The 288358-nt window shown below is 40.1% G+C and overlaps 1 protein-coding gene across 7 annotated transcripts; it reads right to left on the reverse strand.

Annotated features, from left to right (window-relative positions):
• Nucleotides 1-17648: 17648 nt before the first annotated feature.
• Nucleotides 17649-238597, reverse strand: LOC126248966 (regulator of G-protein signaling 7). Of its 7 annotated transcripts, XM_049950517.1 has the most exons (14): nt 238167-238437; nt 231153-231378; nt 201546-201702; nt 130903-130999; nt 125233-125283; nt 116924-117030; nt 116787-116838; nt 104196-104419; nt 90127-90353; nt 72155-72268; nt 66480-66605; nt 32795-32981; nt 31136-31228; nt 17649-19427 (listed from the first exon to the last, which is right to left on the reverse strand). In XM_049950517.1, the coding sequence occupies exons 3-14, from the start codon at nt 201669-201671 to the stop codon at nt 19362-19364; spliced, it is 1470 nt and encodes a 489-aa protein (XP_049806474.1). In that variant the 5' UTR covers nt 201672-201702; nt 231153-231378; nt 238167-238437; the 3' UTR covers nt 17649-19361. The 7 variants fall into 7 exon arrangements, 3 of the variants coding, with proteins under 3 accessions (XP_049806474.1, XP_049806475.1, XP_049806473.1); XM_049950518.1 differs by lacking the exons at nt 231153-231378; nt 238167-238437 and adding an exon at nt 238477-238597; XM_049950516.1 differs by lacking the exon at nt 231153-231378.
• Nucleotides 238598-288358: the final 49761 nt, after the last annotated feature.

Raw genomic sequence — 288358 nt, forward strand, 5'->3', positions numbered from 1 at the left:
GCTTCTAAGGAACTTGCTAAAGTGCAGAGATTGGCCTGCTTAGCCACAACAGGAGGAATTAGCACTACACCAACTGCTGGAATGGAAGCCATGCTGGATATGTCTCCACTTCACCTTTGGGTCAAGATGGAGTCAGCAGCTGGGGCACACAGACTAAAAACTGGGTCTCATTCGGATATCCAGAATCACACACTAATATAGTCAGTGGGGTAAATATAGGAATGGCTGGGAAAATGCCTGCCAACTATATAATAACTCCCAACTGCTTCGACAAGCCTTACAACATAATAATTGGAAGTAGGGAGCAGTGGGAAAAAAACAGTTCAACACCGTACAGGGAACATCGTTTCATTCATGGATGGGTCAAAAACAGACCAAGGCATTGGGGCAGGGGTGTACGGGGTTCAGCTAAGAATGGAGTGCATTATCTTGCTAGGAAAACTGGCCTCTGTATTCCAAGCTGAAATTACTGCAATCAGGGCATTTGTGGAGGAGAATATGCATAGGTGCTATAATGACCATAGCATCTGTTCAGACAACCAGACAGCCCTGAAATCATTGGCAGCTCCTACAACAAGATCTAAGATTGTTGCAGATTGCCACAGGGCTCTGGTGGAGCTAGGGGGGAACAATAGGTTAAACCTAGTGTGGGTCCCTGGCCACTCAGGGATCTGTGGCAGTGAACAAGCCAATAGATTGGCTAGGATGGGGGCAACAACTCCATTTATTGGACCGGAACTTGTCCTGACAATCACCAAGGCTATGATCAAATTAGAACTATGGAACTGGCTTAGGAAACAGCATGTAAGATATTGGGCCCAGGTCCATAAAGAAAAACATGGTAAGGTAATGAAGCCCACGCCATGTTTTAAAAGAAGCTCTGTAATCCTGGGATTGAACAGGAAAGAGATCAAACTCATTGTGGGGCGGCAGTTGGGAAAATATGATTGCTGTATAAAATTTCTGTATGTAGAATGTAAACCCAGTTCCCGGCCGATGCACCATATGTGGGGCGGCTGGTTGAAAATTAATTGTTTAAAATGTTCCTATTATTTAGAACGTTATTTATGCTGTCTTTTGCCATTCTCAACACTGGCTCTCTAACTACAATATTGGCAACCAGAAAGTGATTAGCAAAACGTGAAGCCTGTAATTAGAATTCCTAGTGCCCACTTCATCTGAGAATACACTTATAGTTACAGCTTATAGCTCTGAGGAATTAGGAGATTGTCCGGGATTTATAATCAAAAACGGTCTTAAAAAAAACGTTCTGTATTCTGAAAGTCACAGATGAAAACAAAAGAATCCACACCATCTAACTAACAGAGAAGTTCAGAGTCTAATGCGCCGATGCAACTATAAATGTCAAAATTAAATGTTTAAATGAATGCTCGCCATAATTTGATGATTAGTTTCATCAAACGCCACGCTAAATAATTGGTAGAATGTCTGTCCCACGGCGGCACGTGAAAATACGACACACGCAAACTGAAAATCGATAATTAAAGTCATCCCAGAATTAACACTTCACTAGAAAATGATTTCATGTTACGCGTATCTCGAGTAATTTAATACGGCATCCGAGGCTGTTTGTAGCAATGATACCGACGCGACGCGACTCCTGACACAGATGGCGTGCTATTCAGCGTCTGGAGAGAACTGGGGCCTTTCTTCCTCTCACAGCGTTCTTATATATAAAGCCGGGGTGCGGACGGCTAAGGGAATGCCTGATCAAATCGGCTCTCCCGACTAGCCGCTGGGCTAGTAATGCACCACTTTAAGTTACCTAATAAATCATAGCTTCTCTTGCTGATGGCCGATGAAGCTCTTAATTTAAATGTGCATTCAGCACGCAGGTAAGTATTGATAATAAAATTTTGACGTGGCTAAGTTAAATATTTTGGGCGAGAGAATTAATTTAATTACACTGCACGCAGTAGACGAGCTCTGAACTGGCCCTTTGGAGATACGCTATCGCTATAGTTTTATAGGTATTCAAATGAAACTTCTCACATCTTCATAGTTATAGCGGATCTCCAACCTACTTAAATATAAACATCCTAGCCTTATTTATTAGCCTACTTAATCTATCTTGCTTCCTTAAGTTTTAAGACAAAAACCAGAAAATATTGAATTTCAGCTAAAATCTTAAATTGTGAGATCCAGAAGACTGTTTCTATTAAATATTTATGAAAAAGGAATCTAAATATAAATTTTTAATTTTCTAGCTCTTTTCTGTTGCTCCAATGATTTTTACAGAAAAACGTCCAAATTTCGAAAATGGTTAAAGTTATTGAACTGATATTCAACACATATTAATTTAGTATTACTCCTGACATACTAGAAACATTTTAGGTTATTTACTTGATTTTTAAAGTATTGCGCAACATTTATGACGTCAGAGCTAGTTACAGCGGACTGGCTGGCACACAATGGAAAGACTGATGTGAATTTACTACGGCGTGAGTAGGCTGCTTCCCTACATCATGACTGGTGATGACCGGCCATGGGAATTTCAAAAAACACCTACACACAATGGGTATAACAGAAGATGACCCTCGAGAGTGAAGAAACTGCATCACACTTAATCTTCGAATGTATGGCATTGGAGAGTAAAAGATACAGAATCTTTGGTCAACTAGACCAGAAGAAATTGTGTCTAACAAAAAAAACTGGTAGAGGGGCTCCTTGCACTATTTAAGGGCACTGGTTGGTTTTACTAGACATACAGGCAGCGATACCACACAATAAACCTATTTTCAGTGTGGGCAGTGGCAGGTCAGACCTAAGCTGTTTTAGCTTCCCTGTTAAAATCTATCAATCAAGTTAGACAGAGTTTGTACTTAACAGAAATTCAAATCTACAGAGGTATTTCCTAAATGCAAAACTGAGATGGCAAACCTTCACTTGTATGACAAGAGAAAAGACACTAGTGCAGCTACTCACAGCTAAAGGTATGTATAAAATATGCATGGACGTCCATAGTTTGTTAAGAGTGTGAGTTCAGTATGTAAACGTAAGTCAGACCTTGAAAACAACTACCGTAAATTCAGTGAATATGTAAACTCTCAACATAATAATAACTGCATGTATTGAAAAGGTGTTCAGACTGTGAAACAGATAAAAAAGAACAAAAATACAATCAAAGAATATGATCAAAACTTATGTTCTCTCATCTGGTGAACACTACCACCAGACCTGTCTGGCATTGAAGATATTTGCAGTAAGACATGACGACTTCTGGCCCAGTCTTTGTTACCAGACACTTCCCTTGACCAGTTGTGAAAATAGGTAGAAGTAATGTGGAGAAAAATCATGATGACAAGATACTGAAATTGTTGGCCATGACAGTCTGTACGTACATTATAGTCTGAATTATGATTTTGAATCCATAGTCTTGAATTCTGCATGCAATACACTTTAACTGAGACAATTACACACACATCAAAGACTGATTCAATATGTCAGATGTCACTATTTTCTTGCTTCTCTTCCGAACTCCACAGCACTTCCCTTTCGCACAATATAGTGAAAAAGGAGATGATGGAAAGAATATCTCTTCTGCAGCCTCACTGTTATTACTGAAAATATTTCCATTTGTTGGAGAAAAGCACAACATAATAGCCCACAGAAGGCTAGTATCTGCAATGAGCTTCCTTTCTGTTATGAGCATTAATCTGTCAACCCAGCAAATACTCAGCTTACAGAAAAATAAGTCATTTTGTATTATAACCTCGATGGAACATTTCAGTCACATGCAGCACTGAAATTTACATTCTCTCTTACCAGAAACTAAACACATACCTCTGGTTTCTGTGGGTACTGCTCTGTTACTGTACATACATATATGTCTTGTGTCTCAAGTAACAGCTACTGTCTCTAAAAGTTCACTTCTCCCATTATGTTCCCACAGGTGTTCTTCAACAACTTATGTGGAACTGACTTCTGATAGAAAGCATATGACTTGATCACTGCCAGCTGCTAGGAAGGGTACATTATTTCAGCAGGGGTGCTCTATAACAAATTATGTGGAGCTGATCCCCTTCTAGAAAACATATGAACTGATCACAGCGAAATAATAGGAAGGAATACTTTATTTAAGCAGCAATTTATTCATGGATATGAACATTCTTGGTAGATGTAATTGTATACTGGACCAAATTTTAAACTGGATCTTTAGTATGCTGTTAAAGGTCCCTGGCACTCATCTATCACAATCTGTCTCTTTAGCTGACAATCTTTTAAAAATGTTTCTGTTACTTTAGTAGTTTTAAAAAATAGTTTTACTACCAAGACAAAAATAGACAAACTGACAGTACTTCTTTCTGTAAAATATACTTGATATAGGAACCAGCTCCAGAGATGCAAAAAATTAAGCTCAAGTCTCATGTATTCAGAATCAGATTCAGAATTTTAATGTCTCATAACGTACAAGTTAAATCATTGATTTTATGTACATGGAATACAATATTTTTTATATAATCACAATAAAATCTGAATATTATTTATTATTATTGTTCTTATCCTGCTCAGATGGTCAGATCATTAAGAATATTATTAAGTAAAAACATTTCTGCACCAGGGTACTATACAATTCTCCTTTTACTTCCTCAGTTTGGACCTATCTAAAATTTGTGTCTTTCTGTTTATTGTATACTTTCATTCCCATATATTGTGGAGTCAAAAAGATTAGGCCTGTTTGTAGGCAGCATGGAGCTTTCTTTGTTTCTCGTTTTGTAACTATGCTGCAAATTATTTGACATAAAGAGTTTAGGGTTAGTACTTGTGAAAAGAATTATTTCATACAGATACAATGAGGGAACACTTAGTGTCTTAAGATCTCTTAATAATGGCCAACAAGATTCTCTTGGCTTTGCACTGCATATGTTTCAGATAATTTTTTTCTGCAGTTAATATTTTTGTCATGTTGCTAGCATTCCCCCAGAAGACAATACCGTATCTCACTACTGACTTAAAGAAACCACGATATACTACTTTTTTTGTGTCTATACTAGTGACATTGGCTAAGATTGTCATAGCAAATGCCAGGCTGCTTACAAGGGAACCTCCCCATCGCACCCCCCTCAGATTTAGTTATAAGTTGGCACAGTGGATAGGCCTTGATAAACTGAACACAGATCAATTGAGAAAACAGGAAGAAGTTGTGTGGAACTGTGAAAAAATAAGCAAAATATACAAACTGAGTAGTCCATGGGCCACATAAGCAACATCATGGACAATGTGAATTCAGGAGCAACGTGGTCCTGTGGTAGCGTGAGCAGCTGCTAAATGAGAGGTCCTAGGTTCAAGTCTTCCCTCGAGTAAAAATTTTACTTTCTTTATTTTTGCATAGTTATTATCTGTCCATTCGTTCATTGACGTCTCTGTTCACTGTAATAAGTTTAGTGTCTGTGTTTTGCAACCGCATCGCAAAACCGTGCGATTAGTAGGCGAAAGGACGTGCCTCTCCAATGGGAACCGAAAACACTTGATCGCAAGGTCATAGGTCAACCGATTCCTCCACAGGAAAACACATCTGATATATTCTATACGATACTGGTGACGGCATGTGCGTCACATGACAGGAATATGTTGTCGATCCACCTAACTTGTACACTTGGCGAATGGGTAGAAAGTTTCTTCTACCTTGCCCGATTTAGGTTTTCTTGTGGACATGATAATCACTCCCAAAAAAGTGATGAAAACATAAGAGTTTGTCACATAAACTGAAAATAAAAAATTAAACTTTTCACTCGATGGAAGATTTGAACCAAGGACCTTTCGCTCCACAGCTGCAAACGTTACCACGAGACCATGGTGCTCCTGCGTTCTCAGTATCCTTGATGTTGCCTATCTTCCCATGAACTACTCAGTTTGTATATTTTGCTTATTTTTTCACAGTCCCACACAACTTCTTCCTGTTTTCTCAATTGATCCTGTTCAGTTTTTCAAGGCCTATCCACTGTGCCAACTTACAACTAAATCTGAGGGGGGTGCGATGGGGATGTTCCCTTGTTAGTTTATTTTTTAGATAATCTATGTGTGAGGACCATGATAGATTTCTGTCCAATTGCATTCCTACGAATTTAACATGCTCTGCTTTATTTAGCTCCTGGCTTCTGTGCATAATGTGAATATCATTTATTCAAGACTGTTTTGTCTTAAATTGCATCAGCTGTGTTTTTTAATTATTTAGCTTTAGGCCATTTCGATGGAACCAAACATCTAGGTTTTCTAGAATTTCTATTACATTTTCAGGAATTTCTTCTGTGTTTTTATTTTCTACCAGTACTGATGTGTCATCAGCAAATAAAACTGAATGATAATTTATATTTATGGGTAATTCATTTACAGAAAAAAGAATGAGGATTGGACCCAGAATTGAGCCTTGTGGTATTTCCTGTGAGATGGTTCGAGGAGTATTTCCCTTTGCTTGATGTTATGACAACTCTTTCCTTTCTTCCTGTTAGATATGACTTACACCACTAAGGCGCTACCCATAATTCCATAGTTTTTTCATTTTATATAATAGTAAGGAGTGATTCACGTAGTCGAATGCTTTGGATAAGTCACAGAAGATTCCCACAGCTTTTTATGACTTGTCCAAAGTGGAAATAACTTTAGTCACAACTTCATTGATTGCATGAATTGTTCTTTTGCCTTTCTGGAATCCAAATTGATTTTTTGAGATTACATTGTATTTGTAGCAGAAATTTTTAATTCGAATTGCAACAATCATATCAAATATCGCAGAAAACACAGGAAGAAGGGAAACTGGATGGTAATTTCCCACATCATCTTTGGAGCCTTTCTTAAATACTGGTTTGACTTCTGCATATTTTAGAAATTCTGGAAAGCACCCTTCTTCAAGTGATTGATTAATTATTTGCCTGTAAATTAATGAAAATAGCAACAACAAAAATTAAGTGTTGTCAAAAGACTGCCAAATCAAACAGCAATGAACATTGTACATTAATTTTAAGACCTTTCACTTGTCTGTTGCTTGGTTTAAGTAACATAGTTCTCTAAATGTGATGCTAATATTGATGGCAGTAAGCTCTTTGTCGTCTTCTGACCTGAAACTGCCTTGCACAGGAAGTTACAGGGGGATATGATGTTTACCAGGGAATCAAAACTACATTGTACCTTGACATTTTACATGAAAAATTTTCTCCAGAAAATTCATGTGGAATGTCAAAAAATTTTGCAAAATTAGTCTGCAAATCTGTGGGTTTGTGGTCTGCCACATACTCACTGAAGCAATAAGACCCACATTAAAACAGCAGATTAAGGAAAAGATAAAACAAATTAAAATTAAAGTTTGGCCCTTTAAAGAAAAAATTACTTAGCTTTAATATTCTTGTTCTTCTATCTTCCCAAAACTACTTCATCCTATCAGTACAAGTGTGTCATCTTTCCAGTGTCCTCTATTCCTTATGATTTTTTTTTTTGAGTTTCTGACTTTTTTCTGTTAGTTTTTTGAGCATGAACTTAAGAGAGTTGATGTTCTGTCTGTATGTCATCCATGTAGTTGCCTCTGAATCAACAGTGGCTTCCTTGACAGCCCTTAGGTTTTCTAATGATTTTGTGATGCTTTCGGTTAACACTGTCTTTATTTGATGTAAAATTGAACAATTTCAGTATTAGGACAGTTTCAAGTATTGTATGGATCATTATTTAATGATATATTATGCCGTGTACATCTTTGCTTGTATTTCTGCATGTCACTATCATAAATTACATTAGAAATAGTTTTTTGTTATTTTAGGAGCAACGATTTGTAACAACTGTTCAAAAATAATGTGCTCATAAAATAACAAAAACCTAGTTACAATTTATTTTATCATAATTATATACAGTCATTGGAGCAAAGGCATACATGGCATAATATACAATTAAAGAATCATATATAAAATATTTGAAAATAGCCAAAATTGTACAATTACACATCAAATAAAGAGAATGTCAGCTGGAGGTATCCTGAAATCATTTTAAAAAATTCATCACAGCTGCAGACCCTACTGCAATGAAGAGTATAGAATCTTTAGTGTGTTTGCTAGCCATTATATATTGGCTGTCCTCACAGGTTTACTTCCACCAGCACCTCATGTCCTACCTTCCAGATATGACAGAAGCTCTCCTGTGGAACTTGTAAGACTAGTACTCCTGGAAGAAAGGATATTGCTTAGCTAGAGCCTGGGACATGTTTCTAGAATGAAATTTTCACTTTGCAAATATCTCGAGTTTGAATATCAGTCCAGCACACAATTTTAATCTGCCAGGAAGTTTCATATCAGCACACATTCCACAGCAGAGTGAAAATTTCATTATGGAAACATCCACCAGGCTGTAGCTAAGCCATGTGTCTGCAGTACCTTTTTTCCAGGAATGCTAGTCTTGCAAATTTGCAGGAGAGCTTCTGTGAAGTTTGGAAGGTAGGAGATGAGGTACTGGTGGAAATAAAGCTGTGAGGATGGGCCGTGAGTCATGCTTGGGTAGCTCCATCAGGAGAGCACTTGCCCATAAAGGCAAAGGTCTGACGTTCAAGTCTTGGTCTGCCACACTGTTTTAATCAGCCAGGAAGTTTCAATTGGTATCATAATTGTGTTTGTTATATCTTTTAGATTTTTGTGTAATAGGAAAAAAATGTAACATGTTACTCGGGTGGTGATTAATTCAGCATTTTTATTCAGTAATATCTACCATGATGTCCCCCATCATCACCAGAAGGAAACCGCAAATGAACTAAGAGAAAAACATAAGCTGAAACAGGTATGAAATGTCCTACATATGATTAATGATGATACTAATAAATTACTAGAGTTTCAGAATAACATGGACACTTTACTGGTAAAAGATAGAAATTTTGGAAGCTGTGAACTGTAATAAGAGGTATTACACATATTGGTATATAATGAAAGTGGCATAAGTTGGGTTTTTATGGTATCAGCTGCATTTGTCCTTTGATCAGAGGGGACAGGTAGGTGATTGTGTTATGCAAAGGGGTTGGACAAAAATATGAAAACACTGCACGAAATGCATGCTTGAACATCAATGCAGATGTTAGCCAAGCCTGCAGGGTGTGCTGTTGTATTTGACCACAGATGCACTTGTGCAATGTCTTCATGTGTATGTGATCAGAACAGTGTTCTGTGTAGTTGTGAATGCATTATGTTGGAGCTAAGTGAATTTCAATGTGGGCAAATTGCTGGTGCCCATATGGTGGGTGCTTCCACAACCAAGGTAGCTGAAATGTTTGGTGTTTCAAGAAGCCTCATATCAAAGGCCTATACTGAATACAGGGCAAACAGAAACACAAAGTCACAACGTTGATGAAAGTGTGCATCAAGGGATTGTGACAGATGCTCATTCAAGAGGATGGTGACAAAAAATAAGAGGACGACAGCTGCAAGTCATTATATAACTGCATGTCACACACATGAACAATAAGAAGACGACAGCTGCAAGTCATTATATAACTGCATGTCACACACACACGAACCTTGTCAGCACCGAAAAAGCACAAAAGGAGCTCTATAAATAGGGGATTGCAGGGTGAGCCGGAATTCTGAAACCATAGATGAGGCATGCAAATGCCATTAAATTGTAAATGTAATGCCAAAGCCATAAGAGCTATATATGAAAGCCATTTGGTTAGATGAGATTTGGTGCACATGATTTCCAGCTTCTGGCCAAGTTTATGTCCCAAGAGTGAAACACTATGGTGGTTTGATTATTACTGAGGCAATCGTATCATGGTATTCCATGGACCGTGTGGGTACTCTGCAAGGTCTCATTACTGCCAAGGGTGACCATTTTTGATGATCAGTTTCATGCCATGGTACCATGTTTTGTTGCCCATTGTTGAAGCTGTGTTCCGAGATGATATGGCCTCTGTTGAGAGAGCTTGCATCATCCAGGAAAGGTTTGGTGAACACGAGGATGATTGTCGCATTTCCCCTTGTCACCACAGTCACCAGCTCTCAATATTATTTAGGCTTTGTGGTCCACTTTGGAGGGGAGCCTGCATGACTATCCACCTCCATCATTGTTGCCACTATTCTGGAGGTATAATGGCATGAGATTCCCTTGAAGTACACAGAGAACCTGTATTTATCCATTCCAAGATGACTGGTAGCTGTTTTAAATTGCAACATTTTTCCCACACTACATTATGCATGGTAATGCATCGTATTTTTGGTGTTTTCATATTTTTGTCCACCACCTGGACATGCCCTATCACCAGTATGTCTGGTATATGTATTACAAAAAAGAAGGGGAAGAGACTGGACGCTAGGGAACAGATATGGTCAGATGTTGTCTTCTGGAATATGATGCAGAACAAAGGATAAGAGGCAGAAGTTCTTTGGCACAGCTTCTTCTGTCACAGGAAGTGCAGAATTCTGAGTAGCTGTGGCTATATCCTGCTATATTCTGTATAGAAATCACAATCAAATGGTGTCCAGACATATAAACATTCATTACAGAATGGTAAATACTTTTTTCTCCTCCTTTTTCTGATTATCATTTTATGCTATGGATGTGTATGTATTGGTATGGCACTCTTAACATGTATCAGTACTTTTATTCATTAGATAAAATAGAAATTTAATGTTTATCAATCACAGAGTGTACATAGGACATAACTAGAAGTTGACATCTTTCATAAAGCTCAATGAGGTCAGTCGTATTTTGTAATTCTGAAATATACTGGAAGAATGTCAATGTCAGCTGAAAAGCATAGTGTAATAATGACCATGGCTTAATCAACAATCTGTTTCAAGTTTGCACCATGTGTATTAAGTTACATGCCGTGTAAATTGTGTCATAATAGCATTATTGGACAATAACAGAAATATTAAAAACATCAAGAATTGTTCCTTTCTGTTTTTACCATGTTTAACACTACTTTCATAAGATGACCACCAGAAGCAACATCAATGTTAACATTTGTCACAAATTAGGTTTTCATCCTAAGTTCAATTATTTAAACAAGGTGTGAAACCTGTGGTTTGATATACAATCAACAGGCCTATAAGTTCACCAATGTGGACTTCATCAGACAGGTTTCTTTCAGTCTACACAGTGACATTTAAAACATCTTCTGAGTATGATGTTTATGTGTAAGAAATAGAGGCACTCGTTTTTTCTGGATTATTTACACAAACTATTACAGGATCAGATGTGAGTTTTACTTCCTTAACTACGTGCTAATTGAAAAGTGTAATATTAATGCTACTTTTGAACAGACAAACAGTTTTCTTTAACTATTTTAATGTCTTTTTATTAAACACACTGCAATATACTGCCACTACAGCTCTGCATGGACAAGTTCTTAACATGTAGTAAAAAAGTCACATTAAAAATCAGTACCATGTACAGAATTTTAGGGTATGAACCCCATCTGAGAACATATTTATTAATTCACATAATTAGAAATATGTGTAACTAAGCATAAAACATCATAAGCTTCTCTTGGAAAGTCTGATCTTCATTTTAAATACCCGTATTAGATAGTTGAACATGTTTACTCTTAAGTTTTTTAATGGAAACTTTTAAAATATCAGACCATGCCAATTTTAGCAATCTGTCCATTAAAAAACTAAGTAGAACAAATTCAACAGTAATTCTAGAAATTGTATTTCCATAGAAACTTCTGAAATCACAAAAAGGCCTCTCTACACATCTACTTCTCAATTAAAAAATATCTTCAAACTTATTTATATGCAGTAAATATCTTTTTTTCATTCACAACACTTTTTATATCCACTATGAAAATAATATCAGTGTTCTTGTTAATACATTAGTGTCAAACACATAATGCAAGAAAACTTTAAAAATGTATTCTGCAATTTCATTTCTTCTTCTATAAATTAACAAGAAGCAGTTTTCAATAAATATTATATGAACCACATGATGCAAGTAATGGAAATAATGTTTCTTACACTACCTAACAGTAATGCCAGCATAACTACTAAAGCTCACATGGTATGAAATGCGAATGACAGTGTCCAAAATGACAATAGTCTACCGCCTACTTCCACGCCTGGAAACAAAAAATTACTCATGTAACTCTGACATACAGAAACAATAAATTACACACTTTTACTATTACACAGTTATTAGTATTTCCACATGTACATTTCTTTAATATTCTTTTTGACAGCTCAGACAGTTTCACACAAAATATTATGAGTAAGCATTAATACAAAATGTGTGGTGAAACTGACACACCAACAATAACATCCTTATGATCATCATGACTTACAAAAAGATATTCTTCACATAAATTCTAAGGAAGGACATGGTAATATGTATTATCAGAATGCTATGAAAATGTAAAACAAAAACTGCTGCTACTTCAGCACAACAAATCACTGACTTTTCTTCTTGTATTATTTCAGTTGGTTCCTCTTATTTGAGAAACATTTAAAATTGGAAAATACACAACTGCTCAATAAATTTAACAGCACTATTTGTTGCAATTCTTCATTCTTGCAACAATGAGAAAATAAACAACGCAGATGAAGTGAGAGAGAGTGAAGAGATTGGGGAGAACTGGGAAAGGGAGGGAGGGAGGGGGGGGGGGGGGCAGCACAAATTTCTTGGCGCAGCAGAGTGAAAAATAAAGGAAGTTTAGAGTTTAATGAGCAGTCAACAATGAGATCATTAGAGACAGAGTACAAGCTCATAAACGACAGGAAAAGAATGAGACATTTCCTTTTTGAAGGATCCTTTCTGATATTTTCTTTAAAAAATTTAGCGAACTCATGGCTGTCCAGATGAATGTCTGACCTCTGTTCCTTCCAGATGTGAGTCCAGTGCCTTAACATTACACTGTCTTGCTCAGTAGTGGCAGAGGAAGATGAGGAAAGAATTTCATCTTTGCTTCACATATACATATTTCTTCCCAACAAAGATGCTACAGAATTTTTCCAAGCAAATTTGGGGACTTATAGTACAGCCCACTAGTAATCATGGATTAGCTCTATTGAATGTAAATAAGTGTAAAACTCAAAACAAAATTGTAAAAGTCTTTGTGAGAACATCATTGTTAACAATTTTTAAAGTTATTTCAAACTGTGAAAGAACAATGTTATGTTGCACATGAAGGAACGTAATTTTATGTTGGACACCACATGGGAAATTTTAGCATTCACACACAACTGTCAATGACAAGTAGTTTTTAGTTGTTTCTATTACATGACAATAGTTTACTGTTTTTATAGAGATGAAATAGGGATCATTTCTGAACAACAACATGGACACTAACGGTGTGTACAGTTCTGCCAAAGCTGGAATAATGACTGCTGTTTCTTTAAATTAAAAACAAAGCTCACTGGAAATATTTTCCATATTTTCATACACTTTTAAACAAAGGCAGAAAATGCATGTAAAAAGGTTACTTTTAGGGAAACAATATGATTTCAAAGTTGTAATAGGATAAAATTAATAACAAAAGTTAAACAATATGTTGTATCCCTCATATACATTTGAAAGTTGGTGCTTAATGATAGGCAGTGTTTACATTAAACTGCAACAAATGCTGAAAACAATTCCTGAACATTTTGGCAGAAATATAACAAAAACCAAAATTCTGTCTGAATCTTAAGATATCCAGAAAATTTGAAGTGTGTGTAAAGCAACAGCTGTGACCCAGAAAATGTGTTAACTTAATGAGGATACACGATGTCACATAGAGTGATAGTTTGTGTATCGTACATGCACATATTCTTTCAGCCAAAGAAACAACAAGTAGTATAAAAAGTACATGAAGTGAACATTTCTTAGAGTCTGACAGTATACAACAGTACAGCATACAACTGTACAAGGAATCTACCACATTTATAACAGCAGCAGTGTGCAGTTATCTCATTTGGCCACTATATATAACTGAATGTATGAGAGATCTTATAATATAAATAATTAAAAACTTGTCAATATGGCCACATTGCAATAAATTTCTAGATAGTGTCAAAACAGTTGACCCTTTCATTTAATACACTTGTGCAAGCAAATATGTACAATGGATGTGGGTTTATGAGTATGCGTTTGTGTGTCAGCTTAAAATATATACATATAATAAAAGAAGCAAGTTTGACAAAATGCTATTATGATTTCATATCATTTATAGATATGTGAGAGAGTATTGTCTGTGTAACCTTTGGTGTGAATAACATCAAGATGAGACAGAGTCATCATTTTCTGTAAACAACATCAAGATGAGAGAGAGAGACATCATTTCTTTCAAAATACCTTTTGAAACAATTGCAAGATTTATTTCTAGAATACTGAACCAGTGTTTAGAAACAAAGTAATACCTGAGTGAGTGAGTGGCTAAGAAAATGACACACATATGCTTAAAAAGGTAATATTTTGGTACAGTAAAGAATATTTTGTTTAAAAAGACACTATACAAAAGTATAGGGCAGAGAAAGATGGCTGCAGAGTGGGGAGGGTGGGTTGGGGCAGCGGGGACATCTTGACAACTTTGATACTAAAGGAAACAAGTTAAAACTAATTGAAATTAAGAAATAATTGTTCTTATTACTGTCTAAGATGGCATCGTAAAACTGGCTTTCATGCTTTTGTATAAGTAGGTCCATAAATTTACACGTCAGTAAATTTGTTATCTGTGACATTTCAGTATCACATATGGAGGCTGCTCCTCATAAGACTGAATTTCTCAGTGTATTTCTGACTGCAAATATTTCAGTCAATTGCCATGGGCAAGCACCACCTTGGTATAAAAGTGCCACTAAATAAGGAGAATATTAAACTAGGTGGCAAATACTATACATAAAAATAATGACGTCAAATGCAGAACTGTTGCTGACCTATAATACACCCATTTTTCTTCAAAATCTGAATGAAAATGCAAATAAAAAGTAAAATTTCATAATAAATTTGGAGAGAATATAATCTTTATTCACATTTGTAGATGGAGAACAACTTTTCAAAATGGTTCATAATGAATGATTTTACCTTCACTGCCCATTCCATGTGTGAAACCATAGATCAACTCACTTTTGAATCTCATTTGTCCTCAGGAATGATAATTCCTGTTTTAGATTATAGGATTCCCAATGTAAATGACTGAGAGTGTAGGCAATAACTGCCCATAAGAGTAAAGTGACCAGTGGCCAACAGATACTTAACATGAAGTAATGACTACTAGGTTTTTGGAAATTTATTCTTGAGAAACAGGAAAACTTTAAAAATGCAGATTATACAAAAACTTATGTGCATAATTTCCTCTCTGTTGTCACCATGAACAAATGAAAGGGCCAGGTGAAGAAAGTGCAAACCCTTCTATTTAGTAAGGACTAATTTGCTTACTTATCTGTTGTGTTTTCAAATTTACCACATGCAGGTAGTAGTAGTTTGATATGCATGGTTAGAATATACTGTCTACTATACAAATTGCTCTATCTAATTATATGCATGTCCTCACATTTGAGTTTAACCAAATGTATAACATGCAATAATGCAAAATATGCTCTGTGTGTTAGCAGTTTCTACCACCAAACCCTTCAAATGTTCGAAAGCTTAATAGCCATCATTAACTGTTGCAGGGCTCAATAGCCATAATTAACTGTTGTAGGTCTATGTGCCACTCCATCCCTAAGGTGGGTGATGCCTTATCACGAAGTCTTTGTTTACATGCAGTTCATAGCATTCCACTGCCATAGTGAATTTGAAAAGTAATTTTAAGTTATCTTGAGATGGAAGACAACAATGTCTGTCACTCAAGTATGCACTCAGATGGTGTGTAAGTTGGGATACAACAAAGTGGATTAATAAATGAATGTTAATTACCAGGTGTCATGAGCTGTCTACGGAGGCTTCCTCCACAGCATGTTTTCATTTTGAATATCATCAAACTTACACAGTTGACACTAGAACAGTCAGTACACAGTTATTTATTATTTTAATAGCGATATGAACTTAAGAGCATGCAGTTTTATTAGTGTTTGAATCATGGATTATGAAACTGAAGCAGAACAAATTTAAATAACCTTTTAGCTACAGAATGAAACAGGAGAGAAGACCTCTATTTAAGATATTTTGTAGGAAGCAGAAGTTCAGCAACCTGTAGTGAAATGAAGACAGTTGTAAATCACTTCAGAAATGTGGTAGCAATAATAAGAGTCTGCTGTACTGAGAGAAGTTTTAGGTGCACAAGCACTCTTTCAAATCTAATTTACCAGTTTTTTTGCAGCTTCATAGATTGGTTCTGAATAAAAGGACCATGTGAACTAACATATCTTGTTGGAAAACTGAATGTAGACATTTTTCATGTGTGATGATAAATGTGTTAGCAATGGAATGCTGTGCAGCTTTTGTGAATGTATCAGTGGCAGAAATAATAAAATATGTAACACACAACATATAACACGTGTAAGAAAACCTGTAATTTTAGGAAGTTACATTCAACCAAAGGCAAGGTTACCCTGCACAATGTAAATGATCCTACAAGAAAATAAAAACCATAGATATGTAATTATTTCATAAGATAGCAGAAGAACACCTCAAAACGGTTTTTATGGTCAACTAACACAAAAGGCAAGTCGCTATCTCATTATGTTTCACATACACACACACTATGAGATATTTGTGTTTCTAAAACATACTATTATCATTGATAAGGGCATGCATTTAAGGTTTGTTTCTGATCTGCCAGCTAAAACTGTAAACTCAACTGTGAGCACACTACATGTGTTTCATGAAGTCACTCACTGTAACTCAGATACCACCTGTTATAAATGTTCTCTCACTTTCCTTTCTTATTGTACACCTGTGTAATTAGGTGTAATATTTGTGCATTACAAGCATCTCATCAGACCTCTTTCACAGCACAAATTTAAATGGCCATCGTAAGCACTGGTTAATCATCTTCTCAATGATGGAGGTCAGAGAACAGTGTATATTTCACACAATGCTTCTGTGGACCAAATAAGTGAGACAAAATGAGTGTCTCAGTGACATAACATAATGAAAGAACATAAAGTTTTGTTGTGGAGTAAGTAGAACAAACAAGCTGACAATGTTAACACAAAAACTTCTTGTATTATATATGAAATAGGAGAACAAATTTCCATTACATGGTATTGAGCATTCACTTGAGCACATCTTCTCTAAACCACAAAAATCAAACTGATCACTGCAACTGTTTTCGTCAAATGCCATCAAGTGCCTGAAAGGATTCTGTAATGACACAGATATGATATCCCTTCATTTATTATGAAACTTAAAACTATGTTTCACTGTCCACCATGGATTAGATGCTTTCTATTGCCATATTTCATTGTTCTCCTTAAGAATGAATACAAGTACTAACAAGCAGTGTATTTTAATCATGAAATCTGTTAAAAGTGAAATGTGGAACATTCTAAAAGTCTGGGCCTGTTATGACACTTCCAAAAAACTGTCTTTGAAATATCATCCCCTAATTCATACTGTTAACATTTTTTGAAGAGTCCTATACACTTAACCTGACACTCCTCCTTTATTGTGACCATAGAATTGAAACTGAAGAATACTGCAACTTTACAAAATCAAGGTAACTGTTATTTATTGTATTCTTTCGTAAAATGACTGGCTTAAAAGCAAAAAAATAACAAAAACATAAACAGACAAAAAAGGAATAAGAAAACTTAAAAGTGCTCACAAAATGCACCATATATAAGTATCCTTAATATTTATCATGAGCAAATTTTTTCTGTCACTTGTACAGTCTTTTCATAGAACATAAATCGATCACAGATGATTCTTAGTCACTTAAGTTTAATATGAAAATCGGTAACAAACAATAAATGGAAAAAAAACAATCACAATAACAATGCTACACAAGAAATACAGAATTACGTTACAATATTGTGCAATAATTTTGTAAATAGTTTCAAAAGCTGACTAACAGCTGTGGGTTTGGCTTTCTTCTGTAACACCAACTACCATACTACCCGTGGACATCTACAATTGCTTCAAGCACAGAAGTAAATGAACCAACATGTCACAGAGTGTAAATGAATTTTGAACATGTCAACATTATCCACTAAAATTCATGTTGATACTTTCTGTCATTTTGCTACTATAAATGAAGATATTTAGTAATATTTCAATCTGCTATTGAACACTGAATTACATTTTAAGTAATAATACTCAGAGAGAACTCCATAACTTTGGAGTTTCTTGCCAGCATATTCAAACCACATCTACATCAATGTCTCCAGACACAGATCATGTTGCACGCTGGATGGATATTGTGACACTCCAATTATGGCACTAGGAAACAGAAAACACGTAGACTGCAGAACACTTTGTGAATGATACAAACATGAAATGTTTCATATCCTTCTTGACTCTACAAATTCTGTGCTTAAGTTACAAAATATTAAGTCAGACTACTAAGTCTCCTCACATAAGGATCATATAACAACTATGTTAGCATCCTAAATCTCATTTACCAAGTTTACACTTACTGTTATTTTTAATACTTTGTTTCACAGGTGACAGCATGGTAAAAACTGCAGTGACTCAAATTAATCTCCTTGATATGGTTTCACTTTGTGCTGTACCTTCCTTAAATTATGGAGTATGAGAAGTTAATTTCAATATCAAGACGTACTAATATGCAACAATGAAATTCAAAATTATCAAAGATACAATAAAAACAAAAGAATCTTGGAATCAAAGTAACTATATATGCTTTAAAAAATGTGCAAAATACTAGCACTGCATTTGTGCAGCCAGTAAACCCAAATCCTGATTTTAAATGCTTTATTAAGTTTTAAGGGAGCATAAAGATAAGATATGGCAAGGCTTACGTACATAAATCTAATTTCTTGCAGGTATATGTTACATATTCTGCAGCATTAAGAGCTGAAAACAGTTTCATACCACATAACAGAGTAACTTTCGTTATAGCCTGCCAACAAAAAAAAGCTTCTCAAATTATGTACATGACAGTGACAGTCCCCATTATAATACATGAAGAGTAGTCTTGTAATGCAACAGTCATATTTAACTTCTATACATTCTAAATTTTAAATTATCAATTTACACACACATTTCTAACAGAACAGTTCTTAACAGCAATTTCTCATTTATACTTAGCAACCTCAATTCATGTACTCACTGCATCTCAATTAAGGATGTTACAGGTTACAAAAATATCACTTATGGGTTCACAACCCCTTTTGCATAGTGAAATCCAAACACCAAAACAGATGGTTTCCTTCACTAACATCTATACAAAATTCCATCTTCATGCAATATTTGACCACCATTCTCATGATTTCGGCTTGTGGCTGTCATGATGTATATATTTTAGAAAATTACTTTCTTCCCATAAAACCATACTATGATGATGTTGTTTCCTTACGAGCTGAGAAAGAAACTATTGAGCGAATTCCTTTCACAGATGTCTGCAACATTAAAATACACATTATGCATAAAACAGAATATGTAAATACAGCAGAGTGCATTTTACATAAATAAGCATAATTGTAAGGAACAATAACTGTATGCAAATAATGATCATTTATGTCTTCACAGTTACATCCACCATTATATTCCCTAAGCCACCAAGCAATTAGTGAGAGTGAAGTTCTTTGTGCTAATCTTCTTTGCTTCTTTTACCGTTTCATTCATAGGAGGAAGAAAAGCAAAGAAATCCTCTGCCCAAGGACAATGAATGAAAGCCATTTTCGTGCATGAAGGAAAGTAAACTTGGCTGCATGGAGGATAAATATGTCTTCAAAGTTTACAGGGAAGTATGCTGCTACTTGTTTCTTTTCTTAAGAATGAAACTAATTTTATTCAAAATCACAATCCATAATTTTTTTGAGAGCTTTCACTCCCATGCAGAAGAATAACAACATTGCAAGAAGTTTAACATTATTTCCTATACACATTTTGTTTATCAACATAAACTGTAAATTGTATTATGGTAGACTATTGCCATTAGATTCAGTCACAACAATTTTTATGACAGTATCTGATGATGGCAGTCTGCTAAAATGCATAATTTAAAGTCAAGATGGATAGATTAATACAATGTAAACAATTCTTACTTTGTGTAACTGAATCACGAATGCTGACCTCCGTCAAGAAATTTTGTCTTTTATACTGAAAAAATGGTAACTAATAACCAATGTGATTTTACACAGTGGAAAGGAAATTAAATATTTACACTTCATGTAGGAGTAATGAAGGCATTAAATTTTTGTTTATCTTTACTTTAATCCTAAATTATTCATTACACTCAATATTTCTCATACTATTATAGGAACTCTAATATCCTGCCTCTCGAGCCTTATGGAAACTGACTTAGGGAGCGGTGGCAATAGTATCTGTGTAGTGGACAGTTCTCCACCTGCAGTGGCTGCAACTAGAGAGGTCGTATTAAACATGTCATATACGGATGATTGTTGATACGGTACAGTAAATTAATACCTTGCCCTGTGACTGGAGCAACAAATCATATTTTGCTGATATCCAAATACAGCTGCCATCTTGTCTTTCTGGACTATGATTTTGGAACTATGTGTGTGGTGTTGTCTCAGACAATTCCAGGTTTGTTCAGTGGTACTTGTTTGAGCTCACATTACGCACAGTCATAAGATTTGCTCTCTACTGTGTGCCAGTCTTGGTATATCCACACTACCTGGTTCATGGTGGTGACCTGCCTAGTTTGAGTCAGATTATGACAAAAAAGTAGTGATGAGCAACTCAACTCAAGTGCTTGTGTGTTATTAGTGCATCATGGACACAAAGGTTATTGAATTGTGGCAACACCAGCTGATGCCACAATACAACAATGGAAACAACACATGTAAATTCAAATACAGTTTGACACACTATGGAAACAAAATACCAAATAACTGCAATGCTTAGCAGAACAGCATAATGTTCCATCAACAACATCAGCACCAATGGTATCTCTGCCAGCATTGTCAAGACCTACATTGAAAGGAAATTTGGAATACATACCTCCACTGGTTTCTGCTGTTTTGCGATCCTAGTAAAATTTATGACACTTATATTCAGTCTGCTTAGTTACTATCTTCTGGCAGCCACAGTTGTGAGCTGGTTCACAAATTACAACCATTTGGACAACCTAGTGTCCAGCTCCATAGCTGAGTGGTCAGTGAAGATGGCTGCCGTGTGGAGAAGCCAGGTTCTATTCCCAGTGCTGCCAAGGCTGTTTCCTTGGTGGGACAACTGGTATAGGGTTCACTCTGCCTTCTGATGATAACTTAGGAGTTACTTCACCAAGTAGTAGAGCTCCACAGTCTGGAAAATGGCCAGGAGAGTGGTGTGCTGACCGCATGTCCTTCCAAACTGCATCCACATGATGCCGCAAGGCAGAGGTTGACACTTGGCTGACAAACATCCCTTGGGCCTTCATGGCCTGGTGAGGAGTTTGTACACAACCTAGTAGCTTGTTGTTCAACGTCTTGAGTAGTTTATTGTCCAGTCATTCCAAGATGCAAATGCATGTAGTGGCTGCTAGCCTAAATTTCAACTAGAGTCAGAAGAAAGTGAACCAGTCATACAAATCCTAGTTGGTTGACCCATAGAAGCTTGGTCAAAAGTGTAATTTTCTATGCCCACAGTGAAACACACTTATAACAAACCTTTAAATTAAAACGTGGTTGCATGTATAGCTCCTGGCCAGAAAGTTCATGCTATCAGCCATAGAAAGTCTGTTCCTTATTTAAGGAAGGTTCTTCGCATAGCTCATTCAACTGAATTTGCATCAATAGCAAAATATGCTTCTGATGTTGACTTTGACATGGCAAAGGTGCAACCTAGACTACATCATTCCCTAAAGTCAACTGATGATGGGACGATGACATCATCTGTATATTCTGCGGCACTATCACACACAGATACAACTTAATTACGAGTTTGGTTAGAATTTCCACCTCCTTATCATTCAAGAGAAACAGTGACATTGTGCAGATAGAAGCTGCAGCAGTAGTAATAGTTGTCATAGTGATGGTTTGTATGTGTAGCAAAAAAAGAATACAGTCACAATTGGTGTAACTGTTGACAGTAAAGCACTATGTTTATTATTTGCAACAAATGTGGGTATGAGTCTGGTATCTGTCAGAGCCATCCGTGGCCAGTGCCACAGTGTAGTACTGTACTGCACGTCATCCCAGTAGTATCAGTAGAAACCAAACTCTACTCGACGTGATGACCTCATTACTCATCAACATCAGGGCTATGGATTTTCAACCAAACTCTACTCGACGTGATGACCTCATTACTCATCAACATCAGGGCTATGGATTTTCAACTGGATACTGGAGCTTCCATATCCCAATTTAAAGATGAAACATACTGTCATATTAGCTCACCAACAATGTCTTTTGGTAACACAGAGTAATATCACTATTGCTTCAAAAGGGCCAAGTAACAGTCAATGTTATGTATCAACATATATGTAGACCAGAAACAGGGTCTTCACAAGTAGCAACTAACGTTTTTGGTTTATTTGCCTTGCCAGGTTTGGTTTTCAAATACAAGAATTAGTGGACTTCATATCTAATTGTATTGCATTTAGTGATCTGGAAAAATTTATTTATGAAATCTCTGATTTAATTACATATAATCTGGGTTGTGCACAACACTTTGAAATGCACATATCATTACAACCTAATGCTACTTCTTGTTTATCTGTGTTGGGCCTGTGCGTTTTGATATGAAGGAGAAGCTAAATTGTTTAGAGGCATCACATTTTGTGATACCAGTCACATTTAGCCAAAGGATAATGTCCATGGCTATAATTTAAAAACGTAATGACACAATTCACATTTGTGATGACTGTAAAGCATCTATCAATGCTCAGTCTAATATGGAAACGTGGTTGATTGCCGAAATATTGTGTCCTATCTTCATCTACATCCATACTCCATACGCCACCTGACGGTGTGTGGCGGAGTACCTCTATCGGTTCTCCCTTCTATTCCAGTCTCGTATTGTTCGTGGAAAGAAGGATTGTCGGTATGCCTCTGTGTGGGCTCTAATCTCTCTGATTTTATCCTCATGATCTCTTCGCGAGATATAAGTAGGAGGGATACTGCTTGACTCCTCGGTGAAGGTATGTTCTCGAAACTTCAACAAAAGCCCGTACCGAGCTACTGAGCGTCTCTCCTGCAGAGTTTTCCACTGGAGTTTATCTATCATCTCCGTAACACTTTTGCGATTACTAAATTATCCTGTAACGAAGCGCGCTGCTCTCCGTTGGATCTTATCTATCTCTTCTATCAACCCTATCTGGTACGGATCCCACACTGCTGAGCAGTATTCAAACAGTGGGCAAACAAGCGTACTGTAACCTACTTCCTTTGTTTTTGGATTGCATTTCCTTAGGATTCTTCCACTGAATCTCAGTCTGGCATCTGCTTTACCGACGATCAACTTTATATGATCATTCCATTTTAAATCACTCCTAATGCATACTCCCAGATAATTTATGGAATTAACTGCTTCCAGTTGCTGACCTGCTATATTGTAGCTAAATGATAAGGGATCTTTCTTTCTATGTATTCGCAGCACATTACACTTGTTTACATTGAGATTCAATTGCCATTCCCTGCACCGTGCATCAATTCACTGCAGATCCTCCTGCATTTCAGTACAATTTTCCATTGTTACAACCTCTCAATATATCACAGCATCATCCGCAAAAAGCCTCAGTGAACTTCCGATGTCATCCACAAGGTCATTTATGTATATTGCGAACAGCAACGGTCCCACGACACTCCCTTGCGGCACACCTGAAATCACTCTTACTTCGGAAGACTTCTCTCCATTGAGAATGACATGCTGTGTTCTGTTATCTAGGAACTCTTCAATCCAATCACACAATTGGTCTGATAGTCCATATACTCTTACTCTGTTTATTAAACGACTGTGGGGAACTGTATCGAACGCCTTGCGAAAGTCAAGAAACACGGCATCTACCTGGGAACCCGTGTCTATGGCCCTCTGAGTCTCGTGGACGAATAGCGCGAGCTGGGTTTCACACGATCGTCTTTTTCGAAACCCATGCTGATTCCTACAGAGTAGATTTCTAGTCTCCAGAAAAGTCATTATACTTGAACATAATACGTGTTCGAAAATTCTACAACTGATCGACGTTAGAGATATAGGTCTATAGTTCAGCACATCTGTTCGATGTCCCTTCTTGAAAACGGGGATGACCTGTGCCCTTTTCCAATCCTTTGGAATGCTACGCTCTTCTAGAGACCTACGGTACACCACTGCAAGAAGGGGGGGGGGAAGTTCCTTCGCGTACTCTGTATAAAATCGAACTGGTATCCCATCAGGTCCAGTGGTCTTTCCTCTTTTGAGCGATTTTAATTGTTTCTCTATCCCTTTGTCGTCTATTTCGATATCTACCATTTTGTCATCTGTGCGACAATCTAGAGAAGGAACTACAGTGCAGTCTTCCTCTGTGAAACAGCTTTCGAAAAAGACATTTAGTATTTCGGCCTTCAGTCTGTTGTCCTCTGTTTCAGTACCATTTTGGTCACAGAGTGTCTGGACATTTTGTTTTGATCCACCTACCGCTTTGACACAAGACCAAAATTTCTTAGGCTTTTCTGCGAAGTCAGTATATAGAACTTTACTTTCGAATTCATTGAACGCCTCTCGCATAGCCCTCCTCACACTACATTTCGCTTTGCATAATTTTTGTTTGTCTGCAAGGCTTTGGCTATGTTTATGTTTGCTGTGAAGTTCCCTTTGCTTCCGCAGCAGTTTTCTAACTCGGTTGTTGTACCACGGAGGCTCTTTTCCATCTCTTACGATCTTGCTTGGCACATACTCATCTAACACATATTGTACAATGGCTTTGAACTTTGGCCACTGATCCTCAACACTATCTGTACTTGAGACAAAACTTTGTGTTGAGCCATCAGGTACTCTGAAATCTGCTTTTTGTCACTTTTGCTAAACAGAAAAATCTTCCTACCTTTTTTAATATTTCTATTTACGGCTGAAATCATCGATGCAGTAACCGCTTTATGATCGCTGATTCCCTGTTCTGCGTTAACTGTTTCAAATAGTTCGGGTCTGTTTGTCACCGGAAGGTCTAATATGTTATCGCCACGAGTCGGTTCTCTGTTTAACTGCTCAAGTTAGTTTTCAGATAAAGCACTTAAAAAAATTTCACTGGATTCTTTGTCCCTGCCACCCATTATGAACGTTTGAGTCTCCCAGTCTATCTCCGGCAAATTAAAATCTCCACCCAGAACTATCACATGGTGGGGAAATCTACTCGAAATATTTTCCAAATTATACTTCAGGTGCTCAGCCATAACAGCTGCTGAGCCAGGGGGGCCTATAGAGACATCAAATTACCATGTCTGAGCCTGCTTTAACTGTGACCTTCACCCAAATTATTTCACATTTTGGATCTCCGTCAATTTCCTTCGATACTATTGCACTTCTTATCGCTATAAACACACCTCCCCCTTCACTGTCCAGCCTGACTCTGCGGTATACATTCCAATCTGAGTTTAGAATTTCATTACTATTTACATCTGGTTTCAGCCAACTTTCTGTCCCTAGTACTATGTGGGCATTGTGACCGTTTATTAATGAGAGCAGTTCTGGGACCTTTCTATAGACGCTCCTGCAGTTTACTATTAGCAGATTAATATTGTTATAGTGATCTTAGGTGTCCTATGCACACTCATACCAGGCTATTCACCTGAGATTTATTTCGTCAGTCTAATATAGTTGTTTGTTCAGTTCCATATGTAGAAGAACTACTAACTAAGTTACAAGGGGGGCAAATCTATTCTACAATTGCATTAGGTGACACTTAACTATAATTACAATTATATGCCAAATAAAAGTGTTTTATAGTGAACAATGGGCCTTTCAGGACATATGAATTCAAATGATCACCTTCTGGCATTGAAAATGTTCCCATGATATTTCAAAAATACTAAGTACAGCTTACATAGATACTATCAATAGTTGCAAACTATTTAGGTAATGTTATAGTTATTGGGTCCATCTAGAAGCAACACCTCTACAGTTTAAAACAACTGAGTCAGTCAGCTTCTGCTGACCACAGAAGAGTCCAAGTGTAGGGAGACGATCCCAGCCTCTCATCCTTGAGGTATCACATTAGGCACACTGTGGAATGATGAAGATGAAGGCTTTGGCTAGGTGTCATGTACATTGGCGAAGTATTGACATCAACATCAAATGTATGGCCTGAGCCTGCCAAACATAAGTAGGACTTCAGTCAGGTTGGACAGTACATTTTTACCCATGGCCTACTCTCTATAGCCATGGGACTCTGTGTATATCAACTTCACAGGTCCATGCAAGTGGGCTAGATGGGTATTTGTGTTGGATGCTCTCTCTAACATAACATATGGTGCTGTTGACACAGAGAGAGCAGCACACGCTATTGTATCCAATAATTGGCCACACCAAAGGAAAGGAATAACACATCTAACCAACACTCCTCTGAGTGGTTGGTCAGAATGTTCAAGGCCCAAATGCACAAGATGATGATGACGATAACACTCCTCGTTATGTATAAATTCACCCTCATACACAGTCATAGTCCAGCTGAGATGTTGCACGGTCACATCTATTGAATAGTACAGCCCGACCCAGTCTTCACAGTGATTCCCATATTAGCATAAGGGATCTTTAGTCTAGGCTCCCAAATATGGCCATACAAAAGAGTGGACTCAAAGGGTCATCACCAGTCACAGAGGGTGTCAACTGTAAAGTAACAGCCATGCAAGATCACCTTGTGGTGCATTGAAATCAGCTCAAGCCATGATATTTAAATGATGTTAGGCCCTTGATCTGATCTTCTCAGTGCCCAACTACTCACCTGAGGCTATCAACACTGCTGGATATGCCTTGAGCCAGTCCTAGTCCAAAGTGTCACCTCCCAGACACTACCCACCAAATCTCCTTTCCTTCTTATCTGGTGAGGCATAGGTACAACCTCTGTCCACCCACAGGCCCAATATGCTGAGGTGACCACAGGCAATAAACTGTGAGGAGACTATAGAGGTTGAACTGATGCCCCATGCTGTCAAAGTCACATCACTGACAGAGTGACAAGTCCATCAGTCTGTGGCTTTCCTAAGACGCTATGTCACTGGTCCTCTTTCATCCTGAGCCACTTAAAGGGGGTAATGGATCCACCATTCCACCACTCTATCAATATGGAAATCAAATAAGAGTTGCAGCAATAGTATCTGTATAGTAGAGGTTACCACACACACTCCATGTGGGGATGCTATGTGAATAAAACTGTCTAGATCACATTTCTTACATTGTTTTAGCTAGTGTCATCATCAGATCAAAACTCAGAACTTCTAAAACAACATTTACTGTCAATAACAACTCAGTGATACTGAGACTGAAGTTATTTTACAAGTTCTAAGTTTTGATCTGATGATGGCAGTAGTCAAAATGACACAATAAATAAAAATTATTGCACAATCTAGATGACTTTATTCACCAGACAGCCCATTGTCTCCTACAGGAAACAAATACGCAGCCCAGCATCAGGATTACTAGTTCTTATTTTGACATTTATGCCTAAGGTACTGTGGCATCCAAATACAGCTGTCACCTTGCCTTACTGGACTTGAACTTTGATTTTGAAACACCGATTGTCTGTCTCATTTTTTGAGACGATTAAAGCTTTCTTCGTTGGTACTGATTTGAACACAAGCTATAAGAAGCCATAATGTTCCGTTTCTGCTTGCTTTTCAGCAAGCAACTTTGTGTCGATCTCCGTATCCATACACTAAATTTTAATTTATTGCTCATAACACGTAATTTTACATGCATCTGCGTTTTCAACTAAGCATAAAGTTTTTACAGTTACAATTTTTTTAGTTTACATTATTTCTTATTACATTATAATTCATGGTAAATTCAAGTTATAAGGGCATTTCTGGATAAGCCACTGTTTGACTTGCTTTTTAAAAGTATTCCGTGTCAATACCTTAACTTCATTTGGTAACAAGTTATTAAAAACAGCTCCTTTGACATAGGGGCTTTTCGCTATTAGAGTTAATCTTCTGTTAACCGTATGAAAGTCTTTTCTATGCCTAGTTTCATAGCTGTGAATATCGATGTTTCTCTTTGTGATCTTAGTGTCTTCTTTCACTAGCATTATAGTTTCTAGTATATACATGTCATAAACTGTGAGTATATTGTGTCTAATGAATAGGAGTTTGCAAGAAGTTCCTAGTTTTACATTTGCTATGACCCTCAAGGCTCACTTCTGCAGCATGAAAACCCTTTTCATATTAGTTTGGCATGACCCCCCCCCCCCACCAACTCACCATACTACTCCACAAGACAAAAAAGGGTAATCCATAATATACAGTCATTAGGGTTTCAGAATAAGATATGGTGATAATGATCTTAATACATTTAGACTGGGTGTTATTTTTTTTACAGACATAATCAGCTTGCTACTTTGATTAAAGTCGATCATCTATGCATAAACCCAAGAATTTACAATCTGTACAGGTTTTTGGTAGAATTTCATCAATCACAGTATTTTGTCTGTTTGGACCACTTGGTTTAAAATGAATAATATTAGTTTTTTCTATGTTTACTTTTAGGTTGTCTCTTTCAAAGTAAGCTCTTTCCTTTTCAATAAAGTTATGTATCTCTTCAACTGGGCTGGGCTCCCTGTCTGTATAGCAGACACCAGATGTATCATCTGCATACATAGTGATTAACTGCTTATTGTTACAAGGACTCGGGAAATCATTTACATAGCATATGAATAGGACTTGAAATAAAATGGAGCCCTGAGGAACACCAAAATGTATATTTCTTATACTTGACCTTCTCCTCTCCAGTATTTCTCCATTAGAATATATAATCTCCATGCACTGCTGTCTATCCTTTAAATATGTTTTTAGCAATTGCATGAGTTTTCCAGTGACACCGCTCTTTGCAATTTTTGATAAGCGCATGTCATGGTGTACTCTATCAAAACCCTTGAGAGGTCCAGGAATACTCCTGCTGCTTGGGATTTTTCATTTATTTTTTCAAGTACATGATGGACAAATTGTACTGCTGCTGATGTGATACTTCGAACTCTTCTGAAACCTTGCTGGAAGTCACTTAATATGTCAGAATTGTTGTAATGTTTCAGGACTTTTTAAAAATATTATTTTCTCTATCAGTTTGCTGAAGTTGAGATTAGGGCAATGGGTCTGTAGTTCTGTACATGCTGTATTTCCCCCTTTTTGTGTACTGGTTTAACTACAGCCCATTTCAACTTGTCAGGGAACACATCACCTTCGAGAACACAGTTTATTAGATGAACTAGTGGCGTCATTAGTTCATGTTTGTATTTCTTCAATAGATGTGGAGAAATTTCATCTAATCCTGCTGATTTTTTTGTTTTTGAGACTATCAATAAGCTGCAGAATGTCATACATGCTTACTGCTGGTAGTGTACTGCAGTTCTGTTTGTTACTGGACTCAAATGTGTGCTGTATACCCTGTTTCATAGAGACATCATTTTCAACAGTATCTATGAAGTAATTATTACAAATATTTCTGACTAGAAGGGGATCAGAGATATCTTCATTATTCACAGTTAATTGTACATTATTAATTTCAGTTTCTTTTTCATTGTTTCTGATTTTATTTACAACTGACCAGCAAGTCTTGGAAACATTATTGAACCTCGTATCTATTCGTTGATTCTTTCCGATTTTAATCTACTGACTTCTTTGTGGTGCTTATATTTGCACTGCTTGAAGAGTTTTTTATGTAACTCTTAGTCAGTCAGTGCAAGCTATACATGTTTTCCATTTCTTCTTTTGTTTTAAAATCTAATGGCACAGGTTTTGATTTTCAAGGTTGCTTTTTCTGGATACTCACTTATTTAAATGGCATGGCTCTATTTAAGTACTCAGTCAGAATTTCTGTGAACATGTTCCATTTATTGTTGACCCCAATGGTAGTCATAACTTATTCCCATGATTCCTGGCTTAAACTATGTCTTAGTGTAGCAATGTTGTTTGCAGATAGTATTCGCCTGTGTTCATACATTTTTCTTGGTTTGAATTTGGTATTATATTTCAGCACTAGTGTTTGACTTACATGATCTGAGAGGTGACTATTTATGATGTCTGTTGAGATGATGTGGTTATAATTTGTGATAACATGATCAATTGAACCACTATGTGTGTTTACTATTCTGGTGCATACTAGTCCAAGAAGATCTTAAGCCCCATAAGACAGGATACAATGTGTAAAACATTTGCTTTCCTGACTATCATGTAAAGTGCTTTTGTTCAGATCTCCCAGTACGACAAGATTTACACTTCTACAACCTGACATTAATTAACTTAAAACTCCATCAAGTGATTTGACATAGAAAGGAACAGTGCAAAATGTGACTTTAAGAACTGCAATTTCAAAATCTTTGTCAACACAAAAATTGTTCCGCCATAGCACTTTTTCTGTGGTGGTTATGAACTTACATTTTCTTGAGTAGATTGCAACACCACCACCTTTATTACGTGTTCTGCAGTAGAACATAGCTAGGTTGTAGCCTTCTAATTTGCAATAGTGAATGTTGTCCACTGTTTTCTGGTGTTCTGTAATTATTACTACATGTGGAGATAGTCCTGTGATCAATGATTCAAAAGCATCTATTTTGTAACCTAAATCCTGTACATTATAATGTAAATGTAATAAATTATTCTCACATGGACTGAAGTATGTTTGAGGCACATATGAAATACATACACTTGTATCTGGAGTTGCACTGGTAGAAGGTTTTATTGTCCTAAAAAAACATCGCATGGTTCATGATGGTGACCAGCACAGTTTGTGTCAGGCTGTGATACTAGAGGAAGAATCTTTTATCAAACTTAACACTGAGTAATTTGTTAAATAAAGAGACAAACAAATCATGATGAATAACTGGCGACCTTTAAACTAAAGGTAAATGCGTAGGATCCATTTAAGGCTCTCATATTTCAACAATACTTCATCCTGAAATGTAACTGTAGTTTATTTATGAGTAAATCTATATACGGGTATTTATAAACAAATATATATGGATGTAAAAATATATAACACTTACCTTTTTCTTTGAGCCATTTAAGAATTCTTTATACATTTCAGATCTCAAATACCGCGAATAGCTATCACTTTTCATCAAGTGATAAACATGTGCCTGAAAAAGAAAATAATGCTTGGCTATTTTGGCAATACAGTGCTACTGAATAATATTCAGTCTACAAACAAGCATCAGGAAAATCATACAACAGGCTTTATATTAGTCTTAAGCAATTTTTTCCTCTTCCTCCGAATACACACACACACACACACACACACACACACACACACAGAGGGTGTATCATAATTAATGGCGTAAATGCATACAGTTGAAAGTACATGATATTAGAAGCAAAAGCATCTCAGTAAACAGAGGGTCGAAAGTACATACCTTAAGAGCTACAAGCAAATTTTCATCTTTGATATTGTGAAGCAAATCTCTTCTACTGCAAGCTCTATGCTTTCCATATTTTGGGAAGTGATAATCAGCAAAGAGCATGCAGTAGAAGAGATTTGCTTCACAGTATCAATGATGAAAAATTGCTCATAGGTGTTAAGGTATGCATGTTCGATCCTAGTATCTGCTTCTAGTATTGCGTACTTTCAACTGTATGTTTTTACCCCATTAATTATGATGTGTGTGTGTGTGTGTGTGTGTGTGTGTGTGTGTGTTTTACAAAAGAAAATGTTCATAGCAATTATGAAGGTATCACAAACTTTTAATCTCAAAAGAAAAAGAATCAAATACAATGACATGTGTGGTACACTGATCTAAATGCAGTTACATTGTTGTAGTTCTTATATTTTAAAAAGTAAGAACACAAAGAGAGTTTATTTACAGCACAAAGCAACTGACAAAACAATGTAAAATATCTGAAAAACTTGTAAACCCTAATGTCTACATCACAATTCAAATATGGTTTCAGCTGTATTGGACAACATATCACTATCTGTTTCCTTCATCTGCTTTTAACGAAACTGCTGAAATTTGGTGTTAGCCAAGAGGTTGTGTCAATGGTATTATGGAAGCAAAAAATCCAGCAGAGCAGCCTTTCCACATAACAAAATTAAAAATCAAAATAGGATACTAGATACACACTAATTGCCTAAGTAGGACAAATCATTACGGGTGATCTAGATTAACTGTCAAGATGCCAAATAAAATCAATAGTTTTGTAGGATCTGCTTAACAATCTAAAATGTAGGCAGTTTTTTTGAAATGGGCTGTAGGTGACTGTTAAAATAGATCATTTACAGCAAAATGTCTTATATGATCTTGGCAAAATTTCCTTCTTCAGCAAGAAATCAAAACATAGCTAACTAAATTGAATAGCAGCAATTCAAAATTACTGGAGAAATTTCATGCTGCTACCAGTTTGAAGGAAATGGTGGTAGCCAGGTTTTAGAATGGTGAAAAGTAATCTTCTGTCAGCACACAGATGACATCACCAACATTAGTGCTGTGTCTAATGAAGGTATTTGAAAAATACAGCTCCTCCTTGCATGACAGGGGTAATTCTACATTTTTTCTTATATGGAAATGACATTCCTCCTCTCATCTGTATCAACAAAGTCACAGTGAACAACATGGTACAGAGCAATGAACAACTTGTACATCCCACAAGCTGACAATATTGAAATGTAAGGCAATTAATTTTAATGTAACATAACAAAATGTACTCACTGCAGCTACATCAAAGCTCCACCGATCGGGACTTTCCATGTTCTTTTTGGTGATTTCATAGGAACGGGAATCAACATTTATTGGACAGCTAGCATCAGGTGCCAAATACTCAGCCCAAATCTCATTTACTTTGTCCTGGACATCCTTCTGAGGCAAAGCTTTTACTTCTTGTACAGCTTCCCAAAATCTGTAAAAAAAAAAGTAGTTAAATATTGCTTTAATTGCAATTTCTGTCAATAAACTGCAGAATATTATTATGCAATAAGCAAGAATCTATAATATTACCTATATATTGCCTAAATATTAAACAAAAATAAACTTTCAGACATCTAGATTTATATATAAGGAGCAGTCAAATGAAACTGAGACAGATGGTAAAAAAGTAAGTACACTGCTTACTATTTCAAAGTAAGCACCATAACTGTTAATACATTTCAATGATGAACCACATGGAAAAATGTTTGCTGTTGCCTACTGAACCATGATTGTATCCAGGCATGCACCTATTCATCCAAAGCAAATAGATGGCCATGGATGTTTTTCTTCAGGGCCTTAAAAATATGGACTTGCATGGGGAGGGATCAAGACTGTATGGAGGATGTGCAAGGCACTCCCAGCAAAACTTCTGCAGCACAGTGGAAACAACCTAGGTAACAAGTAGGCAGGAGCCAAGAAGAAAGACATTTGTCATCGTCAATTTGCTTTGGATGAAGAGGTGCATGCCTGGGTACAATCATAGTTCCGCAGGCAACTACAAACATTTTTTGATCAAGGTGTTGACCACCTTGTCTCACAGTGGGATAAATGTATTGACAGTTATGGCAATTACTTTTGAAATAATAAACAGTTAGTGTCATAACTTACACACACCCAGTCCTCTCACCACCCCCAAGAATCAGCTACAAAGGAGTGCTCCCTTCGTCACCCAGTATCAGCCCGGACTGGAACAACTGAACCGCTTCCTTTGTCAGGTCTCTAACTATCTATAAGCATGCCCTGAAATGAGGAACATGCTACCCAAGATCCTTCCTACCCTCACCTAAAGTGGTGTTCTGTCACCCACTCAAGTTACACACCATCCTAGTCCATTCCTACACCACGCCCACTCCCAGCTCCTTGCCACAGGGATCATATCCCAGTGGCAGATCAAGGTGCAAGACCTGCCCAATCAATCTACCCAGTATGCCCTACTTCAGTCCTGGCACAGGCCAATCCTACCTCATCAGAGCCCGGACCACCTGTGAAAGCAGCCACATCATATACCAACTCTGCTTCAAACACTGAACACATTTTCCTGTCGGTATGACTACCATTCAGTTGTCCAGCAGGATAAAAGGCCACTGTCAAACTGTTGCCAAGAATAGAGTTGACCACCCCAGTAGCACAACATGCAGCTGAGCCTAACATGCTGAATTTCAATGGCTACTTCACAACCTGGGCCTTCTCTCTATCTCAACCAAGCAGACGGGATTATCCTTGCAACACATCCTTCACTCTCAAAATCATCCTGGCCTCAATCACTGATAACCCACTGTCCACACTCCCTCCACCCAACTGTGTCCCCTACCTCCATCCTGTCATCCCCTACCAATTCACATCCTCACATCACCTTCAGTGTGCGCCACTCCCAACTGGCTCCAACGACTGTGCATCACATGGATCATGCATCCACCCAGCATCATGTAGGGGCATGTGTGCATATATCTGTGTGTGTGTGTGTGTGTGTGTGTGTGTGTGTGTGTGTGTGGGCGCGCGTGCACGCGCGTGCGTGCACGCGTGTGCACACCTTTTGGTGAGAGGTCTCCTTTACTCTGATATTCTTACTAATGCCTTCATAGGCAGGCGCTACCCCCAAATATAGCCAGCAGACACACACCACATTCTCACACCCCCGAGCACCAGCAGCATACAAGTCGACTGCTTATCATGCAATATCATCGTAGACTGGGAAAACTCAACTATATCCTTTGCCAAAACTTAAAGAATATTTTCCATCATGTCCAGAGATGAAGAACAATTAACCCACGACTTTCCTTACTCATTCCAATACTGTATTGTGCTGTCCACCCAATCCAGGCTGTACCTTAGTCCATACTTATATCATACACAATGCAACTTCTTGCCACGTGGGTCACATCTCCGGAGAAGACTCAAGAGCACGACTTGTCCCATACACCCACCCAGCACATCCTACTCTAGCCCCATCAATCACTGGCTTATCCTTTCTTATCAATGGCTGACTTGTGAAATTAGTATTGTTATTTACCACCTCTGCTGCAATTTCTGCACAGCGTTTTATGTGGGCTGTGCACACAAATTAATAGCCATTGCCAATCTGTGGCCATGAACAGAGTTTACCACCCAGTGGCAGAACACATTGGTGAGCACTTGCCCAATTTCAATGGCTGCTTAACAAATTGTGCATCCTTACCCCCCCCCCCCCCTTTCCAGCACCAGTTTCTCTGAATTAAATAGATGGGAGTTGTGATTGCAGCACATCCTTTGGTCTTGTAATATGTATAGCCTCAATCTCTGCTAGCCTCCTCCTCCACACCCACCTCAATCTCTTACTCTGCATTTGCCTCCCTGTAGTCTCCTCTGCTTCTGTTTTTTCTCCCCCACTCAGTCCACTCCTCTATATCTTCATGACATGCATGAGCTGATCATTATAGGTGCTCATGATGAATTCCAATCCTGTGCACCTGCTCCCTCTCTCCCTCACATTCCTGTGCCATGTATCTGCTGCCTCTCACTCCCAGCCATCAACCAGTGTTCCTCAACACTCCCAGCCTCTGTTCTCCCATTGCCCACTCCACCGACACAATCCCTCGTTCCATCTGTACTGCCGAGTTACAGTTCCTGCACCAAGTAGTTAGCTGATAACAATGTAGTTGTACAAAAGTGTGTGTGTCTTGTATTCTATAGCTTAAGAAAGGATTCACCCACAAGCTAGTAAAGTGTATAATTTTTTGACAATCAAAAAGTCAGGACTTTAGTCAACTAACGGGAAATTACTTTTTGAGGGTGTCCAGCAGCATGTGGACCGAGTGAGGTGGCGCAGTGATTAGACACTGGACTCGCATTCGGGAGGACGATGGTTCAATCCCGCGTCCGACCATCCTGATTTAGGTTTTCCATGATTTCCCTAAATCACTCGAGGCAAATGCCAGGATGGTTCCTCTCAAAGGGCATGGCCGACTTCCTTCCCATCCTTCCCTAATCCGATGAGACTGATGACCATGCTGTCTGGTCTCCTTCCCCAAGCAACCAACCAACCAGCAGCACGTGGCTATTCCTCAGTTTGCATCTGAGGTGCTCAGCATGACTGTCTCCATGAAGGATCATGAGCTGCTGGTAAACCTCTTTTTATAAGAATGGTGATTGTGTGCCAGTAGCCCTGAAGAAGTTCCGGTCACTCAAGTGTATCAAGAAAGGCATTGGTCCAACGTCTGATATAGGTCTGGAGAAAATGATTACAAATTTTGAGAAGGCAGGTTCTTTTGAAGTGTCATATGGCAACAGAGGAAAGTGGTTAATCTGACATCTGGCAAAGTTGTGACCACAGCATTGCAGGAGGGGTCAAGTGGTGTGTACAAACATGCAGTGCATGGGGAACTGCCTGGATGTTGGACATGCCTGTGAGCACAGTGCATACAATCCTATGAAACATCCTGCATTGCCATCCATACAAAATCAGCCATATTCAGGAGTTGCTTCCTGCTGATCTGCCAGTAAGACAAACATGTGCACTGGAATTTCGTGCTCACATGGATGCTGACAATGAATGTCCACAGTATATTCTGAAAACAGATGAAGGACATGTCAATTTGCGTAAGTGCGCAATATGGGCAACAGAAAATCTACATACAGATCAACCAGTACCACTTCATTCTGTAAAGTGACTGTATGGTGTAGGTTGGCGGCATCGTTTACCATAGGGCATATTTTTTTCAAGAAGATGAGTTGTGTAGGTCCTGTACCTGTACCACTAGTAAACACTATGAGAGTCTTTTGTGCGCTGACATCATTCCAATCGTTCAACAGTATGAATGTGAGGGTAGGATCATTTTTGTGCGAGATGATGCTCCTCCATACAGCATCCAACCAGTGATGTGTCTGCAGCACAGGCATCTCAGAAATGCTAAAACTAGCAGCCACCATTTCCCTGCAGCACAGCTGTCCAGATAACCTTATCTTAATCCCTGTGACTTCTGGCTGTGGCATTATCTGAAAGATGCTGTTTTCAGTGCTCCACTTATGAATATAGCTGAACTGAAGACATGCATTGTGCAATGAATTTGGAACATGATCCACGAGACGATCCAATCTGTTGTGAAACATGCTGTTTCTCAATTTCAGCTTGTAACAGAAAATGATGGACTGCATACTGAACATCTTTAACCAGTCTAACGACAATTATAAACCAAAGTCGTTTTACTTTTAATGCAGTTTTTGGCCTCAGGACAATTCAAAACTGATTTATCCCATCTTGTGTGGTACAACCTTGCCATGGTGGAAGGGTGATGGTGATGATGATGATAATGTTGGTTCGTGGGGTGCTCAACTGCGGTGTTATCAGCCCCCATACAAATTCCCAACCTTTGCTCAGTCCAGTCCCACCACTTTCATGAATGATGATGAAATGATGAGGACAACACAAACACCCCGTCACTCGAGGTAGGAGAAATTCCCTGACCCCGTCGGGAATCGAACCCGGGATGTGAGAATGTGACTGTGGCACCATGAGCTGCAGACTAGTGCAGCCATGCACATTGTACAGTATGCATTGCGTAATGTGCAACTCAAAACATAGCCATCATATTGCGACTCATCTTTCATTTGTAGCCAACCCCATTTATATTAAGAGGCTTCCAGCACCACCCATTGGCAAAATTTTTGTTAGATATTTTTTATTCCATGACGTTTCCCCCTGCATCATTAATATGCTGTTCAAATTTGACATCATTCTGAACAGTGGTTCTCTTTCTACAGCATTTTGAAACTGGAACTTTAATTATGGACAGCCTGTTCTTAAGCGGATTAATGTTGTATAAAATACTATTATGTCACAATTTTACATTCAAACAGAAACTACTCATTGGACAAAAAGAGTTGCATCCTTAAGCTTTCTTAATGCACTAGAAATAAAAAGGCTTCCACTACCTATGACTTAGAACCACCCTGGTATCCGCAAGCATTAGCATGCAGCTTCTGGGATTCAGAGGTATGTACTGGCCCCACATTGCATCTGCCCAGCAAATTAATGATGAGAGCCAGTGTGCCAGAAAGTGTGAATGTAGTTTTTAGGCAGTTCCCCACATCCAAACAGGTGAATACTGAGCTGTTACCCAGGTCCTGCCTCAATTACTCAATTCCCAAACATTTAGAAAACATTCTTTCACATTGGATAACACTAGACACAGACAATTGGGGTACATAAGATTCACTCTACAGGTGTACAGGATGGTGACAGGAAGAGCAACAAGCCATCCTCTACTACTAACATTCCCAAATCCAAAAATTTACGTGTTGACACAGTGAAGATGACGGATAAAGGCCAGGAAAAAGAAGAAGACTACCCATAACTTACAGATTATGGCACAGAAAGGGACAAAACTATTCAACTGCCTCATTAATGAATTAAGTGTGCTACTCAGATAATATGAATACATTTACCACAGCTATGGTCAAGTAAACATCATGCTGAAGTGCTCTCCAAAAGGAAATGTCTTACTTTTGCAAGCAGTATCTTTGGAACTGAATATTGACTAATGGAATACACAGTTAAAAAACTAAACTATAGCAGTTTAAAACAGTAACTGCAAGTAATGTTTGGTGGGTCCTATGCCAAAGGAAGTGGCAGTCTACCAGAGCAATTGCCCCTGCAGATGACATGCTGATGTTATCAACAGTAGCCAAGGCAGATGTGCAAGCTGCTAGAAACGTGAATAACTTAAGAGATCCACAAGTGAGCTTATACATGGAGTTAAACTATAGTAACTGAGATACAAATATTGGCACAAAATGTGTGGTAGGGTTACAAGAGAAATGTGCACCTGATAACTGAATGGCATTAAGTGATGATGTGAAAGATCAGGAAATGGAAGACAGGACGCATGCGAACCAATCAGACATAACTGAGCTAGACAAAATGGTGGGCAGTGGTGTGGAACAGAGGCCAATTATACAGAACCCTACTCTGAGTAATGACAACAAAATCCAGCTTCATAAAATAACAGATCCAGGTTGTTATGTTGTATTCATCAAAGGGAAAACCAGCACTGTAGGAAAGCTCCATCCTATGGCCACTGACAAATTGTTTCACAAACATATGGCAGAAATCAGAGAGCTGATGTGAAATATTACAGTAGCAGGAAGAAATCGATTAAAGACAGATGTGGGAATGTTTAGTGCAGCAAAAATATAGTGAAGTCTCAGTCATTGGTCAGTCATCAGTTAGAACTGTACATACCAAACTGCATACACTATAAACAAGGAGAGATATGCGAAGTGGATTCAGAACTTGACACAGATGAGATAATGCAAGAAATAAAAATCATCAGTGGAAGTACTGGGGCTTAGGAGAACGAATAAAACAATCTTAAAAAATAAAACTTAAACAGTTCTGAAACATGAAACATTTGATGTAACTTTGATGGTCAGAGACTACACCTACATGTGTACATTTATGGGAAATGATGTGTGTGCATATGCTATCATGGCTTGTGTCCTGGGCACTTTGAAAGACAATGCCTCAGCAAACCCAGCTGTGATATATGTAGTGCTGGTCACAGAACATCAGACTGTGGATCGGATACAGTCATTTGTTTCAACTGTAAAGATGCATTCCATGCAACAGACAAAGCATGCCCTAAGTCCATGTAAAGGAGACAAGCCCACCAACTTGCTGCGCAATGTAACATTTCAATTAAAGAAGTGATGGACATATTGAAAAACAGATTGCATGCTGAAATCATTACATTTCAGCAGAATGGCTCACCATCATTTACAAACAAATCATATATGAAATGAAATGATCGTATGGCATTGTTGGCCGGGAGGTCCCCAAGCGGGTTCGGCCGCCGTATTGCAAGTCCTCTTTAGTTGACGCCACTTCGGCGACTTGCGAGTCAATGATGATGAAAAGACACACAACACCCAGTCATCACGAGGCAGAGAAAATCCCTGACCTCGCTGTGAATCGAACCCGGGACCCCGTGCGCGGGAAGCGAGAACGCTACCACAAGACCACGAGCTGCGGACCGCAAATGACATGTGAGGGCAGTACAGGCATAAGGAAAAAACCTCTGCTACATCACAACTCAATGGAGTATGATGTAAACATGAGCACATGTGTGACACCCAGGGGCTAACCAGGACTGCTGTTGGAATCAACTTATAACATCCTCAGCAAGCAATAAGCAATGACTATGAGGGAACAAACATCTTTGTAGAAGAACTAGTAGAACTTCTAACATGAATAGTGAAATGAATAAAAACAGATGATAGCATTGACCCAATAAACAGCTGGAAGCTATTTGAGGAGGAGATAATCTTGCAGTTGTATACCAGAATAGATGCAAACAACTAAATATGCAATGAATATACTGCAGTGGAATGCTAGGTCTATGAGAAGCAATGCAATGGTTCTGCTAACCTGGTGCAAATTAATAACATTAAATTGTGTTTCACCAGCAAAATGTCGCTACTTTGTGCTCCCAGTGAATCAAGTTGTATGAGTTGACACAGAGGACAGAGGCAGTGGAACAGCAATCTCGAATCATGATGATGTAAATTACAAATAGGTCAAAATAAATAGCATGATCAGGAGAATCGAGGCATTTGCTATTGAAGTAACCATTGCAAATAAAACTATGTCAACTCTTTCAGTATACAGAGCTCCCAATGTACAGATAAACAAGGAGATGATTTTTAATATATTACAGCAAGTGAATGGCTCTAATGTGTCTTTCGGAGATCTCAATGCACACCACTTCTACATCTACATCTACATTCATACTCCGCAAGTCACCTGACGGTGTGCGGCACAGGGTACCTTGATTACCTCTATCGGTTCTGCCTTCTATTCCAGTCTCGTATTGTTCGTGGAAAGAAGGATTGTCGGTATGCTTCTGTGTGGGCTCTAATCTCTCTGATTTTATCCTCATGGTCTCTTCACAAGATATACGCAGGAGGGAGCAATATACTGCTTGACTCTTCAGTGGAGGTATGTTCTCGAAACTTGAACAAAAGCCCGTACCGAGCTACTGAGCGTGTCTCCTGCAGAGTCTTCCACTGGAGTTTATCTATCATCTCCGTAATGCTTTCACGATTACTAAATGATCCTGTAACGAAGCGTGCTGCTCTCCGTTGGATCTTCTCTATCTCTTCTATCAACCCTATCTGGTACGGATCCCACACTGCTGAGCAGTATTCAAGCAGTGGGCAAACAAGTGTACTGTAACCTACTTCCTTTGTTCTCGGATTGCATTTCCTTAGGATTCTTCCAATGAATCTCAGTCTGGCATCTGATTTACCGACGATCAACTTTATATGATCATTCCATTTTAAATCACTCCTAATGTGAACTCCCAGATAATTTATGGAATTAACTGCTTCCAGTTGCTGACCTGCTATTTTGTAGCTAAATAATAAGGGATCTATCTTTCTATGTATTCGCAGCACATTACACATTGAGATTCAATTGCCATTCCCTGCACCATGCGTAAATTCGCTGCAGATCCTCCTGCATTTCAGTACAATTTTCCATTGCTACAAACTCTCGATACACCACAGCATCATCTGCAAAAAGCCTCAGTGAACTTCCAATGTCATCCACAAGGTCATTTATGTATATTGTGAATAGCAACGGTCCTATGACACTCCCCTGTGGCACACCTGAAATCACTCTTACTTCAGAAGACTTCTCTCCATTGCGAATGACATGCTGCGTTCTGTTATCTAGGAACTCTTCAATCCAATCACACAATTGTTTATTGTTTATTAAACGACTGTGGGGAACTGTATCGAACGCCTTGTGGAAGTCAAGAAACACGGCATCTACCTGGAAACCCGTGTCTATGGCCCTCTGAGTCTCGTGGACGAATAGTGCGAACTGGGTTTCACACGACCGTCTTTTTTGAAACCCATGCTGATTCCTACAGAGTAGATTTCTAGTCTCCAGAAAAGTCACTATACTCGAACATAATACATGTTCCAAAATTCTACAACTGATCAATGTTAGAGATATAGGTCTTTTTTTTTTTTATTGTTCTGCACATCTGTTCGACGTCCCTTCTTGAAAACGGGGATGACCTGTGCCCTTTTCCAATCCTCTGGAACGCTACGCTCTTCTAGAGACCTACGGTACACCACTGCAAGAAGGGGGGCAAGTTCCTTCACGTATTCTGTGTAAAATCGAACTGGCATCCCATCAGGTCCAGCAGCCTTTCCTCTTTTGAGTGATTTTAATTGTTTCTCTATCCCTCTGTCGTCTATTTCGATATCTACCATTTTGTCATCTGTGCGACAATCTAGAGAAGGAACTACAGTGCAGTCTTCCTCTGTGAAACAGCTTTCGAAAAAGACATTTAGTATTTCAGCTTTAGTCTGTCATCCTCTGTTTCAGTACCATTTTGGTCACAGAGTGTCTGGACATTTTGTTTTGATCCACCTACCGCTTTGACATAAGACCAAAATTTCTTAGGATTTCTGCCAAGTCAGTATATAGAACTTTACTTTCGAATTCATTGAACTCCTCTCGCATAGCCCTCCTCACACTACATTTCGCTTCGCATAATTTTTGTTTGTCTGCAAGGCTTTGGCTATGTTTATGTTTGCTGTGAAGTTCCCTTTGCTTCCGCAGCAGTTTTCTAACTCGGTTGTTGTACCACGGTGGTTTTTTTCCATCTCTTACGATCTTGCTTGGCACAAACTCATCTAACGCATATTGTACGATGGTTTTGAACTTTGTCCACTGATCCTCAACACTATCTGTACTTGAGACAAAACTTTTTGCGTTGAGCTGTCAGGTACTCTGTTATCTGCTTTTTGTCACTTTTGCTAAACAGAAAAATCGTCCTACCTTTTTTAATATTTCTATTTATGGCTGAAATCATCAATGCAGTAACCGCTTTATGATCGCTGATTCCCTGTTCTGCGTTAAGTGTTTCAAATAGTTCGGGTCTGTTTGTCACCAGAAGGTCTAATATGTTATTACCATGAGTCGGTTCTTTGTTTAACTGCTCAAGGTAATTTTCAGATAAAGCACTTAAAAAAAATTTCACTGGCTCACAACTTGGCACGAGGTTGTAGACAGAGCAGAATATGATTCTGGAAATAGTCAATGAAGAGGATTTTGTAATCCTGACCAATGGCACAGCAATGAAAGTCAGCAGTTGAATTAATTGCTGTATCAGTTGAAGTGGGTCCTACCATGGTGCATTGCATACTACGAGACCCACTAGTGTCAGATCGCCAACCACTTGTAATAACCTTCCACAGCCAGGAATGGGCTACCAAATTTGTTATAATATGTTAGGGTTGCCACAAGTTTCCTGAAGCAAAATTCCCTGATTTCCACACAAGTTTTACCACTCTTCCCTGTCAAGTTTTGAGATCTCAAGGGTACGTAAAGACACCAATTCACAAAAAAAAAAAAAAAAAAAAAAAAAAAAAAAAAAAAAAAAGTAAGGACTTCCATATTTCTCCCCATTTTGTTTTGTTTTGTTTTAGGGCGCAAAAATAGCTTGGGTCATACATGCTCTTGTCAAAACTGTGAAACACGAAGACAAAGAGAGGAATTAAAAACGACTTCATGTCAATCCCCAACACTGGAAGAGAAGGCATGTAAAAACTGGGATGTATAGAAAGGTCTATAAAATATGCAACAGAGAAAAAGAGGTCCAGAACTAAAAATTAAACGGTCTGCGCCACATTGCTAAAATTTGATAAAAAGTAAAACGTGGTCAAGAGCCCATGCATCATTAGCTAAAATGGCTGATAACTCAGACAGTAAAACCAAATGGAGATGTAAATGGTCAAAAAAAGGCATTCTGTTTGAAACTGGTGGACAGTTAAAAGTTGGCCGCAATGTGCACAAAGTTGTGGAGGAGCGCCACTTAACAAATGGCAATGGCTAAAAAGGTAGTGCCCAATACGCAACCTAGTTAAAATGAGCTCCTCGTGGCAGGAGGGCCAAGAGGAGGTCTTCCAAGCCACTGGGAGAGGCTTAATAACCCAGAGCTTATTCCCACGACGGGAGGACTAGCAGTGATGCCAAACTGATACCACCTCCTGACAGGCGGCAACACAAAGATCATCAGAGACAATGTAAGAACCAGTGGGCTGAATGAAGTTAATTTTCCAGAGCAAGAGCCAAAAGCAAACTCCAGGAGGTAACAGAGAAGAGTGATGTGCCCCATAGTGGCAATCAAAGGGGCATGCATATCTGGTGTGGAGAAAGTCACGGCAGTAGGACAGCAGTAGCTCAGCAGCTTCTGCATAAAGACTCTCAACCGGGCTAGTGTAAAAGGCACCAGTGGCCAAACAGATGCAACAATGGTGGACAGTATTAAGACAGCAGATGCATAAACAAAGCACCCATAGTCTAGTTTTGAACAGACAAGGGACCAGTACAAACGAAGCAGAGTGGTTCGATCTGCACATCAGGAAGTACCATTGAGGACATGTAGGACACTGAGGGACCGTGTACATGGGCTGCCAGGTAAGACATGTGGGAGGGCCAAGAGAATTTTCTATCAATCAAGAGCCCCAGGAATTTCACAGTTTCAATGAATGGAAGAGCAGCAGGCCCTAGATATAAAGATGGTGGGAGAAACCAATTGGACCACCAGAAATTCATACAAAAGATTTCATCAGTGGAAAAAACGAAAGCCACTGTCGATGCTCCAAGAGTAAATACGATCACGACACTCCTGAAGACACTGCTCAATGAGACAGGTTCATGAAGAACTACAATAAATGCCAAAATCATCAACAAAAAGGGAGCCGAAGATGCCAGGTGGGAGACAGGCCTTTATAGGGTTAGCAGTGATAGCAAAGAGGACAACGCTCTGGACAGAACCCTGAGGTACACCGTTTCCCTGGATAAAGGTGTCCGACAAGGCAGAACCCACACGTACCTTTTCAAAATTCCTCAAGGAAACGGAGCAGGTGGCCATGGAAGCCCCACATGTAGAGAGTACGGAGGATACCAGTCCTCCAGCCGGTGTCATAGGCTTTCTCCAAATCGAGAAACAAGGCCACAGTCTGGGATTTCTATGGAAAACCATTCATGACATGGGTGGACAAAGTGACAAGATGGTGAATTGCAGAAATGCGTGCTCAAAATCCACACTGAGCAGTGGTTAGTAAATTGCGAGACTCGAGCCACCATACCAGCCAGGCATGAATCATATGTTCCATCACCTTGAGAACACAGCTGGTGAGGGAGATGGGGCAGTAGCTAGAAGGAAGGTGTTTTTCCTTACTGGGCTTAGGTATGGGTAAGACAGTGGCTTCATGCCAGCATCTGGGAAATGTGCCCTCTGCCCAGATGAAGTTGAACATATGAAGGAGAAAGTGCTTGTCCACAGGAGAAAGGTGCTGCATCATCTGAATGTGAACATTGTCTGGCCCTGTGGCAGAGGATCGGGATGAAGTGAGAGCATGATCTAGCTCCCTCATACTAAACGTGGCATTGTAACACTCATGATTCTGAGAGGGGAAGGGTATTGCCTGAGCTTTCTCAACTCGTTTCCAATGGAGGAAGGCAGGTTGATAGTGGGAGGAGCTGAAAATTTCTGCAAAATGGTGGCCCAAGGTGTTGGAGATATCAATAGGGTTCACGATAACATCATCTGCTACTGTCAAGCCAGAAATTTAGAAATGGATCTTGGTCCCAGAGAGCTGTCAGAGGTTGACCCACACAACAGAAGAGTGGATGGAACAGTTAAAAGATCTAGTGAATGAAATCCAGCTAGCTTCTCTGTTATCCTGAAGAATGTGATGACACTGAGCAAGCATCTGTTTATAATTAATGCTGTTTGCCATCGTAGGATGACAAGTAAAACTGCAGAGAGCATGTCTCTGCATGCGAATTGCATTGCAGCACACCTCAGTCAACCAAGGGACCAGGACACGGCATGGTAAAGAGGAAGTGCGGGGAATGGAATGTTCTGCGGCAGTAAGGATAATGTTTGTAAGGTATTGCACCTGGACCTGGATATCACAACTGGGAAAATCATGTTCGTCGAAGGTTGTCAGGGAGGAGTAAAGTCTCCAGTCAGCCTTAGCAAGCTGCCATTTGGGTGTGCATGTAGGTGAGGTAGGAGTCAGCAAACAGATTTGGATATCACAACTGGGAAAATCATGTTCGTCGAAGGTTGTCAGGGAGGAGTAAAGTCTCCAGTTAGCCTTAGCAAGCTGCCATTTGGGTGCGCATGTAGGTGAGGTAGGAGTCAGCAAACAGATAGCACACGGGAAATGGTCGCTTGAGGAGGTGTCAGAAAGAACATACCACTCGAGACGATGGGCAACATGGACAGTGCAGAAGGATAGGCCCAAATGGGAATAGGTCTGGCCTGAAAGGAACCTGAGTGTTCCTGTGAAGGTTAAGTTGATTAAAAAGGTCAGCCAAGAGGACACCTCTCGGACAGGTTCTGGGAGATCCCTAAACGGGATGGTGTGCATTATAGTCACCAAACAGCAGAAATTGGTGATATATCCACCCAATAAATGGTTCAAATGGCTCTGAGCACTATGGGACCCAACTTCTGAGGTCATAAGTCCCCTAGAACTTAGAACTAGTTAAACCTAACTAACCTAAGGACATCACAAACATCCATGCCCGAGGCAGGATTCGAACCCGCGACCGTAGCGGTCTTGCGGTTCCAGACTGCAGCGCCTTTAACCGCACGGCCACTTCGGCCGGCCTATCCACCCAATAAGCTGGAGGAAGTCAGCCCTGGTGATATTGAATGACAAAGGGAAGTAAATGGTACAAAGGGGAAAGGTCAAGTGAGGAAGGAAAAGGCGAACTGCAACAGCTTGAAGACGGGTAGTCAGGGAGATGGGTTGGCTATGAACATCATCCCATATGAGCAGCATGACTCCCCCATGAGATGGAATGCTGACCTCTTGTGGAAGGTCAAAATGGACCAGGAAAAAATGCAAAAGCTCAAAGCAATCGTGAGTATGCAGTTTTGTTTCCTGAAGGCAGAGTACAAGTGGAGGCTGAGATTTTAAAAGCAGCCGTAAATCATCTTTGTCATATTGAAGACCACGAACATTCCATTGGAGGAGAGTCATGATGAGGAAAAAATGAAGGGGTGTCACCTTGGTGGCTACCAAGTGCCAGCCTGCGAAGACTCACTACTACAGGGCACACAGGCAGGAGGATCCTGCTCCATGAGGTCCACAGAAGCATCAACTTTCTTTTGCTGTTGGCCAGCAGAGTCCAATGCAGGAAAATGGTTGGTGGTGGGCACCGACATCATGGAGGCTGGTCAGGCAAAGGTATAACACGGCAACACCATTGAAGAGGATCTTCGAGTTGGCAAAGGAGAAGACCATTTGCCTTTGTTGGATTTCTTCAAGCCTTTCCGGTTAGCAGAGGAATACTCAAGGGTTGTTTGGCTGGAGGGACGTAGGAAGTTCAAATGGTTCAAATGGCTCTGAGCACTATGGGACTCAACTGCTGAGGTCATTAGTCCCCTAGAACTTAGAACTAGTTAAACCTAACTAACCTAAGGACATCACAAACATCCATGCCCGAGGCAGGATTCGAACCTGCGACCGTAGCGGTCTTGCGGTTCCAGACTGCAGCGCCTTTAACCGCACGGCCACTTCGGCCGGCGGACGTAGGAAGTCTTAAGGGGATTATTCTTTCTGTCCTTTCCAGCCTGCCGGTTGTGTAGCTGGTCACTTTGCACCATGAGGGCGAGAGTTTGATGGCTTGTTGCACGGTTGGATGAGGGGACTGCAATGACAATGACGCTGGGCTATTTCACAACCTCAGAGCTGAATTTGAGGTTGCGTGCCTGCATAGTCATGTCCTTCATGGAGTGAGAGGTAGCAAGAACAGTACTGTAAGTGCCAGACAGTAGAATGCAGGATTTGCAACTGGCCAATAACTTGTGAGAGACCAGGTGAGGAACCTTTTCCTTCCCTCGGATCTCCTGGACAGCCCGCTCATTGAGATACACAGGACAATCTCGAGTGGAGGTGGCATGGTTGCCATTGCAGTTGATGCACCCTCATGTGCATCCCTACCACAGGTTACACATTTGGCCAGTTGTTGACAAGACATTCTAGTGTGGTTGAAACAATTACACTGCTAGCAGCGCATTGGGTTCAGAATGTATGTTCGGACTGTGAGAACCTCATAGCCTGCTTTGATCTTGGATGAAGCACCACTCTATCAAAGGTGAGAAAAAGAGTGTGTGTGGGCACTAAGGAGGCATACACCTTTTTCGCCACCCAATGGACGGCAATGACACCCTGATCAGAGAGGTACGTTTGGATTTTGATCTCAGTCAGACAGTCATGCAGCCTAGTATAAATAACACCACAGGAAGAATTCAGAGTTCTATGGGTCTCAACACAATCAGGGTAGCTGTGGAGAAGCAAAGCAGCAAGCAGTTGTTGTGCTTGAGAATCAGAAGTAGTCTCCAAAAGCAAAGTGCCATTATGTAAATGAAAGCAGCATTTCACAGAGCCGGCAATTGCATCAACACCTTTCTGAATCATAAATGGATTTACTGTTGCAAAGGACTGACTGTCTTCAGTATGTGAAACCATGAGGAACTGTGGTGCAGCTGGGAGGATCTTTGAATTGTTAGCCTCATTTTGTTTATGTTCTGTAGACATTGATTGTGAAGATGATTGGCTCATTGTGAGAAAATCCCCCCCCCCCATGATTTTCATTGTCTTCGATGGTGCACTCCTTCCAACAGGGGGCCCCCTTCACAAGGGGGCACACCCACTTTAGGTGACTGTTCACACCTCAGGTCACACCTCCCAAACACTTGACAGAGGGACCAGTCGGTAATTTGGGACGGTAGCAGCTCAGGCAATCACCCCACTCTGGGCCTGGTCTGTACTAGTAGGTACATGCGAGCCCTACCTGTAGACCCAGGGCTGGGAATTATGCGTAACCCAGTCACCTGTTACATGTCAGACATGTGCACAGGAGTGCACAGGGAAGAAAACGAAAAAAGAGGAGCCTCAAACCCCAAAGGAGAGAAGGTGAATGAAGAAAGAAAAAAGGAACGAAACACGGTAGTGGGACTGTTCTTATATCAGCTACAGACAGTGCAGAACATTCCCAGACATGTTCCCTAAGGGACAGGAAAAAGAATAGCAAGAGGATAGACATGCAGCATGGAAGGGAAAAGATGCTGGTAAGGCTGGGGCCCTGTGGTAGATTTCTCCACCATGTGAGCAAAAATCTTAAGTACTAACATCAACATATTTTTCAATGAACTGTTTTTAGATGGAGAAAGCCAGGCAGATTGTACATGTGTTTCATTAATACCACTGTTGTTATTTTATTTCAATAAAGGGAAACACATTTGTGACAAAAATATGCATTTCCTTCGAGTCGCAAGACAGATTTAAAATATCTTCACTGATTTCAGAAATAACCTCAGAAAAAAGTAGGCATCTTCAAAGAAGTGTATAAGGCAGGGAAGTGTTGTGTAAACTAACACTATAGGTGGCTATCACTAAAATGTTGGTTCTACTATGTTCTTATTGTTGGTTATTACTCACTGTGTTATGTCTATTATTTTACAGGTATTGCATGATTTTTCTTTTGAGAAATATGTGAGTACATAGCATACAAACCGCCAGCAACTGCCACAAGTTTCTTCTTATTAGCCATACTTTCTAATATGGGGTTGGGATGTTTGGGGAAGGAGACCAGACAGCGAGATCATCGGTCTCATCGGATTAGGGAAGGATGGGAAAGGAAGTCGGCCGTGCCCTTTCAAAGGAATCATCCCGGCATTTCTAATATGTAAATTATTTTCGAAGTGCCAAAATGTATTAGAATAAATAAAATGTCTATAAAACACTGTACTGTACAATGTACTTGCAGTGAGACAGTCGTAATTCGTGAAATCCATTGATCGTGGCCTCTGGCCTGCCGAGGAGCACTCCAGTCCAGGGTCATTGGATAAACTATGAAAATCTGCCGCATTATGCCACACACAAACAGACTCAGACTGCAGGCAGATTGGTGGGACTAGATCCGATGGGAAGGGCTTGCACATTAGTGGGAAATAATGGGCTTCAGACCAGCAGGCCCAATCCGTAACAGATACCCATAGAAATTGCCTGTGGTTTCAGTCTGTCATGGAAGTCCACTCCTGTGGCCAGCTATTTACATGTCACAGACACCATGTTGATGAAATGAGATCACGTTGAGCAATCTATGCAACAGATAACTTGTGCAAATGCTCTGAGAATCAATACTAATGAGGATAGGTAGTGACTCACCATAAAGATGATCACTGAGTCATTAAGAGGCACACAGAACAGACAATCACACTCTGACAAATAAATTTTCAGCCATAACCTTTGTCAGAGAACAAGAGCATACACACATTCCCACGATCCCTCAGACACAACTTGTGCATACATGGTCACCATCTCTGGCTGCTGCATCAACAACCTCTGAGAATCAGATCCAAACAAACCACTCCTCCTCATCAGCAGCTGCTAGGTTAGTAGCAAGAACTGATGGCAGCAGTGACTGCAAGGTGAGGAGAGTGGTAGGAAGTGGAGAAGCAGTAAGAATGAGGGAGTAGAGAAGTGGTGCATGTATTCAGCTGCACCCAGCCAGTGACAATGCATGACATCTCTGTAAACAAACCATTTCATCTACCGAGACAAAAACGAGATTTTTTCAGTGTTTCTTTTTTTTAATTACTCTGATTTCCCTGACATGTTTGAAATTCCCTGATTTCCAGAACTTCTGGCAGCCCTGTATATACATGTGGGATACATGAAAAAGTGACTGGGTGGCACACAACTAATACTTGTAAGAAAATACGGAAGTAACTGTGGATACACATGATGTTGTGGCAGCCTATATAACAAAAGCAAACATTTTATGTGCCAAGAAGAGCGCCAAGGCCATTGGGAGGGGTGGGGGTGGGGGTGGGGGGTGGGGGGAGATGTGGAATGCCAGTACACAAAACCAATACAAGTAGAGGCATTAAGACAATACAAGGAACGAGCCACATTAGAAAATGATCTTGCCTTTAAATGTGTGATAGTGAAAGACAAATATACTTTTGAAACAAATGTGATGAAATAGTTGGGAAGACTTCTGTTTGACTTTCACTAAACCAACACCACTCACAGAAATTTGGGAGAAAATTAAGAACTTCATCAACATAGGGAGTACCAAGCAACAGGAAGCTCCTCCATCAGAGGATGTGATAGAGGGAATACTGCAGAAACAGCCTCCCACTAGAACAGATTCTACATCTCCACAAAGACGTGAGCATACAGTGTATGAGATTTTGAGGCTGTATAGTGCAGCAGAAATGGAAAAAGCACTATTATATGTGAAATGTACAGCACCAGGCCATGACAGTATTAGGTATGAAATGCTTTGGCACATCCCACGACTGAGAATACAGCACCTAATTAATGTCATGAACAGAGTATGGGATCAATATATCATTAATCCATCCATAAAATTAGCAAGAATAGTGACAGTTAAAAAATATGGCAAGCACAGAAATAAGGTCGAATTTTAAAGAGCTATAATGTTGCTAACATTCGTACACTTGCCGCGTGGGGTAGCCACGTGGTCTAGGGGAATCCTGTCACGGTTCACGCGGCTCCCCCCGTCAGAGGTTCGAGCCCTCCCTCAGGCATGGATGTGTGTGCTGTCCTTAGTGTAAGTCAGTTTAAGTAAGATTAAATAGTGTCTAAGCTAAGGGACCGATGACCTCAGCAGTTTGGTCCCATAAGATCTTAGCGCTAGTTTACAAATTTATTTGTACACAAAACATTAGAAATAATGATTAAATATACACTATGTGATCAAAAGTATCTGAGCACCTGGCTGAAAATGACTCACAAGTTTGTGGTGCCCCCATCGGTAATGTTGGAATTCAATATAGTGTTGGCCCACCATTAGCCTTGATGGCAGCTTACACTCTCGCAGGCATACATTCAATGAGGTGCTGAAAGGCTTCTTGGGGAATGGCATCCCATTCTTCATGGAGTGCTGCACTGAGGAGAGGTATTGATGTCAGCTGGTGAGGCCTGACATGAAGTCGGCATTCCAAAACATCCCAAAGGTGTTCTACATGATTTAGATCAGGACTCTGAGCAAGCCAGTCCATTACAGGGATGTTATTGTCATGTAACCACTCCGTCACAGGCTGTGCATTATGAATAGCTGCTCAATCATGTTGAAAGATGCAGTCGTCATCCCCGAATTGCTATTCAACAGTGGGAAGCAAGAAGGTGCTTAAAACATCAATGCAGGCCTGTGCTCTGATAGTGCCATGCAAAACAACAGGGGGTGCAAGCCCCTCCATGCAAAACATGACGACACCATAACACCACCGTCTCCAAATTTTACTGTTGGCTCTACACACACACACACACACACACACACACTGCCAGATGACGTTCGCCGGGCATTCCAATGCCCACACCCTGCCACTGGATTGCCACATTGTATATCGTTATTTGTCACTCCATACAACATTTTTCCACTGTTCAATCGTCCAATGTTTACACTCCTTACACCAAGCGAGGCGGCATTTGGCATTTACTGGCATGATTTGTGGCTTAGGAGCAGCCGCTCAACCATGATATCAAGTTTTCTCACCTCCCGCCTAACTGTCATAGTAGTTGCAGTGGATCCTGATGTAGTTTAAAATTCCTGTGTGATGGTCTGGATAAATGTCTGCCTATTACACATCACAATCCTTTTCAAATGTCGGCGGTCTCTGTCAGTCAACAGACGACATTGGTGTGTACGTTTTTGTGCTGTACATGTCCCTTCACGTTTCCACTTCACTATCACATATGAAACAGTGGACATAGGGATGTTTAGGAGTGTGGAAATCTCGCATGCAGACATATGACACAAGTGACACCCAATCACCTGACAAATTTCGAAGTCCATGAGTTCCGTGGAGCACCCCATTCTGCTCTCTCACATTGTCTAATGACTGGTGAGGTCACTGATATGGAGTACCTGGCAGTAGGTGACAGCACAATGCACCTAATATGAAAAATGTATATTTTTGTGGATGTCCGGATACTTTTGATTACATAGTGTAGATTGGAGCAGTGGACATAAAAGACAGGCATTCTGTTGCCATAACAATTTGAGTTAGGAAGGGGAATAGGCTCAAACAAAGTTCTATTGCTTTTAGCAACCAATTTTCACAGATATCTAAGCAAAACTAAATACTTATTGGTAATTTTCACAGATTTAACAAATGCCTACAAGAATATATCAATGTTGTTAAGACTTTCATGACCACTTGTTGACAAATAGCCTATTTGCTTCTGTCTCGGGTTCTTTGGCCGACATTCATCTAATGATTTTACTGACATTTCACCAGCACGAGTGGCTGGCATTGTCAAACCTTCACCCACCATTGCAGGTGGTGAACTGGAGCCAAGCTCGTGGCCGCAGACTATAGGTACCTGGCACACCAACGTCTGAGGGCTTCTCTGTGGTCATTTCCGATGTGGTTTTCCTGCGATGGTCATTCGCTGCAGTACGGGAAGACAGGATCTGTTTATCTTCAGGCTTTCTTCTTTCTTGTTGAAGCTATTCCCGTGTTTGTGTATTTATACAGTGTTTTGCCAGTTTGTACGTTGGTGAGCCAGGAGCGCTAACAATCAGTCTTAGTGGATCATTGTTCTTATGGATCTTAAGTAATCCATACTGCCGAGGTGGTAGGGCTTCTGTGTTGTGCAGGTTTCTCTGTACGTCCGCCAGCAGAGAAGATGCCTTAATTAACCTATTTGTATTCCATGTGATATGCTGTGTCAGATCAGCACTTAGATTTCGGTATGTCGTCAGATCTAATAGGTCTTGGATCTTTTGCTCATAATGTTCGGTCTTCATTATGATGGTCGATTTCCCCTTATCGGCAGGCAGTACCAATATACTCTTGTTGGCGTTAAGATTCTTAATAGCTTGTAGCTCTTCTTTCTTCAGATTGCTAGCTGGTGGTTTAGCTCGGCGCAGTATGCTGGCTGTTTCAGTGCGTATTTCCTTGGCCCTTTCACAAGGAAGGGGAACAAATGGCCGCTTCGGTGTTAACAATGATGTCCTCTTTAGGTATAGTTCTCGGAATGATACCATAATTCCCTCCTTTTCGAAGAACAGACACTTCTTTTTCAGTCAATTGTCATTCAGTGTGGCTGACGACTGTGTGTGACACATCGGGAATCGCCTTGTCAGTCTGCTTCTGCCATTTTTCAAACTTTTTCTTCTGTCGTTCAGTGCAGCGCTCGAGATCATTCTGCATGCTCCTGTGAGTGATGCTGTTGATCTTGTTCCAGCCGTCTCTCTGGTACCGAGCGCCACAGGTTTCAAATCCACACCAGACAGCTTGGAGCCCAATGACCACTAGAGGTTGCTGCAGCAGTCACACCGTACGCCGTGGATGCGCGCACTCCTGGCCCCGAGTCTAACGTGAGGGTGCTACTGTGGAGCACTTGGTCCCAGCGGCCAATAGTGACATACCCTGTCATGTATTTAGGTGACTGCATCTCACTCAGTGAGGCAGTCTGGTATTCACGTTGATTCAGTTGACATCTCGCTTACAACCATCATGTTTATGTTGAGTGTGCTTACTTCCCATTTACAAGTGGGCGTTGTTTTGGTTTCATGAGGTTGTCTCTTGTGACTCTCTGTTGCCTAGTATTTTGTTGTTGATCTTGGTGTCTTGCTTGGTTGTCAGTTGTCGTGCTTGTCCTTGCACTCCCGTTCGTCTGTCTTGTTTGTTCACGGGTCGCTCCTGTCGGCCCCACTGCGTTTTCATTAGCAGCAACCCTGCAGCAGTCCCTGCCATGGTTACAACAGTCTCGATGCTCTGTTACACTTCTAATATAATTTTTGGAGTACCCATTGCTCCTCAGAATACTTTCCAGGTGTTGCATTTCACATTTGAGGTGCTGCGTCTCACATATTCATCCTGATTGCGTTACAAGCATATGAATCATGCCTCTTTTCTGGCTCAGGTGGTGGTTTGATAGTTTGTGCAGGTATCGGTCCATGTGTGTCATTTTTCAGTACACGCTATGGCCCAGGTTTTCTCCATTCGAGACAGAAGCAAATAGGCAGTTTGTCAACAAGTGGCCACGAAAGCCTTAACAATTTTGTCTTATGCCTCTATGGGGAGGAGATTTGCAGATTGTACCGACGCCTTGACCAACGATGGAAGAAGAAAGAGGGATTGATGTCCTCTCTCGCCTTCCTTTTGTGGTGCAGAGATGAAGTTGTTACACCAAAGTTCTTGAAATGTAAGCGCCTATTCACCACTGCCCAAGCACATCGTATCTACAACAGAATGGAATGATCTTTTCTTTGTGAGAGAATTCATACAACATGCAGAGACTTGGCAAGAACGGATCAGGAACTTTTGGACATGTTCTATCTACTAAGTAGCAGAATGCATCAAGACGACTGGGACAAGATCAACACCATCACTCACATGAGCATGCAGAATGAACTTGAGTACGGCACTGAGTGACAGAAGAAAAAGTTTGAAAGTTGCCGGAGGCAGACTGACAAGGTGATTCCCGACATGTCACACACAGTAGTCAACCTCACTGAATGACAATTGACGAAAGAGGAAGTGTCTGTTCTTCAAAAAGGAGGGAATTTCGCTATCATCTCGAGAACTACAACTATGGGCGACATCATTGCTAACACCGAAGCGGCCATTCGGACCATTCCTTGTGAAAGGGCAGAGGAAATATGCACTGAAACAGCCAACATATTGTGCCGAGCTAAACCACCAGCTTGCAATCTGAAGAAAGAAGAGCTACAAGCTATTAAGAATCTTAACGCTGACAAGAGTATATTGGTACTGCCTGCCGATAAGGGGAAAACGACCGTCATAATGAAGACCGAAGATTATGAGCAAAAGATCTGAGACCTATTAGATCTGACAACATACTGAAAACTACGCACAGATCCGAGACAGCATATCACACAGAATACAAATAGGTTAATTAAGGCACCTTCTCTGCTGGCGGACATACAGAGAAACCTGCACAACACAGAAGCCCTACCACCTCGGCAGTATGGATTACCTAAGATCCATAAGAACAACATTCCACTAAGACCAATTGTTAGCACTCCTGTCTCACCGACGTTTAAACTGGCAAAACACTTGGCCTCTCTGTTCCAACTGCACGTGGGGAAGACTGACACACACTTAAAGGACTCAGGACATTTAGTTGAGAGTCTGAAGAAACTAAAACTTGCACCAAATGACATCCTGGTCAGCTCTGATATTGTTTCTTTCTTAAGGAAGTGACACTCAGTGATGCTCTGGAGCACATTGGTTCCATTTTCCCACAACAAATCACAAAGCTCTTCCACGCATGTTTCACCATGAGCTATTTCATAAGGAATGGCAATTTCTTTGAACAGCTGGACGGCAATGCCATGGGTAGTCCTCTTAGTCCAGTGGTGGCCAACTTCTTCATGGAACATTTCCAAGCACAGGCACTGGACTTGGTGACTTGTAAACCTAAGGTGTTGTACAGATACGTCGATGATACTTTCGTTGTGTGGAGCCATGGTGAAGAACAGCTCAGTGACTTCCTAAGACACTTGAACAGCCTCCACGCAAACAAAAAATTTACCATGGAAGTAGAAAAGGACAAAAAACTACCATTTCTAGATGTGCTGGTCACAAGGGAATGCTGTAGTATATCAAGAGGTTGTAGCAATGGAAAATTGTACTGAAATGCAGAAGGATCTGCAACGAATTCACGCATGGTGCAGAGAATGGCAACTGAATCTCAATTTAGACAAGTGTAATGTGCTGAGAATACACAGAAAGAAAGATCCTTTATCATTTAGCTACAATATAGAAGGTCAGCAACTGGAAGCAGTTAATTCCATAAATTATCTGGGAGTAGGCATTAGGAGTGATTTAAAATGGAATGACCATATAAAATAAATCATCAGTAAAGCAGATGCCAGACTGAGATTCTTTAGAAGAATCCTAAGGAAATGCAGTCTAAAAACAAAGGAGTAGGTTACAGTACACTTGTTCACCCACTGCTTGAATACTGCTCACCAGATAGGGCTGATAGAAGAGATAGAGAAGATCAAATGGAGAGCAACACGCTTCGTTACAGAATCATTTAGTAATCGTGAAAGCATTACGGAGATGATAGATAAACTCCAGTGGAAGACTCTGCAAGATAGATGCTCAGTAGCTTGGTACGGGCTTCTGTTGAAGTTTCGAGAACATACCTTCTCCAAGAAGTCAAGCAGTAAATTGTTCCATCCTACATATATCTCGCGAAGAGACCATGAGGATAAAATCAGAGAGATTAGAGCTCACATAGAGGCATACCGACAATCTTTCTTTCCATGAACAATGTTGTTGTTGTGGTCTTCAGTCCTGAGACTGGTTTGATGCAGCTCTTCATGCTACTCTATCCTGTGCAAGCTTCTTCATCTCCCAGTACTTACTGCAACCTACAACCTTCTGAATCTGCTTATTGTATTCATCTCTTGGTCTCCCTCTACAATTTTTACCCTCCACATTGCCCTCCAATGCTAAATTTGTGATCCCTTGATGCCTCAGAAGATGTCCTACCAACCAGTCCCTTCTTCTTGTCAATTTGTGCCACAAACTCCTCTTCTCCCTAATTCTATTCAATACCTCCTCATTAGTTATGTGATCTACCCATCTAATCTTCAGCATTCTTCTGTAGCACACTTCAAAAGCTTGTATTCTCTTCTTGTCCAAACTATTTATCGTCCATGTTTCACTTCCATACATGGCTACACTCCATACAAATACTTTCAGAAACGACTTCCTGACACTTAAATCTATACTCGATGTTAACAAATTTCTCTTCTTCAGAAACGCTTTTCTTGCCGTTGCCAGTCTACATTTTATATCCTCTCCACTTCGACCATCATCAGTTATTTTGCTCCCCAAATAGCAAAACCCCTTTACTACTTTAAGTGACTCATTTCCTAATCTAATTTCCTCAGCATCACCCGACTTAATTCAACTACATTCCATTATCCTCGTTTTGCTTTTGTTGATGTTCATCTTATATCATCCTTTCAAGACACTGTCCATTCTGTTCAACTGCTCTTCCGAGTCCTTTACTGTCTCTGACAGAATTACAATGTCATCGGCGAACCTCAAAGTTGGAATAGAAGGGAGAACCATTAGAAGTACTCAAGGTACCCTCCGCCACACACCGTCAGGTGGCTTGCAGAGTATGGATGTAGATGTAGATTCTACCAGAACTTTACACAATATTAATACAGAAGCTGTTTAGCATGATCAAAAGATTTGATCAAAATCCATAACAGGTATTAGCACACTGACAAATCACAAGAAATGGTCAACAAACAACTGGATCATGACTCACAAGAGCTGGCTTTCCACAAGGTTTTACATTTACATACACATACATACTCTGTAAGCCACCATACACAGTGTGGTGGAGGGTATCCTGCATCACTACTACTTATTTTTGTAGTATAATAACTTATCAATCAATATTGCTGGAGCCTGTGCTTCAATGAAGATTCCTGTGGGCACGAAGAGTGACACTTTGAACATTTGTCACCAATAGGATGACCTGACCACTAAATAACCTCCAGCCCACCAACCAACAAAGACCACAAGGACAATGTTATAAATGGCGGACACCTGGGCACCTACTTCTTGTTCAAGATTAGATCTACATTGCTGGTTGATGTTGAACATACTGAGCTGTTGATAGCTAACTCTATTGGCAAATATTCAGTGTACATACATGCACGCCCATGCTGAGCATCTGCTTATAGCTAGCCACAGATGCAACAAGAGATCAACAGTGTAGCAGTTCTTCAGCAACAAGTTGAGTAATTACGTTTATTTAAAGTGCACTTGTGTCAACTAATCTTCTGATTGCTTGTCCAGATTCCTATAGTGACTGATCCCATTGGCCACCTCCCACCCATTTATCATTACCAAAAAGGACATAATGTTTTACTCCTGGGAATGTAAAAGTTTCCAGCTTGCATCAAATCAATTTCCTTTCCTGTTCCACTTGCACAGAGAGAAATATGACTGGCTATATGCATCTGTATGACCCCTAATTTCTTTATCTTACCTTCATGGACCTTGTGCAATATGTATGTTGGTGGCAGCAGAATCATTCTGCAGTCAGCTTCAAATGCCAGTTCTCCATTAACAGAATGCTGCCTTCCCTCCTACGATTCCCATTTGAGTTCCTGAAGCATCTCTGTAATACTTGCGTGTTGTTCAAACCAACTGATAACAAATCTAGCAGCCCGCCTCTGAATTGCATCAATGTCTTCCTTTAATCTGACTTGGTGCAGATACCAAATACTCAAGCAGTAATCAAGAATAGGTCACACTAGCATCCTATATGTGCTCTTCTTTATAGATTAACTACACTTTCCCAAAATTCTCCAAATAAATCAAAGTCGACCATTCACCTTACCTACCACAATCCATATATGCTCTTTCCATTTCATACAGCTTTTGTCTCTGTGTCTCTGTTGGTCTTCAGTATATATATATATATATATATATATATATATATATATATATACAGTGGCGGTCAAAATAATAGAGCCACCTGGCAAAGGTTTGGAATAAAGTGCACATTTATTACTAGACATGTTTGAACTATGATGGAAACCATTACAACCGAGTCACATTGTACTATAGTCAGTTATATAGATAACACAACACAAAATAATCAGTAATAATCAATAATATTCAAAAGAATACCAGACCACAGGGTCAAAAAAATAGAGCCAATTGAAACAAATATATTGTACTTGATCTCAGTCTTATGAAACGTACAGGAACAGTCTTTTTTGCATAGGACTGCATTAGTACTTCGTGGGGTAACCCTTATTTTTGAGGATTGCCCTGCACCTCTTACCCATAGAGTCTACTAAACGCCTGCATTCGTCACTACTGATGGCATACCAGGCTCTCTGGATTTCTTCCCACAGTTTTTCTGAAGATGTAGCTTTTGAGCGGTCAATTCTCTTGTCTAAGATCTCCCATAAGTTCTCAATGGGTGATGCGTCAGGGGACTGAGGTGGCCACTCTAATACTTCGATATTGTGCTCTTGAACAAACTGCCTTATGATCCTTGCAGTATGCTTTGGATCGTTATCGTGCTGAAATTTCCATTTCAGCGGCATTTCCTCTTCAGCATAAGGCAGCATCACATTTGCCAAGATGTCTTTGTACATTTCTGCGTTCATTATGCCGTTGATACGGTGTATTGGACCAATGCCGTACCACGAAAAACATCCCCATACCATAACACTTCCGCCACCGTATTTCACAGTTTTTAAAGTGTACTTGGGATTAAATTCCTGGTTTGGTGGGCGGCGCACATAGACTTTTCCGTCTGAGGCAAACCTATTAAACTTGGATTCATCGGACCAAAGGATGTTCCTCCACCAAGTATTAGGTTTTTGTTCATTTCTCCGGGCAAAGGCTAACCTTTTCCGAACATTAGCTTGTGAAACATGTGGCTTCTTTCTTGCAATGCGCCCATTCAATTTTGCAGATCTCAGTCGTCTTTGAATCGTTGAGGTTGATGGTTGAACATCATGTTCGTCGCTAAACAAAATGGCTTTCAGTCGTGGTGTTGACAAAAATGGGTCTTTCTTCACTTCCCTAGTGATGAGTCTGTCTACGCGAGGAGTAGTTACACGAGGTCGCCCCCTGTTCTCCACCTGCGGCTTTGTTTGTTTTGACCGTCTCATGGCGTTCTGGACTCGTTTTCGCGAAACGTGCAAGACATTGGCTATTTTATTCATGGACATCCCACTTTTGAACATCCGGAACATTACTATACGCTCATCTTCAATGGTATGCTTTGCTCTGCCCATCTAGACGAATGTAAACAAAACCACACGTCAATTTACATACAAAACAACTGCATAAAAATCAATTTAAAGGCACATGTGTAAAGCGGCTCTATTATTTTGACCCATAAGATTCTTACCTTTATGCCTCTTTTCACACGTCTAGCTCAAATGCTTCCTTTCGGACGACTAAAGATAGCAGCAACGTCTTCCCTGATGTTGTCTACAAGGGACTGACAACACGGCACTCGTGGCGATTTCGCGAACTAATAGATATCCTAGTTCTTAATCTCGTCAATAGAGGTGGCTCTATTATTTCGACCGCCACTATATATATATATATATATATATATATATATATATATATATATATATATATATATATATATATATATATATATATATATATATAGTTGGGATTTACATGATCGAGTGCAGGATAGCACTAAGATTTCGCATTTGTTGATAATCTCTGCATTATTGCAACCCGAGAGGTAGTAAACTATTGTATTCAGACATTAGGACAACTGATGGAGAATTTACAATCTTGGCTCATAAACAACTCACTTTAAATATCTCCTAGTAAGACCTCTGTCTGTGTATTCACTAGACACAGATTTGCAGGCTTGAAACATATAAAACTAGGCCCATATACATTTCCAGTCAAGAAAACTGTCAGACCACAAACTGACGTGGAGCCCACATTTTGGAACAGTAACACAAAAATGTGAAAGTTTAATAATTATCCTACGAGCAGTTACGGATATTGCCTGAGAGGGAGGGTGGGGGGTGACACCAGTGTAACTCTATGCATTTACAGAGCACTCACCACTTTTTCAAACCTACTAGACTATGCAGGCATCTTATACAGATCTGCAAGCAAGTCCATGCTACTTAACCTGGACAAAATACAGTATAATGTACTCTGCATCTAAGTCAGAGCAATGAAATCGATGTCAATAAATGCACTGTTATGGAAGAAGCACCACTACACACCACATCTCTGACAGTGTAATCTCACAATGAAGTTCATGCTGAAGCACAGTCAGTTTATGAGACCACTGGTTATGCAGAACATCCATATGGTGGAAATCAACTATTTTACCAAATGCTATTGGATCAACAAATGTTCTAGATTACTTGAAAATAGAAGGACTCCACCACAGAGTGATGTGCAAGACAGCTCTACCATGTTATGACAACAATTATCATACATCCCTCACACAAATCAAAGCAAACATTCTGAATGATAGCTATGATAATCCTTCAGAGCATGTATGGTGATACAAGTCTTAATGCACATAATGGCTGCCAAAATAATACACAAAGATGGTGCCTAGAATGCAAATGGCACTAGATATGCATTCATAGACCAGACAACACAAGTTTGGGGATGTTATAAGTTACCTGTACAAATGTCTGTTACGCAGAGCCAGTAGCCATTTTAGAAACACTTAACTATGGAGGAAATTGCAGTGAGGGCAAATTTATTTTCTAAACTGATCCCTGAGCACAAGTCATGACCTCAAAAAACCATTTTACATAGCAACATGACAACACAGTCAATTATGCAATTATGCAGCAAAAATACATCACATTAATGTGGGTCAAAGGGCCCAGCGGCATCTGCAGCAACAAACAAGCCAACCAGTTCGCTGAATGAGGTGCTGCTTCAGGAATGCCATGTCATCCAAATATTCTGCACACAGACTTTATATGACTTAAAGGGCAGGTTGGTTGATTTGGGGGGGAATGGGACCAAACAGTGAGGTCATTAGTTGCATCAGATTACAGAATGATGGTGAAGGAAGTTGGCTGTGCCCTTTCAAAGGAACCATCCTGTCATTTGCCTGAAGCAATTTAGGAAACTCAAGGAAAACCTAACTCGCGATGGCCAGACGTGGCTTTGAATCGTCGTCCTCCTGAATGTGAGTCCAGTGTGCTAACCACTGTGCCACCTCGCTTGGTGACTTAAAAGGGACAATGCGATTGAGGTGGGATGAGGAAAGGAGCAGACAAACCAGTGGTAAAGGGTTCAAATGGCTCTAAGTACTATGGGACTTAACATCTGAGGTCATCAGTCCCCTAGACTTAGGACTACTTAAACCTAACTAACCTAAGGACATCACACACATCCATGCCCGAGGCAGGATTAGAATCTGCGACTTTAGCGGTCGCGCGGTTCCAGACTGTAGCGCCTAGAACTGCTCGGCCACCCCGGCCGGCAAAGGGAAACATTATAAGCAATAACCCTGTGACCCCATCAATGCAATGGTAAATGAAGCACATGGTGTAAAGGGGACCTTATACAACCATTGTCAAATGAATTTCAAATGTGGTCACTTAAAAAAAAAAAAAAAAAAAAAAAAAAAAAAAAAAAAAAAAAAAAAAACCACCCACTTACATCACTTGGGGCTCACTGACAACCATCTTTGTACTTGTAGAGAAGAAAAAGACATGAACCATATAATTCTGGAATGTTCTGCAATGGCAGACAGGATAGGTCGTACACTAAGTCAAGTGACTGGTATAGGGGGACAAAGACCTCCATTGCATTACCACTCTTTTGGTAACAACAGGTGTTCGGGTGGATAAACTCATATACAAAGTTCTCAAGGAATTATGAATGTCTGTGTACACTGAAGAGCCAGCGAAACTGGTACACCTGTCTAATATCGAGTAGGGCCCCCGTGAGCAAGCAGAAGTGCCGCAACACAACATGGCATGGACTCGACTAACGTCTGAAGTAGTGCTGGACGGAGCTCACACCATGAATCCTGCAGGGCTATCCATAAATCCATAAGAGTATGAGGGGGTGGAATCTCTACTCAACAGTACCTTGCAAGGCATCCCAAATATGCTCAATAATGTTGATGCCTAGGGGAGTTTGGTGGCCAGTGGAAGTGGTTTTTCGCTCAGAAGGGTGTTCCTGGAGCCATTCTGCAGCAATTTGGGACGTGGGGTGTTGCATTGTCCAGCTGGAACTGCCCAAGTCTGTCAAAATGCGCAATGGACATTAATGAATGCAGGTGATCAGACAGGATGCTTATGTATGTGCTACCAGTCAGAGTTGTAACTAGATGAATCAGGGGTCCCATACCACTCCAACTGCACATGCCCCACACCATTAAAGAGTGTCCACCAGCTTGAACAGTCCCCTGCTGACATGCAGGGACCATGGATTTATGAGTTTGTCTCCATACCCATACACATCCATTTGCTCAGTACAATTTGAAACAAGACTTGTCCAATCAGGCAACATGTTTCCACTCATCAACAGTCCAATGTCCACGTTTGGAGGCCCAGGTAAGGCATAAAGATTTATGTTGTGCAGTCATCAAGGGTACACAAGTGGGCCATCAACTCCAAAAACCCATATTGATGATGTTTCATTGAATAGTTCACATGCCCACACTTGTTGATAGCCCAGAATTGAAATCTGCAGCAATTTGCAGAAGGGTTGCACTTCTGTCACATCTCTTCAGTCTTAATTGGTCCCGTTCTTACAGGATCTTTTTCTGGCCGCAGCGATGTTGGAGATTTGATGTTTTACTGGATTCCTGATATTCACAGTCACTCGTGAAATGATCATATGGGAAAATCCCCACTTCATCACTACCTGAGAGGTACTGTGTCCCATCACTCGTGCGCTGACTATAACACCATGATCAAGCACACTTGAATCTTGATAATCTGCCATTGTAGCGTAACCAGTATAGCAACTGCAGCAGACACTTGTTGTCTTATATAGGCATTGCTGACCACAGTGCCGTATTCTGTCAGTTTATACATCTCTACATTTGAATACACATTCCTATACCAGTTTCTTTGGTGTTTCAGTGTATAATCAGCTACATCAAAATCTAGATCATGTGAATATGGTGGGAAGGAAGAGGAAACTAGCAACATGGTACCATATGTGAGAGTGGCTTCTCTGAGAGTGGCCACTCTAAGGGGACACAGCAGAAACAAAGAACTGCATTGCCTGGAGGTGGGACCCCAATTATCCAATACATCAGGAGACAAATCAGATACATAAAGTAAAGTTAAGTGTACTTGTACAAATCTTTTAGTTAAAAAAAATAAATCTTTTATTGCAACTGATTTTCATTTAAATTTTGTACACAGAGAAGTATAGTGTATACATACCAATTTTATAAAAATTATACCTGTTTTGCTATAAATGGATTTAAATTTGTACATATATAATAGTCAAAAGTGACAGTTGTTACTGATATGTATAAACTATGGTTGGCTGCATGGTCATGTAACCAAAAGTTAATAAATAAATTTTAAAAAATACATCTAACACAACTGAAGTAATTTTTGCTTCACCCGACTACACGTGTGTTTATTTTACCGAATTATCCAATGTGAACAGTCAGCGTATAGCCATATTTTAACTGAGAAAATGGATTATTTTTGTACACCTGTTGCTGCAGCACTGGTGAAATATCACGAACATGATCCTTGGAGGATTAAAAAAATCTGACGGAGTGTGGTGGATCGAGTATTTCAATTCAGAAGTTTTTTTAACTGAAACTGAAGGATAAGAAATTAAAAATGCAGATCATCTTTTCAGATAATTTTTTTTGAAATTGAATAATGATCTATGCAAGTAGAGGAGGAGGAGATTAGTGTTTAACGTCCCGTCGACAACGAGGCCATTAGAGATGAAGTACAAGCTGGGATTAGGGAAGGATTAGGAAGGAAATAGGCTGTGTCCTTTCAAAGGAACCATCCCAGCATTTGCCTGAAATTATTTAGGGAAGTCACGGAAAACCTAAATCGGGATGGCCGGAGACGGGTTTGAACCGTCATCCTCCCGAATGCGAGTCCAGTGTGCTAACCACAGCGCCACCTTGCTCGGTCTGTGCAAGTATAAATTACTATTATATTGTGTCGTAAGTAAAAAATTTTGCTATTACACACTGATGGAAAAAAATATCACAACACCAGAAGGAATTGTGTGACAAACGAAAGTTGGTAGGTGTGTTTCTACTTCTGACAGATGATGTCTATTCAAGTTTCATACGAATCGCATAAGAGTGCCGCTAGTAGCGTCACTACGACGATCCAAATCGAGCTCGCTTTAAATACATGCTGCAATGGTCGTGAGTGTTAGTTGTCTTTGAGACTGGACGTGGCGAGTTTGTTTTAGTCGAGAATGCCTTTAAGGCAACATAGATGCTATTATCAGCACGTCACTGAGTTTCAATTGCATCATTTACTAGGGCTGCAAGAAGCTGGATGTTCCTTCTTCAATATTGCAGAAATACTTGGCAGGAATGTGGCCACTGTACATGATTTCTGGCAGTGGTGATTACGAGAATGAACAACCACAAGAAGACAAGGCTCAGGACGGCCACATGGCACCACCGAGAGGAAAGACCATTATGTTTGGTGTACGGTTCACGTGTATCTACAGTAGCAATTTGAGCAACAGTTGGCACCACAGTGATATAATGAACTGTTACACATTGTTTACTTCATGGATAGCTTTATAATTTATGGACCTTTTTTAATTATCTTTCTTTGGTTCAGTGCATTTCTATTTATGAATCTAAAACTTACTTGAGATTTTCCCCACTGAATTCTTTATCAAGAAATTTGGTGAAATGTTCCTTCCCTACAGGATCTTGCAGTAGCTCCTGAAGGCTGAATGCCCAGCGTTTTACTCGCCGAGCAGAAATTTCTTTCCTGCAAATATATGAGAATATGCGTTATTCTGTCATCTACCTAACATAAAAATAATGTGTCTCGTGTTTATAAAATAAAAGTGATACTTTATCAGTCTAGACAAAATGTCTCTCAGTAGATCTGCAATCATTGTTAGCAATGAATGCTAGTACTCTTGTCTTGGTCACTTATATATGTTCTTATTTACCATCTCATTACTTGTTTCAGGATAAACCCATCATCAGATATGTCAAAATCAATATATGAGGTGTCATCAAAAAGTTATTGGAACTTTTTAATTTTGCATGCTTTATACACTCCTGGAAATTGAAATAAGAACACCGTGAATTCATTGTCCCAGGAAGGGGAAACTTTATTGACACATTCCTGGGGTCAGATACATCACATGATCACACTGACAGAACCACAGGCACATAGACACATGCAACAGAGCATGCACAATGTCGGCACTAGTACAGTGTATATCCACCTTTCGCAGCAATGCAGGCTGCTATTCTCCCATGGAGACAATCGTAGAGATGCTGGATGTAGTCCTGTGGAACGGCTTGCCATGCCATTTCCACCTGGCGCCTCAGTTGGACCAGCGTTCGTGCTGGACGTGCAGACCGCGTGAGACGACGCTTCATCCAGTCCCAAACATGCTCAATGGGGGACAGATCCGGAGATCTTGCTGGCCAGGGTAGTTGACTTACACCTTCTAGAGCACGTTGGGTGGCACGGGATACATGCGGACGTGCATTGTCCTGTTGGAACAGCAAGTTCCCTTGCCGGTCTAGGAATGGTAGAACGATGGGTTCGATGACGGTTTGGATGTACCGTGCACTATTCAGTGTCCCCTCGACGATCACCAGTGGTGTACGGCCAGTGTAGGAGATCGCTCCCCACACCATGATGCCGGGTGTTGGCCCTGTGTGCCTCGGTCGTATGCAGTCCTGATTGTGGTGCTCACCTGCACGGCGCCAAACACGCATACGGCCATCATTGGCACCAAGGCAGAAGCGACTCTCATCGCTGAAGACGACACGTCTCCATTCGTCCCTCCATTCACGCCTGTCGCGACACCACTGGAGGCGGGCTGCACGATGTTGGGGCGTGAGCGGAAGACGGCCTAACGGTGTGCGGGACCGTAGCCCAGCTTCATGGAGACGGTTGCGAATGGTCCTCGCCGATACCCCAGGAGCAACAGTGTCCCTAATTTGCTGGGAAGTGGCGGTGCGGTCCCCTATGGCACTGCGTAGGATCCTACGGTCTTGGCGTGCATCCGTGCGTCGCTGCGGTCCGGTCCCAGGTCGACGGGCACGTGCACCTTCCGCCGACCACTGGCGACAACATCGATGTACTGGGGAGACCTCACGCCCCACGTGTTGAGCAATTCGGCGGTACGTCCACCCGGCCTCCCGCATGCCCACTATACGCCCTCGCTCAAAGTCTGTCAACTGCACATACGGTTCACGTCCACGCTGTCGCGGCATGCTACCAGTGTTAAAGACTGCGATGGAGCTCCGTATGCCACGGCAAACTGGCTGACACTGACGGCGGCGGTGCACAAATGCTGCGCAGCTAGCGCCATTCGACGGCCAACACCGCGGTTCCTGGTGTGTCCGCTGTGCCGTGCGTGTGATCATTGCTTGTACAGCCCTCTCGCAGTGTCCGGAGCAAGTATGGTGGGTCTGACACACCGGTGTCAATGTGTTCTTTTTTCCATTTCCAGGAGTGTACATACTGGTTTCAAACAGTTTTTTTTATCTTGTTGGTGCACACATTCCTGATACGTTTGCATTTTCAGCCATTTTGAATATTAAGTTTATCGTTCACAGTCAAAAAGGTCATAGATATTTTCATGTGCTCAGCATATTTTTCATGTGAGTGGTATGAACATTTCAAAGAGGGTTGAGAAGATAATGAAGATGATGACCACCCTGGACAATAGCACATCAGTTACTGATGACAATGGAGAAAAAGTAAAGAAAATGGTCCTGAAAAGTTGCTGAATCACCCTCTGTGAGGTTACTAACAATGTCGGCATATAATTTGGCTCGTGCCAAGCAATTTTTTTGGGTGTTTTTTGCATGAAATGAGTAGCAGCAAAGTCTGTTCTGCAACTGTTGAATTTTGACCAAAAATGATGTCACATAGAAATGGCTCAGGAATTGCTGAATGACATCGACAATGTGCCAGAACTTCTAAAGAAGGTTGTAACAGGTGACAAAACATGGGTATACAGGTATGATGTCAAAACCAAGGCCCAATTGTCTCAGTGCAAATTATCTGAAGAGCCAAGACCAAACAAAAATCAACCAGTTCAATCATACGTGAAGGTTCTTCTCACAGATTACAGTGGGGTAGAGCATCATGAGCTCTTGCCTTGTGGCCATACTACATTCCTTACTACCTGGAAGTTATCCACTGTTTGTGTAAAGCAATCTGAAGAAAATGACCAGAATTTTGGCAAAAGCACTCCATGGAAGTTGCGTCATGATAATGCCCCTGATCACATTCAGTGCGTGTTAATGATTTTTTGGTAAACAACAAAACCATTATGTTGCCTCAGCCACCATGTTTGCTGGACATGGTCTCCTGTACTTCTCTCTATTCCTGAGGATAAAAAGAATTATGAAAGGACTTTGTTTTCTCACCATTGATGAGATAAAAACAGAATGGCTGAAGGAGCTGAACAAAATAATAAAAAATAAGTTCCAGAAGTTCTTCCAAGGCTGGAAAAAGCACTGGTACAACTTAATTATACCTGAAAGGAATTACTTTGAAGGGGAATAGATGATGATGAATAAATAAAGATTCTTTGATTACAACAAAAATTCCCATAACTTTTTGATCATACCTTGTAACATAGCCTGTCATCCACTGTTTCATCCCATAACACCCAATGCCCCTGAATTTATGGAATGGACTAGGAGATGACACGATACTTTGTATTGATTTTGACAGATCTGATGATGAGTTTATCCCAAAAAGCGTTTTGAGATGATAAAAAATTATATTGGTGACCAAGAGAAGTGTATTATAATTAAATGATATTTTACACAGTAATATGTAACAAGTTGTATGAAGTAATTGTCTCTTATCACATGTAATCACCTGCTACATATACAGGGTGGCCCATTAATAGTGACCGGGCGAAATATCTCACAAAATAAGCATGAAACGAAAAAACTACAAAGAACGAAACTCATCTACCTTGAAGGGGGAAACCAGATGGCGCTATGGTTGGCCCACCAGAGGGCCCTGCCATAGGTCAAACGGATATCAACTGCATTTTTTAAAATAGGAACCCCAATTTTTTATTACATATTCGTGTAGTACGTAAATAAATATGAATGTTTTAGTTGGACCACTTTTTTTTGCTTTGTGATAGATGGTGCTGGAATAGTCACAAACGTATAAGTATGTGGTATCATGTAACATTATGCCAGTGTGGATGGTATTTGCTTCGTGATACATTACCCATGTTAAAATAGACCATTTACCAATTGCGGAAAAGGTCAATATCGTGTTGATGTATGGCTATTGTGATCAAAATGCCCAACGGGCGTGTGCTATGTATGCTGCTCGGTATCCTGGACGACATCATCCAAGTGTCCGCACCGTTCGCCGGATAGTTACGTTATTTAAGGAAACAGGAAGTGTTCAGCCACATGTGAAACATCAACCATGACCTGCAAAAAATGATGATGCACAAGTAGGTGTTTTAGCTGGTGTCGCGGCTAATCCGCACATCAGTAGCAGACAAATTGCACGAGAATCAGGAATCTCAAAAATGTCGGTGTTGAGAATACTACATCAACATTGATTGCACCCGTACCGTATTTCTGTGCACCAGGAATTGCATGGCGATGACTTTGAACGTCATGTACAGTTCCGCCACTGGGCACAAGAGAAATTATGGGACGATGACAGATTATTTGCACGCATTCTATTTAGTGACAAAGCGTCATTCACCAACAGCGGTAACGTAAATCGGCATAATATGCACTATTGGGCAACGGAAAATCCACGATGGCTGCAACAAGTGGAACATCAGTGACCTTGGCGGGTTAATGTATGGTGCGGCATTATGGGAGGAAGGATAATTGGCCCCCATTTTATCGATGGGAATATAAATGGTGCAATGTATGCTGATTTCCTACTTAATGTTCTACCGATGTTACTACAAGATGTTTCACTACATGACAGACTGACGATGTACTTCCAACATGATGGAAGTCCGGCACATAGCTCATGTGCAGTTGAAGCGGTATTGAATAGTATATTTCATGACAGGTGGCTTGGTCAACGAAACACCATACCATGGCCCGCACGTTCACCAAATCTGATGTGCCCGGATTTCTTTCTGTGAGGAAAGTTGAAGTATATTTGCTATCGTGATCCACTGACAATGCCTGACAACATGCATCAGCGCATTGTCAATGCATGTGCGATCATTAAGGAAGGCGAACTACTCACTGTTAAGAAGAATGTAGTTACACGTTATTGCCAATTGCATTGAGGTTGACGGACATCATTTTGAGCATTTATTGAATTAATGTGGTATTTACAGGTAATCACGCTGTAACAGCATGCGTTCTCAGAAATGATAAGTTCAAAAAGGTACATGTATCACATTGGAACAACCAAAATAAAATGTTCAAACGTACCTATGTTCTGTATTTTAATTTAAAAAACCTACCTGTTACCAACTGTTCATCTAAAATTGTGAGCCATATGGTTGAGACTATTACAGCGCCATCTATCACAAAGCGAAAAAAGTGGTCCAACTAAAACATTCATATTTCTTTACGCACTGCACGAATATGTAATAAAAAATGGGGGTTCCTATTTAAAAAAACACAGTTGATATCCATTTGACCTATGGCAGCACCATCTAGCGGGCCAACCATAGCGCCATCTGGTTTTCCCCTTCAAGTTAGACAAGTTTCGCTCTTGTAGTTTTTTCGTTTGACGCTTATTTCGTGAGATATTTGGCCCGGTCACGATCTAAGGACCACCCTGTATATTAACTTTGGAGTTTTCTTATAGTTTTGCAGATGGTTAATACGACCTGATAGTTTAAAAATAATTCATTCCTGCTTTAAAAACATTCAAATATTTAAAGATTCAAATATAAAGATTCAAATATTTAAAGAAGACGCAAAATGGATGAGAACAGAGGTATCATTGAGTTTAACCTTTAAGTTTAACCTTTTTATTTTTGCCATTTGGCTTTTGTCAAATTTAGAAGTTAGTTGCAATCTGATTGATTCTCATGTCCAGTTTGGACTAGAGACTAATATAATCAGGTTATATAAAAGTTGCACATTTAGTGAGCCTCTATAGAGACTGTGTCTCTCTTAAACAATTCTTGTTAGGGGTATAAAGCTGAATGAACATACATGTGAACAACACATTATTTACAGCCATGTCTTTAAAGTACCACAGGCAATAATTTTTAGTAATTAAATAATCTTTCATTTCAGAACTAATTTCTTGAATATTGTAGTCATGCTTTCCATTTCTGTTTCATTCCAGTTCCAAAAATAATTAGCACAACTCACGCTGTTTTTTCCTGCTCCCACAATTCAGTACTATCTGAAATCCATGGATTAGTAAGCTCAGGTGGGGTGAAAAACGGATCATATTCAATATACTGTTCAAAGTAGCTGATGCACCTGAAACAACAATTCAGTTTTAGTCATTAGGTATTAGATTTGCAGTTATATTCTTTTATGGGTAAAATATAAACAATATCAAACTATAATTATTTTAGTCTGGCACCTACCAGGAACTCTTACACAGAGTGACAACAACAAATCTCAGTTCTATTAGAAAGCAATGGAAGTGTTTCAATGGTATTTCCTTTTGCGAAAGCACTGCACATGCAGCAAGCATGTCAGACAGTGCTTACTATGTTTTTTGATGTCTGATTTAACTCCCTCAACAACATTTAACGATTGCAAAAAAAATTCCCTTTAGATAAGTGCTCAAAACAATCTACACAATTTCATGCAACATCAAAATATATGTGAGTTACATACATGCAGCAATGTTCTTAAATTACATTAGTACTGCAATTCTTGTCACTGCAGTCAGCAGAAAAGAAAGAACTGCACAAAGTAAAGCAAGAGTAGCAGCAGTACAGTGTATGCAGTGGTAGAATGCTTATAGTGCATATTCCAATTCTTCTGCACCACTTCATTAAACACTAGTACAATTATAATGACAGCCAAGTCATTTGGCTCTGTCTACACAATACTATTGGGTACACAGAAGTGATCAGGGTGAGCTGCAGAGGAACAAAGTTAGAAGATTGTGACAATCATACTCTCTTTGTAGGGTCACTGTCTTCAACTTGAACAAAAAGTGAAAGAATGTACAACACAGGAGTAAAGTGCCTGCCAGATCAAAGGATGAGAATGGAATGAATTTGTATAATCATTTTTTAATATGATGTTTTTACAACGTGCAGGTAAAATGTTCACTTCTAAGTACTACAAAACAGTGACAACAATACAAAGCAAACGTAAGTTATCTTTTCCACTACAAGAAAAAAATGTACATGTTCATTCAGATCCAGTCTCTAGTCATCAGAGTGATTAAATCATGCATTAAAAATGAGAATATGGAGGTTTCAGTAGATGCAATCAGTTGTAAATAAATGTATGAGGGCTGGAACTGAGTTTTCAAGATGCTTTTTTATTGGCACTCTGTTAACTATTTACACAATTGTTTTGGCTGAAATAGATAAATAAAGAGAGAGAGGTAGATAAAAAGAGAGAATCAATTCAGTCATGAGTCAAGCATCCTACATAGGCTTCCTTACAAGACATTTATGAGATTAATACCGACATCTACGTACATACATGTTCTGTAATTTGTACTTACAAAAATAAAGTATTGAATGGTATTTTTGTATAAAAAGTGCCACAATATGTGTACAAGGCTTATTGTGTGTGGTGAATGTGAAATAATACTAAAAACTATGATTCCAGTAACAACAAGTATGTTAGATGCTTAACAACAGATACGGTAACTGCAAGCAGTGCAATGACATACCGTATGTATTCACTTTAAAGTGCTGTACACATTTTGGGTGTGAATTAACAAGAAAAGAAGACATTATAAACATTGTTCACAAAGACAATGTGGAATTGTTAGGAAAAACAAAATCCTTAGAAAATTGTATTAGGGAGCTGCAGAGAAACATTAATGAAACCAAAAACATTCAAATATCAAAAACTGTTTACAATCTTCAATGCATCAGCATTAAAATATCTGACAAACAAGATGCAAAAACAAACAGGGAAAGTGAAATGATGACAAAAATGAGTGACATGACAATGAACAAGAGCTTGTCTATTACAAATAAGTCTGTCCAGAGTGAAATGGTCGGAAATGAGACACACAAGAAAAACAAGATACAGTACTTATTTTAGTGGACAGCCAGGAAAGAGGGTGTGGATCACTTCTACAGGAGAAGTTAGACTCTTCTTACCAGGTGGAGACATCATGAAACCAGGTGCACCTTTAAAGGAAATCACAAGAAATGCAATTGCCACAAAAACTTCCACAACAGACAATACATCAGTGGTAATAGGAGGAACGAATGAGATTGATAGCCCCATTCAAATGGTTAAAAAAAAACATGTTTACAAAACATAAGGGCATATACTGAAACTTGGTCATAAAATGAATATAATAATCCACCCTATTCCAACACAATATGATGTACAACATCTAAATTCAAAAATTGAAGCAACAAATCACTATATGATACAGACTATCAATGAATTAAGAAATACACACAAAAGAAGGTATTTTTGGGCCAACTGACTTAGCTCCACATGTTGTCAGTGCACCTGAACTTGTATATGTGATAGATTATTAGAATGATGGTAACATCGACAGTTCAGTATATATTTAACAACATATTACGATGTAGTAAGTGTCGTACTCATCAGATCTTGTGGGACTCTCACAGTAAGAAGCCTGCATTTTGACGACGACATGTACTCATGTCAGATAGTTTTATATTCTGACAAAATGTAACTTTGCAGTGTTACTTGAAAATGGCCATAAGGCCGAAATTGCAATAGTAACAATAAATATTTTATACAGTCAACGGTGACTATGATGTCTTTTAAGAAAAAGAAGAACTGCTGTTAATTTTGCAGTGTAAAGACTAAGTTGAAACAATTTTACTTTAGAAGGCTTTCACTTAAGCAGTGAAAGGAATAAACAGATATGAGAAGGACTGGCTGTTGTCATTAGCAAGAACAAAGTAAAAATCCCAAGTGCTATAGTTAAGTCTGAAAAAACTACTGACAAGGGAATAAGAAAAGAGAAAACAGAAAGCATAGAAAAGAAAATGACCAAAACAATACAAAATACAACTGATCAATGTATTGCAAAGAAAAAGACAGAAGACATAGAAAAGAAATTAATCCAAAAAATGCAAACTACAATACACCAGTGGCTCAGGATAATGGAAAAGAGGAAAGAAGACATCCAAGGAGTTAACAATGATCTGGACCAAACAAACTACACATAAGAAAGAAGATTTCAAGATGTCAATCAGTGCAATCGTGAACCTGTCTCATCTATCAAAGATGTTGGCCAGTGACTGCAGAATCATATGCTGTTGAAAAGACCTGCAACGTCAATGGGAACAACCACTCAAGCATCAGCACCACTCGCTGTGACAGAACAAGAAACCTCAACAGGATCTGCAGCAAACTCTAAAGGATCAACACCAACCTCACCAACAGCAGCTGCAACAGCTTCAGCATCAGCACCAACGACCTCAGCAGCAGAAGCAAGTCCAGCAAGCCCAGTTAGAAGGAATATGAAGCAGCCAAGTGATCTGGATTTTTTATTGCTAAAATCAGCAGCTACAACACCAGAAGGAGGAAGAACACTAAGAAGCATGTAAGCTGCAGAACTGAAATACCGGGAATTCTGATGTCCCCAGGGAAAAAAGAAAACAAAACAGAACATAGAAAAGAAATTGAAACTAATTTTTATTTTCAAATATTTAATCAAAATGTTCAGTACGTGTGAAAAGAGCAGAGGACATGTTGCTGAAGTATCAGATATCTTCATAATGATTGAGCATGAACTGACAGAAAGAAGGGGTAGCTTTTTATGTGGATAACAGCATAACTGAATGTTTTGCATGGCCAGTTACAAACCATAGAGAAATATGTTTTCAAGCAGCAGCAATTCAAACAAATTTTCAGGAACACAAATGTCTAGCTTTAGGTACATGTCGTTCTCCAAGCTCTAGGCTAAAAGATTTCCCAATAGAACTGGTGTTGAAGTACCATTTGACAAACCTGTTAAAGAATTCCCATACTTAATAGCAGCCAATGACCTAAATATAAATACATCGAAACAGAGCAGCTCTACAAAATGTTTCTATGGTGTTGTACATACAAATTATATGAAGCTGCTTGTAAACAGCTCAACAAGGAGTGATGAATCATCAGACACAGTAATAGATCATGTTTTCAAAAACATGCCTTTAAATAAACTGAAAGTGCACACAATTAACACAGTCATTTCAGGTTACTGAGTTCAGTTAACTGAGTTACAGAATAAGAAACTCATAACTGGAAATATTGGAAATGTTACCCAGATCAGAAGACTTGAAGGCTGTATACAGCACTGACATGGAGGAAAGCTGGAAAACTTTCATTTCAACCTCAAGTCACCACATAAACACAGCTTGTTCAAAGGTCAGCAGAAAGATAAGTGTATGACATAGTAATAAATGGATCACCAGAGAAATCATAAACGCCAGAGAAGACTTAATTTTTTTTAATAAAAGATAAGGAATGTAATAGTCCTGTAGACATAAGAAACATACAGACATAAGAAGAAAGAATATAGCAAAACGATAAGGCAACCAAAATCTAAACAATATTAACATCAGATTGGAATTCATCAAATATTTCTAATACCATCAGATCGCTAAATACAAACAGGAATGAATCAAATAAGATAGAAAGTGGGAACATAGTACTTACAGCATAAGAGAAAAAACTGACTGATCCATGTGAAGTGTATTCCACTTTAAATTAGTATTGTGTAAATATAGTCCTGAAGCTAATCAAACAAAATGAATCTTAAGTAAAAAGAGAATAGTTTCACCAGAAATAACAGAATGCCTGTTCCTCTTTCCAGCAGATGAAACAAATGTTACAAATATAATCAGATCACTGAAAAACAAAGATACTGAGGGCATAGTTCTACATCTATATCTACATACATACTCCGCAACCCACCATACGGTGCGTAGCAGAGGGTACCCATACCACAACTAGCATATTCTCTCCCTGTTCCACTCCCAAACACAACGAGGGAAAAATGACTGCCTATGTGCCTCTTTACGAGCCCTAATCTCTCTTTTCTTATCTTTGTGGTCTTTCCGTGAAATATAAGTTGGCAGCAGTAAAATTGTACTGCAGTCAGCCTCAAATGCTGGTTCTCTAAATTTCCTCAGTAGCGGTTCACGAAAAGAACGCCTCCTTTCCTCTAGAGACTTCCAGCCGAGTTCCTGAAGCATTTCTGTAACACTCGCATGATGATCAAACCTACCAGTAACAAATCTAGCAGCCCGCCTCTGAATTGCTTCTATGTCCTCCCTCAATCCGACCTGATAGGGATCCCAAATGCTCGAGCAGTACTCAAGAATAGGTCGTATTAGTGTTTTATAAGCGGTCTCCTTTGCAGATGAACCACATCTTCCCAAAATTCTACAATGAACTGAAGACGACTATCCGCCTTCCCCAGAACTGCCATTACATGCTTGTCCCACTTCATATCGCTCTGCAATGTTATGCCCAAATATTTAATCGACGTGACTGTGTCAAGTGCTACACTACTAATGGAGTATTCAAACATTATGGGATTCTTTTTCCTATTCATCTGCATTAATTTACATTTACCTATATTTAGAGTTAGCTGCCATTCTTTACACCAATCACAAATCCTGTCCAAGTCATCTTGTATCCTCCTACAGTCACTCAACGATGACACCTTCCCGTACACCACAGCATCACCAGCAAACAGCCGCACATTGCTATCCACCCTATCCAAAAGATCATTTATGTAGATAGAAAACAACAGCGGACCTACCACACTTCCCTGGGCACTCCAGATGATACCCTCACCTCTGATGAACACTCACCATCAAGGACAATGTACTGGGTTCTATTACTTAAGAAGTCTTCGAGCCACTCACATATTTGGGAACCAATTCCATATGCTCATGCCTTAGTTAGGAGTCTGCAGTGGGGCACTGAGTCAAATGCTTTCCGGAAGTCAAGGTTTATGGCATCCGCCTGATACCCTTCATCCATGGTTTGCAAGATATCATGTGAAAAAGGGCGAGTTGCATTTCGCAGGAGCGATGCTTCCTAAAGCCGTGCTGACGCACGGACAGCAACTTCTCTGTCTCAAGGAAATTCTTTATATTCGAACTGAGAATATGTTCGAGAATCCTGCAACAAACCGATCTTAAGGATATTGGTCTGTAATTTTGAGGATTCGCCCTTCTACCCTTCTTATATACAGGTGTCACCTGCACTTTTTTCCAGTCGCTCGGGACATTATGTTGGGCAAGAGATTCGCGATAAATGCAAGTTAAGTAAGGAGCCAATGCAGTAGAGTACTCTCTGTAAAACTGAATTGGAATCCCATCAGGACCTGGCGATTTATTTATTTTCAATCCATTCAGCTACTTCTCAACCTCAGGGATGTCTATCACTATGTTCTCCATATGGGAATCTGTACGAGACTCAAACGGCGGTATGTTTGTACAATCCTCCTGCGTGAAAGATTTCTCAAACGCTAAATTTAAAATTTCAGCTTTCGTTTTGCTGTCTTCCGTTACCAGGCCAGACTGATCAATGAGTGACTGGATGGAAGCCTTCGACCCGCTTACCGATTTTACGTAAGACCATAATTTACTTGGGTTTTCAGCAAGATCTTTTGCTACGGTATGACGGTGGTAGTGGTTGTATGCTTTGTGCATCGCTCTTTTTACAGCAGCATGAATCTCTACTAACTTTTGCCTGTCCTTATTCTCCTGATCTTTCTTGTACCGCGAGTGCAACTGTCTTTGCTTCCTGAACATTCTCCGAATTGCTCTGTTAAACCACGGTGGGTTTTTTCTGTCTGTAACCCACTTTTTCGGCACAAACTTGTCCAATGCGTGATTTACAATGTGTTTAAAATTTGCCCATAATTTGTCCACTTCCATCGTACCGGAAGCAAATGAAGTCGATCCATTTACTAAGTGGGATGCTAACAACTGCTTATCTGCTCTTTCTAGTAAGAATACTCTCCTAGCCTTCTTGACCTACTTTTTAACTTTCATAACCACAGTCGTAATGACAACATCATGATCATTAATCCCTGTCTCAACACTGACATCGTCGATGAGGTCTGGTCTGTTCATGGCTACCAGATCTAAAATATTTCCATTACGCGTTGGCTGATGATTTACCTGCTCAAGACAGTTTTCGGATAATGTGTTCAAAGGTAATTCACACGACGCCTTGTCTGTACCACCTGTAATGAATCCATAGACATCCCAGTCTATACTAGGTAGGATGAAATCGCCCCCGACTAATATAGCACGATCCGGGTACTTCTGCAATACAGAGTGTAGACTCCCTTTGAATGATTCTAGAACTGTCACGGTGGAACCTGGTGGCCAGTAATAACACCCAAAAATTAACTTTATTTCTCCTAGCCCTGTTAAGCGTGTCCAGATAACTTCACAATCACACTCTACTTTGACCTCAGTAGACACTACATTTTTGTCAACTGAAATGAAGACACCACCTCCTACGGTGTCTAATCTGTCTTTCCGATACACGTCCCAATCCTCACTAAATATTTCAGAACTTTCTATCACAGGGTTCAGCCAGGTCTCAGTCCCGAGAATAATTTGCACACCACACGTTTCCTGGAGGGCTGTAAATCCAGCAACTTTATTCCAAACACTCTGGCATATCTGCAAAAATAATCAAACACTGCTTACAGTATACAGTAAAGCCTCTGACATTCCTAGTAAACTTGGTCATGGAAAAAGGTCTGTCCCCAATAAGTCCAAAAAAGAGTAAAGCAGTCCCAATTTATAAAAGTGATGGCAAGAGGGATTGTGGAAATTATAGCCCTATAACAATTACATCCACCTTATCAAAAATGGTAGAAACAGCCTTTAAAAAGAGAGTTATAAAGTAAACAGAAAAACAAAATATCCTGGATGAAGCACAGAACTGCTTTAGGAATGGGAAGTCTACAAAAATGGTAGTGGCACACATAATCAGAGCTCTAGAAGAATAGAAGAAACTCTGTAGTGTATCACTGGATCTCTCAAATGCCTTTCACTATGTATGGCATACTACTCTGTTAGATAAACTGCATGGATGTGAGATCATGGGTAATGGAACCAGTCTAATAAAATCATTTTCAGAAAACAGAGAACAAAGTTTGGAATTAAAATAAACTTGATACTTGGTCTACTAATGTTTATAATGTATGTGAATGACATGACAGCACCAGTAAAAGAAAATGTAATCATGTGTGCAGAGGATAGGTCAAGAAATGATTTTGAAACAGGAGCTATCATGGGCATAGAATGGTCAAATTAATATTTAAGTGAAACCAGTCTGTTTGTACAAGGAAAGAAAAAAACCTACCTGGCACACTCGCAAAGAGAACAACAAATGCAGAGAAATAAAATATAAAACTTACAGGCACACTGAGAATAGAACTTGACACAAGCAAGTTCCTGAGATTGACAATAGAGAGATTTATGTCTTGGAAAAATCACATAGAAAAGATGTGTTCAAAAAAGGCAACAATGTATTTTTAATGAAGAAAACTACCTACACAGTTGATGTAGATATATTATTAAAGATGTACTGACTAATTGATCCACATTTATCATACTGTATAATAATATGAGGTAGGGCAGCAAATGTGCATGTGAACAGATTGGAAAAAAAGAAAGAAAGAAAGAAAGAAAGAAGAAGTATTCAAACATACTGGAAGGATACTGATAATGAGGGAGTCCTATAAAATCAAATTCAAATAATATAAAATTTTGACAATTCCCTCTATGTATGTACCAGAGGATACCCAAAAGAAATGGAACAAATTTTTTGGTGGGCAGAGCGTTTGTAATACTGCATTTTGCCACTAGGAGCACAGAGTGAGAACATTCCAGAGTCAGTAAGGTGAGTGCCATCACTGATGAAGGTCAGGACTAGTTTCAGCAGAGTTTACAGTGACAGCTGTTTCATGTGATGGTCATTTTTCCAATGTATGAGTTTCATGAATCGTGTGCCACAGTAAAATTCTCCTTTTTGCTCAGAAAAAGTGGAACACAAACTCTTGAAATGCTAAAAATGACATACAAGGATGATGCTATGGGGAAAACAAAAGTGTTTGAGTGGTTTTCCCAATTCAAAAATGGTGAAATGTCAAATCATGACAAACCTCAGTCTGCTTGTACTCCCATGGCCCAAACACATGAAAATGTTGGAAACATTCGTGCAATCCTCAACAAATATCGACAGTGGCCCATTAAAGAAACTGTGGATCTGTCAGGAGTGACTTGGAGTTGAGTGCAGCAGATTGTGGCAGAACACTTGGCATGAAAAGGGTTGTTGCCAAATTCGTGCCATGACTGCTGGCTGCTGGCCAAAACATGGTTGCTTTGAAAGAAGAGTCCCAAAATGATCCAAACGTGTTTTCAAAATTTATCACGGTGCTATGCTTACGATCCTGAATCAAAGCAACAATCAAGCCAGTGGAAGACTTCATGTTCACCTCACCCAAGAAAGTTCATCAGGTGAAATTAAACATTAAGACAATGCTGATCCCCACCCCCCACCAATGTGAGAGGAGTCTTCCATTCAGAGTTTGTTCTGCAGGGTCAGACAGTTAACCAGCCTTTCTATTTAGAAGTTTAGAAAAGATTGCACAACAGTATGCAGCATAAGTGGCCTGATTTCTGGCAGTGGTATGACTGGTTTCTGCATCATGACAATACCCCTGTTCACACAGCCCATCTGTGTGAGAGTTCTTGACCAAAAATGAGTTGCCCCTGTTCCTCACTACCATACTCACCTAATGTTGCCCCGTACAACTTTTTTTTGTTTCCTAGAATGAAAAGAGACATGAAATGAAACAGTTTTGCTGATGTTGCTAATGTGAAGAAAAATATGGTGGAGGCACTGTCAGGCATCACAAAAGATGATGATAAACAATGTTTTGACAAACACAATAAATGATTACACAAGTGTATTAGTGCTTGTGGAGAGTGCTTTGAAGGGGATTGAAGGTTTGTGCTTAAAATGTGAATAAATAAGTTAAGAAAGTTCAATTTCTTTTGGGTACCCCTTGTATTTGAAACTAGCATGTATCTCAAATTAAATTTTACTCCACTGCTAAAAAGATAACTACACTGTAACAGCACAAGAATCAAAGATAAGTATTGCATCAACAACATCACATTACAACTGGCTGTTAAAGACTCTACTAAAGCTGGGTGCTTATTATGCAACAGACTAACAAGCATTTAAAAAATATGAAGCACTACCTGTTTACAAAACAAAACTAAGAGAGTACTTAAAATGAATATGTTTGTACAGTGTCAAGGATTATTTTGAGACTAGCCCAAAAGAACTAGAAAGAATTTGCAGTGCTAAAGCACTATGCTGAGAAATAAGCTACATGTTAAGCCTGTTAATGAAAAATAAACACATAATTGTTCTTACGTTTCATCAACACACTAACACTGCAGCAGAAATTGAAATTGGGTGGCTGTATCTAATAAATTAAATTAGTAATAAAGCTTTTGTTTTTCCCGTGTTTTCACTAAGTATTGTACATACAGGGTGATTCAGCTGCCGCTACCTATGGGTTTTCTGCAACCCACAATGCCTTCAAGAACTGCACATGAGATTTTCATATTCTCTCACTTGCTACATGCAAACTGTTAGCCCTACAGTAAACACAAGCAGGACCTTTTTGCAGGAAATTTAATGTCGTTATATTTAGTACTGGGATATGTTTTCGCTGGGGCTTTTCAGGCTACTTTAGAATGAAAGCTGAAGCTTTTTTATTAAAAGTTGTTTTGACTGCAAATATTGATTGTTCAACCAGCTGAGCAAACTGATTTACACAGCAGTCATTTCACTGGAAATAGATTATATATATTAATATTTTCGAAACATTAAGCACATCTATGGATATAGGGACCTGTAATTTGGCTGACTTCAATTAAGCCTGTTATATGTTTTAACAATGCATCATTATCTTTCCAATTCAGATGTATACCAAAGAAGTAGTTTAAGTATGATTGGGACATTTTGAAAATTTGTTGAGAAGTGTTGTTGAACTATGTGTTTAAAAAAATACATTATGATGCAGTGGAACAGATGCTTTAATATTGTCTGCATTTCATTCTAAGGCATTATTATTTACTTGTGAAATATACAGTTGCAGGGAGTATAAAGTTCTTATGCAGCCTCTTTTTCGTTAAATACAGAAAAAGATGATACGTTTACAAAAGCTGTAACATAAGCCTGCATAAAATTAGTAGTATCATGAGTTGTTATTTGTATGGTCCCTTTTGTGTTCTACATACGAAAAACTTAGTTTTCCTTTTGGTCATGGAAATTGATATGAAAAAACTTACAAAGGAAGCATTCAATTGACTTCTAGAAAATACGTCGAAAGAAGAATTCCTTGCTTCTGAACATACATAGGCTGTTGATTTTCTGTGATGTTTGGTGTCATGGCTGTGTATATCACATCTTACAGTCTGTTTGAAAAAGGTCCTCATTGTTTTTGGCGAACACTGTCAGTATTTATTTATTCATTCATTCATCCTTTGATCACTGTTTAGAGTGATGCTGCGTATGTCAGTATACATTTACAATTACAAGTACAGGTTAAATTACAATTCGAGCACATTTATAATATTTTACAATAGACTTACTTGCACATATACAAGGTAATTCACCCTACCTATGGGTTTTATGCAACACATCTATTCGAATACCACACATGTGATCTTCATATCCTCTTGCTCGATACATGCAAACTATTAGTCTTACAGGAAAAATGAATAGGACCTTTCTGTACGAAATTTAAAATAGTTAAATTTTGTAACTGATTAAGTTTTTGCTGGAGGCCATAGTTTTTGAATTATTTAAAAAAAGTACAAAAGTGACAGTCAAATGTGTTATTCTTCAATAACTCAAAAACTGTGGAACCAAACTTATAGATAGCAAAAGTAAAAATACAAATTTCAAAAACATAAGTCACCCTTGTGTACATCAGTGACCTGACTGACAAAACTTGTGGCTCTATGAGGTTATTCACAGGTGGTACAGTTGTACACCAGAAGGCAACCTCATTCAAAACTTTTTATTAAATACAAGGAGATTACATCTGCAGATGATCAGAGCTTGCTGTAAAGACCAATAACTGACCCAAAACAGAAATAAATGTAATGTACGATGTATAACTAGGGAAAAGACCCAATATTGTTTGATACCTGAGCAGTGATCAGTTACTAGAATTAGTCATAACCATCAAGTATCTAGTAGTATCTGCACACAGCGATTTACAGTGGTAGACATAAATCTGTCTATGGGGAATGCAGGTGTAGACACAGATTTATAACAAGAATCATAAGGAAGCCTCTTTCAGCAAATTTATGACTACTGTTGTAAGTCTGAGACCCTTTCCACACTAGCAGGATGCTGTAGGTCAACAAAAGGAAACAAATTTTCAGTTAGTAAGTTTCTTTACCATTTGCCAGTGACAGACAATGACAGATCTGCCATGGGCCTAATTTCATCCTTTGTAAACTTCCCTCATCACCGTCCTCTCTTGAATGTTATTAATAACCATCCAGTGATGTTGCCAGCACAATATAGCCATCCCGAACTGCTTTTTGAGAATAAAAAAACTCATTACTTAAGTATTGGTACCACACTTTCACTGAAGGCCCTGTATCAATCTTCTACATAAAAGCAGAGCATGAAATTAACTATAAGACTTTCCAATGAAAATAATGTAGTTGTATTCAAACACACAACAAAACATATGTTTGACCTATCTAGGTAGATAACTCAGACTGGGGTCCTCCTTCATGCAATTGTGAAATGGTGGAAAACAGTTTGTGTTTAAAAGCAAAACATTCAGTGAACCACACAAAGAAGCTGTTAGAACCACCATTGATAGCCTAGTCCAGTTTTTAAGAGATGTGTTTCACTGGCTGTGAAGTATTCAAAGAACTGTGACTGACACCCAAACAACAGGGAACAAACATGCATCAGTTTTAAAAAATAGTGCACTGATAATGGCTAGACACTAGCCGAAATCTGGGTTTGCACAGGGGGGGGGGGGAGGGGGGGAAGAGAGAGAGAGAGAGAGAGAGAGAGAGAGAGAGAGAGAGAGAGAGGAGAGGTGCCTGACTGCTGTGCTCTATCATTTATAAATGTCCCCTAAAGATTGCTTTATGATTGCAAACATTTCAGTCTTTAGTTTTAACCACACAAACCTTTCTTCACATTATTCTATATTTATCTGATATATTGACTGGACTTCACTCTACTAGGTTACTCATAAGATCAGTAGTAGAAGATTAGTGAACTCTAAGGACACTGATGCTAAGTGAAAATGTTTGCTGTGTAACACCTTGTTATATACAAACATTGGAAAATCCAGGATGGAATGTAACAGTATTATGAAAAGGATAGATGCTATTCACCATAAATGGAGATGCTCAGTTGCAGATAGGCACAATGAAAGGACTGTCAAAACATGAGCTTTCAGCCAATTAGGCCTTTGTCAGAAGCCAGAGACTGTGGTCATGTGTGTGCGAGTTGCGTTTGCGTGAGTGTGTTTGTGTTTGTTGTCTTCTTCTGACAAAGGCCTAGTTGGCTGAAAGCCCACTTTCTGACCATCTTTTAGTTGTGTTTATCTGTGACTCTGCATCTCCGTTATGTGGAGAGTAGCAACTATCCTCTTCATAGTATTGTTACCTTGTTATATACACTAGATAATACTTCTGTACATACTTACCAAAATTCTTCTAAATAATATTGAGAAAATTTATTATGAGAAAAGCACAGATTTTACTGATAGCTCAAGAAAAATTTTAAAATTTAAATGTGTTCCACCCACAGAGATAAAATATTGTGTAACATATACATGTATCTCACTGCCATCTTCAATAAATTTGTACTTTTATTGAATCCAATGTGCAACGTTTCCTTTAGTGATGTACTTTAATGTGTGTGTGTGTGTGTGTGTGTGTGTGTGTCAGATAGAGCTGCAACTGCATGGTAAATACAATTATTAATGTGCTCACTGTAAACTTCTGCCCCGGAGACTCACAATAAATGAAAAACATCTCCTACCAACCTATACATTCCTTTAGTGGTGAAAATTTCCATTCTGAATAGAGTGCTTTAGAATAACCTCTAATGCAATAATATCTAATAGAATAATCTCTTATGCGAGACAGGCAGAAAAACACACATGCAAAAATCATACATAATACTCAGATAAATATTTGTTCTTGAAAATGAGATTAAATTTTCAAAATGTGTTGCACTAAGCATGAAAACAGTATGTAACTGGTGCAATGTTTCATTGTTTAAATAATTACATGATAATATGTTGTGCATCAGCAGGTGGTTTCTTTATCATGGTCCCAGTTTGCTTCTGGAATGAAGCGCCACTGCCTCAGTTTACTTTGTACTTGTGTGTGTGTGTGTGTGTGTGTGTGTGTGTGTATGTGTGTGTGTGTGTGTGTGTTTGAATGAGATAAAGAGAAACAGACTCACACGGCACTGGTGCATGAGAAGGTATTTTACCTTCTTTCATCCCAGTAGCTCCAGCCCCATGTATCTGAAGCTGTGAGTGAAGAGTGCATTTACTTCTGTACTGGCTGATTTTTTATGATTGTCTGCTTCCCTGTTGATTTATAATTTCCCACTTGCAGCATCTATTCTTTTTTTGTATTTATTATATTTGTAATTCACTAATAAATCAAGTTCATGCAGAGTTGGATTGACAAATGTACCTCCACTTGCTATTTACTTCATGTAGACAATTTTAAATTTAATGGACGAATGAATAAGTTCTTTGTCAGAACCATTTTAATTATGAGCACAAATTTTAATTTCTGTCATGATTTTGTGTACAGGACAATAGATAAAATTCAGAAATAGAAATTGATAAAATTCAAAAACAGAAATAGACAAAATTCATAAATCTATACTTCTAACTTGTTATTCACACCTGCAGTAGGTATGATAAAAAAACACACATTCCAAAATTACTGTCTTTCATGAGATACTATATCATTTGTTAAATAATGGATGTTTAGCAGAAGAGACTCTTTCAGAAATAATATGTGTTCAATAGAAGAGACACTTTCAGATTGAAAATTACACAAACTTGTTTATACCATCTAGTTTAGGAGTAAAGGAGACCAGTCACAGAAAAGCAGAAGCGTTGAGTCATCAACGGGGGAACACACACACACACACACAAAAGAAAGAAAATTAGCTAGCTTTTGGAATAAAGCCTTCTGTGAGCTAGAGTACACACACACACACACACACACACACACACACACACACACAAGCACCTGTGTTCTTGCATATAGCCAGCAGTATGTGCAGTACCACTCTAAAGTATTTCGTAGTTGTGGTGTTATGTTACCAGTACTGCTTGCATGCAGTCACAACAGAGCAACCTACACAACTGTGTCACTCCATCTAGACCTTCACACCACTGTGGTTACATATCTAGTAAACCAGCACAGTTATGCAAGAACAATGATATTCCTTTAGCTGAAAAGTATTTTGTAATTTGCTTTGATGGTACGATATTCACTAACTATTGTTACTTAGGCTTTGAGACAATGTTTGTTTGTTTGTTGAGACAACTAGAAGCATGACAAAACACAAAAACTACTTGGCCGATGTGAGAAAAGCTGTTTAGCATGCTTTGAAGAAGGGAAAGTCACAATCTAGAACTGCTAGAGACTATGGCATATCACAACAACTAATAAGTCTGTGGAGTCAATGGCAAAAACAGAAAGGAACAGTAGCCAACAAGCCACGGTCAGGGCATCCTCAAAAAGCAAGGTCGGGGGACAGAATGATTTGTAAGCAGTCAGCTGCTGATCTGAGAAAAATAATTCAACAAATTAGGGATGATCTAGAGCAGCAGTATGAACTGAACCTGCATGTGTCTACTGTAAAATATCACCTAGTAGCATGTGATTTAAATGGTGCAGGACCACATTTAAACCACTCATAAATTTAAAAAATAGGAATGCCAGGATAGAGTTTGCAAAGAAACATCAAACATGAAATACTGCAGATTGATCCAAGGTTTAATTGAGTGATGAAAGTAAATTTAATATATTTTCTTCCAGTGGTGTGCATTGTATACGTCAACCGAAAAACCAAAGGTGTAACAAAAAGTAACAGATACCACCCATCAAACATGATGGTGGCAGAATCATGCTGTGGGGATGTTTTTCTATACATGGGGTTGGTCCTCTAGCCCAAACAGAAGCAAAATAGATCATTTCCTGTACAGTGACATTTTAGAAAAGAATATGGTTCCAGAAGGGAGACAGAATATGCCACAGTATTGGGTATTTCAGCAGGACAATAATTGAAAACACACCTCTGGCCATTTAAAAAAATTCTTTTCACATAAAAAAAATCAAACTTCTGGTGTCCAAGCCAGATCCCAGATCTAAATCCAAATGAACACCTTTGGGATGCATTGGATTGATATGTTCATCAGAGAAGCTACTCAAACAGGGATCAATTTGCTGCTGCCTTATTGGACGAATGGTCAGAACGCCCACCTAACATATTACAAAAACTTGTGGATTCAGTACCAAATAGATGTGCAGCTGTGATCAAAGCCTATGGTTATGCAATGAAATACTGATTCATTCTTCCGATTCCAAAGTAGTTTTGTTTTAATTTTACATACTTAGATCTACAAATTACTTTTGAGCCTAAAGAATTGTTATTTCTGTTTTGATGTATGCTAACTTTGTATAAAGTAAATGTAGTTTTGTATTAAATGAATTATAATTACATACTTTTCAGTTATTCACTGGCAGTTTACACACTTATCTTTCTGTAATTGTAACTAATGCTGTCTGCAAAATACGTTTAGCACTGCTGTAGGGGCACAGGCATGTGTGAAAATGCATGCCTGTGTGTGTGTGTGTGTGTGTGTGTGTGTGTGTGTGTGTGTGTGTGTGTACTTTTACTCTAGATAGAGAAAGGATATATTCCAAGCCCAGCAAGTTTTATTCCCTTTTTGTGTGCCCATGTCAACAGCCCAATGCTTCTGCTTCTCAGTGGGTGCTCTCCTTTACTCCTAAAGTGTTTCAATTCTACTTGAATTTTCCTTCTGTGTTTATACCATCCATTGTTGAGTATAAATCTTAAATTACAGTATAATGTAAGTTTGTGTCTTTTGTTGTGGCACTAATAATCAATAAGACTCTAAAAATTGTGCACTCAAGTAAAAGATGTGATTCTCATCCCATCTATAAAATGTTAATAGGTGCTAGACTATGTGAGCAAGCTAGCAAGGACCATCCATGTCATCTGACAGTCAGCTTGTGTCATATGTGTTGGGACAAGCCGGCCGGTGTGGCCGTGCGGTTCTAAGCGCTTCAGTTTGGAACCGCGTGACCGCTACGGTCGCAGGTTCGAATCCTGCTCGGGCATGGATGTGTGTGATGTCCTTAGGTTAGTTAGGTTTAAGTAGTTTTAAGTTCTAGGGGACTGATGACCTCAGAAGTTAAGTCCCATAGTGCTCAGAGCCATTTGAACCATTTTTTGTTGGGACCATTTTTCTTAGCAGCCTCAAATTGATGACATTCCAGAAATAGAGAAATATGTCATCAATCTGCTACCTACAATCTTGAAAATGCACAGATATGGTTGGGTTTCACTCTACTGGTGCTTGAAGAGTTCATATTCGTTCCTAGAAATGAGTTGTCACACAGGCAAGGATATTGGGAAAAATAAACTACTGTGGGTGATGGGGGAAGAATAGTTGCTACTCTCCTTTGTTTTTGAAAAGTTTCATTTGCTCTGGAGATGGCTCAAACGACGTAGAAAATTTGCTTGTGTGACAAGGTAGTTAGATATTTCAGAAAGTAAAGCCTATGTTAAATGTTGTGTATTCGAATACTACTTCACCTTTCAAACACATTTGTTGAGCACAGAGTCTTAGATTCTAAGGAACTGAACATTCTCAAAAATCTCACCCTTGGGAAACTATATACATGCACTACCTCTAAACTTTTTTGTTATAAGCTAATTCAAACATGATTTCAAAAATTGAAAGTATGTTTTTTCATAACACAAAAGAGGAACACTCACCCATAGTGAGGTACCTCACAAAAAGTCAACTGAGAACTGCAAAATATACTCACGCCTCTGCTACTTTAGAAACTTTAATATTCCGTCTATCTAAACGCTTCCTTAGCATAGCTATATGTCTCTTTAAATGTTCCACAGGTGTAGCAAGATCAGTTTCCAATGTTGAGGGTGAAATGCGACCCCCAGCCACACCCAACTGTAGATGCTTACTACTTTTCAGTGGTTTATTCATTCTGCAGGCTTTCTTTATATCAATTTCAGTAGTATTTACACACCCTGGCTGTAACAGAAAGAGTTATTGTTTCATTATAATGTTTTATCCACTTTCTGAATAGGCATAATACATCATGAATGTGGCCACAATATTTTTCAGTAGGGATAATCATGGAAAATGCAGTACAGTTTCAGTACTTGCAATTGGCATTTATTTCAAGTTTGTTCGAGACAACTAACATAAAGTAAACAAAAACTGAGGTGTAATTTTTAAAGAGAGGAGTGCAGGGCTGCGTATGTCACTTACTGAAAAGCCACTTCCAAATTACCCACTCTGTTACAATAATTTAAATGGTTATATATGAGTGGTGTTTACAATTATGCAGCTGAGTAGTACTTTCAAAGTAACAACACATCTCACAGTAAGCTGGTCAGTTACATGCTACATAGACTGTACTCACATTTGACATTAGGAAACAGAATAATATAAGATTTTAGACTTGTGTGCATGAGATTTAAATTCATAAACAGATGGTTATCAAAATAATGGCTACATTTTGACAAACATTATTCATGCAGTATTGGGTCACATTTAACCTGTTGGAAAATGCAATAGATACAGAGAGATGCTTAAGGCTTTCCTTAGAAATTCTATATTAATGTGTAATTACTACAGAATTTCTAAGGAAATGCTTCACCACCTGTCTGCATCTATTGCATTTTCCAACAGGTTAAATGTGGCCCAATACCATGTGAATAATGTTTGTCAGAATGTCTAATGCAGCACTTAACTTCATGAGCAATTATGGAAAAGGAAATTACACTGGGTTTGCTATTCTGGAACTAACCACATCCCCTGTGATGTTTATCTGGGTGACTGGGTGAGCCATATGGGGTGAGGAAGTTAATTCACCAGCAGTATACCTGCAAGGCAGTTCTCTTGTATCAGAAAAAAATCAAATGATATATGCAGTTACCTAAAAGTCCCAAATATTTGGGTACACTTTGTCATTACCAAGTAACAACAATGCCAATTTACATAATTAAACTGCAGTTGACATAAGAGAACAACCTCCACATTTAAATATAGAAGGTGGGATGTGTAAGGTTCCTTGGGTACCTGCCACAAATAAACCAAAACCATTGCAGGTGAAAAGTCACTCATTGGCAACACCTCCATCACTTATAAATGTTGTTTCCATAATACAGATCGGCAATAATTGTTCAGTTACTGCAGTTCACAAAAGCATTGTGGTTTATACAAACAGGTTGCTCTAGATGCTGAGAGAGGGCTCTTTACTTTTCCTACTCTATATTTTTCCTGTTTTTTGTGACTGCAATTGTTGAGGGGAAGAAGGGCTGGGGTTATTCACTGTTTTCCAACATACAAATGAGGATCAATAGCAAGTTAAGGAAAGCTGTTTTGGGCTAGCAAGAACTTGGAATTCATAACACCAATTATCTGTTGCTTCTTGTGTTTTACGTGAACTATAAAATCCCATATCAAATGTCATCTGTCCAATCATATCAAAATTACATACATGGATTCATACTCAAAGCTCCAGAAAAACATGTTGTATTAGACCATGATGCATCAATATGACAAGAGAAATGTGCCTAATCACCAGACTGGACAGAAATATTGACAGTTTCTCTACTGTTGACTGATGCTTTCTGTCACTGTAGACATTTTCCAGAAGGACACATGACACTTCTTAACTTCCGAATGAATCTACCATTTCATTTAAAACATAGTGCAATAAAAAGTATCATCTGGCTTCTCTTACTGGTTTTGATCTGGCTCATGATTTTCACAGCATGTTTACCAACTTATGAGTGCAAGCTGAAAAGTAATGCCACTGAATTTTTTATGTGAAAACTCTTAAAGCTTTTTTAATAAACAAATGTTATTAACATTTTATACCTTTATTCTTCAGTTCTACATGTTTGCAACCATCTGCCACTAAAGAGCTCCTAACTGTAGTGTGTAACATGGAGGTGTCTAACTTAACTATACTGGTGCATGAGAAACAGCATGCTATATTCTAGTTTTGAATCTGAAGAATTCGTCCACACATGGAGCACCCTCTCCTTCAGCATCACTATGCCATACCACACACACACATTGTGAAATCTGCAGCAATCTGATGCCTTGGATTCACAGTCATCATTCACCTTCCACACAGTCCTGACTGGGCCCCATACAATTTTCATGTATTTCCATAACTTAAAGAACACCTTCAAGGACTTCAATTTCATAGTGACAAAGTGGTGCAAGCAGAGGTGAGGTTGTGGCCCTGCCAACAAAGTCAGTTATGGTATCAACAAATTGGTCCCTCATTTGGAGAACACATTCATTGCCAGGGAGGCTATGTTGAGAAATAAATATGTACACATGAAGAATAAATAAGCAGAGGGTTAATAACATTTGGTTGATGTAAAAATCTTTAAGAATTTTCACATAAAAATTCAGAGGCATTACTTTTCAGCATGCCCTCATATAATAACTTAGTGATTACAGTGTTTTGTGTAGGGTAGCTCCAACAAGCATGTACATTCCTATTGTGCAAATAAAATTATCCCTTTCTCCAAGACCATAATTCAGTCACTAAGAAAGAATTTCTCCTAAAAATCAAATGGAAGTTTCAGGCTGAAATAAGGAACAAGTGATTGCAACAAGAAGTCAGCAACTTCAAAGACTGTCTGATGCCATGGACATAAATAACTTCTATGCAGTAATTCATGAGCTCCTTGGTCTAACTACCTTTTGAACAGGTTCACTAAATTTACTGACAATTTCACAATCCTCACAGTAAGTCTTAAAGTTTAGACTGATGAGCCAAAACATTACGAGTAGCTGCTTAATACCTTGCTTGTCTGTCTTTGGAACAAAATACATCACTGATTCTGCATATCTAAGATTTGACAGTTTGTTGGTAGGTTTGCGGAGGTATGTGACATTAATTGTCAATGCACAGGTCATATAATTTGTATAAATAATGGGTCGCTGATTTGTGTATGCGGTGGTGGCGCCCGATAGCGAGCCAGAATTTGATCACCTAGACATCAACGTGAATTCATTATAATGCTTCTCGAACCACTGTAGCTCGGTTCCCACTCTACAACACAGACAATTATACTGCTGAAAGATGATACAGTCATCAGGAAAAACATCAATCATGAAGCAATGCAGGTGGTTTGCAGCTGTCAGTGTATCTTTGATTAGTACCACAGGTTCCATGCAAGTGCAGGAGAATGTCTCCCATAGCATAATATGCTCCCACCAGCCTGCATCTGTGGAACACTGCATGTTTTGATTCACTGTTCACCTCAATGATGGTGTGGAGATGGCCCTCGATTTAGTGTAGCCAACATGTTTCCATTGATCAATAGTTGAATCCTGATGGTCCACTGCGGTCATAACTAACAATGTCATTTGGTCAACATGTGAACACTTATGGATGGTCCGATGCAGAGCTCCATGTTCAACAATATACGATGAAAGGCATGCTCTGAAACACTTGTGCACACACCAGCATTATGCTCTTTTGGCAGAGATGCCACAGATCACTATCTATTCTACTTTACAGAGCAGACAAGCCTCCAAATCTCATTTTCTGTGAAGAGTCATGGAAGTCCATCCATGTAGTGCCTAGCAGTTGCTTCACTTTCGTTCTACCTCTTTACATAGATGCTTGTGACAATAGCACATGAAGTATGACCAGCTTCAACATTTTTGAGATATTCATTCACAGGCTCTGCATAACAATAATCTGCCCTTTGCCAAAGTCACTCATCTCAATGGATTTCCCTATTTGCTGCCCATACCTTCACTATGGTTATCCCCCGTCTGTGTTTGCCCACTTACATTCTTTTGTTACTCTGTCACATGCCCACAACACTACCCAGGTGGCATTCAACATTGCAGCGGGCAGTGGTCATAATGTTTTGACTTGCCCATGTATAATCATGTAAGGAATACCTACTATAATTATAAACAGAAGCTCTGCTACTTCAAAAGGCTTCCTTTACAATGTTCATCCATTAGCAGAAAAATTAAAGATGACAGATCCACGGACATAAAAAGAATTCAGAGAAGTTCTAAAATGACTGCAACCTACGAAGGTTCAAATATTATTCGCAGTAGTTTTATTATAAATATTTACACTACTGACCATTAAAATTGCTACACCACAAAGATGACGTGCTACAGACGCAAAATTTAACTGACAGGAAGAAGATGCTGTGATATGCAAATGATTAGCTTTTCAGAGCATTCACACAAGGCTGGCGCTGGTGGCGACACCTACAACGTGCTGACATGAGGAAAGTTTCCAACCGATTTCTCATACACAAACAGCAGTTGACCGGCCTTGCCTGGTGAAACGTTGTTGTGATGCCTCGTGTAAGGAGGAGAAATGCGTACCATCACGTTTCTGACTTTGATAAAGGTCGGATTGTAGCCTATCACGATTGTGGTTTATCGTATTGCGACATTGCTGCTTGTACTGGTCGAGATCCAATGACTGTTAGCATTTTATGGAATCTGTGGGTTCAGGAGGATAATGCGGAATGCCGTGCTGGATCCCAACAGCCTCGTATCACTAGCAGTCCAGATGACAGGCATCTTATCCGCATGGCTGTAATGAATCGTGCACCCACGTCTCGATCCCTGAGTCAACAGATGGGGATGTTTGCAAGACAAAAACCATCTGCACAAACAGTTCGACGACGTTTGCACAGCATGGACTATCAGCTTGGAGACCATGGCTGTGGTTACCCTTGAGGCTGCATCACAGACAGGAGCACCAGTGATGGTGTACTCAACGACAGCCTGGGTGCACGAATGGCAAAACGTCATTTTTTCGGATGAATCCAGGTTCTGTTTACAGCATCATGATGGTCGCATCTGTGTTTGGCAACATCGCAGTGAACGCACATTGGAAGCGTGTATCCATCATCGCCATACTGGTGTATCACCTGGCGTGATGGTATGGGGTGCCATTGGTTACATGCCTCAGTCACCTCTTGTTCGCATTGACGGCACTTATAACAGTGGACGTTACATTTCAGATGTTTTACGACCCGTAGCTCTACCCTTCATTCAATCCCTGCGAAACCCTACATTTCAGCAGGACAATGCACGACCGAATGTTGCAGGTCCTATATGGGCCTTTATGGATACAGAAAATGTTCGACTGCTGCCCTGGCCAGCACATTCTCCATATCTCTCACCAATTGAAAACGTCTGGTCAATGGTGGCTGAGCCACTGGCTTGTCACAATACGCTAGTCACTACTCTTGATGAACTGTGGTATCGTGTTGAAGCTGCATGGGCAGCTGTACCTGTACACGCCATCCAAGCTCTGTTTGACTCAATGCCCAGGCGTATGAAGGCCGTTATTACGGCCAGAGGTGGTTGTTCTGGGTACCGATTCCTCAGGATCTATGCACTCAAATTGCGTGAAAATGTGATCACATGTCAGTTCTAGTATAATATATTTGTCCAATGAATACCCATTTATCATCTGCATTTCTTCTTGGTGTAGCAATTGTAATGGCCAGTAGTGTATTTATCCCTCTAGATAAGATTTCACACTTATCACACTAACGTCTAAAACCTGAGTAGTACCTGCTGAACTTTTCAAATGCAACCACTGTCATGATATTCAAGAAAGATGATGGAGTCACAACAGCAATTCCCATGGTATATAACTGCTGACTTTTACAGGTTGGGTTTTCACTGGACTCTTAACTCAACTGACAGCAAGCTGTTTCCAAAAATGTACTTTGGGAGTCTCATATTAGTTTCTGGATATGCATAAGGTTGTCACTGTTAAGGTTCCTTTTGTGTACAACAGGCAGCTGTATATAGAAAGAGATGGGCTGTCATCATCTATAATTCTTTGAAATAAGGCCTACATGATACGTTATTTTCGGTAATGCCAGAATAGCTCCTGATGACTTTCTTGTGACAAATAAAAATTTTGCTGGTTCTTGGAGAATTATCCCACAGAAAAATGCAATGAAAGAAGGCATTATAGGAGTTAATCACCAATTTTTCAGTAACAGATGTGCATAATTTTTTTAGTCGATAAATGAAAGCTTTCAAGATATATAATCTATGTAACTCTTCCAAGTTAATGTTGTATATATGTATATGCCAAGGAGTTTGGTAGAAGTAGATTCAATATCAACACTGGATAAGCCGAAAAAAATATTAACAGTCTTCAACCACATATTGGATAATCTGAGAAAATCTTTACTCTGCTCCTTCAGTTTATTTAGGTTCCTCCCAGAACCAATGGAAGTTGTATCATCTGTATAAAGCACATATTTGCACTGCATATTGTTGGGTAGGTCATTTATAAATATTATAAACAGTGCCGGCCCAAGCACTGATCCTTAGGGAACACCTATAGTAACATAAGAAACTGCAACTTTCGGTCATTGTAGCTCACAATTTGTTTCCTGTTACTGAGACAAGATTTAATGAGGGAGATTTTAGGTACCTAATGCCGTAACACTGTAGTTTCTCCAGTAACTCTCTGTGGTTTACAGAATCAAATGCCTTGCTTGAGTTCACCCATGGGGCTTCAGCACATAATATTGATTCAAAAGAGGAGTGCACAATAGAAACAACATTTCCAGCGGCTTTAACTGTTGACAATAGGAATGTAAAACCATTTTGAGACTTATCAATATATTGTTTTTTTGACAAATGCATGCAAATTTTCTTTTTTATACAATATTCAATTATTTTTGAGAAAATACATAGAAGAAAAATTGGATGATAAGTATTAGTGTGGGATTTATAACACTTTTGTGTAGTGGAATGACTACTGTCTTTTTTAGACATTCTGGAAAAATACTGCTAACAAACATTCATTTTATAAGTGGGCACAAGGGGAATGATATTAAGTCCATAATTTTTTGAATCAGAAAATTTGAAAGCCATAAATATCTCCTTATTTTGAGCCACTTAATTTTGCTACTGATTTAGTTACATCACATCTTTTCTCCAATTATAAGTTGGTGAGGTAAAAAAAACTGGTTTACATAAGCAGATTGTGAAATAGCTTTCACTGCAGGTTTCAAACTCTTCTTATGAGGAGGTGAGGAATTAAGGTCTGCAGCATCGATCAAAAAAGAGGTTCAATTCAATTGGAGGGACTCAAGTTTCTTGGCATATGGCTTGAAGAAAATCTTAAGTGGGAGACTCACACAAATTATATCTCAAAAAAGCTCTCAATTGTGTGTTACATTTTAAGGATACTCAAAAAATCAGTCACAAAATCTGTTCTCATACATGTATATTATGCTTACTTTCATTCTACATTACAGTATGGAATCATATTTTGGGGGAACTCGCCTGGAGGTAGATATATTTTCAAAATGCAAAAAAAGGCAATACGCATAATATGTAATCCAAGACATAACGAATCATGCAGACAACATTTCAAAACAAATGGCATTATGACACTGCCCTCTGCTTACATTTATAATATCGTCTCATTTGTCAAGTCATACCTGTTAAACAATGACTGCACACTAAAATTCAATGGAGAATTCATAACTATGCAACAAGGCAGCAATCTGACCTACATATGATTCAGTCCAGAACTACCTGCTACCAAAAAAGTGTTTTAAATGTTGGGCTACAAATGTATAATAATTTACCCAATGAAATCAAAGCAACAAAGAACCCAAGAGCCTTCACACATAAGTTAAAAAAAATATGTCTTGTACCATTGCTTTTATGCAGTTGATCATTTTTTTTGAAAGGGGTTAAAAATGTAAACAATATGATAAATGTTCAATTAGGTCTGAAAATTATATACTGTGCATGTCTATGAAATATACTGGATTATTATATACTGTGCATGTCTATGAAATACGCCGGACTACTTTACTATTACATTTATATTGGCTGTTTGTATTTTACCATACAACATTTGTATTTACTGTTTTGTTAAAGATAGCTAACTTCCTCATTGCAAAATAATGTAAAATCAATTTATTAAATATTACCTGCAAATATGTTCCCTTGACCTGTCCAATATCGTATGTACAACCTTACAATTCTATGATTTGTTTTAACTGTTTTGTTTAAGATAGATAATTTCCTTGCTACAAAATAATGTAAAAATCAGTTCGTAAAAATTACTTGTAAATAGCTCTCTTGACCTATCCAATATCATATGTACAGCTGTACAATACTATGATTGCCTGGATCAATAAAAATACGATACAATACAATACAATACTTTAACCTCATTTGTACCGTGCCTGTACCTAATTCTGACTTAATGGCCCTCACACTGCCTTACATTTGTTATTGGAGTTTTCAATGAAGTTATCATTTGTTCTACATTTGGCTAATATGATTTGTAGTCTGTAGTGTCTCTTGAGGCTAATGTATGCTGCTTTATCAACACTACCACATTTTACCTTATTATGGCAGATCAAAACCATTAATCTTAGCTTCTACAAATGTGGTGTGAACCACTTACATAGAGTTGTTGACCAGGCTTGCTTGCTTCAGTTTTGTTTTGTTTGGTAACCACTAGACAGGAGGTATTGAAAATTTCAGACAGAGTACTAATAGTCAACAGTAAATGGCTCCAGTTCAAAATCATCTTTATGTACATTTGTAATAAAATTGTCACAACAAGAGTTGTCTTGTGGGATTGTAATTTGCACAGAAGAGATCTTAGCATGTTAAACAAATTAGCATTTCTGGGTGTTTTATTTCTTACATCAAACTTTAAATCACCAAAAATTAATTTATTGTGTTTGGCATATTTTTCTGTATGGGTAATACGTTTATCTAAGCACTCTACAAATTTATCATCATCACTATCAGGAGAGTAGTATATTGAATTAACTGTCAGTTTTAGTGTTGGTAGGAGCATGACAGCTGCTTCAAGAATACCTTTAACATGTTAAGTCCCTAACATCAAGCAGAGTATACCTCAATACTAGCTTATTATGTATCTATATTGAGGAATCCCCATAGTCTTGATTGGGTTGCAGTAGCTTGTAATTAAATTAAAACATAGTGGTACATACAGTTTTATCTCTTCTTTTAAGCAGTGTTCATTAATACATAATATTATTCTCTGTACGCATTCAGCATAACACCAAGCTCATCAGCTTTATATTTCGGAGACCTAATATTTATGTGCACACATAAAACAGATTTTTCATTGCAAGAAAGAAGATGCACGGTGTCCTGGGGCAAAATGGAAGCACACACAGTGGTTTTCCTTGCACTGGTCTTCGTTTGGTGTGGTGGTGGAGTTCCATTTTGGAAGCACATGAACTTTCTTGAGGCAGGCCATAAAACTCATTATTTCTCTGATGCATTTTTTGGTCCTGTTTGAGACTTGGATGGCAGACTACCTTATTTCACTTCCTGCATAATTTATATGTCATTGGTGATTTAATAAACTTGATAACACTTTAGCTTGGGATGAGTGATTTGATGCACTTGATAAAGGAGATAAAACAGTATTCAATGAGGCTGTTATCTTCTTCTGTGCCGATAAAAGTGCATTTTTCTTGTTCATTTCTCAAGGTTCTTGTTTGCTTCACATGCAGCATAATTTATCTGGTCAGGCTCACTGGAGGCGCTTAACAATACTTTGGCATAGGATGAATGTGCTGATTCACTACTCACAGTGGTTACCTTCATCTCTTCTGCCAACGATTCTCAACAGTGCTGACTACATTCTCATTCCTGCTGTTGCTATTGATATTTTATCAATCATTGATGTTCCTGTTGCTTCAGCTGTGGTTTTGTCTGTTCTGTTTCGTTTGCCGTCAAATTTGGCTATATATGCTTGAAGCCCTGGGGGTCATTAATTTTTTGACATTTTTGTAGTTACCAATGAACTTCTGACGACATTCACTAAATTAACACAAAGCTCAGTTTTTCCCTTTATTTTGCATGTTAAACACATCTCTTCCACTGAAAGCACTTTGTTTACATTATTGTTTACATTATTTTTACGGGCCCGGGTTCGATGCCCGGTTGGATCAGGGATTTTCTCTGCTCAGGGACTGGGTGTTGTGTTGTCTTCGTCATCATTTCATCCCCATCAGGAGCACAGGTCACCCAATTGTGGTGTCGAATGTAATAAGGCCTGCACCAAGGCGGCCAGACCTGCCCTGCAAGGGGACTCCTGGCCAATGATGCCAAACGCTCATTATTATTATTCCAAGAGGTAATATGGACCAAACAAGAAAAAAGGCCAGTAAACATAGGCTCTAAAATGCATATCTTAAGAGATGTGTTTCACAGTAGCAAAGATGAACAAGTGCTCATAGCTCTTAAGGTATGTGCATTAGAGCCCATGTTTGCTGGACATTTTTTCTTGTCTCGGTCCACAATACCACCCCTCAAAATACGAAAAGCAAAGAGCTTTCATTACAAGAGATATGTCTCTCAGAAGTAAAGATGAACAAGTGCCTGGAGCTCTTAAGGTATGAATTTTAGAGACAATATTTACTGGACTTTTATATTGTTTCTGCCCATACTACTACTTCTGAAAGTTTGTCAATGGAGTTCTGGTCCATCCTGCACATGTAGGAGTTCAAAAAGTAAGTTAACATAGCACTAAGAATTTGATGCTTACACAAAATAGTAATTCACATCTAGGTCCTGTAGGCAGTATAGGACAACTGACTGAATCTGGTTGTTGTCCATAAATTGGAGACCACTCAAATTTTCTTTCAGCATCCACAACATAGAAAAATAAAAACAGAGTGAAGTTGCACCTAACATGTGAAATTGTAACACAATACCTATGTTGAGAATAGCTTGTGAGTTGCTGCATTGTCATGCAAGAGGACAGTGGCTAACTTCCTACATATTTTTGGTTTTTCACAGTTGAAGCAACATCAACAGCTGCCCCTTTCTGCACAACTTTCACATAGTTAATGAAAATGAAAACTGTGATTTTAGCCATGGATGGGACAAATTTTTAATTTAATTTTCAGAGTCAATGATGTGTGCTGCCATACCATCAAAACTTCCTTCACTTCTGATCTGAAACAATGGTTCAGTGTTAAACACGTCTACAAGTATATTTTCAGAAGTTGTTTCTGTTCAAAGCATAAGGTTCCAGGAAATTGATGGAAGCCACAAACAATCATTTTTTTAAGTCAGAGGTCAATGTGGGAGTAACACATCAGGGACAAAATGTACCATAATCCAGTTGGCCATGAACAGAATAACACTGCCAAATGTATTCCCATCTCTTCAGCAATGGGTATGATGATCACTTTCTGATTAAAAGAGATCATGTCTTTCAGCCACTGCACCATGTTTGGTGTTTTCACTGTTGGTGGTATTCCTAACCTTTCCTGATATGCCACATGTGAGTGGTTGCTGTTAACTGCTGGCACCATTTTACTATAGCAGCAAATGGATTTCTCAGGACTCCTTGTGATACTATGAAGGATGTGTCCGATGTCTGTGTCAGACACTCAGGGACAGCCTGGTGATTTGCCTTTACACAAACAACCTGTTTCTTGGAATTGTTCATGACATTATCTAATGCTCTTGTGCTGTAGGAAGATCCACACTATACCTAGTACAAAAATCATGATGAACAGGTAAAAATGGCCCACACTGCACAAAACATAGAACACAAAACACTTTTTGTTGTCCTGACACCATTTTTAATAGAACTGAAGGGGGCGCACACTGCTGACTATCTTGCGGGAACCACGTAAAACTTGAGCATTTGCTCTTTCCAACAGTATGTTGTTCATGCACATATCTCAAATAACATAGGCCTAACAGTTATGATTTTTTAAAAGTTAGATGATTCTTTTTGATACATCCTGTATTGTCATACTGAATTATCTTGTCAACAAGGAAAGCACACAGGTGAGAAAAAAGAAGAAGATGATGAAAATCAGCACAGATGAGGTTTGAAGCTGATGAGGGCATAAGAAATATTTGCAAACTAATGGTTTTAATGAGTTGACAGGATGCAGCTGCATGTGAAGATGTGTATTGTGATGGATGAAAACACCATGCCTCAACACACCACCCTGTTTGTTTTGGATTGTGTGAGACAGTTTGTGTAAAGTATCACAACAGATGTTGTCAACTGTTTCACCATGTGTCACAATATCACTCTGCAACATACCTTGTCTGTCCCAGAATGCCACACTAGAGTATGTCTGGTTTTTTCAACATCAATGATGGAGATGTGGCATTCCTTGTCTCCAGTCATGAGATTAAAAAATTCATTACCTTATTCAAAGGACTGTAAAAAACAAGAATGTGCTTCCCATTCCCTGCTTTGTAGTTTTTTGTTAACAAACATGGGTTTCAGCACATACACAGTCAATGGCTGTGCCAAGGTGGATATACTGGTTCCCGTCACTCTCCAAAGATAAGCACCATGGGTATTGCGAGCACTTTGATGGGCCACCATCTGGGTATGCCACGTGCTGTTGACTATTTCTCCTTTGCCTTTCCAGCAGAGGGGACTGGAGGAGTGGTGGTATAAAGTTGCTGATCATCAGTCTTTGCACCAATGTACTGGATTCAATTCCAAATCTCTAGGCAGTGTCTCATGAAGTGAAGGCATGCAACACTGTTGATAGTGATCCATCTGTTGGAGGGGGACACAAAAACTCGGCAACCCCCTTCAACAGGATTGGCTAAATGCATGCGCCAGCTTTCACTCTCTACCTTCTATCATCATCTCCAACACAAACATGATGCAACACTACACACACTCGTTACAGTCATCTACACTTATCAGATACACTGTACACAGCTCCCACACTTCATGAATGAAAGGTGCTTGTAGATGCAAAGGATAGGGAAAAGTTATCCAATTTGGTGGCTGAACATGCCCTTTGGGGACTCCCAGCCAGTTACACCATACTACTTTACTTTACTAGTGAGTACAGAAGTTGCTGAAACAAACACAATTTCACACACCTGTAACAAGGAAATTTGTAGAAAAAGATGAGACAAAGTTTCATGAGGATTTTTTGGATCTCTTCTGACTACTTACAGATTTTTCTGTCATCAGACACAAAACTCTCTGGTTCCTCATACTATGCAATGTTTCAGCCTTCACTGAAACACTGATGCCTGACATGCCTTCACCACCATTTCCACAAATTTAATTTTGTCAGTGACCAACAGATTCTATGCAACCAGAAACTATATGATCTTGTGCTCTTCACACCAGGCGGGTGTCATATTTTTTGAAAAATATTGTAATTAACTATCAAATATTTGCAAGGCTGTCATCTACAATCACAACATATTTGTCCCACTGTTGGGTCCCACTAGTTGTTGGACATGTACACCCTTGAAACTGCAATATAGCTGCACCATAAATTACAAACAGACTACTTTCTCACTGCCATTTGTACTTTTCTTTTCCTATTCATTGCTTCTTAGATTTTAATTATAGTATTTATTTACAAAAATCTTCAGCAACCAAATGAATAACCATCTGCCCTTGTTCCTTTTGTATCAGATTAATTTTAATCATCCCAGATCACTATTCAATTTCTATACATTTTGTGCACCTGTCTATTAGCTATGACAAAAAGTTTTAGACACTAAACTCTCACAAAAATCTTTGAGAAAACTGCATAAATAACCATGTGACAAGTACAATAAAAGCCCTGTTATCTGTTTAGCTTGAAAACAGCTCATCATAACAAACAAGTTTCTTGTAGATATCAGATCTACACTGTGTTCAACAGAACTCACTAAAGAAGCGTAAGCCAAAATAAGCATTGTACATTTTGCGTCTTTGTAGTGTGTGTGTGTGTGTGTGTGTGTGTGTGTGTGTGAATTATGTAAATTTTGCAACTCCATTATTGCAAAACTTAACCCAAACAATGGAAAGTTGTGTCTCACCATGGGCCGATGCACATCCCAAAAGGCACGTTCTTGACTGTCAAGTACTTTTCTTTCCAGTTTGTCACGTTTCTTGTCTACCTTGCTTTGGGCTTCGGCTTGCATGAATATAAACTCCCACTTCCTGGAAAACATTTTTTGTAATCGTGCCAGGTTTTCTGCCTCATAATCAGCTAGCTCCAGTCGTGTCTTGTTTTGCATAGTCCGCTTGCAGAGGTAAACAGCTGTTAACAGGAATTAAAAGTAATTTTACAAACTACAAAATGTTTATCATTAAGTAACTGTATAGAAACATTACATTGAAGAGTTCCTTACACTGAATAATGATTTATGCACTCTGAAACCGTTAACAATTTCATTTAAAATACTATAAAAAGAAAATGCAAATCTAAAATCGGATAATGTTTTCTTCAAAAGAAAGTTTTTTGTAAGTGATACACTTTTTGACAACACAGCAAAATCTCTATGTATGTCACTTTCATTTAATTATTAATGAATATCAAGAGAAACATGGACATTTACATCTGGTATCAAAGAGCAGAGAAGGCAATTTACCGATGGGCAAATGACAAGCCATGAATAAACATCTATATTCGAGAGGTCACTATAAAGTAGGAAAGATTCTTGAAAGGAGGCTGATACGAAGCATTTGATGTTTTTAATAGATTATGCTACTGCATGCATACTTATTCAAATAAATCCCATGATCAATAGCAAATTGTAACTTTGAAAGAGATAAATTTTAGAACAGTTCAAAGATATTATCTAGAGTCGGAAGTGGTATTCTTTTTCAATATAAAACTATAAAACGATTGTGTTCAATGACTGGCAATCTTCTTTAAGCAACTGCCTGCTTACAGTGACAGCAATGGCCAAGGAAAAATTGCAAAGCATCAACAGAGAACATAAAATTTTGTTTGAGAGACAAAATGATATCAATGATGCTCTTCACAGCATGAATGATACGTTGTCTAAAACACAGTAATAAATAAAATATTACAACTGTGCCTGAAGAAAAGATGAGTATCCCAGTCAGGGAGGCCCACAGTCCTGCAGCAGAATATATTAAGTACGTAAGCAGTCACATTTAAAAAAACACAGGTAAAAGGAGTAATAGAAAGGAACAGACAGTGTGGGAAGCATTTGGAAAACTGTGAGTATTAAGTGAAGTTTAGAAGAGAAACAGCACTGTGCTGTGTTTAGTCATTTGATATTAAATCAGAACTGGGGGCCAGATGTTTATTGACTTCCAGGGATTCCAACAGGATGAGTTTTTGGCCTTCGTTTGCTAAATGGAGGACATGGGACTATGGCTGGTAGCTGTGGCTATCACTCAGTACATGCTCAGCTAATGTGGAGTCATAATTCAGCACCCTCCAATTCCTTTCATGCTCAGCCAACATAGTTGATATTCTCTGCTTACAACTACTTTTGTCACTTCAAGACATTCCTTAGTACTATGGTCAAGTTAACTTAATTTAAATTGTTATGCAGGTATTGGTTTTTTCAAGTTTAGTGTTAATGTTTTTCATGGTTTTCTCCCTTCACATTTCTCTACTGCTCAGTTTTTAGCTTTTTAACTGCATTACCACTGCACTGCCAAAGTTAGCATTTACTGTGTGCTTGTGCATCAGTGGAATTTCTTTGACAACAATAGTTAAAATCTGACGATGGCCTTATAAGTTGGAAACCATTTATCTAAACATATTAATCCTGTAGAACACACACAAAATTGTGTTTTTCATTTATAGTCACTGTCATTGTCATCAGCAGTGTGAAACTCCAATTTTCTTAATATGGTGCACACAGATTTGACATCTATGCCCTCTCTAAAACATTTGTTGTTCCTGAGGCATTCCCCCTCCAGTTCCATCTCCACAATTTCTGGCTACATCAATTAGTCTATTTTGAGACTTTTTGATTTAATTTGTCTCTAGAAGTATTTATTTCTATTTTTTCTGTCCTTGTGGTCTTCATTTTCATTGTACACATGTATTGGCTCATCATTCAAGTGAATGTCACTTCTGCAGCTTGGATTTTTTCCTGTTTATAAGCATTCAGCACAGACTGACACAAAATGTCTGTTCAATGTAATTTATTTTGCCTTTTGTGGTATTTTGCAGTCCAGTCAGAATTTTTTCAGTGTACTGCATATTGGAGTTTTAGTGGTTCCTTTAACCAACAATTGTTTGTTTCTTTTTCATATCTTCCTCAACACCACTCTCTGGCATTTTAAAAGATTCAGCTGCCATTACTGTTAGCAGAATGGAAGCAAGCAATAACCAGAAGTTATAGGTAAACACAGCATATCTTCCTTCATACATTTCCCTATCCATTACTGGCAACATTTCTGGCTTGCTTCATGTAACAGAATTTCACTGTAAGGAGGAAAAACAGGTACCATTTGTTTCAAGGCTTTCACCTTTCTTCTTGAAATTATTGCCATACTTGATATCTTGATGGTTTCTCTTAATAAATGGATGTGGTACTTTTTTTCTACAGAAAGCACTTGTAATGTTACTGAGTTTTACTATGTGATCTGAGTCACTCGACACTTGCTCAGACTGTGGTTTCTAGAAATGCAGCTATTTTCTCATTCACAAATGTTTTCTTGGAGTTCTTAAACAATAATGTGGTTGCCTGTTGGTGTCTTCTGCGATATCTTCAAAACATTTGACTATGCAAGATTAATATTATATTGTTAGGTAAGTCCTGTTATTAGGGAATCACAGGCCCTTTGGGTAACTAGTTAAAATGTACCTCGAAAGATAGAAATAGGATAGTTACAGATGTACATCCATGAGGAAAGCTATGTGTGTGTGGTCAACAGCAATTTCCACACTAAGCTCCTGACAAAAGATATATCAGAAAATCCAAGAAAGTTCTGCTCCGAAGCAAAGTCAAACCATTCATACTGGTCTTCAAGGATTATGATGGAGCTGAAGTTGAACATAACAGGCAGGAAACCTAAGATTTAACTATGACATTTAAAAATGTACACTCCTGGAAATGGAAAAAAGAACACATTGACACCGGTGTGTCAGACCCACCATACTTGCTCCGGACACTGCGAGAGGGCTGTACAAGCAATGATCACACGCACGGCACAGCGGACACACCAGGAACCGCGGTGTTTGCCGTCGAATGGCGCTAGCTGCGCAGCATTTGTGCACCGCCGCCGTCAGTGTCAGCCAGTTTGCCGTGGCATACGGAGCTCCATCGCAGTCTTTAACACTGGTAGCATGCCGCGACAGCGTGGACGTGAACCGTATGTGCAGTTGACGGACTTTGAGCGAGGGCGTATAGTGGGCATGCGGGAGGCCGGGTGGACGTACCGCCGAATTGCTCAACACGTGGGGCATGAGGTCTCCACAGTACATCGATGTTGTCGCCAGTGGTCGGCGGAAGGTGCACGTGCCCGTCGACCTGGGACCAGACCGCAGCGACGCACGGATGCACGCCAAGACCGTAGGATCCTACGCAGTGCCGTAGGGGACCGCACCGCCACTTCCCAGCAAATTAGGGACACTGTTGCTCCTGGGGTATCGGCGAGGACCATTCGCAACCGTCTCCATGAAGCTGGGATACGGTCCCGCACACCGTTAGGCCGTCTTCCGCTCACGCCCCAACATCGTGCAGCCCGCCTCCAGTGGTGTCGCGACAGGCGTGAATGGAGGGACGAATGGAGACGTGTCGTCTTCAGCGATGAGAGTCGCTTCTGCCTTGGTGCCAATGATGGTCGTATGCGTGGCTGGCGCCGTGCAGGTGAGCGCCACAATCAGGACTGCATACGACCGAGGCACACAGGGCCAACACCCGGCATCATGGTGTGGGGAGCGATCTCCTACACTGGCCGTACACCACTGGTGATCGTCGAGGGGACACTGAATAGTGCACGGTACATCCAAACCGTCATCGAACCCATCGTTCTACCATTCCTAGACCGGCAAGGGAACGTGCTGTTCCAACAGGACAATGCACGTCCGCATGTATCCCGTGCCACCCAACGTGCTCTAGAAGGTGTAAGTCAACTACCCTGGCCAGCAAGATCTCCGGATCTGTCCCCCATTGAGCATGTTTGGGACTGGATGAAACGTCGTCTCACGCGGTCTGCACGTCCAGCACGAACGCTGGTCCAACTGAGGCGCCAGGTGGAAATGGCATGGCAAGCCATTCCACAGGACTACATCCAGCATCTCTACAATCGTCTCCATGGGAGAATAGCAGCCTGCATTGCTGCGAAAGGTGGATATACACTGTACTAGTGCCGACATTGTGCATGCTCTGTTGCCTGTGTCTATGTGCCTGTGGTTCTGTCAGTGTGATCATGTGATGTATCTGACCCCAGGAATGTGTCAATAAAGTTTCCCCTTCCTGGGACAATGAATTCACAGTGTTCTTATTTCAATTTCCAGGAGTGTATTTACATACTACTGATTTTTGGTCATCACACAACTCACAAATGGCTTATACTGAAAAAGTACACCCATATTTAAAATTAGGAAAAGTAAATGATTGATGTCTACCAGCCAGCTGGATGTGCATTATGTAAGAAATGAAAATGCTGATGTATTCAAAACAATCTTCGATGAGGGTACCTGATATATATAAAGTGTAGCATACTCTTATAGGAGGTGGTACTGGTCAAAGCTAGGAAAACAGATCTACCAACATATGTACAGAAACAAATGCTTGGTTCGATATGGATCATTTCACTTGTGTCAAGAATGGTCAGTACTCAGTGGTGTAGGATATCTTCCTGTTGAAATTCATTGGTCACTTCATATTGCTTCTGTTCATCTAGCACTTAGTCCTCTGGCTTTTATGCTGTCGTCAGACATAGCACCTGATTGGACTTTTATGCTGTTGTCAGGCATAGCACCTGCAACTGTCTCTCACATTAGGTATTCTATATGGATTGTTTTTTGAGATCTGTCTTGCATCAGGACAATATTTGTGAGTCTGTGGAGTATGGAGTGTGAACAAGCAGAAAGATGTATATGTTCAGTAAACTAGATATAAAATCAGTAATGTCATAACTCAATCAGGAAATTAAAACTTTCAGCACAGGGCAGAAGCATGTAGAGGAACTCTGCCTCAAGTTTAAAGAATAGTTTACCATACACTGGATAGATATGTACCCAGTAGAACAGTTCATAATGGGAGGGAACCTACATGGTTTACAGTCACTGTAAACAAACTTCTAAAGAAACAGAGATTACTGCATATGAAGGTATCAAAACACAGTGTAGCACTATAGATAAATGCTGAATGAAACACGTTTGGCTGTCAAGAGAGCAATGTGTGATGGCTTCAATGACTACCACAGCAGAATACTGTCAAATGGCATTTCACAGAATCCAAAGAAATTCTGATCATGTGTAAGGGCTGTTAGTGGCACCAAAGTTTATGTGCTGTCCCTAGTGAATGAGACAGGAACTGAAATTGAGGGTAGCAAAGCAAAAGGTGAAAAGTTTAATTCAATTTTCAAATGTTCCTTTACAAAGGAAAACCCAAGAGAACTGCCCCAATTTAATCATCGTACCACTGAAAAGACAATGAAATAAGCATCAGTATCAGTGGTGTTGAGAAACAACTGAAATCATTAAAACTCAGCAAACCTCCATGCCCCGATGGAATCCCTGTCAGGTTCTATACTGAATTTGCAGATCAGTTAGCCCCTCTTCTCACTATATCATAGATCCATTGAACAAAAAACCACGCCCAGTTCACAGAAAAAGGCACAGGTCACACCCATCTGGAAGATGGGTAGTAGAAGTGATTCACAAAAGTACCATCCAATATCCTTGATATCGATTTGTAGTAGAATCTTAGAACATATTCTGATCACAAACATAATGGGGTATCTTGAACAGAATTACTTTCTCAATGCCAACCAGCATGGTTTTCAAAAACATTGATCACCTGAAACCCAACTTGCACTTTTCTCATGACATACTGAAAGCTTTGGATCAAGGCAACCAGGTAGATGCAGTGTTTCTCAATTTCTGAAAAGCAATTTACTCAGTACAACACCTTGGCTTATTGTCAAAAGTACGTTCATACGGGGGATCAAGTGAAATTTGTGATTGGATTGAGAACTTTTTGGTAGAGAGGACACAGCATGTTATCCCGGATGAAGAGTCATCATCAGATGTAGAAGAAACTTTGGGTGTGCCCCAGGGAAGTGTGTTGGGGCCCTTGCTGTTCATGTTGTATATTAATGACCTTGCAAACAATAGTAATAGTAAAACCAGGCTTTTTGCAGATGATGCAATTATCTATAATGAAGTACCATCTGAGAGAAGCTGAATAAATATTTAATCAGATCATGATAAGATTTCAACATGGTGCAGAGATTGGCAACTTACTCTAAATGTTCAGAGATGTAAAATTTTGCACTTCACAAAATGAAAAAACATAGTAGCCTATGACTATAATATTAATGAGTCACTATTGGACTTGGTCAACTCATACAAATACCTGAGTGGAACACTCAGTAGGGATATGAAATAGAATGATCACATAGGTTGAGTCATGGGTAAAGCAGGTGGTAGACTTCAGTTTGTTGGTAGAATACTGGGGAAGTGCAATCAGTATACACAAGAAATTGCTTACAAATCGCTTTTGTGACCCATTCTAGAATACTGCTCAAGTATGTGGGTCCCGTACTAGATAGGACTAACAGAGGACATTGGATGTAAACAGAAAAGGGAAGCATGAATGGTCACAGGTTTGTTTAATCCATGGGAGTGTGTCACAGAGATACTGGAGGAACTGAAAAGACAGACTTTTGAAGACAGATGTAAACTATCCCAAGAAAGTCTGTTAACAATTTTTCAAGAACCGGCTATAAATGATTACTCTAGGGATATACTACAATCCCCTACATGTCGCTCACACAGGGGTCGTGAGGATAAGATCAGAATAATTACTGCCCGCACAGAGGCATCCAAACACACATTTTTCCCATGCTGCATACATGAATGGAACAGGAAGAAACCCTAATAACTGGTACAATGGGACATACCCACTGCATGCACCTCACGGTGGTTTGCAGAGTATACATGTAGATGTAGATGTACATGAATAGCACAAACACTGAAATGGAGTGCATGTAACAAATGACAGATATGGTATTCTTCAGTCAAAATGTTTTACAAGAAAAATCTGTTATCAGTTCCATATGTTGAATTATTATGAATATAATACTGCATCAGTTGAACTGATAACTGTGTGTAATGGTATATACCATTATTATTGCATTCTGAACCAAAAAAAGAAAAATGATAAAATGCATCACTCCTTATGACATTTATTAGTTACTGCATGACTGTTGTTGTTATTATAATGTTGTAAATGGTGTAACCATTGTCATTATTCATATGTATTGACTCATTCTACACTTAAGCCACTGGCATACAGTTACGGAGCTAGGGAATGTGTATTCAATAACCTGTGCATGATTACCTAGATTTGTAACTGTATTTATTTACAACTTGCAGAACAACTGCTCTCCTGTGTGTTTATAGTAGGTTCTACAGTACATTCAATACACAGAATATCCTTGACATATGTTGTTTAAGTTATTTGCCACACTAAAGCAATTTATAGCAGTTTAAACAATATAACTTAACAATAAGTAAACATTAAAAGTCCTCATTCATTGAGAATAAATTGATATGGAAGTAACTATTTAACAAAACAAAAATTAAAATCAAAGTGATATCTACTTCTAAAGTTTTCACCTATGTGGAAACCTTTTGATACCCGTCAGTTTGCTGCTAACTTGCTATGTCTTACATCAAGTGGAAAAATATTCTATGCATACAATCGCATGCACATGTTCTATACATACTGAGTACTTAAAAAGGATTCCCACACCACCGAATTCCTTTGATATCTTCCTCTAATCTGACCTCGTGCGGATCCCAAACATTTGAACTGTATACAAGAACGGGTTGTACTAGTGTCCTATATGTGGTTTTCTTTACAGATGAACTACACGTTCTAAAAATTCTCCCAGTAAGCCAAAGTCAACTATTTGCCTTCCCTACTACAATCTTTACATGCTTGTTTCATGTCACAGAGTACAATCTGTACAGCAAATTGGGATTCCATCTGGACATGGTTGCTTGTTTGTTTCCAATTCTTTCTTTCGTTTCTCGAAACTAGGGATGCCTATTACTATTTCCTACTTAGGGAAGTCTGTGTTATGGTCAAATGATGGTATGTTTGTATGATTCTCCTGTGCAAATAACTTGTTGAATGCGAAATTTAAAACTTTGACTTTCCTTTTGCTATATTCTATTGCCACACCAGATTGGTCAATGAATGACTGAACAGAAGCCTTCGACCCATTTAGTGATTTTACATATGGCTATCCATCCACTGCATTCCAGCCCCCTTCCAATGGTGCAGCAGAACATCTGGTACAAGTGTAAAAAGACACATATGTCCCGGACTGTACAGGAAAAGAACTGACAAAACACCCATCAAAAGAAAGAACCCAGCACAACTGCTTCATGGAAGAAAACCAAGGAAGGGTTTAACCTCTTCGAGCCCTATAAACACTAGCCATCATCACAAGCCCAGCATACCTTCAGAGAACAAGAACCAGTCCTCACTACTGTGTATGGGCATCAACTTTGTCGACTCCTCAGCATAATCAATCTCCATGGTACAGAAATGGCTGTAGCAAAAACCCAAGTGGGAATGGTTTATATCTACATACATGCTACACAAGCCACCACACACTGCATGGCAGTGGGTACGTTGTACCATGACTAATTATTCCCTTTCCTGCTCCACTCTCACACGGAGCAAGGAAAACCGATGTCTATATGCCTCCACACAAGCCCTAATATCTCTTATCTTGTCTTTGTGGTCCATAAGAAATTTACATTGGCAGCAACAGAATCATTCTTCAGTCAGCCACAAATGCCAGTTCTCTAAGTTTTCTCAACAGAGTTTCACAAAAAGAATATTTTCTTCCCTCCAGGGATTCCCATTTGATTTCATGAGGTATCTCTGTAATACTTCAATATCGTCCTTTAATCTGACATCATGAGGATCCCAAACACTTAACCAGCACTCAAGAATGGGTCATAGCAGAGTTCCATGTGGGGTCTCTTCTACAAAGGAGCTACATTTTCCTAGAATCCTCCCAATAAACTAAAGTGCATCATTTGTCTTTCCTACTATCGACCTTATGTGCTCATTCCATTTCATCTCACATTGCTGTTTTACACCTAAGTATTTAATTGATGTTACTGTGTCAATCAACATGTTACTAATACTGTATTTGAAAATTACAGGATGTTTTCCCTACCCAACAACATTAACTTATGTTTTATATATTTTTAACAAGCTGCCATTCATCATGCCAAATAAATTGTCTAAGTTATACTGTGTCCTCCTACAATCACTCAGTAACAACACTTTCCCATTCACTACAGCATCATCAGCAAACAGTTACAGATTACTGCTCACACTGCCTGTCAGATCATTTATGTTCATAGTGAAAAATAGCATGCTATCACACTTCCCTGGGGCACTCTTGATGGTAAAATTGTCTTGTTCATGTGCAAAAGTAACAGTGCTTCTCCTCAGTTTCTCAAATCTTTTTAGTATATGCACTCTAAGACAAAAAATGACACACTACAAAGGCATAATCTGAATGCAACAGGACTCAGTAGGTGTGATGTACATGCATAGAAAAACAAATAATTATAATTTCAGAAAAATTGAATGATTTATCTGATAGAACAAGCTTCACAAATTCAGCAACTCAGAAATACATTGGTCCTCCTCTGGCCTTTACATAAGCAGTTATTTAGCTTGGAATTGATTGACAGAGTTGTTGGATGTATTCCTGAGGGATATTGTGCCAAAGTCTGTCAATTGGCATGTTAGATCATCAAAATACTGAGATGGTTGGAGTGACCTGTCCATAACTGCTCCAGACATTCTCAATTCAGGAGATATCTGGCAACCTTGCTGGTGAAGGCAGGGTTTGGCAAGCATGAGGACAAGCAGTAGAAGCTCTCATTGTGTGTAGGCAGACATTATCTTGTTGAAATGTAAGCCCAGGTTGGCTTGCCATGAAGGGTTACAAAATGAGGTGTATAATATCACTGATGTACCATTGTGTTGTGAGGGTGCCACAGATGACAACCATAGGGGTCCTGCTATGAAAAGCAACATCACCCCAGACCATCACTCCTAGCTGTTGGGCTGCCTGGTAGGCAACAGTCAGGCTGGTTTCCCATCACTGTTTGACGTATCTCCAGACACATCTTAGGCCGGAAATTTTATTGACTGGAGTAGAATTGTCTTCAGTTATGAGTCCTGCTTTGAATTCAGTCCTGTTGACCAGTGAAGGAATGTCTGAAAGCATTCCACCCCTTACAGCAGTGGATACCAATCTGATTGTCACCCACCATATGGCCCAATCAATCAGGGAAGCCATCAAGCATGAAGGGAATAAGGTGACCCGCAATAATGTTCTTGAAGTCCACAGCTGTCATAGTGTCTTTGATTACCACAGGTCCCATAGATACCCAGATGAATAGCCTGCATAGCATATTACTGCCTCCACTGGTCTGTGTCTGGGGTGCAGTGCATATTGTTAGGAGATGTTCACTTGGATGACAGTGCACCTGAACAGTCACTGAGCTGGATTAACAAAAAACACGATTCACAAGATCATGCAACATATTTTTATTGATACATGACCCAGTGTCAATTATCCTGTGCCCCTGCAATCGTAATTGACAATATCACTGGGTCAGCATAGGAACAGATAGGCACCCATGACAATACCATGCCAGCAGCCAACTGGCTTTACCATTTCAGAGATGATCATTCCCAAATACTAATCTGTCCTTTCAAAAAGTCACTTATGTAAGTGTATTTCCACATTTTTGGCTTGCATCATTGCTAGAATGTTTCCCTATTTGTCTCTACTCCACTTAAGCACTTTTCTATGATGGCACTTGTTTACAGCAGTACCAGGTGGCATTCAATCTCACAGCGGCAGTGTGTGTGTGTGTGTGTGTGTGTGTGTGTGTGTGTGTGTGTGTGTGTGTGTGTTATAATCCACTTGTATTATCAGGTTCACATCTCCACGGTAACAGCATTTTCATTACTTAATTGTTACTTTGCTGGTGGTATAAATACAGTATGGTTGAGAATGAGAAATGCTACTTTGGCACTTAGTAGTCACATGTATCAAGAAGTGTGCAAGTTTCCCATTCCTCAGTTATGGTTCCTGGACAAGTCTGACACTGATACCAAGTTATTCTATAGTTTCCTACCTCTCAATCTTAAATAGTGTGTTATGCATAGTGTTGATAGTGTTGATGTACTGCAATCTAATGTGGATATGTTTGTCTTATATGGATATAGCACTTAGACGATTAATGACCTGTCTCAATTGCAGAGTGTTTTCATATCTCTGGGGAGGTCACTGCAATTTAGCAAAATGTGATCTACTACCGGGGGCAGCAGGACAGTAAATCTCTCTCTCTCTCTCTCTCTCTCTCTCTCTATCTATCTATCTCCCCCCCCCCCCACCCCACCCCCCCTTCCGCTTTTCTATGGGCAATAAGTATAATGAATCTCAGGGCTGCAAGAAGAATGATAGAATTAATAGAATCCTCCAGCCTGCTCAGCATGATGCTGCATTCTGTATCTGTACAACTGGCTCAGAGTCTTCAATGAAGCACATGTAATTTTCTTAGGATTTTGCATTTGAAAGAAGGAGAGTTCATCGTACTGCTTGTTGGGCTTCAAGGATTTGCTTGTTGCAGATTCCAGTTTGTTTTCCATTTGTTTGAAGACTGTTGCTACATGTGCTGGAGGTACCTGGTACTTATAATCCAATGACTGGCTTACTAACAGCAGAATCAAAACCAGAAATGCTGGAACCATCACAGTTGTCCATGTGTCAGTTTATACTGTTGGTACTTCCCCTGCTTCACATAAAAGTGTAATCACTTGAAGAATGCTATAGTGTCACTGATCTGCATGCCAGTGGCAGAGGGGCTTCTATTTCATGATGATATCACCATGCAAAGAGCTAACTATCTTTGCCATGTCATGTCACCGCGATAGTCTTACTGCAACCAAGATTTTTGTAGTATTTATATCAAAATCTTGATTCATTTTACAAATCCAAAATACTATACATACAAATATCTCCAGAGCTATTCTCTTATTAATGTCATGTGTGTAATTTTCCAGGAGAAAAATAGAAAATAACCAGATTTTGAAGCCACTGGAGCACCCTAATAGATATCACATCATGATGAATTTTGAAAGTTTAAATATTTTTCCTCTATGAGTTCTTATGATTATGTTATAATGATTATTACTGGTATTTTAAAAAAGTAATTTTAAGTGAAATTCAATAAATTTTAATACATAATTAAAAGATAATCCTTTTTCTTTCTCACAGAACACCATTACAGCTGTAACTAAGACTGAATACAAAAGAGCAGCAAGAAATCAACAATCTCTGTCATACATGAATATATAAATTTCAAGATTGTTAACAACTGAGTAATTTCATGACTGACTGCGGCTTACCATAGTCTGTGTTTTCTGGTTCCCAGCAATTTGATGGCCAGAAGTATGGTGTCTGAAAGCATATTTGAAAATTCTGTTTTAGATTTGTGACAGTGTTTTTGTAAGAAAAACAATCAGTAATATGTTATCATGCATACCTGAAATCTGTAGAAAGTATTGTCATTTTTGACAGTTAACATATGATCATCAATAGGAAAAAAGTACCCATGTGCCGCCATCAAGTGAGCAAGATGTAGGGCTTCCACTAAAACAGAATAACAGTTCACAATACACAATGCCTTATTACACATACCCCACTTACAATGGAACAGTTTTAGTCATTAAATGCACTACTGATGACAAGAGTATTTTTACTTAAAAATTATTACAATTTAATTCTACTTCTTTATCTCCATTCTTACAAACTAATACAAGCACAGTTTGTTTCAAAATGTTCTGTTGCTTTGTAGAATGAGATTAGATTCAGTTTTCATTCCATAGACCCAAAAAAATGAGATGATTCTCATGGATGTGGAACATGTCAGAAAGTATAACATAAAAATATAAAACACTTGAATACAATACTCACTACCCTTATCATTTGTAAGGAGATTGTCAAAGTAGATGAATACAATACAGTAAACTAGAACAGCTAATATTTACAGAATTAATATGCTAGCTAATACTTACAGAATTAATACACTGTTAGAATGAAACATTGTTATGCACTATTAATAAATTTATCATACACAAAATACCTAATCTTGACTGTTGTGACCAAGTGCTGTCGAAACTGAAATCTAACAGACATTTTTACTGAAGCTGGCCTTACAGTCTCTGTTAAGATATTCATCTATAGAGTGGAAGGAGTTGGCTATCAAAAAGTCTTTCAAACTCTGTTTAAACCATGCTTTATCTGAAACCAAGTTTTAATGGTTGCTGGCAATTTATTGAAAATGTGTGTTCCTGAATATTGGACCCCTTTTTGGACCAAGGTACATGATTTTAGGTATTTATGTAGATTGTACTTATTCCTAGTATTGATATTATGTATTGAGCTATTGGTTGGAAATAGAGATATATTACTAGCAACAAATTTCATTAAGGAATAAGTATACTCAGAAGCAGTAGTTAGAATACAAAGTTCCTTGAACAGGTTTCTACATGATGTTCTTGAATTTACACCACAAATGATTCTTATTACATGCTTTTGCATGCTAAAACCTTTTGTTCAGTTTGATGAGTCACCACAGAATACGATCCCATATGACATAATAGAATGGGTGTTCCAATAACCAATCAATTATATCTTAAATTTAAAAACATTATAGAGCATAGACCAAGCAGACATTATAAGATTATTAAAAAATTTTAAATATGTCATTTTGATTGAGTTTCCAGTCTTTGTCAGTTTCTGCTTCAGTATATAGACATTTAGCTTGGCTCCAGTGTTGTGTGGTGTGTGTTCTCTCTGGTGTCAGATTAACTTAAGTTACATTTTGACATAAACTAATGCTGTATAGATATACAGGTTCACAACAGTCAGTATCTTAAACTTGCTAAAGAGGAGATGGCAGTTTCCCTTTGGATTCAGTTTGCCCATTACTCTGATTACTTTTTTTAATTTGCAGAATTTCATGATATAACATGAATGTCCCTATATCAGAATGGCACAGGAGATGTGTGACTGGAATAGGTTAAAGTGTGCCACATTTAGACATTAATTAGAGAGTGCATCTATCAATATCCACATGAGATACAACATTCAAGATATTCACTAGCAGACATGGCTAACATAAAAATAACAGTTTAATTTGGAACCAATGAGAAAGCCTCATAGTTTTACTGATTTACTTTTCACATCTTTCATTAATCCTAGATTTTTTCCTGCATTTTATAAGTATTACTGAGAAGTTTGTTGCAAGAAAACCACATCGTTGTTAGGTAACTAATTCATTGCTAGTTCTTATTTTTACTGATGTTAATGAGCATGATTATTTTTCCTGAGATTCCTGATGCAATTCCATTGTGTCATGGTGTATATGCAGAAGTGTTGTGTCATCTGAATAACATACCAGTGAATTAGTTCCTACACTGGAAGGCAAATCATTAACTGCAACAATGAAAAGAAATGCACCAAGGGCTGAGCCCTATGGCACATCGGTCCAGAACTTCGTGAGCAAAAACCATCTATTTTTAACTAAGAGAAACTGTCTCCAGTTGCTTAAATAGGACTTGATTACAGCTTAAGAAGAGTTGTATATGACATAAAATTCCAGTTTCGTGAGCAAAATGTTACAAGGGCATATCGACACAGACAGTAATGTGATCACAAAGCACAACAGAATCAGATCTTTATTTTCAAATGCTGTTAGCATTTGGCAAACAGATTTGGTGACCACAGTATTAGTATTTTTAGAATGCTAGAATCCAAACTGTCAGTTGGAGAGGAATCAGATTTTTCAAAATACTCACAGTTATTAAGGTGGTTGTACTTGAAAACTTTGGAGAACAGTACTCACTGCATCAGGGAAAGCTACAGATTTTAAACATTTATTGAATATGTAAGTAAGTGGTTGACACAGATGACTTTTTTCACTATATACTTTGAGAACCAATTACAGTCCATACTTTTGGAGTTAGAGAACTTTCACAACACCTTGTGAGTGACTTCTAACTGGCTGAGCACCAAACAGGCCTAATGCACATACAGTAGTGTTCAAAGGTATTTGGTAGTTGTGGTGTTATGTTGTCAGTACTCCTTGCATGCTGTCACAACAGAACAACCCACACCATTGTGTCACTGTATCTACAGCTTCATGAGACTGCGGTTACGTACCTAGTGAACAAGCAAGGTCATACAATAACAATGTAAGTATGCATTCCTTTAGCTCCAAAGTTAGAGACAACTAGAACTGTGCCCAAACATAAAGAATACTAAGTTTGTGGGAGACAAGCTGTTTTGCATGCACTGAAGAAGGGGAAGTCACAGTCTAGTGTTGCTAGAGACTATGGCATATCACAATAACTAATAAGTATGTGGTGTCAATGGCAAAAACAGGAAGGAACAATAGCCAATAACCCAAGGTCAGGTCATCCTTGAAAAACAAGGAGGGAGGACAGAATGATTTGTAAGCAGTTGGCTGCTGATCCAAGAAAATCACCTCAATAAATTAGGGTGATCTGAAGCAGCATCATGGACTGAACCTACATGTCTCTACGGTAAAATATTATCTAGTATCAGGTGATTTAAACAGTAGACAACCATCATGTAAACCACTTATAAATTCAAAAACAGGAATGCCAGGATAGAGTTTGTAAAGAAACATCAATCCTGGAATGCTATAGGTTGGCCTAAGGTTTTATGAAGTGATGAAAGTAAATTTAACGTATTTTCTTCTGATGGTGTGCTGTATATATATCAACCAAAAAACCAAAGTGATAAAAAAAAAGTACCAGTTATCGACCATTAAGCAAGGTGGTGGCAGCATCATGGTGTGGGGATGTTTTTCTAGCTGTGGGGTTGATTCTCTAGTCCAAGTAGTTGTTTTGTGTGCAGTAACATTTTAGAAAAGAATATGGTTCCACACAGAGGAAAGGAATATGCAATGTAATTGAATATTTCAACAGGATAATAATTCAAAACACAACTCCAGACATTTAAAAAAAGTTATTTTCAGAAAAAATTAAACTTTTGGAGTGGCCAAACCAGAGCCCAGATCTAAATCCAACTGAACATCTCTGGGATGCATTGGAGCAATGTGTTCATGGCAGAAGCTACTCAGAGAAGAATCAATATGCTGCTGCCTTATTGGATGAATGGTCAAAACGCCCAAAGTTTGTGGATTCAATGGCAAACAGCTGTACAGATGTGATAAAAGCCCATGGGTATGTGGTGAAATACTGATTTGTTCTTCAGATTCCAAAATAGTTTTGTTTTATTGTTACATACTTAGATCCATAAATTACTTTTGAGCCAGACGAATTGTTATTTCTATTTTGTCGTGAGATAACTTTGTTTGAACCAAATGTAGTTTTGTACTAAACGAATTATAATTACATAGTTTTCAATTAACCACTGGCAGTTTTTTTTCTATTGCACACTTATCTTTGTGTAGTTGTAACTAATGCTTCCTACAAAATACTCTTGAGTACTACTGTTCTTTCCTCAATCCTTATATAGCATATATGCAACATCCAACTTTTCTTTTATTATTTTTTTTATAGCTCAGGGAACAAACTAAACTCACTGTGCCCAATTGTAGCATATCTTCGCATCATATGCTTTCTGTGGCATCACTTGTTTTCATTTCTGCACATTCCCAGTAGGTGGCAGCATTTGCTTGAGGAAATCTGTTTATCACAGTGTCAACACGTTTTCAAGAAAAGTTAATTTCTGTTTGCATTTAGTAATTTTGGACTACAATGTGTTTAGAATATGCTGTAATATGCCAACATACCTTACTCTATCACATAAGTGACCGTTTATTTCATCACAACAAATGAGTGATATATATTTTTTTATGTAGCACTTGGTCTACATTCGGCAACAACCTATACTTTCACCCAATGGCACTGTTTCCAAAATTTTTAGGTGTTTGACATTTAGTTTTCTGATTACTGCACCTGTTTCATTTATTTTCTAACATAAATAGTATTCACTTTGAACATGCCCAAAAATTCTGGTGAATCACACCAATTTTTTAAATGTATGAGAAGGGTATATTGCTACTCAGCAAATAGAACAGGCATTGAGTGGCAGTCAGACATATTGAAAAAATACTGTTAGTTATTACTGGGTTAAGTTCTTCATCAGGTGCAGAAAAAACAAAACAGAAAGCCGCCATTCATCACACTAAATAGAAATTCAGTCTAAGTCGTCCTGTATGCTTCAACAGTCACCCAACGATGGTACTTTCCCATGTACCACAGTGTCATCAGAAAACAGTTGTACACTGATGCTCAAACTCTCCATCATATTATTTACTTATATGGAGCACAAGAGCCACTCTATCACACGTCCCTGGGCACTCCTGACGATCCCCTTGCCTCTGATGAACACTTGCCATCAAGGACAGCATGCTGCATTCTATTTCTTAAGACATCTTTGAGCTACTTGCATATCTGGGAATCTATTCCATATGCTTGGACCTTCATTAACGATCTGCATGCTGGAAATTTAGGAATCTGTCCTTCATCCATGATTTCTAAATCCATGCTGATTTATGGATAGCACCTTTTCTGTCTCAAGGCAATTTGTTATATTGTAATTCAAAATAAGTTCAAAAATTCTCCAGTATACTGATTTTAAGGATAGAAGTCTGTAAGTTTATGGTTATATTCTTTTACCCTTCCTATATGCAGGCGTCACCTGAGGTTTTTTCCAGTCACTTGGGACTTTGCGCTGAGCGAGAGATTTATGATAAATGAAATGATGATTAAATGGACACCCTAGCTGCAAACAGGCATTGATCTACTTCATTGGGGACATGTTGAAAATGTGTGCCCCGACCGGGACTCGAACCCGGGATCTCCTGCTTACATGGCTTACATCCCGGGTTCGAGTCCCGGTCGGGGCACACATTTTCAACATGTCCCCAATGAAGTAGATCAATGCCTGTTTGCAGCTAGGGTGTCCATTTAATCATCATTTCATTTCTAGCAAAGCCGCATGGTCATTCACGGTAACTGTTCTCTCGGGAACAGATACTACCGTCATATATATTTATGATAAATGCAAGTCAAGTAAGGTTCAGTGCCATGCAGTGCTCTCTGTAAATCAGCACTGGGATTCCATCCAACTATTTCAGTTGCTTCTCAATGTCAGTGATGCCCATTTCTATGTCCTCCATCAGCGAGTTTATGTGATGGTCAAATGATAATATGTCAATATCTCCTGTGTGAATGATTTTTTTAAACTCCAAATTTAAAACTTTAGCTTTCATTTTTCTGTTTTCTACTGCCACATCTGACTGGTTGACAAGTGACTGGACACAACTCTTTGACATGCTTGCTGATTTTACATAGCACCAGAATTTGCTCCCATTCTCCGCAAGATTCTTTGCTACGGTATGATGGTGGAGGTTGTTGTATGCTTCACACACTGATATTCTATAGGCATACATGTTTCTATTTAATTTTGCCTGTCAACATTTCCATGTCATTTTTTCACCCAAGAGTGCAACAATCTCTGCTACTTCTGCACTTTCCAAATTTTACCATGAAACCACAGTGGGTCTTTTCCATCTTTAATATTTACTCAGCACCTACTTCTCTGGAGCACAAATTGCAATCAGCTTAAATTTCGCCCATAATTCCTCTATATTTATCATATTGGAACTAAATTATATCTATTCACTGTCTAAGTAGGATGCTAACAATTGTTTATCTGCACTTTCCAGCACATACACTCTCCTAGCATTCCCAATGGATTTATTAACTTAAGTAGCAACTGTTGCTGTGATGACATCATGATCACTAATGTCTGTCTCTATACTGACACTATTGATACAGTGAGGTCTGTTTTAACTAAAAGGTCTAAAATATTTCCACTGCTTGTGGGCTGCTGAGCAAGCTGCTCACAACAGTGTTTAGAAAACATGTTCAAAAGTATTTCACAAGACTGTCTATCTGTATCACTTGCAATAAATCCATAAATGTCCCAGTCTACAGTCAATAGGTTAAAGTAATCTTCAAACAATAGTGCATGATTGGGGTATTTCTGTTCTACTGAGTGTAGACTTTCTTTGACTGATTCTGCAACTGTTACAGCATAACCAAGTGGTCAGTAAGAACATCCAATGATTAACTTGTGTTCACCTACGCTGGTTACTTGTCACCAGATTATTTCATAGTTAGATTCAATCTCAACCTCAAGAGACAAAATTTGTGTAGACTGCAATAAACACTCCCCCTCCTATGGTGTCTAACCTGTATTTCCAATATACAGTCAATCCCTTGTTAAATATTTCAGAGCTTTCTACTTCAGGTTTCATCCAGCTTTCAGGTCTGTACAATAACTGTAGAGTACAATAACTTTCCTGGAGGGCAGTAATCTCAGGAACTTTGTTTGGTTATTTACTGTTAAAATTTTTACATTAAAAGTCTCTTTAATTTGTATGTGATCTGATTTTGCTCTCTGTGTACTGTCTGACTAGTATTCATCAGAAGACCACAAGCTATGATCATCATTGGTCTGCAAGAAAACATATTTACAATGTGGTTTGCTTGGTGACAAAAATTAACACTTTATTGCAGTTTCTCAGACAGATTTTAAATATCTTGAATAACCATCAATAGTTGTTGACATCTGATTTGCCCCCTTTCTTGTGAAGTGGGTAAATTATTGCACTCTTTCATTCTCTAGTGATTTTCTCAGTTTGCAGGCATTCAAAAGTATTTTATGGAGAATTTTGGCCAGTTTTTCAGCACATATTTTGAATATGTCTACTATTATTCCATCCTCCCCGGGTGCCTGATGATTTGCTTGACTTCTTCCAGTGTAGGCTGTGTTGTTGAGTTCAGATTTGGAATAGTTTCTCAGACTTACACAATTCAATAAGTTTTCAAAGAACACTGCATGGAGTTTGCAGTTTTCTATGTACTTTGTTTACAGTATTTTATCTGGATATCTGAAGCTTAATCTGAGAGTTTGATAATTTTGTAATTGTTCTTAAAATTTATTCCAAAAATATCTGGTATTATTTCTTGTGACATTTTTGCCAATTTCCATTATTTTGCATAAAATCTCCCATTACCTCGGTAGTGGTAATTGAAATATTTCTGTATGTAGCAATCAGATTTGAGTTCACTTTAATCAATACATGGTAGAATGTTGAATAAGCAGTAGAAACAATATAGGAATCCCATATTGTTAACCTATACAAGAAGTATAGGAGTAGATAGTTTGACATTGTCCTCCTTCAACCTCAGAAGGATGTCCCAAATAAGCAACTGCATTGGTTATGAATGCTCATAGCTTCCTTCATATACAAAATATTCATGATGCCAGAGAATTAAACATCTCTATCCAACAGCTGGAGAATGATCAACAGAATCTAATGCCTTACCCACTCCACAGATTTTGAATTTAATGAAAGGCATTATCACATAATACAGTGCTTAGGAAGTGTATATAATAATCTCTTCTCGTACTTCTAGCCAAATTTTGAACCATCTCACATGATAATTATTCTGCACCATCTATATGCATTTATAAGAAAAGGGTAGACGATACACAGTGTCAATTTGTGAACTTCATGCAGGCCATTGTTCAAGTATCTAAGAATTCACCACACTTTTGTGGCATCAATCAGAGAAGTGAGTCGCTCAAAGAGTTAAATAGATTTTTTCCATAACTAAATTACTTAAAGGAACAATGTTTAAAAAGTCAAAAACACAGATACAATGAAGCAATAGTCTGTAGAAAATAAATAGCAATATTATTAAGAGAACAACATTAACTTACCTTGATCTTCAACATCCAAGTTCTTTAGCATCCACATTATCAAATCTGATCCTGAAACAAGACACCAAAAATATCTGGCTCAGTGGCATTCCTCAAACCAATCTATGTTGTAAATTCCTATGGCAAAATTCAACAAACACGATTGTAATTTAAATATGTCATTTAAACATTATGTGATTCATATTCCTTACATCACATTTTAAAATCAGCCATTCTAGTTTTCATTAATTGTTTCTTTGAGAAATGTATACCAATAATGAAGTCACTAATGATTACACAGCAGCAAAACCTTTCTCCATATTTTTCAATGTTCATTTAATATTCATATTTTAGATTTACTACAAGTTTCACTTGTAACTATAATTACATTGAGACTATTTACACCTGATTTCTCACTTGACTTATAGGTACATACTGACTATTTCTATGACAGGCCTTTATTTATATTTAATTGACACACACAGATCCATGCACAGAGAGAGAGAGAGTAAGTGGGGGGGGGGGGGGGGGCAGGGGGAGATGGGATGAAGGGTAGGGAAGGGACGATTAGAAGGAGTGAGCACAGCAACTATTAATTAAACTGAAATGAATGAGAAGCAAAGGTATTTGAAATAATGGTGCTTAACATATCATCTTCATTTATCTCCTTAGATACAAAAAAGTTCAACCAGAATTTTGACTTTTGTCTAAAATGATTTACAGAAACTACAGAAAACCTAAATATGGATGGCTAGTCAGTTATCTAAACCAAATTCTTACTGAATGAGAATCCACCCCCATAATGATAGTGACACTTCATTCAGTTTTTGTGGAGTCGGCTATATACAGAAATCTGTAGGACTATCAGCTTGTTATTTATTTCTTCCAAGGAAAGTCTGTTTCCTTGCAGCTGTATTTTTATTTTATTTTGATGTTTATTTCATACATGTACTGTTTAAACTCCAAGACAATACTGTCTCATCTCCAGATACCTACGCAACTTAAAGTACAGATGTGATCATTTAAAATACATACATTGTACAAATACAGATTTGGTCACGAATATATCAGTTAACATACACACAGGGAAACATGGCATAATAGTCAAATAAAATAATAAGAGTTAACAAAAGTTGTGGGATTTATATTGAGTATTGTTAATGGTATAAAATTTTACTTATGGTGTGAAGATATCTCAGTTTCAATGCAGAGAATAGAGTGTGTTTGATATAAATTTTCCCACTGAGTTGTAGACACATTATGGGCACTAACCTTGATGGAAAGACATCACAGGACTTACAGGATTTGATCTGTGAATTTGAAAGACAGATTAAAGGCCACAGGAGGGGGAGTGTGGCTGCAGCTGACAAAAATAGTCTCTATTGAGGTGAAAGTTGGGCGTGACATTGAAGTTATGAGGTCATGTGTAGCAGGTGTAGAAGGTAAAACAAAGTGTTTTGGATTTTTTTATCAGCAATCCAAAAACCACTGTGACAGTTCTAGAGTAACTGAAAGGAAGTCTGTGGTTAGTAGCGTGTAAATACACAGATCATGCAACACTAGTTGGAGGCAACTTTAGCCTACTGAGTATAGACTGGGATATCTATGGATTCATTGCAGGGGGTACAGAAAAATACTTTTGAACACACTTTCTGAAAACTGTCTTGTGGTGCTAGCTCAGCAGCCGACACACAACGGAAATATCTTAGACCTCGTAGCTCAAAATAGGCCAGACCTTATCGACAAGTCAGTAGAGAAATAGGGATTAGCGATCATGAAGTCATTATAGCAACTATGATTATAAAAGTTAATAAATAAGTCAAGAAGGCTAGGAGAGTGTTACTGCTGGATAGAGCAGACAAGCAATGGTTAGCAATTCACTTAGATAGCGAACTGACATCACTTAGTTCCAGTAAGGTGGATGTAAGGGAACTATGGGCAAAGTTTAAGCAGATTGTGAATTGTGGTCTGGAGGGTTATGTGCCTAGTATGCGGATAAAAGATGGAAAAGATCCACTGTGGTTTAATAACAAAATTCAGAAGATGCTGAGGAAGCAGAGGCTGATGCACTGTTGGTTCAAAAAAGAACACACAAACGATGAAAAGCAAAGGTTAGTAGAGATTGAAGTGTCAATGAAAAGATCTATGCACGAAGCATACAAAAACTACCAACATCACACCTTAGCAAGAGATTTGGCAGAGAACACAAGAAAATTCTGGTCCTACATAAAATCACTCATCATGTTTAAAGCTTCCATTCAGTCCCTTGTTGACCAGTTTGGTTTGGTAGTTGAAGATAGCGAAACAAAAGCCCACATTTTAAATTTCACATTCAAGAAATTGTTCACACAAGAGAATGATGTAAACATACCATCATTTGACAATCAGACAGATTACCATATGAATTACATAGTAATGAGTATCCTTAGCATAGAGAAACAACTGAAAGATTTGAAAGCAAATAAATCACCAGGTCCAGATGGAATCCCAATTCGGTTTTACAAAGAGTGCTCTAGGGCATTGGCCCCTTATATGGCCTGCAATTGTCAGGAACCTCTCACTCATCACAAAGACACAAGGAACTGGAAAAAAAGCCCAGGTGACTCCAGTATATAAGATGGTTAAAAAAATGGACCCACAAAATTACAGATCAGTATCCCTAACTTCTGTTTGAAGCAGAATCCTTGAACATATTCCCAGTTTGAATATATTAAACATTCTTGAGACTGTGAAGCTTATGTCCATGAATTAGCATGGGTTTAGAAAGCACTGCTCCTGCGAAACTTAACTTGCCCTATTCTCACATGATATACTGCAAACAATGAATGGAGGCAACAAGCAGATTCCATATTTCTGGATTTCCAGAAAGCATTTGACATGGGCCCCAGTGCAGGCTCTTAATAAAGGTACACGCATATGGAATAAATTCACAGATATGTCAGTGACTTGAAGACTTCTTAAATAATAGAATCCAATATGTTGTCCTTGATGGTGAGTGTTCATCAGGGACAAGGATATTGTGAGGAGTGCCTCAGGGAAATGTGATAGGACCGTTGTTGAGGGTGGACAGCAATCAGCAGTTGTTTGCTGATGATACTGTGGTGTACAGTACGGTGTTGAAGTTGAGTGAATGTAAGAAGATATAAGACAACATAGACAAAATTTCTAGTTGGTGTGATTAATGGCATCTACTTCTAAATGTGGAAAAATGTAAGTTAATCTTGATGAGTAGGAAGAACAAGCCTGTAGTGCTCAGCCACAGTATTACTAGTGTCCTGCCCAACACAGTCAAGTCATTAAAATATCCAGGTGTAATGTTGCAAAGCCATATGAAATGGAACAAGCATGTGAGAACTGTGGTAGGGAAGGAAAATGGTCAACTTAGGCTAATTGGGAGAATTTTAGGAAAGAGTGGTTCACCTGTAAAGGAGACAGCATATAGGATGCTGGCATGACCTATTCTTGAGTACTGCTTGAGTGTTTGGTATCTGTAACAAGTTGGTTTGAAGGAAGACATCAAAGCAATTCAGAGATTGGTTACTAGATTTGTTACCAGTAGGTTCAAAACACACGTAAGTGTTACTGAAATACTTCAGGAACTTTAATGGGAATCTTTGGAGGGAAGGCAACGTTCTTTTCTAGTAACACTACTGAGAAAATTTAGAGAACTGGTAATTGAAGCTAACTATCAAATGATTCTGCTGCCACCAACAACATTGCATGTAAGGGGCATAAAAATATGATTCGAGAAATTAGTTTTTAATTGTTGCTGGCAATTTATTGAAAATGTGTGTTCCTGAATACTGGACCCCTTTTTGGACCAAAGTAAGTGATTTCAGGTGTTTATGTAGATTGTTCCTATTCCTATTTTGATACTATGTATTGAGCTATTAGTTGGAAACAGAGGTGTATTACTTGCTACAAATTTTATTAAGGAATACATATACTGAGAAGCAGTGGTTAGAATACAAAGTTCCTTGAACAGGTTTCTACATGATGTTCTACAATTTACACCACAAATGAGTCTTATTATATGCTTTTGCATGCTAAAAACTTTTGCTTGGTTTGATGAGTTACTCCAGAAAGTAAACAAAGAGGGCAACTTTTCTTATATTTATATCTTCTACATCTGACACTGTTCTTACTTCAAATACAGACTTGTTTATGTGTTTCAGCAATTCAGTGGTATGCCCTTCCCAACTGAATTTATTATTGAGTTGTAATCCCAGAAATTTAACACTGTCAGCCTCTTTGATCTGCATGTCTTCATATGTTATACACATTCTGGAAGGAAATCTCTTGAGAAACACCACACATAATTAATTCCCAGTGAGATGGGGCTGACTGCTTACTGCACAGGTATTTCGCAACAACATCCTGTGTTTCCTGTTAGTTAGGTAAGACTCGAACCGTTTTGCAGCACTGCCGGGGACACCAATATATTCTAATTTACTTAAGAAAATTCTGTGATTCACACAGTCAAAGGCTTTCGACAGGTCACAAAAAATACCAGCAGTCTCTAATATGTTACCTAATGAATTAAGTAAATACTTACTGTAAATGTAAATAGCTTTCTCTATATTGGAACCCTTCAGAAACCCAAACTGATATTTGGATGATATATTATTTGCCATAAGATGCTTAAGAAAACATCTGAACACAACTTTCTCACATATCTCTGAAAAAGCCAGCAAACGTGAAATTGGTCAATAGTTTGATGGTATCTCTTTATCCCCCTTCCTACAAAAACGATTAACTTCAGCATATTTTAGCCAGTCTAAAAACATTCCATTCATAAGAGATTGATTACATAAGTAACTTAAGATAAATTCAACTCACATGAGCACTCTTTGATTAACTTCATTGATATGTTACCACAAACATTAAAATGCTTATATTTTAAGGATTTTATGATGGATGCTACTTCTTTGGGAGACATGAGTGTCATTTCCATTTTACTGAAGTTATGTGTAAAGACTAGTGACAGATACTCCATTGCAGTGTATACCGAACCTGATAACCCCAAGCTGTCAGTAACAGGAACAAAGTACTTGTTTATAAGGTTTGCAACACTAGATGCATTTGTTACCAATGTCTCATTTATTTTTAGAGCTATCTTCTTCCTTTTTGGCTCCAACTGTCTCTGTCTTCACTATATTCCATATACTTTTTATTTTGTTGCCTGATGTAATTATCTTTCTCTCATAAAAAAGCTTCTAAGATTTCTGTTTAACTGTGTTTATCTTAATTGAAAGAGACTTGACCATTAGCTGTAGTTACATGACAAATGTACTGTGGATGAACACATGTGTGCTTTGTATTGCACAGGTAACTGAGGACAATAAAATACTGTGGTGAAATTGATAGTAGAATTATGAGATAAACATTGAAATAAAATAAAAACACAGCTGCAAGGAGATCGATTTCCATTAGAATAAATATGATTCAGGTGCCCACTAAAAATGATACCAATGAATATGTGACAGAATGGTGAAGGAAGTCATAAAAAAACTCAAGATTAGGAAAGAGATAAAATGCAGACATAACAGGCAAAAGTTTGTTTTAAATACAGTGAGTAAGCAATCACACAGTCATCAGCAGTAATGACAAAAGTTACCATTTGTTTAAGCTCTGTAATCATTAGATTAATTTTCAGGCACTAAGTTTATGAGTGACATGCTCAAAACATACCTGTGAACACGGATGGTATTTTAGACATGAAACTTTTGACTGTTTTGACAGGTACTCCAGTTGTTTCATCCTGCATTTTTTCAACAATCTGCTCCATCTGTAAAGAAATGTTGTGTTTTACAATTTTTAAATGAAAAGTTGGTTTCTTGGACAGCAACACTATCTGACAAGGAGTGGACAGAAAACATATCTATATGGAACATACAGGGTGTTTCAAAAATGACCGGTATATTTGAAACGGCAATAAAAACTAAACGAGCAGCAATAGAAATACACTGTTTGTTGCAATATGCTTGGGACAACAGCACATTTTCAGGCGGACAAACTTTCAAAATTACAGTAGTTACACTTTTCAACAACAGATGGCGCTGCAAGTGATGTGAAAGGTATAGAAGACAACGCAGTCTATGAGTGCGCCATTCTGTACGTCGTCTTTCTGCTGTAAGCGTGTGCTGTTCACAACGTGCAAGTGTGCTGTAGACAACATGGTTTATTCCTTAGAACAGAGGATTTTTCTGGTGTTGGAATTCCACCGCCTAGAACACAGTGTTGTTGCAACAAGACGAAGTTTTCAACGGAGGTTTAATGTAACCAAAGGACCGAAAAGCGATACAATAAAGGATCTGTTTGAAAAATTTCAACGGACTGGGAACGTGACGGATGAACGTGCTGGAAAGGTAGGGCGACCGCGTACGGCAACCACAGAGGGCAACACGCAGCTAGTGCAGCAGGTGATCCAACAGCGGCCTCGGGTTTCCGTTCGCCGTGTTGCAGCTGCGGTCCAAATGACGCCAATGTCCACGTATCGTCTCATGTGCCAGAGTTTACACCTCTATCCATACAAAATTCAAACGCGGCAACCCCTCAGCGCCGCTACCATTGCTGCACGAGAGACATTCGCTAACAATATAGTGCACAGGATTGATGACGGCAATATGCATGTGGGCAGCATTTGGTTTACTGATGAAGCTTATTTTTACCTGGACGGCTTCGTCAATAAACAGAACTGGTGCATATGGGGAACCGAAAAGCCCCATGTTGCAGTCCCATCGTCCCTGCATCCTCAAAAAGTACTGGTCTGGGCCGCCATTTCTTCCAAAGGAATCATTGGCCCATTTTTCAGATCCGAAACGATTACTGCATCACGCTATCTGGACATTCTTCGTGAATTTGCGGCGGTACAAACTGCCTTAGTTTGTCTGCCTGAAAATGTACTGTTGTCCCAAGCATATTGCAACAAACGGTGTATTTCTATCGCTGCTCGTTTAGTTTTTATTGCCGTTTCAAATATACCGGTCATTTTTGAAACACCCTGTATATAATAGCTTTTTAAGCTTTATGAAGCAGTTTTGTTTAAAAAAAGAAAGAAAAAACATTCTGTGCCTCACACACAAATGCTTTGTTTCATATAATTTCACATTTAAACATATATAAATGACAAAAAAGCAGATATGTCCTGGGCAGAGTTGGGGATGTAAAAGACAAGGACTAGCTTTCCGACTATCTGGAAGCTTCAAAGAGATTTAAATCAAAATATCCTGGCATATTCGCACTTTTTTACTTGCTAGTATTAGTACCCCTGTAATCAAATATAAAGCAGTGTGTCCAGTAAAGAAACATGACACATGATTTCATGTCGTATAACATGCCACATGCTATAATGGCCTCCAACGTGGCATTTGTCATGTTGTGCTGTATGACACAACATGTCATTAAAGTTTAGGATGCATGCATCCCGACTCTAGTATACTTCCTATTGTAGCTGCATCCCCCTCTCTAGAAGCACATACATCTGTGTTTGTTTGTTCTTACACCCCTCAACATACATGTTACAGGATGTGAGTCTGGGGCAGAAATGATCCCCTCGGGGGGGGAAAAAAATCAAGGCTCCCCCCCCCCCAAACAAACCAAAGATCGAAAAACTGTCTTAGTGTCCCCTAAGGAACAAATTCATCCCCAGAAATTTTATCCCCCCCCCCCCCCAACAAACCAAAGATCGAAAAACTGTCTTAGTGTCCCCTACGGAACAAATTCATCCCCAGAAATTTTATCCCCCCCCCCCCAGGAAAACATTTTTTGCTATTACATGTATATTATTATGTGTTGTTTATTACGGCTGGCAAATAATTTGGATTTTGGTCACAGGATCACAGACTTTAACTTATAAATTCCAAGACGCAAGTGTGCCAACACCTTGCAGCTAAGAGAGCTCACTGTGCAGGGGAAGCAGGGTTAACTCATAAAAAAAGTGCAACCATGTCAAGATATGTTGATTTAAATGACTTTGAAGCTGCCAGATTAAATCAAAAAGCTGCTTCCCTCCTTTTGCACCCCTAACTCTGCCCAGGACACATTCACCTTTTTTTGTGCATTTTTCATTCTGGTTCCTTACTTTTACTCTACCACAGTTCTGACATTAGACAGCCACAACTTGGCAACCTATGTAGATTTTTGTTGACTCTAGGGACGACTGATCTGGTATCTTTTTTTTTTTTTATTGTCTTTCGAACCAACTTGCAGTTGTGCGTCGTTAGTCTGGCTCCTCTACAGATACCTGCCTTTCATGATTGAACCTGTCCTGAGGTTTTTCTTTTATTCTTTAAAAGTTTTTCAATATTTTTTAATTTGAAATTATTTTGTTTTAGATATGTACGATTAAAGATGGCGCAGAGTACAATCGTTACGAATTTGCGGCTCACGAAAACTGTATACATTCTAGTTTATTATGGACAAAGCGTCTAAAAAATGGTGGCGACAAAGACAATTTGTACTACTCGTGTGCGTATAAAGTAAATAACAGTAAAGGTATGTCTACACGATCGAAAACGATGAACTATGTTGTAGTGCCATATGGCGACCAAAAACTGATTGTCAGCATCGAAAGACGAAATAATTAAAGTGTTGCAAGAGGGGAGAGAGGCTCTGTTAGCGAAAATCAGGGAACTAGAGGAAAAACTAAGCAAATATATAACCAATGAAAAGTGCTGTGCAGTAAAAAGTGCATCGAACGCAGGTAATTTAAAACCGCAAACGAAGGTAAATTCATCATGTTATGTGTGCCCTGCAGTAACGCCAACGAGGAGGGGGGGGGGGGGGGGGGAGAGAGAGAGAGAGAGAGAGAGAGAGAGAAGCAATAGGAATGAGGGGGTAGGGAAGTGGCGCCCAGCCAGCGACGATGCACGATATCTCAGTGAACAAACCATTTCATCTGCTGAGGCAAAAAGATACACTACTGGCCATTAAAATTGCTGCACCAAGAAGAAATGCAGATGATAAACGGGTATTCACTGGAAAATATACTAGAACTGACATGTGATTACATTTTCACGCAATTTGGGTGCATAGATCCTGAGAAATCAGAACCCAGAAAAACCACCTCTGGCCGTAATAACGGCATTGATACCCCTGGGCATTGAGTTAAACAGAGCTTGGATGGCGTGTACAGGTACAGCTGCCCATGCAGCTTCAACACGATACCACACATCATCGAGAGTAGTGACTGGCGTACTGTGACGAGCCAATTGCTCGGCCACCATTGACCAGACGTTTTCAGTTGGTGAGAGATCTGGAGAATGTGCTGGCCAGGGCAGCAGTCGAACATTTTCTGTATCCAGAAAGGCCCGTACAGGACCTGCAACATGCGGTCGTGCATTATCCTGCTGAAATGTAGGGTTTCGCAGGAATCGAATGAAGGGTAGAGCCATGTGTCGTAACACATCTGAAATGTACCGTCCACTGTTCACAGTGCCGTCAAAGCGAACAAGAGGTGACCAAGACGTGTAGCCAATGGCACCCCATACCATCACGCCGGATGATACGCCAGTATGGCGATACACGCTTCCAATGTGTGTTCACCACGATGTCGTCAAACACGGATGCGACCATACTGATGCTGTAAACAAAACCTGGATTCATCCGAAAAAATGACGTTTTCCCACTCGTGCACCCAGGTTCGTGTTGAGTACACCATCGCAGGCCGCCTGTCTGTGATGTAGCCTCAAGGGTAACGACAGCCATGGTCTCCGAGCTGATAGTCCATGCTGCTGCAAACGTCGTTGAACTGTTCGTGCAGATGGTTGTTGTCTTGCAAACGTCCCCATCTGTTGACTCAGGGATCGAGACATGGCTGCACGAACCGTTGCAGATGCCTGTCATCTCGACTGCTAGTGATACGAGGCCGTTGGGATCCAGCAAGGCGTTCCGTATTACACTCCTGAATCCACAGATTCCATATTCTGCTAACAGTCATTGGATCTCGCCCAACGCGAGCAGCAATGTCGCGATACGATAAACCGCAATCGCGATAGGCTACAATCCGACCTTTATCATAGTCGGAAACGTGATGGGACGCATTTCTCCTCCTTACACGAGGCATCACAACAACGTTTCACCTGGTAACGCCGGTCAACTGCTGTTTGTGTATGAGAAATCGGTTGGGAACTTTCTTTATGTCTGCTCGTTGTAGGTGTCGCCACCGGCGCCAGCCTTGTGTGTGAGCGCTCTGAAAAGCTAATCATTTGCATATCACAGCATCTTCTTCCTGTCGGTTAAATTTGGCGTCTGTAGCACGTCATCTTCGTGGTGTAGCAATTTTAATGGCCAGTAGTGTATTTTTCCAGCTTTTTTCCCAAATTTCCCTGATACATTTGAAATTCCGTAATATTCCCTGCTTTCCAGAACTTGTGGCAACCCTGACTGTGCATTCCGACGGACTTGGGCAATTCCAGCAGGACAATGCGACAACCCACACATCCAGAATTGCTACAGAGTGGCTCCAGAAACATTCTTCGGAGTGTAAACACTTCCGCTGGCCACCAAACTCCCCAGATATGAACATTATTGAGCATATCTGGGATGCCTTGCAACGTGCTGTTGAGAAGAGATCACCACCCCTTTGTACTCTTACGGATTTATAGACACCCCTGCAGGATTCACTGTGTCAATTCCCTCCAGCACCACTTCAGACGTAAGTAGAGTGCATACCACGTCGTGTTGCGGCACTTCTGCGTGCTCGAAGGGGCCCTACACGATACTAGGCAGGTGTGCCAGTTTCTTTGGCTCTTTAGTGTAATTAGAAGCACCACAGCACAAAAAATGTAGGACCCACATGCCAGCTAAACAGATAACAAGAAGTAATCACCCACCTCTCGAAACGAAGAATTTTTTTTTTCATCTTACAATGGTAGATGAAAAAGCCGTAGTTCAAACTTCAAATTGCTCCACCAGAATATTCAGTCTCTTTCCAACACGCTGAATGAAATAGAAATCTTGTTAAACAATTTAAGTGATATTTCTGTTTCATGTTTCACTGACCACTTGTTGAACAGAGACATGTTAGATGTAACACACCTACATCTGCTCAAATTAGCAGGCCCATTTTGTAGAAAAATATTCAAGCATGGTGGTAGCTGCATATATGTCTGAGAAAATATAGAGTTCAATAATATAACCAAGTCTGACAGCTTATCCACAGAAAAAGACGTGAAACTGTCAATAGTAGAACTGCCGAATCAAAATACAGTTATCATCTGTATATGTAGTAGAGATGGGCAAACTCGTTCATCCTTGGGAACTAGTTCACTGGTGGTTGCTCTTTTTTGGGAACCGCTTATTTTTACTCGTTAACCGTCATTTGTGCATGGTATCTGGTTCTTAAGAAAAATTGAAAATTAGCAATATGGGTGACTGAAGATGGAAGGCGCCTCCCCTCTGGAGTACAGAGTTTTTATTCATTACACAATTGTCACACACAGTAATTTTCGTGATTCTGAAAAACCTCTTGTTAAGCCAACTGTAGCGTTATATGGCTGATCGCAGTGAAATAATATAAGGTGGCGCAAGAAAAACCGGTCCTGAGTACAGACTGCTCGCCAGTTACGCACGATTTGTTGACCACTACGAGCAGAATAGATAAACATGTAATAATTAGGCAGTGAAGAAATAACAAATAAGCTAATGCAAACAACAACTTAGAAACAATAGATGACGATTTGTGGGCGACAATGAGCAGTCTAGCACTCAGGGCCGATTTTTCGTGCGTCACCCAGTACCACTGAAATAATATTGTAGAAGTTACCGCATTCTCTATACAAAAAGTGACACCAGACACTCGACTATGGAGCGCGGACTTCATTCGGTTGTAAGTCGGTCTGCCTTCCATAACAATGATCATGCTGTTTTACTTTGGATCAAAAAAAGACGTAAAATGACCACTCGTGTGTGCCGTGCCGACTTCCTTCTCATGTGTAATGACAAGAAAAGAACTTGCCGTTTTATAAGTATGTCTTCTGCTGTTTATCGAAATAGTGAAGTAAGCTGATATGCCCTTTTGTTACCTGAAAAGATGTATGTATTACATACAACGTAATTTTTATGTAATTTACGTAATTATAAAATACATTTTAATTGCCGGTCGCGGACACTGAATAGAATACGAAAAGAACCAAAGTCCATAATTCAAAAAAAGGTTTGAAACAGATCTAGAATAGGCGTGCGCAGCGAACGAAACAAACTACTCGACACTGAACTAACTAGGAGCAGTCGGCAGTGGAACTGTGACGAGTGGCTATGCGAAGAAGGGCGAGTCCAGGCGAGGGAGACCGAGACTGAGGGGAACGGGACCATGGCTGGGTGCCTATTCTGTATCTTTCCGCCATTGTGCCGATCGTTTCTGTACTCAATAGCACCGAACGGTCTAATACTCGAATTAGAGTCCCTGCATTATTCAGTATGCATTGCCGCAGCGATACCGTTCGGGTCTAGAGAACCGAAGCGCTGCTGTCGATCGTGTCGCGCAAGCCAATCAAAAGCAAGCGGCCGCAGATCCGAGCATGCGCACTGCAGCGCGCACAGCGCCACGAACACAAAGCGGCTAGCAGACGACACAGGCGCGCTATTCTTTCAAGTACCGAAAAATGCGTTTACGTTGCCATAACGCATGACGCCGCATTCAATCGAGCTGACGTGCCCGCTTTCATCGCCCTTGCCTCCTCCTTAACAGTATCAGGCGTAGTATATCCATTTCCATGATTCTCAGCTGAAACGCATAAAAAAATTTAGTTTCTCTGACCGCATGTTTTCATGCATGCATAATAACGATAGCGTATTTGACTCTATTCTGCAAATTGTCGTAAATGCTGCATTATGTCATCTTATTCTCATTCACACTGACTTCGTGTTTTGGATTGTACGTTTCGGAAAATGAGTTAGGAATAGTGTGTAGTACCACACTGTACTAATACATCTAAAAAAAAAAAAAAAAAAAAACACCCGAAAAATTGATTCTGAGAGTTTCAAAGAATAAGAAGATAAACAGAATGTGGTTATAACACACTCCTAGAGATCCAAATGATTAAGTAGCCCAATTCTCTATATGATGCGTCAACGATTTGGGTCTTAAAAACAAAACTGAAAAAAAAAAACGCATTTTCGAGATCGCCTGCAGTTCGTCTAAGTTTATAACATGCATCTCAAGAATGAAAATGTTTCGTATATAGTGCTACAGTCTAAAAATATTACAGTGGAGATCTTTCATCTCTGTCCACTGTGGTTGAGGATTCGATCGCAGATTATGAAGATGATTGCTCCTAGTTACATTCCCAGTAATTTAAGTTGTGCTCTTAAATTCCTGTCTAACCGCATACTCGGAAATCGCTACATATTCGGAAAAAATGGTGAATTATTTCTGACAAGAAAAAATACTAAAGTCAGTGTCGGTTGTTTCACTCACAGCAATTTCATATTTCGTATTTTAAACACAAAGAAATCATTACTGAGGAAGTGCGCTCTTACATGTAAGTAATAACGAATATTGCAGAAAAATCTTAATTTACAATGTCACAGAACGTGTTGCACTCCCGCGCTCTAACCACTTGGCCACGCCAAACAACAGACAGGTTATGCTCAATTCTTGTAGTATTGTGTAGAGGAATGTAGGCTGACTTCGTTACCAAACGGCGCTGCGTAAGTCATAAATGTGTGATAGTTTGGAAGGTTTCCAATATCAGGCTTCACATAATTGCTTTCCATTGTTACTTGAAAGTTGTAAACACGTTTCGATAATTACTAACTAACCCATTTGTGGGAAAAAGTACACAAAGCCACTAGTAACTTCAGTTCACAGTCATGTAATATACGTAAGCAGAGCCGATGTCTTGATATTTAATGATGTTTAAACACTTATTTGCATACAAATACGTATTTTGAGAGAATATTGACCGAAAACGTGTTTTGGATTAATCATTCACAGTAACAACCTAACCTAACCATATTTCTAACAAAGGAAAATAGTCTATTACAAACTCACTTTCCAACCGGATGCGTCCTCTGGTGATTCTTTAGTAACACAATCACTAAATCCAAAGCTAAATATATTTAAAATAACAAATTATAGGTGTACATAAACGACAGGTCACCGATCGACAGGGCCAGACCGAAATCCAAAACCCCTCGGTCGCAAAATCGGAGGGAGGACTGTTCCGTAACAAGTCTCAGAAGCTTACTGAATAGGGTATTTCGATAAGGAACCGAAAATGACGTCACTACCGACACTAACCTACTACACCAATCGGTATGAACTATACAGAATAGGGCCCCTGGAACGAGACCGACCGATGTGCCATTGCAGGAACGAGACCGACCATTTCCCGTTCCCAGGAACCAAAAGTAGAGAGCTGTGACCAAACTGAACTATGGATAAAAAAATTTTCTGTAATAATATGGAAGGTCTGTTAGAGAATGTTAACACGATCAAGAAAAAAATTTCATGTAAGGAGATTTTAATGTTGATTTCTCCAAACCCAATAAATTTAAAGATGAAATTAAAGTTCTACTGAAGTCCTTTAACTTGAAACCAACAATAACTAACCCAACTGGTATAACTAGTACTTTTACAACACACATTGATCAGGTTTATGTGAGTACAGATAAACATACCTACAAGACACAAATTATAAACACTGGTTTTAGTGATCAGTAAGCACAAATGCCAATAGTTATTCCAGGAGACATAACTTCTCAAAAAAGCTAGAGCTAATGTTAGAAAATTCAGTGATGAAAATTTAGATTACTTTAGCTCTCTCTTGAGAAGAGCAAACTGAAATGATGTTTACAGCTCAAACAACACAGATTACAAGTTTGATAAATTTATGGCCACATTCAAACATTTTCTTTTAAATAGCTTTTCCTAAATAAAAATCAGTAATAAATTCCACACAATCTAAATAAATGAATCCCAACAGGAATAAAAATTTTGTGCCAGAATAAAAGGAAATTATATGAAGACTCAACGAAAACTATAAATCCTGTTTTATTAATTATTTTAAAGAACATAAAAGAATTCTTAGAGAAGTTATATCAAAAGCAAAGATGGAAAATGACAAACAGAGAGAAAATCCCAGGAACAAGACTATTGGAAGTGGATAATAAATTTAACAGTAACTCTTCAAATATAACACAACACCTGATAACTAATCATTACATAACTAATCATTATAGCCCACAAACAGACAGCAATACACTACATTTAGATTCAAATATTTATTGAAGAACTCTCTTTCTGTCTCTGATAAACCCTAAGGAATTATTTATGATTATAGAAAGATTACCCAATAAACATTCAGCAGGTGCTGCTGAAATACCAGATATTATCATCAAAACAAGTGCAGTATTTGTCATACAAACATTAATATATATTTTAAACTCATCATCCATGAGTGGTATATTCCCTACAAATCTAAAAACAGCAAACGTAACACCAGTGTACAAGAAAGGAGACAAATATGAGGCTGCAAACTACAGGCCTGTATCAGTGTTGTCAGACTTTGGCAAAGTGGTTGAAAAACTGTTTCTTAGGAGACTAGCAGCCTTCCTAAATAAAGAAATGATAATACGTGATTCACAACATGGATTCAGAACTGACAGATCAACAGAATCAGCTATTTTTATCTTCCTAGATGAAATTCTAACTGCAGTAGATAATGAGCAACATGTTTCTGGCATATGCCTTGACTTTAGTGAAGGTTTTGATGTAACTGATCATGATATCCTATTGCAGAAGCTACGAAATTATGGAATACAAGGCGTGCCAAACAGGTGGATCCACTCTTACCTGCAAGATCGTCAACACATCACGAAAATAAAATATAAAGATATAAAAATGCACAAAACTTCAAATTTTTATAATAATGCACAAAAAATTAGATATGGAGTCCCTCAAGAGTCAGTCCTTGAGTCCATTCTTTTAATTCTTTACGTTAATGATGTAGCAGAAAAATTAACTAAAGGGACAGCAGTACTTTCCGCAGATGACACACATATTCTTACTACGTAATGTGATGTAGACAGCCTACAAAAACAGCTGCTATACAAGATTTAACACAATGGTTCAGAACCAATACGCTAATAATAAATTCTGAAAAAAAATTTGTCAGTCAGTTTTCACACTTCACAGAAACTCCATCTGGTAACAACAGTTTGTAACACTGGCGGAAAAGCTGTCTCATCTGTGAATGTGACTAAATTTTTAGTTATACATATCTACGTTAAATACACTTACATATCCTGTAAGAATCCTCTCACAAACTACAAGTCAGGCATCAGTGGTCTCAATGTGCCATGGCAGTATCCATTCACTACTGATGTATGGAATTATCTTTTGGGGGAACTCCATGTGTAGCAGAAAAACATACAGGCGAGCAAAAAAGATTGTTAGAATAATACCACATACTAAATACAGACTCATGTGGACCGTTATTTAAGACTCTCAGTATACTGCTCATTCCTTGTTTATATATTGTTTACATATTTATGAAGTACTTACCTTCATATAAGTAAGCATATTAAAAGGAGAAAAAATCTTCAAACATAATTGTGATTTCTACTCTCATGATACGAGACAGAAGCATTACCTGCATGTCAATTCAGTAAGTACAAACACTTGTAGGGGAGGAGTGTATCATATTAGCATTATGTTATATAATTACATGCCATCCTTTCTGAAACAGAAACAAAAGTTACATAAATTTAAAGTTAAACTAAAAGAGTGCTTATTTGACCACTGCTTCTCTTCTGTTTCTGAGTTTTTGAAGCACCAAGAAATATAGTGCAATTGATCACAAAATCATTCTTAACATACTATTCTTTCAATCATCTTATTGTTTTATAGGTTACCAGTATTCAACATGTATTGACCGCTGTTTTCTAAATCACAATATTTATAAATTGTATGTTCTATATCAAAACTGGCTTATCCTATATCGTTTGTACAAACTATGTACATAATCACGATGTACAGGATGAATAAAGAAATACAAATATTTTCAAAAGTTTTAAATTTTTTTATTGTTTCATTTTTATTTTTGTGTTATAGTTACATACATTTTATCCATACACATATGAGACTGTATATACAAACATATGAAAAATACCCATAAATATTTAATACAGCACACAAAATAACAGTAAACATAAAAAGTAGGATACCAAACAAAATATTAAATATTATGCGAAGTTTATGATGATAATGTATGTACATAATTTATATTATGTAGATAAAATTACAATATGACCGTTTTACATCGACAAAATTACTTAAATGCTTACTAATCGCAAGCCGAATGATTCGTCTGACAAACAGTACACTGCAAAATTGTTAAGGCTTACGTGGCCACTTGCTGAAAAACTGCCTGTTTGCTTCTGTTTCGGGTTCTTGGGCTGACATTCATCTGATAAGTTTTCTGACATTTTGCCAGCACGAGTGGCTGGCATTGTTAAACTTTCAGCCTCCATTGATGGTGGTGAATTGGAGCCAAGCTTGCGTCCGCAGACAATATGTACCTGGTGTGCCAAAATCCAAGGGCTTATCCGCAGTCATTTCCGGTGTGGTTCTCCTCTTGCTACCTGAAACCGTCGTTTGCTGCAGCACGGGAAGCCAGGATCCGTTTACCTTCAGGCTTTCTTCTTTCTGCTTGAAGCTGTTCTCATGTTTCTGTATTTCTATAGCATCTTTGAACAAGCCGGTGTGATAGCTCTTCTCTACAGCCAGAATATCCGTGTCGGCGTCTCACACAGTGCGTGCTCTGCCACAGCTGATTTCTCCACCAGCCCCAACTTGCAATGTCGTTTATGTTCTGTGACCCTGGTGTCGACTGATCGTCCAGTCATTCCAACATAAACTTTTCTGCATGTGCATGGCATATGGTATATTCCCCACATTGCAAGCGGATCCCTTTTCTCCTTTGCCGGTCTGACACACTCTATAATCTTCTTTGTCAATTTTTAAGTAGTTGTTTGCGCACTATATGGCCGATTCTGTCTGTCACTCTGGGAATGTACCCGACAAACTACCTAGTAGATCCACCGGCGTACCGAAAACTAAGTGCAGATCCAACGCAGTGTATCACATGGAATACAAATCGGTTAATCAAGGCGTCTTCTCTGCAAACTGACATACACCGGAACCTGAGCAACACAGAAGCCCTTCCACCTCGGCTGTGTGGATTACCTAAGATCCATAGGAATAACGTTCCATTAACACCAATTGTTAGCGTTCCCGACTCACCGAAGTATAAACTGCCAAAACACTTGGATTCTCTGCTCCACAAGTGGGGGAGACTGGCACATACATAAAGGACTCAGGACATTTTATTGAGAAGCTGAAGAAACTAAAACTTGCACCAAACAACATTCTGGTCAGCTTTGATGTTGTTTCTTTGTTAACGAAGTGCCACTCGGCGATTCTCTGGAGCACAGCCGCGCAGGTTAGCTGCGCAGTCTAGGCGCCTTGTCACAGTCCGCGCGGCTCAAACCCGTCGGAGGTTCGAGACCTCTCTCGGAAATGGTTATGTGCTGTCCTTAGCGTAAGTTAGTTTAAGTTACATTAAGCAGTGCATATGCTTAGGGACCGATGACCTGAGCAGTTTGGCCCCATAAGACCTTACCACAAATTTTTCTGGGGCACATTGGTTCCATTTTCCCACAAGACATTACCAAGCTATCTGATGCATGTACCACCAAGAGCTATTTCACGTGGAATGACAGCTTCTACGAACAGCTGGAAGTTGTCCCCGTGGGTTGTCCTCTTAGTCCAGTGGTGGTCAACTTGTTCATGGAACATTTTGAAGCACATGCACTAGACTTGGCACCTTGTAAATCTTAAGGTGTGGTACAGATACGTCAATGATACCTACGTTATGTGGAGCCACGATGAGTAACAGCTTGGTGACTTCCTAAGACACTTGAACAGACTCCATGCCAACGTAAAATTTACACGGAACTAGAAAAGGACGAAAAACTACCGTTTATAGATGTGCTGGTCACGAGGAATGATGGAAACCGGTACACAATGTGTATCGAAAACAGACACACATGGACTGATAGCTGCACAAACTGAATCACCGCCTGAGCCACAAAAGAGGTATGATTAATACGCTCGTAACGCGAGCAATACGAATATGTGAGCCGCAGCACCTCAGACGCGAAATGCAACACCTAGAAAGTGTTCTGAGGAGTAATTGGTACTCCACAAATTATATTACAAGTCAGACACTCAGCAAAGTGACACATCCGAAAAAGAAATTTCGGGTACAGCCTTTCTGCCACACATTCCCAAAGTGACGGACACAATCGGACGTATACTGCGCAAACACGGCGTAAAGACTGTTTACAAACTGACAAAGAAGATCATAGAGCGTCTAGGATCGGCAAAGGAGAAAAGGGACCCGCTTGCAATGTCACGAATATACCGCATACCATGCTGAAAAGTTTATGTTGGAATGACTGGACGATCAATAAACACCAGGGTCACAGAACATAAGCGACATTGCAGGTTGGGGCAGGTGGAGAAATCACCCGTGGCAGAGTACGTGCTGTCTGAGACCGAGCACTTAGTAAAATTCGCCGACACTTAAGTTCTGGCTGTAGAGAAGAGCTGTCACACATGCTTGTTCAAAGAAGCTATAGAAATACAGAAACAACAAGAAAGAAGAAAGCCTCAAGGTAAATGAATTCTGGCTTCCCGTGCTGCAGCGAAAAAAAGTTGCAGGTAGCAAGAGGAGAATTTCTTCGGAAATGACCGCGGAGAAGCCCTTGGACATTGACGCACCAGGTACATATAGTCTGCGGCCGCAAGCTCGGCTCCAGTTCACCACAAGTAATGAAGGGCGAAACTTTTAGCCACTCGTGCTGGCGAAACGTCAGAAAAATCGTCAAATGAACGTTGTCCCAAGAACCCGGAACAGAAGGCAACAGGCTGTTTGTAAAACAATAAACTATTGAAAAGCATACATCTAGTTGTTATCTCTTATCTTCAAATTCTTGTCACTGTTTATTTAAAGTCTTCAATAGTAAAAATTGAAAATTAAGAAGACACAGCTAGAAAACTCAGGTGAATAATTTAATCTGAATTAAGTATAGGTATGATTGGTTGACATAAACAGAAATACTGCGAAACAATGAATGCACGTCGAAATATTATCAACTTTTCAGTCCTGTACCAAAATTGGGGAACTCAATAATGTTCTAAAAATGGCTCTCAGCACTATAGGTCTTAATATCTGATGAGTCCCCTAGAACTTACAACTACTTAAACCTAACTGACCTGAGGACATCACACGTATCCATGCCCGAGGCAGGATACGAACCTGCGACCGTAGCAGTCGCGCGGTTCGGACTGAAGCGCCTAGAAGCCCTCGTTCTGTTTGGGAGTGGAACAGGGAGAGAAGATGCTAGTTGTGGTACGAGGTACCCTCCGCTACGCACCGTATGGTGGATAGCGGAGTATGGATGTAGATGTAGAAGCGCTCGGCCACCGCGGCCGGCACAATCAATCATGTTCAGTCCGAAAATAAATTTCTACAAAATAACATTGTAATTTTTGAAGATAACGCAGTAAAAAAATTTTTATTTCTTGGAAATCAGGTGACCTACTTTCTGACAGTTGTTTACACAGTAATTTTCGAGTTAGTTTAATCAACTGCGTGGTCATCGATAAAGCTTTAAATGCTGTATCAAACAATAGGTCTAGGTCATTTTGTGCAAGCCTGGGCATAATTCTCGTTTTGTTACATTCATTGTTTCGCGCATGCGAAGATTTTTCGATGATTTTAAGCCACTGATGAATAAAATCTTTAACGTGTAAACAAGGAAACAATAATCAACTGTAATACTCAGTTTAAAAAAATCTATTCAAATGCAGCGCTTCAAATGCTACGATTTCTACGAAGCACAGTTTCATGTGCAAACGCATGCTTTTTCGCATATAATACCAGAACGATGAAAGATTTTTGTAAATGCTTCTTATAATTGCCGTAAGAATCTGTATTTTTTGTTATCATCTGTGTCACTTTAAACCGTCTTGACACACACGATTCGCGCAAAACCGGATTTTAAGTGCATATTATGTGCAACTTTAGACGGTTTTATCCTGGCAACGGATAAAGTTTTCCCAAAATAACAGAACGACCAATTAATTACATGTATTTTTTTCACCTTCTTCCAAAATCTGTACCTATTTGCATAAGACTGAAACATAAAAGTAGCTCGGTAAAAGAACTTACCAAAAATGTTTTTGAACGTAAAATCCGAATAAAGCTAGATTTTTGAAAACGAGTTTTCAATTTTATCGTAAGAATGATTATGTTTCAGTTTAAACCGCTTCCGCGCATTCAGTTGAAGTAAGAACGAATTTTACAAGCTACGTTTAGCTCGATTTTAAACCACAATAGCCGGCCGCGGTAGCCGTGCGGTTCTGGCGCTGCAGTCCGGAACCGCGGGACTGCTACGGTCGCAGGTTCGAATCCTGCCTCGGGCATGGGTGTGTGTGATGTCCTTAAATTAGTTAGGTTTAAGTAGTTCTAAGTTCTAGGGGACTTATGACCTAAGATGTTGAGTCCCATAGTGCTCAGAGCCATTTGAACCATTTTGAAACCACAATATCTCGACAACGGATGAAGATCATTGCATTAAAAAATTGTTTTAATTTCACCCATTCATTTACCTTCGTGGAAATTTTTAATTGATTCCTACAAGCTTAAGGTATAAAGATTGTGCACTTCAAAAGCGTCCCAGAAATACGTGTTTTTTCCACGCCAAATCCACATGAAGCAAGATTTTTTCAGATGGTTAAAACTTATCTTAGACCACGATCCGATATACCAGCAGACCAAATTTGAACCATCAGTCTCGCTTTAGTCCAGAGTTATTTAAAGGTGACTGTTTTTGCATGTAAAATTCAAACGAGGGTTACTGTTTTTTTTTTTTGTTTTTTTTGCATGTAAACTACGAACGGTGTACATACAAATGCTGCCATTAGTTGAGCATTAGTTTCAGTCTAATTAAAATCTTTTGCAAAAGGAATTAACCACTTTGCACAACTTGCTTAGGCGCCAGCTCCTGTTTGACGTTCAAACCTTGCTTAATATAATGTAACACAGTTACAGTAAGACAGATGTTCGAATGGCTGTACAAATGGCCGCTTGTCTGGGCTAAACCAAAAACCTTTAAGCCCATGTTCCTAGCTCAAACAGAAACCAAACACAAAGACCCTCTCAAACCGTGATTCTGCATGTGGCCTTTTCAAACATACGTGTGACAGCATTTCTGCGCTGTAATGATACCATGGCCCGACATCTAACCTTTCATGAAGGCGCCTAGCTGCAATTCCCTTATAAGAACGCAGTTAGTGAAAAAGTTTAAAATGGCATAATGCATACTGATTGCAACAACAATAAATAATTCTCATTCTGTGCCAATGAAATGTGATCTGTGGCACACATTGGCTGAAATGATTGCTACTCAATCAAGGACTGAGTCCTGAGAGTAGGGTGGTCTGACTTATTTAGAATTTGATGTGCAGGAAGCTACCCATTTACAGCGAATTGGGACAATTTATTAATTTTTTAAAATTTGTTTCTTTGGTTAAGCCTGCTGCTTGTTGGAAGACCACTCTTAATGGGCCGTGTACCATTCTAGCATGTGATACTGGATTGAGCATAGTTCACATCTTAAGGGTTGCTGAGAGATGCCTTAGGGAAAGTCAACTGCAAATGGGAAAAAACTCACATGGGGCTCTGAGGACTATGGGACTTAACATCTATGGTCATCAGTCCCCTAGAACTTACAACTACTTAAACCTAACTAACCTAAGGACAGCACACAACACCCAGCCATCACGAGGCAGAGAAAATCCCTGACCCCGCCGGGAATCGAACCCGGGAACCCAGGCGTGGGAAGCGAGAACGCTACCGCACGACCACGAGATGTGGGCACTCACATGGGGTCTCGGGCACGAGTAACAAGAGCGCCGGTCGAGACATGTCTGACCTATCCTTAGCCCTATGATGTATTCCACACTTTGGACATAACAGCACCTCCAAATGTCTGGTGTCTCCCACAGGCATGCCAATGTATCCACCAACAGATAATAAATCGGACAACATGTTTTGCCAATTATTTTATTATTATTGAAAGACTACCCACCCCGGATGCCAACTCGCTGGTCTGGCCTGCTTCCATCCAGCACAGCTAATATTAAAAAAGCAAGATAGATCGCATTTGTTGAATTCAGACATAATTATATTTTCATGGCTGGGTGTCGACATGAGTGTGTTTGTTTCCAGTGAAGAGCCACTGTTTTTTAGGCAGCCCTGCAGCTGCCTTATGTTAGCCAGCACTGTAGTGTGTGGATTTTGTCTGTGCCACCAGGTGGAATCCACTGGTGTCTATCATGAGGCATACCCATGCATGCTGGGCACGAGCACCAACCACGTGGGGTGCTGCCTATGGCCAATGCCATGTCCCAGCCAACAGTGGGTTTTCACACTGCTGACCTACAGTTTCTCCTCAGCTGCCCATTATGGTCCAGGCATCAAGATCACTGTCATCATTGCCTCACCACCGCAGCCGCTGCTTCGCCACACATCCAGAGCTCATGGGTCCCATTCCGCTTCAGTGCACCATGCCACCATCTCTACATGTCACAACTAACGGGAGTATAGCTAGCCTTTGCCTTTTGTCTCATATCGCCAATCTGCTGACAAATGTTTATGTGAGCTAGCAGCACAGATGATCAGAGAACTGTGTCTTCTACAGACATTTTTTCTCATCTTTGCTTTGATTGTACTATTGTTACTCAATAAATTCTGTTTTTTGTTTGTTTGTAACTATGCCTCTGATGCGCTCCCAGCAAGAAACCTGCCAACAAAATCAAAACAGTGTGGGGTAAATAAAAGTGGCTCAGACGAGTGGATATGACTGGAGGTGAATATATGTGTATAACTACACCATATGCACACACCACGTGTACGCCCACCATGTGATCCTCACCAGTTCAGAGCATAGTGTGGGCTGTGTCAGTGAGAGTGGATATGTGCAATGGGGACGATTATATTCACAGTGGAGCAGTGGGTGTTTGTCGTGGACTGTTACGTGACAACACAGTCATGGGAACAGTGTGGTCAGCTGTTTGATGAGAAGTTTAATGGTGTCAAAGTGGCAGCAAAGGGAGCCATGCAATACTTTGTCCGAAAATGGTGTCGGGCAGGGTCTGTTTTGAACAAGTCAAAAAACATTTCAAAACGTGCCGCACACCAGGAAATGTGGCATCTGTTCACCATTAAATGCTTCAGAGTTTTACCAAATTAACCCAATACCTGTCACAAGAGACCAACATATCACGTTGGTCATAAGCATAAACTTTCCTTGATCATCGGGAAAAGTAAACCATAGACTTACAGGGGAATGGGCAATCTAATCAGGAAAACGTACAGGGGGCAGGTGCAGCTACCATTTTCCACCCCCAGAAAGAACTGTTAACCCATTTAATTTTCTCAGGTTGGAAGAGGTGGCAAGTGTGATTTTATTGGGAAAATGGAAGGGAGAAAATTGTGAACTTTGATCGACTGGGGCATTTTTATCCTCTGGTGATAAAGAGGCCTTAAAGCCGCCTCAGTGTTACATTGGTGGTTTAGATCTGAAGTAATAAAACCTGCAGGAACATGTTTTGTCAAATCAGACAATGGTGGGTGATCATACGAGTTTGACATTGAAGCGTTAACCAAGCAAGCGTGTGATTTTGATGTCATTATGGGGCATGACTTTATACGCCATAATCAGGGTGTGATTGGCCACAAGTAACATACTGTCCAATTTGGTGAGGCAATTCATTATTTTGGCAGTGACAGCATCACACAGCTGCGAGAAACCTAAGAAGAGAGGGTTATCTCTTAAGTCCCTAATGGACCGCATAGTTTGGTGTGAAAAAGCTAATGATTTCTCTTTCTTACTCTTCTGAAATTACTTTCCCCCAGTCAGAGGTAATGCATCATCAAATATCTCCTGTATACTGGCCAATATAGTTCCTCGTGGTATTACATCATGTCTCACTCAAAAATGTACTGAATAAGTTGTTTTCCGTCTTTGATTGAGTACGATGGAGTTCCTCATACAGTTCGAAAGGTTGTATGTCGCTATTTTCCCCTTCTCGAGGTATTGTACCTAAATCATTACAATGCTTGAGAAGGTCCTCTTTGGATAAAGATTTCAAATAAGTAATATCGTAAATAAAACCGAATCGTTCAAAATATTCGCTGAGTGCTTTGAATCGACATTCAGTGTCGACTATTATAGCACCTATTATTGTGTTAAAAAATTTAACTCTATTCTGCATTTCAACAGGTTGTATAGTTTCATGAATTTCGTAACTACTTTTTTCTACGAACAATCGAGCTTCTGCAACGCTTGTTTCAACTCCCGTATGACGGAATTCTTGAATCCAGCAACAAAATGAACTTAAGTATCAAAAGCGACTTTCAGGTTCAGTTTGGACCGATTGTCATAGTTTAGGCTGCGTTCACAGTGACACCGACAACGGTCATCTGACACCGTCGCCAGAGTGCGCCCGATAACATCGGCCGACAGCGTGGTCATAGTGCGTCCGATGTCCTCCGTCAGTTTTTGGCAGGGCCAAGGAGGTTATTTAGAATCTATTCTGTGTATGAAGTAGTTTAGATTTTAATCTATTAGGGTAGGGTGGATACTACGACGCCTCTGTCTGGATACGAGTGCTGCATAGCGGCTTCTGCTATTAAAATGCGAGTTTTCCTGTCTCGTAAAGAACGTGGCGAGTACTATACACTCTGTCCACAGTTATCTGAAAAAAATCAGACAAGTTTTACAAATATATGAGATGACCGGGGGACGTTCTGTTACATACTCGAGATCATTCGTGGTAACCCTGAGCCGGCCGAAGTGGCCGCGCGGTTCTGGCGCTGCAGTCTGGAACCGCGAGACCGCTACGGTCGCAGGTTCGAATCCTGCCTCGGGCATGGATGTGTGTGATGTCCTTAGGTTAGTTAGGTTTAACTAGTTCTGAGTTCTAGGGGACTAATAACCTCAGCGGTTGAGTCCCATAGTGCTCAGAGCCATTTGAACCATTTTTGGTAACCCTGAAAAGCAAATTATGAACACTGTTTCGCTGTATTTATTTCAAGTTGTCCAGACGTACGTCAATTAACCTTCGATGAATGTCATGTAGCGTACGAGTGAAAGACAAGCATAAAGTGTAGCCATAAGATACTCTGAAAACCTAAAGCACTTAAAAGGGCAAGTACATACCGTACACCACATTTGCGAACCACTTCATATTAACAGAATCATACCTTATTGGCACTAAACGCCAGTAAGCAGTAACAATAATTTGTAGACAACTAATAACAACTACCACAAAAAATGCAGTACAGTAGCTTTAAGTATATAAGATACGACGCCCTTTTCGCTTGAACAAATTACTTTTTGATGTTATAATCTATGCCTAAAATTTCCAATAAAAATTTTGCGAATTTGAGGTTTCAAATAAGCTTGCGATTTCAGTTCATAGATTCCGAACTACACTATGTGATCAAAAGTATCCGGACACCTGGCTGAAAATGACTTAAAAGTTCGTGGCGCCCTCCACCGGTAATGCTGAATTCAATATGGTGATGGCTCACACTTAACCTTGAAAACAGCTTACACTCTCGCAGGCATACGTTCAATCACATGCTGAAAGGTTTCTTGGGGAATGCCAGCCCATTCTTCACGGAGTGCTGCACTGAGGAGAGGTATCGATGTCGGTCGGTGAGGCCTGGCACGAATTCGGCGTTCCAAAACATCCTAAAGGTGTTCTATAGGATTCAGGTCAGGACTCTGTGCAGGCCAGTCCATTACACGGATGTTATTGTCGTGTAACCACTTCGCCACAGGCTGTGCATTATGAACAGGTGCTTATCGTGTCGAAAGATGCAATCGCCATCCCCGAATTGCTCTTCGACAGTGGGAAGCAAGAAGGTACTTAAAACATCAGTGTAGGCCTGTGCTGTAATAGTGCCACGCAAAACAACAAGGGGTGCAAGCCCCTTCCATGAAAAACACGACCACACCATAACAGACCGCCTCCGAATTTTACTTTTGGCACTACACACGCTGACAGATGACGTTCACCGGGCATTCGCCATACCCACACCCTGTCATCGGATCGCCACATTGTGTACTGTGATTCGTCACTCGACGCAACGTTTTTCCACCATTCAATCGTTCAATGTTTACGCTCCTTACACTAAGCGAGGCGTCGTTTGACATTTACCAGAGGTCGGCCTGTACGTTTTTGTGCTGTACTTGTCCCCTCACTTTTCCACTTCACTGTCGCATCGGAAACAATGGACCTAGGGATCTTTAGGAGTGTGGAAATCTCGTCTACAGAAGTATTACACAAATGACACCCAATCAGCTGACCACGTTCGAATTCCGTGAGTTCCGCGAAGCTCCCAATTATGCACGTAACATGAAAACGTATTTTTTTTTGGGGGGCGGATACTTTTGACTACCTAGTGTATATCCCCATTACGGTTTTTTTCATTTACAGGATGCCACAAACTCACTCTTTCTTAGACTAAAATTATCAGTTTCTCACGCTCCATATTTCGTATGCGAGACGTCGGTCGATTCAACGGAAGAAAACAAACTGATCCTGATTTCACCGATTGTCGTCCGAAGTCTATACATTCGGAAGATAAGATCGGCTATAGTGTGACCACGCACATAGTGGCGTACTGATTTGAAAAGGTGGGTCGTCTCCGGCTGATGTCGGCCATCGGTGGAATCCACCGATGTCGGAGCCACTGTGACCGCAACCTTACTTATATTGTTCACACGTAGTAAAATCTCGTATCACACGTGCATTGCAACAATAAACTCAAATTTCATTCTGGAAATAAACTCAAAAGTTAACATTTGGTTGAAGACTACTTCACAGTCGCTAAGAGTTTTGGAATCATCAGCTGTATTTTTCAACTCATTCACGCTTTCGATGGCATCAGTAAAATGGAAAAATATTGCTTTTACTGCTGCGATTCTACTTTCACATCGTGTTTCAGACAGACGTTTTAATGTCAATTTTAATTTAGTTTTTATAAGATTCCAACACTTGCTTGGCTTTGTAAAGAAAACTTAAACTTTATTGATAAAGCCGATAAACATCTTAGATGTTTTCAAAATGTTAGCTGCATCTATCAAATGTAAATTGCAACAATGGCAACCGCACGCCGAGAAATGTGCTCGTGGATTACTACTGAGTATTCTTGTTCTGACACCTTTATTAATGCCAACCATATTGGCGTCGTCGTCGTCATATCCTATCCTAGACAGTTTTGAGTATCTAGGCCATTATTTTCTAGTTCCTTTAAAGGGAACTTGTTAAATATTCTCCCGTTGTTCCTGCAAAGGCAATAAACCCAATGAAATGTTCCTCTATTTATCCAGTTGAGGAACTGCAAAATCGTAATATTATTCACGTTTGTTCCACACGGCTGAAATCCCTGGTACAATCGAGCATGAAGACATAGTATGTGACTTGTTTGACTTTGTGCATAATTTCGTTAATAACAGGCTTGGTTAGTAAAGTAATTAATTCACTTTAGATTTCATGGCTCACATAATGTTGACAAAGCTGCTTTTCATTAATACGTTGCAAGTGCTCTCTTAGTTTTAGCTCATATTTGGATAACAATTTAAATAGATCTATAAAATTTCCATGGATTCCGCCACAGTTCAGGTTAAGGGATTCTCGATAAGCTCTAAATTCCAGATTGTGCGTTGGGGACCGTCAAGAGGCTGCGAATCTGTTACTGGAAATACGAACTTCCCCGGATCTAATTCTATAATTGGTTCTCTTAAATGAACAGTCTGCTCTTGTTTTTTCTGATTTGCATATCTTTTCACTTTTTAACCCATCATTCGGCTCAGAATCTTGGATCACAGCAGTTTCAGCCCGCTCTGATACTGTATCACAAAGGGTAAGAGATTCATTCGACCCTGAAGCTGGTCCCGTTTCAGAAAGTAAAGAAACTTAGAGAACAGATTTCAAAGGGTAAGAGATTCATTCGACCCTGAAGCTAGTCCCGTTTCAGAAACTAAAGAAACTTAGAGAACAGATTCATCAGAGGCCTCTGGAGCAGTTACACATGATGAAGGTTTCTTAAGAAATTTCATCATGCTCGAACTTATAGCTTGGTAGAATATAAGCGTCTCAGCCTTTCTTCATCTTTTCATTCGCTGAATTCCCATTTCCTTCCTATGTCTCTGTCTCTTGGGGGTCCTCCAGACATTTTGATCTAAGAAATATTTTTTGTTAGATCGGTTGATAAGTACATTACGTAAAGTACTCAATGTTATAACACGGAGATAATAGGATATGTGATCATCATACATAGCAGAATAAGTTTTTTCTTTCTGCCACGTGTAATGAGAGAATAAAAAGATATTAAAATATAAAAATTATTTAGGAAATACTTACCTAAAATTTACGACAGACAAGTAAGTAGGCTAAGAAATGTATTAGGATACTGACTTACCTTACAAATACGAAATAAATCAAAACACAATGATAAATGTATGTAAAGTACCGGTATTGGTAACAACTTATTTCCAGTTAACAAATAACCAATTCTTCACTTAGTAATAAAAAGAAACGTAGCCAGAAGTTTTGTACCGGCGAGTCTGTCAGATTCGTGCATTATTGCCGTCTACTGCGTAAGCGCAGATTCACGGCAGGTATATCCTGCGTGTCTTGTGTAATTGGTCTATCTGAAGCAGTCTAATTCCAAACATGTACAATTTGGGCGCTGCTGCATAGGTATACACCTTAGGAACATCATGTAATAGTGGCTTAAATTTCATAATGTTGCCAGGCGACCCTAGGTAAATACTACTACAATCGTACGGAAATAAACACGGATAACTAAATAGCTAAAATTTTAACAACTTGAACAACATTTTTGTGAGACTCCACAGGCGCGAGGCCACTGTGGTCGCCGACGTCAAACGCCGCCACTGGCCTTCAAGACGAGTTAACTCGGCTGACAAACTTTCAGGGTCTCAGATGACGTGGGCCAAATGAACCAAGGTACGAAGTAACCCTTCTCACTGAGCCAGATGGTGACACCTATCAACCTGTAGATATAAATCAGCATGTCCTGACTTTCTACAAATGGCATGCCCCAATGTACCTTCAACCTTCCTCCCAGCACATCGAGGAAGGGAAAGCGGCCATTGTTTCGACTTCCATTATGGAGTGAATGATGGATTGACCTCAAAAGGCTTTCCTGTTGCTTCACAGCTCCCCCCCCCCCCCCCCCATTTACTTGATATGAGATCTTGTCACTTTTTCCCTTTCCCGAAATTGAACAATGTCTTAAAAGCACGTCATTTTGGGACTCTGGAATATATGACCAAACTATTAAAGGCGCTATCAGTTGAAGCCTTTCGTGCTGCTTCCAAGACTGGGAACAATGACTCCTTCAGAGCGTAGCTGCCAAAAAGAACGACTTTGAAGGAAATAATACACTGAAGCGCCAAATAAACTAGTATAGGCATGCGTATTCAAATACAGGGAGGTGTTGCGGACCATCGATGGTTGAACCAGGGACTCCAGTGGGCAGAGCTGAAGGCGGGACCATCGCGCCGTTTCTCGTCAGAAGGCCGAGCAAGTTCAATAGCGTCAAGGGGCTGTGCAGAGTGATACAGTGGTATTTGGAAGTATTCCTTTATTCAGCTAGTTTACAGAAGCGTAATGTCTGTGCGCCGCCTGTGCGCTGTTTCGCGAGTCCAGCCATCTCAGCACTCCTGGACTGCCGACACCGCTGCTGCGGTCATCAAGGCCGCCCGACGATGGAAGTCAGCCGTGCTAGCCCGGTCGCCGCCCGCCGAGGCGTAGCGACACACGCCGCTCTACCGCCGGCGATTCAGGAGACTGTTACAGTCCCTGGTCCCCGCCGCCCTCTGACCCGTTTGGCCTGCTCTGTCTGACCATGGGACGAAGGTGGCTGTACTGGTCACCCATGGCCCTCGGCTGCTGCTGCTCCCAGGACAGGACTGGACTCGAACCCACGCCCTCCTGGACGCCGGTACGCCAGGTGGGAAGCGAACGTGGCTCGTCCTGGACCTGCTGCAGACCACTGTCACTGCCCTCCTTCAGGCACACAGTGCCATCTCCAAGTACTCGGCTGCCATTCCATCCACACTTGTCTTTCGGTCAACACAAAAAGAGATGCTTCCAAGGCCAAAAGATGCTGGACTGAGCTTCTTGATTAGTTTATCTGTATCTTGACTCCATTTTTAAGTTATTATCCAAATGGAATCCAAGCAGTATTACGTAGAGCGTTTCATGCTGTATCCGGAATGTGCAGTGCAACAAAGACTGGAGGCGTGAGTGGAAAAATAAGTTTAATCTCTCAGTTGGAGTTCACACAAGATCTGAATACAAACACTGTCAGACGGAATTGTACACTGAGTCCCTATTAAAATCACACAGCACTGTCTCTTCAAGTTTGTATATGTCTGTAGTTGCAAGCGGTGAGTCCAAACACTTCGCGAGACTGCAGCCTGACTTCCAACTGCAATCCGTGGCGGGACGTGCACTTGTAAGTTTTAACTAACCCGGGCGCGCAGTAGTACACAGGCCGCTGGTGAGCCCGCGGTGACGTGGCATAGCGTGATTGGCCCGTAGTAGGTAGGTTGCTATTTTCCGTATGTACGCCGGCCGGCATTGCTGTGGCTACCGCGGAAGAGATGGTTGCGCCTGGGCTGTTTAGCGGCGATGTCGCCGCCGCCTATCGGGCGTGAGCTGGCGCGTCTGGTTCCTAGCCGTGAAACGCTGTGCGCCACAGTGCGGTCATTGATGGTACCGCATTTCATTTAGCGTATGGCATGTCTACCGCTGGAGCTAATCGCCATTATTGCTTGTTTGAAATTGCATAATCTGAAGCCTAGTGAGATTAAGACTTAAACTCTTAGGTCCACATAACTTTTAAACCAGTTCAGCTACAAAATGAGCTCTCTCTCCTAAAGCGGAATTTGGATCCTTGATTAGTCTTTCATCCCGCTCAAACTGTGACCCTGGCTCCGACTTTGATATTAATATGAAGACTGAACAATTGTTTACCTACGCTGCAGTCAGCACTAGACGGCTCTCACAAGGCATCGTGGCCCACGCCAGGACGCACTCGTAACATGTATAGTGGTATTGTCAGTTACGTTGCATGGCCTGTGTTTAGCGGCCCGGACCGGCTGTTTCACTTCAATTTCTATTGATTAGCAACACTGTGGCATCATCTGAATGATCAGGAAGACCTGCCGTACTATGAGGCTAATTCGGAAAGTAAGGTTGCAAGAATTTTTTGAAGTACAGAAAATGAATTTATTTTAATAAAAATTACATGCATTGTAGTACAGATCTTCCATTATTTTTCCATACAATCAACATTTATATCAATACATTTTGTCATCTGTGGGACGAGTTTTTTGATTCTTGTGTCATAGACATCTCCCGCCGCCTTTTTCAGCCAGTTCTTCACTTCGATTTTCACCTCGATGTCGTCGGAGAAGTGTTTTTCTGGAAGATATTCCTTCAATTTAGTGAACAGATGATAGTCACTAGGTGGTGATGGTAAGTTTCTGAGGAACCAAACTGCTGAGGTCATCGGTCCCTAGGCTTACACACTAGTTAATCTACTTGTGTGCTTTGGTAAGCATCTTGGGCACCCATCGCGCACACAGCTTGCGATAATTTAGTCAATCAGTTACGATTTCATGAACAACAATTCGTGAAATGCTTGGACAAACTGCACGCAGGTCGTCAATTGTCAAACAGCGATCAGAGAGAAGATGTTTTTCAATTTTCTGCATCACATCGCCAGTCATTACAGACGGCCTTCCGCTTCTGTCTTCATCGTGAATTTCCGTCCTTCCAGAATTGAAATTCCGTACTATTTTCGTCACATGCTGTCTTGACATTACGTCCTCTCCATAAACTGAAAAAATTTCGCGATGAATCGCAGCGGCGTTCATGCCCTTAGCATTTAGGTAGCGAATTATAACGTGTGTTTATATGCCACGCCCACTTTTCTGTCACCCACTTTTCTGCATATATTTTAGATCTTTATATCCCCTACATTGCACGTTAGAGATTTTTTTTTTTTTTTTTTTTTTTTTACTCCCGAGTGTGTTGGCTATCCTTGAAATGCAACGGTCGTATTATTTTGTTTCTGGTGTTTGTAAACAACACGCTTTCAAACACTCGGTTAGTTTTGATCAACTGTGATTGCGAGTAGTTGTTATACTAACGTTTGCAGTGCTTGTTTACGTATATTTTGTTGTGTTTATTGAAGATGACGAAACGTAAAGGCATTTTCAAGAAATGACCATTTAGAGCAAACAAGTTTAGTAAGCTTTCTGTACAAGAGGTTTGTCGCCTGGCAACGATGTTTCTAATTGTAATTCTTCAACAAGTGCATCATCAAAGAAGCTCTCACCATTTCAAGAGAGTTACAACGAATTTACTGTAAGTTACAAGGGGTGCAGTAACATTATTATAAATTTTAGAATATTATCAGATGTAATTTCTAAATTTGTACAATGTAGACAGTGTGGTGAGTCACAGAGTGTGAAAATTTGTGAGAGTGCCAGTGGGAGAAAAGGCCTAGCAATTGCTTTGGATTTAATTTGAACTAAATGCTCAGCTGTGATTTCATTTATGAGTTCTTCAAAACCAGATGCAAGTGGTCCTTATGAAATCAATACTAGATTAGTTTATGCCTTGTGATCCATTGGCAAGGGTATGGCTGCAGGGAGAACATTTTGTTCAGTGATGAACTTACATCAACCACCAAATAAATTTGAAAAATTGACTGCATTATTAGGAAAAGCTGTATGTGAGGTGAGTGAGGAAAGCATGAAACTGGTTGCTAGGGAAACAGTGGAAGAAAATGATGGATGTTCAGATACTGCAGTTGCACTTGATGGAAGTTGGCAGAAAAGAGGACATACTTCTCTGAATGGAGTAGTGACTGCCACGAGTGTAGACACCAGTAAAGTGTTAGATGTGGAGATAATGTCTAAATATTGCATATGTTGTAAAGTCAATGAACATAAAGAACACAACTGTGTGGCTAATTTTGGTATGTGTGGTATGGAAGTTAATGGAGTACAACAAATATTTCATCGCTCCGTAGAAACAAGAGGCGTACGGTGCACCAAATATTTGGGCGATGGCAACAGTAAGGCTGTGTCCTACGTGAGCGACAGAAGCGAGCGACAGCTTCAGGCGACATAACACAACCGCGGAAGTGTCCTACGTGAGCGACATCTGTGACGCTGCCTGTCTCCCGCAGAGCGACAGCCACGTGTCTTCTTGGCAAAGCAGTGGAGCGGACGCGACGGCAGCTATGAATTACTTAACATCCGATTTTAAGAAAGCTATTCGGTGAAAAAATTTGATTCTTCTGAAAACTATAGCTTGACATCCTTAAATGATAAAGGTCACAACTTATTTTCGTTATTCGACATAGTTACTGTGCTGCACGAAATTGAGTACATGGCTGCACGAAATTTTTAAGAATTTGCAGAGGTAAAATCACATTGTGAAGACTTTCCGTATAGTTCATTTAACGCCATACATTATTGCATATGCAATGTAACCAATATATCTAAATTGTATTTAAAGTTGAGACCGGAATGATATTTCTTTTCATTCTTGAGACATTGGTTGTTATATCTGCGGACGGGTCGCTCGCGACACGTCCGAACCTTTCCTGCGCTTCAGGAATCAAGTGGTCGTAAAAATCGTCGTATCTCATAAAAGGTTCAAGGTATCGAAACGACGAATTTTGGAAATGACAGCACGCAGAAAGGACTATTTTATCATATGATTAACACTCGATACGTTTTTGTAAACGCGTGAGCAGAGTGAAAACAAGACTCCCTATAACTTACACCATGAGGTTTTGTTCAAATTTTCATAGCCAAACAAAGGAAGAGAAACAGGTAAACGGGGTATCAAAGTGACCAGCATGAGATCTAGTTTGGCATGAAAATATTTAACTGCTTGAAAGTAATCATGGTAATGAACGAAAACTCAATTAATAAGCTGAGGAAAAATTGAAATATTTCACGAAATGCTTCTGTAAATGAAGTGTCAAAAATTTCATCTGTTCAAGACCTAGCTATTTTGCACATAAAAAGATACATTGGTGCGGTATTTAAATGTCAAAAAGGCTTCATTCGAATCAAGTACGTTAGGAAGGCAAATGAGAAGTCAGTAAGATTATGCTTTCTGAATAAAACTTGAAATTCAAAAATGAAAGAAATAACTCAAATATTTCATGAAATGGTTTGTGTAAAAGAAATAAGTAGATCAGAGAAACGTTCTACGTGCCTTTGAATTATGCTCGAAATCATGAATAGAAGATGAGGTGCACCGAACGTTTCCCTGATATTTTTTATTTCGTACTTTTAGGCAAAACATTACACAAAACGTTTGACGTTCTTTTAAAAAATTTTGAAAGCTTTACTTTTACAGACTATTTAGAGTAATTGAAACGCTTGGCCTTAACACTGACTGCTGATGAATTACATTCGCAACATCAAATTTCTGTAAAATTTCATGGTTCATTGTAATTTATTAGGAATTAAATGTGTGTGATACACTGGGATAGGTGTGAAGATCAAGTTCTTTGGCAAGAACTTAAAAATATACTTAGCGATGCAATGTAAACAGTATACATAAAACTTAGTGTACAGAATTGTAACTGCGTCAGTAAATATATAAGAACGGCCCAGGATCGAACCCATACCCTTATCCAACCACCTAATTACGAACTGTATGCGCTACCTCTACACCACAGCTAGCTATCGTTCACTGACATGGTCGTACCCAGCGAGGGGCAGGGGGAGGGGGAGGGGCAGCTTGTAAAAGTGCATTCTTGTATTTAAAATGTTTATTAAAAGCAGTTTTTCACTGGTTTACTGTTTTATTTAATAAGAAGTGCTGTAAGTTGTCTCGAGTCCTTGTTTCCTGTGACTAGTATGACCTGCCCCCCCCCCCCCAGTACAGATCCTGGGTACGCCCTTGTTCACTGACATAAATCTGTGTGCTTATGTTAGTATTTAGCGCAGTTAGTCATGTAATAGTCATTCCTCCGCATTTATTGGGTGTTAAGAGTTCTTGATCATGTAAAAAACATTTGCATTTAATTTATTGATGAGGTTCTTCTGTTGTCTATTTAAATTTGTTTAATAACGTGTATACTAATGGATGGTCGAAAACAGAGTAGTGGGGCGACGTATAGAAAAATAGCAGAAGAGAAGAAGAAGAAAAAAAATGAGGTGTTATCTCAGACACGAAAATTGGATTCCTTTTTCACAAAGCCTGCGGTCAGTAAAGAAAACAAAACATCAGGTAAGATTATATAATATAAATTGAATTTAGGGTATTTTGTGTAATGGACAATGTTGTAAAGGAGAGTTTTCAAAAAACAAGCATACCAATTGCAAAGTTGTAACTTAATCCCAATCCGAGCTCTTCCAATTATCGCTAACGTCTACAAACTGGAAAATAGTCTTGCGCTTACAAACAAAGATGGCAGCAAATCAGTAACGGTGCAAGGCAATTTTTTAAAGCTGTTTTGAACTTCTCAATTATAGGGTAGTCACATAAAAAAATCAAAATATTTAAAAATTGTCAAGCAGTCCTCACTGGACCAATTCATATGGATTGACTCAGTAACTCTAACACCACCACAACAGAGAAGGACGTAAATAAATTACTCAAGGACAGTAAATCTCTTAAGTTCAGTATTTTTGGTTTCAGGAGAAACCGAAGATGGCCCGAGTACGAAGGTAATAGACAATACTGTGAAGGAATGTGAAACACTGCTTCCTGGAACATCAGCTAGTGTTCATCAAAAGGATGAAACTTCTGAGGTTCAGTTTGATTTTAACGCTCCTGGTACATGGCCGAAGAGGATTCCTGATTGGTTGGTTGGTTTAAAAGAGGGGGGAAGGGCTCAAAACAGCTAGGCTACCGGTCCCTTGTTCCGCATAAAACAATGCCACAAGGTTGAGAATAAAACAAGCAAGATTGACAACACAAAACGGAGAGAAAGGAGAAGCCATAATAACGACCGAAGGGCAACGAACATTTAAATGGAAAAAAGGGGAGAACACAACAACAGAAACGCAAGAAACAGGTAGAAGAGATTAAAACAACAAAACAGATTACCATGGCTGGCTGACCATGAGAATAAAAAGGAGAAGGCAGCCACTCTGCAACACGTTACAACCTCCACCCTAAAAGCACTAGGATGGAGGACACAGAGGGACAAAGGACATGCGCTAAAATTTAGATCAAATGATAAAACCCACCCTCACGAATAAAACGTGAAACTAATTCAGCCGATGAGGCGTTGTCAGATAAAATTAGCGGCAACGAGTCCGGCAACCGAAGATTTCGTCGCACGGCAGTGAGAGTGGGACAGTGCACCAGAATATGGGCCACTGTCAACCCGGCGCCGCATCGACACCGAGGCGAGTCTTCACGGCGCATGACGTAGCCGTGGGTCGCCCAAGCGTGGCCAATGCGGAGCCGGTAGAGAACCACAGAGTCCCTGCGAGAGGCCCGCATGGAAGACTGCCACACATTCGTAGTCTCCTTAATGGCACGCAGTTTGTTGTGCGCACTGAGACTATGTCATTCTGTCTCTTAAGGCCGAAAAATCTGGCAACGTAAAAACAAATGCAGGTCAGTTATTGGAATGCCGATCTCCATAAGCGGTTTCCGTGTTGCCTGTTTGGCCAGTGTGTCAGAAAGTTGGTTGCCTGGGATTTCGACGTGTCCTGGGGTCCACACAAACACCACTGAACGACCGGACAGTTCCAGGGCATAGATGGACTCCTGGATGGTCGCTACCAAAGGATGACGAGGGTATCACTGGTCGATAGCTTGTAGGCTGCTCAAGGAGTCAGTACACAGAAGAAACGACTCCCCAGGGCATGAACTGATGTGCCCAAGAGCACAAGATATAGCCACCAGCTCTGCAGTGAAAACACTGCAGCCATCGGGCAAGGGATGCTGTTCAATATGTCCTCCATTGACATACGCGAAGCCGACGTGACCACCAGCCATCGAGCCGTCGGGGTAAATCACTTCGTGGCCTCGGTAAATGTCTAGAATCGAGATGAAGTGACAGCGGAGAGCCGCGGGGTGAACTGACAAGGGGAAGGCCTCAGATACGGCCAACCGATTCGGCTCAGATTTGGTAGGTCGCTTGTGTACAACCTACAGCGAAGGAATCTAAGATATTTTGGATCAACACCCCCGCTTTTTTGAGAAAATCACCCCTAAAGGTCATGACGAGCGATCGACTCATAGTTGGCGGGATCGATAGATAATTGTAAATAGAGCATTTTTCATCACCAGGTATGGGGTCCGAAAACGCATACTTTTCCAGAAATCGAGGTAAGAAACTTTTACAACTGCCGCGTCTGTACCCACATGGTTAACGCCTGTCGCCGACAGCGCCGTTAGCGCAACGGCCAAGGTAACTGGCTGCGAATCTCGAAGAAACGTAGCGGATGTTATTCTTTTGGTTTGTATTTTTCCATATCTGAATTGATAGGGATAGGAGGGCTAATAAGGTAAATAAATCAACAAGGAATGATAATAAGGTAGGCAAATAAATTTCTCAAACCTCTTGGGATAGTAAACAACTAAAATGTTACTCCAGGTCACTTTACAATGGCTCTTCCAGTCACTGTTACGTGTCCTCACTTTTCTTCGAACAACTAGATGGATGGTACTTGTCATATAAACATTCGAAACAAATATACTCACGGCACCAAGAGCATCTAATGAATGCGATCTTTCGACAGCTACACTGTTCCTTCCCTATGATATGACGAAGAGGCAACCGGGACAACGTAACTCTCCCCGCGTGCATTCTATCCCGTGCCTCGTTGTAAACAAGCGTCGCACGGTTGGCTATCTGTGATCCCTCATGAGGAAGTCGCAGCACTTTTACTCGGAGTTGTTTTCATGTGACAAGGCTTAAAAGTTTAATACTTTACTAACTCACGGCGTTTGGGAAATTAGTTTGCCTACCTTATTAACATTCCTTATTGATTTACTTACCTTGTTAACCCTCATATCCCTATCAATTGAGGTATGGAAAAATACAAACGAGAAGAATAACATCGGCTGTGTTTCTTCGAGACTGGAACCCGGGTTTTCCGATTCCCAGCCAGTTACCTTGGCCGTTGCGCTATCGGCGCTGTCGGCGACATGCGTTAACCTTGTGGGTACAGAGGCGGCAGTTGTAAAAGTTTCTTACCTCGATTTCTGGAAAAGTATGCGTTTTCGGACCCCATACCTGATGATGAAAAATGCTCTATTTACAATTATCTATCGATCCCGCCAATTTTGAGTAGATCGATCGTCATGACCGTTAGGGGTGATTTTGTCAAAAACGTGGGGGTGTTGACCCATAATATCTTAAGATTCCTTCGTTTTAGGTTGCACACAAGCGACCTGCCAAATCTGGGCCGAATCGGTTGGCCGTCTCTGAGGCCTTCCCCTTGTGAGTCCTATGGCCCAAGTGAAAGGTCCAGGCGAAGCCGTGGCCTAGATGTACACCATGGAGGTGTACGCGATTGGACCTCGGGTATAGTTGGCAAAGGCAAGGACTCCAGTTCAGATAGAAGGGATCGGACGCAAACTGCAATTGTAAGCCCTGACCTTTTGAACCAGGTTTCCTGACTATGAAAGATGTAACATTATTTTAAAAAATGAGAGCAGAAAACGAAAGTGATCCTGACATCAGTAAGAGCTATAGAGAAGGTCGCAATTTAAGTAAACATTGGTTTCTAAAGCAGTTAAAAATGGGACAAAAGTTAAAAGATCATGATTAGGTTACAGTGAGAGCAAAAACGCTTTATATTGTATTCCCTGTAGATTATCTTGTCACTCAGGCTCAGATTCTGAGTCAAAATCGTTCTTAGCTAAGGGGGAAGGGATTGTTAATTGCAAAAAGCTTAGTGAAAAATTGCCTGCCCATGAAAAGTCACCAGACCATAAATTTTGTTTTTGCTCTTGGAAGGCTCTAGTCTAGACCCTAGAGTCTTCTCTCGGAAGCGGAGGCATTGGATAGAGAGCTGCAAGACCGGATAAAAGAAGAGGAATGTCACAGCAGAGCAGTGCTGCACAGTATTATTGATGTTGTCGTTTTTCTAGCAGAGCGTGGAATTCTGTTTAAATGAACAAAAGAAGTTGGTGATTTTGGTGATCCACAGAGTGGGAAATTTCTAAATACCGTTGATCTTATATCACACTATAGTGTCCCCTTCGTCTGCATATTGAATGCCACAAGAAAGGGCAGATTAGCTATTTTTCCAAACATATACAAGACGAGTTCCTTGACTTGATTGTCGACAAAATAAGACAAGACATAATTAATGATATTTCAGATGCTACATACTTTTCATTGATGTTTGACTGCACTCCAGATATCAGCCACAATGAGCAGGTGACTCAAGTAGTTCGCTATGTCAAGGCAAATGACTAAGAGGTTGTGGAAAGTTTTGTTGACTTTTTATAGTTACAGACAAAACAGGAGAAGGTCTTAGTCAAGAAATACTGAAAAAAATAGAACAAGATGGGTTGAACATTAAATACTGCAGAGGTCAGTCTTATGACAATGGGGCAAACATGGCTGGAAAGTAAAAAGGTGTCCAGTCAAGAATACTTGGGAAGAATAACCTGGCCTATTTCGTACCATCTGCTGCTCACTCTTTAACTTTAATAGAAGCACATGCAGCCGACACATCTGCTGAAGCCCACACGTTTTTTGGAACTGTCCACCGTTTGTATCTATTCTTTGTGGGTTCCAAATCAAGATGAGAAATCTTACAAAACATATACCCACAACATTAAAACCCCAGAGCAAGACTAGGTGGCCTGCAAGTGTAGAGGCAGTTGAAGCAGTTTGTAAGCATTTTCATAAAGTTGTAAAGGCTATGGAAGAAATTGAAACTTATAAATTCACAACACCAGAAACAAACACAGAGGCAACGTCTATTTTAAAAAATATGAGAAAACTCAAATTTATTGCAATATTGAAAAAATATATCATGTTAATCAGTTTCTGCAAGGAGAAGACCTTACAATTGATAAAGCTGTGTACCTCTGAAGCTATTTCAGACGCCAAAGTGCAAGCAGAAGACAATGAGGTATCAATGGTATCCCCAGAAAAAAGGATCAGAAGAAAGAAAAAAATGAACGATGAGCTTTGTGAGGATGAGGTATCCAAACATTCACAGGAACATTTGTTCAGGATGTCCCTGTCAGAAATAACTGACAGTGATAATGCAGCTGAGTGCCCGGTTTACTGCACTGCAGAACATTAGCGCAAAATGTAGTTTTCTGCGTAGTGTCCAAATTGAGGACTTAAAGGCCAAAGCAGCAGAACTGTCTGATATCTACGCAGAAGATCTAAACAAGGAAGAATTTCTTTTTGAAATTAAAAAGTTTCAAACATTATGCCCTGGTAATAGAGAGATACTTGCAAAATGTCACTGCATCATCCACATTAAGTTTGATTTATAAAAATAAATTGGTAGAGGGTTATCCCAACATTACTACAGCCTTAAGTTCGCCCCCGGTGGCTGCATGGCCAGCGCGACGGATTGTCAATCCTCTGGGCCCGGGTTCGATTCCCGGCTGGGTCGGGGAATTTTCTCCGCCTTGGGACTGGGTGCTGTGCTGTCATCATCATCATCATCATCATCATCATCATAATATCATCATTCTCATCGACTGCAGGTCGCCGAAGTGGCCTCAAATTGAATGACCGGCACCCAGCGAACCGTCTGCCCGACGGGGGGACCTAGCCATACGATTAAAAACAAATACAGCCTTAAGAATATGCCTCATCATACTAGTTTCTGTTTCTTCTGGAGAAAGAAATATCAGAAAGCTGAAGCTAATTAAAAATCATTTGAGGAGCGTGAATGCTCAACAAAAATTAACAAATCTAAGTATAATCTCCATAGAACACAAACGAGCTGCTTCCATAAACTATCATGATACCATAAGCGATTTTGCAGCCAAAAACGCTCGGAAAGCGAAGTTTTAAATTGATTGTTGTATGAAATTTACGGTTTATTCCTGTATACTTTAAAATTGCTTATGTTTGTTTTCTTTGCCCTTAATTTAATAAAATAAGTTAATCTTGCCAGATTCTGACATTTATTTCGAAATATATTACGCAAATTACTCTCAAAAATTTTTTATTTTTATGAGTGGGGGTGAAAGGAGCGGCAAATTTAAGCTTGCCCACCATTCGTAAAACTCCTAGATCCGGGCCTGCACAATAGCACATGTGATCAAACTTGTCGAATTTTTTACGGCCTTGATTTCGACGTCATACGCTTATACCCACGTTTCATCCGTTATAACCTTTAGAAGCTATGGATCGTTGTCGACTTAATTCAGCAATTACTGAGAGATGTCTACGCAACGTCGTTTTTAGTTGAAATTCAACAGGTTTGGAACAAACTTTGCTGTTACACGTTTCATGACCGAAACATCCGAAAAAAATTGCTTAGCGTGGGACAAAGGATATGCCGATAGCGATTTTTCAGAACCATTTTCGTTACTTCTTCCACAGAGTCGCCAGTAACTGATGTGCTAGTGTCCAGGGCGGTCGTCGTCTTCAATGTCTTCTCGATCCTCTTTGAAACGTTTATACCGCTCGTTCACTCTTGTTTTACTCCTAGTACATTCGCCAAAAGCCGCTGTAAACATTTTGAATGCGGTGCTGCACTTTATTCCATTTTTCAGGTAAAATTTAAAGCAAATTCTTTGATCCGACTTTTTCGTAAGTAAAAATTCGCCGAGGACTCGAAAACACGTATAATAGTTTCGACTGTCAAAAACAAACTAAATATTCAAAACACATGAAAATGCAAGCATAGATCAGGAACAAAAGCGTGTGTAGCGCCAACAGTAAAATTCAGAGGCGGTGTGTTATGATGTGCTCATGTTTTCATGGAGGGGGCTTGCACCCCTTGTTGTTTTGCGTGGCACTATCACAGCATAGGCCTACATTGATGTTTTAACCACCTTCTTGCTTCCCACTGTTGAAGAGCAATTCGGGGATGGAGATTGCATCTTCCAACATGATCGAGCAACTGTTCATAATACACGGCCTGTGGTGGAGTAATTACACGACAAGAACATCCCTGTAATGGCCTGGCCTGCACAGAGTTCTGACCTGAATCCCATAGAACACCTTTGGGATGTTTTGGAACGCCGAATTCGTGCCAGGCCTCACCGACCAACATCGATACCTCTCCTCACTGCACCACTCTGTGAAGAATGGGCTGGCATTCCCCAAGAAACCTTCCAGCACCTAATTGAACGTATGCTTACGAGAGTGGAAGCTGTTATCATGGCTAAGGGAGAGCCAACACCACATTCAATTCCAGCATTACCAATGGAGGGTGCGACAAACTTTTAAGTCATTTTCAGCCAGGTGTCCAGATACTTTTAATCACATAGTGTACTTGTGCCTGGCTGTCTATTCTCTCATGGTCTCGACTCCATGGACTCCATTATGGTGTGACACCAGAATGCACCCCGTGTTAGTATATCATGTTGCCATATGTCAATTCGTACCTTATATTTGTGTGTCTATTACCTTTTTACCATTCTATTACTTCGCACCATTCTCTACTGAGCACAGAATGGCAATCGTTCCCCTCCTCCAGAATACTGGGGTCCCCAACTAACAGAGTTCATCAGAGGCCATTGCTATTGACCATTCACTACCTGCTTCAGCTTCTAAAAATTACCAGCTCTGTATGAAAATGGTCAACACCAAAACCCAGCAAGTTACACCATCATTAAAATTTATTTAGTTCAACCAACATTATTATCGCATCATATCTACGCAGTAGACATGATGCTTGGATGTGATTTGTGGCTCTGGAATTGCAAGACACGTTTTTTGTGTCAAGGCAAAGAACGAAGAAATTGTACACCAAGTACTTGCATTGTGTTCTATTATCAAGTATACAGTGTCTACAAGGGCTTTATTGTTTTCTTTCTTGCAGAGGTGATAGTCTCTATGGCTCCCAGAAAGTTCTTCCCCATTTTAATTCAAAATTTCAATTCCAAAGTTGGAAGTTTATATACTACACTGAAGAGCCAAGGAATCTGGTACACTTGCCTAATATTGTGTGCAGCCCCCCACAAGCACACAGAAGTGACGCAGCACAATGTGGCATCGATTCGACTAATGTCTGAAGTAGTGCTGGAGGGAATTGACACCATGAATCCTGCAGGACTGTCTATAAATCCATTAAGAGAACGAGGGGTGGAGACCTCTTCTGAACAGCACATTGCAAGGCATCCCAAATACGCTCAATAATGTTCATGTCTGGGGAATTTGGTGGCCAGCAGAAGAGTGTTCCTGGAGCCACTCTGTAATAATTCTGGACATGGGGGGGGGGGGGGGGTGTTTGCATTGTGCTGCTGTAATTGCCCATTGCCCAAGTCTGTTGCGATGCACAATGGACATGAACAGATACAGCTGACCGGCCAGGATGCTTACGTACGTGTCGCCTGTCAGAGTCGTATCTAGTAAGATGTATAAGGGGACCTGGGACCCATATCACTCCTGCTTCACATGCCATACACCATTACAGAGCCTCCAGCAGCTTGAACAGCCCACTGCTGACATGTAGGGTCCAGGGATTTATGAGGTTGTCTCTATATCTGTACATGTCCATCGGCTCGATACAATTTGAAACGAGACTCGTCTGAGCAGGAAACATGTTTCCAGTCATCAACAGCCCAATGTCGGTGTTGACGGGCCCAGGCAAGGCGTAAAGATTTATGTTGTGCACTCATCCAGGGTACATGAGTGGGCCCTCGGCTCCAAAAGCCCATATCGATGATGCTTCATTGAGTGGTTCACACACTGACACTTGTTAATGGTACAGCACTGAAATCTGCAGCAATCATCGTTGGTCCCGTTCATGCAGGGTCTTTTTCCGCCCGCAGTAATGTCGTTGATTTGATGTTTTACTCGATTGCTGACATTCACAGTACACTCGTGAAATGGTCGTAGAGGAAAATCCCCACTTCATCGCTACCTTGGCGATGCTGTGTCCCATCGCTCGGGTGCTGACTGTAACACCACGTTCAAACTCTCTTAAATCTTGATACTCTGCCATTGCAGCAGCAGTAACTGACCTAACAACTGCGCCATACACTTGTTGTCTTATATAGGCATCGCCGACCGCAGCACCATATTCTGCCTCTTTACATATATCTGTATTTGAACACGCACACCTATACCAGTTTCTCTGGCACTTCAGTGTAGACCAGCTGAGGACAAAAAAATCATAATGATACTACTCTTGACAGATATGCTGGAGTGTCTTGATATCTCTTTAAAAAAGTGTTATCCAACAACTTGTTGCAAGAACACATTTAATGAATTAAATGCCTCTGTCAACATTAGTCTAGTAGGTGTCGGTTGCCTAGAATATATCCTCCAAATGGTATTCAGAATGAGTCAGATAGTTTAAATATTGATTTGAGATGTACTCTTCAAAAGTTTCATGACTACTTTTTGATAAAGACAGTAAGTGCAGAGAACTAAAAGAATACTGTGATTTTGTAACTATACTGAGAACAAGCTATTTTGACATAAAACATATTTATTCTGTTAACACTGTTTGGTATCGCATACTAAATGAAGATAGTAAAAGAAAACTCTGTTGCTGGAATGACTGTTATACAGAATAGGGTGTGTTCCCTTTTAAGAAATAGATGTTGAGTCCTTATTTCTCCAAATACAAAGATAATATTGCTTTCTTATAGAGAGGATTGGTCCTGAAGGACATAGCTAATTTTTTGAAGATGATGTATCAGTGTATGATTGTCTGGATTATTTAGTGCTGGCGCGCATCATTTTCAGATTTAAAATTTTCTGAATTGATAAATTTAAAAGTGTGTATACATATGTTCTGAGCTGTTTACAATTTCTGACTAAGAACAGTATTATGACTGTTGGTGTCGGTGTTGGGACTCATCATATCTTTCTAAATAATTTTTTGTAACAAGATCTAACATCCTTTTGAAATGTAAATGGTAATGATAAATGGACAAGATGTATCAGTAACAATAAGCACAAAGATTTGACCCCAACCTGTGGAAACAGATTACCTTTTCGCTATTTCAGTGTATGATGCAAATCGTGAATGTGTGGTGGTTTCACATTACTTTCTTGCTATTTCAGTGTATAATGGAGATGATAATGGTGAAAGTGAGATGGTGTCATTAATATCAGCCCAGTGGACAAATTAAGAACATGATGAAAATATGGACTTAGTGAATGGCAATATACACTGAAGCACCAAAGAAATTGGTACAGGCATCCATATTCAAATACAGAGAAATGTAAACAGGTAGAATACAGCGATGTGGTCTGCACCACCTTTATAAGACAATAAGTTTCTGGCGCAGTTGTTAGATCAGTTACTGTTGCTAAAATGGCAGGTTATCAAGATTTAAGTGAGTTTGAAAGTGGAATTATAGTTGGTGCACAAGCAATGGGACACAGCATCTCCGAGATAGCGATGAAGCAGGGATATTCCTGTACAACCATTTCACGAATGTACCGCGAATATCAGGAATCCAGAAAAACATCAAACTTCCGACATTGCTGTGGCTGGAAAAAGTTCCTGCAAGAACGGGACCAAAGACAACTGAAGAGAATCATTCAATATGACAGAAGTGCAAGCCTTATGCAAATTGCTGCAGATTTCAATACTGGACCATCAACAAGTGTTAGTGGGCGAACTATTCAATGAAGGAGCCAAAGGTCCATTTGTGTACGCTTGATGACTGCACGACACAAAGCTTTATGTCTCGCCTGTGTCCATCAACAATGACATTGGACTGTTGATTACTGGAAACTTGTTGCCTGGTTGGACAAGTCTCGTTTCAAACTGTATCCAGCAGATGGACATGTACGGGTATGGAGACATCCTCATGAATCCATGAACCCTGCATGTCAGCAGGGGTCTGTTCAAGCTGGTGGAGGCTCTGTAATGATGCAGGGCATGTGCAGTTGGAGCGATATGGGACCTCTGATATGTCTAGATATGACTGACAGGTGACATGTACAGTATGTAAGCATCCTGTCTGACACTTGCATCCATTCATGTCCATTGTGCATTACAATGGACTTGGGCAATTCCAGCAGGACAATGCGACACCCCACATATCCAAAATTGCTACAGAGTGGCTCCAGGAACACACTACTGAGCTCAAACACTTTCACTGGCCACCAAACTCTCCAGACATGATCACTGAGCATATCTGGGATTTCTTGCAACGTGCTGTTCAAAAGAGATCTCCACCCCTCATACTCTTACGGATTTATGGACAGCCCTGCAGGATTCATGGTATCAATTCCCTTCAGCACTACTTCAGACATTAGTTGAGTCCATGCCACGTCGTACTGTGGCTCTTCTGCATTCTTGTGGCAGTTGTATGCAACATTATGCAGGTGTACCAGCTTCTTTGGCTCTTCAGTGTATTACTTAAATATAACCTCAAGAATGTAAGCTACTCACAGTTACTTCAAAGGAAGGAGAGAGAGGGCTAGTTCCAGAGAAAAATGTAACTAAACCTCCATAGAAATTATTAATATCTGTGTGTAAAGCATATAAAGTAGCTATGTATTAAAGCATCCTGGCAGATTAAAACTGTGTGCCAGACCGAGACTCAAACTCGGGACCTTTGCCTTTCACGGGCAAGTGCTCCACCAACTGAGCTACCCAAGCACGACTCAAGACCCATCCTCACAGCTTCAATTCTGCCAGTATCTCATCTCCTACCTTCCAAACTTCATTCTGGAAACATCCTCCAGGCTGTGGCTAAGCCATGTCTCCGCAGTATCCTTTCTTCCAGGAATGCTAGTTCTGCAAGGTTCACAGGAGAGCTTCTCTGAAGTTTGGAAGGTAGGAGACGAGGTACTGGCAGAATTGGAGCTGTGAGGACGGGTCGAAAGGCAAAGGTTCCGAGTTCGAGTCTTGGTCTGGCACACAGTTTTAATCTGCTGGGAAGTTTCGTATCAGCACACACTCTGCTGCACAGTGAAAATCTCATTCTGGCCTGTATTAAAGCAATTCCATATTTTAGCTTTCAACATTCGAATTCTGCTGTATCAGACTATTCTCCATTATATCTTACATGTTGAACTTTCGTCTTGCACATTTCGTTAAGACAATCTGATAAACCTACACACTCACACCTATGCATTTCTCTGTTGTGTATTTAATGGGATAGCACAAGGTCTTAAAGAGAGGGAGGAAATTTCGGATTACTTCGTGAATTGTGACTATCTGGGTTAAAGTGCACAACTAAGCCTAATGTGTAGTTTATGGGCTTCAGTCTCGTTCAAAACTTCTGCCCAACTCCTTTTCTGAATTTATATCCTGACAAAAGTGTTTTCAACTAATCTCAAATTTCTGTCACTTTTGAAACTGAAGTAATTTTTCGGCTGGATCACTCAAATAACATACTCAATGCCTGTGAATGTGCAAGATTTCATCCACTTATCTTCTTTAATTGTTCCCAAAGGGGAAGAGAAACATGATAATCTGACACTACTAAAGACTCTTTTTGTTCTTGAAGATGTCCCAGTATGTAAAGGGAACTGTTGCATTGAGTTTCTGTTTCCTGAAATAATTTGTGTTGCGACACCTATAACAAACCTCCAATTATGCAAAATTATTTTTGGGTTACAGCCGTCTTCTCCACATGTCTTACATAATGGAATGTTGTTGTTGTTTTAAAATGGTCCATTAAAAATGCACTTATGTTTGAGTGTGTCATGACACACACTTTAGGAGAAAATCACTGAGAAGTTCTATATCATCTAAAGACATGTACTTCATTTCCCCATCCATATCCTTCATCACTTACACACACTGGCTTGTGCACAACAAATATACATTGTCCAGCCACATTAATGTGACCACTTGTCAAAAGCCTGAATAACCACCTTTTGCAGTACGGGCCACTGCAAGATGTGCAGGAAGAATGTCTGAAATTCTGAAAAGTATTGACAGGGATGAGGAGTCATGCCGACTCCAGTGATGTGGCCAGCTGCACTAGCTTTCTCAGTTGAGGATCCATGTTGTGAACAAACTGGTTGAGGTGATCCAACAGATTCTCGACTGGGTTTAAATCTGGGCAGCTTCGTCACGAGGGGAGTACAGTAAACTCATCCTGGTGCTCTCCGAACCATGGACGTACACTGTGAGCTGTGTGATATGTTGCACTGTCTTGCTGGTATATGCCATTGTGCCAAGGAAAAACAAACCATATGTTGGGGGTGGACATGGTCCCCAAGGATAGATGCATATTTATGTTGACCCACAGTGCCTTCCAGAATGTTGTGATCACCCAAGAAATGCTCTCTAGCCTGGACCCTTCCAACAATTGTTGCAGGGTGTTTGCTTACAGATGTTTCATGCCAAAGGCCATCTGTGTCATGGAGCATGAAGTATGAGATTCACTGAAGAGGCCACTTGTCAGCACTCTGTTGAAGTCAAGTTGCAGAACTGGTATGCAAATTCCAGCCTTCATCGCAGATGAGCAGCAGTCAGCATAGGTGCAGGAACCATACGCCTGCTATGGAGGCCCACATGCAGCAACGTTCACTGAATGGTTATTGAGAACACACCATTGGTAGCCCTTCAGTTCATCTGGGCAGTAAATTGCTTAACAGTTGTGTATCTATTTGCATGTACACATCTCCACAGCCATCATTTACCTTTATCATCTACGGCCCATGGTGCACCACAGCTGCCTCAGAGCCATTTTGTCATGAACAGTATACTTTAATCATGGTGGCATATGAACAGTTTACAAACTTAGCCATTTCAGAAATGTTTCCATCCTTTGTCCGAAATCCAATGATTATGCCGTTTTGAACATCCGATAAATTTCTCCATTTCTGCTACAAAAATGACTGCACTATTTTCCATGTCCCCCTGATATGCTTTATGTAACCTCCACTGCTAGTGCTGCCATCTGTGTGTCAGTACTGTATGCTAACCTCTAACATAAGTGGGTCACATTAATGAGACTGGATCATGAAGATTTAGACTGAGTGTGAGTGGTACTGTCTAAAAACACAGAGTATTGTTTGATATTGGAATCACAAATCATCATAATTTTATTTGCAACAAATATAGATGTTCTAAGAAAATATTAGTGTCACTATAACACACATGCAGAAATAACTTTCTATTTGAGACATGATAAACACAACACAACAACAAAAAGCTGCATTACAAGAGAATAAATGCAACATTCAGAACAGCAACACTCGTGGTAAATCTGCATCTGGTTTTGAATTTTGATGCTAGGAGACTCTAGTTACTAATTTACAAATCTTCTGTGACAAGCCAGAGAGGCCAGATTGCCACCGCCCCCCCCCCCCCCCACCCACCTTTGCAAGCACATAATCTAAGCAACACCAGCAGAATCTTAGGGACTTAACCTAATCTTCGAAAAGACGTACCACCATCAACAGAAGGTTTAACTGAGGACACAATCACAACCTGTAGTGATGGTAAAATTTATGCTCCTACCTCTCCTACCCTAACAGTGAAATACTGGACATGAATGTTTCTTTTACAAGTAGTAGTCAGGTATAGTGAGACTGGTCAGAGCAAGGTCCACTACATACATACCCCTACTGACTGTGTAGTAGACGACATAATAGGGTCAGGCAACTACCATCAAAACCATGGAGTGTTCTTTTAATTATCAATGATTCGGAGTGAAGTGGTGGTGCAGTGTCTTGCTGAATATTCAGGTCCGTGAGGGGTGCAACAGGCAAACACTCAGTCCCTGTACTGCACAGACATCACACATACCAAGAAACCCAATTCATCCTACAAACTTCCACATACAAAGAAATCGGCAAAGCACTAACACCTTGCTGTTGGATGTGGCCCATCACTCCATGAATTTTTCAATGCACTTTTACTGTCATTTGCTCATACTATTATGACAAAATTCTTCTCCATGCATCAGGCATGTTGGTGGTCTTGCATCCAGTACATGTGTGGGATGATCTCTGTATCCCACACTGCAAAAGTATTTCTGGATGCTGCGACTACTTCCATTCTGCTACTGTATAACAGTGTGTTCCAACCCAAACTAAACTGATTCAATCATCTAAACATCAGTCGTTTACACTACCAGTGGCAATTTTATCTGGAATGAAGTACTCACAATAAATCCTTGAAAACACTGTTCATTAGAGCACCTGCACAAATCTGGGGACAATGCAACTTGTACCTGGCAAAGAAAGTTTGTCATCAAATGCACAGACACATTTGGTCACACACATCTTGCACACCACTGCTGACATCACAGTCATACCTTTACTTAAATACACCATCAGCTGAGGCAACAGAAGTACTCCTGTGCCAATATGGAAGCTATAAAAAATCAATTTCCAGTACTCATACATCATCTCTACGAATGATTTTTAATGATTATAATGATATGATATTCAATGCACTTTCTTCTGCATGGCACATATTTAGTCTATCATAAACCTGACCAGCTTCTTCACTTTTTGTTAAATCTTTCTTTACCAGTTAATAACCCACCCTTCGAGCAGTGAAAGGATATTTTTTGCAACCATGTTGTTGTTGTTATTGTTGTTGTTGTGGTCTTCAGTCCTGAGACTGGTTTGATGCAGCTCTCCCTGCCACTCTATCCTGTGCAAGCCTCTTCATCTCCCAGTACCTACTGCAACCTACATCCTTCTGAATCCGCTTAGTGTGTTGATCTCTTGGTCTCCCTCCACGCTGCCCTCCAATGCTAAATTTGTGATCCCTTGATGCCTCAAAACATGTCCTACCAACCGATCCGTTCTTCTACTCAAGTTGTGCCACAAACTTCTCTTCTCCCCAATCCTATTCAATACCTCCTCATTAATTACGTGATCTACCCACCTTATCTTCAGCATTCTTCTGTAGCACCACATTTCGAAAGCTTCTATTCTCTTCTTGTCCAAACTAGTTATCGTCCATGTTTCACTTCCATACATGGCTACACTCCATACAAATACTTTCAGAAACGACTTCCTGACACTTAAATCTATACTCGATGTTAACAAATTTCTCTTCTTCAGAAACGATTTCCTTGCCATTGCCAGTCTACATTTTATATCCTCTCTACTTCGACCATCATCAGTTATTTTGCTCCCTAAATAGCAAAACTCCTTTACTACTTCAAGTGTCTCATTTCCTAATCTAATCCCCTCAGCATCACCCGATTTAATTTAACTACATTCCATTATCCTCGTTTTGCTTTTGTTGATGTTCACCTTATATCCTCCTTTCAAGACACTGTCCATTCCGTTCAACTGCTCTTCCAAGTCCTTTGCTGTCTCCGACAGAATTACAATGTCATCGGCAAACCTCAAAGTTTTTACTTCTTCTCCATGAATTTTAATAACTACTCCGAATTTTTCTTTTGTTTCCTTTACTGCTTGCTCAATATACAGATTGAATAACATCGGGGACAGGCTACAACCCTGTCTCACTCCCTTCCCAACCACTGCTTCCCTTTCATGCCCCTCGACTCTTATAACTGCCATCTGGTTTCTGTACAAATTGTAAATAGCCTTTCGCTCCCTGTATTTTACCCCTGCCACCTTCAGAATTTGAAAGAGAGTATTCCAATCAACATTGTCAAAAGCTCTCTCTAAGTCTACAAATGCTACAAACGTAGGTTTGCCTTTCCTTAATCTTTCTTCTAAGATAAGTCGTGGAGTCAGTATTGCCTCACATGTTCCAACATTTCTACGGAATCCAAACTGATCTTCCCCCAGGTCGGCTTCTATCAGTTTTTCCATTCGTCTGTAAAGAATTCGCGTTAGTATTTTGCAGATGTGACTTATTAAACTGATAGTTCGGTAATTTTCACATCTGTCAACACCTGCTTTCTTTGGGATTGGAATTATTATATTCTTCTTGAAGTCTGTGGGTATTTCGCCTGTCTCATACATCTTGCTCACCAGATGGTAGAGTTTTGTCATGACTGGCTCTCCCAAGGCCATCAGTAGTTCTAATGGAATGTTGTCTACTCCCGGGGCCTTGTTTCGACTCGGATCTTTCAGTGCTCTGTCAGACTCTTCACGCAGTATCTTATCTCCCATTTCATCTTCATCTACATCCTCTTCCATTTCCATAATATTGTCCTCAAGTGCATCGCCCTTGTATAAACCCTCTATATACTCCTTCCACCTTTCTGCCTTCCCTTCTTTGCTTAGAACTGGGTTGCCATCTGAGCTCTTGATATTCATACAAGTGGTTCTCTTCTCTCCAAAGGTCTCTTTAATTTTCCTGTAGACAGTATCTATCTTACCCCTAGTGAGACAAGCCTCTACATCCTTACATTTGTCCTCTAGCCATCCCTGCTTAGCCATTTTGCACTTCCTGTCGATCTCATTTTTGAGACGTACGTATTACTTTTTGCCTGCTTCATTTACTGCATTTTTATATTTTCTCCTTTCATCAATTAAATTCAATATTTCTTCCGTTACCCAAGGATTTCTATTAGCCCTCGTCTTTTTACCTACTTGATCCTCTGCTGCCTTCACTACTTCATCCCTCAGAGCTTCCCATTCTTCTTGTACTGTATTTCTTTCCCCCATTCCTGTCAATTGTTCCCTTATGCTCTCCCTGAAACTCTCTACAACCTCTGGTTCTTTCAGTTTATCCAGGTCCCATCTCCTTAAATTCCCACCTTTTTGCAGTTTCTTCAGTTTCAATCTGCAATTCATAACCAATAGATTGTGGTCAGAATCCACATCTGCCCCTGGAAATGTCTTACAATTTAAAACCTGGTTCCTAAATCTCTGTCTTACCATTATACAATCCATCTGATACGTTTTAGTATCTCCAGGAATCTTCCAGGTATACAACCTTCTTTTATGATTCTTGAACCAAGTGTTAGCTATGATTAAGTTATGCTCTGTGCAAAATTCTACAAGGTGGCTTCCTCTTTCATTTCTTAGCCCCAATCCATATTCACCTACTATGTTTCCTTCTCTCCCTTTTCCTACTGATGAATTCCAGTCACCCATGACTATTAAATTTTCGTCTCCCTTCACTACCTGAATAATTTCTTTTATCTCGTCATACATTTCATCAATTTCTTCATCATCTGCAGAGCTAGTTGGCATATAAACCTGTACTACTGTAGTAGGCATGGGCTTTGTGTCTATCTTGGCCGCAATAATGCATTCACTATGCTGTTTGTAGTAGCTAACCCGCACTCCTATTTTTTTATTCATTATTAAACCTACTCCTGCATTACCCCTATTTGATTTTGTATTTATAACCCTGTAATCACCTGACCAAAAGTCTTGTTCCTCCTGCCACCGAACTTCACTAATTCCCACTATATCTAACTTTAACCTATCCATTTCCCTTTTTAAATTTTCTAACCTACCTGCCCGATTAAGGGATCTGACAGTCCACGCTCCGATCCGTAGAATGCCAGTTTTCTTTCTCCTGATAACGACGTCCTCTTGAGTAGTCCCCACCCGGAGATCCGAATGGGGGGACTATTTTACCTCCAGAATATTTTACCCAAGAGGACGCCATCATCATTTAATCATACAGTAAAGCTGCATGTCCTCGGGAAAAATTACGGCTGTAGTTTCCCCTTGCTTTCAGCCGTTCGCAGTACCAGCACAGCAAGGCCGTTTTGGTTAATGTTACAATGCCAGATCAGTCAATCATCCAGACTGTTGCCCCTGCAACTACTGAAAAGGCTGCTGCCCCTCTTCAGGAACCACATGTTTGTCTGGCCTCTCAACAGATACCCCTCCGTTGTGGTTGCACCTACGGTACGGCCATCTGTATCGCTGAGGCACGCAAGCCTCCCCACCAACGGCAAGGTCCACGGTTCATGGGGGAAGTTTTGCAACCATACAAACCTGCAATATCAGAATAAAAAGTACATTCTACAAATTACATTTAAAGATCAATTTACACGTGGGCATCCTTATATTGTGAAAAAGTTGAAATGTCACACTGTATGCTGTTATTATTGCCACCACAACTAATTATAAAATTTAATAAACTATGAGCCAAAGAACGGAACTTTTTTCCACTTTGAAACTGCTACAGAGTAATTGATAATGTGTACAATTTCCATAAGGTTACAAACTTTCACATTCAAAGGTAAATCCTGGGGGGGGGGGGGGGGGGGGGCAGGAGAGTGGAGGGAGGAGGAAGGATGTGACGAGATGGGATTCAGACTGGACACACCAACAATAAACTAAGAACTACTATGTGTTTGGAGGATCCAATTAAATCTGATAATGTTGACTTATTAAATTTTGTATTACAAAGTTCTTACACTGAAGACGACTACACTACAGTTCCTCCAATTGATCAATTCTATATTGCTCTAAAAAGAACTGCAACTCTTTTAGTAGCAGCTAATCATGGATGTCTGTAGTACCACATAGTGGTTCATGGAGAGGAAAGGAAAATATACCTGTGTGCACTACAGACAATGACGTTGCAGTATTTTAAGGCCCCTGAAATTTGTCAATTACAATTATAAATAACTTGGAAAAAATTCTGTAAGCATTACACCATCTCGTGTTAAGTGCACTATATTTACAAAGGTGGTGTTTAATGGCTTTACTCGTGTTTTTTACTGAGACAGATGACTGGTACAAAAACAACACAGAAAAACAATGAACAGCCACAATGACAGTGCTACTTTCCTAACCAATTATACATAAATTTGTTATCTTGTTCAAACAATGGGCATAAGGACACCGTTTGCAGAGGTAAGAAACTAAAAAAACTACAGCAATTGCAGATCAGCAAAATGAAAATGAAAACACATGGGAAAGGAAATGTCAGTAATAACAAACTGTTGTTTAGGAATTGATGTTTTATTAAATACAACAATAATTTATACATATTTTTCAACTTTGCTAGTTGGAAAAGCTTGCCATTCTTTTTATTTTTTCTTCCCCATAACAAGATGATTACAAAGCCATGTCTTTTCTCCACTAGCAAAACAAATTTCTTCATGTTGCTCCATCTTACTTGTATCCTGTCACCATCTTCCTGTCACTTCTCTCACTACATACCAAGTCACACCTGAAACTGAACAAACGCAAATAAAAAATCAAGATGACATTGTGAGGTCATCAGATTTCAAAAAAATAGATGAAAGCACCATCCTATCACTCTCTCTCCCCCCCCCCCCCCCACTCCCCCCCCCACCCGCCCCCACCCCACTCCCTCCATCTCTGTCTCTCTCGTTTTGAGGAAAAAATGGAACATGTTTTCATTTTTGCACATTAATCCATAGAGATGTCCTAAAACCAAAAGTTGTGTAAATCTGAAGAAATTTTATACAAACTGGAATAATAAGCTTGTCACACAAGCAGCCCAATACTTGTCAAAACAATTTTTTTTATTTTTATTTTTTTATTTTTTTTTCCAATTATGGATTATATTTGGACAAAGTGTCCACACATGGTGTTGAAGATCAAATGACATGAGGCCAAATATATAACAATTTCAACTGCAGCAGTTTAAGACAGTCACATAAAGTAAGTATGAGAACATAAATGTCCGACTACAGTGTCACTGGATACATTTATAATGAAACTATTAAGTCAAACTCTCTGCACTGCAATATAATGGTCTGGGCTATACTTATTACAGTCTGCAAATGAACTACCACAATTACATTGGTGCAAAAAAGGAAATGAAATGAAATGATCGTATGGTATTTATGGCCGGGAGGCTCCGTCTGGGGAAGTTTGGCCGCCGAGTTGCAAGTCTTATTTCAGTCTGTGCCACATGGGCGACTTGCACGCCGGTGGTGATGATTAAAATGATGACAACACAACACCCAATCCATGAGCAGAGAAAATCTCCGACCTGGCTCGAAATCGAGCCTGGGTCCGCTGCATGTTAGGCCAACACATTACCATTCAGCTAAGCAGGCAAAAGAGAGGACGAAATCTGGACTCTCAAATGCTATACCTACCAAGAAATAAACATATGCAGTGATAACAACTATTCTCTCCTTGGTAACACAGAAAAATGATGTAGCTATAGACAGAAACAACTAATTCCCAAAAGGCATTTGCGGACTGCATTCTGTGTGTCAAGAATGCAAAGTCATTTCCACATGAAAATCTGAAGACCAAATATACAGTAGTAGGAAATTTGTTCTTTTCCTGTAACTTAAGGTTTGATATCTTTGTTAGCACGGTAACATCAAGTCTGTTACAATGAATAACTGACTCTAGCTAGATCTGTTCTCCAAGCACTATCTTGGCAATTCATTAGAATGAACTGGTGAAATACGAATCACTGACAAGAATTTATACCACCATTTCCTGATTTTATACACAGTAATTTAGTGCCATGACCATTTGGTTTCCAACCAAGCCAATCTTTTTGAAAGCAGCTGTATCTTGTTTGCATAATTTTACCATCCCTTCCAAAGTACCAGAACGAAGAACTGTGTGCTGTAAATTTAAAATACATTTTTAATAAAGGTCATGTCTCATACAAGACAAGCAACGAAAAAGTGGGTCACAATAAAAATTACCAGTGTCGGCATCAATAATAATTGGTCACAACTAACAATTGAAAGAAAATAATTATTTGTTATGAGCAGGTGTCACTGCATCTAATATACACAACATGACACAGATACAACTAACAGGCATACTGCAAGGTGTACCAACTAATCAATGACCAGAAAAAAATATATATGTTTAGACTAAAGTAACTTTCTTTTTATTTCACCTTCTGGCTACCAGATTCCAGTAAGCAGAATAATAATGTAAGAGAAATTTACAAAATGTTTTTTTTCTACAATAGCAGACATACGGTATTGAGTGCAACCTTAAAATGTGTAGGTGTCCTATCACCCCCCGTCTAGCATTCGTCACGCATCGTTCCCAAGTAGGTGTCAAATATTAAAAGTCAATATTGTGCTTTCAACAGATGCAAATTGCATCCAGCAGTGGTGGATGTTCCCTATGTACAGAGCTTCATTTTTATTGCTTAAAGTATGAATGTAAAAGATAATTAAAACATAAAACTAGCACAAAATATGAAATTAATCCTTTAACTGCTGTACAAAAATTAACTTTTCATGCTCCGACACTCCTCACATGCTGAGGACATGTTCAAACACAGCCCCTGGATTTTCCTGAAGTGCTAGTGACATGTTTATGTGCCCATTCCACTAACCTCGCACTGCTGTGGACAAGTCACTTCCATATCTCAGTGAATAAAGTTTAGAGCATTTATCACACAGAATATGTGCCTCTTTACATGCTATCATTTGCAAAAAAACCTCGTTTCGCTATCTTGAATCTTCTATGAAATTTGATGATTGTTATGACCACATCATTCCTGACATGCAAGGACAGAAATGCGCTCATTGTATGACCACCAAATATGCACTGAGGTGACAAAAGTCATGGGATACCTCCGAATATTGTGTCGGACCTCCTTTTGCCCAGCAAAGTGCAGCAACTTGACGTGGTATGGATTCGACAAGTTGTTGGTAGTCCCGTGGAAAAAGTATTAGGCTCTGCTAACTCTACAGCCATCCCTAATGACGGAACTGTTGCCGGTGCAAGATTTTGTACACGAAATGAACTTCTGATAATGTCCCATAAATATTCCATGGGATTCATTTTGGGCAATCTGGGTGGCCAAATCATTTACTCGAATTGTCCACAATGTTCTTCAAACCAATTATAAACAATTGTGGCCCACTGTCATAGTGCATTTTCATCTATAAAAATTCCACTGTTGTTTGGGAACATGAAGTTCAAAAATGGCTGTAAATGGTCTCTAAGTAGTCCAACATAACCATTTCCAATCATTCATCAGTGCAGTTGGACCACAGGACCCAGACCATTCCATGTACACACATCCCACACTATTACGGAGCCACCATTAGCTTGCACAGTGCCTTGGTGACAACTCAGATCATGGCTTTGTGGGGTCTTTGCCAGCCACACACTTACCCTGAAATCGGGCTTCTTTTAGCCTGGCCACAGTTTTCCAGTTTTCGAAGGTCCAACTGGTACAATCACAAGCCCAGGAGTGGCATTGCAAGCGATGTCGTGGTGTTAGCAAAGGCACTCGTGTCAACTGCCTGCTGCAACAGCTCATTAACGCCAAATTTCACTGTACTATGCAAACAGATATGTTTATCGTACATCCTATATTAATTTCTGTTGTCATTTCATATGATGTTGCTTGTCTGTTAGCACTGACAACTCTACACAAAGATGCTTCTTTTGGTTGTTGAGTGAAATGAAGGCTATCAGCCTCTGCTTTATCCATGGTGAGAGGTAACCGGTGAAATTTGGTATTCTCGGCACACTCTTGACACTTTGGCTCTCTGAATATTGAATTCTCCAACAAATTCCAAAATGCAATGTCTCATGTATCTATCTCCAACTACTATTCTGCACTCAAAGTCTGTTAATTGCCATTGTGCAGCCATAATCATCTCAAAACCTTTTCACATGAATCGTGTGGGTGCAAATGACAGTTCCACCAATGCACTGCCCTTTTATACCTTGAGTGCGTGCATGTCGCTATCCCATGGCTTTTGTCACCTCAGTGTAATAATGAAAAAGACAGCTTCAGCAGAGTGATAAATCTTTATTTATGATCCAACTAGTTTCGCGGCGTTAAGAGCCAAACATTCAGAGATACATATTTCATAATTTATTTCAGAAGATAATCAGTCTATGATCCAACATTCTCTGTCTAATAAATCAGCCATCGGGAGGTTTTTTAACACATTTGTATGAAGACACTTGGATCATCTACTGGTTATCTGATGAACTCTTCTCCAGAAGATGATGGGTACAGAACTCATTGAAACATTGCGACAAGACGACGCCACCACTTGGCTGATAACCCGAGAAGAATTCATCAGTGGAATATGCCAAGAAAGACTGAAATAGCAAATACTACAGGTTATCATTTGAAATAAATTATGAAATAAGTCTGTATCCCAGAAGATGTGGCTCTAATGCCGCAAAACTAGTTTGATCATATAGATTTATCATCCAGCTGAAGAGGTCTTTTTCATCATGGTACAATTCTACAGCTGTTGATGCCCAAAATACAAAATTTGCTATTCACACAATGCATTTTTCCCCCGCAAATTCTTTAAAATTTTGCACAATGTTTTACTTAATTTGATGCAGCACAGTACCTATGATGTGCACTGAAAAGCAATTCAGTCCTTTATCAAGTGAAGATATCAGACTGTAAATTAAGCAAAAAAAATCACATTTTTCAGCATGTAATAATCTGATAAGTATTTTGTAATAATCATGTAAGTATTTCACAGCAGCTGTGGTGGAGCTACTGCTCTTAAGCACTGGTAGCAGCATTTGGTGAGCAGCACAGCGAAAACAAAGCCGCACTCCGCACAGACTGCAGAGAGCATGTCTATAGCAGTTAAACTGTTAAGAAGTTACATAATGAAACAATGAATAAAACAGTCGCCACTGTAATAAAACATGAAAAGCAATATAGTAAATAAATGCAGCCCTCTTTACATTTACTGTTAGTGTACAATTTATATCACTATAAAACAACAATCTGATCATGAGTCTTTTAGAACACCCAGCGTTAGCTTTACTGAAAAGAAATCTAGCATGCAGAGGTAAGAGTGGTGCAATGTGGCCACATATTACTATGCAACCACCAGTCTTTTGTCATATTTCCAGTTTCGTGTTTATCCACGCAGTGTTCATGTGCATGCTGAGGCTCTCTATGGCACTGCATTGCACCTTCTCCACGCCATGTCGCAGTTCAAAGACCATCAACGGCCATGAAAACTACTACTTGTATATAACATGCAGCTGTGAAAGGCTACATCGATGGGATCCGATATTAGGAGACCACAAAGGAACACCACTAATTCTTACAAACTTGCTGTGCTGTGAATATTATATTATTGTGGCACTTTAATCCAGTTATTATAATCTGAACCTGGTGGAGCTGTACACCTATGGGTGATGAGCCCATTTTATATCAATTGTTCCCTTCTGCATCCGCAACTTAAAACAGTATGTTAAGTGCATTTAAAACAGCACGGTGCCAGGGCCCCTATAATCTTAAAATCAATCTTTACGTCGATCAATTAGAACATAGTAAACAGTGGGCTATATTGGACTAAATACCATACTTTTGCATATAATAATACTGTATAGGTTACGTTACGGGGAGTGGGAGGGGAGGAAAGGGAGAGGATGAAAAGATTCATGTTCAGAACGATGTTCTGTAGGGATATACGTACACCATATAAAACAGCAAATGTAAACATGGCTACATAGATTTGCTATTTTGACTTTAATGTGTTATTACAGTGGGAACTGTTTTATTCGCATACTCAGGAAATGAGCATCACAAATGCATGGCAGGGGTAAATTTGAACTCTATACCATAGATTTGCTATCACAGAGAAAACAAATTTTGTAAATTTCTCTTGCATTACTATTTTAACTATCTTCTGAAAACTTTTGATCACGTGATGGCCCGTCTATCAAAACCAGTACCCAGTAGGCAAAATAAAAAGTTGCAATTACAGACAAAAAACACATTTTTTTCTGATTGTGTTGGTCGTTATTCCAACCAACAATATGTTGAGCATATGTAATCAATGACTGACAAGTACTTCGAAATATGTACTGAATTCAATCTTCAAAATGTGACATAAAAACAAATACTGTATTGTGTGGAGCCATGATGACTGCCTCTGTCTCAAGCAACCACATTTGTTATGTGTAAGCTATTATTAATAAAGTACAACAAGAATGACTACACAGCGAATGACTACACAGTCTGATTTCAAACAGTTGCCCTAACTTTGGAAGAAAGGGCAAGACTGACTGTACACGCAAGTGTCATGTTTGAAGCAGCTGATTACTCAAAACAATAGTCAACCTAGAATGTCTTCACAGAAATAATGGTAACAAAGAGTAAGTACTGAATTTACTCAAGGGGATTTGGCTATCTGTAAGAGCAAGACAGAATACAGAAAAGATTCAGATGAATGTTATATGTAAGAACGATTGAGGTAGTAAATTCAGCAATACAGCTTCACCACGTGTGCTCCATGATGATAATGAACAGAAGCTGTACTGGGGTAATATAACATTCACGTTTAACATAAACTGTATGCAGCCACTAGAAAATTATGTTACTGCAACAGGTATCATAATAAAACAGTTGGCAGCTTTGTTGGATGGAAATGATTTTATTTACGAATATCAGACTACTACTTTATCATCATCATCATCATCATCATCATCATCATCCACCCTTTATCACATTTCAACCTCTTCACGTATCTATAGCCACATCCATTTTTCTGTACTTATTTTTGCTTCACTTTACATCTGATTTATACTTCAGTTTTTCTGTCTTTTATTTGTAATTGTAATTACACGATTCTTTTTCTTTCCAGAAATAGATTTTGTCTTTTTTCTCCATAAGCTTTTATTTTTTTTTTAATGAATTTATCTCTATATTATTCATAGATATATTCACGACCTGTTCTGCAAAAACACTTGTTCAGTCAGCAGCTTCTTATAACAGAATAACACTGACATTTCTCACATATAAAGCCTCATTTTTTCAGGATAAATAATTCCATTTTTTCAGGAATTTAAAAGATTCAAAACTGTCGTTTTCTGACTCCATTCATTTACTCAGAACAGCGTACAGTCTGATATTGTTGCACCTGTGCTTCCAGGCTGGCTAAAAAGCTGAGCGAAATTCATACCATGGGAGCACACTTACCATGTCTTAGACAGCAGAATAATTATTCCTGAAGAATAACTATGTAACCCTCATCTATATTTAATGGCTGTACTTGCCACTCTTGTGCTAAAGCAATTCTGTTCAACAGCATCTATTTATATGTATTCATGCCCTATCCTGAAACAGAGATCATTTTTCACACAGACTTCCACGTCATAACAACCAGAACAACAAACAACAACAACAACAACCACCACCACCACCACCACCACCACCACCACCACCACCACCACCACCACCCCCCATATTCCTATCAGTTCTGTTAGAAGATTTTCCTTTAATTTTATGGTCCACCTTTTGTTAGGTCTTCATGCAATGAGTTATTTACATACACAACACTGAACCAAATCACTTTACTTCCACAATGTATGCCCACATTACTATGGAATGTAAAGAAACCTCAAAAGCCACATCAATATGCAATGAAATATTCTTTCAGAGTTCTTTCATTCAAACAGTGACACACAATGACAATTTACAAAGTGTCATGTTGCAGAAGCCACAATACTAATTAACAACAAATAAGAAATCATAATATGCTCAGTGTGATCAAACTGTGCCACTATAAAACATTAGTCAGCACATGATATGTGTTGCATCTTGGAGGATTTAGCGGCAGAGTGATCTATGGTAATCTATTGCACAAAGTTTGGACCCTGCCTATCCTTGACATTTATGTAATTTTCATTCTGACAAAGTTTACAGTATACTAAGTTGTGTCAAGTACTAATCACATCCCATAACACTACGATGTGCCATAGCACTCAGCACTCAATTGTAAACAGCAGCATTACACAAAATCACATTGCACACATTCTTTTACTGTTGAACTGAAATAAACCTATGATTCCTCAACATGTGTCACATTACCACTCTTTTGTAAGTTCCTATATGAAAAAAGGAAACAGAATATTGTTTGCATCAGATATACTCTATCGTCGAAGGCATCATACTTTCCAATCCAGTACACCATTCAGAATCAAGTATTTTTTCAGGTTTGTTTCAGTCATGTACAATTTGTTACAGTGTATAATGCTCCTTTGCATAACTGACAGAACTTCGTATATCTCTAGCAGTGAGAAAACAAATCATTTCAAAAATGTCTTATGAGACACACACTGAACCATTATTTTACCATAAAGTCAAAAAAGTTACCAACATTTAGTTTCAATAGTTCCAGTGTGAAAGAAGAGAGCACTTGTAATACCATTCTTGGAAAATGATTGATATGCACCCAAATAATAAGTGTTCTGTAAACCAAGAGTAAATATCATTTCCTAGATACTTTTACATTGCAAAACGTCAATTCTGCCAACATCAAGGCCCTTTGGAAATTCTGTGTACCGTAAGGTTTGAAGACCTGAGTCCCATTCCACGTATCACTATTAGAAAGCACTAATGCATTTGCCATTCAACTTCACACTGTAATAGCTAGCAACATGTGACACCTTTTACTTGGAAACTAGTTCAATGCAAGAAAAATGCCTGATTAATGTGCATACAGCTACACAACAAGCTTGTTGTTAATTATGCAATTATCTGTGCGCCAAAAGTCACACTAAACAACAAAATAATTCAATAGACTTCAAACACCAGTCAGTAATTACAAGAGAAATGCCCACTGTAAGTAAAAAAATGACACACACATGGGTGGCATGGGGTGGGGGAAGAGTGACAGGGTGTTGGGGATGGGGTGGGGAGTGAGCGAGAGTGAGAGTGAGAGAGAGAGAGAGAGAGAGAGAGAGAGAGAGAGAGAGAGAGAGAGAGAGAGAGAGAGGGGGGGGGGGGGGAGGGGTAGAAGGGGGAGAGTTGGGAGGGGTAGGAAGGACAGCAAGGGGGAGAGTTGGGAGGGGTAGAAGGGGGAGAGTTGGGAGGGGTAGAAGGGGGAGAGTTGGGAGGGGTAGAAGGGGGACAGTTGGGAGGGGTAGAAGGGGGACAGTTGGGAGGGGTAGAAGGGGGACAGTTGGGAGGGGTAGAAGGGGGACAGTTGGGAGGGGTAGAAGGGGGACAGTTGGGAGGGGTAGAAGGGGGACAGTTGGGAGGGGGGGAGGGAAGCAGTGAGTGGGAGAGAGAGGACGGAGGGAGGGGGAAATAAAGGGGAGAGATATATATAGAAGGGGGGAGAGAGAGATATATATATAGAAGGGGGAGAGAGAGATATATATAGAAGGGGGAGAGAGAGATATATATATATATAGAAGGGGGAGAGAGAGATATATATATAGAAGGGGGAGAGAGAGATATATATATAGAAGGGGGAGAGAGAGAGATATATATAGAAGGGGGAGAGAGAGATATATATATAGAAGGGGGAGAGAGAGAGATATATATATAGAAGGGGGAGATATATAGAAGGGGGTGAGAGATATATATATAGAAGGGGGGGAGATATAGGGGTGGGGGAGAGAGATATAGGGGTGGGGGAGAGAGATATAGGGGTGGGGGAGAGAGATATAGGGGTGGGGGAGAGAGATATAGGGGTGGGGGAGAGAGATATAGGGGTGGGGGAGAGAGAGATAGGGGTGGGGGAGAGAGAGATAGGGGTGGGGGAGAGAGAGATAGGGGTGGGGGAGAGAGAGATAGGGGTGGGGGAGAGAGAGATAGGGGTGGGGGAGAGAGAGATAGGGGTGGGGGAGAGAGAGATAGGGGTGGGGGAGAGAGAGATTGGGGTGGGGGAGAGAGAGATAGGGGTGGGGGAGAGAGATATAGGGGTGGGGGAGAGAGATATAGGGGTGGGGGAGAGAGATATAGGGGTGGGGGAGAGAGATATAGGGGTGGGGGAGAGAGATATAGGGGTGGGGGAGAGAGATATAGGGGTGGGGGAGAAGAGATATAGGGGTGGGGGAGAAGAGATATAGGGGTGGGGGAGAAGAGATATAGGGGTGGGGGAGAAGAGATATAGGGGGGGAAGAGATATAGGGGGGGGGGAAGAGATATAGGGGGGAAGAGATATAGGGGGGGAAGAGATATAGGGGGGGAAGAGATATAGGGGGGGAAAGAGATATAGGGGGGGAAGAGATATAGGGGGGGAAGAGATATAGGGGGGGGGAAGAGATATAGGGGGGGAAGAGATATAGGGGGGGGAAGAGATATAGGGGGGAAGAGATATAGGGGGGAAGAGATATAGGGGGGGAAAGGATATAGGGGGGGGGGGGAAAGGATATAGGGGGGAGAGAGATATAGGGGGGGAAGAGAGATATAGGGGGGAGAGAGATATGGGGGGGGATTGGTATAGGGGGGGAGAGAGATATAGGGGGGGAGAGAGATATAGGGGGGAGAGAGATATAGGGGGGGAGAGAGATATAGGGGGGGAGAGAGATATAGGGGGGGAGAGAGATATAGGGGGGGAGAGAGATATAGGGGGGGAGAGAGATATAGGGGGAGAGAGAGATATAGGGGGGAGAGAGATATAGGGGGGAGGGAGATATATATAGGGGGGAGGGAGATATATATAGGGGGGAGATATATATAGGGGGGAGATATATATAGGGGGGAGATATATATAGGGGGGAGATATATATAGGGGGGAGATATATATAGGGGGAGATATATATAGGGGGAGAGATATAGGGGGGAGTGGGGGAGGGGAGGTGGAAGGAGAGGCAGAGGGAGGGGGAGGGGGGAGAGAGAGGGGAGGGAGAGAGGGCTGTTATTTGGCCAAGCTACTATGGTTTCAACATACCTTAAACCTGAGGTACTCTCATGATGAGGCATAAGCATGGCAATAACAATATTAAACTCTCACATTCTTGCTTTTTATTTCATTGGTCCATCTGCAACATCAATACAACAATTAAATTGTGAAAGATAATGAGTAAAATCAATAGAATACTGCAATAATTAATATGTACTTACACTGAACTTTACTCTTGCTTATGGTTTGTTACAGTCTCCTCAAGGACATCTTTCCTTTAAAGCTGGGATCACTCTTGTAATGACAACTTTTACAATAAGTACAGGAAATAACACCTTAAGGGGATTGCAGTTCATAGAATTGGTTAAGTATTTTGTAATTCAAAAATTACACCTAACATACACCAGCTGTTCACCAAGATAACTAAAGGAGTTAACTTCACAAGACATAATTAGTTACAACTCCATAGTAACTTAACAGCAGAAAAACACAGAGGTTTTAAATATCCTCAATTACTTTCATAAAAATTTGGTGGCTCTTTCAAATTGTTTATTTATGAGACTAGTTTCAGCTTCTTATTTCATAAATAAACTGGTTCTGCTATCAATGTCAAATTTAGAGAGGTGCACAGCAAAAATTCAAATCATGTACCTAAATCTACAAAGGCTATATATACAAAAATGCAGATTAAATTTCAGACCCTTATTAAATAGATTTCTCAAGTTTCTATTCATGTATGGCAAAAGACAAAAACCAACTGCATGAATCCCTGCAAACCATAAGCTATTGTCTGCCACAAATGCAGCTCACAGAATTATTTACAAATTTTTTTAATTTAGTTTTTCTAAATTTATTAAACAGTCTGATGAAAAATAAACTTCCTTTCCAGGAAGCACGTGCAAGTTGCAAGAGCTGCTTCGTATCCGTGTGTTGTGTCTACAAGTCCACCACGGTTTTGGATACTTCCAGAAGCCATAATATTCTATTCGCACTCCGTAAAACCAATTTCATTTGTATGTTATATTTTTTCATCTGTAAGAACGGCATGGCTTTAAAGATGTACCAACAATATTTATAATTCAATGCTATCCTATGTTTCCTTATATTGTATTGCATATATGCACATTTAATAATATGTTGTTGTCATCAGCCTAAATACTGATTTGATGCAGTGCCCTATGCTAGTCTATCCCATGCACATATATTCACCTATGCATAACTACTGCAAGCTACATCCCATTTAAACCTGATTCCCGTATCGAAGCCTTGGTCTCCTTGCACAATTTAACAACCCTCCCTCCTGCCCCGTTTTGCAAATTAGCTATTCCTTGATGCCTCAGGGTGTGTCCTATCAACATGTCACTTCTTTTATTCACATTGTGCCATAAATATCTTTTCTCCTCTATTCAATGCAGTACCTTATCTTCCGCATTCTTCTGTAGCACCACATTTAAAAGCTTCTATACCCTTCTTATCTGTAGTGTTAACTGTCCACAATTCACAACAGTCAAGGCTTACTCCAAACAGGTACTCTCAGAAAGACTTAACTCGTTTACTACTTTCAGTGTTTCATTACCTAGTAAAAGGCCCTCACCATCATCTGATTTAATTCAATTACATTCCATTACCCAATTTTCTTTTGTCTTTCGAATACACTATTCATTATGTGTAACTGACCTTCACTTACATTTACGTATAATCTCCGCAAGCCACCAACAGTGTGCAGTGAAGGGTACCCTGTACCACTACTAGTCATTTCCCCTTCTGTTCCACCCACAAATAGAGTGAGGGAAAAACGGCTGTCTATATGCCTCTGTACGAGTTTGAATTTCTAGTATCTTATCAATGTGGCCCTTATGCGATAAGTATTTTGGTGGCAACTGAATCGTTCTGTAGTCAGCTTCAAATCCCAGTTCTCTGAATTTTCACAATAGTGTTACTTGAAAAGAATGTCGCCTTCCCATGACGGATTCCCATTTGAGTTCCTGAAGCACCTCCATATTACTCACAATCTGGCTTCTGCAAAAGTTGTAGATAGCCTTTTACTCCCTGTATTTCATCCCTGCAACCTTTAGAATTGCAGAGATTGTATTCCAGTCAGCAATATTAAAAGCTTTCTCTTAAGTATCAAATGCTATGATTCTAGGTTCATCTTTTGCAATGTATCATCTAAGTTAAGCAGAAGTGTTAATACTGGCTGTTGTGCATCCCCGAAACTGATTTTCCCCTAGGTGGCTTTTACTAGCTCTTCCATTTACAGGAGATAGAGTTTCTACTTTGCAACCATTACTTTTTAAACTGATGGTTTGGTAGTATCCACTACTGTCAGCATCTGCTTTCTTTAGAATTGAAAATTTCACATGCCTCTTGAAGTCATAGTATTCAACGTCTCACATCTTCCGTACCCTATGGAATAATTTTGTAATGGCTGGCTCCCCCCAAATATCTCAACAATTCTAAGATATCATCATCTACTCAACCTGTCTTGTGTACAAGTTAGGTCTTTCAGTGTTCTGTCAAATTATTCTTACAGTATCATGTTTCCTATCTCATTCCCACCTACTTCCATTTTGGTGTAAAGTTTCTTTCTTTTGTGTAGCCTTTCTATATACTAACTTCGCCTTTCAGCCTTTCCTACTTTTCTGAGTATTGGCTTGCCATATGAGCTCTTTAAATTCTCACATCTACTTCTCATTTCTCCAATCTTTCTTCAATTTTTTCAAAATGCGCAGGATCTCTTTTTCCCATAGTCATTCTTGTTTCTACAGTTTTGCACTTTTCTTCTGGTCATCCCTGCTTTGACATTTTGCGCTTTTTGTCAATCATATTCCCTTTTATAAGCTCCATTTTTGGCACATTTATATCTTCTCCTTCATGGACTGAATTCTGTATCTTGTATTAGACAAGGATTTCCATGGGCCTTATTGATTGCCTATTTTCTGCTGACTTCAATATTTCAGCTCTCAAAGTTGCACATTTGGCTTCTACTGCATTCCTGCCCCCTGTAACACTAAAAAAAAAAGTGACACTTAGGTGGTTTTTGTTTTTTCCCTATATTTAAACCAAAAATGTTTTTAAGAACAAATTAAAATGACACACTGTCTCAATGACATAAAAAAATCTTTATGCCACAAATTATATCAGTAACATTTTCTTTACGGCAATGCAACGGAAGACAATATATCTGCTTCCATGAACACTTGACCTTAAGCCACGACATCACTCACTAAAAGTGGATATTTTGCATAACTGATTCTTTAAGTCCTTGCAGTTATTAAAAAAAAGCCCTTTTTTTGTAAGTAGCATCCAGACCAAAGCAAAGTTAAAGTGACGCACACCTTGATAGATTATGAAAGCCAATTTATTCACAAGGAACAATAAATACCAATTAGTTTTCTGTGATACCCCACAGCTCAAATATTTATGAAATGTTATATTTATATATCAAGAGGTGTTGACAAGACAAACTTTTACTGTATTACATACAATTGTCTAGTAGACATTCTATTGGCGGCAGTGATGCAGGTTAACTTTTTATAATTTTATTTATATTACGGATTTCACAGTAGGTGAGATGCCATACAGGCTGCTATAACTATGTTACATTGCATGGTGGTGGTGGTGGTGGTGGTGGTGGTGGTGGTGACTTTGATCGTACCAGTTGCTAATACAGGTTTGATTTATCAGTAGCCCTCTTGTGTTGCATAAAAATAACTAACACTCTTTAAAAAATCTTAAGTGAAGTCAGTTTCAAGTAAATACTTGTGCAACATTTCACACAATAATTAAAATACTGTATATCACTTACTGTGCATTTACTAAATTAAAAACAATTTTTACCAAAAGATTAATTTCCATTTTCAGAAGTCCAACAAGTAACTTCCAAAAATTTTAACTCTTCCACAATACTAAACTTAACTATTACAATCATCTTTGTGTTATTCTACACTGAAGTGACAAAAGTCATGGGGTACCTCCTAATATTGCACTGGACATCCTACTGCCTGGCATAGTGCAGCCATTCGATATGGCATGGACTCAACAAACTGCTGGAAGTCCCCTGCAAAAATATTGAGCCATACTGCCTCTATAGCCATCCATAACTGTGAAAGCATTCCTGGTGCAGAAGTTTGTGTACGAACTGGCCTCTCGATTATGTCCCATAAATGTTCGATGGGATTCATGTCGGGTGATCTGGGTGGTCAAATCATTTGTTTGAACTGTTCATAATGTCCTTCAAACGAACTGTGAACAACTGTGGCCTAGTGACATGGTGAATTGTCATCCATAAAAATTCCATCGTTGTTTGGGAACATGAAGTCCATGAATGGCTTGGCTGCAAATGGTCTTCAGGCAGGCCAACATACCGTATTTACTCGAATCTAAGCCGCACTTTTTTTTCCGGTTTTTGTAATCCAAAAAACCGCCTGCGGCTTAGAATCGAGTGCAAAGCAAGCGGGAGTTCTGAAAAATGTTGGTGGGTGCCGCCACAACTAACTTCTGCCGTCGAATATATGTAGCGCCACACAGGCATGCTTTGTAGGCACAAAGATAAATACTGGCACCAAAACCTCTGCGTCAGTAAATAAATTAAAAAAAAAAGTGGAAGACTAGCCTTTTTCCTCCGCCCAGAGTTTCGACCACTGCATTTTGGTACATTATCCAACGAAGTAAATACAAATTCTGTATTTTTGTTCTTCAAATGTAGCAGCATTTCAATGTACTACGAAAATCCGACTGGCAAGACTGTTTGGGATGTTTGTCAATATGGCCAACTCTACGTTCTGAATTTTTTCCTACCTGTGAGAAGAGATAGGAGCTTTTATGAATTGTGAATCACATGTAGTATTCTCTTCGCCATAAGATTAATACGAATATAAACATTTTGCCATGTATTGTTTCGTGTTTGCTACTATCTCATTTAAATCCTGTCTGCCTAATAAACTACGAAATTAGAGTGAGACAACAGCAAACGCGGAAGAATATACATATCATGTCATGTTTATATTCGTATTATTCTTATGCCTGATAGTGATATAGTCAGAAATGAAGCACGGCAACTGACTAGATTTTTAAATCTAAGATGACTCTAATTTCTGTGCAGAATGTAATGAACTAAAGAGGCGCCTGCAAAGATTTTGGAACGGAGAAAAATTTTCGCTAAAATTTCGTTCAGAACATCATCTATCATACGCAGTCTGTTATTTGGTTCTTGTTGATCATTATCGAAGAAAGCAGTAGTGTAAGTAACAACAAATGTTTCACTAATGAGACAACTCCTCTCTATTTTTTTATTTGTAAGTGGCGGTAGCGCGCACAAAAGCAAGCCACGCCGCGAGCGGTGACGGGCCGTAAACACGCACTATCAGAAAGCGTCAAACAATGCATGACACAGTGCAGTAATGCATTTTCAGCTTGGAGTGACGTAAACACCTATAACAAAGAGAACGGCACTTATCAGATCAAAGAAAAATAAGCAATCAATTCAAACCAGACGAAGCACGTGAAAAAGGAAGGATATCCGTATAAATACGGACGGAGCGCGTGACGCGTAGCAATGGCTACCTGGTAAACCGTAACTGCTAAGCTTACGACTCGAACCAAACTACTGCAGCTGTATCGTCATTCATTCGACCTAAATTGTGTCTCATATTACAACTAGACGAACTTTGTTTCGATTTGGAGGTACGACCTAAAACTTTTCTCTCCCCTTGAATTTCGAGTCTCAAATTTCAGGTGCGGCTTAGATTCGGGAAAAATTTTTTTCCTCGATTTCGAGTCTCATTTTTCAGGTGCGGCTTAGATTCGAGTGCGGCTTAGATTCGAGTAAATACGGTAACCTCTTCCAGTTAATGATCAGTTCACTTGGACCAAACGACCCAGTCCATTCCATGTAAACACAACCCACACCATTATGGAGCCACCATGAGATTGCTTCTTGTCAAAATGCTAGTTGTCAAAGTGGACCACGGCTTCGTGGGGTCTGTGCCACACACTAACCCAACCATCAACTCTTACCAACTGAATTCTGGACTCATCTGACCAGGCAATGGTTTTACAGTCCTCTAGGATCCAACCAATATGGTCACCAGCCCAGGAGAGGCGCTACAGACAATGTTGTGCTGTTAGCAAAGGTATTCTCATCTGTTGTCTGTTGCCATAGTCCAGCAACGTCAAACTTTGCTGCACTGTACTAATGGATATGTTCACTGTACATGTCTCATTGATTTCTGCAGTTATCATGTAGTGGTGATTGTCTGCTCTCAGTTGTTAAGTGAAGGCTGTCTGCGACTGTGTTGTCTTCAGTCAGAAGTAATGCATGAAATCTGGTATTCTCGGCACACTTGTGACACTGTGCATCTCTGAACACTGAATTCCCTAAAAATTTCCAAAATGAAATGTCCAATTCATCTAGCTTCAATTACCATTGCGTCATTCAGTCTGGTAATTCCCACTGTGCAGCCACAATCATGTGTCAAATCTTTTCATGTGAAACACCTGAGCACAAATGACATATCCACCATCACACCACTTTTTATATCTTGTGTACGTGACACTACCACCATCTGTAGAAGCACATGTCACTATCTCATGACTTTTGTCACCTCAGTGTATGTGTACAGCCAGCAATAAATTTGAGCCTTGTGTTTACTGTCTTTATTAAAGTTAACAGCATCTATTCCCACAAAGAAGTATAATAAAGGATAACTTATAGAAATACTGATAGTTAATGAACAGTCACTGCAACCAATTAATGCACTTATTTTAACTTCCACAGATCACAATCAGAATATCCAACTACATAGTGGATGATGTCACTATAAAAACATTTTCTCAGCAAATACAAGGTTACCAGCTCACCATTTACAAGAGATGATGTGTACTTACATTAAACAGAAGCTCTTTTAAATTAATTATTACAAATCCTATGCCACAATGAGGTTAGGTTACAAACAGTGAAAGACAATTTTATTCCTGCCGCTAACATTATTGTCAAACAGATTGGACATCAGTGGAAAAAATTCCCAGGCAAAGCATCTATTGTAAGGCTAGTGTTAGTATATAAGTATATGGTCCAATTCATGGTGCCATAGTCCTTAGTTTGTCAAACTGAACGTCAATGCTTAGAAGCATAAATGCTAATGAATATGAGACATCATATAAAAACTATGGCTGATGAACACTGTATGGAGACACTACTGAATACTTTTTAGGTTATTCTATGACTGAGGTTTCATTTGACAATACATGGAAGTACAGCAACTGGCTCTCTGACAATCACATTGTGTTCTTGCTCCTGTTCCAGTGAATGTGCTTGAAAATGGACATGATGCCTGAAACATGTCATACTTTATGAAATATTAAAGGAGCACTAAACAGCCATCCTGCAGTTATTTGTTTTACACAGCAACGTATCACTTTGGTTAAATATTTGTCCAGAACAGAGAGTTTGTGCCACAATGTATTCTTATTACAGTTTTTTGCACTGAAATTTATGTCTGACAAATTGCCTTTTTCAATTTTTTTCCCAAATTTCACATAAAATTAATTAATGTAACTGCTGCAAGTAGTCTACCTTGGTAAAATTTTCATTTTCAAAATCAGTAGGGGAGATGAGATGTAAAGTTCAGCCCTCTAGAAGAGCTTTAGTGTAGGTATCAACATGCACAACCAAAATTTTTTTAGCTTTCTACATTATAATTCCATCTCTTCCCATTTTCCCTATGGTCTACGGTCACACACAGAGCTAAATCTTGCCCTGTAAATAAATGAATACACTATTTTCTTGTAAACCAATCAATAATTTTAGCAATATTATCAGCTTAGTGTTATTAACAAATCTTCATGTAATGCATCTATGGCAGATTTTATTATGATTCTTGCACCATAATTTTTGCTTTAACAATATGTCGGGAGGCCATTCCAATATATCAAGAATAGGAACAGACCCACCGTTGAAACACATTTAATATCAGTAACAGTTTGTATCCACTATTCCAATAAGCAAACTCACGAAGGTGCTTAACATGGCCCTTTGCTTCCATTTACACTAAGGGCAATTTCTAAAAAATTAGGTCCCCACATCTGTTACTGCTTTTCAGTGTTGTACCCACACGAAATTTCTGATAGGAGGGCGCTGACATGTAGTCTGATAGCATTCTTGTGTTTTCTGCGGGACAACACCAAGAGACTATCAAACAATTAATCAATGAGATTTGGTGCTGTCAACAGTGAATTATCATTGTAATTACGTAAACAATGAACATATTTTTTAGTGCATTTCTTTGTGATATATTGGTATATCAGGAATTTAAAAAGCTCATGAATCACTCACTTGTTTATTTATGTACCCCACCACATTTCTAAGTATTTCAGTTAGTTCTAAAATATCACTCTTACAAATTCCTGTTGACACAGTCTGCTCATTCCAGTTTCAACGTAAAAAATGTTGCTATGTCACTGCCTCATGACCTTTCAGGCTCAGTTTGCAGTTTTTCTTTTGTTAAAACGCGCATTCATCATAAGCAAACTTTACGCTCTGGTCACTCCAGCAATGGATGTAGGAGAGCAGGAGAGAGGTACAAGATTTACATTATGAGGGCACATTGCAAGTCATGGCCAGATAGCTCAGTAACAGTAGTGCTTGCGAAAGGCAATATTCAAGTTCTGGCCCGACATCCAGGAAATTTCTGAATCCAAATAGTTGAGTGCACTACAAGTAAAACAAGTCCAGCACCACAAACCATCAGAGCAGTTGGGGACAGTTTGTAACCCTAAACAAAGAGAGGATGAAGGCAATTTCATCTGTCAGAAAGGTTATGAACAATGTCTTCTGGGATACCAAATGGATTGTTTTTATAGTGTGTCTTGCAAATAATACAAAAATTACTTGGTGAAAACTATTGCAAAAGGGGGAAAATCATCATCAGGTTAATGCAATACACCAGTCAACAAAAATGCTATGTTAACAAGACAACTCCAGTATCTTAAGTATGACTGTAACATTCAATCCATTTGTAGCCTCTGACTCCTAGCTGTGGTCACATCTGAAAAAACTGTGGCTAGAAAATGTTTTAGTTCAATGAAGAGGTTACAGCAGCTATACATGGGTAGGTATTTTGCAGCCATTCAAGACTCTCACTTCAGGAATGGAGTTTACTAAAACAAAAAATGTGAGGCAAGGTGCATAACCCTGTAATTGTACTATGTGGAAAAGTAAGTATTGTATTTTTCATAGCACAATCAACAGAAATATCTAAACTATGTTATCCATACCACAAATTTCATTCTTCCGTCATTCCCAACACATCATAGTCACGAACAGAAGACAAGAAATAGTTCGTAAATTTCATTCAACAAGCATTTAATACATCAGAACATGTAATAACTGTCATGTATCAATTAAAAATTTCATCAGCAAAACAAAAAAGGAAACAAGCATTAATTCATAACTACCATGCAGATGTTGACGCACATTAAAAACTTTCTTTTTACCTTTTGTTTGTCTAAAAAATTATGATCTTGAAATTAAAGCAAGATTCTCCATAGGCCTACAGTATGTTATGTCAGTTCAGTTGTTCTTACAACCAGTTTAACATATTTTAAAGTTTCTTACACAGCAAAGATATTTCAAATACTATTCAGAAAATATGGATTTCAAACATTTACTTACTTTTTTGTAAACAAGATGATTTGGAGTATCTTCTGTACCACCAGGCACAGGTCCTGCTGCCTGAGCACCATTGTTTGAATCTGCTTTGCGTCGGACAACCGACTTATCGGAGCTCATAGTGACCATATCACAAAGCTAGAAAGAGCATCGTGCCCTTCTGTAAAAATACATTAATTAATTAATCGATTAAAATAATAAATTAACACACGAGACATTACATGTCAAGCAGGTGGAAAGAAAGTGTTTCTGTAAGTCATCAATATTTTCAATAGCAAAGATATTTTACCAAGATTTTTTCCAAGAAACAATAATAGATATAATGTTACCTCCAATTTTGTCTATTCAGCAGCAATAATGTACATGAGTACAGGGTGAGGTGCCTAATGTTTTCAACTCACCTTGAGCTTAAAATATATTTACCATTACCTTCATGTAGTTATAACAGTGACTAGAACTCATGAAATGTAGAAAAATGTGTTTTTGTAACTGTATTTATCACCGAAATACAGGAATGAACTTTGTTTTTTCAACAGAAGTATCCTACTGGTTGGGCCCTGAACAGCAGACCTATGAGGGAAAGTATCAGTAATACAGCCCTTTCGTAGGTCCAAGAAGGTACTTATGTGTACAATACACAGAAATGAGTGATGTATGTTTTCTTGTCACCTTCTGAATGACATGCCTCTCATAAGTTTGTCCCACTCTCCATAGAAACTTTCACACCTCAGAAAGACACAAAAGAAGTTTCTGCTATTCTTGGCAGAAACTTTTGCCACTAGGATATATTTTGTATATTGCCCTTCAAAGAATCTGACTGTAGAGAAATGGAACTACTGACTATGATGCAGTTTATAAGGAACACTGTAACTCATTTAGGTAAATATCACATTATCCCACACTTCAGCAGCACAAGGTTACCGTAAAAGAAGAAAATTCAGAGTAAGAATGCTTCTGCCAAGATTTCAGTAACAGAATCATGGCAGGAAGAGGTACAGCACCAAGAACAAGATGGAGCAAACACTATCGCAAATTTAAGGAGCAGTCAAATGAAAATGAAACAAATGGAAAAAAGTAAGTACATTGTTCATTATTTCAAAAGTAATCACCATTAATGTTAATATGTTTACCCCACTGTGAGACAAGACTGCCAATGCATTCATTGCCAAAAAATGGATGAACGTGAGCTACTAGAAGTGAGTGTGGCTCAAATGCAATCAAGCTAGACAGAACAAGAGAAATCGAGTTTTGTGGACGTGTTCTTTCTGAAGTATGCGGAATACTTCAGCAAATTTAACTACTGAACTTACGCTGGATACATATCCGTTACAGAATTTTACCAGAATATCAAAACACATTTTCGAAAATCTCATACAAGCAATTGGTCCATGGACTGCTAAAACCAATACAAATATGAGAAAATGTATACCAGTCACTACCCAACTCGTGATCACCGTTCAGCTTTTAGCTACTGGTGATTCATACACAAGTTTAAGTTATCACACCTCTTTAAATTTTACTATTCATCATTAAGCCGTATGGGATCAGATGTGTGCAACATTTTGTGAGAAGAACTGAAAGATTTCATTAAGGGGAGTTACAAATAAGAATACAACTTTTATTTTATTTTTGTTCACCTGCACACACCATGCTTCAGATATGTCTTGGGACAGTATGAAACTAAGGGCTTCACAAGTAAACCATGTGCATGAGGAGCCACCTGGGCTTCCACTCTTCCTATCCAACCTTTTTGCCTCACATCTGATGTAGGTTTGAAGATATCAGAATTTTTTTGTATGCTTCGACAGACTTGAATCCAAACTCATTGGCAACAGCTTGCCAACAGTATACATTATTTTAATGCCCCTTAGCTGCGGTCATAGTTGAATTACATTCAGGAAATTCACAGTTTTCTCATTTGTGCACTTTTCCACTGCTGTATACAACAAACTACACAACACATGGCTATGTGTACCTGTACGCGAGCAAATTTTCGAACAAAACTGAAATGATATCTTTTCGCTCAGACACGTGACTGCAGCACTGTCAATGAGAGAAGTAAGAAACAAAGGTGACAGCAAGAGGGAAGCATTTTCAGACAAAGACATACGTGTCTTACTGGTGAACTTCAATACACAATGTTTTGCAGCCTTGGAGGCCAACACCAGCAACCCTCAGCAATACATTGTCAGCTACCTGCAGCATCAGCAATGTCACCCTGGCATACCACAAAATTCCAATTTACTGCAGCAATTTGACAGCTGCACAATTCTAGCCAAATATTTCCATAAAATATGGCCCATCTAAATGCATCTTAAAAAGCTGGTCAATTAGATGCGGTTTGGGTTTAAGGGCGCTCAACTGCTGAGGTCATTAGCGCCCGGTCACTGTTGTGAGAGCACATGGAATCTGGTAAAACTCAAGGGGATGGGGGGACACCAGAAGGACCTGACAAATATGCAGATAAAATAAGTAAAAAGGTTAAATGTCTTTGGACAAGCCAGTTAAAGTTATAAAACGCAGAATACGAACAGCTGCACGAGCGTCATCAGCTAAAATATCCGGTAAAGTAGATGGCAGGGACAGGACAACACGAAATTGACTAAAACAGGGACACGACAATAAAACATGGCGCACTGTTAATGCCTGACCACAAGGGCACTGCGGGGCTGGGTCACCGGCGAGCAGGTAGCGGTGGCTAAACCGGCAATGCCCAATCCGCAACCTGGTCAGAAGGACCTCCTCGCACCGAGATGGTCGGGAGGATGTTGTCCAAGCAGTTGGGAGCGGTTTTACTGCCCGGAGCTTGTTTCCTTGGAGGGATGACCAAGCATCCCACCACAACGACACAAGCCTCTTACATACATCCCCACGAACGTCAGATGACGGGACACAATGGGAGGCTGGCCGAGGCAGGAGGACTGCAGCCTTGGCTGCAGCATCCGCAGCCTCATTCCCAGGCACTCCTACATGTCCGGGAACCCACAGAAAGCTGACAGGAGAACCATTATCAGCGAAAGAATGGAGGGACTGCTGTATCCGTTGAATCAAGGGATGGACCGGATAGAGAGCTCCAAGGCTCTGAAGAGCACTGAGTGAGTCAGAGCAGAGTACATACGATGAATGGCGGTGGCGGCGGGCATACTGAACGGCCTGATGGAGAGCAAAAAGCTCGGCCGTAAAGCTCGAACATTGGTCGAGGAGCCGGTATTTAAATGTGGCGGCCCCGATGACAAAGGCACAGCCGACACCATCGTCAGTTTTGGAGCCATCGGTGTAAATAAAGGTGTGACCGGCAAGTCGAGCACGAAGTTCGACAAACCGTGAGCAATACACTGCAGTCGGAGTACCCTCCTTCGGGAGTGAGCTGAGGTCGAGATAAATATGAACCGGAGCCTGGAGCCAAGGTGGTGTCAGGCTCTCACCCTCTCTGAAGGTGGTAGGGAGGGCAAAATCCAATTGTCGAAGCAGGCGACGGAAGCGGACTCCGGGGGGCAGCAGGGCAGACACATACAACCCGTACTGACGGTCGAGAGAATCGGCGAAGAAGGACTTGTAAGAGGGGTGGTCGGGCATAGACAACAGCCGGCAGGCATACCGACACAGCAGTACGTCGCGCCGGTAGGTCAATGGTAACTCGGCAGCTTCAGCATAAAGACTCTCGACAGGACTAGTGTAGAAGGCTCCGGTCGCAAGACGTATCCCCCGATGGTGGATGGAGTTGAGCCGGCGTAAGAGGGATGGCCGAGCGGACGAGTACACGAAGCTCCCATAATCCAGCTTCGATCGGACTATGGACCGATACAAGCGAAGCAGGACAGTGCGATCCGCTCCCCAAGATGAACCGCTAAGAACTCTGAGGACATTAAGGGAACGTGTACAACGGGCCGCCAAATAAGAGACATGTGGAGACCAACACAGTTTCCTGTCCAACGTGAGCCCTCGAAACTTAGTTGTGTCCACGAATGGGAGAACAATGGGACCGAGATGTAAGGATGGCGGAAGGAACGCTTTATATCGCCAAAAGTTGATACAAACCGTCTTCTCTTCAAAGAACCAGAACCCATTTGCCACGCTCCATGAGTAGAGGCTGTCTAGACAACGCTGAAGGCAGCGCTCCAGGAGGCATGTTCTCTGGGCACTGCAGTAGGTCGCGAAGTCATCGACAAAGAGAGAGCCTGAGACATTAGGTGGAATACAATCCATAATTGGATTGATCGCAATGGCAAAAAGGGCTACGCTCAAGACGGAGCCCTGAGGCACTCCGTTCTCCTGGAGGAAGACGTCAGACAATACGGAACCCACACGTACCCTAAACTTTCGATCCGTTAAAAAGGAATCAATAAAACGGGGCAGGCGACCGCGTAGGACCCACCTGTGCATAGTGCGGAGGATACCTCCTCTCCAACAGGTATCGTAAGCCTTCTCCAAGTCGAAGAACACGGCTACCGTTTGGCGCCTTCGCAAAAAGTTGTTCATGATGAATGTCGACAAGGTCACAAGGTGGTCAACAGCGGAGCGGCGGCGACGAAAGCCGCATTAGACATTAGTAAGTAGCCGTCGAGATTCAAGAATCCAGACTAACCGAGCATTAACCATGCGCTCCATCACCTTACAGACACAGCTTGTAAGAGAAATGGGGCGGTAACTAGAAGGAAGGTGTCTATCCTTCCCGGGTTTGGGTATAGGAACAACAACGGCGTCACGCCAACGCATGGGGACTTGACCTTCGGTCCAGACGCGATTGTAGGTACGAAGAAGGAAGCTCTTGCCCGCCGGAGAAAGGTGTGCCAGCATCTGAACGTGAATGGCATCTGGCCCCGGAGCAGAGGACCGGGACAGTGCAAGCGCACGTTCGAGTTCCCGCATAGTAAAGGGGGCATTATAAGTTTCCAGATTCAGCGAGTGGAAGGAAGGTCGCTGAGCCTCTTCTGCCTCTTTCCTGGGAAGGAAGGCAGGATGGTAATGGGCGGAGCTTGAAACCTCCGCGAAAAAGCGGCCAAAGGCGTTGGAGACAGCCACAGGATCAACAAGGACCTCATTACCTGAGGTCAGGCCAGGTACCGAGGAGTGGGCCTTAATGCCCGACAGCCGGCGCAGGCTACCCCAAACGACGGAAGAGGGAGTAAAACTGTGAAAGGAGCTGGTGAACGAGGCCCAACAAGCTTTTTTGCCGTCTTTGATGACTCTAAGGCATTGCGCTCGGAGTCGTTTGTATTCAATACAATTCGCCAACGTAGGATGGCGGCGAAAGGTGCGTAAAGCACGTCGTCGAGCACGGATAGCGTCCCTACAAGCCTCGTTCCACCAGGGGACGGAAACGCGACGTGAAGAAGTAGTACGAGGGATGGAACGTTCGGCAGCATTGATGATAACAGCCGTGAGGTATTCGGCCTGATTGTCACAACTGGGAAAATCGTGGTCCGGAAAGGTCGCCAGGGAGGAGTAAAGTCCCCAGTCAGCTTTCAGTATGTTCCAGCTTGAAGGACGTGGGGATGGGGTGTGGTGCAGGAGACGAACGACACAGGGGAAGTGGTCGCTCGAATAGGTGTCAGAAAGGACATACCACTCGAACCGATGGGCAAGAGTGGTAGAACAGATCGAGAGGTCCAAGTGGGAGTAGGTATGAGTAGAGTCCGAGAGGAAAGTCGGGGCGCCGGTATTGAGGCAGACAAGATTGAGATGGTTGAAGACATCTGCCAAGAGTGAGCCTCTTTGACAGGATGCAGGAGAGCCCCAAAGGGGATGATGGGCATTGAAGTCGCCAAACAATAAAAACGGCGGTGGAAGCTGAACAATCAGGTGCATCATGTCAGCCCGACTAACAGCAGATGACGGTGGAGTGTAGATGGTACAAACTGAAAAAGTAAAAGCAGAAAGAGTAATGCGGACAGCTATTGCTTGGAGTGGGGTGGTCAATGGGATGGGATGGTAATAGACATCGTCCCGAACGAGCAACATGACCCCACCATGAGCGGGGACACCGTCCACAGGGGTGAGGTCATATCGCTCCGAGGTATAGTGGGTAAAGGCAATACGGTCAGTCAGGCGCAACTTGGTTTCCTGGAGACCAAGGACGAGCGGACAGTGTAGGCGGAGGAGCAGTTGTAATTCCTCCCGATTAGATCGAATACCTCTTATGTTCCAATGAAACAACGCCATCGCTAGTCAAAAAGTTGGGGGAACGAGACGGGGGAAGAGCCGGTCACCTCGACGGCCGCGGAGGGCCAGGTTGCGAGGGAACAACGCTACAACCGACGGGAGGCGGATCCGGTTCCATCGACTCGTCGCCAGCTGCGGCCACTGTCCCTGGTTGTTTAGGAGGGGCAGCATCGTTTGCCGACTAAAGGCCAGCTGAGCGCCTGGCAGCAGAGCGTCCCGGCGAAACTGAGGACGGCCGGGAGCAGCGACTCACGGATGGAGCGTCAGACGAAACGCGCCGGGGTGGTGAGGGGGATAGAGACTTCTTCTTGGAGGCCTTCTTGGAAGGCCGAGGAGGCACAGGGATGGTGGGCTGGACCCGAAGGAGGTCCTCACGCGCGGGGCCCGTTTTGGAACGCCGGACCTCGGAAGCTGGGGTCCGGAACGTTTCCCCGATGGACGCCTGAGAAGAGGATTGCTTCTCAGGTGGCGTGGGGGCAGGAGGAGGAGGAAGGGTGGCCCCTGGGGCAGAGGGGGTGGGGGCCACGGGGGAGGAGGATTTGGAAGGGAGGGATTTGGGAGGCGGAGGCAGAGCCCCCTGATGGGCGGAGGAGGCGGAGGGGGGACAGGATAGGGGTGAGGATACCGCGGAAGGAGTGGACACAACTGAGGCAAACGAAGTGGTCAATGGCACGGGATGGAGGCGGTCATACTTCTTCCTGGCCTCAGAATAAGAGAGCCGATCCAAAGTTTTGATTTCTTGTATCTTCTTCTCCTTCTGATATGCGGGGCAGTCTGAGGATCTAGGCGTGTGGACGCCAGGACAATTAATGCACCGAGGTGGTGGGGTGCATGTATGTTCCTCACGAAGAGGACGTCCACAATCGCCACAAAGGGGCTCAGCCTCACACCGTGACGACATGTGCCCAAAGCGCAAACACCTAAAACAGCGCATAAGAGGCGCATAAGCTGTAAGGTTGCATGTCACACCGGTAGCACATCACCTTTACCTTCTCTGGGAGAACGTCCCCCTCGAAGGCGAGGATAAAGGCCCCGGTGTCGATGCGACGGTCTTTGGGGCCGCACTGGACTCGCCGGACGAAATTTGTAGAAGGAGGTCACGATGAAAAATAACCCCCTGCGTTCTATTTAGTGCCAGATGTGGGATAATGGATACTGGGATGTCCCCTAGGCGGTCGCACGCCTGGAGCGCCGCCGACTGTGTGGCGAAGGTGGTCTTGATAAGAACGGACCCTGAACGCATGTTGCTGAGAGCCTCGATTTCCCCGAAGATGTCCTCAATGTGCTGAACAAAGAACATGGGCTTGGAGGTGGCGAATGTCCCCCCATCGGTTCGAGAACAGACCAAATAGCGGGGGAAGTACTTCGCCCCAAGCCGGCGGGCCTGTCCCTCCTCCCATGGAGTGGCCAAGGGGGAAAGGGCAGGAGAACCAGAACTAGAAACGATACCTTTTCTTTTCAAAGACTCGGCCGCAGAGCGACCTGATACGTGTTGACGTTTCATCTGCGAAACGTCCGCCCCGATACCACCCACTCCGACCAGGGGCTCTCCCCACGGGCGCCACCCAGCCGCAGCAAGGGCCACCTGGCAGGATGACCATTGCCGGGAGTCCTGATGCCCCAAGGAGACGGGCATCTACTCCTTGGCCGACGTGGGGAGGGTGCAGCTCAGGTATCGGCAGTACGATCCCTGTGTTGTCAGGGGGCTACAACATAGAGGGTACATGACGACCCCACCACAACAGGCTGGCTACCGTGCTGGATTTCTGGTGCCATGGAAAGTCCATCATGATCGCTGGTGCAGATGGAGATGCACTATGGGCGTAACTTGGACAACCCATCAGGCGTTTAGGCCCAATTTGAGGAATAGTGGGTATGGTTACAACGCCGGTGCAATGCTGAGTGCCAAGGTCTTAGTGCACTTAGGACCAGTGGTACACCACATAAGCTGTCCTTCCCCAAAAGGCTCGTACTTCTGTAGAATTTTGAAAAAAGGAGGTCAAACCCCAAGGGGGACCATCACATGGAAGGCCGAAACGGTTGAAACTCCTTTTAGTCACCTCTTATGACAGGCAGGAATACCTCGGGCCTATTCTTACCCCGGACCCGCAGGGGGATGGTCAATTAGATGGTCTGTACTAGACAAAGTAAGAGGGACATTCAATAAGTAATGCAAGAATTCTTTTCCTGGAAGTAGGTTGGTTTTACTAGCCATTCCAATACATCATATTATTCCCCACTCTTTGGGCTACAAAGTCGTATTTTTCAACAATCCCTGTTCAATGCGAAGACCTTACACCAGCTTACTGGGAGGGCCTGTATGCACACACGATACCATTCTACTGGTCAACATCAGAGCCAACATCTTGCTGCACTGATAACATCCCCATCATTCATGTACTGCTTCCTACAGAGTGCATCCTCTATTCGACCAAACAGATGGAATTCTGAAGGTGCTAGATCCGAGCTGTTGGGTGGATGAGGAAAAACAGTCAGATGAAGTTTTTTGAGCTCCTCTCAGGTGCACAGACTTTTGAGAGTCTTGTGTTGTCATGGAAAAAATAAGTTTGTTTGCACTGCAGGAGTCACAGCTGTGTGGGGTCAGCTGCCATGTGGGAGGTCAGACCAGGTTTGCGTGACCTCACTGTGATGACAGGCACCTCACCAAATGACTTACCATGCTTTGTTCACTGCCAGGTCTCCATAGACATTCTGCGAATGTGCCTATGAATATCTGTGACGCTCTAGTTTTCCACCAAAAGAAACTCAATAACAGCTCTCTGCTTGGAAAGCACCTCCATTACAGACACCAATTTGAAGGCTACTTACAGCACTGGCACCAACAGAACTTCATGACAATACAGGGGCTGACACAGGAATGTTCCACAATATCCCACAACAAATTCTGTTGTTTTTCAACTAAAATTGACTGAGAAAAAAGTGTTGCATTACTTACTGAATGTCACTTGTAGTTCTTCCTCACAAGGGGTGGTGTCCACTGAAGTTCCCAAGTACGAGAAATGTGGGGGAAAGTTATTGGATTACGGTGGTGAACTCAGTGTAAGTGGCCTATCACGAGGTAAATAAACATTGCAGATGGTGACTGCTGAGGTCATTTGCACCCGCATCACTGTTGCTTCGAAAACGGTACAAAGAGGAACCCACTCACTGACAATGTCTTCGTGAACCAATGTACATACCTCTCCAGATGCCCTCTTGGGGCCGCATGCTTCTGGCAGAATGCAAGATAACCACAGGGCATTGAGAAATCAGTGAAGCACATTTTGTGTAGGGCAACACTAATTGCAGAACAGGAGGAAAAAAGGTGGTGTAATTCCGACATGTGACAGTAAATCCATTACAGCTCCACTGCATGATCACATTACAGGTGTTTCGGTTAGGCATGAAGGGGCCAGGAGGACGGGTCATGTCCCTGAATCACTGCCTGTCACCAATGGGGATGGAATTACATCAATGAGCATTGGTTCAGAATTGATCTGGTACCTTCGTGGTCACTGGAGTAGCCTTATCCCAAACTTTCTTCTTCCACTCCTTCACAGCCTTTGCTGGCCAAGGTTCATGCAATGGCCTATTGGTGATAAAGGTGGGGGACAGATGATAAGCAGGCAGTCCTGGTACCTGCAGGCCTCTGATCTGTTGGTTTCTTGGTAGAGAGGTCTTGAGAAGGAGTCTTTCACCAGTAGATGCTGCATGAGCAAGTTGTTTCTGTGGCCAGGTGCAGTAAGCAGTTTGTGAAGATGGGGCAGTGGGAGAACTGGTTTGAAAAAACTGAGGTAGTGGGGGTGATGACTGTGACCTTTGCATAAATAGTCATCACATCAATAGGTCAGCAGACTGCTTGTGTCTGTATGTGTGTGGATGGATATGTGTGTGTGTGCGAGTGTATACCCGTCCTTTTTTCCCCCTAAGGTTAGTCTTTCCGCTCCAGGGATTGGAATGACTCCTTACCCTCTCCCTTAAAACCCACATCCTTTCGTCTTTCCCTCTTCTTCCCTCTTTCCTGATGAGGCAACAGTTTGTTGCGAAAGCTTGAATTTTGTGTGTATGTTTGTGTGTCTATCGACGTGCCAGCACTTTCGTTTGGTAAGTCACATCATCTTTGTTTTTAGATATATTTTTCCCACATGGAAATATATATTTTACCATTTTTATGATTAGACTTATAAGTCCAAGTACAAAAATTCTTAGTTTATGAAACTGAACTGACCTTCAAAATCCCCGAAAATCGTCATCTGAACTTTCTTCTTCTTCTTCTTCTTCTTCTTCATTGTCATAATTGTCCTCTTCATATATAAGATGGTCTTCACTGCTGTCAAGAGTGTTACTTATGCTGCACTTCTTGAAAGATTTAACAATAATGTCTTCTCTCACTCTAGACCACAACTGTTTTATCCACTGACACACTTGTTTGATTGTAGGTTGTTTTCAAGCTCGCTCCATTGTGAATTCATGTTCAGTTTCATTCATGACCCATTTCTCTCTCTTACACACTTTAAATGGTTTATTTAAAGAAGACATCAAGAGGTTGCAGTTGCGAAGTAAGTCCTCCCAGAATAACAGCAAACTCCTTTTTTCCCTGTCTCAATTTCTCTTTCACAGAATTTTTCAGATGACTACAAATCTGATCTAGCGCCAGAAGATAACTCTTCTTCAATAAAGCACCTTTCCTTCTCTCCCACACACCATTAATACATTATTTCATATCAGCCTCATCCGTCCAACCCTTGTCCCGTATGTGAACACCACCACCTGGCAGTATTTCAGAAGGCTTTGGCATTGTTTTGCGCTTGAAAACGATCACTGAATTACGTTTAGTACCACAGAACAACATGAAAGGCCAACACTGTAGTGCATTTTTCCATGTCCACTTTGTAGTTACAGTTTTAGCACCTTTCATGGCAACAGTTCTGCTACTCGTCACATGTATCACAGGAATTTCATCCTTATTCGCTATTTAGATTAGTTCCACACTGGTTTCCTTTTGACGTTGAATAATAAAGTGACTGAAAGATAATATTTTCTCTGTGGCATTTTCTGACATATTCTGGTTTTGGTTCCCATGTGAAGTCCATTATGCTTCTTCAACCTGGGGCACCAACAGACTTCATCCTTACAGCATTGGTTAAGTTCCACTGTTTCGCTAGCTATCAAGCGTGTACTTGAATTATGTTTTTATTAATTCCAATGCCATTTTGACGGAGTCCTTGAATCCATTTCAGTGTGTCATCTTCTAGTTTTGGCCATTTTGCACTCAGTCTTCTTTTTGCTTATTTAGTCTTCATCTTTTTTTTCCAGTTCTTCTTCACTAACCTTCCCATTGCAAAAGGTTTTTTCTGTTGTTGGGGGGCCAAAATTCCACTCAGCTGCTCCATTTCCATGTTGTTCTGCATTTGCTATTACTTTCAATTTATAGCCCACATCATATGAATACCTTTTAATTTTTTTCCATTACAAGACTAGCTACTACATAACAAAAATATTGTTCTGCTTCCAATAATACAAATCACTTTCAATTCAAGTTCACTGGCACCATTGATTACAATGACGCTTCACAAGCTAGACAGTGTACTGGGTTTGTGATGGCAGGGCGAGAGGGAGACAGTGTTAGCAAGCTTGTGAATCCCCGCAATTCATGCTCATTGCATCAGCATACTGCTGCTGCCAGTTGAATCCAGTGTTGCCAGGTAGAGAGAGGTTTCCTCCGGAATCAGATATATGGCCATTTTTAAGACTGACGGGAATTATAAGTCAAATACTGGACATTTTTATAGTTATTTGAAGTGTAAGATGCACCTGAATTTTGGAGGCAATTTTTTGAAGGACAAAAGTGCATCTTATAGTTCGTGAAATATGGTAGTTATTTAATCGATGTGACTGTGTGAAGCAGCACACCACTAATACTTTATTCAAATATTACAGAATTGTTTTTCCTACTCATCTGCATTAACTTACACGTTTTCTTCATTTAGAGAATGCTGCCACTCATCACACCAAATAGAAACACTGTACATCATCCTGTACCCTTCTACAGACACTCAACGTGTTACTTTCCCATATACTACAGCATCAGCAGCAAATTGCTGCAGACTGCTGCTCATCCTATCCGTCAGATCCTTTACATATGCAGAGAACACGTGTGGCCCTATCACACTTCATACTTTCCAGGGGTACTGTTGAGAACATCCTTGTCTCCAACAAACACTCACTTTGAGGACCATGTACTGAGCTCTATTACTTAGGAGGTCTTTGAGCCACTCCCTTTCACTACGAACTTAAAATATACGATCGGCCCTTTGTTAACAATCTGCAGTGGGGTACCATGTCAGATACTTTCCAGAAATCTAGGAACATGGAATCTGCTTGTTGCCTTTCATCCATGGTTCACAGGGTATTGGGCGAGAACAGAGCAAGCCGAGTTTTGCACGAGCAAATGCTTTCTAAAACCACGCTAATATATGGACATGAGCTTTCCTGTCCCAAGGAAATGCATTATAGTGGAACTTGGAATACACTCAAGAATTCCGTAGCAAATAGACATAAAGGATACTGGTCAGTAATTCTGCGGGTCGATTCTCTTACTCTTCTTACATATACGAGTCACCTGTGTATTTTTTTCCAGTTGCTTCGGACTTCGCCCTGGGATTCACCATAAATCAAAGCTAATAAGGGGCCAATGACAGAGTGCTCTCTGTAAAACCAAATTAAGTTTCTGTCCAGATGTGGCAACTTATTTGTTTTTAATTTTTTCAGCTGCCTCTTTATGCTAGGGATGCCTATTACTATGTCCTCCACACAAGATTATGTGTGATGGTTAAATAATCATATGCCTGTACTATCTTCCAGCATGAATGATTTTTTTAAAGCCTCAAATTTAAAACTTAATCTTTCATTTTGCTGTCTTCTATTGCCACACCAGCCTGGTAGACAAGTGACTGGACAGAAGCCTTCGACACACTTAGCACAAATTTCTACCAACTTTTGTCAGTCAACATTGCACATTCTTTTTTTGATTCGAGAGTTGAACGTCTCTGCTTCCTTAGCATTTTACAAGTTTTGTTATTAATCATGGTTGGTATTTTCCCCACCGTTAATCCACTTACTTGGCACATAGTCCACCAAATTTTAGTTACAAACTTTGCCCATAATTCCTCTACAACCATTCTGTTGTAACTAAATGAACCCTGTTCACTGTAAAAGTAGGATGCTAACAACTACTTATCTGATCTTTTCAACATAATGACACTCTCCTGCCCTTCTTGATGGAGTTATTAACTTTAGTAACCAACTTTATCACTCCAACTTCGTCACTATGACGACGTAATCAATAATCTCTGTCTCTATACTGACACTATCAATAAGGTCAGGTCTGCTTGTCGCTACAAGGTCTGAAATATTTCCATTGTATGTGAGTTGTTCAACTAGCTGTTCAAAACAGTTTTTGGAAAACTGTGTTCACAACTACTTTCTGCTCGTACCACCTGCAATGGATCCACAGATGCCCCAGGCTATACTCTTAGGTTAAAGTCTCCTCCAGTTAACATTGCATGATCAGATTTTTTCCATAATACTGAGCATAGACATTCTTTGAATGATTTTACAACTCGTGGTGGAATCAAGGGGCCAGTAAAGACATCTGATAGTTAACTTCACTCCACTTAGGTTGATTACTTGTCCAGATAACTTAACAGACTATTTCAACATCAATAGAGATAATACTTTCCTCAATTGCAATGAACACTCCCCCTCCTATTGCACCTAACCTGTCTTTCCAATGTTTATTCCACACCTTGTTAGATATTTCAGAGCTTTCTAGTTCAGGTTTCATCTCCCTCCCAGTTCCAAGAATAATTAGACAACTTTCCAGGATGGCAATAAATTCAGGAAATTTATTATGTATGCTACTGCAGTTTACTATCATGGCAGGGAGTCACTTCAAAGAGATAAGGGTAGTTCATGTAGGTTGTCACTCTAGACGCTGCCAGAATCTTCAGTGATCCTGAATAGCTGTTAAAATTAAGCTCCTGGCACATTAAACTGAGACACAAACTTGGGACCTTCACCTTTCTCAGGAGAGCTCCTATGAAGTTTGGAAGGTAGGAGATAAGGTACTGATGAAAGCAGATTTGCGAGAAGGGGCCATGAGCCGTGCTTTGGTAGCTCAGTCGGTAAAGCATTTGCCAGCAAAGGCAAAGGTCCCAAGTTTGAGTCTCTGTCTGGCACCCAGCTTTAATCTGCCAGGAATTTTCATATCAGTGCACACTCTGCTGCAGAGTGAAAATTTCATTCCAGCTGTTCCAGTGTCCTCAGTCACCAAAGGCACTGACCAATGGTGGAGCAGGGCACCTAGAAAGGGGGATTGTAGTTCCAGTGACACAGGTGAGTGCACTGGAGATGACTTACACAAACTCGTTGATGCATTCTGACAGAAGGGGCAAGGTGATGGTAGAGGCATACAACTGCCAGTTAACTCTTCGAAGAACGTCGTGTGGTAGGTAGTCTGTCAGGCATTGGCAAGGAAGTGACAGGATTACCAGAAAGAGCTCACCGTCAAAGATCATGGACAGCACTAAATGATGAGGATGTTTTGGCGTGTGGGGCACTTGACTGTGTGGTTATCAGCGCCCGTACAAATTCCCAACCTTTGCTCAGTCCAATCTCGCCACTTTCATGAATGACGATGAAATGATTAGGACAACACAAACACCCAGTCATCTCAAGGCAGGTGAAAATCCCTGACCCCGCCGGGAATCGAACCTGGGACCCCATGCCCAGGAAGCGAGAACACGACCGCGAGACCACGAGCTGCGGACGACAGCACTAAAGTGGGTAGGAGCACCATCACTGATAAGACACAGATTGGGAAGGAGTTTGTCAATCATAAGACCCCTACCAGACAAAGTGATACTTTCCACAAGGGATGGTGAGTACTGGAATAAGCAAGCAAGAGAAAAGGTGGAGACAGTTATTGGATTAAGGTGGTGTCTCCATGTAGATACGTGCCCTGCCTTGAGGTAAATGAACATTGCAAATGGTGATCGCTGGGGTTGTTTGCACTACCACTGCTATTGGTTCCTACGTGGTATGGAGGGAAATTTACTCAATGGTGACATCTTTGTGATACAATGCACAGACCTCTCCAGATGCTATCTTGTGGCCATTACTGATCTGAATGTTATCTTCTACCATTACTGTTCCAACAGAATGTACAGTCACCTCAAAAGATGAACAACAGTTATCAATGAAGTGTGTGTATTGGAGATCAACACAGATTACAGAACAAGAGGAAAGCAGCAGTCATGTCAATTGCAATGTTGTAACTTAACCCAGTGCAGAGATATTCATATTTTTGCTAACGTCTCTAAACTGAAACACTGTTGCACACTCACAAATGAAAATGGTCGCCATTCAGTAAAGTTGAAAGGTAAAATTTTTTTAAAAACTGTTTTGAGCTTCTCAATTATTGGATAATCACATAAAAAAGCAACATTGACAGTGTCCTGGTTAGGTGTCAAGCTGCTTGGTGGACAAGTCACACCCCAAGATCAGTGCACCACCGATGGGGATAGAACATCATCAACAAACGTAAGTTCAGGGTCGAATGGTGTGGGGTGATCTGGCACCTCTGGGGTCATTGTAATAGCCTTCTCTCAAGATTTCTTCTTTCTCTCTTTCCTAACTTTTGATAGTCATGAATCTTGTGAGGGCTTATGCATTACGGGTGTCTGAGTGGGCAGACCTGGGACCCACAGTCCATGGCTGCTTCAGCCACTGGCTGGTGTCTGGTTGCTGGTCTGTAGATTTCCGGTGAAAAGTTCCCTGAAAGGAAGCCCTGTAACTGGTAGGTGCCGGAGTAGGATGCTGCTTCTCTAGCTAGGTGCAAGGAGTGGTCCCTAATGACAATGCTGCAAAGATTGTATTAGTTCCAAGTTTCAAAATATGAGGGGGATCAATGAAATTCAGTTCCTGGATTTGATGTTCCTTGATTAGAGTAAGGGTCAATCCAAATGAAGTGGTCCAATAAAAATTAAGTTGGTTGCTTGACCATTTTTAAATATTTTAATTTTTTATGTGATTATCCAATAACTGAGAAGCTCAAAACAGTTTTTTTAAAAATTTTACCTTTCAACTTTACTGAATGGCGGCCATTTTAATTTGTAAGCGCACAACGATGTTTCAGTTTAGAGACGTTAGCAAAAATATGAATATTTCTGCACTGGGTTAAGTTACAACATTGCAACTGACATGACTGTTTTTAGGAAAGTGTCCTCTACAACATTGTCTATTACACAAAATACCCCAAATTCAAAAATAACCAGTCAAAATTACCTCCAAAGTTTGGTATCCAATTTTCAAAAATCCACATCTTAGGCCCAAAAATAATAAACAAGAAGTGATTTATGAGAGTCTATTTTTCTCCTATAGTTAGATATCATACACTACTAGCCTCGTATAGAGCAAGAACACTTACAAATGTTTCCTTAATTTTTTATGAATTTTTTAAATTTAAAAGTTTTCATTTTTTGTGAAGTTTGGCGTTAGTTATCTCAGGTGGCACTGAATATAAAAATATGATTTTTGCACAGTTTGTACACCTATATGATAGCAACATACTGTAAAAATTTCAACATTGATATCTGAGTGTGAACAAAGATATGAATTTTTGAAAATGAGGAGAAAATTCACATTGTTCTACAACTGATCTTATGGCTGTTGCCTATTCACGTGTGATACTGGCAGGATATAATCAATTATTATTGAAGTAAGGTACTGAATTACATACAAAAAGTGGAAACATCACTGAAATTAACATTTATATTATTTTGACATACTTAAAATAAATAGTTTCAATTAACATCCTTCGAGATGCGACTGTTCCAAAACCTGGTGGTGAATGTTAAGAACACTTATTTTTTCAGACAGTTTCTGTGATATAGCATAAGACCTCCCAGTTGCTATGGTTAAGTTTAAGCATTGAAAGTTTCCTTAAAACATTTTTCATTGGTATCCAAACTTTTTTACTAGTAGATTTCTTGAATGATGTTCTTGGGCCAGCAGGGTGGTAAAAATGCACAAAAACGTCATTGTTTTCCAAACTTATTCTTTCAACTTCTGCAAGCCACCACTGTCCATCATACACACATGCCACTATGTCATTCAACATTAAACACAGAGATGTAATTTTACTAACACAATGATTCTCATAAATTTTAGTTTCTGATGTTACATAACATTGAACTAAGTTTTCTGCAATGCCCTGGAATTTGTGGAAATGTCTTGTTCCTTTTATTGCTATGCAGTTTTCCAATTTGGTTTGAAGTGTTTTTATATGCAGAACCGCTTCTTCTTTCTTGATCAGAAAATAGGTAATGTCTTTAATATTATCCTTGCAAAAGACATACATGCCCTGTACTGTGAGAATTTGCTCTGTGGTTGGTCTTTGTAGGCAGGCTTTACTTACTTCATGTTTTGTTGTAACTCCTACTCCATCACATGCATTTTTACCATGGCAAGATGCATAAAAGTGCCATTCAGCCTCCAGCCCAAAGTCTACTTCATGGTTGCAGAGATTTGAAAAATTATTTTTGCTCTTATACTGACTACCACTTCCATCTGAAAAGTATATCAGCTTCTCAACCTTGGGAAAATTTTCTTTTATGTTATTTATTACATACTTCTGAAACACATGCACAGCCAAAGTGTTGTGCTCTAAGTAGTCACTTAGAATGCAAATTGAAGAACTGTTGGTATCTGTATTATTGAAGTATGGTTCCAAGTCTTTTCTAATTTTGTCTGAAATTTGTTGTACCTTATTTTCAACAGCTGCTTTTCTTTTTCTGCTACTTAATTTTATTATTTTATATATATATTTTATTATAATTTTATTATTTTCAAAGCAGGAGATATGTTTAACTTAGAAAAAGCAAAATCCAATATGCTAACAGCTTCCTCATTAGGAATATAAATGCCATTAACAAGGTTACACTATTCTGGTTCTGGATTCACAACAAATATTTTTGAGTAACAATTTGGGCACACGGAATTTCCAGGAATCACATTACGTTTCACTCGGGAAGCTGTTTCACTCTCACATAACAAGGACAAATGTTCAAGTTTTATTTCCCTCAAACCTTTAGTAATAGGCTTTTTATGAACTTTAAGCGGATCACAGCACTTTCTTCCAAAAATGTGGTTCTACTTCAAAATATATTTCTTCTCATGAGATACTCACACACTGATGTTACAGAATTTAACCAACTTCATCAAAGTCATTAACATTTTTCAAGTTTTCTGAAACTGAACTGTAAACTGTTTTGTGACACACTTCACTTGCTATCTGTCCAACAGAGCACTGTTCATCCATGTTATTGCATTCCAGTTAATCTCTCAAAATTAATTACAAATTACACACAAAAAAAGCATGTAACACATTCTACACTCTCGAAGTATGTACATCCACTCTAACAGAGGTTTCAGAACAGACTGACTACAACAATGCCCCACCCAGCAATAATTTACTTCTACAATGCCCCACCAAGAAATAATGTACTTCTACAATGCCCCACCAAGAAATAATGTACTTCTACAATGCCCCACCAAGAAATAATGTACTTCTACAATGCCCCACCAAGAAATAATGTACTACTTTATTGACAATAAACCTAAATGTAAATGGGCATTTTTATTACCACAGAAAAAAGCGAAAGCTCCTATTGTTTAATATAGCATTATTAAAAATAAATAAACTAAATGAACATTGGGTGATAGTGTCAACTTATTATATGTCACAATTAAATTTTATTACATTGAAACAATAAACCATTTAAATAGGCAACAGCCATAAGATCTGTTGTAGAGTAGAGTAATGTGAATTATTTCCTCATTTTCAAAAATTCACATCTTTGTTCAAAGTCAGATATCAATGTTGACATTTTTAGAGTACATTGCTATCATATAGGTGTACAAACTGTGCAAAAATCATATTTTTATATTCAGTCCCACCTGAGATAACTAACGCCAAACTTTACAAAAAATGAAAATTTTTTAATTTCAAAAATTCATAAAAAATTAAGGAAACATTTGTAAGTGTTTTTGCTCTATGAGGCTAGTAGTGTATGATATCTAACTAAAGGAAAAAAATAGACACTCATAAATCACTCCTTGTTTGTTATTTTTGGGCCTAAGAAGTGGATTTTTGAAAATTTGGATACCAAATTTGGGAGGTCATTTTGACTGGTTATTTTTGAATTTAGGGTACTTTGTGTAATAGATAATATTGTTGAGGACACTTTTCTAAAAACAATCATGTTAATTGCAATGTTGTAACTTAACCCAGTGCAGAGAGATTCAAATCTTCGCTAATGTCTCCAGACTGAAAAATCGTCACGTGGCTACAAATAAAACTGGCCACCATCCAGTAAAGGTGCAAATAAATTATTTTAAAAAACCTGTTTTGAACTTCTCAAATATAGGGCAATCACATATAAAAAAAAATTAAAATATTTAAAAATGGTCCAGCAACCATCACTGGACCACTTCATATGGATTGACCCGTAACACATTTTGGGACTTTGAGAGGATGGTCGTTCCCGGAATTGACAGACAGGTTGTAACACACATGGTGAATTTTCATGAAGTGGCTTGCCAGTCTCCACAAATTGGGTCTTATGTACACAGGGAAGAAGTGCCAAAAGAGCTGGCATTTAAAGCACCATATCAAAAGTGGGCAACACAGCTTCAATCCATAACAGAAAACCGTAATTCAACCCCCTAAAATAGCAAATCCCCCTCAAAAGTAAGGTCACACATGCCATTGTCAACCTCGTTACCTGGGAGGCCTCGATATGTGTTCGTGTAGTTCAACTGTCTGCAGTGTTAGGTCCCAGTGAAAAATTAATTTCTGTACCATGTTGAGAGGTTCTTATGGACGTTAGGGTAACAGGTACATCAAGTTGTATACAGGAGAGTAACACCCAGGACTGGGTGGAACCACTTCACAAATTGCTAATGGAAGAGATTTCGCCAAGTAAATCTCAAATACCCCCCAAAAATACATTGGTTTAGTAGAGGAAGACGGACCATCTATCTGTTTGGGTGGAAGCTAGGAAATTAGGGGAATAACTGTCCGCAAATTGTTGGATTTTGTTTTCCTCCCAAGCAGGGAAAGCTCCTAGGATCATTAACACACTGCACTGAATTGCAGTTTGTCTAAAGGGACTGCTGGAGCCTCACAGCCACCACCTAATAACTTTGGTCATTTCGTGATGTCAAATATCTGCCATAATACTGGTTACTTTGAAGGGGGCTTTCCCCACACGCACCACCCAGCCAGAGCAAAGACCACCTGGCATGGTGGCCAGTGTCTGGAGTCCCGGTGCCTCCAAACAGACAAGCATTTACTCCTCGACACGTGCAAGGAGATGCCAGCTCAGACATCAATACTGTGCTCCCTGTGTGGTAAGGGGGTTACCACCATAAGGGTACCTGATGACTACAAACATGGACTGGCTACCCCTGGTACTGGGGTACTTTAGCCCACACATTCTGTAAAATGTTACTGAAAAGGTGGAGGCCAAACCCAGATATGAGGGACTGACCAAAAGTTAATTGAAACATGTGGTGTAAAACAAAGAGGAAACATAGGAAAATCCATAACTGACGTCCTACAAGAAAGCTAGGTTCCAGCAGGAAGAAAGTGGTCTGCTAATGGTCTCTGGTGTACAGACAATGTCGGGAAAAATCTCAGAGGTTAAGCACGTAGAGCTCATAAGCTGTATAGATTAACTACAGTTCACAAAGAAAGCATTTCATTGTGACATAGTGCCAGTGTTTCCATCCCCAACCCCCCCCCTCCCCCCTTACAGGCCAGCCAAATACCAGTGTGGATGTGGTCTCGATGTAAACATAAGTTCCGGTGGAGGACAAACAGTTGGTACAGTATTTTCCTCCTGAAACAATGAAGTTGTTCTGGCATGCTATGATGATCACCTATTTCTTGTATGGCAGTAAATTTTATGAAATGACAGACAGAATGGCTACGAGTTCTCCATTGTCCCCAACACTGGCCAACTTTTTTATGGAACATTTCAAGCAACATGCATTAAATCTGGCTCCATTTCACCCATGTTCATTTTATCATTATGTCACTGACATTTTTATAGTCTGGCTACATGTTGGCTAAACTCTTTAGCATTTCCTTTAACACGTTAACAGCATGCACCCATAAACTATCAAGACAGAAAGAAGGAAAGTTGCTATTTTTAAATGTTCTGGGCAGGCAATGAATGTCAGATGAGAGTCTCGGCCCTTCCGTGTGCCACAAGCCGATGTATACCAATTTATACCTCAGCAAGCACAGTTTCGACCATACAGTCCAGAAGATAGCTGCTTTAAATACACTGACATAAAGGGCTTAATTGTTTCTGGGGAGGACTACTTGGATTCCGAAATTAATCATCTGAAACATGTATTCTGAAAGAATAAGTACGGTTCACACAATACAAAGTCAGCACTCCCTAAGATGTAGAAATGGACAAATACTGAAAAATCATGTCTCACCACCAATTGTACTCCTTCCTTTCTATGGTGCAACACCAAGCAAAACAGGCTGATTTCTGGGAAGAAGAGGAATAAGACGTATTTTCTGAGATGCTGCACTCAATTAAGGGCAGTCTTGGCCTCTGGGTCCCTGGGATTTACAATTTCCTCTGTTATTGTGAAAGCAACTGCACTGGTCCATCTATATGTACCATCTCCGACCACTGTGCAGAGTATCAAAGGCACACCAACAATCATAAACTTCAGAAATTGGAAAGTGTAGGACACAGCCTCACAAATAAGCACAAAATGCTGTTTGATGAAACAGGTTTTCACAAACTGGGATTCTGTTATTAAAAAGGTGGTGTAAACAAGAACGTGAGAGAACAGCTTGTACTCTGACAGTGGATATAATCTTAGTAGCACATGAAAGCAAGTTCTCAATGCCAAGAAAAAATTCACCACATCCATTATGTTCCTAAGAGAGTGGTGGCACCAACAGTGCAGCTGCTTACACCATCTAATATATGGTGTATGAATATTTCATAAAGCAAGCCCTTTTGTGTCCAAACTGCAATGTAGCAGTACCTGCCAATAAATTGCAGCCTGCCTTTTCTTTACCTATAACTGAGCCTACGTGACACACCCATTTCTTATTCCTACATACTGTTACCCCAAAGAATTTGTGTAAAATTACTTACTGAAATTAGGTCTCATTAAATTTCAGCTTAGACTAGAATCATATACTTGTCAAGTTTACATTCTTTGTATCAAGTTGGTATTTGATTTGAAAGCAACTGGCTCTTACTAAAAATTTTGTTACATATGGGCAATTCCAAGTAGATTGATTACAATTATATCTGAGTTTCCAAGTGCACTAAAATGTTTCATTTGTATGTGCTCATAAGATACTTTCTCCACTGTGGACAGTCTGCTTGCATATAGAAACAGTCTACTGTCACTTTGCACTGTTTGCTGTCATGATAGATACAATATTCAAAAGCCCTGACTTTATGGCATCATGTTGCTCTGTCAAACAATTTACATCCATACTCCATAAGTCACCTTACAGTAGGTGGCAGTGTGTTGTTCGTGTGCCACTGTCACTTCACCCCTTTTATGTTCCAGTCACAAATGGTTCATGGGAAAGAGTGACTGTTTGTAAGTCACCTCAAAACCCTGACTCAAATTTTCCATTCGCGGTCTTTTCTTGAAATACACATAGGAGGAATCAATATATTGTTACCTCTTCCAGGAATGCACACTCTTGAAATTTTTTTGCAGTAAACCTAACTGTGATGCACAACACCAATCTTATAGCGTCTACCACTGGAGTTAGTTGGGCACCTCTGTAACACTTTTTTGCTCATTAAAGGAAACACACAGCTCTTCTGTGGATCTTCTCAATTTCCTCTACCAGTTCTATCTGGTATGGATTCCAGACTGCAGAGCAATAGTCAGATATCAATTGAATCAAGGGTTTGCAAGCTACCTCCTTTATGAGTGGCCGAAACTTCCTGAGGATTCTTCCAATGAGTCCCAGCCTGTCATCTGTCTTACCTGTAATACGTTTTATGTGGTTGTTCCACTTTAAATCACTCTGTATACATACAGCCAGATAGTTAACGAATGTGACTACTTCCAGTGATTGTTCCGCAATAATGAGTCTTTCTCCTTGTATTTGCTTAATATGTTATATCTGTTTATGTCAAGAGTCAACTGCCAATCCCTGCACCAAACACCTATCATCTGACGGTCTTCCTGCATTACCTTACAGGTTTTTAGCAGTGCAGCTTCTCTGTATACAACATCACCATCCACAAAAATCCTTTGGTACTTCCATTGTTATTCACCGGGTCACTTGAATGTATTATGAAATGTAATGGCTGTACAACACATCCCTGAGATATGCCCAAAGTTATGTTTACACACAAAGATTTGTGTCCACTGCGAATGATGCGCTATCTTCTGTTTTTAGAAACTCTTCAATCGCACAACTGGTCTGATATTCCATACAGTTGTATTCTGTTCATCAGGTGGCAGTGCACAGTTGTACCTGAGGCCTTCCGGGCGTCAAAAATGCACAAACCTGGGCACTACTGACTTTAGAGATTTATTGACTAACAGAGCCAGTTTGGTTTCACATACTCATCCATTTTTCGAATCCATGATGATTGCTATAAACGAGATTTTCGGTCTCCAGAAATGTCGTAATATGCGAGTGTAAAACACATTCCAAAATTCTACACTGCTCTGGAGATTCATCTGCTGCCATTTGATAGCACCTGGTGGAAATTGCTTCATACTGCTTGTTTGGTCACTTGCAAAGTAGCCCACTTGTTCATGTAAGTAAACAGCAAAGGAGGTGGACTTTACCTTATTTGTGCACCATATACATATGATCACTGCTGTTCATGGCTCACAGCACGTGCAAAGAGAGAGAAAGTCTTGCAAAGTCAATGTTTACGAGGATTACTCCTCTAAGGCACACCAACAAGGAGAATCAACCCTTTTAATGTCAAATGTTTCCTCCTCCCACCTCAGCTTGGTGACTGCCACTACATTTGTTTTCATCAGGGTAAAGCTAACAGCGAGGGAACATTGACATTATGAGCAATAATGAAAAACTGCATTAAGTATGTAAATAGGAAAAAAAAGAAGCTGTACACTTCAAAAGGGACAAACAAACTAGTCTCCTAATTAAAGATTTATATAAAAAAAAGAAAAAACCTACTCCAGAATGAGTATTTCACACTTCAGTGGAGAGAGTGCTATCTTTAAACTTTCCGGCTGATTAAAGCTGTGTTGAGTCACGGCTGGCTAGCTCCGTCGGTAAGAGCATTTGCCCACAAAAAGCAAAGTTGTGGCTTCAAGTCCTAGTCCCACATACAGTTTTATCTGCCAGCAAGCCCCAACTAAACTACAATAAAAACTGGTTTCTTCTCGGTGGGCACCACAGCCTCAATAAATGCAAAGAAAGACAACATTTCCAACAAGCTGTTGTTTTTCTTTTAATTAAGTATTTTATCATTACTGACCATTTAGCTCATTTCTGAGTGCAACACTTTTCAACGTACACTAGTTAACACACTGTTCGATTGTAAACAGTTTTGTATTTGTAATTTCTGACTATTTTGAGTTTGTGTCCACTGCAACCATGCCATGTGTAAGTTTGCATGAGGGAGGGAGGGAGGACAAAGGCTGTCCCCACATGCAGAGTAGTTTGTAAGCTTATAATGCATTATAAAGTCTGCCTTCATTCCTGAACACTTCCCGATGAGGCTTGATAGTTACCCAATGGTGAGCTTACTAGAACCCATAAAAATTATACTGGAGGAGTGACACAAAATTGAAAACCTTAGAGAAGAATTAAAGTCATTAACGTTTAATGATTACTGAAATTCAGTGTTTAACTAAAAACGATTTAAAATAATTTGAAGTATTTTGAAAATATAAGCAAATTTTGTTGTTGAAAAGTGAATGTGTATACAACATGACTTTTGGAAAAAAAAGGAAATTTTGTAAAACATGCAGTCTGAAGTGAGCATTATATATTTTAGTTTAGTAAGTCCACTTCTGGAAAACATTATAATTTAGAAAATAGTTGAGATGTATAATTATTACAAATTTGTTTGCAAAAATTCTTTATAATCGCATCTCTAGACATCTGACATGAGCAGATAGCTTCATACACACAGTAAGTCATGGTTCTAGCATGACAGATGTATGCTTATGATCGAGCAAGCCTGTTAGTTCCAAGTAGTATGTGCTGTGACCAAAATTTGTCAGCATCATATAGACTATGAAATCCTGAGCCATCAAAACAACATATTTTGGAAATGAAATTGTATCTTCTGTGAATATTTTGTCTTTTATTAATAATTGCTGATTTAATATGCTTAATTATTAATGTGAATGCAAATTAATATAATAAATGAATATTGTTATGTCTGTTAACTGAGTAAATGATACCGTGGGCATAGCATCTGTACAGAGACTGAATCATATGCACAGGGGAAATTTGGAAAGTTTAGGTCGCTGATTTATATACTGGGAAACATGAATCCTTTTACAATAATTCAGTTATTTAAAAAGGGCATTAGCTTGATATTTGTGGATTTTCTAAATTTCATTTAACAAATTGTTCATAAAAGTTATTAAGTTGTGATTGGTGCAATGCAAAAGATATGGGATAGTGCAGACTTATACTGACAGATCATTGGCTGTAATGTTTCTCAGCCAATGAGAAGAGAGTATGTTCATGCATATTACATGGGCTAAAGAACTGCTTTGTGCAGTCTCTATTCAGTTCATACCTCAACCCTCATCACGTTTGGAGGCGTGTATTAGGAACTCTGAATAAATATGATAATTTTGAGTTTAACTTCAGCATGGAGTGCCGCAAAATGAACACGAATGAGTAAGAAAGATGAATGCAGAATTCCGGATTTCATATGTGGACTGTGACTTGAAAATTAACTAAAATTCGTGTGGCATATTGTGTAAGTCGGGACCAAGAACGTAACATTCAAAGGGATTGAGTTGGGGAATATATGAGCGAGCATTCTGTCATAGATTATCCTTTTTATAATCTTCCTGGTAACAATTTCAGTTAGGTACCCTAAGCTAGCTATTACAAGTGACTGTGTGTGTGTGTGTGTGTGTGTGTGTGTGTGTGTGTGTGTGTGTGTGTGTGTGTGTGTGCGTGCGCGCGCGTGTGTACACACACATTGAAGTTTTCACTCACAAATTACTGACTATCCATCCTTTAATAGCTCAGTTAACCTAAAACTAAAATATTTAATGCAACCAGTAGACACATGTAGTCCTGCTGGTTCTACTATAACTTCTCCAGTAGAGAAACATTATCCATAACAGGACTGACATGTGCACTGGACAGCAGAAGATATCACTGCAAGATGAGTGGCCATTTTCTGTACACAGACAACTAAACTACGCTGTCACACTAGGATTGTGAACGCAAATACAAGGTGAGTAACTGCTTCTCTAGCCAAATAGTCTGCCAGTCAATTACCTGGGATACCCACATGACTTGGGACCCAGAGGAAGACTGTGAAGCAGACAGTATGATTAAGTATCTGGAGGTCATGAATCGCAGGTATTACAGTGTGACAAGAATAACATCAGTAAACAGCTCAGGAACTGCTCATTGAGCCACCAGATATTGTAATGTGGTGCCTGTTTAATAAAATGAGGGCTCTGTTAATGGCTAACATTTCTCTCATAGAAACACTACATGTTCCTGACAAAGAAGGGTATTCCTGACTGGCAGGAGATGTAAAAGCATAACCCATCCTATCCATAGTTTTAGAGCTGTCAGTATAAAATGCAGTAGCACCCTGACACTACTGAAGAACTGAAAGGAACAAATGCCAAAAGATAGTGAGGTGACAAGCTTTAGGTCTCTGAGATAGATCCATCCTGATTAGTGGAGAGGGTACCACCAACCAAGTGGAAGTTCTGGCAGAAGGCTACACAGTGCATTCCAACTGGTAATCCCACATGAGGTGGAGTACTGGGATCCATGTCCCTCTTATCCGAACAAATAGGATATGATGAATGATCACGAAATTGTCGATTGGCAGTTTCATAGGTGAGCGTGAGTTGATACTGGTGAGCAAGATCCTCACTTCGGCAGGGACTGTCTAGGGGACTAGTCCGGAAGGCGCCAGTGACCAGCCAAACTCCACAATGATGGGCTGGGTCTAATAATTTCAAAGCTGAAGGCACCACCAAGCCATAACCATGCCAACCACAGTATAATCCAGACCGGACCAGAGCCCGGCAGATATTAGGGAGAGTAGTGCAATCTGTATCCCAAGAGGTGTGGGCAAGGAAGCACAGAACATTAAGCTTTCACATGCAGTTAATCTTCAATTGACGAATATGGGGTAGCCAAGTCAAGTTCTTGTCAAAGAAAAGTCCCACAAATTGGGACTGTGCAAGAACGTCTGAGCACTATGTACTCAAGTAGAGTTATGGGTCATTACAGACCATGGTACGATGACAGAAATGCACAACCTGCGTCTTGGCACGAGAGAATTGGAAACAATGGGAAAGGGCCCCAGCAGAAGTCTATTGAATGGCACCTTGGAGCTGGCATTCAGTCAAAGCTACACAGTAAGATTGGTACCAAATAAAAAAAGTCATCAACAAATACTGCAGGGTTGACCAATGGCCTGACAGAGGTCAGTAGCCGAGGGATTGTGATGAGGAATAGAGTTACATTCAGCATGGAGCCCAGCATGACGTCACTCTCTTGGACCTATGGAAAGCTGATTGAAGTACCAATTCCAAACCAGAAGAGGGGGAGGGGGGTAAAAACTGACAAAAATTTGTAGGTAGTGGTGTCAAACACCTTGAGGTGGGACAATAAAAGTCAGCAATGAGGTGTCAGTGTTCAGAAAAAAGCTGTTAACCTGCTGTTCACAACCTAACCAGATCACTGATTGTGGATTGTCCCTTCCTGAAACCACAGTGACATCGGGACAAAAGTCCCCGAGATTTGACAACCCAGCACGACTCGCAGGCAACCATCCTTGCAAGCAGCTTGCACAGCGCATTGGTGAGGCTAATGGGCTGGCAACTGTCAATGGATTTTTGGGTTTTTGCCCAGCCAAACTGTTGGAACTGTGCTACTATCTCGCCATCATGAAGGGAAATCACCACTGAGGCAGGTACAGTGTAAGACCCTGAGGACATGATGCCCTTGAGTAACAATCAGATATTGTAACACCCAACAATGAATGGAATAATGAGATGCGGCAAGAGCCTGAAGCAACTCCATGTCAGTGAATATATTTTGTCATGCTGTGGGTGAAGCATGGGGGCAAGTCTTCCATTTGTCACTTATGCATCCGGAAGGCAGCCGCATAAGAGGAGGATGATGATGCAAAGTGGGTCACAAGGTACGCAGCAAGATCTGACAGAGCACAACAGAGACCGTCCCAAAGGAAGAGACTCATTACAGTTCTGGATCTTTGCTGGCCAAAAGACTAGGGAGCTTGGCCACACACCTGTGATGAAGATGCATAAGTTCCCAGGAAGGAGACACAGCATTCCTAGCATTTCTTCTTACTGCATTTAATTAGACATGAAACCTTAGCACCAAGTCACTTGAAAGTGATAAGATTGGTCTGTGAAAAAAGTCACTTGAAACTTTGCAAGGTTCTTCAGCAATCCTGAACAGCTACTGCTGTATCGATGGTACCCCACTGCACAGGCAGGGGATGGAGAGAACCTGTAGAAATGAGAATAGCAGTTCCAGCAGTATTGGTGTTTGTATCGGAGACATCTTGACAACATTGTCTATGCAATCTGACAGGGGCCAATAGCTGAAAAGGTGCTATGGGCAGCACTGACGTGGACAGGAGTACCATCACTGAGGAGACAGGTTATGGTTGGTAAGAAGCTGGTCAATTACAAGGCTCCACCAGACAAAGAGGCACTCCTCCACAGGGAGTGGTGGGCACTGAAGTCCCCAACTATGAGAAAAATGAAGGAAAGTTGATGGATTAATGTAGTCAACTCAATGTAAGTGGCCTGTCTGGAGGTAAATGAACAATGCAAATAGTGATCACTGAATTCATATGAATCAGCATCGTCTGCATCGCTATTGCTTCCAATGTGGTTAGGAGGAGACTCTACTTATTGACAACATCTGTGTGAACCAATGTACAGTGTTTCCAACCCCACCCCTTGCCTCCCTGATGGGGCAGCACAGATCCTACAGAATACATGACAACCATGGAGTGGTGGGCAATCAGCGAAGCGTGTTTCTTATAAAGCAATGCTAATTTCAGAATTGGAGGAAATAAGGTGGTGTAGTTCTGGCAGGTTACAATAATATCCATTATGATTACACAGAATTACCACATCATGGGTGTCCAGGTTACGCTTGAGAGGGCCACGATGACTGGTCATGCCCCAGGACCACTGCTCGTCACCAAAGGGGATGGAGCCACATCAATCAGAATTGGTTCAGAATCTGATCGCGAGGGGAACTGGGTGCCTTCGGGTCACCAGAGTATCTTTGTCCCAATTATTCTTCTTCTTGCGCTCCAATGCAGCCCTTGGTGGCCAAGATTCTTGCGAGGACCTATCCAAAATAAGCTTGTAAGTCACATAACTAGACATCAATCTGCATACACTGGATGACACTCCATGAGCAAAGTTCCCATTCATCCAAACAGATAATAAACAGAGGCATCATCAGCACGTGCATAAGTGAACCGCAAAGGTCAGTTCTGTCTATGCTGTACGTAAAAGCCTGTCACTATGTTGACCTTTAGATGGGATTAGTAGCATACTGCGTATACATTCACTTGGTAGTGTCCTATAGCATAATAATCTGGGCCAAAGCAGATAAGGTCAAAGAGCTTGTATTGGGGATGGGCAATGAAAATGACCATGTGTTTTTCAATAGTTTTTGAACACTTTGAGAAGGTTCGCTTTCTCAAAACCCCAAAAAATTACGCTGTATGTAACAACTGATATACAATATGAATGTGAAACTTTCTTTCTAACAGCTACGTCAGTTACATACTTTTTTTGAACTCTCTTCGCATAAAGAAAGCTATTTAATTTCTTCACTACGCAGTCCATGTGATCAGTCCTTGAGAAGTTTTTGTGTATCCCCTTCAGCCCTGATCCACACATGACTCGGATCAGTCGTGCGTGTGTATTCGTATGGGTATGACTGCAGTTCGGATTCCAATTGTTGGCAGCATACTGCTCTACAATGAAAATTCAGTGGGTCAGGAAGAGTTGTTGCAACAGCTACACCAGATATTTCATAATTTTTTCATATATTGTTTCAATGAGCAATGATGATAATGATTTCCTATCAAAAGAGGTGTTACAACTGCTACATTTTTGTATACAAATAAATAGTGAACAGTGATGTACAAAATTATGCTGTGTTAAAACGTCAAAAAGGCATAGTTCTGCAAAGCAGCATAAAATTAAGACCACAATTATCAATGCCTAATGAAGAAAGAAGCCAAAAACGTGCTAGCAGATGTAGATGAAAAACCAAGCAAAAATTGCCATCACTGATCATGTTTCATTCAATAAAGCTAAATGTGCCTGGAAAAAAAAAACAATTTTCTTACAGTTTTAACAATTTTAACAATGGAACAGAACTTCTCTCAGAAACTGTAAAGCAACTACAGACAATACGGCCATACAAATGAAGAATTTATTTACAACAAATTTCATAAGGAAGCAGTAGTTAGAATGCCCAACTCCTTAAACAGGTGTCTACACGATGATCAGGGGTCAGTACCACTTATTATTCTTACAGCATGTTTTTGAGCATCTTTTGTGCACAGTACTTTGACCTTTCCTAAATCCATACAGACAGTTCAGAATGTTTTTTTGTTATACTTTCCTAACTGATTACACACTGTTCACTCAATTCAGTCTGTTCAGAAGGCAGGCCTCATCAGATGATAGACTCATTATATGGCAGAATTGATGTATCTTATGACACGCTGCTTTTATTAGATTTGTTGGAATTTTATCCCAGTTCACAATTTTAGCATTTTTAAGAACTGTATAAGTCCAGGCACTTCACAGCAGGATGAAAGAGTAAATCTAAACCAGATCTGTGTTGCATTGTACTGTGATTTATGTGAGGGAAAGTCATTCATTTTGTCTCAAGTTATAAAACACCTGTTAAATTCTTCATGGATCTGGCGAGACTTTGTATGTTATTCTGTTTCTAATTTAGGGATAAAATGTATAGGTTTCTCAGTACCTACTTCAATCCTGACAATCTGACATAGCCCTTTTGATTTGTTTATTGCATTTAAGATGAATTTACTGTTTGATTTGTCTGTTTAACAAACACTGTCAAAAATTCTTTTGTATTTGTTTGCACGAGAAACTTCACATTACAGTAGTTCTTTGCTTCCATGTGCAGTTTCCTCTTTCTAATGCTAAGGATCTTTATGCTGTCAGTTACCCATAAGTTTGTTTTATTGTGCATGTCAGTACTGTAATGAAGGAGAAACATTCACTGAAAATCCTCAAGAATTCTAGTACAAAAGCATGGCAGTTAGTGTTTTCTAAACAGTGGTTACTGAATTACCAAAGTTTTTCTTTCAAATTTGAGGCAAATTTAACTTATTCACATTTCGTTGACTAAAGTTACAAACACTTTCACTGTATAGGTTTTATCTCAATCTGGCAATGAGATAAAAAGGGTGGAATGTCAGATATTTCGAAGTCAAAAATAAAGTTTCCTGGAGCACTACAATTGATATTGCTTACAATATTATCTATATATGTTGCAGCAGATACTGTTACTCTACTGTATTCACTAAAATTTAGTATTAAGTCTTCCAGAGAAATGGCAAACCTGTCATCAATTCATATCTACGTTGAAGTCAGCACAAATAATGGCTTTTCTTACATAACTTGTCTGCCTGCAACCTACTCAGCAAAGTATTAAATCTATCTAGAAATGCACAGGTGACTGAATAGCCAGTGATATGGCATATGCTAATAATAAATGCCATATTCCTAACCGTCTATGCAGTAACTTTCAAATAACTGTTCCTTATTCAAGTACTTAAAAGTCTGTCTAAATTCAAAGATTAGTGACTGTGCTACTAGAAAGCATGAACTTCCAAACCCATTTTCTTCTACAGAAACTTCCTGCTAAATTGCAGCTGGTAAGTGAATCAATAAAGCTGATATTGTCACTTTTAAGCCAGTGTTCATCTAAGCATTTAACTTCTATAGACTCCATGTTCTCCAGAAACACTTCCATTTCATTTAGCTGGTTCATCATTCCTACTGACAGGCTGCCAATGTTTAGGTGCATAATGACATTACTTTTAGGAACTAAACTTATCACAGAATAATTAAACTGGTAATCATCACTGGTGCCTGTATGGATATGTATTTCTGCATTGCATTCCTCCAGTATTTTGTCACTTTATTAGTATTCCAGTAGAGGAGCACCCAGCCCAACAACAGATTTATTTACGCTTTTGATGGCCAGATGAAAAGTTGAACTGTTGTCCTCCTGAATGGGAGTTGGAAATACGGAAGTGTCCGATCCCGCCCGTCTGCTTTGACCCATGACGTCACAAATATGGCGGAAACAAAAACAAACACACACACTTTCCACAAGAAGCCTAATGACACTAACGGGACAAGCGCGGGGAAATGGGGTGTTTTGGGTGGGGGGCAAACTAAATATAAACAAATTTAGACGCCTTGCGTAGCTACAACGTGTAAGTGAAGACAGCCATGTATGAATACCCACCCACCTCCCCAGGGGTCGTAACCCCTGCAACCCATAGAAGATAAAGATGCTTCAGTAGCTGATTAGTGTTTTTTGTCTTTTTTAAAAAAAAAATCTCACAGGATAGAACGAACAGATCAGAAAGATAAATATAATAAACTAAAACAGAAATTGGAGGAAACAGATAATTAAAATAAGTAATAAGTGTTTTTAAATTTAAAAAAAATCTCACGAGATAGAACGAACAGATCAGAAAAGTAAATAAAATAAGATAAAACAGAACTGGAGACAGCCACACTCAAACCAAACTCCGCGCCGTCATGACGTCACACACGACAACACCCTTACGTCACGGGTCCAAGCCGACGCGTGGGATCGGACGCTTCTGTCGACCCTGGGAGTTCAGTGTCTTACCAGCACACTATATCATTCAGTTAGTAGGTCCAGGAAGAATATTGTGGTAAGTTGAAAACCAAACACCTTGCCTCTTCAGTTACCTAAGGGTTCTTATACTTACATGCTAATACACTTACTCCTTAACAGTATTTGTGGTTATGAGTGAATTTATGATGAACTGAAATTCTCAGTAATAACAATTCCATGTTCACTAGATGCAATCCTGTCAATGGTTCAGATGAAAGTATACTTTCTGGTGTAAAAACCATAAACAGGTTGCCAGTAGACATAAGACAGCAAACTGGAAATCCCCAAATATTGAAAAATAAACGAAAAGAATGATTTATTAGCCACTCCTATAAATTATCAGGATATTTGAAGTGTGGGATGTGGCTTACAGTTATCACTCTCATTCACAGTGAACAAGGTTTTAAATTTCCAATATATAGATGCCCGAAAGTGTTGAATGTGAAGCTGCACAATTGCTCCATTTGAAGTATTAGATAAAAACAACAGCCGAGTGGTGTAGTAAGAGGACTATAAATATTTTTATGTCTTTAAAGTAGGCACGTGCTAATTATAAAGGAGTCTAGAAGTAAAAGTTATATTTACATACTATGTAAGAGCTGCTGATAAAATAAACATCTACCCATCACCAATTTTGACCATAACAAGCCCCATCATGTAACCTGTACAGCAAATTGTAATCTAGGTGTAATATTTATAATTATCAATGTGATTAGTATTATTCTTGACTGGTTATGATGTTAACAAAATTAGCCTACATTGGTTCTGCCAATTAATGCATCATTTATCTGCAGCCATACACCAATCGACGACGTACTCCTTCATTAACCTCATTTAAGTCAATACAGAACTAACTGTGGTATCATAACACTGACATTACAGTACACATACTGACTCATGCAATTTCTCGTTAATAATAGGCATTTGTTGGAGAGTCAAAGCTGGATTCATTAAGTGAACCTAAATCACATGACATCAACATAGATGAAAGCACAGGTTGCTCTACTCCCGATAAGCAGACATCATTTTTGCAAGACTGACTCACAGCAGAGTCTCTCACAATTTCAGTAAGTCCATGATAAATGCACATATCCAATAATTAAAAGTTTTTTTCTCTTGGCGGACTATTACTACTGTCTGTAGAAATACCTATGGCCCTTTATGTGGTGACTACTACTGTAACTTACTATAATGATCAGAACATATTGTACCTATAATTAGAACAGTGCATTATTACCAGGTCCAAGCAGCCCAATTTGAGTTTTCTAGTAATCACTTCATGTGAATGGTATCCACGGCTGTCAACTTCCCTATTTTATACACACATTAACACTAATCATCACTAATCATTTAAATATAATTAACTTTAGTGATAATCTCCTCAATTATGTTGAAACACATACAATACAATAAAAATAAAGTAAAAAAAAACTTTTGGACTGAAGGGGGGGGGGGGAGGCACTAGATTCTTTTTTCAGATTAAACCTCTTATATAAAGCAAGCAGCCAAATAGTATCAGTGTTTGCACCACAAAGATTCTGAAGTGTCCTGCGAGAACAGTGCTACTGGCCAGAAATGAAATGGGATCAGAAAAACCTAAATAGGCCTAATTAAATGACACCTCGAACAAGCAATTGAGATGCAGACGGCATTACGTAAAACAATTTGCTGAAGAGTGCTAACTATGTGTTATTATATGAGGACTGCAATTATTTAATTTTATAGATGACACACAGTTTTACTTTATTATCGGCTAGAGGCCCTGGAGAGGTTGTGCTATAGAAGAAGTATTATTATTATGATGATCAGCTGGAGAGTCAAAGTAACAAACGAAGAGATGCTTAGAAGAGTACAGGAAACTAGATCTCTGTGTAGGCATATCCAAACAAGAGAGAGAAACTCGTACGTCACATTATAAGACACAACAACATCATTAGAACAATAGCAGAAGCAGCTACTAGGGGAAGGTATCGGTGGGGACAACCAAGGATATCATACATGCAACAGATCATGAATGATGTTGGATGTAACATATATGTGGAAATTAAGAGGAAGGAAGGCAGAAGAGAGGAATGGTGCTCTGCTGTAAACAAACCTCAGGGTTGAACACTAAAATAAGAAGAAAGACCAAAGATGCCTGCCGCTATACAATGTATAATATCAATCAATGAATAAATAAAAATAGTTTGTAGAATAAGAACTGAATATCATCAAGCAACAAGATTATAGCACAACTATCTACTCAGATGTAAATCCTAACGAAAATTTAACTACAATGCTGCTTAGGCCAACTTCTGTCAACGCCAGGTACGCTGTTTATAGCAAATCAAAATTTGGACGGGAAGAATGTGTCAACCAAACAATACAGGCTTAAACAAATTCAACTACCAGCCAAGATGATTCTGCAACTAGAACGCCACTAACTCTGGAAGTATTTTCGGAGGTGTTTCGCCATCTCAACCCCAAACAGCCACTGCCTGCGGTAAAATATACTCACAATTATCCAAAGTTTTCCCTAGATCCTAGTTGTAACAACAAGAAATCTTGGATGACAGCAACATATCAAAATATCTAAATTTTGGACTAAAATCTGTATGTCATCAAACGTCAAGACACCCTCAGGCTTCACTACTGGATTTCGATTTATCAACAATGTTATCGTTATCCAAACAGGTTACTTCGATTGCGTTTCCCTGGTAAATTGACAGACAACAACTGATTTTAAGAAAGCGCTTCCCAACTCTTATGCCAGTGGTAGCAACAATGTTACCCACTAAATTACAAAGGCCCGTACAACGAACGCTACTATCAAGGATATATGCAATGATTAGAGAAAGAACAACATGTAGAAATAGGCTAACCTCTTTCAAAGCGGTAAATTTGCTTCATTTTTATTCCATGACTTCCCACAGGGTAACCACACTCATTATCTCACAGAAATTACTCAAAAGTGAAATAAGATAGTTTTATCGCATTCTAGCATGGCAAGAAACTAAGGCATCAATTAGTTTCAAAACAAGAATGTTGTACCAACAGCCTGAACAGCTGCCTTTGCGTCTATGTTGCACTGATTTATTGCTCTTAATAATTTTGTACAACACGACCGAAGCATACGGATATTATGAGTATCATATTACGTAGTTCACTGACAGCAAGTACCAATTTTCCATACAGTTTATAAGAAAAACAGCCCTCGCCCAACTTACCTCGAACGAAAGGAAATAGCGAATCCCTCAAGGGACCGACGAAATGTTTAATAAAGCTGCATGTATAATTAACTTTGTTCTAAATTACCGTTAACACAAAACATCTGAAAATCATGTCACTTTTATTTTCACTGCAACGAAAATATAAAAACTTTAACACAATACACATCAAACTAACACTACCCCGCTTAACCTATGCGATCAATCCGCCACTACATATAGCGCCATCTTTCGGCGAATACATGAACTGAACCAAGTTAATTACACTAGATTGTGGTTTCCCCTGGTAAGAAATTTTAGTATCGATTACCTCAACGATGCTGTAGAGCAAGACAGTTTAAGAATAGCATTCACGGCATGGTAATGTAATATTTTTTGTACGTTCAACCATAAGAAGGCAGCTATAATCCTCAGTGAAAATGTTTCGCAGCCCAGAGAGAAAAAAATATGATGTTCAACCGATAAGCAGATGTAAGTTTTTACATCAATTCAGTAAGTGACTACAGATTAATTCAAGCTCGAATATTGTCACTGCTTTCGTAAGGGTTGGTAAGATATACGGAAATACCACAGCCAACCGTGGAGGAGGCTTTGGAATTACTGAGGGAGGGTTCTACTCCTTTCCTCGGGGTAGGTGTCGAGAGTGTCTATGTTGTGATCTACAGCCATACTCCGCAAGCCATTATGGAGTGCATGGTAGTGCGTACTTTCTGTTATACAATATATTGATGTTCCTTCCCGCTCCATTCACGTATAGAGCGCGGAAACCGTTACAGCCTAAATGCTTCTGTGCGCATTGTAATTAGTCTCTTGTCGCCACGGTTCCTGCAGGAGCAATACAGTTGGGAACTGTAGTATATTCTTAGAATCCACACTTAACACTGGTTCTTAAAATTTGATAACAAGTTTGCACAGGATAACTGCAGTCGATCTTCAAACAATTCTGGTTTCTCAAGGTTTTTGTGATGTTCTCCACTGGATCAAATAAATTTGTGACCATTCATGTTGACCTACTTTGTACACTTTAAAGAGTCCCTGTCATATGTATTTGTTATGGATCTCATACGTTTGCGCTGTATTCTATAATGGATCGCAGATGTAGTATGTAAGCAAATTCCTTTGCAGATTTGACTACAGTTTCGCAGTATTCTACCAATGAACCGAAGTCTGGCACGTGCTTTACCTACGGCTGAGCCTTTGTTTAAATTCCATTTAATATTACCACAAACCGTTTCACCCATGTACTTTTCATGACTTGACTGAGTTCAACTGTAACTAATAGTAGGCCTAATCATGTTATACTAAATTTTTGAGATTTGTGAAGAGCACAGTTCTACATTTTTGAACATTTAAAGCAAGGAAAAGTGAGGAAATAAGTAGGAACATTAGCATGAAAACTATATAGCAACAAGTCAAAAGGCTTACACTACCAGTATGCTGTGATCCAAGGGACATTTATTGTCTTGTTAAAACATTTACTTCAGTTCATTCTAACACAAGAACACACTATATTTTATTCAAGTCAGAAACGTATTAACCAACACATGATAATTACCATTACAAATAAATGAAAGAAATAATTATCAGGCTGCACTGCTGTTGACCAAAACCTTGAAACTTCAACTGCACTCACAAGGGGAGGCCGCCAATTGTGAAATTCAGATTCGATTCATCCTGCGCATAATAAACGCTCATGGCCAGATGTGTAATGTGGCAAAGCACCAAGATGCACTTCTCAGCCGTTGTCGAGAAAATCGACAGTTAAAAGAAACCGTGTTGTTGTTGTGGTCTTCAGTCCTGAGACTGGTTTGATGCAGCTCTCCATGCTACGCTATCCTGTGCAAGCTTCTTCATCTCCCAGTACCTACTGCAACCTACATCCTTCTGAATCTGCTTAGTGTATTCATCTCTTGGCCTCCCTCGACGATTTTTACCCTCCACGCTGCCCTCCAATGCTAAATTTGTGATCCCTTGATGCCTCAAAACATGTCCTACCAACCGATCCCTTCTTCTAGTCAAGTTGTGCCACAAACTTCTCTTCTCCCCAATCCTATTCAATACCTCCTCATTAGTTACGTGATCTACCCACCCCCCCATGAACCATGGACCTTGCCGTTGGTGGGGAGGCTTGCGTGCCTTAACGATACAGATAGCCGTACCGTAGGTACAACCACAACGGAGGGGTATCTGTTGAGAGGCCAGACAAACGTGTGGTTCCTGAAGAGGGGCAGCAGCCTTTTCAGTAGTTGCAAGGGCAACAGTCTGGATGATTGACTGATCTGGCCTTGTAACAATAACCAAAACGGCCTTGCTGTGCTGGTACTGCAAACGGCTGAAAGCAAGGGGAAACTACGGCCGTAATTTTTCCCGAGGGCATGCAGCTTTACTGTATGATTAAATGATGATGGCGTCCTCTTGGGTAAAATATTCCGGAGGTAAAATAGTCCCCCATTCGGATCTCCGGGCGGGGACTACTCAAGAGGATGTCGTTATCAGGAGAAAGAAAACTGGCGTTCTACGGATCGGAGCGTGGAATGTCAGGTCCCTTAATCGGGCAGGTAGGTTAGAAAATTTGAAAAGAGAAATGGATAGGTTACAGTTAGATTTAGTGGGAATTAGTGAAGTTCGGTGGCAGGAGGAACAAGACTTCTGGTCAGGTGACTACAGGGTTATAAACACAAAGTCAAATAGGGGTAATGCAGGAGTAGGTTTAATAATGAATAGGAAAATAGGAACGCGGGTAAGCTACTACAAACAGCTTAGTGAACGCATTATTGTGGCCAAGATAGATACGAAGCCCACACCTACTACAGTAGTACAAGTTTATATGCCAACTAGCTCTGCAGATGACGAAGAAATTGAAGAAATGTATGATGAAATAAAAGAAATTATTCAGATAGTGAAGGGAGACGAAAATTTAATAGTCATGGGTGACTGGAATTCGAGTGTAGGGAAAGGGAGAGAAGGAAACGTAGTAGGTGAATATGGATTGGGGCTAAGAAATGAAAGAGGAAGCCGCCTGGTAGAATTTTGCACAGAGCACAACTTAATCATAGCTAATACTTGGTTTAAGAATCATGATAAAAGGTTGTATACATGGAAGAACCCTGGAGATACTAAATGGTATCAGATAGATTATATAATGGTAAGACAGAGATTTAGGAACCAGGTTTTAAATTGTAAGACATTTCCAGGGGCAGATGTGGACTCTGACCACAATCTATTGGTTGTGACCTGTAGATTGAAACTGAAGAAACTGCAAAAAGGTGGGAATTTAAGGAGATGGGACCTGGATAAACTGAAAGAACCAGAGGTTGTACAGAGTTTCAGGGAGAGCATAAGGGAACAATTGACGGGAATGGGGGAAAGAAATACAGTAGAAGAAGAATGGGTAGCTTTGAGGGATGAAGTAGTGAAGGCAGCAGAGGCTCAAGTAGGTAAAAAGACGAGGGCTAGTAGAAATCCTTGGGTAACAGAAGAAATATTGAATTTAATTGATGAAAGGAGAAAATATAAAAATGCAGTAAATGAAGCAGGCAAAAAGGAATACAAACGTCTCAAAAATGAGATTGACAGGAAGTGCAAAATGGCTAAGCAGGGATGGCTAGAGGACAAATGTAAGGATGTAGAGGCTTATCTCACTAGGGGTAAGATAGATACTGCCTACAGGAAAATTAAAGAGACCTTTGGAGATAAGAGAACCACTTGTATGAACATCAAGAGCTCAGATGGAAACCCAGTTCTAAGCAAAGAAGGGAAAGCAGAAAGGTGGAAGGAGTATATAAAGGGTCTATACAAGGGCGATGTACTTGAGGACAATATTATGGAAATGGAAGAGGATGTAGATGAAGATGAAATGGGAGATACGATACTGCGTGAAGAATTTGACAGAGCACTGAAAGACCTGAGTCGAAACAAGGCCCCCGGAGTAGACAACATTCCATTGGAACTACTGACGGCTTTGGGAGAGCAAGCCCTGACGAAACTCTACCATCTGGTAAGCAAGATGTATGAAACAGGTGAAATACCCTCAGACTTCAAGAAGAATATAATAATTCCAATTCCAAAGAAAGCAGGTGTTGACAGATGTGAGAATTACCGGACAATCAGTTTAATAAGCCACAGCTGCAAAATACTAACACGAATTCTTTACAGACGAATGGAAAAACTAGTAGAAGCCGACCTCGGGGAAGATCAGTTTGGATTCCGTAGAAATACTGGAACACGTGAGGCAATACTGACCTTACGACTTATCTTAGAAGAAAGATTAAGGAAAGGCAAACCTACGTTTCTAGCATTTGTAGACTTAGAGAAAGCTTTTGACAATGTTGACTGGAATACTCTCTTTCAAATTCTAAAGGTGGCAGGGGTAAAATACAGGGAGCGAAAGGCTATTTACAATTTGTACAGAAAGCAGATGGCAGTTATAAGAGTCGAGGGGCATGAAAGGGAAGCAGTGGTTGGGAAGGGAGTAAGACAGGGTTGTAGCCTCTCCCCGACGTTATTCAATCTGTATATTGAGCAAGCAGTAAAGGAAACAAAAGAAAAATTCGGAGTAGGTATTAAAATCCATGGAAAGGAATAAAAACTTTGAGGTTCGCCGATGACATTGTAATTCTGTCAGAGACAGCAAAGGACTTGGAAGAGCAGTTGAACGGAATGGACAGTGTCTTGAAAGGAGGGTATAAGATGAACATCAACAAAAACAAAACGAGGATAATGGAATGTAGTCGAATTAAGTCGGGTGATGTTGAAGGTATTAGATTAGGAAATGAGACACTTAAAGTAGTAAAGGAGTTTTGCTATTTGGGGAGCAAAATAACTGATGATGGTCGAAGTAGAGAGGATATAAAATGTAGACTGGCAATGGCAAGGAAAGCGTTTCTGAAGAAGAGAAATTTGTTAACATCGAGTATAGATTTAACTGTCAGGAAGTCTTTTCTGAAAGTATTTGTTTGGAGTGTAGCCATGTATGGAAGTGAAACATGGACGATAAATAGTTTGGACAAGAAGAGAATAGAAGCTTTCGAAATGTGGTGCTACAGAAGAATGCTGAAGATTAGATGGGTAGATCACATAACTAATGAGGAGGTACTGAATAGGATTGGGGAGAAGAGAAGTTTGTGGCACAACTTGACCAGAAGAAGGGATCGGTTGGTAGGACATGTTCTGAGGCATCAAGGGATCACCAATTTAGTATTGGAGGGCAGCGTGGAGGGTAAAAATCGTAGGGGGAGACCAAGAGATGCATACACTAAGCAGATTCAGAAGGATGTAGGTTGCAGTAGGTACTGGGAGATGAAGAAGCTTGCACAGGATAGAGTAGCATGGAGAGCTGCATCAAACCAGTCTCAGGACTGAAGACCACAACAACAACAACAACATCTACCCACCTTATCTTCAGCATTGTTCTGTAGCACCACATTTCGAAAGCTTCTATTCTCTTCTTGTCCAAACAGGTTATCGTCCATGTTTCACTTCCATACATGGCTACACTCCATACAAATACTTTCAGAAACGACTTCCTGACACTTAAATCTATACTCGATGTTAACAAATTTCTCTTCTTCAGAAACGATTTCCTTGCCATTGCCAGTCTACATTTTATATCCTCTCTGCTTCGACCATCATCAGTTATTTTACTCCCTAAATAGCAAAACTCCTTTACTACTTTAAGTGTCTCATTTCCTAATCTAATCCCCTCAGCATCACCCGATTTAATTTGACTACATTCCATTATCCTCGTTTTGCTTTTGTTGATGTTCATCTTATATCCTCCTTTCAAGACACGGTCCATTCCGTTCAACTGCTCTTCCAAGTCCTTTGCTGTCTCTGACAGAATTACAATGTCATCGGCGAACCTCAAAGTTTTTATTCTTCTCCATGAATTTTAATACCTACTCCGAATTTTTCTCTTGTTTCCTTTACTGCTTGCTCAATATACAGATTGAATAACATCGGGGAGAGGCTACAACCCTATCTCACTCCTTTCCCAACCACTGCTTCCCTTTCATGCCCCTCGACTCTTATACGCCGGCCGAAGTGGCCGTGCGGTTAAAGGCGCTGCAGTCTGAAACCGCAAGACCGCTACGGTCGCAGGTTCGAATCCTGCCTCGGGCATGGATGTTTGTGATGTCCTTAGGTTAGTTAGGTTTAACAAGTTCTAAGTTCTAGGGGACTAATGACCTCAGCAGTTGAGTCCCATAGTGCTCAGAGCCATTTTTTTGCTAGAAACGTAGGTTTGCCTTTTCTTAATCTTTCTTCTAAGATAAGTCATAAGGTTAGTATTGCCTCACGTGTTCCAACATTTCTACGGAATCCAAACTGATCCTCCCCGAGGTCCGCTTCTACCAGTTTTTCCATTCGTCTGTAAAGAATTCGCGTTAGTATTTTGCGGCTGTGACTTATTAAACTGATAGTTCGGTAATTTTCACATCTGTCAACACCTGCTTTCTTTGGGATTGGAATTATTATATTCTTCTTGAAGTCTGTGGGTATTTCGCCTGTCTCATACATCTTGCTCACCAGATGGTAGAGTTTTGTCATGACTGGCTCTCCCAAGGCCATCAGTAGTGCTAATGGAATGTTGTCTACTCCCGGGGCCTTGTTTCGACTCAGGTCTTTCAGTGCTCTGTCAAACTCTTCACACAGTATCTTATCTCCCATTTCATCTTCATCTACATCCTCTTCCATTTCCATAATATTGTCTTCAAGTACATCGCCCTTGTATAAACCCTCTATATACTTCTTCCACCTTTCAGCCTTCCCTTCTTTGCTTAGAACTGGGTTGCCATCTGAGCTCTTCATATTCATACAAGTGGTTCCCTTCTCTCCAAAGGTCTCTTTAATTTTCCTGTGGGCAATATCTATCTTACCCCTAGTGAGACAAGCCTCTACATCCTTACATTTGTCCTCTAGCCATCCCTGCTTAGCCATTTTGCACTTCCTGTCGATCTCATTTTTGAGACGTTTGTATTCCTTTTTGCCTGCTTCATTTACTGCATTTTTATATTTTCTCCTTTCATCAATTAAATTCAATATTTCTTCTGTTACCCAAGGATTTCTATTAGCCCTCGTCTTTTTACCTACTTGATTCTCTGCTGCCTTCACTACTTCATCCCTCAGAGCTACCCATTCTTCTTCTACTGTATTTCTTTCCCCCATTCCAGTCAATTGTTCCCTTATGCTCTCCCTGAAACTCTCTACAACCTCTGGTTCTTTCAGTTTATCCAGGTCCCCTCTCCTTAAATTTCACCTTTTTGCAGTTCGTTCAGTTTCAATCTGCAGTTCATAACCAATAGATTGTGGTCAGAATCCACATCTGCCCCTGGAAATGTCTTACAATTTAAAACCTGGTTCCTAAATCTCTGTCTTATCATTATATAATCTATCTGATACGTTTTAGTATCTCCAGGCTTCTTCCATGTATACAACCTTCTTTCATTATTCTTGAGCCAAGTGTTAGCTATGATTAAGTTATGCTCTGCGCATAATTCTACCAGACGGCCTCCTCTTTCATTTCTTAGCTCCAATCCATATTCACCTACGATGTTTCCTTCTCTCCCTTTTCCTACTGACGAATTCCAGTCACCCATGACTATTAAATTTTCGTCTCCCTTCACTACCTGAATAATTTCTTTTATCTCGTCATACATTTCATCAATTTCTTCATCATCTGCAGAGCTAGTTGGCATATAAACCTGTACTACTGTAGTAGGCATGGGCTTTGTGTCTATCTTGGCCACAATAATACGTTCACTATGCTGTTTGTAGTAGCTAACCCGCACTCCTATTTTTTTATTCATTATTAAACCTACTCCTGCATTACCCCTATTTGATTTTGTATTTATAACCCTGTAATCACCTGACCAAAAGTCTTGTTCCTCCTGCCACCGAACTTCACTAATTCCCACTATATCTAACTTTAACCTATCCATTTACCTTTTTAAATTTTCTAACCTACCTGCCCAATTAAGGGATCTGACGTTCCACGCTCCGATCCGTAGAACGCCAGTTTTCTTTCTCCTGATAACGACGTCCTCTTGAGTAGTCCCCGCCCGGAGATCCGAATGGGGGACTATTTTACCTCCAGAATATTTTACCCAAGAAGACGCCATCATCATTTAATCATACAGTAAAGCTGCATGTCCTCGGGAAAAATTACGGCTGTAGTTTCCCCTTGCTTTCAGCCGTTCGCAGTACCAGCACAGCAAGATCCAGATCAGTCAATCATCCAGACTGTTGCCCCTGCAGCTACTGAAAAGGCTGCTGCCCTTCTTCAGGAACCACATGTTTGTCTGGCCTCTCAACAGATACCCCTCCGTTGTGGTTGCACCTACGGTACGGCCATCTGTATCGCTGAGGCACGCAAGCCTCCCCATCAACGGCAAGGTCCATGGTTCATGGGGGGAGGAATACTCTCTACAATAAATAAATTTCTACAGCGTCGTGGCGCAGCGGTAAGCGCTCGGGTTCATAATCCGAAGGTTGCTGGATCGAATCTCGCGCCATGCAACCTTTTTTTCTTTTAGTATTTGTTTTTTGTAATTCAAATATATATATATATATATATATATATATATATATATATATATATAATTCCCAGCAATCAGTTGCATATATAAACTATTAATAAATTGCTTATGCATGTTGGTGAAGACTGATCGCTCTCCAGTTGTACCGCCTCCATATTTCCGTTTTTTTTAACAGGGTGTACCAAAGCTCTCCCGTCCGCACTGTTTTTCGACAATGTTATAAGTTGCGCTAGGGGCCGCATCTACCTTCTTTCGAAGTTAGCAGGCAACTACGCTGTTATGCGGCGGCTCGTTTCGGCCCATTCAACATCTGCCCTTCAAGTGTAACGAGCGAGTTACGGAGTTTATATTTCATACCTGCCACAGCAAATTTGTGTTCGTGGGGTCTCTATTCTAATTCGAACGTTTGACCTACGCTATACATATTCGTTTCGGAATATCGTTTCTACGTCTTCCGTTAACTATACGTGGTTAAAATTATGAAGACAATTAATAACATTTGTGAAATACAACTTTGTTTGCGGAAAACACAATGATGTTCGAAGTCGCCAGTTTTTCCACGACAAACGACTTTCAACAACTTATTATATGCATAATTGTTGCAACTGATTGCCGGGAATTATATATATATATATATATATATATATATATATATATATATATATATATATATATATATAGCTGCTTGCTGCAATTAGTTCCGGGGCAGCTCTCGCGGCCTACCGACCTCGTCCAAACAGTGGGGCCTGCTGTTTCTCTTCGGCTAAGTAATGTAGATTTATGACCGGGTACTATGGTGCTACAGTTTTATACTAGACATGGCCAAACTTTGGCATGCAATAGTTTAGTGTCAATAGCTTCTGAAGAAGGCCAAATTATTTTGGCTGAAACCTAGGTAAAGATTGGTTTCTATTTGCAACTGAGGCTGACGTGTTATATGTTCAATTATCACAATTGCTGATGGGGGCTGTAGGATGTTAAAAATTCTTAAACCTTTAATATTTTCTTAATGTTTCATTTAGTGTCTTGTCCACTGTGTTTGCAAGTGTAGATTTCTACAAGACCAGGTATGCATACTCTGTAGCACTGTAACATGTTGCTAGTGCTGTCATTCTCAGGGTTCATGGTCGAGAGCCCCACATGCTACCAGTGATCCAGAGATGGGTATTATTTCTGGCTACCACCTTCACTCTTGTTTCCTCTCAATGCTGTTTGAACAAAAATGGTTCAAATGGCTCTCAGGACTATGGGACTTAACAGCTGTGTTCATCAGTCCCCTAGAACTGCCCGGCCACCATGGCTGGCGCTGTTTGTAGATCAGACTATAATCCAAAGTGACTCTCAGATATTTTTGATGGATCATATTTACTGACTGAATCCCTTGCCATGTGAAGTCAAGTTGCAATTTGCCTCATTGTGCTTGTTGAGTGCAGATGAAATAATCTTCAAACTAACCTCAATAGTATAATCATTTCACTGAACTGCAGACTCCACTCAGGGTGGGACTGCCTCATTCACTCAAGGAATGACTAAAGGCAAATTTTCACTGCCCATCATATCATGTCACATCACATGAAAACAGTCTGAAATGCATTTCAAAAATGGCTCTGAGCACTATGCGACTTAACTGCTATGGTCATCAGTCGCCTAGAACTTAGAACTAATTAAACCTAACTAACCTAAGGACATCACACACATCCATGCCCGAGGCAGGATTTGAACCTGCGACCATAGTGGTCGCTCGGCTCCAGACTGTAGCGCCCAGAACCGCATGGCCACTCCGGCCGGCCTGCAATGCATTTCAAACGATGGCATGCACACAGACTGTCACATAACGTCACGTCATGTCATAGCACCAACATTGTTTCTTGGGAAAAAAGTTTTGGTGGCTGACAGAATCCAGTGTTTGTTAGGGTTTCATAAAGAAATGAACTGAAACCGTTAGACACTACAACAGTGACAAAATGCTTTGTTTGTGAAGCATATATAAAATAATGCATTAGAGTAGTTTGTTTAAATATGTGTTTATGATGGTCTTAATCATTGTTGAGTAGCTCTCAGGATTATGTGTAAAACAGTTTTGCAAGCATCAGTGGTCAATATTATGTGGTTTCTTAACCAACCTCACTACAAATACGACACTTGAAATATTAAAAGACAAATGCAAGACGTAAAGAAAACCTATAAATACTGAAGGGAAAGTTATTGAGGGAGATGTGACTATTGCACAAAAATTTTCATTGGACTGGTAACTTAACTTAACCTTAAATAAACCAGTTGTTCATGGGATGTAATGGCAGTTCATAATGGTGTGTTCCTTTTAGTAATTCTGGCTGCAGTATGTCGTAATACATGAAAAAAAGGGTGCTTCGACTTTCTAAGATATGAAATGCAGATTCCTCTTCCTTGAGCTTCTTGTACAGTGTGTGTATTTCGCCTTCTCTACCACGTAATGACATTTTTCTAACTCACACTCTTTTTTCAGCGCTTCTGTCTTTCTTCTCTGACATACAAGCTATGCCTGATTAGATTAGATTAGATTAGATTTACTTTCATTCCAATTGATCCGTAGTGAGGAGGTCCTCCAGGATGTGGAACATGTCAGAAAAACAACAATACATGACAAATATTTACAACTAAAACAAATAAGCTAATGTACGATTCCATAGGTCCCAAGTGGAATGATCGTCATTTTTTAATGAACACTAAGAGCCATTTTACAAATACTAATGCACTGAATTTAAAATAAAAAATGGGGCCTGTAAGGGCTTCCTGTGAAACTTCATCAGTATATTCAAAACGGACTTGATAACATGTGATTTATTATTATCATGCAGCAGAAACATGTTTTTCATCAACATTCGTGGGCATTTGAGCTCGATGGTGTACATCAGTTTTTGCAGAGTGTCCATGTATTTCTGTGTGTTAATTGTGGCGCTGTATTTCAGAAAGTAAATGAGCAGGAGCCCATGCAATCAACGAAAAGGTCATCATGGTTTTCCAACATGGTTTTCCAATTTCTTCTGTGGGAATTAATCCTTGTACTTCAGTTGTTGGCACTGACATTTCCTCTCCAGCTGAAATGATGCCACTATGTTTCATCTCCCACAGCAATATAGGACAGGAAACGATATTTTTCATTCCAGGTGTTGCAGAGGCGTCAATATTCTGATCTCCTTCTGTTCATCCATCAGGCTACAGGAGATACACTCCATACAGATTTTCTAGAATTTCAGGTGCTGTGTCATGATGGCAGGAACGATATTGTGACAAATGCCCAACTTGATCAGAATGTCTTTCAGCATCCGCTGTCAGTCATTTCTGATGGCAAAATCCATTGCAGCAATGACAGAGTGAGGTAATGACATGATGAGCCTGTCCTGGCCATCTGCTAGCTTTAAATGACACGCGATCTCCTCATGCAGTATGTCATGGACTTCACATACTGTGTTCGCCAAATGCAGCAGACATTATGCCATGAATTTCTCTTCTTGACATTCCTTCCTTAGTCAAAAACCGCACTACACCTCGCTGTTCCACTTTTTCAATCTGCATAATTAAGCTGGATGCACACACAGCCAGCTGACTGCACATCAAACATGTGTAACAGACAAGTGGCACAGTGGTGAAAGTTCAAGCTGTTCCTTCTTGATACCCAATAGAGGGCATTTCCATACACACATCCGCCTGCATTACAAACATCCTTGGCATGCTCATTTTATAGTTTGTCTCGTTTCCATTTGACTTATATATACTGAACAGACAGTCATGCAGTTATGATATTCAGTTGTCTGAATTTATTCCTGTAGGTTTGTCTTGGGGTCAGATTTGCAATGCATCTAACAGCCTTCTTCTGAAACTCCGGTAACCTGTGTGTATACATATGCCGTGCATTTCTGCAGTATATTTTGTAGGATGATAAGTGGGGATAAACTAGGCCATTGTACATTGTTAACAGTGTGTATGTATTTACATTGTCTCCTCATTATGAATATACTAATGCTTATTTTTGAGTATGTTCTGTGTGAAATGCTTATCAGTGGTTATATCCAAGGATTTTTGATTCTTCATTTCTTGAGAATTGAATTACTCAGTTCAAGGCAGCGATGACCACCTTCACCATCATCATTTCTTGTCCATGTCACTGTCATTGTTGTCCTCTTATTAGCCACCACCGCCATCATATCATCTGTCACCTGCATTGCCAGTGTCATCACAAGCAGTCTTCACATGCTACTCTTCACCTGATTTTTCAATGTTTTCAGCACCTACTTCTAATAGTCTTTTATTTATTTATTTCATTAGCAAGTAATTTTGTTGCAAGTAGTAATTGTCAGCAAATACTTTTTACAAAGATTGTTTTAAATAGTATTGCAAGAGACATGTGATTTAAGAAATACAGTGTCAAGAACTGTTCAATCACCAACTCTACAATACAAAAGATAATTAACACAAAGCTAGTTAAATAATGAATGCAACATGAACAAATGAGACAGGTTAACAAACATTTAAAATAAAATAGAGACTTTGTAGAAATAAAGAACAATCCAAAGGCAGGAAAACCCAATTGTAAAATGTTCTACTTAATAGCATTATGTTGTGTTAAATAACTGTGTGGGTAACAGACAAAACCATGCTTGCCTGAGGAAGTTGCCACTTAACTCTTCCAAGCCAGGGAACAGAGTCTACAAGGATTATATTACTGCAAACGGTACAGACTGTAGGTTTAACAATTCATACAAATTATCCCTGTTGGTTTAGATATTCATTTACATTATTTATGGATTTTTTTATTAGGAACTGTTTATCAAAATGTTAAAATTTTGACAGTTCATTAATGGCAGATTTAATTTGAGTAGAGAGAGTTTTGAACACTTTTGTGCTAGTACTCTTTACTTGTATTGTATTGTATGTAGTTGTTAATTGGTCTGCTTGATATCCACAGAAACTGGTTCCCACAAATAAAACACATCAGTGAGTATATATATATATATATATATATATATATATATATATATATATATATATATATATATATATATATACACTCCTGGAAATGGAAAAAAGAACACATTGACACCGGTGTGTCAGACCCACCATACTTGCTCCGGACACTGCGAGAGGGCTGTACAAGCAATGATCACACGCACGGCACAGCGGACACACCAGGAACCGCGGTGTTGGCCGTCGAATGGCGCTAGCTGCGCAGCATTTGTGCACCGCCGCCGTCAGTGTCAGCCAGTTTGCCGTGGCATACGGAGCTCCATCGCAGTCTTTAACACTGGTAGCATGCCGCGACAGCGTGGACGTGAACCGTATGTGCAGTTGACGGACTTTGAGCGAGGGCATATAGTGGGCATGCGGGAGGCCGGGTGGACGTACCGCCGAATTGCTCAACACGTGGGGCGTGAGGTCTCCACAGTACATCGATGTTGTCGCCAGTGGTCGGCGGAAGGTGCACGTGCCCGTCGACCTGGGACCGGACCGCAGCGACGCACGGTTGCACGCCAAGACCGTAGGATCCTACGCAGTGCCGTAGGGGACCGCACCGCCACTTCCCAGCAAATTAGGGACACTGTTGCTCCTGGGGTATCGGCGAGGACCATTCGCAACCGTCTCCATGAAGCTGGGCTACGGTCCCGCACACCGTTAGGCCGTCTTCCGCTCACGCCCCAACATCGTGCAGCCCGCCTCCAGTGGTGTCGCGACAGGCGTGAATGGAGGGACGAATGGAGACGTGTCGTCTTCAGCGATGAGAGTCGCTTCTGCCTTGGTGCCAATGATGGTCGTATGCGTGTTTGGCGCCGTGCAGGTGAGCGCCACAATCAGGACTGCGTACGACCGAGGCACACAGGGCCAACACCCGGCATCATGGTGTGGGGAGCGATCTCCTACACTGGCCGTACACCACTGGTGATCGTCGAGGGGACACTGAATAGTGCACAGTACATCCAAACTGTCATCGAACCCATCGTTCTACCATTCCTAGACCGGCAAGGGAACTTGCTGTTCCAACAGGACAATGCACGTCCGCATGTATCCCGTGCCACCCTACGTGCTCTAGAAGGTGTAAGTCAACTACCCTGGCCAGCAAGATCTCCAGATCTGTCCCCCATTGAGCATGTTTGGGACTGGATGAAGCATCGTCTCACGCGGTCTGCACGTCCAGCACGAACGCTGGTCCAACTGAGGCGCCAGGTGGAAATGGCATGGCAAGCCGTTCCACAGGACTACATCAAGCATCTCTACGATCGTCTCCATGGGAGAATAGCAGCCTGCATTGCTGCGAAAGGTGGATATACACTGTACTAGTGCCGACATTGTGCATGCTCTGTTGCCTGTGTCTATGTGCCTGTGGTTCTGTCAGTGTGATCATGTGATGTATCTGACCCCAGGAATGTGCCAATAAAGTTTCCCCTTCCTGGGACAATGAATTCACGGTGTTCTTATTTCAATTTCCAGGAGTGTATATATATATATACATACTGCTGTGTATTGAATGAAAGTGTAATGAATATATATATATATATATATATATATATATATATATATATATATATATATATATATGAGATTCCATGACTTACCAAACGGGAAAGCGCTGGTAGATAGGCACAATAAAAACACACAAACACACACACAAAATTTCGAGCTTTCGCAACCCCCGGTTGCTTTGTCAGGAAAGAGGGAAGGAGAGGGAAAGATGAAAGGATGTGGGTTTTAAGGGAGAGGGTAAGGAGTCATTCCAATCCCGGGAGCGGAAAGACTTACCTTAGGGGGAAAAAGGACAGGTATACACTAGCACACACACACCTATCCATCCAAACTGTTTTTCTTATTATGGCCCATACTACCTCCTTCTAAGACATGGAAAACAAAGGGTTTGCAGTAGAAGAGTTTTGTTTCACAGCATCACAGATGAAGATTTGTTCATAGCTCTTAAGGCAGGCATTTTAGAGCCTATGTTTACAAGACTGTATATGTGTGGATGGTTTAACATTGAACGGCATTACCTTTTTAAGTGAAGTTAACTTTGTGACTAACGTTGCGGTACACAGATATGTTACAGAACCGCATCACCCCTAGCCTATGGGATAAATACCTGCTGGAATGTACGACGTTAATGCAGGATGGCAGCAGACCGTATTATTCGTTTCGGACCTCTTGATAAGTATGGAAGTGTGATTACGCATGTCAATCACATCGCGATTATGGGCAGCATGGAGTTCACGCCTGAGCGTCAACTTCGCGTCTTAATATCTCGGTATGTAATGGGAATATTGCGATGCAATCAACGCCATTGTGTATGTGCTTTGTCATGCTATGGATTGCTGAAGAAAAAAATATAGGAGGTCCATTTAAAAAAACATAAGTTTGTGTTAAAAACACATATGCTTTCGTTTTAGAATGTTTCCAGATATGTACTTTCATGGGCCCCAGCCCTACATTGATACCGGTGAAAATCGTTTTCCAATAGCTGTTATTGTTCCAGAGATATTTTGGGTGGACAAGATAGCTGGGACACCCTGTATATATATATATATATATATATATATATATATATATATATATATATATATATATATGGGGGGGAAGAGAGACAGAGTGAGAGAAAGATATACTTTTGTCAGCATTTCAAATTTTAGAAATAGGTTTCTACCTTAATGTGTAGGGTGGACATTACATGTGACTCTAATTACTCTCTCTTGAGTGCTAAAAATTTTTGTTGCTATGGCTGTTTCTCCATAATATAGTGGTATAAAGTAGTAGTGAGTGGAAGCAATTAAGGTATGCAGCTTTGTAAGCATCAACATTACAAATAGAAGTAATAATATGGTCAGTCTATGAGAGTGAGCTAAGCTTTTTTGAAGCTGATGAATGCGATCAACTCATTTAAGTTCCTTATCAATAAGTGCACTGATGGATTAAAAGATTCCTCACTCATTAGATACTGATGTTAACCTCAACCTGAAATTTTTTACTTGCATGGAAATGGATGAACTGTATTTTGTCTGCATTTAGACACAATCTATTTAAATCTAATGTCTGTAAAACTTCAGCAAATACAGTATTTGCTATATCCTCAAGATTATTCATGGCTGATTTGTTAATCATAATGATTGTGTCATTAAAAAAAGTGTAAACTTCATCTCAGAGTTGGTAGACACTGGAGGACTTTAACATAGACGAAGACAGAAGGTGAACCAAGTACATAGCCATGCCCCCTTGGATGATATAGGTGATACATCTGTGCTATTTTTTAAAAAACCTTCAGTTTTCTGTCATTTGGGTGTCTTTAATCCATTTCCTGGCTGACCCAGTTAACCCATAAACCTGTAGCCTCCTTTAAAAAGACTTTAGGTATATCACAAAACTTTCCAAAGGCTGAAGTTCTTCGGTTATCTAATTTTAATATTTTGTTGGTAAATGAGTAAAAGTCCAGTTCACCTGATACATGCTATTGGAAGCTAAAATGGTTTATGTTCAAGAAGTTGTAGCTCTTAATGTGGCTAACTAGCCTTCTAGAAACAAGGTTTCCTACAATTTTTGAGAAGCAGAATAGGAAGGAACTTGTATAGTAGTTAGTTACTTCCATTTTATCACCCTTTTTATATGGATATTGTAATGTAGCAGAATGGGAGAGTATACAATGAACAGCATGATACCATGAATTTTGGAGACTGTGATACCATTACACACTGTTTACACGAAGTCATATGCATGCTGAACTTTCAGTTGTATTGTCTTACACTTACTACATCTGTGAAAACTAATTATCTTATGATGAAATTAGGTGAATAGTATACAAATCCAATTGATTTATGAAAGCTTTGTACTGCAAACTCAAAAAATATTAGACCAAATGTAAAAACATGTACTGTGAATATTATTTGGAAGAACAGAGTTCAATAAAACAATTCTAATAATGACAGAACTCAATGTAAAGACTCTGAAATCATGTTGGCATCAAAATTCATGGTGTAATTGGGACCGTAATTAAAGGATGTAGTTAATCTGTTGTTATCACTGAATATTTTATGAAATTTCGATGTAACAACCAATTTATTTCAACATACTTATTATATAAAACTAGTTGCTATCATTCATTAAACTAAAGTCTGTAATCACTCGTATGAAAGCGGGTAGATTTCAATAGTAAGTTTAATAATGTACAGTGCAAACAATACTGAGAAATTTTTTGTAGTTGTTGCAAGAGTCATCTGTTGCAGCAGCCATATTATGTCGGTTCTGGATGACATTGAGTGATGAGCAATTTGTGTTTGTCTTGTAGAAATAAGTAGATGAAAGATAAATTCAATGTGTGGACTAAGTAATTTAATAATCACTATGGCCCCTACCACAAAAAGTGTCTTGATAATGCTGTATGTGCCTACCTGGCATATTTAAAAAATGAAAGGATATTTATCTATTGAAGAACTTTACCACATATTCAGCGAAATGCATATACGAAATTTCAGTGTGTGAGACTACTGTCAGAAGCGTCGAAACATTATAATATGGTGGAGTCGAGGTGAGATGTCCCAGAGACATCAAGACTGTCAAACTAATAAATTTCTCTGTTCCAGGTCTACGCTGAAAAAACAAATACATCTTTTGGCAAGCAGATCAAAAACAAAGTTTTATGGAACGATTTGGACACAACAGCTACATTACTGGCCCAGAATTACTGCATTTAGATGCGGCACATCTTCCGACAGACGAAAGTCGTTTTTCGCTGTCGTGTTTACTTGTTAAGGTCTGGAGCGATTTTGCTAGCCCAGTTAAATATGGCGCCTGGAAAACAGCTGTTACAGTTTTTGATTTTGTGAGCACAATCACTATTTCTCTTCAATTAGATGAGTCATAAACACCTCCAGTCTAATATTTCTACGTGTTCTTCACAGTACAAAAAGTCAATACGTCCATTATAGCTGAAAATTTTTAAAAACAAGACGAAACCACAGAGTCCAAGCACGTTTTAAAACCAGTTGCGTTTATATGAGAGCGAAAACCGATTGCGGTATTGGAAAACTGGCAACTAGAAGCGGATTTCCAGAATCGATTTTGAAGTGTTTACATGACCACCCAGAAGCCGTATTTGGAAATTGGTTTACGAACTCCAGTTTATGGAGCCCCATGTAAACATGGTGTATATGATGGACAAGAAATCAAAACAAAGTGAATGCCTGGAATTATCAAGTGGCAATTCATCACAGTGTACATAAAGAAAGAGTAGTACTTTGATTTTCATATTTTTCAGTACGGTAGTGAAAAACAGTGGTTGTCATATGAACCATTTTTAGCGGTTTTAATTTGCACGGTTTAAAAATGGAAAATCGGGAAAAGGTAGTTAAAAACCAACCAATTTTAAATGGCAGTCTGGAACCTGATGGAGGTCTTAGCACGGCACTAACAGTTTTGAATTATAATGTCGAAATTAATCAAAGTGGTGATGAGGGAGCAGTCAGTGGAAATGTTAGAAGTGTCAGCAGTCCATTTCGAGGTCGTAATAACAGAGAACTTTTAGGACCCAATATCGATGTTTTGGACAGCAATTTAGCAATCAGATTAAAGAAATAGCCAAAACGGTGGAATTGGGGTGGCAAAAGTGAGCTAAGGAACATTTTGGAGCAGTCACTGGGTAGCAGGAAAGAGCTGAAAAACGAAATTTTAAATACTAATGTTCAAGTAACTTAAATAAGAGAGGATTCAGTAAATACAAATTAACTTGAAAGTCAATGCACAAACAAATTTATGTACAGGGTGGTACAATGGTAAGGGAAGTAACTGAATTTAAATCAAGTTTCACTGATACAGTTGAGAAAATCAGCAAAAGTTTTTAAATAATTCACAGTGTTAAAGCAAGAGAGTCATGTATTAAGATCCTAAAGAGTCAGCATAACCAAAACCTCGATTACAAGTTCAATAATTTAGAGACTAAAACAGATAATCAAATTTCAATGAGTCATAGTAAAATTGTCGGAGTAAAAGTAGCAGTAGCTATATGGATGCATGGAACAGTAATGCAGGTAACATTTTGTAGAAAACAAGCAGAATTGAAAGAAGGTTTGCTACTCAAAGTTTCAGTACTAATTGTAGTGGGATGTGGATCAAAGTTTTCGAGGACATAATAAACTTCATTCAGCTGATTTTCTACAACACTCTCGTGATAATTTTATTAATGGTATAACTGATTTGCTTATGATAAAGTTTATAAAAACGTTTTGGTTGGGGCTAATAAGTATGCCAGTGCAGACTTGTCTTACTGTAATTTCCAATAAAAGTTTAGTGGGATAATTCTGGTAAGAAACAGAACAAGCTAGGATCAAAAGCAAATTATTAAATTGATCACATCACAGAGAAGGAAATGGCAGTATGAAAGTGCTTTGTGAGAAACAACTGAGACGATTGATCTGCTTATACAATTCATTTGATGACTTACACAAACAGATATGTTAAAGATAAAATGCAATGGGGTTTGGTTTTATGGTCTAGATGGTTATTATGAACAATTTTTGAAATATATAAATAAACTGCACAGAGCACTGAAGAGATATGAAATGCACATTTTTATTTTCAAAATGGGTATGCAGGTAAAATCAAAACTACAATAAAATAGTAAAGGAGAGAAGGAGGAAATTATAGAAACGAATATCAGGGAAGATGTGATAGGAGAGAACCACAATGGAATGGCAGAAACAGGAATGCCAAGTATCTGAAAACAAGAGTAGACCATGGGAAGGAAACAACATACCACTGAACAACAATAGATATGAGAACAGGGGTACTGAGGGATCAACCTATAGGGAGCCTGTCAGTCTTTCGATGCATCGAATCACATTTTTTTCTACTGTTATCATATTGCACTGTACTTAAAATTACTCATTAATCAGCTAGCTTTACAATTAGAGGCTACAGTTGCGAAATACCCCAGGAAACCAACAATACTAGATGTTAATAATGCACTCACACTTCAAAAACATCAGGTCAAATTTCTCAAAACCGTAAGTGGCAACTGTTCATCAGCAATCAGCTCTCACAAGAACAACACAACAAATTAGCTCATTTCATTCAATAATAGCTTGGACCTATTAAGCAGTGATAGGTGAACCATTTTATAACACCAAACTCCAGACATAAGTTAACTATTAAAAACATTGGGTTCGTCTAATAATGAGGCCAGAGGCTGTATGTGAAAGATTGCTTCCAGAGTGGTGGGAAGAGACAAGGGATGCTTTACAGAACTTAGAAGAGATTGATATGCCTGTGATGGTGTGCAACCGAAAGTATAATCACATATAAACAGATATGAGATAAAAAATGTTTTTCAAAGAAACTGAGAAAAATCTTTTGTATGAAATAAGAAACAAAGATGATCGTGACATGCAGGGAAAGATATATTAATACTGAAACTGATAGCTGGGAATGTAACTCTCTAACACAGGAAGTCAAATTTGTGGAGTATATGAAAAATTAAACGATAGAATTAAACACAGTCCAGATTTTGTTATGTTACCAATAATAGGGATTAAGATTAAAGGAGCTATTGGAAGACATAGTAAAATTAACAAACAAATATATTGCTTTCATTTAGAATTAACAACATACCAATAGTTCATGGTTGCTTTGTGATTCCCAAGTTAAGCAAGGACACTATTTGGGGCAGATATTCGATTGTAAAAGCTAAAGTAAGATTCTGTTGAACAAATAAAGGAGTAAGTTTTATTGAACCAAGAAGAGGTATTTCTTCTCAAACAAAATTGATAAATGTAAATAGCATAAAGAGTACTTATCAGGTCAGGGGATGGAATGTGAACGTGGCAGAGGACTGCTTAAGGAAGGGGAGGATTATCTCATAGAGACAGAAGATTTAGAATATTATAACAGTTCAGTTGAAGTCAAAGTAGAGGGTGCTGTGAGACTTTGAGAGATTGCAGGGCACTCTCACTTCTGATTTGGTGTAGGGAATACGATCTACGGCGATATGACTTCTTACATTGTGATGAAATGGTGGGCAGCAGTTTATGGTCTAGTTTGTGTGGTCTAGGGAAAGAAATATGGTAAGCTTTACGTGCGTTCAAAGGAACAGGGTGCCGACTTAAACGACTGCAGTAAAACATGGCATTGGTGGAGCGACAAAGCGCGTTTTTTCTGGAGAACGATGAAGAGACATTTCCAGATGGCCCCGTGCCGCAGTCGTATTGTGCAGAAACACATTAAGCTTGGCGCCACGGACAGGCGCAGACATCGAGGTATATGGCCTAGCGCCGAAAAGTCGCCGACAGCGCATTGTAGGCCTTGTTAGTGAGCAAGCCACCAAAAGAAATGTAAACGTTCTGCAAATGTCCGTAGGACAGGAAAACTGGCGCCCAGACATGCAGACTCTGTTTCAAAACATCTTTTGTCAATGCGATTTTATGGCCGTTCCCTGCAAACTTTGAAATGGACACAACAGGGGAGATAACAAGCTGTTTATGGAGGGCTGTGCTTCCACCCTGTATTGTGTTAGCAAATGACACGGCAAAAATGTGGGAAAGAGGCCATGAAGCTGAATTTTTTCCGTTTTCTGCCAACTAACTTTAAGTCTCTTATTGGTCAAATCGATTTGCAGTCCAAAGACCATTCACCGAGCTTAGAATGCCGGGCTCCAGCTCATGATTGGCTTGTGCGAAATTGGGGGAAGTCAAAAAAAGGGAAATGTGCTTTTGGAACCGAGCTGAGGAGGCGACTCAGAGAAAGGGAGATCGACTCTTTTGTACAAGTCTCTTGTACTGGCGCTTCGCTAGTAAAGAGCTGCAGGTCTCTACCTAAACGGTGAGTCTTGTGTCCTTTGCTTGGGTGCGACTTAGAGCCTGTGCCAGTCACCTTCTGAACCATCAGAGGTACTGCTTATATCATCACGGTCACAACAAGTGATGCGTGGGTGTACTTATTTGTCTTGAGTGGGCTGTCTAAACATTTGACGTATTCCAACACGCACAGTCGTGGCACGGAGTCAAACTGGTTTGGCAGACCAGCAAACGGGTCCACCTGTACACTGGAATCCGTCGGGGTTTCAGAGGCTCCTAGCGAAGTACCTGTGTTCTGAATTAACCAAACGCGAGACCGCGTACTTGCATTTTTCGAGAAAGCGTATTTAATAACAGATTTCCACCGTCCAAGACTTCAGTCACCGAACGCATCGTAGTGTGCCGCCTTGACCAGTTGGATGGTAAAGTATTCGCTGCTGCAACGTAGGGCTATAATACCTATTTCTCAGCAGCCTGTTCTTTCGAACCATATTTTTCCTTTTTTTTGTATGGTAGAATATAGATGCTTGGTGGTGGCGTAGTTTGATGCCATAACCTGCATTCAAGTTTATGAAGTGAGATATAGTGAGTAGTGTTCTGGTTAGTGTCGTGTGTTGATCCCCAGCAGATCACTTTGTCCACCATAGGTCCCATTTTAGTAAGGCTTTTGTTAAATAAATATTTTTTGTAAGATGTTTCTTTAACAATTTTGTTGTCTTGTCTTGTTTAAGATCAATAAATCTATTCTGAATTAGACTACAACTTCTCCCTGAGTTCTGATTAACAGTTCCTTTGCAATTTTATGGCAGTTTAGATCAGAAACGTATGGAGTAGCTTTTTCATTTGGTATCCACTGCGTGGATCTTTTACTTCATTAACAGTAATCGTCTTTCAACTTAACCACAGTCGAAAAGAGCATTCAGGAAATCTGTATGGTGTTATTGTGGTATATTTAATGAGAAATCAGGGAGATAAAGAACTATCAGTGGAATCATAAGCTAAGATCTCATGAATTATTTTTTTTAGTAAGTCTCATATTAAACCTCTCTCAAGAAGGAAGGCAGAAGACAGGGAAGTACAAAAGATGGAATGTTGGGGACTTACAGAAAGGAGTTGTAGCAATACAATAGTTTAGTCGTTGTGGTATGTAAAAGAAATATAGGAGTAAGACTCGTATTACATTCGAGACTTTTAACAAAATACATTGAAGATCCAAAGAAACTGATACACCGGTCCAGTATCGTTTAGGGGCCCTGTGAGCATGTAGAAGTGTTGCAACATGACATGGCATGTACCCGACTTAAGTTTGAAGTAGTGCTGGAGGAAACTGGCACCATAAATCCTGCAGAGCTGTTCATAAGCCTGTAAGAGCACAAGGGGATGGAGACCTCTTCTCAATAGCATGTTTCAAGTCTTCCTAGATATGTTCAATAATGTTCATGACTGGGGAGTTTGGTGACCAGCAGAAGTGTTTAAACTCAGAAGAATGTTCCTGGAGCCACTCTGTTGCTATTTTCGACTTGATGGTTGACGCATTGTTCTGCTGGAATTGCTCAAGTCCGTCGGAATGCAGAATGGACGTGAATGGATGCAGATGATCAGACAAGATGCTTACATATGTGTCACCTGTTATAGTCATATCTAGACATATTGGGGGTCTCTTATCACTTCAACTGGACGCCCCACCCCATTACAGAGCCTCTACAAGCCCCCAACTCATATGCAGGATCTATGGGTTCATGAGGTTGTCTCCATACCTGTACACGTCCATCTGCTTGATACAATTTGAAACGAGGCTCGTCCGACCAGGCAACGTATTTCCAGTCTTCAACAGTCCAATGTCGGCGTTGATGGACCTAGGTGAGGGAATAAGGCTTTGTGTTGTGCTGTCATCAAGGGTACACAAGTGGGCCTACAGTTCTGAAAGCCCATATTGATGACGTTTTATTGAATGGTTCCATGCTGAAACTTGTTGATGGTCCAGCATTGAAATCTGCAGCAATTTGCGGACGGGTTGCACTTCTGTCATCATTGGTCCCATTCTTGCAAGAACTTCCTCCAGCCGCAGCAATGTCAGAGATGTGATGTTTTATTGGATTCCTGACATTCACGGTAGAGTCGTGAAATGGTCATACAGGAAAATCCCCACTTCATCGCTACCCCAGTGACGCTGTGTGCCACTGCTCAAGCTCCAACTATAACAGTACGTTCAAACTCACTTAAATCTTGATAACCTGCCATTGTAGCAGCAGTAACAGACCTAACATTTGCACCATGCTCTTGTTCTCGTATATAGGCGTTGCTGACCATGGTGCCATATTGTGCCTGTTTACATACCTCTGTATTTGAATATGTATGCCTATGCCAGTTTCTTTGGTGCGTCAGTGTGCTATAGAAAGAAATTTAGCATCCTGAAATACAGACGAATTATGCATACATTTAAAGATTTAACTTACGTGACTGGTGTTGATCTTACCTAAGGATTTCATTAGATATCACTTGAACCAAATCCAGAAAGCACACTGTTTTTCTGTATTGAGGTAGATGTTATCAATACTGTGTTGTACCTTTTGGATAAAATGTTTCTGTTGCAGAGTTTATGTATGGCTTAGATTCTGATCTGGAGAAAGAGTTACTAGCAAATTGATTATTTGTGTAGATCATATTTTAATCACAGGAAAAAGGTGTGAACAGCATTTGGAATCATTAAGAGAAGTAGGGAGAAAATTAGGGAAAGGGTATGCCATTAAAGTTGGAAAAGTGTAAAGTTGCTGTGATAAAGTTAAAATTTCTTGGCTACAGCATTACTGAGGATGGAGTTTTGCCTGATATTGATAAAATGTTAGCTGTAGCCAAATTCCCTGCCTTAAGTTAAAAAGAAGCTTACAATTATTCGTTGAGTTAGTTAATTTTTCTACAAAATGCATAAGAAGACAGGCATTGAATGCATCTTATCTGAATAATGTTTTGAAGAAGAATGTATTGTGGATGTGGAATAATAGGTGCCAGCTAGATTTCGATGAAATAAAAAAGGGCAGTTGTATGATAGCAGAAGTTTCCACAGACCAGTGTTGACAGTACCATTTTGTCTTATGACAGATAGTAGTAATAGTGTGGAGTGGTACCTCATTTATTTCAAAAATGGCTCTAAGCGCTATAGGACTTAACATCTGTGGTCATCAGTCCCATAGACTTAGAACTACTTAAACTTAACTATCAGAAGGACATCACACACATGCATACCCGAGGCAGGATTGGAACCTGTGACCGTAGCAACAGTTCAGTTCTGGACTGAAGCGCCTGGAACCGCTGGGCCACAGCAGCCGGCTCATGTATTTCAAAAGAAAGTAGTAGATGGTAGAACAGAACATCATTCTACAGAAATTGCAAGCAGAACACTACAAAATCCTGAAAAGAATAATACTGTGAGAGAGAACGAGCTTTTAGCAGTAGCTTGGGCTTTTACCACGTTTACAAATTATTTACTTGGACACAAAATAGTAGTATACTCTGATCACAAACCTTTAGGTTATATGCAGGGATGTAAGTTATATCACAGTAGAGTCACAAGGTAGGCACTTTTCTTGGAACGATTTGATTATCCAATTAAATACATAAATATGAAAGAACATTTCATTGAAGATGTATTATCCAGATCACCAATGGGGAGGAGTGAACGGAAGAGAGTGGGAATCAAGGGGAAAGGAATTTCAGTATTACGTATATTAAAGGAATTAAAAATGAAAAAGAAATTTTTAATGATATGAAGGTAAACTAAAACTATGATTAGAATTGGATGCTTGTCAGTGTTATGTGGGAAAGAAAGGAAACTAAAGGTGCAACAACATTACAAAGTTTACAATGGAGTGTTATTTAAGAGAAGCAGTCCAGATTGTGGCGAACAGAGGTTGTGTAGGCCAGAACGGAATATAGATAGTCTGATAAAGTATGTTCATGAAAGTTTTGAACACTGTGGAGCCTTGAAATGTATTCCAAATATGTTCCTACTTTTATGCAGTAATGACCTATTATTGGAACAAAATATTATCACAGTTATCTTGTAAATAGCTTTGATTATACTACTGAAATTTCAATCATATTAATACAGAATGAAGGCTTTCACGACCGGGTGACATGGCTGTTGATATACTTTCCGGGATGTGAGGTCGTGGTCCAAGAACTTTTCTGCTCCTTACGTTTCGTCCAGAACTGCGCTGGACTTCCTCAGAGGCGCTGCTCCGCTGAGTCTTGCCGACTGACTGGTCGGGTGTCTGAGAGCGACTTATATATTGTGAGAAAGGGGGGCGTGGTTCAGGTGACACGTGATGAGCAGTGATAATCCATAGCAAAGATAAGGTTGACTATCGACTACCACCTTGTCAAAGATAAAAATTGTTAGCAATTTTGTAGAGCCACTGATAATCCATAGCAAAGATAAGGTTGTCTATCGATTACCACCTTGTCCAAGATAAATATTGTTAGCAATTTTGTAGAGCCACTGTCCATATATCGCTAAGTTTCATAGCCTCCTCTTTCCTATTAAAATTATTGTGATGTTTATAAATTTCGATAGCTTCTCTATATAGCCGTGGATAGTAATTTAACATTGTAGATAAAACTGTGGTATCCGAAAGCTTCACTTGGTGGTTGCCTGGTTGAAGAGCATGTTCAGCTACAGCTGACTTTTCTATTTTTCCAAGTCGACAAAGACTTTTATGCTCTTTCATTGGTACTACCAAAAGAAGCGTAAACACATGACTGAAAGAGCATAAAAGTCTTTGTCGACTTGGAAAAATAGAAAAGTCAGCTGTAGCGGAACATGCTCTTCAACCAGGCAACCACCAAGTGAAGTTTTCTGATACCGCAGTTTTATCTACAACGTTAAATTACTATCTACGGCTATATAGAGAAGCAATCGAAATTTATAAACATCACAATAATTTTAATAGGAAAGAGGAGGCTATGAAACTTAGCGATATATGGACAGTGGCTCTACAAAATTGCTAACAATATTTATCTTGGACAAGGTGGTAATCGATAGTCAACCTTATCTTTGCTATGGATTATCAGTGGCTCTACAAAATTGCTAACAATTTTTATCTTTGACAAGTTGGTAATCGATAGTCAACCTTATCTTTGCTGTGGATTATCACTGATCATCACGTGTCACCTGAACCACACCCCCCTTTCTCACAATATATAAGTCGCTCTCAGACACCTGACCAGTCAGTTGGCAAGACTCAGCGGAGCAGCGCCTCTGAGGAAGTCCAGCGCAGTTCTGGACGAAACGTAAGGAGCAGAAAAGTTCTTGGACCACGACCTCACTTCCCGGAAAGTATATCAACAGCCATATTAATACACTTCTACACTTACCATCAAACTCATTCCTTCTTGAAATTAAAAATGGAAACTAGTAAATATTGCATCAAAGTATGACCCTGTTAATCCTTGCCAATTGAAATATACTCAGAGAAACAAATGGGAAGTTTTCCATTGTTAATCCTCACTAATTCCAATACATGGTACTCATAAGAAAGAAATGTGAAGTATTTCTTGCGAATCTTCAAGAATTACAGAATATTCACAAAACTGTAAGAAGTATTAGTAGGTATATTATCGGTACCATAGTGCTATACTATTATGAAAGCAAATTCTACACATGTCCTCACTCAGTAAAACAGATTTCATTATACACTACTGATTTGAAACTTACATGTACATCATCTGGATTTCCTTTAAGTGAACCAGGTAGGAACTTTGTGAATGATATACCTACATAGATTTCTGTCCTTGTACAACTTCTATCTCTCCACTGCATCCCACTTTACTCCTCTCCTCTAGATATCTTCATTAACCTGGTAGACCCATCACTTTATAGATCACCCTGTGGGTCTCTTTCCTGGAACCTCCATCTCCACATACTGACGTACAGTTCAAGGCAGGTACATTCGCTTTGTGTGACCTATCCAATTCAGTCTCACAGCACTCTTTCTTTTCTCCAGGGTCAAGGACACCTGCAGGTCTCTCCTTACAAATTCTTTCCTGACTCTTTCTCTCCAATTTTTTTTATAGAGCTGACCTAAGGAACTTCAGTTCACATGCTTGTATTTGTCTTTCTTGTCTCTTATTTATGATGCAGGTCTCCACACTATATGTTATGAATGGCAGGAGATAGGTTTTGAAGTATACCAATTGAGACCTTCACAAAAAATCATTAAATCAGGATCTGCAGTCAGGAAGCAGGGCACAGTCAACCAGGTATATTTCAAGTACGTAACACGACACACAGAAATATAAAAGCAATCATGAGCCATAGACAGTCCATGTTATATAACACTTGAATCATGCCTCGGGCATGGATGTGTGTGATGTTCTTAGGTTAGTTAGGTTTAAGTATTTCTAAGTTCTAGGGGACTGATGACCTCAGAAGTTAAGTCAAATAGTGCTCAGAGCCATTTGAACCAGTTGACACTTTCCACACATTCAATCTTCTCTTCTTACAGTATGATGTTACATGGTGTGGGTGTGCTACTCACCTTCATTGCCACTGTCTGCTCTTACTCACATTGAACTTCAATCCTTTAAATTTTTTATTTCTGTAATCCAGTTTTCCCTGAATCTCCATTTCTGTCTCTTCCCAAATGTCGATGTCAGCAGCAAAATCAAAGCACTGAGATCTTCATTCTCTACTTCCTTGATTTCTTTCATAATTGTGTTCAAAAATGTTCAAATGTGTGTGAAATCTTCTGGGACTTAAAATTGTTAAGGTCATCAGTCCCTAAGCTTACACATTACGTAACGTAAATCATCCTAAGGACAAACACACATACTTATGCCCGAGGGAGGACTCGAACCTTCGCCGGGACCAGCCACACAGTCCATCATGAATGCAGAGCCTTAGACCGCACGGCTAATCCCGTGCGGCTCATAATTGTGTCCATAAGATTAATGAAGAATACACATTTCACAATTCATGTTAGATGATTGCTATCATGATAGATTGGAATTTGTCACCACTCTATTTGAAGAACACATACAGACACTACAATTACTTTGTATAACAAATTTCTTGGTCTGGAGGGCGGGGGGGGGGGGGTTTGGGGTTTGGAGGTGGTATGTAATGTAACAGAATGGAGAATGGAACTGTATAAAACAAACAGAATGATGCCATGCATTGCAGACATTATAGAACAATTTACATAATGTTTACATGTAGTGACATACATCCTGAACATTCTATTGCATTGGCTTACACTTCCTATCTCCATGGAAACGTATTAGCTTATGAATAAATTAGATGCATATTATACAAATCTAATTGATTTAGGGAAGAAGTGTGCTGCAAACTCAAAAAATTTCGATGTAGAAACCAATTTATTTTAAAATACAAATTAGATCAAACTTGTTGCTATCTTTTATCAAACTAAATTCTGGAATTGCTATTATGAAAGCAAATAAATTTCAGTGCAAGTTTAATTATACACAGCACAAAAAATATATAGGAAGTTTTTGTAGTTTTTGTGAATTATATAACCACCTGTGGCAGTAGCCATCTTATGTCAGTTCTGGATTACATATTATGGTGAAAAATTTGTGTTCGTCTTGTAGAAATAGTTGAAAGATAAATTGCATTGTCTTGACAACATCTTTAATAATTAGTGTACCAGAAAAAAAGTCTTGATAATGCTGTATGTCTCCCCTCCTCTCCTCCTCTTCCCCTCTCTCCACCCTTCCCCCATATGGAAATTGGTAGGAAAAGGACACAGTCTGTGCTGACTGAGCTGTTGGATAAGATGGACGTAAGTTCTTATTTTGTGTGCAATGCCCCTCTCTCTTCCCCTTCCCCAGGTATGCATTGTTCATTTAAACAATTTGAGTTGTCATAGACAGTTGCACCACCCACTTTGTTCACCATGAGGTTCAGAGATCAGCTGACCTAGTTCACAACACTGCCACCTGAGGGCGCTGTCATCCCTCTGTCTCTTCCTTCCTGTGACATAATCCAAGATGGCAGTCTGGGAAAAAATGGCGGGAAAAGGACTCAGTCTGTGTGTACCTGCTGGACTGGGAGGATGGACGTAATTGTTTACAGATGAGATGTCAGAGGAGGAGGAGTATATTAGCATCTGAGGACTGTGTCGATAGTATTGATATGTGCTGAAGACGAACACGCTTTATGCAATAATGAATGTGTTTTGCAACTCATACTGATAAATGCGTTTGCTGTAAATGTAGATCATTTGATCAAAGTCCAGTAAGTGAGTCTTCTTAAGGGAAAGAGACAAGATCTTCACCAATTCCAGGGCAGTCATCCATGTGTAGAATTGAGGAAATGCTGGTGAGGAGAAGGGACGAATTTAATACGTGTACTACATGCAAGGACACAGCCAGGTTGGTTCAAATGGCTCTGAGCACTATGGGACTCAACTGCTGAGGTCATTAGTCCCCCCCCCCCTAGAACACAGCCAGGGACTGTAACCATAGCCTCCTACACAATGAGCGAAAAAAAAGATAATGCATGAGTGTGTTGTGAATGTTTTTGACAAATAATGGAAATGCAGCGGGATGACGTGGATATACATTTCAGTACTCGTGGAGATAGAAGCTTGTGCTGGAATTGCCTACCTTTTTTTATAATTGCCTAACACCCCACATGAACTCTGCCCTATTTCACATGAACCATAGGTGTTCACCTTACGTGTTAGAGGCCAACTGGTCTAATTCGCAACACTGCCACCAGAGTGTGCTGATGGCCCCACAACACTCCCCCTCCCATGAAGTAGTCCAAGATGGCGGTCCAGAAAAAAAAGGGTGGGAACCAATAGGAACCCTAAATCCAGTCACATGTTAGGCTTCAGCCAGTAGAATGGCAGTATCTGATCATCAGAGGGGGTATGGGCAGCTCTGTGACTTAAGACTCGCTCAGTCAGCCAGCAGTAGCAAAAGAAGGAGAGGAAGAAGAAGAACCATGAAGTGTCAACAGCACCCACAGTCCAGTTCAGCCCTGAAGAACAAGAATAAATGGAAAAGTAAGTATCCCATATCATATCCTTGTCTATAGTTAGCATCAGTATTGTTATTGGTTGTTTTTGCTACTTGGTCCATATGTAATGCTTCCTCCTCTTTGCTCAGCAATATCCTTTGACACGTCCAAGCCTTTAGGGGCGAGCGCCAACCTGTCGATCTCCGTTGCGTCTAGGCCTGTAGCAACCTCAGCTGCTATCATGTCAAGACCCACACCGACCTCTGGACCTGTGGCAGCAAAAACCTCCAGGATATCTGAACCTGTATCAACACCATGGGATCCTGTAGCTCACATAGCCCACTTGCTGGAGCAGGATACAGAACTGTTACTGTCTGTCTCACTCACCGATTTGTGTGACGAGGACACGTGGTCTGCTCCCAACATACCAAATGCTGCTGGTGGTCCTAAACAATAGCGGGCTGGAGAACAGCATGCTTTTCAGTTCTACATACAATTTCGCTCCATGTGGAACAAAACGTGTAAATGTGGGTATATAATCACATCATGACTGGGGCTTGTATGTGAGACTAGAAATTGAAAATGCATCAAAGGGTGTTAAAGTGCCTATTTCTGAGTTCGACTGGTATGAAATATGTCGTGCAAAGCGCTACATCAGTCAGCAGATGACTACAGAGCATTATCCAACTCGTACCCACCAGACATCCCCTTTATTGGTGTGACACTTTTACAATAGTGTATGACGACTCTGCACTATGTGTGAAATCGGGTGACAAGTGTGTTTATCCACAGCAGGCCTCAGTTATGAACTTATACAATGTGAATACTGCGCCACACCTTGCATTGGAGAGACTGAGTCATTGGTTGCCGAGCATAGAGTCTGCATACAGTGATGTTGTAAGCTTTCCACATGTGAGTGGTGTACATGTTGATGATTTGGAGCAGTACCTTTGTTTGCACATGAATGCAGAACCAAAAGAAAAACAGGTTAAATATGTGTGTGAGAAACCCAAGTAGAGTGAGTTATCCATTTCCATGTAGGAGATATGCTTTGAATTTATAGCATATAAAAAAGCTTTCTTTGGGAAATGCTGTGCAGGTCCAAAGAAGAAGATAAAGAGAGAGTCTCATGATTTTTTTGAAATACTGCATCAGATGTGTGATATTTAAATAAATAATATATATATATATATATATATATATATATATATATAATCTCAAACTGTATTTATGTTTTATTCCATGAAATCTGTCTTCAGGCCACAAGTAGCCCATCGGTACCATCCGACCACTGCTTCATCCTCAGATGTGGATGCAGATAGGAGGTGCGTGTGGTCAACACACTGCTCTCCTGGTCGTTATGATGGTCTTCTTAGACCACAGCCGCTACTGTTCGGTCGAGTAGCTCCTCATTTGGCATCACAAGGCTGAGTGCATCCAGAAAAATTACAACAGCACATGGCGGCCCAGACGATCACCCATTCAAGTGCCGGCAACACCCGACATTGCTTAACTTTGATGATCTGACAGGAACTGGTGTATCCACTGCAGCAAGGCCGTTGCCATTTTATTTCATACCTCTCTCATTATAGTCCAAGTATTACACTTATTAATACGGGGTGTTAAAAAGTCTCTCCGCAGTGCCATATGATCGTTAGCCGCACATCCCATATACCGCTGTGAATATACCAAAATGAAACTCAGTGAAATGCAAGTTATTAATTTATTGAATATTCATTTTTACTTACAAATTTTCACATTAAATGTTGAAAGTGTCCCCCCTGTTGTTGAATACTTAATTCAATTCGTCTAATCATGTTTCCAAACACAAGCTGTAATATTGCTTCTGTAACAGAAGCACTGAAAGTGGATATTGCAGTTTTCAATTCATCGATGGATTTTGGACGGATTTTATAGACAGTTGCTTTCGCTGCACCCCAGAAGAAAAAGTGATGTGGTGTTAGGTCAGGCGATCGTGGAGGCCAAAGTCCCTGTGAAATTATGTGATCACCAAAAACATCAGCAAGCAGTGACATTGAAATGCGAGCTGTATGCGCGGTTGCTCCATCTTATTGAAAATAACCTTTCAGTATTTCACTTATCACATGTCTCCTGTGAATGGGTGCAGAATATCACTGCAGTATCGTTGTGCATTTATTGTTTCGTTGAAAAATATGGGACCCACAATCCGACATCTAGAAATTGCAAATCCAAACTCCTATTTTCACAGAATGAAGTGGTTCCTCATGAATACACAATGGATCTGCAGTACTCCATGTGCGAGAATTTTGCGAGTTCACGTACCCAGATGAATGAAACCACGCCTCATCAGTGAAAAACGTTTCATTAAGAATATCCCTTCCATTTTGTTGAACGAAATTTTTGAACCATTGACAATAATGCAGTCTCTTGCCATCATCAGTATTTTTCAGTTCTTGCATGGCTGTCACTTTGTATGGGAAAAGTTCTAATTTTTTCCTTACAGCTTGCAAAACGCTAGGACGACCACTTTCGGTGCATCTGTCACTGAACCCGTACTGCGGAATTTGTTAATCAAATCTCGCAAAGTATCGCGATGTGGAAGTGTTGTCTCCGTGAAAACTTAATTAAATGTTTAAGGAACTGAAATTGTGTATTTACCGCCAGCTTTGAACACTTGTTCGACTAAAAACACACGTTTTTCAATGGTTAGCATTTTGACAGTGACAAAAAACGAAGCAAAGGAACTAAACTTAAACGTTCACATCAATACGTAACGACACACACCAACGATATTACTGACGCTGGCTGAGATAAACGAAACAGTGGAATGTTGGGAGAGTCCACTTGAAGGGAAGTAACCCAGGCAGGGAACAATCATATGGCAAGTGTGGCTAACAATTATACGGCACTGCGGAGAGACTTTTTGAACACCCCATATATTATTTTCAATGTTGCACCTATTATCATGCAGAAGCCGACAATTGCCTCAAACATTTCCTCACCAGTCAATGACAAAATTAATGAAGAAGTTACTCTTCATGGGTAAAATATATACCAGAATTCTCTGTGTAGCCAATATAGCCTAGTTGGATGGAGGTATAGTGTCTACACATACCATTACCACCCTTACAAGTGTATATTTCTACATATGTCAACTACTTGTCAGTACCTAACGTAGTCGGTATCATCATAGGGCGTGTGAAATATCCTCATCACAAGGACTTTGTTGTTGGTGACTGATCCTGCGAAGATGCAAAAGAAGACTTGAAGAAGAAGAAGAATGGAATACTCCATCCTAATAATATACAAGCAATTATTGAGTGTCCATTCAACTGTGACAAAACTAATGTCGTCATGGCGCTGTTAACATACGTAGATGGAGTCCAATTTGAAATGTTTGTGCATTCTCAAAAATAGTGTTGCGGCCCAAGTATCAGCTATTGCAGGAGATATTGTGTGGTGTAAAAGGCGTTACATACACGAAATTCGCCGAAAGTGATGATATCCCCACACCTGAAAAAGCAAAGCCGAAGACTATCTTCATATTTCACGATGTTGCTGTGGAAAACCAAGACCAAATTCGAAAACATTTCTGTTTCGGTTGTCATATTGATGCTGATATATTTTATCTAAGCCAAACATATTCCAGAATCCTGAAACAGTTGGTTAGGGATAATGTAGACCTTATTATAACCTTCAAACAAGACAATCTGAGTTTAAAACACATTTAGCATGCACATATAGGAAATGACATGTCGTTCAGTGACTTTGTAAAGATATCCTCCGATTGCTAGAATCATTCACAGTATACGTTTCTCGTTGTTGATAAAGCAAGAAAACTGAATGATGGCAGGTACAGGGAAAACTTTCAAGAGTTTCTATATATATAGCCCTATAAGGGAGGTGAGAACATCAGTATACTCTGCATCATGGACAAATTCGCGCGCCTGTCTAGATCTCAATCCGAGAGAATGGGGTGTACATAGACACAACATTCGCTTGTACATGGATGTAAAAATTCAAGCTATCGTGCATAAAGTTGGAAGTATGCGCAAGGATCTGGAGACATATTACCCAGACTCTTCTGAGAATGACCAATGCATTAAATGAGTTAGTTAATGAAATTGGTAAGAAAGTAACCGACTTAACTGAAAAGCTCGAGGCTATTGAGGGGAAAATAGGTGCAGAGGCCCTTGCTGTCGAGAAGTGGGAGCAGGCTCATAATAAGGGATAGAAGGGCGTATATGTAGGGCCTCACGCTGCAGAGACATCTGATTAGTATACACCGAGATGTCAACGAAGCAAAATGTCATTCAGGCGCTGAAAGCAGTTAGAGAAAAATTACGGTTGATAACGTTAGGGGCATATGGATCGACAGGAAACACTGGAAGAGACCTTTAAGCTGTTTACTGAATCTCTCAGGCAGCTCTCAGCATAAACAAAACCACACGATAACGATGGTACTGCTATTGACGAATTCATTATCCGTCACGCCCATGGCCAGATACATAGGACATTCAGCGTCAGCAGGGGAACACCGTACATGCTGGGTATGCAGCCTATAAATGTAACTGATGACACAATACAGATTTTGAGAACGCCATGCTTAGTGAATCTTATTATCCTAAGATCCGCGAAAAAACCCACAAATTATTCAGTTAATGATAGGAAAATGAACCGTGATATACTGCATTTGACTGACGCACATAGGTCGCAAAAAGCCAGAGCAACAAGAGATATAAAACCATTATAAAACTAATACTTGAGGGTGAAAATAACAACAGCAGCAACAGCGGTGATGGTATTGACATAGAGCAAAAAGCAATGAACAATCGGAACCCGCAGTATAGATATTATGACGACTGCAGTGAGCTAATAGATTGATTACGTCTGGTCATGACATCAACTGTTGCAGGTAACACAGCTCATTCGAATGAGGCTGTTCGAATAATCTCTGAGTTCAGAGAGAGAGGTATCATCGAGTAAGTATGGAGACAGTAGTTAGAGAACTGCACAAACCAGCACAAAAAACATACCCTCAGAGGCATGTTATGATTGAGGGTTTGGATGACTTATGGCAGGCTGATATGAGGGAATATTCACATGGGAATAACGGATTCAAATATATTTTAGTGGTTATTGATACACCTTCCAAATTTGACTGGGCATTACCTGTTAAAACCAATACAGGCAGAAAAGCGGCTGTTCGAGCGCTTGCTGCAGACAGGGACGAGTCGATGCCTGGACAACCTCCAAACCGATCACGGATGGGAGTTTTACAATAGGTATATCCAGACCATGATCCAGCGGTGTGGAATACATCACTACTCAACGTTCAGCCAGCTGAAGCCGAGTATCGTGGAACGTATCAACAGAACTATAAAAGGTCAAATGTGGATGTGTTTTAATCTTCACGAATCATACAAATCGCCAGATATCCTCCCAGAAATAATTGCTCAGTATAATCAAACCAAACATAGATTAAAGATTTGGAAGACTTATGGCAGGCTGATCTTGTAGATATGAGAAAATATACACACGATAATAATTGATTCAAATATATTTTAATGGTCATTGATACATACTCCTAATTTGCCTAGGTATTACCTGTTAAAACAAAAATGGGTAGAAATGTTATGGATGTGTTTGAGCGTTTGCTACAGACAGGGACGAATCGATGCCATGACAACCTCCAAACCAATTACGGTGACGACTTTTACAGTAAGTATTTCAAGACCATGATGCAGCAGTATGGAATATATCACTACTCAACATTCACCCACCTAAAGTCGAGTACCGTTGAACATCTGAACATAACAATAAAAGATCGAATGTGGATGAATTTTAATCTTTGCAGCTCATACAAATGGACAGGTAACCTGCCAGAAATAATTGTACCGTATAATCGAACCAAACATAGCACAATAAAAATGAGATCAATCGATGTTTGTGATAATGAACTCTGGATATAGTGTACCATCTTATTAAAATACTGGATTCACGTATACAGCAATTTAATGTTGTAACGGCTCCATGTAAGCCGCTACACGGCTCGACCCCACAACTAAAGACACCTGAGTGCCCTTCCGACACTCAGGGAAGAGCCTGATGATAATTAGTAAGATAGAGTTATTTAAATATAGACGATCATTTTAATATTAGATATGGTAATTGTCTGCAAAGTGTGAATGCGAACGTATGATGAGGTATGCGTGAGATGTCGGCTGTGGGTGTGCTATAGGCACAGTGGAAGTGTAGCCAACCTCGAATCTAGTAGAGCGCGACTGCACTGGACCAGAGAGGCATAAGCTCCACGCGCGTCATTAGCGCTCGTTAGGTTGGCAAATAACCGTGTGCGGTATCTCTGAGTCCTTGCGGCCACGATGTGTGGACTCGGACGAGGGAGACCGTATCGGGGTTGTTGCTGGGAAGACCTGGGTGAGTAAGCACGCTCTGCTCTATCGCTCCGTTAGCGAAGATTTAGAATTCCATGTTCACCTTGAACGTGGAAGCAGCTTCCCTGCTGAGGAAGGCCACTATGGTATTTCCTAGAATCATCTCGGTTAGGAGAGATAGGGAGATGATTTCTTTTGCCAAGTAATTTCATGGGAATTGTTCACTGCACTTGGGAGTGAACAGGCGCTCATTGCCGAGTAATACTCAGAACTGCTCAATTTGCATTTCAGTGTGAGTGTGAAGTATATATGCAAAGTGTATTTTATTTAAATGTGTTTATTGACTACTGATTGTGGAGAGATTGGTAACACGTGGTCCGCAGACCCCGTGCATTTCTTGGTGAGAAGCTTCAGCTCGACGTAATCACATTTCGTGATCGAGCTGGATCTTCTACGTAAATTCACGCGTGTGATTTAATTGTTCCTTCATAATATCCAGTAAAACTCGCGGAGTTAGTTAAACGTGAAGACGGGACTTGCCCGAATTAAAGTTACAGTTGGAACCATGTGCTCTCTCCCAATGTTGTCCCACTTGGTGTATGGGAACCTTCCTCTTTTATCTGTTAGATAAAATGAAGAGAGTGAATGTTAGTGTGTGTGTGTGTGTGTGTGGCTAAATGATGATAGAAATGTGCAGGCGGCAGTCATTGTCGATTCACGGCACATGTTAGCCGGATGTTTAACGAAGTTTACTTAGATACGAGTATTATACTATTTGTACCACGCCAGCATTCCGTGATAAGTGAGAGGGAATAATTGAGATGGTAATGTTTATTGAATAAATGTGATTGTGTTATTATATAAATATGTTACAGTGACTTCTCCCAGCCACACCATATTCCCTTATCATTGCACAGAATATTTGGTATGCGTATTTCAGTTAATCACCTGTCTATGTCCCACTCATGGGCATATTTCATTTAATAAACTCTGTAAGGTGGTATTAAAACATCATTATAATAATATTCTAATTCTAACTTGATCAAAACCACCGAATAAAACTTTAGTTTGAGTATTGATGCTTGTTGCTGCAAATGGCTGCCGGAAGTCTTCTATAGTACAGGTGCCATTTATAAAATTGAGGAGGCCTGCCGAGGGTGCGGAAGGCAAGTATCGTGCAATGTGAGTGATTTGGTACACATCACAGAACACAAGATGGCATTTGACAAGTCACACCTCTCAAACTGGTCTAGTGAGGTAGTCACAGTTGCCAAGTGCAAAAGAACAAATCCCAGAACTTATATCTTACAGGATAGCAGTGGCACTGAAATTTCAGGATGCTTTTACATCGAGGAAACGCAGAGGAACTCATACAGCGTGTCATAAGAAGTCGAGGGGTTAGAGCACTAGTTAAATGGCTTGGTTTTCCTGCAACACAAAAGAGCTGGCTGACACTGACGATTTGCACAGAGCACAACCAACACAGTAGCATAACATGTGTGACAGGAGATAGATTATAGGAGGTGTTGGTATTCTCGACAAACTGCCTGTCAAATTGCACATACCAGGATACACTTACTGCAGACCTGGTGCAAAGCTTCAAAGACATTTGGCCTATGGTGATAAGAGAATTAACCTGATTGACAAGGAATGTTTGGAACACGATATTGCATACACAAAACATAAAGATCTCCCAGAACGTCACACTGCAGATCGAATTTTGGCTGATGAAGCCAAGGCAATATGTGTGAGAAAGGATATCGATATAGGACAACGGATTGCAGCATCTGTAGTTTATAAAACTATGTGTGGTAAAATTAAGGTGGGTTTTGGTGTGAGTTTCAAGTAAGTTATGAACGCTGCACATTGTGCACTGAAGAAGGAGAAAAAGGAGAAGAAGATGACAATGATGAAGAAGAAGAAGCCAGGGGAGGGGTGTTTGAAAAACTGTGTCCTGACTGCGATGTATGTGGTTAAAAGTGCCCTGAAGCATAAAGGACTGGCTAAAACACCCAGGGTTCTGCCGATACCCAGGTGGAATTAGCCCCTTCCCCATTCCAGCCTTCACAGGTCTCTCAGCGATGGATTCACTGGCTGCTGGTGCTTTAGCTATTGCAATAACAATGAAGAAAGCACAAAAGTCCCAGGAGCAGCTAGAGGAAGCAAGAAGACATAACCACATGTGGAAGCAACAGCCACTGGAAAAGAACTATACCTGAAACTACATAAGAAAAGATTATGTCTCTTCACAAAAAAAGCCTATTAGCTGCCATACCGGATAGACCACTTAAAAGTACAAATCTGCTGAAGTTTGTTAGGAAAAAACTCAGCATTCCAATATTCCATGGTTTGTTTGTGCCGAATAGATTACCAAAGACTATGCGGAAATCTGGAGAATGAGGAATTGTGAATTTAGATGTTGTTGGGGGATCCTGAACCCACCAGGTGGCGTATGTTAAGAAAAATACAAATGACGTCTACTGTTTCGACTCATATGGAGACCTGCAGCCGCCAGAATAGTTACAACGATACTTCATCGGCAGAAAACGTGTGTTGTACAATTTTCATCGTTTCCAAGTTTTTAATACCTACTTACGTGGACATCTGTGCAGCATGTTCCTTCTAATGTTAAAGAAGAAGGATATATGTATAAGGTGGTGCATTAAAGCATCCACCCATCTGTTGAGGTTCAGATGTAATGCCGTATACTCTGACTTTAAAAGATCGGTCATCAGTATTACACCCGAATTTCTTCCCACCGATTGATTTAAGCATCAATAAGTGGAGTATTGCGCTGACTGGACTGGAAGCATACAGTAGCCTTCCGAATATCATAGTGGCTAACAACAAACTTCATATGCAAATTAATGGTGGAAAAGAAATTGTGGAAATAGAAGCTGGTGCATATGATATTGATGATTTAAACAAAGTTTTAAAATGGTCAGGAAAAGGGATTGTAGTATGTACAACATCAATACACTTAAATCTAAAATAAATACAACGAGTGCAACAATTGGTTTCACCAGAAGAGTTCACTAGGATGGGTACTGGCTTTCACCAAAGGACAGCTATTGAAGAAGCATCCTAATAAATTCTACAAATCCGACCAGTTAGTGGATACGCTTCTTGTCACTACAATCCATGTCAAGTGTAACATTGTAACAAGCTCCTATCACCGAGCGAGGTGGCGCAGTGGTTAGCACACAGGAGTCGCATTCGGGAGGACGACGGTTCAATCCCGCGTCCGGCTATCCTGATTTAGGTTTCCCGTGATTCCCCTAAATCACTTCAGGCAAATGTCGGGATTTTTCCTTTCACATGGCACAGCCGACTTCCTTCCCTAATTTGACGAGACCGATGACCTCGCTGTTTGGTCTCTTCCCCCAAATCAATCCAATCCAAACTCCTATCTCAACAACAGACTGATCCATACAATTTACAGATCCTTCAGTGGTAACAGGGTATTAGTTCGTTCACACCCCTACCAACGCTATCTACCTCCCAGTAACTGTTCAGGCATAGAACTATCTGGAGCTGCGTATTGTGGACTAGGTTAGTCAGGTTGTCGACTTTTGCGGCAAGAAAATCATTGTGCAGCTACATCTAAAGCAGAACTAGCAGTGACGTTGAACGAAAAGAGAACCAGAAGCGGCGGCGACGGCCTTCAACCAGCTGGGACCTGTTGGAGGCAGAAACGACGACCTTTAACTGGCTGAACCAGAAGGATCAGTGACGAGCATCAACCAGTCTGGGATCGCAGCATCCCCATATTGTCATTGAAGGTAAAATGGGCATAAGGTATAAACCAAAAGCAAAACGCACATTGCGACACTTCACAACAGAACAGCAAAATGATAACATATGCAAACTACGAGTTTCTAAGATCAGGAGGCTGAAGCGACACAAAAAAGTCGATCAATATAAATAGCCCAGTGGAATATGACGAGTGTATTATACGCCAGGAATATTTCTCAAATAAAAATTTAACAATAATGATGAAATTAGGAATTTCATTCAGCAATGAGAATCTTTAAACCTGCCATGCAAGAGTTTCGTATATCTTGATGTATCATTTATGAAAACGGGTTGTACTGCTACACTGGCATCGAACATGTGACTGAACAAGTGCTAAAAGTTTAGGAATTTTCTCAAAAATGGTTCAAATGGCTCTGAGCACTATAGGACTTAACATCTATGGTCATCAGTCGCCTAGAACTTAGAACTACTTAAACCTAACTAACCTAAAGACAGAACACAACACCCAGTCATCACTAGGCAGAGAAAATCCCTGATCCCGCCGGGAATCGAACCTGGGAACCCGGGCGTGGGAAGCGAGAACGCTACCGCACGACCACGAGCTGCGGACAGGAATTTTCTCCAGAAATAAGTAATATTCTACAGAAAACTTCAAAATTGTAGCATTTGTTTGGTCATATAGGTAGGAAACGAGGGTTATTATATTTTAGACAACCTAGATACAGCCAAAGTTTCCAGGTCACCCAGCTAACCACTGCTTTGCAAGAACACCTTGCCCTGCCAAAAATCCATAAATACTCTCCTATTTATGACAAGCCGTAAGTATCTTTTGCATAGTTATTCTGCAGAACAGCAGAAAGTGTGTAACTGGGTGACGTAGAAAAGTAGCTAAGACTAGGTGGTCGAAAGTACAGTACCCCTTGTTTCTTTCCTATATGAAGATTTTTTACTGAGAGATTCTTTCATGAGTTTAGTGTGCTATAAATGGATGGAGTGACAACTTAATATGTAAACTAAATTTACACATACATCTATATGCTTACTTCGCGAGCCATCGTACAGAGTGTGGCGGAGGGTGCCCTGTACCCTATTCCACTCCCAAATAGAGCGAGGGAAAAAGGCTATAAGCCACCAGAGATCTAGAGTCCAACTGACCTCGTACACAATACTGCCAAAAGAAGGTGCTCTCATCCCTCCTGTGACGTCATCCAAGATGGTGGTCTGGAGAGGAAAATGACGCGAAAGTGACTCAGCCTGTGCTGGACTGCTGAGGAGAGTGAGGAAGGAGTGTACTCTATTTATTTTGGAACATTTTATTTAGGGATGGAGTATATATATCACACTGATGCAAAGCACTCGCCCTGGTGTGTTTGGGGTCACCATACACAGTCTGCAGACCTGTAAACTACTTCTAAATAACGCTCTCCAGACATGCAAACAACTCCTAATTTACCGAAATAAATTCAGAACAGACCTGCAAACTGCTCCTAAATAATGCAGTACACTGACATGCAGGCACGAAATTGTTAACTGTCCAAATAATGCATAGCACAGCCTACAGAACTGCTCGCAAAATAATGCAACAGATATGCAATCGACACACGCAAGCACCGTCCCCCCACACCCTGTCTACTGGACCGCACAGGAAGTTAGCGGCAGCCCCCATGAAGTGATGTGGTCGTCAGCTGTTAAACCACACACAGATGCCCGTTAGATTCCCACACGCATGAGGTGGCGGCACCCCTTTCATACTTGACACCTGAGAAATTCCTCTGGAAACACATATTCAACTAGGCACCGTTGCTGACGCGACCGGGCAGGGGCGCAGATACTACAGGGGCGCACAACCCGTGACAGCCACGAGCCGCCACCAGATGCAGGTCAAAGTTGTTTCTATTTTAGAGTATACAGTCAATGTTATAGTGACATCACAGAAATCCAAGGTACACTCACGGCAGTCTCATACATGAGACGCCTCTGGGCAGCACGTGTCTTTACCATTGATGACAGAGTAGCACAAGGTGCATTGTTCCTAGAGCAACATGAGAGACACGTCTAACGCTGCTTAAGTGTTCACATTTCTGTATGCTCTGTGATGTGACCCCAAACATGTCAGAGCATGTGTTTGATATCAGTGTAATAAATATACTCCATCCCTAAATAAATTGTTCCAAAATAATTAAAGTACACTCTTTCTTCTCTCCAGCAGACCAGCACAGGCTGAGTCCTTTTCCTAGCAATTCCTAGGAAGTGGTGGCGGTCGGATGACTTAGGTTAGTGTGGAGGTAACACAAGTGACCTTATTTCCCTCGATTTTCTTAGGTTAGTAGAGTTGTGATGCATTATCCTGTTGGAATTTGAACTTCCCGCCATTTTTCTGGTGGTGGGGAGGGGAGGGGTGTTAGGTTAGTGGACATAGCCCAATTGCCCTATCTTCCCGCGATTTTCTTAGGTTAATAGAGATTACTGTGATGTGATGCATTGTCCTGTTGGAATTTGAACTTCCCGCCTTTTTCTGGGGAAGATGAGGGGAGGGGAGTTAGGTTAGTGGACGTAGCCCAATTGACCTATCTCCCCACCAAAATCTGTCATCTTGGATGACGTCATCGCCGCCATGTTGGATAACAGTACTTGGGGTGACACGAACTTAGCTCTGCTACATGCGTCATAGGCCAAAAACGAATTTAATATTCTAGTTCTGTGATGCAGGATGTAAGAGATGTTAAGCTAATTGGAACAGATCTTTTTTACCTAATGAGAGATTCCTTAGAAGAAATATAGCGTACACCATAATGTTACAGGTTTTTCACAAGTAACGATAGCGATGGGAAAACGCATGTGTGTCCCAATTTCTTCTGTCTTCGAAAATAACTCTACATTTTGCGTGAGAAATTCGAGGTATTGGTCAACAACATCCATGTCTCTGATTGGGTAAAGTGGATTTCTTAAACTGGGTTAAGTATATACCAGGGTGGAATTGCAATTAGAACTATATACATTCAAGCCACGTCTTTTTGTCTCACAGTGTGCCACAGACGTCGGCACGAGTAGACATGAAGCTTCGGAAGTCGCTGCTTAGCTTAGCCTGTGACGGACAGTTAGCTACAAAGAATGCTCCAGCCTGTCGGTTCTTCCCCGCAGCTGCAGGGACAGGTCCCAGAGGTGGCGCTCTCTGGATGACTTAACTAGCGAAGAAGATTCAATGTGGAGGATGTTCATGCTAGACGATTATTCCACCCATGTAAATTGATTGGCTGACTGCTTGGTGAAAGTCTCTCCAACTTGTAAACGTTTGGTGAGGTCGGCGTGTGGATGCCAGAGGACAGCCGTACAGCTGCTGCTGTGGCCGATGTGTGTGGAGGTCTCTCCCAACCAGCCCCCACGTGGCGATGTGACGCAACGCGATGCGAGCGATGTAACAATGAGGCACGGCCGTGGCTCCCGAGAGTCGGCGGACGGTGCGCTCTTCATGATCGCGAGTATGTGTGATCGGTAGGATTTTTTCACAAGATACCTTAAACGGAGATGTTGTGGTGGAGAAGGCTGCTTGTGGTGTCAAACGCGGGAACATACAAGACCTCAGACATATTTGGTACTACGATATACGAGGGCGGTCCAGAAAGTAACCTCCGATTGGTCACAGTGCGGGTTGTGGGGGGAGTAGCGACGCCATCTGTGCGTTCACGCACTCAACAGGTCAGTCGGCATCAAGCCGTGGTCGAGTGATCGTTGTACCTGCGCTAGTTTAGTTTTTGTGGCAGTTTGAAATGTGTGCTGCAATAGAAAACCCCGCCAAACGTGAAGTGCGTGCTGTCATAAGGTTTTTTACAGCCAAAGGATATTCTGCAGCAGCTATTCATCGTGAGCTTTGTGCCGTGTACGGACCAAGAGTCATGAGTGAAGGAGTTGTCTGTGAATGGGTACGTTTATTTAAAAGTGGACGAGAAAACGTTCATGATGAAGAGAGGAGTGGTAGACCATCATTGGTGACTGACGAACTCGTTCAGACAGTTGATGCAAAAGTTCGTGAAAATCGACGTTTCTCAATGTCGGAGTTGTCTACTGGTTTTCCACAGATTTCTAAGACTCTCTTGTACGAGATAGTGACAGCAAGATTGGGTTACCGTAAGTTCTGTGCACGATGGGTGCCCAAAATTCTTACCGACCACCACAAAACTCAAAGAATGGCCTCTGCATTAGACTTTCTGTCACGTTATGAGGACGAAGGAGAACCATTGTTAAACAGAATCGTGACCGGTGACGAAACCTGGATTAAGTACGTGAACCCTGAGACAAAAGAACAATCAAAGATGTGGGCACATTCAAATTCGCCTACCAAACCAAGAAAAGCCTCGCAAGATTTTTCTGCCAGAAAACTGATGGCAATGGTGTTTTGGGATGCCAAAGGGGTGTTGTTGGTTGAATTCATGGAACGTGGTACGACCATTAATCAAGACGTGTACTGTGAAACAATAAAAAAGTTACGACGGGCTATACAGAACAAACGCCGTGGTATGCTGACTTCCGGTATCGTTTTTTTGCACGATAACGCCCGTCCTCACTCTGCTCGCAGAACAACGGCCCTTCTTGAGTCCTTCAAGTGGGACGTTATCAACCATCCACCTTACAGCCCAGACCTGGCGCCAAGTGATTATCACCTCTTCATGCATTTGAAGAAATGGCTCGGGTCACAGCGGTTTGATGACGACGAAGAGCTCAAAGATGCGGTCACAGGCTGGCTCCAGGCACAAGCGGGTGATTTTTATGCAGAAGGAATTTCAAAGCTTGTGAAGAGATACGATAAGTGCCTCAATCGCTATGGAGACTATGTAGAAAAATAGTGCAAAGATGTAGTTGTAAGATGTATATATTAAAATATTTTTATTTAACTTGGTGTATTTTTTTTAAATCAACCAGAGGTTACTTTCTGAACGGGCCTCGTATTTGTGGCGGAAATTTAATTACTTGATTTGAAAAATGTTAGTGCGTGATTCGCAAATGTTGTACATATGTTTCATTACAAAGAAGAATAATCGTAAGGTGGTGGTGAATGTTTTAATTGTGCTATTTGATCATGTAAATTGTTAAACAATTAATTTGATAGAGCTTGTGTGGAGTTGTTAGTCTCCCATCAAGTGCCTCCACAGGTTGTGTATAGGGGAATGCCCACCAGATATGGTGGCTACTGGGGAAATAAAATACTTAGGATGGACCAAAACTAGGGGCTGCTTCTTTGTAGCATGATATTGGCTTATCAAAGGCTAAAGTAAGAAAGCCTTGAGAAAAAATTACCTGGTACCCCAGGTTGAAGAAAAAGGAAAAATACACACATAAAAAAAACTTTGCCTCTCCACGGTTCCCAGAACTCCTGAAGACAGACGTTGACTGTGGATATTGTATCGCAGACACAGTCCCTTTGACTGTTCAGAGATGTCACTAAACCCGCCCAAAAATGTAAACAACCAAGCATGAGCAGCGCCTATTAGATGGAGGGGGTCCCACAGCCGATCAATTCCAGACATTCCACCAGAAAGGAGGTACACAGCTCATGTTGTCTATAGTTCAACCACGCGTAGATGGTCAATACCGCGGTTTGATAGCGTCCGCATTGTTACTTTGTGCCAGGAAGGGTTCTCAACAAGGGTAATGTCCAGGCGTCTCAGAGTGAACCAAAGCTAAGTTGTTCGGACATGTAGGAGATACAGAGAGACAGGAACTGTCCATGTCATGCCTCGCTCAGACTACTACTGCAGTGAAGGAGCGCTACCTATGGATTATTGCTCGGAGGAACCCTGACAGCAACGCCACCATGTTGAATAATTCGTTTTTTGCAGCCATACGACGTCTTGTTACGACTCAAACTGTGCGCAATAGGCTTCACTCCCGAAGTAAATTGCGAGGTCTATCTTTGCAACCACGACACCATGCAGCGCGTTACAGATGGGCTCAGCAACATGCTGAATGGACCGCGCAGGATTGGTATCAAGTTTTCTTCACTGATGAGTGTTGCATATGCCTTCAATAGGAGAATCGTCAGAGATGTGATTAGAGGCAGCTTGGTCAGGCGGAACAGTTTAGACAAACGAGCGAGTGCAGCAAGGTGGAGGTTCCCGTGGTATTATGTGGTTCCGACGTACGCCGCTGGTGGTCATGGAAGGCACCGTAACGGCTGTACGATACATGACATCCATCTTCCGACCGAACGTGCAATCATATCGGCAGCATATTGGGAAAGCATTCGTCTTTACGGACGACAATTCGCGCCCCCAACGTGCACGTCTTATGAATGACTTCCTTCAGGGTAACGACATCACTCGACTAGAGTTGCCAGCATGTTTTCCAAACATGAGCCCTTTCGAACATGCCTGGGATAGATTGAAATGGGCTGTTTATGGACAACGTGGTCCAACAACCACTCTGAGGGATCTACGCCGAATCACTGTTGAGGAGTGGAACAATCTGGACCAACAGTGCCTTGATGAACTTGTGGATAGTATGCCATGACGAATACAGGCATGTATCTACGCAATAGGGAGTGCTACTGGGCAATAGAGGTACTGGTGTGTATAGCAATCTGGACCACCACCTCTAAAGGTATCGCTGTATGGTGGTACAGCATACAATGTGTGGTTTTCATGAGCAATAAAAAGGACGGAAATGATGTTTATGTTGATCTCTATTCCAAAATTCTGTACAGGTTCTGTAACTCTCGGAACTGATGTGATGCCAAACTTTTTTTCATGTGTGTAACATTTTGATGCTGCTCCACAAAACTGAATATACACTGAAGAGCCAAAGAAACTGGTATAGGCATGAGTATTCAAATACATAGGATGAAAGTCTAAACCAATACTCAACTGATAATACCAAAGGAATGGGAAGAATATTTCTCGAAATTATTAAATGTGTATCGAGAAGAGTATCTGGAGGAATGAACCATGTAAGGAAGGGAATAGGAAGGAAAGGAGATCCAAATTTTAGAACTCGAGGTGGGTAAGGTATTAAGAACAGATAAGAATGGTAAATCACCAGAATCAGGCAGTATCAATCTGCAGTTCTCAAAATGTGGTGGTGTCAAAATTGTCAAACTGATGACATAGGTATTCAATAAAATGTTACATGGAGATTCATTACCCAAGGAAATTAAGCTGCTGTATATTAATACCATATTTAAGGAGGGGGGCCCGCATCTCGTGGTCGTGCGGTAGCGTTCTCGCTTCCCACGCCCGGGTTCCCGGGTTCGATTCCCGGCGGGGTCAGGGATTTTCTCTGCCTCGTGATGGCTGGGTGTTGTATGATGTCCTTAGGTTAGTTAGGTTTAAGTAGTTCTAAGTTCTAGGGGAGTAATGACCTAAGATGTTAGGTCCCATAGTGCTCAGAGCCATTTGAACCATTTTTTAAGGAGGGGAATCACAAAAGCTGCTTGAATTATCCAGGAATCTATGTTATAAACACATTAATGAGAAGTTTTGGGAAAATAAATAAAAATAAGCTAGAAATAAATGTTATAACCGAGGAAGGACAATGTGGCTCCACAGCTGGTAGTTCATGCATAGAAAATATTTTCACATTATTACATAGGGAAAAATCAAAAGCATAGGATTAATTTTCATAGATTTAGAAAAAGCATATGATACTGTCCAGACAAAACTACTTTGGACAGCATTACATATGGCGAACATGAAGGGTCCTATAATTAAAATAGTACAAGAAATATACACTCCTGGAAATTGAAATAAGAACACCGTGAATTCATTGTCCCAGGAAGGGGAAACTTTATTGACACATTCCTGGGGTCAGATACATCACATGATCACACTGACAGAACCACAGGCACATAGACACAGGCAACAGAGCATGCGCAATGTCGGCACTAGTACAGTGTATATCCACCTTTCGCAGCAATGCAGGCTGCTATTCTCCCATGGAGACGATCGTAGAGATGCTGGATGTAGTCCTGTGGAACGGCTTGCCATGCCATTTCCACCTGGCGCCTCAGTTGGACCAGCGTTCGTGCTGGACGTGCAGACCGCGTGAGACGACGCTTCATCCAGTCCCAAACATGCTCAATGGGGGACAGATCCGGAGATCTTGCTGGCCAGGGTAGTTGACTTACACCTTCTAGAGCACGTTGGGTGGCCCGGGATACATGCGGACGTGCATTGTCCTGTTGGAACAGCAAGTTCCCTTGCCGGTCTAGGAATGGTAGAACGATGGGTTCGATGACGGTTTGGATGTACCGTGCACTATTCAGTGTCCCCTCGACGATCACCAGTGGTGTACGGCCAGTGTAGGAGATCGCTCCCCACACCATGATGCCGGGTGTTGGCCCTGTGTGCCTCGGTCGTATGCAGTCCTGATTGTGGCGCTCACCTGCACGGCGCCAAACACGCATACGACCATCATTGGCACCAAGGCAGAAGCGACTCTCATCGCTGAAGACGACACGTCTCCATTCGTCCCTCCATTCACACCTGTCGCGACACCACTGGAGGCGGGCTGCACGATGGGGCGTGAGCGGAAGACGGCCTAACGGTGTGCGGGACCGTAGCCCAGCTTCATGGAGACGGGTGCGAATGGTCCTCGCCGATACCCCAGGAGCAACAGTGTCCCTAATTTGCTGGGAAGTGGCGGTGCGGTCCCCTACGGCACTGCGTAGGATCCTACGGTCTTGGCGTGCATCCGTGCGTCGCTGCGGTCCGGTCCCAGGTCGACGGGCACGTGCACCTTCCGCCGACCACTGGCGACAACA

The sequence above is a fragment of the Schistocerca nitens genome, chromosome 3 (genome assembly GCF_023898315.1).
Source record: "Schistocerca nitens isolate TAMUIC-IGC-003100 chromosome 3, iqSchNite1.1, whole genome shotgun sequence".
Taxonomy (NCBI): Eukaryota; Metazoa; Arthropoda; class Insecta; order Orthoptera; family Acrididae; genus Schistocerca; species Schistocerca nitens.

What these genes read in the sequence shown, in the direction of transcription:
- LOC126248966 (XM_049950518.1), bottom strand. Translation starts at nt 201,671, where the DNA reads ATGGTCACTATGAGCTCCGATAAGTCGGTTGTCCGACGCAAAGCAGAT. An exon ending in GTTTCTAAAGTAGCAGAGGC is followed by an intron (nt 72,269 to 90,126) that starts GTGAGTATATTT and finishes TTGTTGTTTCAG; the next exon opens with GTGCATCAGCTACTTTGAAC. An exon ending in TTCAGTGGGGAAAATCTCAA is followed by an intron (nt 32,982 to 66,479) that starts GTAAGTTTTAGA and finishes TTTTTTTTACAG; the next exon opens with ATTTTGGGAAGCTGTACAAG.